Source organism: Macrobrachium rosenbergii, chromosome 41 (assembly GCF_040412425.1).
Source record: "Macrobrachium rosenbergii isolate ZJJX-2024 chromosome 41, ASM4041242v1, whole genome shotgun sequence".
Taxonomy (NCBI): Eukaryota; Metazoa; Arthropoda; class Malacostraca; order Decapoda; family Palaemonidae; genus Macrobrachium; species Macrobrachium rosenbergii.
Genome location: NC_089781.1, coordinates 37,242,877 through 37,480,347, shown reverse-complemented (window position 1 = coordinate 37,480,347; position 237,471 = coordinate 37,242,877). Strand labels below are relative to the sequence as shown.

The window sequence follows — 237,471 nt, the reverse complement described above, 5'->3', positions numbered from 1 at the left end:
AACTCCATCCCTCTAATGGAGCCAACACGCATGTGAACACTTGTGGGGCTGTGCCCAGACCAAAACACAGGGCCTTGAATCAGGAGATCTTGCCTTTGAAGACAAAATGTACAAATTTCCTCAACTGAGGATGGATCAGAACGTGGAAGTATGCATCTTGAATATCGATAGAAATCATCCAGTCTCCCTTCTGGGTGGTTGCTAGAACAGAACTAATTCTGGCCTCCAGCCCACCCCGCCTCCCCACCAGCTTTGGGAACAAGAAAAAAGCGATTGTAAAACCCCAGTGACTTGACTAACACTGATTCAATCGCCTCCTTGCGTAGCAAATGTTCGATCTCTCCTGTAAAACTCAGAATCTCTCTACGTGATGACAGTACACAGGGAAGGATGTCGGAAACACTGACAGGGGAGGAGTAACACAAGGTATGACATATGCCTCCCTGAGCACCTTCATCACCCAAAGTTCTGCTCCGAAGCTTTGCCAGACACTCCAAAAACTCTGAAGATGGCCTCCTACTGTACGTTGAGGGCTCAAACCATCAGTTGCGGTTGCTTTTACGATTCTTTCCCCTAAAGCGTGAGGCTGACTACCTTGAAGGTGCTAACTACACGAGGAAGAACTGGAAGATGACTTGGGTCGATATACAGTGTGAATTTTAGAAGCAGGACCAGGAACTGAAGCAAGCGCATGATGTTTGAAAGAGGCTTTATGAGACTGAGTTAATAATTCTCTACTTTCCTGATTTGAAACATCTTCAGCAATAGTTTTAAAAACATCGGGCTTAAGTAGACACTGATGAGGGGCATCAAAAATAGCTACTGATTGCTGAGCTGGAGTTATTTTATAAGGCAAAAATTAACACAATTTGTCTCATTTTTTAAAAATAGAATTACAGTAATACCTTGAACTTGCGCGATTCAAGTTGCACGAATTCACAGACACAAATTTTTCACTGGAACCTAACTAATGGTCATACACGAGTTTTTCACGGACACGCGAACATTTGTGAACACTGAGAAACCCACCAAAAGTGTTTAATTTTTTTTTGTAATTTATAAGTTTTCAAGCTTTTATGTGTAAATTCATTGAATATTATTAAAAGTAATAATTTCTCTCTCTCTCTCTCTTTCTCTCTCTTAGTGAAATGAATTTTTATGGTACATGTATACAGGTATGTTTATTTGTATGATAAATAAACTTTTTACCTAATAATAAGTACTAATTTTCAAATAACAAGATTAATAAAATTAAATAATAATAATAATAATAATAATAATAAAACTGTAATTACAAAATTTGTATTATTTTGAACAAACAAATTCTTCCCTCATCTTTTGTAAGAAGGAGGTGAAGGCAAAAGCTGTCAGACATGTCATTTAACATGACAAGAAGGGGAGTGTTGCTAATCAGTGGTCAAATTTTTCTTGTAATTCTGTGTGTGTGTGTGTATGTGTGTGTGTCTGTAATAATTCATAAAAAATTTCATGTGTATGTGTGTGAGTCTGTAATAATTCATAAAAAATTTCACTCTCTTAAGTAAGGACAACTGTTATCTCTCTCTCTCTCTCTCTCGTTGGAAGTTAGCCAACCTACGTATTACAGCACTGTTTCTCTGTATGTCTTTAACTGTACAGTAGATAATTTTGAATTGATCTAATTTTACCTGTACCGTTTACAAACTGTAAATGCGCCGTTCTAAAACATAGAGATATAGAGCATTTCAGAACAAAAAGAAAGTGAAAAAATGAAGTTTTTTAAAAACGAGGTTGAGAAGACTTCTAAAAATAGATCGGTGGAATGTGGGAGAGAGTCACACCATTTATTTTTTTTAAGGGTAATGTATCAAGCTAATTTTTAAATGAAAATACAGTAACTTTAATTTCATTTAATAGTTAAATACTGAATTTCCATCTTTTGATATCTAACGTAAGAATAACTTTCTCTCTCTCTCTCTCTCCCCGTAATAATTCATAAATAATATAACTTGATATTTCATGAAAGGACAATCTCTCTCTCTCTCTCTCTCGTGTTATTCTCTCAGTTTCCGTAATAATTGATAAATAATTTCACTCTCTTAAGTAAGGACAACCCTTATCTCTCTCTCTCTCTCTTTCGTTCATAGTTAGCGCTCACACATTTTTACAACTTATTAATTCTCTGTACGTCTTTACCTGTACAGTAGATAGTTTAAACTGATCTAATTTGACCTGTATCGTCTATGAAGTGTAAATGCTCTAGTGTTGCAAACATGTTCTAAAACATAGGGACATAACTAAGAGTTGTATTAGTCAAAATATAAAACACTGTTTGTTCATGAAAAAGCATTTCAGAACAAAGAGAAAGAGACCCCGAATACAGAAGTTGTTAAAAAGAGGTTGAAACGATTCTAAAAATAGATCGGTTGGAAGGGGAGAGAGAGAGAAATTCTCTTCCAAATCTCAGTTTTTATGTCAGCCATTTATTTCTCTTTTTTAAGGGTAATGTATTAAGCTAACTTTTAAATGAAATTACAGTAACTTTAATTTCATTTAAAAGTTTAGTGTTTAAACTTTAGATATAAGCATTTATTAGCATTTTTAAAGACCATGCCAAACTTACACGAAAATTCACCCTGCGTGAGGGGTTCTGGAACCTAACCTCGCATAAGTTCGGAGTATGACTGTAGTAAACATATGAGATAATTCTCCAGAAGCATCTGAAATGGCTCTATCAAGGCAAGGCAAATACTCCAGAGCTTCATCTAGCACCGTTTCTCCCTCGAGAGTAACTTGTTCTTCCGCTTGGCACAGTAAATGAGCAGTAGTACTAAACGCAAGTTCTGCAAAGGAAAGGGCTTCAATAGCTTCAAAAGCTGATTTTGAGAGCGCTTCCGCCTCACCAATAGTTCAAACCACTTGACCAGTTTCGAGAGTTTATGTTTCCTAGGGTCAAGCAATTTGAAATAACTAGCATCTTGAACAAGGGAAGGACAAAGATCTGGCATCACTCCTGTTTGGTAATAAGCAACTTTCCGAGGTTTCATGAAGGAGACTGAAGCCAATAAATTCTTACAACTTGTTTTGAGGGATAAAGCTCTCGATATCGCATCAAACTGTGCAAAAACAGAATCAGAAAATTTTAAATTCTTCTTTATTTGAACAGGAGCTGAGGTAGAAGTGAACACCGATCAACTGGATCAAGTTCTGTAAAAAGGTGAGGTTACAGCGAAGCAGCGTGATCCAACAGGTGCCTAAACACTGAACGAGAATCATCTAAATCAGGGTCAAAATCCACTAGGTCTAATGGAAGGACCAGGGTTACTGGAATCGTTAAATCCTCATGGGAAGAAGATGGTAACGTTACTGGAATCATTAGATCCTCGTGGGAAGAAGATGGTAACGTTACTGGAATCGTTAAATCCTCATGGGAAGAAGATGGTAACACATCTGGGACAAACAGTGATGACGTTACAGAATGCAGACAGGAAACAACAGGAGGTTGTGGGGGCAATAGCTGGGTGGGAGTCGGTTGGTTGTGGGAAGTAGACAGTTTTCACATGACATCACTGCGATGGACAATTCATATGCTAAGCACTTAACCCTTAAACGCCGAGCCTCTATTTACAAAAGTGTCTGCCGTATGCTGGCGGCATTCAGGAGTTAACGCCGAAGCGGAAAAAATTTTTTTTTTCAAAAATCACAGCACGCTTAGTTTTTAAGATTAAGAGTTCATTTTTGGCTCCTTTTTTTCTCATTGCCTGAAGTTTAGTATGCAACCATCAAAAATTAAAAAAATATCATTATCATATATAAATATTGGAATATATGACAGCACGAAAAAAAAATTTCATATATAATTGTATAAAAATCGCGCTGTTAGCAAAATGGTTAAAGCTAATGAGTTTTTTTTTTTTTGTTGTATTGTACACTAAATTGCAATGATTTTGGTATATAACAAATTGTAAAACGATCAAAGCAACACAGAGAAAATATTATCACAAAATGATGCATGAATTCATAACGTGTGGACGTAAAAAAGTTTTTAAAAAAATTCACCATAAATCGAAATATTGTGCTAGTGTCTTCCCGTTTGTTGCAAAATGAAGGTAATTGATTGAATATTACTAGACTGTAAGTGTTTTAGTTTACAATTGCAGTTTAATGGTTGAGTTAAATTTGACCGAAGGTCGAATTTTTTCTATTTATCGTGACTTATATGAAAATATTTCAAAACTGATAAAAGCTACAACCATGAGTTATTTTTTGTTGTATTCTACATGAAATTGCCCACATTTTCATGTATAACACTTTATGTAACGCCTAATAGAAAACGGTGCGAAAATTACGACAAGGTGACTAAAGAAATTCTGAGATTTTCAGCAGAGTTACTGTGCGTGGAGGTAAGGAAAAAGTTTTTTTTTAAAAATTCATTGTAAATCGAAATATTGTGCTAGAGACTTCCCGTTTGTTGCAAAATGAAGGTAAATGATTGGATGTTACTAGAATGTAAAAGTTTTTAGCTTACAATTGCATTTTTCGACCATTTCGGTCAAGTCAAAGTTGACTGTAGGTTTAAATTTTGGCACTTATCGTGATTTATATGAAAATATTCCAAAACTGATAAAAGCTACAACCATGAGTTATTTTTTGTTGTATTCTACATGAAATTGCACACATTTTCATATATAAAACTTTATGTAACGCCTAATAGAAAACTGTGCAAAAATTACGACAGTGACTAATGAATTTCTGAGATTGTAAGAGCCTGACGCCGTCTCTTCCAAACACGTGTGTTCGTGTGTTTGTCGTCCATTGGAGTGGCGAGACGTTTGGCGTCTTCACAAACAGAAACATACACACAGTTTGATACAGAAGATTCGTTGGAACATTATGAGTACATGATTAGAATGCTTGCATGGCAATGCAAGTAGTGGTGATTGTACATACATCAAGACAACAATGGTTAGGGAGAAACAGACGGAAATATTGTATGGTTGAAATCGCGTTCCTTTAGAGAAAGAAAACGAGATGCTCTTGTTGTCTTGTCCACTCCGATGGATGACGAACACACATGTTTGGAAGAGACGGCGTCAGGCTCTTACAAGATTTTCAGCAGAGTTAGCTCGGACATAAGGAAAAAGTTTTTTCAAAAATTCACCATAATTCGAAATATTGTGCTAGAGACTTCTCGTTTGTTGCAAAATGAAGGTAAATGATTGAATATTACTAGAATGTAAGAGGTTTAGCTTACAATTGCATTTTTCTACCATTTCGGTCGAGTCAAAGTTGACCGAAGGTTGAAATTTTGGCACTTATCGTGATTTATATGAAAATATGTCAAAATTGATAAAAGCTACAACCATGGGTTATTTTTTGTTGTATTCTACATGAAATTCCAAACGTTTTCATATATAAAACTTGTAACTGCTAATAGAAAACAGTGCAAAAATTATGACAAAGTGACTAAAGAATTTCTGAGATTTTCAGCAGAGTTAGCTGATGCTTTCTTTTGGGATAAGAAAGAAATTCGCGCATGCCCAGCTGGGTCACGCTTGTAAACAAAACAACAGTGTGATCCGTGAACTCCCAGCATCCCTCAAGGCGCCTGATTTAAAATTTTTCGCAAATGAGGCCTATACGTATTTTTCCGCGAATATTTAAAAAAACTTTTTGTAGTCGATGTATTTTACGTCCACTTGGCACCTGACAGACAATTTTTGTCGACGTAAAATACATCCAGTCAGTGTTTAAGGGTTAAACAGCAAATCCACAAGTGACACAAGTCTTGATCTGAGAGACAATCCAACGGAGGTAACAGCCGGATTCGTATGTAATGCTTAAGAAGTGGTAGAAGGAGAAGTGCTTCCGCCTCACCATTAGTTCAAACCACTTGACCAGTTTCGAGAGTTCTAGGTTTCCTAGGGTCATGCAATTTGAAATAACTAGCATCTTGAACAGGGGAAGGACAAAGATCTGGCAACACTCCTGTTTGGTAATAAGCAACTTTCCGAGGTTTCATGAAGGAGGAAACTGAAGCCAATAAATTCTCACAACTTGTTTTGAGGGATAAAGCTCTCAATATCGCATCAAACTGTACAAAAACAGAATCAGAAAATTTTAAATTCTTCTTTGCTTGAACAGGAGCTGAGGTAGAAGTGAACACCGATCAACTGGATCACCTTCTGTAAAAAGGTGAGGGTACAGTGAAGCAGTGTGATCCAACAGGCGCCTAAACACTGAAGGAGAATCATCTAAATCACGGTCAAAATCCACTAGGTCTAATGGGAAGAAGATGGTAACACATCTGGGACGAACAGCGATGACGTCACGGAATGCAGACAACAAACCACAGAAGGTTGGGGGGGGGGGAATAACTGGGTGGGAATTGGTTGGTTGTGAGAAGTTGAGGGTTTTCACATGATGTCAGTGCAATGGACAATTCATACGCTAAACACTTAAGCAGCAAATCCACAAGTGACACAAGTCTTGACTCTAGAGACAATCCAATGGGGATAACAGGCGGATTCGTATGTAATGCTTAAGAAGTGGTAGAAGGAGAAGTGCCGCTAATACAAACAGGAAAAGTGGACAAAAGGTGAGGAATACCTGTAGGAAGAGGCAGGGATTGAGTAGGGGAGGGGGGGGTCAATGTCGGAAACGGAAGCAATTAAAAATGGCACTGGGCAAGTAACCAGTTGGACAACGTACATATTGATGGGAAGTTCGGAAAATACCGGATTAACTGGAACATGTCTAACACTCCTACATTGTTAAACAGGCTCGCTTACATCACTTTCACTCCCGACCAAAGACGATAATGCATGAGTCGGTTGGAGTGAGCATTTAACTCTACCAAAGGCATCTTTCGGAGAACATTGCACTGTCGAGACAGCTGACGGTAGAGAGAGAGGTGGTGAAGGGCACAGACCCTTGTCCTGAGACACGCCTTGGTTCACTGTCAGAAGAGAAGACCAATTGATTAAGAGCAGGCTACAGGCAGACGAAGGTTTCATAACCTCTCTCATGGGGGAAACTGAAAATTGACGATCATCATGGAGGGAAACACGATCATTAGTAACCAAAAAAAATGTCTAACCGAAGATATCAGTAAACTAATATCCCTTAAACGCCTACTGGACGTATCATACGTCGACTAAAATTGTCTGTTGGGTGCCAAGCGGACGTACCGTACGTCGACTACAAAAAATTTCAACCTTCGGTCAACTTTGACTCGACCAAAATGGTCGAAAAACGCAGTTGTAAGCTAAAACTCTTACATTCTAGTAATATTCAATCATTTACCTTCATTTGGCAACAAATTGGAAGTCTCTAGCACAATATTTCGATTTATGGTGAATTTTTGAAAAAACTTTTCCTTACGTCCGCTGTAACTCTGCCGAAAATTTCAGAAATTCTTTAGTCATTTTGTTGTAATTTTTGCACTGTTTTATATTAGCCGTTACGTAAAGTTTTATATATGAAAATGTGCGCAATTTCATGTAAAATACAACAAAATACAACCCATGGTTGTAGCTTTTATCGGTTTGGAAATATTTTCATATAAATCTCGATAACTGCCAAAATTTCAACATTCGGTCAACTTTGACGCGAACGAAATGGTAAAAAAACGCAATTGTAAGATAAAACTCTTACATTCTAGTAATATTCAATCATTTACCTTCATTTTGCAACAAATTGGAAGTCTCTAGCACAATATTTCGATTTATGATGAATTTTTGAAAAAAACTTTTTCCTTACGTCCGCGCCAGAAATTCTTTCGTCACGTTGTCGTAATGTTTGCACCGTTTTATATTAGTCGTTACATAAAGATTTATATATGGAAATGTGCGCAATTTCAGAAAATAACTCATGGTTGTAGCTTTTATCAGTTTTGAAATATTTTCATATAAATCACGATAACTGCCAAAATTTCAACCTTCGGTCAACTTTAACTCGACCAAAATGGTAAAAAACGCAATTATAAGCTAAAACTCTTACATTCTAGTAATATTCAATCATGTACCTTCATTTTGCAACAAACGGGAAGTCTATAGCACAATATTTCGATTTATGGTGAATTTCTGAAGAAAACATTTTTTTACGTCCTCGCGTTACGAATTCATGCATCATATTGTGATAATATTTTCTCTGTGTTGCTTTGATTGTTTTACAATTTGTTATATACCAAAATCATCGCAATTTAGTGTACAATACAAAGAAACAAAAATATTCCGTTAGCTTTAACCGTTTTGCTCACAGCACGATTTGTATAAAATTATATATGAAAATTTTTTTTTGCGCTGTCATATATTTCAATATTTATATATGATAATGATATTTTTTTTCATTTCTGATGGTTGCATACTAAACTTCAGGCAATGACAAAAAAAGGAGCCAAAAATGAACTCTTAATCTTTAAAACTAAGCGTGCTGTAATTTTTTGAAAAAAACTTTTTTCAGCTTCAGCGTTAACTCCCGAACGCCGCCAGCATACGGGAGACGTTTTTGTAAATAGAGGCTCGGCGTTTAAGGGATATCTTCTTCCACTTTACGTTATCTTTTTTTTTCTGCACCAATTAGGGAACAAGAGAAGATGGAGTATTAATAGAGAAAGAGGAATCTGTCTTGTCAAGCAATGGAGGAGTGAAAGAAGGGCTACAGCGGTTAGAAGGAGTAGGCTTATGGCCGGCCCTAAGTTTTTAAGTCATCGGCCTCTCACATCTTCCGATATTTCACAAAACTATTAATTCTCTCAGCTGACAATTCTTTACATTCTCCACAATGAAAGGGAAAAATCACACTCCTTACCCCTACACGAAACACACATAGTGTGGCCATCACAGCTAACCAAATACATTCGGTTAGCACAAAAATCGTTCCTACATAGTTTAACGTTTCTATTGCAGCTAGCCATAGAGGACATACTTCAAAACGAAACCAATTACAATACTGTATAGGAGAAATGGAGCCAGTTCCAAAAAAAGCAGAAAAAAAAATACAGCCAAATTCCACTAAGTAAACAGAAGTGGCAAGAAGAAATCTGACGAGAACATAAATATTCTAAAGCCATCTGGTAGGAAAACAGGTGATTATAGACAGTCTAACCAGGTCAACCATGTTTATTTCGTTTTTTTAAAATGCCGATGCGAAGATATAAGCTAACTTTAACAGTAGGTAAGATTCATTCCAAATATTACATACTAAATAAAGAAGTTCTTCATTGGAGGGGTGGGTAGAGCTCTCGGCTACCACGCTGTTGGCCCAGCGTTCGACTCTCCGACCGCCAATGAAGAATTAGAGGAATTTATTTCTGGTGATGGAAATTCATTTCTCGTCATAATGTGGTCCGGATTCCACAATAAGCTGTAGGTCCCGTTGCTAGGTAACCAGTTGGTTCTTAGTCACGCAAAATAAATCTAATCCTTCAGGCCAGCCCTAGGAGAGCTGTTAATCAGCTCAGTGGTCTGGTTAAACTAAGGTATACTTAACTTTAACTAAATAAAGAAAATGGGAAATACAGAAAATGGGTATTCATCACAGACTGAGTTAAATTGGGAACTGGAAAAAAGTTGGAGTGTTTTAAGAGTATGAACAAATATTCTTGTGATTGTAAGAGAAGTACATGGTAGTTAATCACGAGAATACTAGGGACAATCAGGGAAGGGGGTAAAGGAACAGGTTCTTCTTCCTCATGTTCTTTGCAAAAATTCTTACTACCAGAATAGGTGCCCAGAGCTAAGTTTTAATGTAAACATCAACAAAAATTATGCACTACATATTAAAAACCAACTTACAAACAAATCAAGATATGAACGGCCATTCAGAACGTAGCTTGTTTGTAAGTAGGGCAGTGTGTACCTACTGGGCACATTTTCATTTTATTCAGCAATGTAAATTTATTTATTTTGGCTCTTGTCTAGACAGAAATAATCATATAAAACACGCTTTGTGCCTTTTCCAACAGTGCAATTACCTATGAATATGAAACAAAGTTATTCAGACACGGTAAAATTCCAATGGCTGTCAAACTTTACATTCAGAGGTGCTACAAATGACATGTACAAAATAAGTATGTAAGCATTACATGTGAATGAAATGAATCAAATCATAGCAGTTTGACCACCTTTTTTTTTGCATTTATTTGGAAAAACTTTAAGGCTCCCAAGGAAAGTGATGAATATAAAATCATGACTGCACAGAATCAGTGTCAATGTTCCCCTCCAATTTGATATCAAAGCTGACATGGCACTGACATACTTGATGATTATGCATGGGGTTAACACAAAAATGTCAATAACTATATAAATTTTACTTACCAATTTTAATATAAAATACTAGGAAAAAAAAAAGATGCCAAATTCCAATAATCACTGCATTCATTTCTATTCTTTTGTTATTCTAATATTACAATGACAGAAAGGGTCTCACAACCGACTGGCATGTACATTTCTAATCTTGGGTATTGTTTGAAAACACTAATAACTTGTAACTTTAGCAAATTTTGTAAATAAAAAATTACCACATGAAACCAAAAGCTATTACAATACACATTACACACTGTATCTTGTAAAATATCAGGATTTACCATACATTTCTGGATGACAATGAGCATATGTTAAGTATGACATTAGCTAGGAGTATAACAATTTTCAAATTGGTTATTTCTGTACATAAGGAGATTCATATAGCTTAAAAGTTTTGAGGTGGCAGCTTGCTCAGCAGTAGAAAAAAAGAGAAATGAATACTGCATAGGGATAGTATCTGGTTTCCCAGCCTCTCCTTCTTTTCAACTCCCCTCCAGTAGGTAATAATACTGTGACTTTGTTTCCTATGCCTCAGTTGGTTTTTCCCCCTGGACTATGGGAATCAAGTTTTAACATGAATCTTGCCTAACATTCATATAGCTGACTACCACACTGACAAGGACAGCGGGATAATGCAGCAGTTGGAAAAGGCTGCTAAACCCAACCCACAGAAAACATGATTTGTTTTACTAGTAAACCAACATATGACTCTTGCCTGATGTGGTTAATCCTGCTGGCAGTCTCTGCCTCGGTCAAGATTTGACATTCTTGTGCCAAAAATTGTCTTATAAAGTCTGGACAGACCAGATTAAACTAAAAATACCTACTGAATACCAGGTACGTTCCTACACACATGCACCTCCATAATGCCCATAAATCAATACCATGACTTTTTTAAAATGAAAGAGAAAACTATTTTCTCATTGCAGTTCAAGGCAGGTGGTGGCAGCAGCAACTAACGGGCTTACTGTATGACAACTTTATGAGTGATTACCAAGTCTTTTTAAATAGAGAGATGAAAGGAGGGAATTTCATCTCCATGTGCTGCATTGATATCTTCTCCTAATGACAAATTATTTATATAATCTGAGACATAGCCACAGCTCATGCTTCATGAGCCTTCACTTTGAGAATAGGTAGACAGGACTCAAGTAATCACTATGAGCTTGGCTAACTGAGGAATGTATTACAAGGGACATGGTGTATTTAGCATAGGTATATTCTGATTCCTAATATAGTGGAATAAATTATGAACATTTTCCCTTATATAAATCTTAAAGGATCTATCTGACATAAGAAAGTCTCTCTTCATTCCTCACAAACTAAGTCATATTCAGAGCAGTGGCAGAATGAGAGAAAATTATTTTCATGTTATTTTGCCCAGTTGTGTGGCAAATAAGGAATGAAGTATGGTAAAAAGGAAAGAACTGCATCTTCATTCAAAAAGCCATCTCTACTGCAAAAGCTTTGCAATTCACTAATTCCTTTTGCTGTGGCTAGTACTAAAAAAAAAAAAAAAGGACTGTAGACGATAAATCCTTTAAAAAGGCTTCTTCAAAGGGTTCCATTATTATTACTGATAAAACAGTTTTACCTGACACTGAGCTAATTATCAGCTCTAATCTAAAGGTTCCAAGGCTGGTCTCATCAAGGATCTTAGAACCATACCTAAATTTCATACCAACTTTTTAATAAGTGGATTAGGGTGCTCTATTTCAAATGATGTAAGGACTTCTTGAATGTCCTATCTTTATGGATATCAATGCTAAAAAAGACAAAGAACTGAGGATTTTAACATTTTCCTGCAATCTATGACAGCAACAAACTTTCTTAGCATTGCTAAAAAACCTGAAAAAATTTAATGAAACTGATTGGACATATGACTGACACCAATTTTAGTAACAGAAGATGAACCCCATTCATACGGAACAATCCCAGAAGGGGACACTGACTTGAAATTCAAGCTTCAAAGAATATGATGTTCTTTAGAAAGAAGTGACAGAAGGAAAAGGGAAATGCAGAAAGAAGTGATTGCTTATTAAAAAAGAAAAGATATATTAACAAATTAATAAATAAATGCATAAAAACATAAGTAAATTATTAAAATACAGTAGCCTTGTTGCGGGTTATCATTCAGTTGACTCTCTTTGGACTGAGAAGAGGTTTCCAAGACAGGCTTGAAAAACCTTCTAGCTCAAGAGGATATGGTCACGAGTTCAAGGTGGTTAGCTGAAGCACAAGCAAGTTTTGTGAAATCTTGACCTGAGGTTGCTTGAATGGATATGGCCTTGAGGATAGGATTTGTGGCTGAGCTTTTACCACAGACATAAGGTCCTGTAACTATTCTCCCTGTGGCCCCCATAGGGGTTTGAGGATCATTATCACATTCTTGGAGGTCTGGAATCTCTTTAAAGCTTGCCTCCAAAGACAGCAGGGATGAAAAGCCTATCTAGATTGGACCAGCTGGTCAGCATTCCATCCACTGCCCAAGTTTGAGTGTCTTGGCAGGGAGAGCAACAGACCAGCCATTTGTTCTGGCTTGTCACAAACATATTGATGTTTAGTATGCCCTACAGTTCCAACAGCTCCTGACATTGCTGTGGGTGTAGCAACCATTCTGTCAATAAGATCTGGTCCTTCATGCTCAATTTATTGAACAAAATGTTGTTCTTATCTGAAAGAAACTGTTATCAAAACTATGTTCTTGGACTCTGACCAATATCGAATTCCATGATCAGCAGGAACTTGGTCCTTCCCTGCTTCCTAAAATATGTCGGGGTCATTTCTATTTTTTCCTAGAGACTTAATTCTTCTGCTTGCAGAAACTCTTTAAACCATCCAAAAGTTCTAGTTTGATTACAAGGAGGCCTCTTACCTTATTTGACCCTAGAATGGCACCTCATCCTACTTCTGATGTGTCAAAGTTTGAAGATGGCTCTAGGCCCCTCACAATTTAGGAATTTCTGTCAGAAATAGTCTGCTCTTCCATCAACTCAGATTCTTTGATAACTGATAGGATTTGTACTAAGATCTCTCATATCACTCCTTCCAATGTAATAGATTTGGTCTCATCCTCAATTTGGAAAGGGGGATAAAATTCTCCACTGAGGGACACCTATTCTTGGCTGGCAAGGTCTCTGAGGAAAAAACTCTGAGAGTATCTTCATTCTCATACATGCTCTCACCTGGGCTAGAACTAGGATTAATTCTTAATACTGACTAATATTCCCAACTTCCTAGCAAGGTGGACTACCAAATCTTTGGCCCACAAGTAGTGGGTAAGTCTCAGGCAAGCCCTTTGAACAAATAATAGTTGAAGAAGTAACTGACATGGGAGGAGGAACATGTTGCTTGAATACAGGTCTGGTAGCTCGAGCAACAAGTTTTCTGCTCTCTTTCCTGTCTACACTGACAGTGGAAATGCGGCCCGACTTAGGGTTAAATATTCTGCAGTCCAGTGATCCAAAGATTGAAGAGGCCTTGACACCTTGGGGAATCTTATTCCAGAGGAAATACCAAACTAACGGCTTTAACATTTCTGCTAGTGCACCCTGAGATATGTCAGCAACAGACCACATCTCCAAAACCATAAGAAAGGTTTTGCAATGCTATTCCACATCCAAAATACAGCCATAAAGACCTACTTGATACTGCCCACTTGTTTCACAATGAATTTAGTAGGCAAACAAACTTGTTGTCCACCGAAAGAGAAGGATATGCAGCATTCCCATGTGGTATGAGCATGAAAAGGCTCTAGAGGAAGATGCCTTGGCCATAAGCATATCCTCAATTTTCTTAGGCCACTGTGTTTGTTAAGGCAGGTGGTAAATTTTTTCTTTAATATCAGCCCCACTTGCATGAGCACCATGTTTAGTACCATCCCCATTAGCATTATTGCTGCTACACAAACAAAGATGCTAAATATTTCAATAACAGTATATATTTGATAGATTTTAGTATGCTTTTCATATCACGCCTGTTAAAAGAAGCTTAGGGAAAAAAGTATTATAAGTAAATAAAATACCTACAGTTTAGGAATATCCTGTGTAGAGGCCACAAGGCCAGTAATAATACATGGTCTTAAATCCAGAGTATTAGGAGCACAGACAAAGTTATGGTGTAACTCCACACAACTGTCTATCAACGGATGACAGATTGAAAGAAAAACTGCTTTGGAATTGGGGTTAATTTGAGAAGGTTGCAGTTGCTGAGCAGCTGAAAATTTTCATCTTAATGTAATCTTTTTTTTTAAACAGCCAAGACAGACTATAGCCTACTATCATGTTGACCTTTCATAATATACTATTAACTTCTTGTTACAGCTACACACTTTCCCTTCATTCCCAAGCTCCTGAAAATCACTTTTTGGATGAACTTCCACTGGACATACTGATGCTCTCTTTCAAGGTTCTACTTGAAGGCCAGGCCACTTAAAAGGGCCACTTTTCTTTTATGATTTGCATTTTTCTTTGGTCTTAGAATGTTACAACAACACACACACAGACATGCCTATCATTTACATGAAAAATATGTATACATACACTCAAAAACATCACTTCTATGAAGTTAGGCTCCCCGAAATACAAATATAAACAAACAATAACATGAGTGTCATATAAAATAAGTAACAGAAAAAAATTGCTAGGCAACTGCTTGTGGTATGAAATGCTTCAAGACAAATGCTCAACACCTACAAAAGCCGCTTGTACAAAAGTAACAAAGAAATCAATAAAAATCAGAAAAAAACTGTCATTGCAAGCCATTGTATTCTGCCATTGTCATGAGTAGCCATGCAACATCTAAATATCTGAAGGTATTCATACAAGTGGGCATACAAACATGATACAATCACCCAAAATGCTACCTCCACAATACCATGGGGTAATTTTAGGTTTTGAATTTGAGACCTTATCTAAAATTATATGGTTCTAAGACCCACATGGTTTTGGTTAAGGTAGGCCAACCTCTGCAGTTAGAGATGAAGGTGACCAAGAGGGACATGGTAGTTGGCACATCTCTCCATTTGTTGGCATGACTTGCTTCCCTGGAACTGAATTAACACAGGGCGGCAGTCTAAAGGCCAGCCCACTCTCCCACAGCTATGGAACTCTAAACACTCTGAACAAAAGACAGAAATAACTGAATACTGTATTCTTATGCTTCCTGATTTGAACAGCAGAGGAGAAAGAAGGAAGAGTTTAATATAAGGTTTCATAACATTAATAGGTCAATCGACACATACAGGGTAGTGATCACAAAAAATGTGTCTGTCATACTTATTAAAAACAAATGGTTCCCACACTGATTATTCCCACAAATATCTAGCTTCAGGAATTTTTACTAAATGATGAGGATATCCTACCTAAAATAAACGACTGGGTATGCCAGTTTTCATTGTATAGTACAAAATTAATTCATAACACTCCCCAAAAGCCACAGTGCACTGCCAGTGATGTCACCTCTTCAGTGACAAACTGAAGCACAGGAAATGGAGGCACATTATCATTACCTAGCAAGGGGAGGGTGAACAAGAGACACTGACCATGTTTCTTTTTATTTTTCTCAACTCCCAGGCGAGCCAGTGGTTCAAAACTTATGGCTATATGAATGTTAGGTAAGATTCATAGAAGTAATGTTTTTTCACCACACGGTTCCTGTATGGGGATATCACTGAGTTGGTCTTGTGTGGAACACCTTAGATGGTAATGCATCCTCTTTGTAGCATTCCTTTTTAGTTCCAAGCTGCATTGGTTTCTCCCTTGCAATTTTCACCCTTACCTTTGGTTTTATCCCACCTAGTTGTCCAACTTCTTTAACTTAACCTACCTCCAAGTTTCACTAATTTCAAAATAAATCCTTTGGCTGATGCTAGGAGAGTCTAGAGATGTGATGCTGTGATCTTATTAAAAAATTACAATAACAGTAAAACTGATATTATTTGTCAGTGGACTGGTAATATGGGTGATTAACAAATGGAATACTCTAGGGTGATTACTAAAATGAATATTGTATTGCTCAAAATACAGTGCTTCCTTAAAGGACACTATTCTCCCATCTATATTCATGAAGAACATACCATGTGCTTTAGACCAGCGATATGAGAGTTAAGAATATCAACTCATTGTTCTGATGAGGATGATGATTGTTATTATCATTAATAATAATCAGAACTGGATCCGTTTACACAGCGTTTACGAACAACTATGACTCCACATTCACACTCTTGGAATAACTAGGCATCTACTTAGACAAACGACTCTTGATACACACTTGTCTGCATCTAGATTGACTGATCTAAACTGACACTTTATCTAGATACACACAAATGTGAAGCTGCTTGTATATGAATACACGAATTGTGAAGCTTATCTTTTTGCACAAGGAGAATACTGTACAAGTTATATGCAAATACTTTCCTAAAAAATGATTTAACTTGGACTATACTTATGTTTTTTTTTTACAAAACAAGGCAGTAGATTCAGCTAATGATTGCCATTTTAAGAGTACAGGCAAATTAGTCATAATAGGATGCAACTAAAGGTGCGTTTACACGATCGAACTATGTTCGACGGACAAAATCGTTACCATATCACAGGAGAAGCAGGATGACGTCATAAGCGGTGAAACGATGGAAGCGGATCTGGCAACAAGCAGTGGTACCAGATGAGGGTGTTTACCACCGTTTCGAATCTGCTCACAGGGCATAGACCGGCGGACAATGTTCGAAGGTGATGTCCGTTGGTAACTCAGGCATTTAATTCAGTGTGTGACGTTTCGATGCTGGGAACACGGACAGTGTCCGGTACACCACTTGGTGCTCGCTTCTGACGTCATCAGCGAGCCTTTTCGCTTTCCACTGCTAGTTGGTAACAATTATATCCGTCGAACATTGTTCGATCGTGTGAACGCACCTTAAGATAGAGTCCTAGCCTCAACCCAAACACAGTGTAAGTTCAGTGGGCAGTTAAGAATTAACGAATGACAAAAGAGAATCTAGGCCTAACTTCGATGTTTTCCTTCCTAATTTTGGGAAAATATTTAGAGCACTGCCCTACTACATCCACATTTTACGATTTTCAGCGACCAAGGCTAAGTTACACATACTTATACTTTCCCAGTCTGCAGTCACTCCCCAGTTTCTGCCAGGGACTTCAAACTCTAATATATTAAAGTGGGCATACACATAAAACTTTCAGATACTGAAAATTGAGATATTACTTGTATCTATGCACAAACATGTCGTACATGCCCTCAAGAAATTTCAGGCAATAATTCTTATATATAAAGAAGATATAGCGGTTTTTAAAGGGTGACGTTACCCTAACTGCATTGTCTGCTAATGCAGACGATGTAGGTTCATCTTGTGCATTGCTTTTGCATAGAGACACCAATTTTTTCATATTTTTTCCGATATATTTGTACGCCTGGCAGCAATGTATCATATCTGTAAGTCACACAGCAGCTCGGACAATGACTAATCATCTCAGTGTTCCTCGTGAAACAGAAGTGCCACGGTGTTTTTGTTTATGCTCTGTGTGGTTTTGTTTACCCCCAACGAGTTGTTTTGTGTTTTCTATTTCAAATATCGGGTTCTTGACTAACTTTCCACAATGCCCAAACAGAAAAGAAGTACCTTAGCTGCCAGAAGGAAAAATATGACATTGGCATCTTATTTTAGATGGGCAAATAAGCCTAAAGCAGTCAAGAGTGAGGACAGTCATGAGATGCATGGCGGCAATAGTGAAGTGATGTTGGTGCCGAGTGACCCAAATGTTAGTGATTTGTCATTACCAAGTGAACGAGAGCAAATAGGCCAAATGGAAGATATTGTTGAGGAATCTGTCTGTGAGGAAGTTACTGCATCATTATCATCATCATCAGTCAATAATGATAATAATAGGTGTAATGAAGGTATGGAAACAACAAGGCCTACTTTGAATGATGATTGCCGCCTTCCTCCTCCAGAAATTCGATCTCAGCTGATGTCAATAGATGAAGATGAGGAAAATCAGACAAAGGAATATGATGATATTCATTGCTTAAGTAATGAACAGCTAAAAGCAGTAACAAGTGTATTAAAATGTCCAAAGAGAAAATGTAAAAAAAATAGCATAGAAATAGTCACCAAGAAGGACAGATGGGATACTACCTTAGAAGTTGTGTGCAATTCGTGTAATAGTGTACTAAACCAAGCTCCACCAAAACTATATGGAGAAGGAAAAAAGCATCAGCAAATCACACAATAATTTGCAAAAAGTTTTTCTTTCATTGAACAATGGCATTGGTCGTGCAAGGCTAAGAAAAATGGGAGGTTTGATTGGTGGTGCTCCACTTAGTGCTGGATCATATAATAGATACAGCAAATATATATTCAAATGCAATAAAAAACATTTCATGAAAATGCAGGCTAAGCTCATAAGTTTGTATATGATTTTTATGTAAAGAAACTTGGAGCAGTGCCAGACGAAAATAATGTTATAAGCATTGATGTGTCTTTTGTTGGCACCTGGCTTACTCGTGAGCATAAGTCACATGTAGGGGTTGGTTTTGTTATCGAAGTATTTACAGGTACAGTAATAGATTTTGAAGTGATCAGTAACTATTGTAGAACATGCTCTGAGAATAAGGAAAAACCTCATAACTGTGGGAAAAATTTTGATGGTAAATCAGGAGCTATGGAAGCAGAGAATGTGGTCTCGATCAGAAAATCTTGGTTTCCGGTATGCAAAATTTGTAAGTGACGGAGTCTTGAGTGCTTATAAAGCTATAAATCAAATAAATAATGGAGAAGGCCCATATATAGATATTAAAGTAAGCAAACAAGAATGTATAAACCATGCGGAGAAGAGGATGGGTTATTGCTTGATGAAGCTAAATAAAGAGTTGATTGAGATAATGATGACTAAAACTGGAAAGCTTAGGAAAATAAGCTTGCTTTCTGGAAGAAATCTCCTAACACAAAAACTCATTGAATACATTCAAGGATGTTATGGAAGGGCCCTGAGAAGTCATACTAATACAAGTGTAGATATCATGAGGAAGGCAGTTTGGGCAACATATTTCCATATGACATCATCTGACAAACACCCAGGTGGTCATAAAATGTGTCCGAAAGGCACCGAGTCATGGTGTTTTTACAACAGGGCACAGGCTTTAGGTGAAGAACCACCTTCTCATGACACTAGAAAAAACACCCTAAGAAATATACCTAGAGAACTGATTGGCCACATACGTCAGGTATTCAAAGACATGAGTGATCCAGAACTTCTACAGATGCCTACCTGGATGGACACAAAATCCAAATGAGTCCATTCACAGTAGGCTATGGATGAAATGTCCTAAGGTAAAGTTTTTTGGCCTGAAAAGAGTCACATTTGCAGCCAAAGTGACAACACTAGAACATAATTTTGGTTATGAGAGAAGTAATCTTCTAACCTCTTTGTTTGGCACAAGCAGTGAAATTAGGAGATCACTAAAAAGTCTGGATAAAGAAAGAAGCAAGAATCAAAAACCAAAGAATAAGAAAAAAAGAAAAAGAAGAAAAAAGTGAAGATTACGAGGGAGGAGCTTTTTAGAATCCCCAAAAGCTAAACCAAGCGACAGTGAAGGAGGTGGTACCTCCTGACGCCCTCACCTTGAGTGATTAATACCCCTTAAGTGTTTTTGGCAAACTACTCAAACACATACTTATACTCTCCCAGTCTGCAGTCACTCCCCAGTTTCTGCCAGGGACTTCAAACTCTAATATGTTAAAGTGTAGTTAAGGTTAAGTGTTTTTGGCAAACTTTACTCAAACACATACTTATACTTTCCCAGTCTGCAGTCACTCCCCAGTTTCTGCAAGGGGCTTCAAACTCTAGTATATTGAGGTGTAGTTAAGGTTAGGTTAAGTGCTTTTGGCACTTTACTTAAACACTTAGTTATACTCTTCCAGTCTGCAGTCACTCCCCAGTTTCTGCCAGGGACTTCAAACTCTAATATATTAAAGTGTAGTTAAGGTTAGGTTTAAGTGTTTTTGGCAAACTTTACTCAAACACATACTTATACTCTCCCAGTCTGCAGTCACTCTCCAGTTTCTGCCAGGGACTTCAAATTCTAATATACTGAAGTGTAGTTAAGGCTAGGTTAAGTGTTTTTGGCAAACTTTACTCAAACAAATACTTATACTCCCCCCATCTGCAGTCACTCCCTAGTTTCTGCCAGGGACTTCAAACTCTAATATAATGAAGTGCAGTTAAGGTTACTTTAACTTTTTTGGCAGACTTTACTCAAACAAATACTTATACTCCTCCAGTCTGCAGTCACTCCTCAGTTTATGGCAGGGATTTAAAACTCTAATATACTGAGATGTAGTTAAGGTTAGATTAAATTTTTTTTGGCAAACTTTACTCCAACACACACTTATACTCTCCCCATCTGCAGTCCCTAGTTTCTGCCAGGGACTTAAACTCCAGTATATTGAAGTGTAGTTAAAGTTAAGTTTTTTGCCCAAAAAACTTAACCTAACCTTAACTACACTTCATCTTTAACAGTAGTGTACCTAGTAAATCTAGAGTAGCCTAGGCTATGCTATGAGGTTCCGGAGCATGCTCATGCATATATTTCTTTTTATGAACTGTACGTGTCTATGCAGTTTGAAATTCATAGCAGTAATCTTCCTTAACACATTAAATCTAGCAACCCAAATTGGATTTCTTCAAAACTCGACCACGTACACTTCAATTTCTAATTGAATCTCTACCTGTATATGGGAAAAGCCAGTAAAACCCAAGACTCAGTAAACAATAAAATGTTTGGTTACAGAACACAGTAATCCCATGATACTGTTTTTGATACCCTGTAACTTAAGTCTATTGTACCAAAATCAGTAAAATGTGGATGTTGAAGGGCAGTCCACAAAACAATTTTCCCAAATTAGGAAGGGAAACACCATAACTTAGGCCTAGCTTCTCTTTTATCATTTGTTAATTCTTAATTTCCTACTGAACTTCCACTGTCTTGGTTTAGGCTATGACTCCATTTTAGCTGCATAAGTTATGACTGACTTGCCTATTCACTTAACACGGCAATCATTAGCTGAGCCTAGTACCTAATTTTGTAAGAAAAGTATAAAATGTAAGTTAAAAGTTTTTTTTAGTAAATTGTTTGCTTATAACTTCAGTTCAATGTGCTATTTTTTTTTTTAATCTGTGAACTCCCTGAAATATAATAAACAACTTTTACTAGTCACATTTTTTTATTTCATGACTCTTACAGCCTAGAAGTTTGTACTTTTGAAAATAATTCTTGAAGGAAAGAGTAATACATCACTTCCAAAGCCCTATTTCAATCTGTGAAGACTAATGTTAATAGTTTGCATCTCACTTATCAGATTGCTAATGGATGCAAACTACTGTATAAATAACCTGGTTTTATCATTATCCATATTAAAATAGAAAAATTCTCATTTCAAAAATATTTAAGGTATAAATCTGATAACAGTTGAATTAGACTCCTGTGTTGATTTTGAATATAAGATTTTCATGAAAGACAGTTATTTTTAAAAGGTCTCATTTTCACATCCGGGCCTTATTACTTTTGTTTAATTTTTTTTATAAATGTGTCTTATTGAAACAATGGCACTGTACTTTGATATCCAATAGGCCTATATTGTATATTTTTTATGATATCTGAGCCTCCAACTGGGAAAGGAAGCCAGCAGAAAAAGGAAAATAAGTAAAGTATAAACTAGAAACTATAATACAAAGAAAAATCAGTTGGAAAACTAATCACTATACTTTAAACAATGAAATGAGATCTAAGTGAGATTCTTAAAAAAAAAAAAAAAAAAAAAAAAAAAAAAAAACACATTTATGCCTAGTTTGAAATTCTGTAATCCCAACAATTCAGCTAATAATTAGGAGGACCATACCATAACCTGGGCACAACTGGAAGTCAGGGCATGATGCCCTAGGTTAGGTTAGGTTAAGTTAAGGGAAGTTTAGGATAGGATATATTAAGTGTTTTTGGTAATTTTTTATACAAATACATACTTATACTGTACTCCCCTGACCTGCAGTCACTCCCAAGTTCCTGCATGTGACTTAAAACTTTTGATATATTTCTCAATAAGCAAGCACTTGAATGTATTTCTAAATGTAAACTGTACCTATCCATGCAATTTGAAATTCATAGCTGTAATCTTCCTTAACACATTAACTCCAGCAACCCACTCAGCATTTCATCAAAACTCAATCCCTTACACTTTCTTAGTTTTTCATTAAATCTTCATCCTTATATGGCAAATGCCATTGTAACCCAAGACTTACTAAACACATTAAAATGTTTTTGATTACAGAACTCTAGAAACCCATTACAGTATGATGTTTTTGGTATCCTTTAACTCAGCCTAAAGCAGTACTGCATAACAGTAAAATGTAGATGTTAAATTAGCAGTGCACAAAATAATTTATATTTTCAAAATTAGGAAGGCATACATCAAAGTTAGGCCCAGCTTCTCTTTTGTCATTTGTTAATTACTGAACTCCCACTATGTCAGGGCTTAGGTTAAGACTATTTTAGCCATATTTTATTCACTTAACATGGCAATCATTAGCCGAGCCAACTAACTAATTCTGCAATAATATTATTGGTCTAAGTTAGAATTTTGATTAGTTCATTGTCTGCATATAACTTCAGTTGCTGTATACACTCCTTGTGCTTAATATTTTTGAGTAGCAACCTTTACTAGCTGCATTTTTTATCTCTTGAATCTTACAACCTAAAAGTCTGAGCATTTTACATCTCATGAATCTTACAACCTAAAAGTCTGAACATAGTTGGATAACAATTCTCCAAGAAGAGTGTAATATATAACTTTCAAAGTCCCTTTTCAATCTGAGAAGACTCCAGCTAGTAATTTGCACCTCACATCACATTGCAAATGGATGCAAACTACTGTATATTTACCTGGCTTTGTCACTGTTAACATGAACATAGAAAACCTTTCCCCCTTTCAAAAACGTTTAATGTATAAATCTGATAACACAATGGAATTTTAGACTACCGTATTGATTTTGAATACAAGATTTTCATAAAAATTGTTCTTTATTCTGTAAGATTTAAAAGGTCTTATCAGCACTGGCACTGTACTATTATATCTGACTCGCCTATACAGCACTGTGTATTTTTTATAGAATCTGGAAGGGTAAAATGCTACAAGCCAAAGCCCCCCAACAGGGAAAGTAACCCAGCAGATAAAGGAAAATGAGATGTAATGAATATAATACGTAAGAATAAACTACATGACAAAGTAAGGGCAATATTAAAACCCAAATAAAAAAAACAAATACTGTAATCAATTAAATGAAACCCACATCAGCTTGCTTAAAAAAAAAAAAGATTGCAACAAGTTTGAAATTCTGTAGTTCCAACGATTCAGCTATTGTGTATAATTAGGAGGGCCATAGTTTGGTCATAACTGGAACAAAACTTATAGATAACTGTGTGGTACTGAATCTTATAGAAGAAAATACAGGGCTGTTGGAATTAACTAAATATCTACTATTCTACTTAATGGTGCAGAGTCTAGTCTGGGAAAATTTTAAAGGAGAAAAACAAAAACATTATAAAACATCCAAAATGACCTAATTAAACAACAGTGCCAAATAAAGTTAGGTCTGTGATAAGAAATGAGCTGATATACAGCTCAAGTTTCTGCCCAGTAACTTGAGATGCAAACGGGAGCGATATTTGGAAAATTGAAGAATAAAAGAATGAAAACATTTCCCTAGAATAGACATGTATCTTAAAAAAAACATTTTTTAAGCAACTGACAAGAGTTAAAGTACATTTTTCACAAAAATTAATTTCAGTCAAGAAAAACACAAATTCTAAATGAGCTTCAATTAGTAAAAGAAGCAATGTTAATAAAAAGATGTGAGGTGGGGGTAGATCCTGTTTTCTTGATCTCATGATAAGCATACTTTGAGTTTTGACTGATTTTAACTAAAACTCTGTTAAATGATTCAGCAGCATAGTTCTACACTCAAGAGATGGGTTTGGTACAGACAGATTAGCATCATCAGTGTAAGCAATGATCTTGCCTTCAATGCTAAACCTCATATTTTGCTTAAACAGCATAAATAACACTTGGCCAAAAGCATTACTATGAGGAACACCAATGATTACATTCAGGAATTTCAGTTAAATTTTCCAAATCTATAGTTTTTACTTAATAAAAGTCAAGCTAAAGCATTTTATGAAGTTCTCTATGTTATCGAGCTTAATGTATCTAACCGCACATTCGCTGCATCTAGATTCACACATTTCCCATTGTTTCAAAGGGCATTTAAGAGTAATAATAGTTACAGTGTGCTCAAACTTAAAACTTATAAGTAATATAAAAAATTAACCAATCTTTTTAAGATTTTAAATATATATTCACCTCGTTTAGCAAAGCTACCAGTCAAATACTCAGTCTTTTAACTTATTTTCAAAATGTTTTACACGGTTCTTGAATTTTTGAAAAATTTTCGTGAGATGGCCTGCCAAGTCCATGAAGAACATGGGATCTACAAGGGACTTTTTGGGCCAGTAATAATAAAACCTAATTTTTTTGTTTTTAGAGTACAGGTAGTGTTCGAGTTACAATAAGTCGTCTTACGATAATTCAAGTTTACGATAGGATTAGCAATTAATACCGATACGACAATATTTAGAAAATATTTAAAAATTTTGCACGGACGCAGGCAACAGTACAATCAGGCAGCAAGAGAGACAAACTTACAATAGATGAACTTCTTTTCCTCCATCTCTTTATTCCATCTTCTAGTTAAAAAAAGTAAGAGAATGATAATCTTCTAGTTAAAAAACTAAGAGAATGATAAAAGTATTGTTAGTAATTCTTGAGAAAATGCGTACAGCCATAAACAACCGAATGAGAAACTGTTGTTTTGCTAATAACCGAATCGGATAACAACTATTTTGCTTGTATTTCAACCATCATACGGTTAAACAATTACCATAGTTATGTTAAAAATGACGTTAAGTACAATAGGACTGATATATTTTTACATTATACCCTTATCCACTTTAGAGAAAATACAATAGGACTGATATATTTTTACATTATACCCTTATCCACTTTAGAGAAAAGATCGGCAAGGAAATATACTCTTACAGTATATTTAAGCTGCAAGTTGTAGCTAAAGCTAAGAAAACAATGTTGAAGCTGCTAATGACTATAAATTATCATGTATCGTCAACATGGATGAAACTTGACAGTAAATAATTATTTTAATCAAAACTACTGGGCATGAAAGAACACATATTACAGGCAGTCTCCGGTTAACAGCGGGCTAGGTTAATGGCGATCTGGTTTTACGGTGCCTGTCTAGTGACGAAAACTGGCAATTTTCTGCGCCGAAAATGACCGATTTCCACTTATCAGCGCCGATAGTTGGGTATTGGCACCAATACATACCTAACAGGTGTTGGTAACCAGAAATCGGCGCTTTTCGGTGCCGATAACCCCAAAATTCGCCGAAAAAGTGCGAAAATCACTGATTTCCGGTTAGCAGCGATTTTTGGTTATCATCACACCCTCAGAATACAACCCCGACGATAACTGAGGACTGCCTGTACTGCTGTTTTCACGCTGATAAAAGATAACTATGTAAGCTCGTAGTATGATGATGAATTTCATGCCGATAAATGATAAATATGTAAGCTCGTAGTATGATGGTGAAATCAAGAGAAAATAGTGAATGGGATCTTGATTTTTTTTTACACAAAACAAACACGCCCCCAAACGGCCAGCCGCCAACGTCATCTATTAACGAAAAAAATAACTAAATTAATTTCACAATGAGACATATTTAAGTTATATTTCGACTTAAAAACACTTCGTATAACAAAAAATATCCTTGTCCCATATAAAAAAGTATCTAGATATTCATTTACGCTAACTAGAAGCAAGAAAAGCACTCTGAACTGAGTTAAATGCGGTGAAATAAACACCACGAGATTGATTCCCAAACCAAAACATTTTATCGCTATGATCGCAATTTATAATGCAAAAGCCATAAGAAAATGTATACAATTGGATACAGTGTAGTAAAACATAAATTTTTAAAAGGTCCATGGAAAAGATGCACTTTCGTTATTTTGACGTTTGTATAATATGGTGTTAATGTGTGAAAATAGAGTACAGTATAACGTAGGCTAGACTACCATATATGATATACCAAAGTGTAGGCTAAGCCTTGTTTGTTATTCAATTTCTCTTTATACTGAATTATCATGTCTTGAACCTGCAGAATTAGCTGACACTAAAAATTACTACTGTATACCGTAAATGTATAGAATATACTGTGTAGTGTAAGCTAAGCTACCATGTATGTACAGATGGTACTGATTACCCTAGTGCAGGCTAGGCCATATTTAAGATATGATTTTTTCAACAAACGATGGGTTTTTCAGAACCTAACCCCATTGTAAGTAGGGCAATACCTGTAACATTAAAGTTATTTTATTATTCTGAAAGTATTTTACTACTTAAACATCCGAAGAAAGTTTAGTCAATACCACCCAGCTAATAAACTTGTGTTAAGCTTTTTAAAATTTCAAATTAATATTACTCATTGAAATTCACTTCAAACTTGCTTAACAGTCTCAAAAATCAATTGTTTACACCAGTCTACATCATGTAGGTGATTTTCAGCTAATCTGGTTGATTTTTAGTGAGAAATAATAATGTGTCAATCTAGATGCGTCTTCATTCTGATTACAATAATAATAATAATAATAATAATAATAATAATAATAATAATAATAATAATAATAATAATAATAATAATAATAAAATAATAATAATAATACAGTAGTGGTAATAATAATAATATAAGGTCTGAGTAAGTTTTACCTCTTCACAACTGGAATGTAAGGTCTGAATGGAGCTCTTGTAAAATTCATGCAGATGGCCTTATTTTCATGTAGTATTTTTAAATTCTTAAAACTTTTTGGATACCATAACAGATGGCAATCTGTGTACTCTTGTCCTTTATAACTGTGATTCTCTGAGACACTGGGTTAGGTGTAGATCTATCTCTTTATTTAAACTGGGACAGAATAAGGTGTTTGTTTGCAAGTAAAGATGCATCAAACCTCTACCTATTGCTATTAATTTAGACAGACATCTTGTCAAAAGATGGAGCTATAATTTTGATTATGAAAAATTTTCAAGTATATGATTGGCTTTCTTGAAATAATAAAAAAACCCACAAAAAATGTGTTTAGTTACATTTTCAAAATTCAGGAATTTGGTCATGTTGGGTGTTCAACAGAAAACAGGTTTTGCCACAGGAAAAACCTATTTTTGGTATCCTCTGTGAGTCCTCAAACCCACCCACTTTTCCCTGACAAAAAGCATGGGATTTGGGTGAATAATTATCCTGCATAGACCTGAAAGAGAGTTATGAGTAAATAGGTCTGGCACAGAGTGGGTGGTTGAAACAATAATAGCTGACGTGCAATGCACTGTTGCCAAATCAGCAGGTTAAGAATAGGAACTGAACCTAGGAAGTCACTGTAGACAAGAGAAATAGTCCTCTTGTCTTGAGTCCTATACTCTATCTGTGTCAATGTACACTAAACTGGCTGAGACCAACTAAAGAGAATTCTTTGAAATTGGTTGGTCTATCTTATGGAGCCTTCTAGGGACCATGAGAGTAACTCCTTTGAGGACGAACAGCGGCTACGCTATAAAAAAAATCAGTGAGTTAAACAAGTACGATCAATGTGTAATATAGCTATTAACCCTTAAACGCCGAGCCTCTATTTACAAAAGTGTCTGCTGTATGCCAGCAGGGTTTGGGAATTAGCGCTGAAGCGGAAAAATTTTTTTTTCAAAAAATCACAGCACACTTAGTTTTTAAGATTAAGAGTTCATTTTTGGCTCCTTTTTTTCTCATTGCCTGAAGTTTAGTATGCAACCATCAGAAATGAAAAAATATCATTATCATATATAAATATTGGAATATATGACACTGAAAAAATTTTTATATATAATTGTATACAAATCGCGCTGTGAGCAAATCGGTTACAGCTAATTAGTTATTTTTTTTGTTGTAATGTACATTAAATTGCGATGATTTTGGTATATAACAAATTGTAAAACGATCAAAGCAACACAGAAAATATTATCACAAAATGATGAATTTGTAACGTGCGGACATAAAAAATTTTTTCAAAAATTCACCATAAATTGAAATGTTGTGCTAGAGACTTCCCGTTTGTTGCAAAACGAAAGTAATTGATTGAGTATTACTACAGATGTTTTAGCTTACAATTGCAGTTTTCGACCATTTCGGTCGAGTTAAAAGTTGACCAAAGGTCGAATTTTTTCTATTTATCGTGATTTATATGAAAATATTTCAAAACTGATAAAAGCTACAAACATGAGTTATTTTTTGTTGTATTCTATATGAAATTGCACACATTTTCATGTATAACACTTTATGTAACACCTAATAGAAAACGGTGCGAAAATATGACAAGGTGACTAAAGAACTTCTAAGATTTTCAGCTGAGTTAGTGCTCGCAGAGGTAAGGAAAAAGTTTTTTTCAAAAATTCACCATAAATCGAAATATTGTGCTAGAGACTTCCCATTTGTTGCAAAATGAAGGTAAATGATTGAATGTTACTAGAATGTAAGAATTTTAGTTTACAATTGCATTTTTCGACCATTTCGGTCGAGTCAAAGTTGACCATGGGTTTAAATTTTGGCACTTATCTTGATTTATATGAAAATATTTCAAAACTGATAAAAGCTACAACCATGAGTTATTTTTTTTGTATTCTACATGAAATTACACACATTTTGATGTATAACACTTTATGTAACGCCTAATAGAAAATGGTGCGAAAATTACGACAAAGTGACTAAAGAAATTCTGAGATTTTCAGCAGAGTTACCGCGCAGAAGTAAGGAAAAAGTTTTTTTCAAAAATTCACAATAAATCGAAATATTGTGCTAGAGACTTCCAGTTTGTTGCAAAATGAAGGTAAATGATTGAATGTTACTAGAATGTAAGCGTTTTAGTTTACAATTGCATTTTTCGACCATTTCGGTCAAGTCAAATTTAACTGTAGGTTTAAATTTTGGCACTTATCGTGATTTATATGAAAATATTTCAAAACTGATAAAAGCTACAACCATGAGTTATTTTTTGTTGTATTCTACATGAATTTGCGCCCATTTTCATATATAAAACTTAATGTAACGGCTAATAGAAAACTGCAAAAATTACGACAGTGACTAAAGAATTTCTGAGATTGTAAGAGCCTGATGCCGTCTCTTCCAAACACGTGTGTGTTCGTGTGTTCGTCGTCCATTGGAGTGGCGAGACATTTGGCATCTTCACAAACAGAAACATACACACAGTTTGATACAGAAGATTCGTTGGAACATTATGAGTACATGATTAGAATGCTTGCATGGCAATGCAAGTAGTGGTGATTGTACATACATCAAGACAACAATGTTTAGGGAGAAACAGACGGAAATACTGAATGGTTGAAATTGCTTTCCTTTAGAGAAAGAAAACGAGATGCTCTTGTTGTCTTGTCCACTCCGATGGATGACGAACACACAAACACGTGTTTGGAAGAGACGGCGTCACGCTCTTACAAGATTTTCAGCAGAGTTAGCGCGGATGTAAGGAAAAAGTTTTTTTTCAAGAATCCACCATAAATCGAAATATTGTGCTAGAGACTTCTCATTTGTTGCAAAACGAAAGTAAATGATTGAATATTACTAGAATATAATAGTTTTACCTTACAATTGCATTTTTCTACCATTTCGGTCGAGTCAAATCAACCGAAGGTTGAAATTTCGGCACTTACCATGATTAATATGAAATTTCGGTCGAGTCAAAGTCAACCGAAGGTTGAAATTTCGGCACTTACCATGATTTATATGAAATATGTCAAAATTGATAAAAGCTGCAACCATGAGTTATTTTTTGTTGTATTCTACATGAAATTGCGCACATTTTCATATATAAAACTTTATGTAAAGGCTAATAGAAAATGGTGCAAAAATTGCGACAAAGTGACTAAAGAATTTCTGAGATTTTCAGCAGAGTTAGCTCATGCTTTCTTTTGGGATAAGAAAGAAATTCGCGCATGCGCAGCTGGATTTCGCTTGTAAACAAAACAACAGCGTGATCCATGAACTCCCAGCATCCCTCAAGGCGCGTGATTTAAAATTTTTCACAAACGAGGCCTATAAGTATTTTTCTGCGAATATTTAATACAAAGTTTTGTAGTCGACGTATTTTACGTCCACTTGGCACCCGACAGACAATTTTTGTTGACGTAAAATACGTCCAGTCGGCGTTTAAGGGTTAACTTAAATGTAAAAATCTCAGCATAGTAGTATAATCTTATCCATAAAACACTTATTTTGCTTTCTTTAATTATAAGGATAAAAATATGATACAGTAGTTTTAAATATCATAAACTTCACTGAAAACTCAAACTTAGGCATAGTTTTTCAGCACACTTTACCAAATGTAGTTTTGCTTTGATATTATTTCAAAACACCCCTTATAAACAATTTTTCATTTCAATAAATTTAACTAATGATATATAAAAAATAAAAATAAGCATGAAACTGCCTTATACAAAGCAGTAGTGACTTTGAACATAGCACAGTAAATGTATAAAGTAACCCAAGTTTAAGAATAAACTAAACTGCAGACTAAAAAGAAAGAAGGCAGTGCAGTACTTCTAAATTTAACAGGACAAAATGATCACTCAAGAAACGATAGGAAATAATTCAGTACTTAATACTGTACAGCAGTGGAAAATAAAAATTTTCTCTTCAAAAAAAAGTTATATATTAACCTTATCTAAGAGAAAACATACAACTTTAATGCTATTAACAATTTAGAGTGTTCAGTTTCTTGACCCCAGGTTACATTTTTAATACACGCTTTAAAAAAAGAACCAGACATCACAGACAAAGATTAAAATAACTTACAATTAAAATTGACAAGAGTGATCCTCCATTACTGTTGCAACCATTCTTGGTTAAAATCATGATCTCACCATAGGTGCACCATATCTGATTAGTTTCTTCTTAGTGAATGAAACAGCAAAGCAAAACGGACTGAAATAAGTACTTGTCAGAAGTCTTAATCAGAAATGCAACATGTGGGATGCTAGCATACCATAAACACCAATAATAATAATAGAGAAATGATATGATTTGATAAATTAGACACTAAATTGCTAAACTGATTGGATACATTAATGATGAATTGTGTTATTCAGCTTATATACAGAGAAAACATTTGGGGAAATTTTTACTTAATGCAAGACAATGTTTTACATTTAAACTATTTCAAAGATGATCAATAAAAAAGATATATTATTTATAAAGATCTTTATATACAATAGAGAGGACAAGGAAAATGTCATACTAATGGTTCTTCTAACCACCAACAATACAGACGTGGTATGTTGCTTGAATATAATTCTATCCTATAATTTGCTGACCTAATAGCAAACCATTCTACTTAGTCCAGCATTTAAAATCTATAGAATGAAAATTATATAAAAAATCAATAAATACTGAAAAAAAACATTACAAGTCACATCAGTATGAGTCATGACCTTATACTGTTTACAAACCACATAAAATCTCTACATTGTGAAAAACAACATAATAACTCCTTTAGCAAAGATATGGTGATAAAAAATCTGCAGTACTCACTCTCCATAAACAAAAATATTAACAACACTTGTGAAAATGATTCATTAATAATTAGAACCTGCAAAAGATTTGTGCAGTTAAATGCCTCACAAAGCTCCTTAACATTATATATTATACAGTAATGTATTATCACAAGCAAAATATAAAATACAACTCCAACTCCATTAACAAATTAAAAACCATTCTTCCTCTCACTTCAATCAATGATGAAAAATATTAAAACTTTGCATACGCCTTCACCACTTGGGGGTGATTTCTTTAAACTGCCACTTCTGGTAATTGTTGACTGGATCACATGGTAACAACGTCAACTGATTATTCTGAGGATGTAGGGCAGCACATTTTCCTATACGCTTGTGTAGCAAAACGTGATTTTGCTGAAAAACAAAGATGCAAATAAATATTCTTTTTAACTACAGTACAATAAGAAATTCATATTAAACCATACTTTGGCACTTCAGTCAGCTTCTGGGAAGAAACAAATGAATTTCATCTCATCCAATTACCCTTTGGGTAGCCACTGAGAGTTAATGTTAAGTCAGAAGTCAGGTTAAACTACAGGCAGTCCTCGCTTATCGGTGGCTTTGGTCAACGGTGTTCTGGTTTATGGCGCTTGGCTAATGACATCATTAACCAGATTTTCGGCGACAGTAAGTGATTTTCGGTGTCAGTACAGTGAGCACTTTATCGGCATCAGTAAGCAGTTTACTGGCGTCGATAAAAAGTTTATCGGCACTGATAAGTGGTTTATTGGCGCTTACGACATCATAAACGCCATTAATTACCTTAATTATTGACAATTTTTGGTTAGTGGCGCTCAGCCGGGAACGGAACCCCCACTGTTAACCAAGGACTGTCTGTGTATTAATAAAATAAAAAATACACAATTTAAAACTTTATTATGATTAAAGCACAATACTGATGTTTGTTAAGGACAATGAAAACAAATGACATCGCACTTACCTCATCATACTGCCAAGGCCCATCTACTGTCCCCAAACGGCAGAATATCAATTTAATCCCTAGACCATCTGCATCCACACAGCGTTCCCCAACTGCTAACTGACCTTCACTATTCAACCGTACTAACTGAAAATTGAAATAATTACATTACAATTAATAGTCATGATACTAATCCATCAACAGTGACCTATCACATACAGCAGTGACAACTAGAAATACTGTCCAGAAAATTAAGTGGCAAAAAATGTCAAGTATAAAATTATCAAAACATGATAAATCTCTCAAATTTATCTTTTTTTACCAAGTTCCTGCACTACCAATAAGCTCATTAACGAATAACTGCACTTTACCAATAAAAACCGTGTAAGACAGATAAATATGAGGTACTCTGTTAATTACTAGATGAACTTAAATACTACATTTGGAGAGGAAATGTCTACTAAAAGCACTATCTTGAAAATGTAAAAAAAAATTCTAAAATTATTCTGCTATATACACCTTGAGTGATTTTTAACTCATAATTATAAAAATATTTAGAAAAAGATAATCTCCTGATTGTCAAAAATAAAATGCTCAGTAAGACAGTACAATACTTTACTCATCATTATCATTATGCATCCAGGTCTGAAGGGCAGGCAATTAACAGAGAAGAGATGTTCCTATGATTCCAAGCATACAAAGATTCAGAAGTTGTTAGTATACTTAACTTTCACCCTCCCCCCAACAATATGATCAGCTGCTTTTGCTCTTGCATGGATTTACCTGTGCATCCCAGTACAGCACAAGATCTTTTTCACATGCTGATGTGAAAAAATCTGTCTTGTTTGGAGGCTTTGAGATAATTGGAAAAGGATAAACAGTGAACAGCCTTGTAGCCTATCAAGAAGAATAAAATACACAGAAATGTACAAGGTTGGTTTCATTTCTTATCCTTGGAATAAATTTTCATCTTTTATTAATAGCATTACAAACTTTCACCTATGAATGACTTGTAACTAGGGTCAGGCCTATCCAAGGGTACACACAAATCATCAAGATCAACTGTTATTTTAAACTTGACAATAACATCAACTGTTATTTTAAGCTTGACAATAACATCAACTGTTAATTTAAGCTTGACACTTATATTACATATGTGATCACTGATTCAAAATAAACCATGTTAAAAACAGCAGTTTGAGATCGCCTACGGAATACTTGTTTGAATACCTAGGGAAATACTGTGCACTTTATAACACTTCTTGATTAAATATGTTATTTTCATGATAAAACTAAGTTTCATATATACTTACCAAGTAATTAAATAGCTTTAGTTTCAACTTGTGCGGCAGTCTTATTTACAAAATCATGGTAGCACTTCCATAGTTTAGTGTTGGTGACAAACCCTGCCACTAATGGGAGTACTGAAAATGACTTAGCAGAAAACCTCATTCTGTTTGTGCCTTATTTCCATGAGAGGAAGAGGGGAGAGGAGGGCAGGCTCCGATTCTGTAATTACTCGGTAAGTATATATGAAACTTAATTTTACCATGAAAATAACATTTTCATATAAGTAACTTACCTAGTAATTACATAGCTGAACCCCACGTTGACACGAGGTGGGATATATGGACGTATTCTACTCCAAAATATTAAGAAATAGTAATGAATTTGAAATAGGAAAGTTTGATAGCATTGAAACAATGCTTGTCATTTCCTTACCTGGTAAGAGAGCTACTGCAGGTGAAAACTGCCTCTGGTTGGTGCTCATTTTAACCTGTAGTGGAGAGGCGGTTGAGCCGTGGGTTGCCTCCACTTAAGTGGGAGCTTTGCAACAGAGGATAGGCCTGATTGCTGGCAAAGCATACACAAGTTCCCTTGGCCTGGGAGCAGTACCAATATAAAATACCACCAGACAACGCTTCCACCTACACTGAAAACACCACAACCCATCCACTTAGACTACTAGGTACTCCAGGTGCACTGTATCCCCTGGCTCCAGAAAATTCGACACCTTACTTCAAGGTGAAGGGATAGTAGGAGAAAAAGAGATTCCTATGCTTCCTCCCCCAATACCATGCCAGCCACTGAAAATGGCCCCAAGTACTGCAATTTTCAAACACAGTTTCAACTTCTATCAAATAGTGAGATGCGAAGATTGGTTTGCGCTTCTAGTAGGTCGCCTGCAGAATGGAAGTGAGGGACATATGGGCCTGAAAGCTAATAAGGTAGAGACTGCCATGATGTTATGAGCTTTCACTTTAAAAGTAGGCAAAATGGCCTCCTGAATCTGAGAGTGCGCCTCAGAAATGAAATCTTTGACGAAGAAGGGCAATGCGTTCTTAGTCAGAGGGCATGATGTGTTCTTGACAGAGCACCAAAGGTTACTGGATGGTCCTCTGATCTTCTAGGTCCTGCTCAGGTAATAACATAAAGCCCTAGCACGAGAAAGAACTCTCTCTTCTTCTTTAGAGCCAAGGTATCTGTTAAGGTGGAGAAAGAACGGGGGGGGCCAGGGCTTGGAAGGGTCCTTGTTCTTGGCAAAAATCCAAGGGTAGAGTAGCAACCTGCATCTCCTTGTGAAAAAACCTACCCTTTATCGATGGCTTGGAACTTGCTAATATGTTAGCAGTAACCAAGGCCACGAGGAAGAGAGTCTTCCGCATAAGGTTTCTCAGAGAAGAGGAACTAAGGGGTTCAAAAGAGGGACCTGTCAGCCACTTCAGCACTACGCCCATTAAGGTCTGGGATTGACACAAAATTCAGGACCCGTGTTTAAACACTAAAGTAAACGCAGCTTGATACCCCTTAATGGTGGAGGGCGAGAGATTCCTAGATCTCCTCAGGTAAAGCAGGAAATCCGCAATTTGGATCACAGGCGTTTCATAAGAAGAGAAGTTGAGTCTGAGACACCAACTTCAGAAAATTGCGCCTTAGCCTGGAAGACGAGGCTAGGAAATCGATGCCTGCACTTTGCAATAGTCTCTAGAGCGCGTCTTCAAAACCTTTACGCTCTGACAAGCTTCTGGACAATCTGAAGCCTGTCAGGGCACGCGCAGACATCCCTTTGGTATCCCTCAAAGTGAGGTTGTCTGAGTAGACACAGTTTTTGGGGAAGGAGTCTCGAAAAGTCCACCCACAACCATAGCAGATCCTGGAAACACTCTTTCATGGGCCAGAACAGGGCTATGAGAGTCATCGTAACATTGCAATGAGCCTAAGACTTGTTCACCAATTCCTTGACCATGTTGAAGGGCGGAAAGGTGTAGAGGACCAAGTAGGACCAATCTAGCAGGCTGGCGTCTGTTGCCAATGCTAGAGGGTCCGGGGCCAGTGAACAAAAAAGACAAAGATGATGGTTCCTTGAGGTGGCAAACAGGTCCACTTGTCGGCCTGCCCCATAGTTTTGCAGATTCCGATCGACCAGGGGATCCAAGGTCCACATGGTGGGAAAGACCTGCTTTCGATGGCTCAGTTCATCTGCCAGAATATTTAGTTTGCCCTGAGTAAATTGAGTGACTAGACTTATTTGATTTTGATATGTCACACAGCAGAAGGTCTCTGGCTGTCTGACAGAGGGTAAATAAGTGAATGCTGACTCACTTCCATATGTACCTTAGGGCTGTGGTATTGTCTGAATGGACTACCACAGTCTTGTTGTGAACTAGGATTGAGAAGCACCGAAGCCCTGAGTGAATTGTTTTCAGCTCTCTGATGTTGATGTGAAAGTTCTGTTCTTCCAGCAACCACGTCCTGGAAACTTCCCAGTTCCCCGAGAGGACTCCTTAACTTAGAATCAAGGAGTCTGAATAGAGGCCTAGGTCTGGGGTCCGAGGATGAAGGGCTTCTTTCAGAAAATCTATGTTTGGTCTGACTTGAACTCTGGGTTTACGGGAAACGTGAAGGTGTCTGGCTGTGTTTCCCTGTCCCAGTTGGCCTTGAGGCTGAACTTGACGAACGTCTTGACAGACGACAGAATCCCCAGTAGGCTCATCCACTGATGGGCCGAGCAAGACAAAAGGGCTAGAAACTTGTGAACCGTCTGAAGGCAGCTGGTGATTTTCTTGGCAGACAGAAAATCCTGAAAAGTCTGAGAGTTGAGACTCATCCCCACATAGAGGAACTCTTGCGATAGGGCCAACTGGGACTTCTGAAGGTAGATGATAATTCCCAGTCCTGAGAGAGATGTTCAAGTCCTTCTTGCACTTTTCCCTTGAAGGGAATCGAAGATGCAAGTCATCCAGATATAGACTGATGTTTATGCCTATATAAGGAAGTCATTTGTTGGAGAAGCGAGGACTCAAGTGGACATTTGAGGTGCCATAGAGAGGCCAGAGCAAAGAGCCAAAAACTGGAATATTTTAGCTGGCGCTGGGCACTTGGGAGCTGGGCGGCGCCAGACGCTCGGGTGGTGCCGGCCGCTCCAAGAGGAGGCAGGCATTTAGACGCTGACACGAGGCACCTAAGAGAGTGTCCTGGAAGACAAACCTTACATACTTCCTCGAGTCCAGATGGATGGGGAAGTGGAAGCATGCATCCTGCATATCCAAGGTTATCATTCAATTGCCCTGGTGAATGGATGAAAGGACTGACTGGTTCGTCTCCATTTGACCTTCGTCTTCCTGACAAAGAGATTGAGGGTGCTTATGTTGAGGACTGGTCCCCAAACCCCAATGTTTTGGGGACCACAAACAGATGGAAGTAGAACCCTTCTGAGTTGATGTCTTTGAATTCTTTTATGGCTCTCTTTCGAAGGAGAGAGGAGACCTCCAAAAGGGCCAAATGTTTTTCTGAGCCTCTTGAGAAGGCGTCAAAACGATAGGATAATGGACTAAAGGAGGCTCTCCAAGAATGGAATGGAGTAGTCCTCCCTCAGAACTTTGACAATCTACTGTTCTGTCCCTTTGATACTCCACTTCTCCCAAAACCCAAGAAGGCTGGCTTCCACTTGTGCATGGAGGACTTCTTCCTCATTTCTGGGCAAGGAGTTGAGCTCCTCTTGATAGAACTGGCCAAGAAGTGGACACTGGAGTGAGTCCTAGACTGGACTTGGGCTTACTCCCACAAAAGGGATGTAGCTGGAGAGGAGGGACCATCTTAGGAACAAACGTGGACAAATCCTTGACCTTGAGGTGTTTGGAAGAATGTGCCACAAGTTGAATTCTATTGGAGGTCTGACTTCTGGGTCTGAGTGACTCCTCTAGTGGAAAGGGAGCACCAAAAATCTCTTTCTTCAAAACCCCCATACAGAAAAGAGCTACAAGTTCAAGAGAGCCATCCCTGATTGTCTTGACGGCATGAGAAAAGACTCCTAGCCAGTCTCAGGTGAAGTCCTCAACTAAAATCATTACCATCTTTAATCTTCCTGGCTAGCTCTCTCACCATCCAGTCCAAGAAACTGAAAGCTTCAAGCAACTCAAAGAGGCCAAAGCAAAGAGCCCAAAACTGGAAGATTTTTGCTGACGCTGGGCATTTGGGAGCTGGGCAGCACCAGACGCTCGGGTAGCACTGGCCGCTCCAAGAGGAGGCAGGTGTTTAGACGCCCACGCGGGGCACTTAAGAGAGTGTCCTGGAAGACAAACCTTACATACTTCCTCGAGTCCAGATGGATGGGGAAGTGGAAGCATACATCCTGCATATCCAAGGTTATCATCCAATCACCCTGGTGGATGGATGAAAGGACTGACTGGTTTGTCTCCATCTGACCTTCATCTTCCTGACGAAGAGATTGAGGGTGCTTATGTTGAGGACTGGTCTCCAAACCCCAATGTTTTGGGGACCACAAACAGACGGAAATAGAAACTTTCTGAGTTGATGTCTTCGACTTCTTTTATGGCTCTCTTTTGAAGGGGAGAGGAGACCTCCAAAAGGGCCAAATGTTTTTCTGAGCCTCTTGAGAAGGCATCAAAACGATAGGATAATGGACTTAAGGGGGCTTTCTAAAAATGGAATGGAGTAGTCCTCCCTCAGAACTTTGACAATCTACTGTTCTGTCCCTCTGATACTCCACTTCTCTTAAATCTCGAGAAGACTAGCTTCCACTTGTGCATGGAAGACTCCTTCCTTATTTCTGGGCAAGGAGTTGAGATCCTCTTGATAGAACTGGCCAAGAAGTGGAAACTGGAGCGAGTCCTAGACTGGACTTGGGCTTACTCCCACAAAAGGAATGTAGCCGGAGAGGAGGGACCATCTTAGGAATAAACATGGACGAATCCTCGGGGTGTTTGGAAGAATGCGCCACAAGTCGACTTCTACTGGAGGTCTGTCTTCTGGGTCTGAGTGACTCCTCTAGTGGAAAGGGAGCACCAAAAACCTCTTTCTTCAAAACCCCCATACAGAAAAGAGCTTCAAGTTCTAAGAGAGCCATCCCTGATGGTCTTGTCGGCATGAGAAAAGACTCCTAGCCAGTCTCAGGTGAAGTCTTCAACTAAAATCATTGCCATCTTTAATCTTCCTGGCTAGCACTCTCACCATCCAGTCCAAGAAACTCACAGCTTCCAGCAACTCAAAGAGGCCAAAGCAAGGAGCCCAAAACTGGAAGATTTTTGCTAGCGCTGGGCACTTGGGAGCTGGGCAGTACCGGACGCTCGGGTGGCACCGGTCGCTCCAAGAGGAGGCAGGTGTTTGGACACTGATGCGGGGCATCTGAGAGTGTCCTGGAAGATGAACCTTACACACTTCCTGGAGTCCAGATGGATGGGGAAGTGGAAGCATGCATCCTGCATATCCAAGGTTATCATCCAATCACCCTGTTGGATGGATGAAAGGACTGACTGGTTCATCTCCATCTGACCTTCATCTTCCTGACAAAGAGATTGAGGGTGCTTATGTTGAGGACTGGCCTCCAGACTTCGATGTTTTGGGGACCACAAACAGACAGAAGTAGAACCTTTCTGAGTTGATGTCTTTGATTTCTTTTATGACTCTCTTTTGAAGGGGAGAGGAGACCTCCAAAAGGGCCAAATGTTTTTCTGAGCCTCTTGAGAAGGTGCCAAAACAATAGGGTAATGGACTAAAGGGGGCTTTCTAAAAATGGAATGGAGTAGTCCCTCCCTCAGAACTTTGACAATCTACTGTTCAGTCCCTCTGATACTCCACTTCTCCCAAATCTTGAGCAGACTGGCTTCCACTTGAGCATGGAAGATTCCTTCCTCATTTATGGGCAAGGAGTTGAGCTCCTCTTGATAGAACTGGCCAAGAAGTGGATACTGGATAGAGTCCTAGACTGGACTTGGGCTTACTCCCACAAAAGGAATGTAGCCGGAGAGGAGGGACCACCTTAGGAACAAACGTGGACGAATCCTTGGGGTGTTTGGAGGAATGCGCCACAAGTCGACTTCTATTGGAGGTCTGTCTTCTGGGTCTGAGTGACTCCTCTAGTGGAAAGGGAGCACCAAAAATCTCTTTCTTCAAAACCCCCATACAGAAAAGAGCTACAAGTTCAAGAGAGCCATCCCTGATGGTCTTGTCTGTATGAGAAAAGACTCCTAGCCAGTCTCAGGTGAAGTCCTCAACTAAAATCATTGCCATCTTTAATCTTCCTGGCTAGCGCTCTCACCATCCAGTCCAAGAAACTGAAAGCTTCAAGCAACTCAAAGAGGCCAAAGCAAAGAGCCCAAAACTGGAAGATTTTTGCTGATGCTGGGCACTTGGGAGCTGGGCAGTACCGGACGTTTGGGTGGCACCGGTCGCTCCAAGAGGAGGGAGGCGTTTAGACACTGATGCGGGGCACCTGAGAGTGTCCTGGAAGACAAACCTTACATACTTCCCAGAGTCCAGATGGATGGGGAAGTGGAAGCATGCATCCTGCATATCCAAGGTTATCATCCAATCACCATGGTGGATGGATGAAAGGACTGACTGGTTCATCTCCATCTGACCTTCATCTTCCTGACAAAGAGATTGAGGGTGCTTATGTTGAGGACTGGTCTCCAAACCCCAATGTTTTGGGGACCACAAACAGATGGAAGTAGAACCTTTCTGAGTTGATGTCTTTGACTTCTTTTATGGCTCTCTTTTGAAGGGGAGAGGAGATCTCCAAAAGGGCCAAATGTTTTTCTGAGCCTCTTGAGAAGGCGCCAAAACAATAGGGTAATGGACTAAAGGGGGCTTTCTAAAAAATGGAATGGAGTAGTCTTCCCTCAGAACTTTGACAATCTACTATTCTGTCCCTCTGATACTCCACTTCTCCCAAATCTCGAGAAGACTGGCTTCCACTTGCGCATGGAAGACTCCTTCCTCATTTCTGGGCAAGGAGTTGAGCTCCTCTGATAGAACTGACTGAGAAGTGGACACTGGAACGAGTCCTAGACTGGACTTGGGCTTACTCCCACAAAAGGAATGTAGCCGGAGAGGAGGGACCATCTTAGGAACAAACGTGGATGAATCCTTGGGGCGTTTGGAAGAATGCACCACAAGTCGACTTCTATTGGACGTCCGGTTTCTGGGTCTGAGTGACTCCTCTAGTGGAAAGGGAGCACCAAAAATCTCTTTCTTCAAAACCCCCATACAGAAAAGAGCCACAAGTTCAAGAGAGCCATCCCTGATGGTTTTGTCTGTATGAGAAAAGACTCCTAGCCAGTCTCAGGTGAAGTCTCCAACTAACATCATTGCCATTTTTAATCTTCTTGGCTAGCACTCTCACCATCCAGTCCAAGAAACTGAATGCTTCAAGAACCTCAAAGAGGTCAAGTTCTGCTGACAAAAAACATAATTTTTGCCGAGACAAACGCAGAGCATCAGAAAGATGGAGGAAAGATGAAGGAAGCCTTACCTTTCTCCCTCTTAGCAGAAAGCCAACTTCACTCTCCTTGAGTGCCTTCCTAGAAGACGAGGGAAGCACCATTGTGGGGAGCCTAGGTCTGTCACCTGGATGGCTCCTCATCAGGAAGGTTGAGATAGGTGAGACTGGGGCTAGCTGGAGCCAAAAAAGGGTAAGAGAGCTCAACTGCCGCTTGGTGCTCCGAGCAGGAGATTGATACTGAAGAGCTGGCAAAGGGCACTTGAGCTAGCACCGGTAGCTCGGAAGTGGGCTCTGGACACTTAGCAAATGGCGCCGACCGCTTGGGCGCTGGGAAACCAGCGGTGGACACTCAGGAGCTGGTGTCGGGTGCTTGTGAGGAGATGGGCGCTTGAACAAAGACAACGGGCGCCTGAGAGGGATCGCTGGGCACCTAAGAGCCAAATACTGGCACCCAACAGAAGTACACTCAGGAGAGAAATGCTCCGGCTGTCCCATGTGCTGCAGGAAGGTTGAGGACTCCACCCAGCTCCTTAAACTGCTAACTGGGCAGCAGGGAAGAGCTGTCAGCATCGCCTGCTTACCTCTTCAATGGACGAGATGAATCTAGAAAGTGTTTGTGGTGCTTCCAAGTCCGGGCTGGAGTCTAAAGAGTCAGACGACAACTGGTGCACATCCAAGATGCCTTTCCAGCAGCTGTCTGTTGAAACCTGGATTATAAGTGCAACAGGTTTGACTTAGTGGGCAGCAACCTGTGGGCAAACCCCACCAGCCTCCCTTGGACTTCCAGCATGTCTTCTTTTGGGTTCAGGGGAGCAGGACAGAGACCTTCATCTAGGAGAACCAGTGGGATGAGAGGAAACCTCCTCCACTTGCATAACACTTTCTCCTGTCAAGATGCATTTCCAGTTGCTGTCTGCCGATACCCGGGAACGCACCACAGGTTCGACTGAGGGGGCAGCTACCCATGGGCAACCCCATCAGCCTCCATTGGACTTTCAGTAAGTCTTCTCCAATGTTTAGGAGAGTATGACAGTGACCTTGGTCTAGAAGAACTGAAGGGACGAGTAGCCACCTCCTCCACTTCACTGTATTCACTACAGGCAGTCCCCGGTTATCAGTGGGGGTTCCGTTCTGATGGTGTGATGATAACCGAAAATCGCCGATAACAAAAAATCAGCGACTTTCAGCACCGATAAACCCCAAACATTGCCGATTTTCGGTTATCAGTGCCTCAGTTAGGCATGTATCGGCGCCAATACCCAATTATTGGCAGTGATAAGCAGAAATTGGCGATTTTCGGCGCCGAAAATTGCCAATTTTTGTCGCTAGACAAGCCCCGTAAAACTGGATCGCCAATAACCAAGCCCGCTGATAACTGGGGACTGCCTGTACTAGGTTAAAATCCTGTTAAACCTACACTTGAGACTGGCAATGGCAAGGGTTGGAGGCAAGGAAGCCAGGCGCAAGAGTAGGTGAATTAAAAGTAGGAGGGCTAGCAGCAGGAGAAAAAGCAGGAAGAGGGGAAGAAGGAATAGCAAGTTTATCTTCTAACCGGAGCTTAGCTAAGAGAAGCACGTTTCTTGGTGCTAGAGGCAGCATTCTTCTTCCTATCACTAACTTCTTTAGGTGAGATTTAAGTACCTTCCACTTAAACTCACTTGGCGCCAGGCGCTTGAGAGCGGGCGTAAGGCACTCGGGAGCTGGCACCAGGCGCTCAGGCAATCATTACATTCAGCACTAGTTTCTCCTTACTACATAGTGCACCCAACTCTTTCTGCAAAATATATGTCTCCTACTACTACAAGGGTCATATGAAGATTTGATCAATCTGTTTTGCAACCTTCGCTACAGTAACAAAAACTAGATGAACTTGAATCAGACAGAATAACCACAAAAACTGGAAAACTGAACCGGAAAGCTATCAGAGCTTGAAGGCTACTAAAAATAAGTGATAATACTTCACTGAAATCCAGCCATACAACCAAAAATCAGTAAACAAAAGCTGTAGCAAACCCCCAATGTCACTCCAGAGCCGGCAGAAACAGAATGGGGTTTCTTGCTAAGTCATTTCCAGTACTCCCGTTAGTGGGCGGGGGTTGTCACCTACACTAAACTATTGAAGTGCTACTGCAATTTTTTAAATAAAGGCTGCCATGCGAGTTGAAACTATAGCTATGTAATTACTTGGTGTTTTTTATATGAAAAAATATGTTTATCTCAATATAGCTGCCTTTATGCATGCACATAGGGATGGTAGATAGGTGGCACAGGTTTGATAATTTTATAGGATATTTATTTCACTTTTATCTACAACTGGAAAGGCTGCTGAGGTCTTGTGGATACCTGGAAACATAAATGAAACCTTACTGTATTTGCTAGTTTTGCTTTTAAATCTGGGAAATTTCTGCTTAAATACATTGAACTATAGTTGTGACAGGAATTCTCATTGGGATGACAAAAGAGCAGCACCTCCCACAACTTCAGCTGAAGAGGTGAGGTGGCTAGGAGAGTTTTCATTTTATGTCACAAATTCCATCCATCCATCAAATGGTTAAAGCACATATAAGAAATTGAGTGATGACCACATACTCACTACCATTGTTGAAAAACGTAAGGGCAGTCCCTGGTTATCAGTGATCCGGTTTTTCGGCACTTGTCTAGCGACGAAACGCTGATATGCGCCAATTTCTGCTTATCGGAGCCGATAATCACATATTGGCGCAGATACACACCTAACAGAGGTGCCTATAACTGAAAATCAGCGATTTTCAGAGCTTATTGGCACCTATAAGAGCCGAAAATGTGATGATTTTCGCTTATCTTCATGCTGTCAGAAAGGAACCCCCACCAATAACAGGGGACTGCCTGTATTACAAATGGTCTGCAATGGGCATTATGATAAATGCAACATGTCAACTTTAAGGTAAGGGGGAAGGCTATCATCCACCCATTCCAACTGCTACTGCAGGATCTACCAAAAACATGTCTAGGCACTAGAGAATTTAGAAAAATTTCATGGGGGGAAACCAATTTGCATATATATATATATATATATATATATATATATATATATATATATATATATATATACATATATATATATATATATATATATATATATATATACAGTATATATACATATATATATATATATATATATATATATATATATATATATATATATATATATATATATATATGTATATGAAAATTGGTGGCCACCCCCCCCATGAACTTTTTCTGGATCCTCTAGTGCCTGGACATGTTTTTATATTTCTCATTTAGTTTTATTATTATCTAAACCTTCAATATTACTATTTTGTCATTATTTTTCATGGGAGGGGAGCACATGCCCAGGTGACCCCCCTGGATCCACTAGTATGCTAGGTCCTTGCGCATGACATCTCTAAACCACCAGGTGAAGCTTTACTGAGATTCATATTCCACTAACTGTTTCAACAAAAAACACGTAAGCACTCTTGAATCTCAATTACTCTGATATAAGTAAGAGTAAATTCCTCCCCAAGGGGTACAACATTAGTTCTCTTGATGGTTTCCTTTAGCGAGGAGCATTTTGAAATTTGCTGACTGGAAGCTGGAGCTCTAAGAGAGTGACAGAAATGTATTTTGACAAATTTTACATGAAAGTGATCATTAATGGTTCTAAACAGTTATGTGGGCCATTAGCGGATGCAGAAATATTTCATGGGGGGGCACCAATTTTCACATTAGACATACACACACACACACATATATATATATATATATATATATATATATATATATATATATATATATATATATATATATATATATATATATATATATATATATATATATATATATTATATTTTCCCAAGAATCCCAGCCACCAAATGCTTCATTTAAGGCTGGAAAATACAACAGTGCATTTTTGGCACTGCCTGACAAGGAAGGGCAAAAGGAATATAGGCCCCTCCCTTAATCCATTAATCACACTCCCTTAACTGCCTTTCAACTTTTTCTTCTTGAACATTTGACTGTGGGAGACTGCTTTCAGAATCCTAAGCCTGGCCAAGAGGCAGGAATAATGCTGGGGAGGCAGATTAAGAGAGGACAGCTGGCAAAAACACCTGGACTGAATCATAGATGACACCAACCCCAATCTGCCTGTGGATAACCGCCTGACCCCTGACTGAAGTCATATTAGGGTCTCACTGAAGGAACAAGCGAGAGAGACATTTCTGGATGTGAGCGAGGCACATCTCCCCTTCAACCCGCCTCCTTCGGAGGACCATACCCTACCACATGGTCCTATCTTGTAGGGACCTTTAGTCTTCTTACCAGTGAAGCCCTTAGCCCTTCCTCCGCTGCATTACCCTCACTGAAGCCACCTCTTCTACAAGGCAAAGTGATCTGTTGCAAAGGTCCTCCCAGTCAATCATATTGTTCCAATTCTCTTACTAAACTTCCTATTTCCATTTCTAAGTGCCAGTATTTCCATATCAATCTTCCCTTGTTAGGGCAGTGTTACTTAAATGCCCCTGTTTAAATAATTACAGTACATAAAATCATTTGTTCAAGGCTTCTTGGCACCCAGGTGCTCACCTTGCCCTATGTATATTTTACTGCGTCCTTACTGGCTTTTAATTCATAAATCTCTCTGTTTACAGAGGGTTTGTTAGCCGTGAAAATCTCACTTGACTGTGCCGTAAGTCAGCATCATCACACCAACGGATATACTTTCAAGTTTTCCCAATTACAATTAACCTCTCAGGCCTTCCATGCCTGATTAGTCCATTTCATCTTCTGATATTTCATTTCATGTAAATAAACGTACTTTTAAACTTACCCCAACATGTTTACTTACAAATACCTTGTGAGTAGAGCTCTCAGCTCAGATAAAGTCCCCCCCCCTCTTTTTCCTTGTTTTTTATGATTTCCTGAATCAACAGCGGTCAGATTTTATACAAAAATAGAGGTAAGTAACGAAATCTTTCATTTAGTCTATAACTTGCTCAAGCTAAGCATTTCCCCAGCTAAAATCGTAAAAATGGCGACCTCTCTGCCTTAGATCTCACAATCTGCATATTGCAGATTAAATCCTTGCCCCCTTGCAACTTGCCGTATCAGCGACTAGCGAAGCTAAGCTGGGTGTAAGGCAAGAAACGAACCTTCTTGCGTAAATTCTGCATGTGCACAGTCAAGGAGTTCCACACAGTGAGTATTTTATTTATGTTAGGATAGGAAGTGAAATTGTGACTGAAAATAGAAATAGGGAAAAGTTAGGCAAGTGCATGCAATCCACTCACCGAGAAGAGAGAGTTAGTACCCGTTACAAAAGCTCTGATAGCCCCTGCATGAGGGATTGCATGTTTTCACATAGGCAAGCTAGGGAATTACGAAGTGCTGGAAAAAAAAAAAATGGAAACAACGAGTGTATTTCCTCATGTTGTCCAGACAATTTGTCGTCTTGGAATAGCTAGGAACATGTTTTAGATCCCACGTGGGTCAATCAGCAAATTATTTCTGTATCGCTGGAATTCAAAGTTTAATCTCTCTCTCTCTCTCTCTCTCTCTCAGAGGTTAGGAATTTGTTATGCAAACTCATAATTCCTCATTGTAGAGTAAAATCTCAGAAAGCGTAACATTTGTTAGCTTCATATTTTATTTGTACACATTCCTCTGTACAGCACCGAACGTGATAAATTCTGTTTCATTTCAAAGTGTTTACATTCAATACTGGCAGTCCCTGGTTAACGGCAAGCTTGGTTAGCGCCGATCTGGTTTTATGGCGCTTGTCTAGTGACAAAAATTGGCATTTTTTTACGCCAAAAATCATCAATTTCTGCTTAACGGCGCCGATTATTGGGTATTGGTGCTGATACATACCTAACAGAGGCGCTGATAACTGAAAATCGGCGCTTTTCAGTGCTGATAAACCCCGAAAATTGCCAAAAAAGCACTGAAATTTCGCCGATTTTCTGTTAGCGGTGATTTTCGATTATCATCACATTCCTAGAACGGAACCCCGCCGATAACCAGGGACTGCCTGTAACTGCCCGCTATTTCATTCACAACTGTAAGGACCCTTTTTTTTCTCTTTGTTTATATGGTTATCTTTTGCTTTGCTTAAAGTTTGCTGTGACCACGTGGCCATGTCGTTTCCAAGGTAATTTTAGGTGAGCCTAAGAGAAACTTTATCTTTGGGTTCCTCTAAATAAACAATAATCTGCTTGTATAAAAGGGGTCAGTCTCAGGAAAATTCCCACGCTGGTCATTGCCCTTTGGCCCAGCGACCTTCAGCTGTCAGCTGCACAAACCCAAGTGGTTGATACCCTTTTCAGGACACGCGCGAGAAAAGGCAAATTTGTACGCACGTGACTTAGGCAAACAGCGCCCATGCATAATAGAATTAAGTTTTATGCTTATATTAGGATTGGAGGAAAAGGCTCTTATTAGGGCTGGCAAACTAGGCAAATTTATCAGTGTAACTTGCAAATAATATAATTTTAACTTATCCATCTCTTGATGATGAACTTACCAATTATATAAAAATAAATAGAAGTGTACCTCTAAAAACAGCTGGTTTCTAAACCATCAATTTGCATCAGTACGTAAACCTTATCCTCCCCTATTCAGCGCCAGTATCCCAGTGTCTCTCCACGATGCTCACTATGCTCACTGAGTTCCTGAACCTAACCCGTACTGGGACTCCCTAAAGGAAATTTTTTTTTATCATAAGAAAAACCAAATTCTCTGGAACAGGCAAATGCTCCCTGAACCAAGCCTTAAGATTCACATGATAGCCGGCCATGTCCGTGTGTGAATCCGAAACCAAGTCCTGCGAGACAACCAATCAAAAAACCGTTCCCTGTGAACAAATCATGTCCTATGAGGCGAACCAAAAAAAACTGCAACATTCACGCAATAACCGGCCGAGTCAAGTGTGTGAAATAGAATACAACTTGCATCTTTTGAGACATTAAAATTTGTTCATCAAGAACAAACTAAGTCTTATTAAGACATACTAAAATTCATTCATCAAGAACACACCAAGTCTTGTTCAGACATACTAAAATTCATTCATCAAGAACAAACTAAGTCTTATTCAGACATATTAAAATTTGTTCATCAAGAACAACTAAGTCTTATTCAGACAGTAAAATTCGTTTATCAAGAACAAACTAAATCTTATTCAGACATAATATTGAAATTTGTTCATCAAGAACAAACTAAGTCTTATTCAAACATTAAAATTCGTTCATCAAGAACACATTAAGTCTTATTAAGACATATTAAACCAGTGTATCACGAATAAACTTGGGTTTTTCAGACACCCTGAAATTGAGTCTTTTCAGACATATTGATTTTCTAAACGGTAACATCCATATAAGCGTTATCTCAAGATGTCTCCGACATCCAGAATCCAACAAAATGAGGACTTCAAGTTCTATATGTCACTGAGAGGGGTAGAAGTTCCCATTAGCTGCCGGTCAATTATAGTTTGCTGTTATTTAGCCCCTATTTAGTGCTTTTTTTTTATAATGAGCCACAATAAGCTATTGTAAAGTGAGAAAAGTCAAATAATCGCTCTGCATAAGGTGGAAACTGCAACTAAGGATATAGACGATGTTGTGGGCATTAGTGAGCGAACTGTGCAGCAGTGGGTAAAAAAGTTCAAAGATGGCGGTTCAGAGAAACTACCTACACATGCACTTCACACCTATCGTCGATCTAAGATAAGTCCAAGGACACAGAAACTCATAAAGAGAGAGGCTGAAAATAATCCCAGGATCACAGCCCGTATCCTCAAGGAAGAAAATCCTCATTTACTTGGGGAAGTGGGCGAAAGAACCATTCGTACCTGTGTTAGCAAGACTCTCGGATTTTGTGAACATGCTGCCAGGCGTTGCCCCTTACTGACCCTTAGACAAAGGAAGAATAGGGTCGCTTTTTGTAAGAGACAGATTGAGTGGGAGGAGGACAGATGGAAGAGTGTTTTGTGGACTGATGAAGCTACATTTAGTGTGACATGCAACAGGTGGGGAAAAGTTAGAGGAGGGATGGCAGTAACCCATATGACCCCAAATTTGTGGAGCACACTGTAAAACACCCCCAGTATTTGATGGTATGGGGATGTTTTTCATTCTATGGTATGGGAAAACTTATCATACTGCCTAAGAATCAATCAGTGAACAAGGAAAAGTATTTTGAACTCCTTGTTGATCATCTGGAAGAATGTTTTGAAGTCACCCAAAGTGACTTTTTACAACAAGACAGTGCCCCTCCCCATACTGCAAAATTAATCAAGGATTACCTGGATTTTTGTGGCATCAATTATTTTAAAGATTGGCCAGGTAATTCCTCAAACTTAAACCCCATAGAGAACATATGGGGGATCATGAAAGCCCAGTTACACAACCGCAGACGTGTCCTCCATCCCCAAGCTTGAGGTTGCACTATGGGATATCTGGGACAATCTTGTCCCAGAATTGCTAAAGAAAATTGCCCTTTCCATCCCACAGCATCTCAAGGCTGTCATAAAAGCCAAAGGAGGCTCAACAAAGTATTAGTTGGTGGTAAGTACAATGTCTGATAGGACAGCAATTTCCTGTCCTATCACGAAATACCGAATCCATTATTATTATCGTCAAGATTACAGGCAGTCCCCGATCATCCGCGGAGGTTCCTTTCTGACATTGTGATGATAACCGAAAATCGCCGATTTTTGGTTATCAGCACCTCTGTTAGGTATGTATTGGCACCAATACCCAATTATCTGTAAAACCGGATCGCCGATAACCGAGCCCGCCGATAACCGGGGACTGCCTGTATTATTATTATTATTACAGTAAACGCCCGGTATTCGCGGCCTCATGATTCACGGATTTCTCTGTGGAACATATATACATATTATTCACAGAAAATTCGCCCATTCGCGGTATTTTTTACAACGAAATATTCACTAATTACTGTATTTTCACATAATTTTCATGACTAAATGCACTTTTTGTGATAAAACTATTAACCCTTAAACGCCTACTGGACGTATCATACGTCGACTATAATTGTCTGTTGGGTGCCAAGTGGACGTACCGTACGTCGACTACAAAAAATTTCGACCTTCGGTCAACTTTAACTCGACCGAAATGGTAGAAAAACGCAATTGTAAGCTAAAACTCTTACATTCTAGTAAATATTCAATCATGTACCTTCATTTTGCAACAAATTGGAAGTCTCTAGCACAATATTTCAATTTATGGTGAATTTTTGAAAAAACTTTTTCTTACGCCACGCTGTGTAACTCAGCCGAAAATTTCAGAAATTCTTTCGTCACTTTGTCGTAATTTTTGCACTGTTCTATATTAGCCGTTACATAAAGTTTTATATATGAAAATGTGCGCAATTTCATGTACAATACAACAGAAAATAACTCATGGTTGTAGCTTTTATCAGTTTTAAAATATTTTCATATAAATCACGATAACTGCCAAAATTTCAACCTTCGGTCAACTTTGACTTGACTGAAATGGTAAAAAAAACGCAATTGTAAGCTAAAACTCTTACATTCTAGTAATATTCAATCATTTACCTTCATTTTGCAACAAATTGGAAGTCTCTAGCACAATATTTCGATTTATGGTGAATTAACCAAAGATCGGCGCCTCTGTTAGGTATGTACTGGCACCAATAACCGATTATCGGTGCTGATAAACAGAAATTGGTGCATATCAGCCCTAAATATCACTGATTTTCGTTGCTAGACAAGCGGCGTAAAACCGGATCGCCAATAGCCAAGCCCGCCGATAACTGAGGACTGCCTGTACTTGTCTTTGAATACCCACACGTAAAAAGCTTAAACAGATCCTACACAGGAGAAAGCTGTGAAGATTAGGGAAAAATACACTTCCAAAACTGGGCTGCATGTAATACGCAATTTCACCTCACCACACAATGGGTCTTTTGCAGTTGGGTAAGACTATGAAAAAAAAAAAAAAAATGCTTAGCCAACAAGGACCTGAGGGATCTTGAGTATAGGGACTAATGTACAGTACTGGAGCTAGCTGATCTTTTTTCTTCCACAATTAAATGAGATGTCAGCGATTTCATGTGATTTAGGACAGACTATTTCAAAGTACGTACGCGATTGTACCAAAAAAATCAATTTAATTTCTAAGAAATTACAAGTTCTGAAAACAACGGATACGGTCACAACACCTAGACATAAATTTGGGCAAATGTAGTTGCTGAAGGGTTTGCCTTAATTCACACAAGCCTATTTTTATGCAGAGTTGGGAAGCCTAGTTATGGTCCTACCAATTTCACAGACTTACAGTTCCAACAATGAACTGAAAATTTGACCAAGAAGGTAAAAACCTTTGCAAAATGCCCTACAGTGCATCAAATTCCTCATGAAAAGTTGCATTAAAGGCATAATTTTCAGTTGGATTAGAGCTGCCATTTCAGTCAAGAAAATGGTTGCATAAATAAATGTTTCTCAATTATATTTTTTATATACATTAAACCTATAAACCTGCACTGTGCACACAATTGAAATCTGGTTACTCACACACTATTTTTTAAATAAAAGATATTTACTTGAATGATGCGTATTACAGTATCTTTGAGAGAATAAAATATAGGATTTAGGCCAAAAGCCCAAGTGCTGGACCTATTGGGTCATTTGGCATTGAAATGGAGATTGACAGTAAAAAGGTGTAACAGGAGGAAAACCTCACAGTTGCACTATGAATCAATTGTTAGGAGAGGATGGAAAGTAGGATGGAAGAAAGAGAATAAGAACGGAGGTATAGTAAAAGGAATGTACGGTTGCAGCTAGGGTTAAAGGGACGCTGCAAAGAACCTTAAGTAATGCCTACATTGCACTACATGAGGAGCACTGACGGCACTAACCCCCTAATAGGGAACAATATCTTTGAGTATTTGAACTACTGAAAAACTGCTTAATCAAAATATAAGCAGCTGAAAATTCATTGCAATATAAGTGAAAAATAAATTTTAATCTAGTAAATGGATTTAAAGTTGCATTATATTCAAAATAAATATGCCATATAATTCCTGTAACGCAAATAAAAGCTGCAATATGAGAAAAAGCATCAATACATCAAACACAAATTCTACTTGTGCTAATAGGGAAATCCAGCAAAAAACAAGCTCAACACAGCACACACATTACTGAAAACAAGGCAAAGTCACAGGATATGGCAGAGTAATTAATATATTCTTCAAAGTGCACTTATTCTTATCAGATTATTATTTTTTCAGTTCAATCTCAAATAAAGGGATTTAATTTCAAAAAATTTTTGAAAGGCTGATGAGCCTCTCCTGCAGATTTTAACTTTGTCTACACACTGCTAAGAGCAAGAGCCAGTACCAGTGCACTGATGACTTGATCTAAAGCAATAAGTTCAACAATAATACTGATGGGGGTGGGAAGATTACAATTAGCTGACAAGTAATACCCAGATCATTCTTATACCAGGTACTGTTGGAGCTACAATATTTTCTTTTATAAGATACATGGGCACTGAAGCTTCACTCAGAACATACACTGAATATGTAAAATTCCATGTTTGATTAATATAATGGATGTACTGTCTAGGCTTTGACAGTTATTTCATGTATTTGCTGTGATAAGTATGCACTGGCTTTACTGTTTTTGGTGTTTTGGTTACTATATTTCATTCATTTCTTCATTACATGTCAATGTTGTAATAAATACTTTGTTTCTTCTTTTTCCATTTAATTCTGTTATTTTTTGAGCTCAGATCATGAAGCTTCACAATTATCTGAAAACTTTGGGTTTCAGAAAACATACAACCGCCTCTACATAAGTATTTCACTTGATACCTACTTCATTTTATAATCATTAGATCTCTCCAAATAAATACTGACAATGTAAGATTTCAGTATAATGCTCACCTCATTATAAAAATTGTCTATGAAAATCAATCAATGCACCCTGCACTTCACGCAAAAACACATTCTTCAGACCACATCTAAGGTTTGAGAATTAGTAATGTTTATCAAGTGTTGAAAAATATGTGAAGTGTGTATTTTGAGCTTTATTCACTGATGGTACTCTCTTGTGAACCCTTGGTTTGTCCAGACTCAAAATATTAAACTTCACATAAAAAATCTTGACGATCAGTAATCATTTTTAGTAATTAATCCAAAACTGTTATTCATTTTCAATGGAATGACAGGTGGCAACCCTGATAACTTACTGTGCTCAAGAACATTCAGTAATGTAGTTTCATTTCTTCTGCATTTATAGTGTTTATCCCTTGGCTTTTAATTATGGGTTTACACTTGGCTGGAGAAAGTAATTGATAAAATGCTTATAGGAATAAGCTGGTTTTAGAAACGGTAGGAGTTGTACGGATCAATATTTGTTAAGGCATACTGTGCAGCAGCCTATGGAATTCAAATATTCCCTTCTGATTTTTTGGTTATTTATGAGAAGGCATTTAACAGCATTCACACACAGCTGGCCAATAAGGAATATGAAAATGCTGCTTTAATTAGCAAAACCACAAGACTTACAAATCTTGTAAAACAGAATGCATCATATACCTACAGAGATGGGACTTGAGACAAGCGTAAGAAAAACAGAAGTGATGAGGACAGAGGATACGAAATACAATGAAAAGACCACTAGATGGAGAAAGGATGAATAACGTGGAATCTTCCAAACATTTTGGAATAATGATGTCCAGCAGAGGTCCCTTTAGTTGCTATTTAGTGAGAACAAAAAGAGGCAAGTGAAAATAATGGTCAGGTTGAATAAGATTTGGAAATCAAATACGACAAATTAATACATAGGTAAGACTACACGTCTTGTATGATCTGCATAATTTTATGAACAATGAAACTATATCTAAAATATTTTGTTTGAGAATAAAACGCTTAAGAATATTAGGAGTCACATGATAGGATAGAGTTAAAAATTATGTCATAAGGGATATTATTTAAGTTCCATATCGTGACAAGATAATGATGAATTGGGGAAGGAAATAGCTTGAACGTCCTTTGCCCCACCCAGATGACATGGTAAGTCAACTGGCCACCTGCAGGCTTCAGAAGAGCTGGAAAATCCAGCCCTACTTGGATAAGAACTATGAGAGGGGAGACCGGAGATGAGAGGAGTATTGTGGGAGATACAGCACAGGAAAGCAAGAATAGCAGAATTTCCCAGAAGCCCTTTGCGCTAGAAGGCATCACAGGTGATGATTTATATCTAGTAAACCAGTATGATAGGTTGTAACTGTCACAACATAAATGTCATTCAAATTCCTACTCAACACAGTCTTTAATGGCTCTGGGATGGACATAATTTTAATCAAATTCCTTCTTGATCACAATCTTCCTTTTCCTTCTGGATGTACAATGCTTTTATAGAATACTAATCTCCAATGACTTTATCAATTTCCAAAACACAGACTTCTAGTAGCTTATCGTTACAAAATGTAGCAATAATTTTGATTGCATTACATGGGGTAATTAAAGGGAGGACACCCTACAATTTTCTTGCAGAGGACAAACAGAATAGAAATTACTAAGGAAAAAGTATGAAAAGACAGAATACATATATTCAAAATAGCAAGGTGCCAAAGAAAGATGGAAAAGGTGTGAAAGGGGTAAAGTACATAAAAAAAATGAAAATGGAGAAATTGAAACTGAAGATAAAGGAATAATGAAGCAATGAAGGCAGTATTTAAAAAATCTAGGAGAGGAGAATGATTACAGCATGTTGAAGCAATACAGGGGTCAATGGAGACCATGTCATGAGAAATTAACCTTCTGAAATTTGCATGTAAGTGGCAGGGACCTGTACCCAAAACTAGTCTGTAGCAAATCACAAAATGACAATTCATGGGAATAAAATACTCTTCTTTCACTGTTTGCTGTGAATTTACTTTTAGTGGCATAATGCTGGTTATGACATCATTTTGAACCTGAATACTTACACTTTACTGTAGTATATTCAAAATGGAAAACAACAAAAATGAAGTGCTGAAGTTACATGAGAATTTTCTATGAATGGTGTCACCACATCTCAAGAGTTAAAAAGGGGCCTTGGGAAGATGAAAGTGTATAAGCTCCAGAACCATCAAGAAAAACAAAAAATTTGCTATAAATACCTAGAGAGCTGGCCTTTGACAAACTGACCACAGCAAACAAAAACTGGATAATGAAAAGGATAGGAACAGAGTATGACAAAATATGCAAATAATCAAAAGGAGAGTGAAAGTTCTTGCTTTTACAGCTGGGGGCACCACATAATTCAGTGATGGATGTGAACAGTCAAGAGGAAGGTCTTGTTAAGTGCTGTACTTATGATTTACTTGTCCTATATATACAAGAAGAGATTTTAAATTTCATTTTAATGAGTAAATTCTGGAGTCTTAATTATTTCTATGAGAATTTGGTTGATTTTTATTTAAATGTAGTTAATATGGCACTCTCTCTGAATTCAATGGTTTGAATTTGCCTTTCCTTTATTTATAATTCAAGATATTTTTTGTTTTGCAACCATCTACAAAACACAGATGACCTAAATAGGCTAATAATGTAAAGAACACTAAAAAGCTTTAGTAAGAGTTATAGGCAGGGGTTACATAAGCAGTAAAGCCCAATTTTCTAGCATCCTTTCATCTGAAAAACCTGTCAGTACGGTGTTTGGATCAAAAAGTTCCTTTCCAGATTAAAACTGCTAGTCTGGCATTTCAAAAATAGTTGAGCATGCTTCCATAGTTTGAGTTTTGCACTACCAAATGTCACCATGGGACCTCGATCATCTTCACTTTGCCAGCAAAAAGCATTAAATGATTATTGCAGACCATTCTCCTATATGAAACTCCTATGCTCAAAAATCAGAAACAATTCACACATTGCAAACAAACACATGTGAACCCCTTTGAAAATTATGCAAAAAGCTAGCTGTAGTGTGCAATCCTTTCATGATAAAATGAGCCTTTATAACTGCAGACAACATTTCTTTTTAAATTAATGCAAATCAGAACAATTTACAAAGTGTATGTGCATTTGTTTCTTGATCTTGTCTGAGAGTGCATTTAGTTAGTGATGATGTACCCACTGTTAACAACACTTGTTAAAATAAAACACACAACCTTTCATTCATTTGCTTCTAATACTAGCGATTCTGTGCATATTTAGTTTGTTAGTTAAGAAACAAACTATATTAGAAACGTACTACAACTATTCATTTTACAGAAATCTACGTATGGTGTGTGTGTTATGTACTTCTGCCTTTGTAACCAGTTATTAAATACAGTAATAAGATTTGTGCATGTAAAGAGGCGACAAAATTAACTCAGTTTTACCTCAAACTGAGAGAGAGAGAGAGAGAGAGAGAGAGAGAGAGTTTAGCAGTGGAATGTTACCGTTTCTACATTATCTTGATGTAAAGAGTTTTACCTCAAAGAGAGAGAGAGAGAGAGAGAGAGAGAGAGTTTAGCAGTGGAATGTTACCGTTTCTACATTATCTTGGCAGAAGTAGTATACAACGTTGTATTTATACATATTTTTTATTCAATTGTTGAGCTTACTGTGTTTTTATTATATATACGATTAATGCTTTCCTAGTCCTCTTATTACTTTATTAAACTAAATGCAACAATAAATAAGGGTGCAATTAAAACAAACTATTTATCACCCTTGTTGGGGAATGTGCATTTGTTTGTTAGTGCATTGTTTGTTTATGAATAGGTATACAGTGATCTAAGTTACATTAACACAAGAACACAGTGGTATCAAATTTACTTTGAGATTAGCCAACTGACTTTATAATGAAGTATCTGGAAACAGCTTCAACTAGCATGGAGACAATTTGTGTCAAAACAAATGTCCATTCCTGCATCTACTGACAAAGCCTAAAGTCACTGTTTCTCTCTCTACCTCTCTCATGATTTTTCATTACAAGTTCTGTTCAACAATGTGATAAAGTATAAGGAATGAAATAAGACGTGTTAAAAATGTATAACATCTTGATTTATGACTGTTTGCTTGTGTGTATTTGTTTGTACATGCAACAATGTGTGTCTTTGAGATAAGTTGTGGCTGAATACCTCATAAATGTCTTGAAAAAAAATTACTGCATTTAACGCCAATTACAGAATAAAGATGAAACCATTTCTATATTCAAGATAAAAAAAAATCAGAACTTATAAAAGGTTTCGCAAGTTACTGACTAGGAGTGCAATAATATTTGTCTATAAAATATTAAGTCCAGTTTAATGGGAAACAGTCATCTCACTTGGTTAAATTTGGCCAATCAAAATTGTTGTTTTGCACAATGTCTCTTCCGAAGACTTTAGCTTATAGTGAAACACTACTTCCTAGCTGCATTACTGCGTATGTAACATCTGAGAAATTAGTCCACTTGTCATTCAGCATCTGAGTATAGGTCTACAAGTTTGTTAGATGTTTTCTAATTAGATTTACGTGGCAAAAATATTCTGTTTTTTCTTTATGTCATTTCTTGTAAATACTGTATCACTGAATAATATCAAATGTTCTTTTCATCTCGAATTATTGTTACAGAAACTATTTTGTTATAAGTACAGTACATTTATATGAACCATAAGTTTGTGTTTCTACACTGCTCACTTGTTAAAGGTATGCTAATTATGCAATGCATGACTGCTTATCTGTCTGCAGATCTTTTCTGAGCTTGTAGAGCACACAAGTTATTGTACCTAATCTCTCATAAGAACATCTAAAAATTAAAATTTGTATAGTAACTAAGATGACAGAACAGGAACAAACTATAGTAAAAATGTAATACAGGTTACATTTATGAAATTTTTATGTAGACGCGCTTACATACACATGTTATTTGTAACGGTTTAGTTTAATAAAGTAATAAGATGATTAGAAAAGCATCAACCATTATATATATCATAAAAAAATATTAGACATAAGAACACAGTAAGTTCAACAATCGAATTAAAGTATGTATAAATACAACAAATACAACTATGCATATTTCGTCTGCCAAGGTAATGTTCCAAAGGTAGCATTCCACTGCTAAACACTTACTGCTCTCTCTCTCTCTCTGTCTCTCTCAAATTTTGAGGTAGAACCCAGTTAATTTTGTTACCTCTTTACATGCACATTTAAAATATTGTGCAGTGTAATCTATTTCACAATTAGCTCTCATTTTCACTTGAAACAACTTCTGAATCTGCAGTAACTAAGATGTTATGAGGGAAAAATGACATGCAGTTGGTCTGATATGCCATGACATACAGACGCAGGATTCCATATAGGCCTAAGCTAGGGTGACTGCCTTGCTAATAAGTACAAGACAAGTATTGTATATAGTAGTTTGTTTCATTTAATAATGGTAAAATTAAGAAATTTCTCCTAAGGTATAGTGATAGAAAGAAACAATGAGATAGGTACTCTGATGACAGATAGGCAATCATTTAGCCTACACTAGGTCATGGTAAGTAATTTTTCCTGATAAATTTTAAAATAAACTATTTTGCAAAAAATAATAATGATTAACTTAAATGTTATTCTGTGACTAAGAACAATAATATAGCTATAGTCCATGGTAAGCTAGGCTGATTACTGTTTTAACCAGAATTTTTAACCCTTAAACGCCGACTGGACGTATCATATGTCGACTAAAATTGTCTGTTGGGTGCCATGGACGTACCGTATGTCGACTACAAAACATTTCAACCTTCGGTCAACTTTGACTTGACCAAAATGGTCGAAAAACACAATTGTAAGCTAAAACTCTTACATTCTAGTAATATTCAATCATTTACCTTCATTTTGCAACAAATTGGAAGTCTCTAGCACAATATTTCGATTTATGGTGAATTTTTGAAAAAAATTTTTCCTTACATCCGTGCAGTAACTCTGCCAAAAATTTCAGAAATTCTTTCGTTATTTTGTCATAATTTTTGCACTGTTTTATATTAGCCGTTACATAAAGTTTTATATATGAAAATGTGTGCAATTTCATGTAAAATACAACAAAATACAACCCATGGTTGTAGATTTTATCAGTTTGGAAATATTTTCATATAAATCACGATAACTGCCAAAATTTCAACCTTCGGTCAACTTTGACTCGACTGAAATGGTAAAAAAACGCAACTGTAAGCTAAAACTCTTACATTCTAGTAATATTCAGTCATTTGCCTTCATTTTGCAACAAATTGGAAGTCTCTAGCACAATATTTCGATTTATGGCAAATTTTTGAAAAAAACTTTTTCCTTACGTCCGCGCCAGAAATTCTTTCGTCACGTTGTCGTAATGTTTGCACCGTTTTATATTAATTGTTACATAAAGTTTTATATATGGAAATGTGTGCAATTTCATGTAAAATACAACAGAAAATAACTCATGGTTGTAGCTTTTATCAGTTTGGAAATATTTTTATATAAATCACGATAACTGCCAAAATTTCAACCTTCGGTCAACTTTAACTCGACCGAAATGGTAAAAAAACGCAATTATAAGCTAAACCCCTAACATTCTAGTAATATTCAATCATGTACCTTCATTTTGCAACGAACTGGAAGTCTCTAGCACAATATTTCGATTTATGGTGAATTTCTGAAAAAAAAAAAAACTTTTTCCTTACGCTCGCGCTACGTAACTCGGCCGAACTTCTCGGAAATTCTTTCGTCACGTTGTCGTAATGTTTGCATCGTTTTACATTAGTCGTTACATAAACTTTTATATATGAAAATTTGTGCAATTTCATGTAGAATACAACAGAAAATAACTCATGGTTATAGCTTGTATCAGTTTTGAAATATTTCCACATAAATCACGATAACTGCCAAAAGTTCAACCTTCAGTCAACTTTAACTCGACCGACATGGTAAAAAAACGCAATTGTAAGCTAAAACTCTTACATTCTAGTAATATTCAATCATTTACCTTCATTTTGCAATAAATTGGAAGTCTCTAGCACAATATTTCAATTTATGGTGAATTTTTGAAAAAACATTTTCCTTATGTCTGCACGGTAACTTGGCCGAACATCTCAGAAATTCTTTCGTCACGTTGTCGTAATGTTTGTACTGTTTTATATTAGTCATTACATAAACTTTTATATATGAAAATGTGCGCAATATCATGTAGAATACAACAGAAAATAACTCATGGTTGTAGCTTTTATCAGTTTTGAAATATTTACATATAAATCACGATAAATAGAAAAAACTCTACCTTCGGTCAACTTTAACTCGACCGAAATGGTCGAAAACTGCAATTGTAAGCTAAAGCACTTTCAGTCTAGTAATATTCAATCAATTAGCTTCATTTTTCAACAAACGGGAAGTCTCTAGCACAATATTTGGATTTAAGGTGAATTTTTGAAAAAAAATTTTTTTACGTCCACGCGTTACGAATTCATGCATCATATTGTGATAATATTTTCTCTGTGTTGCTTTGATCGTTTTACAATTTGCTATATACCAAAATCATCACAATTTAGTCTACAATACAAAGAAAAACAAATAACCTGTTAGCTTTAACCGTTTTGCTCACAGTGCGATTTGTAAAAAATATATGAAAATTTTTTTTGCGCTGTCATATATTTCAATATTTATATATGATAATGATATTTTGTATCATTTCTGATGGTTGCATACTAAACTTCAGGCAATTACAAAAAAAGGAGCCAAAAATGAACTCTTAATCTTAAAAACTAAGCGTGCTGTGATTTTTTGAAAAAATTTTTTTTCGCTTCGGCGCTAACTCCCAAACGCCGCTGGCATACGGGAGACGTTTTTGTAAATAGAGGCTCGGCGTTAGAGGGTTAAGGGCCAGATTTTGGTCTGGCATTTTCTGCTAGCTCGCACCCAGTCAGCCCTGGTGATGGCGAACTATTGGTCTCTACTGTACATAGTAGTCAATTTCATCTTCAAAATATACACATCTATTATAAGTAGTAAAACCTTCAAAAATGTCACACACGCACACTCGTCTGCAGTTGTAAAAAATGCTAACAAAGATAATAAATTATAAATGCTTAAAACATATTGTAGTTATTAAGGGCATCATGCAAATGGCCATTTTATCATTTACTACCACAAAATGAACTATTTATAAAATTACAAAATAACATTTTCTGCTAACTCCTAAACATGCAAAAGGCACATCTCTTGTATACAAGGTTGGACATGTAAATGATACTAAAAACATTCATTATACACCTTAAATGCAATAATATCTTTATTTACTAACACATATACAACTTCATAAATTTACTGTAAAATGTAACAACTTTAGCGAGTTACAGTTTGCTATATAACTGCCCATCTAAGAACTCCTAGCCTCCCCCTATTATGAATGATGACTATTTTGCATAGTGATCTGGTTCTCATGGTTCTTGTACTTTATCTAGTGAAATATGATTTCAAAATCTTAATTCCACAAGGACTCAGAGGCATAAAAGTACTGGTGCTGTTCGAAGCTCTGCAACGAGGCCAAGGAGAGTGAGACCGTACAAAAAGAGACTGAATTGCTTGAAAAGGCCAAGGAAAGTGAGACCCTACAAAAAAAAGGCTGAATTGCCTGAAGTGTTACATTCAGTGAACTCATATGATGAGGTTCCCCACCTTCTAGGCATCACTGAGCCGAGTGTATGGTATATACACAAGAGAAAAATTAATCCATGAAGCCATGCAGCTGATATACCAGCAAGAGAAAAAACACTGCATCATGTGAAATCATTCTCTCCTTTGTGGAAACTGATATTTTTATGTGGGTATAGGTTTGCTATAAAATAGGCATCCCAAAAGAATTGAATATGTTTCAATAAAATTCTTTATACAAATCTGTAAGGCAAGAAGGAGGATATAGTTCTGAAGACTTGCGTGCCAGCAATGGCTGGTTTGATCATTTCAAGAGAATATTTGTACTGGAAAATGTGAAGGTTACAGGAAATGTAACTTTGCTGTCCAAGAGACACTAGAGTTTCTGCACACCATAAAAAGATGCATGGATGAAAATGAGATTAACTGGAACAGGTATTCACAGCTGAAGAAACTGCTGTAGTTTGGAAAAAATGCTACATGGGGCATTTATTAGTAAAGAGAGCCATGCACTTGGTTTTGAAGCAGAAAGTAATTAATGCTGCTGCTCTGAGTTAATACTATTGGATTTATGCTCAGAGCAACCAGATTTATAAAGCTGCAACTGTTTTTACTCATGTACCAAGTAACTTTTAAGAGAAAATTTACAGCTTAATTTTAGGGGTTGCAACATATCCCAAATACAGTAAAAAAAAAAAAGGCTAAGCCATTTCTCATCAAAACATCAGGATATGATTCACTCATCAAACTACTGATTAGTATTGGCTTTTAACTTGCAATACACTATGACAGACTATAATATAATACAGTATATCTACTAATATAATACAGTATATCTACACTAGATATTGCCGCTGGTTTGAATCTCTGACCGGCCAATGATGAATAAGAGGAATTTATTTCTGGTGATAGAAATTCATTTCTTGGTATAATTGGTTTGGACTCCACAATAAGTTGTAGGTCCCGTTGCTAGGTAACCAATTGGTTCTTAGCCACGTAAAATAAGTCTAATCCTTTTGGGCCAGCTCTAGGAGAGCTGTTAATCAGCTCAGTGATCTGGTTAAACTAAGATATACTTTTTTTTTACATTAGAAATTAAAGAAATAAAAAAGCTATCCTGAAAATATACAGTGAAAAATATGCATTTCATCACTGATACATGAACCACTTGCATTAATGAGAAGTTAGCTTACCAGTTAAAACTAGAAAACACCACTAACTAGTAAACGCTAAATGTACGTACTTATTTTTACCATAAATTTCTATTTGTATTTTTTCATTAAAATGTTTGAAAGACATCATGACAAAACAAAATAACCTTTCAAGGCATTTTTTGTTCTGTACAAAAAGCTATGCATATCCTAAATGGAGGTAAAAGGTGAGGGGGAGAGTAGTGCCGTCAATTGGCAAAAGAAGCAGATGACTGGAAATGGGGAAAACAAATATTCTCCCTGGTTGGTGTATGTTAATATACACTTGAAAACCAAAGAAGCAGATGACTGGAAATGGAGAAAACAAATATTCTTCCTAGTTGGTGTATGTTAATATACATTTGAAAACCAATAACAGAAAAAAAAAGAAAAATTAATGAGAAATGTTTGCATTTATGATCTGTTCCATGCTAAAACTAGTGAACACTACTAATTAATCAACATTTGAAAGAAGCAGTGTTTGATCACATATATTTGTAATGGATTCTGTAAGAAGTTTTGAATAAATTACGTATTGATTTTTGCAAACTCTTTTCATGTGTCTTGTTCTGTATAAATAGCTAATAGATTTTGTGCATGTTCTGGATGGGAGAACCAGCTAACAAAAGATAAATAATGACTAGAAATAAGAAATGCATAAGCTAAATCATACTCTGCCACAGAAAATTTTCAAATAAGTAACTTTTGATAGGTCTCAAGTTTGCTAAGTCTATTCTACAGCTAATGAAAGATAAATAATCATTGGAAATAAAAAATGCCATTCCCAAAATCATCTACTGATTGAGTTTTACCAACATCGTCATTACCATGTGTTGCCAAATGATAGCTGACAGCATCCTCATCACCATTAGTTGCTAAATGAAACACAATTTGGATACAATGTTTTTGTAAATTAACAACACTTGTTTAAAAAATGCAGCTTACCTTTATTTATAAATTTAGTAAATTTTCAATGAAGTGAGGGTGTGATTTTGCCATATAAATTCCAAAATGTTTTGGAGCCTGTGGATTATTTTTCTTCTGCTAGAGCTACAACCTACATCTTAAATTTAACGGTGTATACTGTGCTTAAGACATCCTTCTTTATTGTGTGAAGGATGAATAAAAATTTATTTTAGTTTTTCTTATGGAAGTCAACATTACGAATTAACAAATTTTTAACAATTTGACAACTGCAACGCAACTCTTCTGTAAATGTGAGATATTTATGGTAACTAACAGTGGCAAATGGTAATGAATTAGGCAAGCTGTCAGTTTGGTAAGCCTGAATTAATGTAAGTTTCTGCCGCAGTAGTAAAATTTGTTTGTGGAGTGCTGCCACAGACCCCACTTAGGGAGGGAGCTTCAGTTCCAAAATCTGAAAAAAACCTGAAAACCTAAACAGAGCTTGCTCCAAGGGTTTTGGATGAGGGACTGTGGCCCAGTATATGCCTAAGACCTCTATAACTCTATGCAGCAAAGATGTGGACACTGACACACACACACACAAAAAGGGATGGAGATTTTAAACAGGTTTAAATGTAGAATACTATGACTCATGACTCAGGTATGGAGGGGAACTGCACTGTGAATAAATAAGTTGCGGAGAGATATGGTGTAAAGAAGCTGGAAAATAGACAAAACCTCAAGGACTAACATGGTTTGGACATGTATGTGAAGGGGTGATGAACAGTTAGTCAGAAAAATATAGAGTATATGGAAGTATGAAATCAGGGAAAAAAGGAAACAGATGAAGCCCTAAACCTGATAGGAATTCAGGTAGAAAGTGCATAAGACAAAACATAGTGGAGGAGATTCATTTCATGTGTGAGCTGATGTAAAAAAAAAAAAGTTAATGATAATAATGGAATGAAGGTTACAGCTGCAGCTCAGCACATACAGTATTTGTTGATTAAGCAGTTTATATAATTGTAGACTATCCTTTCTATAATAAGGCTCCAAAAACAGATGAATTATTACAGTATAACACTATCACTGTACATGAAATTGTAAATTCTTCACCATGCCTTTTTGGAGCTATACGCTAATTCTCATACTGTCTTAAGCTTAAGGCTAGTCTTTAGATCTCCTAGAATTAGCAATTCCTGTCCCTTGATACTAGTCTCCTATTTTGGAAACCTTATGGAATGAGGGACAGGTGAGGTTGCAAATGTCAGTTATGGCAGCCAGTTTGTATGACTATGTTACTTCTCATTGCATTATTGCAATTATAAATTGGTTTAATGAAACAGTCACATTTCTACCTCCATATGGCTCACGTGTTGGTTTCATTACCCAATAACAGTGAGCTAAAATAACTGCCCCTAACTATCATCTTAATATTTCAGATGTAATCTATGATGAGAAATACTTCCAGATGAAATAACTTTTACCATGCTAGAGTGGCCTGATAATTGTGCCAAAATTTGATATGCTTCCAGGGATTTACTCTTTATCAAATCATCAAAATTTAAAAAACTACATTATTATGAAAATGTACATCAAATATTTACAGAAAATTTTTACACTATGTTAATGAGGATATAAAATATATAAAAATTTTTCACACTACTTGAAGCTAAAAACTTTAATTGAAAGATATAGATGTGATATAATACACTTACCTGATTATTACCAAACCCATGACAATGAGCTACCCCCATGAAACTAGGAGCTGCATGACCCATGGTATCAAGGCACTGTGAGGTAGCAGCATTTCGTAGCTGTGGAGTGTACAGAAAGACAGTGAACCAATCCTATGCTTCAATAACGCCAGTTTGTGCAAGAAACCATACCCCAAAAAATGTCAAGGTAAAATAGAGAGGATTGAGAATACACCAAGAACCACCCTTTCAATATGGAAACCATTTTCAAAGTACCAGAAATCAAAATCGCAATACACCATACAACTTACCAGCTGTGTCAATGTCTTAAGAAGTAAATATGGTGATAACCATAACCAACTATAATTATACTCCCCAGGCCAAACTGAAAAGAACTATGAAAATAATTACCTGCTTTACTAAATCAAGCTTACCAATGCTTCAAGTTGGTGCCTGAAATTTAACATTCTTACCTGACTAGTATCACCCCCAAGAATGTCACTTAAGCAAGGGTAAGTTTCCAAAAGGGCAGGAGCATCCCTGCCTGCTGTATCCCAACAGAAGTCACCGACAAAGCTGCGGAGCTACGGGTCAACATAAAGTCAATATGTCTTCAAGTCTGTCATCAGTCTAATCAGTTTTGAAGTGGAAGACTAACTTAAAATATAAATACACAATTACAAAAATTCTAAATCTAAAATACTGTCCTCATTTCAAAATTACAAAGTCCTAATTTTGCTTGAACATTGCACAGCCTGGAATGAAGCAGCATCAGTCAAGAATAGCCATCAACTGAAGTGTGAAGTATTGGGTCTTCTTATGTTACACTCAAACTATAAGGTTACCCAACCACTGATGTCACAATTGACAGTATCTGTTTTGAAGGGAGAAGCAGCTGCAAGTTTCAAACCAGTCATAGGTGCTTCAATAAAATTACACCCAGCACAATATGTTTCAATTCCGGAAACATGAAAATTATTATACAGTAGATTTATTTTTACAATTTAAAGCTATCTTACTTTTAAGACACTATTAATCTGGGAAGTAAGAATTCAGCTTGTACTGTAAATATGCTTGTCCATTTGGGATCAATAAAGTTTGAACTAAGAACAAGAACACTGACTTTAAAAATCTTCAAGAACCTCCAGGGTCTCTGGTACAGGTAGCTGGATGTTACTTGCCAAGGAAAAAAAAAAAAAAAAAAAAAAAAAGTTGTGGGAATAAATTTATATATTATATCAGTAAGGACACCAAGGTCATAGCCCGCGACAGCACTTTCCACAACTTTATTGGGATGCTTTGAATGATACTCACTCGTTATCAACCTACAAATTAAAATGATAACAGAATTCTTATAATAAAATTTACAATAATACAATAAACAGAATGACTATAAAAATGATAAAATATGTTTAAAAGATGGCTAATCAAAATAAAGCAAAATATAATTTTAAATCACTGGTTAAAATGGAAGGCGCAAAAGCACAAAAAATTCATTTTTCAACAAACACAACAGTAAAACACAGACTAAAAATACAAAAGTGAGGTTACAACCACATTTCTAGCCAAAGAAGCTTTCATCTTGAAGGGATACAGTAGTTCTAAAATATCGAGGTCTGCAGCAAACTGAGCAGTGATTAAAATGCAAAACCTTCAATATGTAAAGGGTGACCAGTCTCCTTGCTGTGTACTGTAAATGCACTGTAACTAGGTTTTGAAAGATAATTGTCTACACGAAAAGACTTACTGAGGTGTTCAAACCATCTCATCCAAACTGTTCTGGTAGTTTTTCCAACGTAAGTGGCATCACAACCACTACACTGTTATTTATAGATCAGATTGGACAGAAGGCTTGTTGGTAAAGGGCCTTTAATTTTAAAGAAATTACCTAATTTATTTTGTAAAGCTGAATATATTTTGATATCTAGCTAAGGGTAGCAATGGACAAAATAGAAATTATAGCTTTTTTAAATTGTACCTATGAGTTCCAGTAAAGGTTCAAGGTAAATAAATAAGAGTTTCTTTACATTAGCAGTAGTTTTGGTTTGTTTACCAATATATAGCATATGTACTCACATAATTCATGGGATACCCACTGTTTCTTAAAAGTGACCTTTGAAATTTCAATTCTTCATGAAAACCCCCCCAAAAAAACTAGAGCAAATTTTATATACTTTGGTTACTAATGTAATTATCAAATTAATCTTAAATCTCAAAGGTGTAGCTGACTGAAATTTGGGCATAACACTGTACATGTGAAAGTATGCTTTCTAAATACTGAAGTGTGAAATTTATTATTAGATTTTTTACCTGAATATCTGGAAAAGCAAGCATATGATTATCTTTTATTGCAGAAGTAAATTCTATATTAATATGCTTACTATTAATGTACTGTACTTCAAAAAATGAGGAATCTGATCACGACTATTAAAAATTAAAAAGTTTATCATTAACATACAGTATATGCTGGCGTATAAGGCGACTCGGCATATACGACGACCCCCCCTTTTTCATGTAAAAATGTAGATTTAGAGGTATGTTCGCTGTATAAGGTGACCCCCAATTTATTAAATTAAATACTGTAACAGCATTTAACTTAATACTGTACCAGATGCAAGTTAGCTGGTACACACATAAAATAATTATTGGGATTATATTGTACCAAACCTGTGTAAAATTAGTATCTTCAAGATTTTAAAATGTTTGGCAAAGCTTACCATTGCGAAAAAATACTTTTGTATTCTCTTAGGAAAAATATACAGTAAACATCACGTCAAATGCTCAACGCCTGTGACGCCACTATCGGCGGAGTAATACCCGCTGGAAGTAGATCCGCCTAGATGTATTCCTATAAAATTGGGAAGAACCCTGTTATTAAGGATAACTGGGAAACTATCGATATCACAAAACTCTTTAGCTTGATTATAAAATACTACCAGGGAAATATTGGCCTCAAGTAAACAACAAAGCTCAAGCCTCATAAGTCAAGTACGACTGGGAACTACGAATACTGCTATGTTTCATAAACAAGAAAGTTAGGATACCCTGATTTACCACTGTGGTAATTCCAAATTATCTGTCAGCGTTAAAAGGGCATTGTATAACAAGTACCAATAACAAAATTGTCTAATATTATTGCTTTATAATAATAATATTACTCTGGATAAAGCTAGTAATAAAGTGAGCTCACTCATCCCACTGTCTAAAATGGTACAGGTATTGCCTTATTTACAATGGGGTTAGGTTTCAAAAACCCATTGTTTGTGAAAAAATCGTATCTCGAATATAGCCTAGCCTACACTAGGGTAATCAGTACCATCTACACAAATATGGTAGCCTAGCCTACACTACACAGTATACATATACGGTATAGTAATTATTAATGTCAGCTAATTCTGCAGGTTCAATGCAGATTGACTTATGATAATTCAGTATAAAGAGAAATTGAATAACACTAAGAAGAGTTAGCCTAGCGTACAGTATGGTATATCGCATACATAAACAGTAGCCTAGCCTACAGTATACTCTATACATATACAGTATAGTAGTAATTATTAATATTAGCTAATTCTGCAGGTTCAATGCAGACTGACTTATAATAATTCAGTACAAAAAGAAATTGAATAACAAGAACATGAACCAGACTGTACTGTAAGGGGTACTCACCAAGATTTGGTCCATTGTCAGCATAGCCTATGTGAATGGTGTCATGCTGTTCATGGCTACGTAAACTAAAAATCGGAAGAGGAGGAGGATGACAACGCTGCAGGATCATCAACTCGCTCCTCTTCTGATAGTATTTCTTTTCTGTTATTCAGGTAATTCAAGAAAACAGTTGTTAAGAGATGTAAGGGATCGAGGCTCATATGTCAGGAAGGGGTGGGGGTGGGGATAGGGGCAGCGGAAGGAGATGCCACTGGAGTCGTTCTCTTAAAGAAGTATTCCATCGTCGGTTGCATAGTAGGTTTTTTTTTTGTTCTTCATAAATGACTCGGTAACATGCAACAGGGTCTTGATGTGCTCTCTCAACTTTAGCAAACCGTTCCATGTTCCCATCCATTTTACTTAAAAAGTTTCAGTCCATGTTAAAATGAGGCAAAAACCTCTGCCTGTGCTTTTGTCGTAAACTTTCACTCTGGCTCTTCTTCAATTTCTTCTTCCTCTTCTGCTCTTTTTCTCTCTTCTGCAAGTGCAATTAAATCTTCTGCCGTTAGCTCTACATCTTGCACATCTAAAAGTTCTTAGATATCTTCCTCATCAATTTCTAAATCTAAACTTCTCCCAAGTGTCAAGATCTTTTTATTAATTTCCACAACTTCTTCATCCTTATCGAAAACTTTAAATGAGTTCACATACACTTGTAGCAGATTTTTCCAAACCCCATTCATACATTCATTCTTTACCTCCTTCCATGCCTTTCCAATGTTCATAATGGAGTTCAGTACATTGAATTCCTTCCAGAAATTTCTGAGATCCTTCCCCTCATTATCCGTAGCCTGAACAGCCTGAGCAAATGTGTTCCAAAGATACAGGCAGTCCCTGGTTATCGGCAGGGGTTCTGTTCCGAGGTTATGATGATAACCGAAAATCGCTGCTAACCGAAAATCGGCAATTTCAGCGCTTTTTTTTGTGTTTGGCTTATCGGCACCAAAAAGCACAATTTTTGGTTATTCTCTGTTAGCTATGTATCAGCGCCTACCCAATTATCAGCAGGGTGGAAATTGGCAATTTTCGGCAGTGAAAATGACAGATTTTCGTCGCTAGACAAGCGCTGTAAAACTGGACCGCTGTTAAATTTTTAACTGGGGACTGCCTTGTTTTGAACGTAGCCATAGCAATGATCCACTATGAGAGAAGTTGTGTTTGGTGGCAGAAACACAACTTTTACATTTCGTTAAACAGTTCTGAGGGTTGCATTATCTAGAATCAGAATTTTTGAAGAGGATTTTGTTTTCCTACGATAATCTTTCACTTCTGGAATAAAGCAATGCACAGGAAGCGTATGCTTATCGATTCTCTTTAATGCCCTTGGATTGTCGGAGTGATAAATCATGAGTGGCCCAAGTTTATGCCCAATCAGAAGAGTCAGTCGATCTTTGTATGCCTTAAACCCAGGCATCGTTGTTGCTTCTTTATGGATGCAGGACCGTTGAGGCATACGCTTCCAATACAGTCCTGTTTCGTCGAAAATAAAGATTTACTCCAGCAAGTACTCTTCATCAATGACGATCTCATGTAAAGCATCCTTAAATTTAGCGGCTCCTTTGGCGTCAGCGCTTGCTGCTCCGCCGCTAATTCACACTATGAAAATTATGACAGTTTTTGAAACAATGAAACCATCCAGCACTTGGTACAAAACTTTTGTTGTGGTTATTATCATATTTTTTCTTTAGTTCATCGAAAAGCATGCAAGCCTTTGTTTGAATGGTTAAGAGGCTGAGTGGCATATGCTTCTGTATCTGGTCCTCCAGTAACTGCACCATTTCTTCCAAAGGCCCTATCCTCTTCTTTGATATAACTGTTGAATGAACTGAAGCAGAGGCCCTTATAGCATCCATTATCCGTTTCTCATCTTTCAGGATGGTGGATAACGTCGACTTGGATAGGTGCTCGTCACGTGTGATTACCATGACGGGCTTTCCAGTGGCACGCTGGTTGATAATTTTCATTTTCTGCTCCAGACTGATAGACTGCCTCTTCTTTTTTGCACTACCAGCAGGAGACACACTTGGGTGTTTGGCAGACATACCAATACAAATTTGAGTTTTAGAGTTTACTGTACTTACAAACGCACAAAAATTGTAAACGAACATTGACCTATTTTAACTTCTTTCACAGCACAAGCAAGTGAGGTCGGCTCATTGAATTAATGTACCTATTCCAGCATCTCAGACCTATGTATCGTACACCGTACGCTGTCTGATTGTATGCTGTTGCCTGTGCCAGTCGTGCATGCGAAATTTAAAAATATGTATTTTCAAAATATTGTCGTATTGATGTTAATTGTTAACCCCATCGTAAAAGCGAATTATTGTAAAATGAAATATTGTAACTCGAACACTACCTGTAATTACCTATGGTAATTACTGTAACTACAGTCGTTTTGTTTCCAGTATTGATAGCTGTGTTCCTAGTGATTCACTTGAATTACAGTTTTTACTGTTACTGCAGTTGTTTACAGTGTAGATAGTTGTGATGGTAGTTAACTACTGACACAACTATCAACACTTCTGGGGTTAGCCTATCATTAGAAATCTTGGCAGGATTTAAGGTTTGCTTTTTTTTATGCAATTTTGGAGGGCATATAAGACGACCTCAAGTACAGCAAAAGGTTAATTAAAATCTAAAGGACAATCGTGCAACCATTTTTTCTCCATAAAACACCCTAAAGCATTTGCCAAAATGGTCCTATAAACTGGATCCTATGCTTACACCATCAGTAACACTGTTTGGTAGCTAAGACTAATTACAGTGCAATTTGACAAACCGCAAGGAGACTAGTCACCCTTTACATATTGAAGATTTTTCTATTTTAACCACTGCTCAGTTTGCTGGAGACCTCGACATTTAAGAAGTACTGTATTCCTTAAAGATGAAAGCTTCTTTGGCTAGAAATGTGGCTGTAACCTCAGTTTTGTGTTTTTAGTCTGCATTTTACTGGTTTGTGGATTTTTTGTGCCTTTGTACCTTCCATTTTAATTCTAAGCAATTTAAAATCTGTATTTTGCTTTGTTTTATTTATTTTGATTAGCCATCTTTTAAATATATTTTGATCATTTTTATAGTCATTCTGTTTACTGTTTTATTATGAATTTGATTATAAGAAAATTGTAATGTTATTATCATTTTAATTTGTAAGTTGATAACAAGTGAGTGTTACTCAAAACAAGTCCTGATAAAGTTGTGAATAATGTTGTTCCTGGTTTTGGCCTTGGTGTCCTTACTGATAAGCAGATGGTGCTTCCCTGCTGTTGTATCCATTGCTGTGAATTTGTATGCTTGCATAAGCAAGATGGCTCTATGTCATCTGGGATCTAAATGGGTACAAAATACAATTAAATAAATGGTAGAGCTTTATGTGAGAAAATGCTGATGTTCCTATCTAGTTCTGTTTCTTCTTTATCTTAACTCTGTCAAACCAGACTGTAATAAGCATATAAGCAATCTGCTCGTATGCTTCAATGAGCAACAGGGTAATTGTGTGGTTTTAAGTTTACTGATTAGTGTTGAAATGAAAACTGTTTATATTTATGCAAATGCCAGCTTTTCCATGAGGTTTTTATTTCCTTAACCCTTTCCTGCCCAATTGACGTCATATTACGCAATAACCCCCTACCCCCCTTCTTGTCTGACTGACGTAATTGAACGTAAAATTTACCGACATTTTTCGTACGTGTGGTAGGGTAAATTTTTTTATTTTCGACAGTTGGTGGTTTCATAGGCTAAAGCATACCTTGGACCGTAACTCAGGCATCGATACGCCAGGCAAGCAGTGCCTATACTGCGCATGCGCATTCCCTGGCATAGTAAATTTCCCACAATGAAATCAGCTGATCCTACCCACGTTTCTCTCTCGTATCTTACATTTTTTTTATAAAATGTAGGATTACATTATTGGAAACACTCTGTTTGGTATCCTCTATTTTCTAAAAATTTTTTAGTTCTCTACTGCGCATGCGCCAAATCCATGGCGTAGTAAAATTCTCACAATGACATCAGCTGATCGCACTCCACGCAGGCCTGACAGGCCACACTTCTGTCAGAGACCATGCGCACGCAGGCTGGGTAAACACGTGTGGCTGTTTACATACAGCGACGTCAATCGAGAACAGTCTCCAACATGCTTTCGCAAAGTTTTTACGGTAAAACTAGCGGAAATTTGTTAGTGCATCACATAAGAGATGTCTGGATTTTAGGCAGGGCTCTGAATCTCATTTTTCATTATCATATATATCGATATTTAGAGAATTTTGTTGGCTTTCTCATAAAAATAATTCATTCACCCAACTGTTATAGCTTTTGAGCTACGAACGATAATGTTGACAACGGTAACATTTTTTTTTTGTTTCGAACAGCTTATAACGTCAAAATGAAACTGTTGCTGTTACCAAAGCCATTTTTCTTGACTCACTTTATTCCTCAACCTTTCCTCTACATTTTTGTATATTTACAAAGTAATTTCTATGAAAAAATCCGAGGTAGGGCTCTTCAAAAAAAATGTCTAGCGATAAATCTCACCTTATGCCTGGCAGCGCGCTCTGTTTCTTACCCACTTTTCTATCAATTTTCACCAACTGGACTTATTCGTTTTTCATTTTTTTTATATGTCGATATTTAGAGAATTTTCTTGGCTTTCTCATAAAAAATAATTCATTCGCCTAACTGTTATAGTTTTTGAGCTACGAACAATAATGTTGACAACGGTAACTTTTTTTTTCTTTTCGATCAATTTATAACGTCAAAATGAAACTGTTGCCGTTACCAAAGCCATTTTTCTTGACTTTCCTTTATTCTTCAACTTTTCCTCTACTTTTTCGTATATTTACAAAGTAATTTCTGTGAAAAATAACCGAGATAGGGCTCTCAAAAAAAAAAATTTTCTTGCGATAATTCTCACCATAGGCCGGGCAGAGCGCTCTGTTTCTCACCCTCTTTTCTATCAATTTTTTCACCAACTGGACTTATTCGTTTTCCATTTTTATATGTCAATATTTAGGAATTTTATTGGCTTTCTCATAAAAAATAATTCATTCGCCTAACTGTTATAGCTTTTGAGCTACTTAACGATAATGTTGACAACGGTAACATTTTTTTCGTTTCAATCAAATTATAACGTCAAAAAATGAAACTGTTGCCGTTACCAAAGCCATTTTTCTTGACTCTCACTTTATTCTACAACTTTTCCTCTACATTTTCGTATATTTACAAAGTAATTTCTATGAAAAATAACCGAGATAGGGCTCTTCAAAAAAAACTTTTTTCTAGCGATAATTCTCACCATAGGCCGGGCAAATCGCTCTGTTTCTTACCCTCTTTTCTATAAATTTTTTCACCAACTGAACTTATTCGTTTTTCATTGTTTTATATATCAATATTTAGAGAATTTTGTTGGCTTTCTCATAAAAAATAATCCATTCGCCAAACTGTTATAGCTTTTGAGCTACGAACGATAATGTTGACAACGGTAACATTTTTTTTCGTTTCAATCAATTTATAACGTCAAAATAAAACTGTTGCCGTTACCAAAGCCATTTTTCTTGACTCTCACTTTATTCTACAACTTTTCCTCTACATTTTCGTATATTTACAAAGTAATTTCTATGAAAAATAACCGAGATAGGGCTCTTCAAAAAAAACCTTTTTCTAGCGATAATTCTCACCATACGCCGGGCAAATCGCTTCTGTTTCTTACCCTCTTTTCTATAAATTTTTCACCAACTGGACTTATTTGTTTTTCATTGTTTTATATATCAATATTTAGAGAATTTTGTTGGCTTTCTCATAAAAATAATCCACTGCCTAACTGTTATAGCCTTGAGCTACGAACGATAATGTTGACAACGGTAACATTTTTTTCGTTTCAATCAATTTATAACGTCAAAATAAAACTGTTGCCTTTACCAAAACCATTTTTCTTGACTCTCACTTTATTCTACAACTTTTTCCTCTACATTTTCGTATATTTACAAAGTAATTTCTATGAAAAATAACCGAGATATGGCTCTTCAAAAAAACTTTTTCTAGCGATAATTCTCACCATACGCTGGGCAAATCGCTCTGTTTCTTACCCTCTTTTCTATAAATTTTTTCACCAACTGGACTTATTCGTTTTTCATTGTTTTATATATCAATATTTAGAGAATTTTGTTGGCTTTCTCAAAAAAATAATCCATTCGCCTAACTGTTATAGCCTTTGAGCTACGAACGATAATGTTGACAACGGTAACATTTTTTCGTTTCAATCAATTTATAACGTCAAAATGAAACTGTTGCCGTTACCAAAGCCATTTTTCTTGACTCTCACTTTATTCTAAAACTTTTCCTCTACATTTTCGTATATTTACAAAGTAATTTCTATGAAAAATAACCGAGATAGGGCTCTTCAAAAAAACTTTTTCTAGCGATAATTCTCACCATACGCCGGGCAAATCGCTCTGTTTCTTACCCTCTTTTCTATAAATTTTTTCACCAACTGACTTATTTGTTTTTCATTGTTTTATATATCAATATTTAGAGAATTTTGTTGGCTTTCTCATAAAAAATAATCCATTCGCCTAACTATTATAGCTTTTGAGCTACGAACGATAATGTTGACAACGGTAACATTTTTTTCGTTTCAATCAATTTATAACGTCAAAATGAAACTGTTGTCGTTACCAAAGCCATTTTTCTTGACTCTCACATTATTCTTCAACTTTTCCTCTACATTTTCGTATATTTACAAAGTAATTTCTATGAAAAATAACCGAGATAGGGCTCTTCAAAAAATCTTTTTTCTAGCGATAATTCTCACCATACGCCGGGCAGAGCGCTCTGTTTCTTCCCCTTTTTTCTATCAATTTTTTCACCAGCTGGACTTATTCGTTTTCCATTCTTTTATATGTCGATATTTAGAGAATTTTGTTGGCTTTCTCATAAAAAATAATTCATTCGCCTGACATTCATAGTTTTTGGGTTACGAACGAAAATATGAAAATAAATAAAGATTTTTTTTTTTTTTCGTGCAATAACTCACATTTTTTTGTATTTAGAGGGCTGGACTCTCATTCTGACTATTCCACCATAAAATATAAACATTTAGAAAAAAAGGACAGCAAAATGAACGTTGTTGGCATAAAATTTATATTTTTGCTGAATTTTCGAAATAATTATTTTTTCGCACTGTCGAGCGCTCCCAGACACATCGGGGCTCATGTGCCCTCAGTGATGTGATAACTATACAGATATGAAAGGGTTAAGAACTGAGTACTGAGCTTTCACAGAAGTTCTCTCATATACTGTAATCAAGATGTTTGGACTTCTCTGTCCCAGCTTCTTTCATGATTGGGATGGTGCTAGAATGTTAAAATGTTCCTAAGTGTAGGCATCACTCACTCCTATGGGTCTGCAACTGACTTATTAAGTCAAGGCATCACTCACTTGTATGGGTCTGTAACTGACAGTGAATGTCAAGTTTTGGAACGAAATCAAAGAAAATATGTTGGAATTGCTATTATTTTCAATTGCCTCAATTATAGAATTTTTAAAAGGCTATAATAAATAAAATCTAAATTATTATTTTTAGCCAAATCCTTTCGGCCAGCCCTGTGACGAAAGATAAATCAACTTAGTGGTCTGGTTGCACTAATAACAAGACACCTCCTTGGTATCTTAATACAGTACTATATTTAGAGACTACATTTGCTACTTGTTTGTTCCTAATATGCTAATAAAATTTTAATGTCACAAGCAACTTCATTCCAGTTAAAGTCTTGTGATGTAATGTCATAGGTACTTTAGTTTTGGGTGTTGGTGTCTCAGTGGTCAGTAACAACAGTGTTTCAGGTTCACACACAATTTGTATTTACTTGATGACTATTCTCAGCTAAAACTGCAAAAACTCCAGGTTTGTTAAAGTGCTTATTACTTTAGGTACCACTATTAATCCTTCATAAACAATAAAACAACTCAATATGAAAGGATTTTTTGCTCTTATATTCAACATCTTGTACATACAGTACAATAATCCTATCGTATACATTAGCAATTAGTTCCAAGCCCTTTCCAAAGGCACAAATACCACATAAACCCCAAACAATAGAGAAAAGAGTATATCTTTAGTAAAGATACCCATACTTGGTATTGTTTCTGTTTTCAATCGTAAACATTAAGACACACACAAAAATAATTAGCAAGACAAGAATCCAGTATACTGTACTGTATTACAGCTTTCTATAAGAAAAAAAGTGATGACTAACTCTCTCAGACTCACAAAAAGATATGTAGTGGTGCACATTAACCTTTTTTCTTGTTCTTGGGATGAAAATCCATGATTAAATTACAATGCCTATGCACGTGATGAAGTGAAGTGAATGATGTGGGTGTTGTGATGGACAACAATACATCAAAAGAAGCATCTACCTTGGGTGAGCTCGCAAAATCCAACTATGAACCAGATGCAGTAAGAGTTTCTTCCATGATGTCAGGAGGAAAACAACTAAATTGTTTTTAGAAGGCTCCCTTTTAAGAAACATTGTGATAGAAAGTTGTTTTTCTTTCTGAGTAATAAACAAGTGAAAAATGCGCCAAAGTTTCTTTGGTGCGATCGAGTTTTCTGTACATTGTATCATCAAGGCCACAGAAAATAGATCTTTCTTTCGATGGTCTCAGTATAATACTGTATGAGCCGAGGCCCGTGAAACTTTAACCTCGGCCTGGTAGTGGCTTACCCTATATCGTTGCCAGAAGCACGATTATGGCTAACTTTAACTTTAAATAAAATAAAAACTACGGAGGCTAGAAGACTGCAATTTGGTATTTTTGATGATTGGAGGGTGGTTCATCAACATAACAATTTGCAGCCCTAAGGCCTCAATAGTTTTTAAGATCTGAGGGCAGACAGAAAAAAGCACAGACAGAATAAAGTGCGGACGGACAGACAAAGCCAGCACAATAGTTTTCTTGTAGAGAAAACTAAAACCACTATAGAAGCTGCAAATATTTATCATCGTCATGAGTGATTTTTGTACAGTACTACATTCCATCCACAGATTGAAATTAAACTTTTTTACTCTAGATCTTGTGCAGAATAAAATAAGTTACTAAGTTTCTGTAATGTCCATATAGCTTTTGTTCATATTTGTTGTCTAATGATAATTTATCATTTGCTGAAACTCCTTCAACCCTCACTGAGTTTTCTTCCACTGTACTTCTTATCATCTTACTTTGGTTAAGAGCTGTCAACGTTTGGGTGCATGTGAGGGGAAAGGATGAATATATATTAAAGGCTTAAACTCACTACCTGGTCCTGAGTCTAGTTTTGGTAGAACTCGACACAGGTCAATGAGCACTAAGTTCTTGACAGCTTCACTTCTTGTGTTACTGTATAACAGCTTCAAATGTTTGATTATTAAAAAAAAAAAAAAAATGTGACACTGCTGTGTTCTCCTCTCCAGTTTTGCTTCAAAGACTTCTGCCTACATTATTTGGATTTTTAATAAATTCTTCCATTTCTTTACTATTTCAATAAAGCCTTCTACCTGACATCTCTTACGACCCAACAATTTTCATTTCTTTATCACTCCCATGGAAGAAACTGAGGTCATTCATGAACTCTGTCTATAAAAGCTTCCAATATGTACTGGCCATTTTTGTCTCAGCTCATCCAATAACTTTTATGCATTTTATTGCAATGGTGAATGACTTCCATCTTCATATTATTTCAAACTTGGGAAAAACAGCCTTGGCTCTTTGTAAATGGTCAAATACAGGGTGGGTGTATGAAGTCTTCACACACTGAATTATATCCTGGTCAAGAAACTTCAGCAATGAAGTTGTATTGGGATGTAAAAACAACCTGGACATTTTCATCTTGAAGTTCAAGTTTCAGGATGGCCATGTGCACAGTATGACTAATAGAGCTTTAAAATGGCAAACCTTTCTCCTTCATGTATTTCTAAATTTTAGAGAGCAATCAAATACAAAACCATTCACTGAAGAAACTGACAGTGACCCATGCCTCCCTATTGTGTTGCCCAAACTAGGGTCAAGGGCTCTTTCCACCTTGTTCTTGAAGGAGCAAGGGTTGGTAGCAGCACAAATGATGCCTAGCTTTCCCATATGAATCATGGCATTGTCATATAGTACCACTTTGAGTCTGTCCTTTCATGCCTTAACGCTTTGTGAGTGGGCATCGTCAAATGACGACTATTTATAGCTTTAGGGTAAATTCCGGGTATCATCCTCTGACAATCAACATTTTGCGCCATACAGTTTGAACAAATTTTGTGGGAAAAATTTTCAGATTACTTCCATGGGCAATAAATGAATCATGGCAAATCTTATGGCAACTATAATAGCTAATCAGTACAGGAGAGAAAGATCAGTTTGCCTTGAGATGTCGAAGGGGAATGTTGTCCACCATTCCCATCCAAGGATGTGTCGTAAACATTTTACAATAAATATACTTCGAGTTTCTTAGTGATTTTAGTTCTTATCTATTAAAATATTGTGTCAGTTGTAATTTTAATTTTACATAATGAAATAAACAAAAATTATTCGAAAACATTTATAACTTGGTAAAATCAGCATGTTTTTTAAGACTGACTTGGTAAAGAGGCCCCACACAGGGTTGGAAATATTTACTTTCAACTTCCTGTGGAAGGTAGAGAAATTTTTTCAGAATTTTTGTTTGGCACTTTTGTGGTTATGGTTGATTCTGCATCTTCCAATCCAACTCTCTCTCTGCAATTCAAGCTTGTTCCGCAGGTTTTCTTTTTCTTTAATCACCTTTTTTAAGTCTGCTCAGTATGTAGCAGGGGCCTCTTCATTTTTACATTTTTAGTCCATATATATTTTGAAGCCTATGGAGTCATCATTAGAGTGAATGGTTTGGCGTTATTTGTTCACGGAATTGAAGATGATAGTAAATTCTGGGTGTCTACTGATGCATTATATTGCTGCTTACAGGAGAACATATTCAGAGCTTTGTCTGTATCTTACTCAACCATAACTTTAACAGTTAAAGGAGAACGAACAAAGGCAGTAAAAATTTTATCTTCTCTTTTTGCTGTTCTCCTAACGGATGAGTTGTTCTTGTCTAGCCACTTCAAAAAGGTACCTTTTATTTACATAATGAATCATGACTTCCTTCTTTATATAAAACACAGTTCTCTTTATGTAAAGAAATACCATTTTTACAATATTTTTATACGAACACATTAATTACACATATAGTCAACTCAACTTGGCTATGATGCCATGCTATAACTACTGATTTTTCCAAGCTATCCTCTATCTGAAGAGAGATGGGAAAGATGAAGGCATTAGAAGTTATGACTGATGGGGTTGTGCAGAAACTTTTCATTGTAAAAAAAATAAGCTTCTCATTGCAAACCCATTAACCATAAACAGATTGAACCATATTTTAGGTGGGAGAATGACACAGGTGAGCTCACGATGAGGAAGATGTAACTGCAAGCAATCCAGTCCCAGAAAAATGGTTGTGGAGTTGACCAGATTTCTTGAATAATGGGAATTTCCATACGCAATGTATTGGCATTGGAAACTAAACTGAAAAAAGTTCACTCATGAAGCATAAAAGACAAAATGGAAGGTACTATAGGATACACAAGTCTCCAGTATCAGGTGACTTGAATCTCTCTCCATGTAATGCCCATGACCCACTGCAGTGATACCCAACGAGTATAAATCAAGGGTTCTAAGAGTGACGTACTGAAGGTAATACTTAGGAAAGGTGTTCTGCCAATGCTAAGTGCCTACTCTCAAAATGTCAGAGAGCTCCATTATTGTTATTATTATTACTGTATTATTATCATCATTAAAATAGTTTAACCAGACCACTGAGCTGATTAACGGCTCTCATAGGTCTGGCCCGAAGGTTTAAAATGAATACTATGCAAAAAGGCATAGGCTTTTACACTGGAACAAACATCTGTACACATTAAATACATTTACTCATATTTCCATCTGTACAATAAAAAAAAAACTAAGTAATGATAAGAATCAGAGTAAGTTATGATTTTTAAAGTTCGTTTTTTGTTTTTCATTAAATACCCTATGGGTTTTTGTATTTCCATACATTACTTTTTATATTTTATCAATTACTTTACAGCTCCTCATAAATATTAAAATTGGAACAATTGAAAATGATGAAGGTCGATAAAATTTCATCAACCGATATATTTCTGATACTTGATAACCGTTGTTGGTTATATTTTGGATACTGTACAGTACTCACATAACACGTTTAATTATTATCATCACTTTGCATTCTGAGCATTCAGGAGCAGAATTTTGTGGGCTGCTGTGTCAGAATTACTTACATATGTCTCTCTCTTTGGTATGACGAACTCCATTTTCCAAAACTATGTTTTATTTACTTCAGCTTATTATTTTCCGGTTCTTCATTCCATATATTTTCCCATTTACTGTATTTATAATACCCACTTTTGATAGTGTAGCTGCTGTTCGTCCTCAAAGGAGTTATGCTCTTATGGTTCCCCCAGGGCTCCATAGGACACACCAACCAATTACAAAGAATTCTCTTCTGGTTGGTCTTGGCCAGAATAGTGCTTGTTGGCACAGTGACAGAATATAAAGGACTCAAGACAGGAGGGATCTCATCTCCTGTCCTACAAGGATTACCTAGGCTCTGCGTCTCATTTGCACAGCTGTGACAACAGCATAAGTTGGTGCCATCTCCTTTACACTTCTGGTCTGCCCAAGAGTTCACTACTATAGTTCCCAGGATGTGGTCCGGAAATCGTGTTCAACTAAGCATTTTACAAGAGTCAAGCTATGTATTTAGTTTTAACACCCAGTGAAAAGTTTTAGTTAATTAAAATTTTATCAGGCAGGCATATCTGTTTAAACTGGGAGCCAGTAAGCCTCTTGCAAGGTGAGAAGTTAGGATATGGCTCTGACTTAGTAGATCGCTAGGCTACGCTGTAATTGCTATGATGTTTTTTCTTGTTTAACACATTGAAAATTAGCATTAAGGCAATATTAGATAATTTTGTTATTGAAACTTATACAATGCCCTTTTAACATTGACAGATAATTTGAGGTTACCAAAAGGGTAAATCAGGGTAGTTTAACTTCATGTTTAAGAATCATAGCTGTGACCGTAGTTCCCAATTGTGCTTGACTTACGAGCCTTTCTGTTTACTAAAGGGCAATATATTTCCTTTGTAGTATTTTATAATCAAACTAAATGGTCTTGTGACATTGACAGTTCCCCAGTTATCCGTAGTATTGGGGTTCTTTCCAATGTTCAAGGAATACATTAATGCAGATCTACTTCCTAAGGGTATTACTCGGCTGATAGTGACAAAAGTACTCTTTCATAATGGTGAGGTTTGCCAAACATTTCAAAATCTTGAAAATACTGATTTATATATTTTTGGTACAATAATTCCAATAATTATTGATTTTATTTATGTACCAACTAACACAGCCTATATACTACACAACCTTTACCTGGTGTTTTGGAATAGGCTGGGTAATCATAGGTTATGAAATGTGTAGAAATATACAGTATAGATATCCACTTACTTTTGTCTTAACTGAGTTGAGAAGCATTGCTGAGTAAATCCTATAAGGCAACATTATTGTAGTAATTGTAAATTAATATTTTAATACATTACTACTATTTTTTGGATATGACCCACTGATCATGTTTCCTTACATCATACAATGAACATGAACTAGTAGGCTATTTAGGCCTGGGTTAACTTGTAGTGTTTGTGGCCTGTACAGTGATCTAGGTAGCTCACACTAGGTAGTTTTTATTAAACACTTGTTCCTTTTATCACTACAAGGCTACTTATTATGCAGGACTTACACATTACCTGTGCCACAGCGAATTGCTAAATCTGCTTTTCGCCTGTGGAAATGGCTCATAGCTACCTGCCATGAGCCAGCCCCTGAAGGAATAAAGGAGAATTTGGTTGCTGGCTGGACACGTGTGAAATATGCCACATGATTTTGGCAGCAACCTTAAGTGATGATAGAGCTCCTTGTTAAGCCATATCTATTAGTTGTAGACTTCATAGGAGAATGGAAGAATGAGACTACTGTACATGTTCCAACAGATGCGGCAGTGTTTCCATCCATCTCCAAGCAGAATCCACATTTGGGCCAATACTCCAAAAGCAGTGGATTCTAGGAACTCCCGCTTCAAATACTCCAATGGAAACGAAGAGCGTCTCCTTGAGAAAGAGGTCACTGATGCCTGACATGAAGGGGATAGAGCCACTGAAAATTCCCTTCTGAATCCAGAAGGCTGTTCCCTAGATCTGAATCCAGAAGATCTAGGGAACAGCCTTCTGCTTTACATGGCAGAGATTTCTCAAATAAGAATCTTGCCTTTCCCATGCTGCAATCATATTTTGAGGAGACCCTGATAGGGTCCACCCAACCCAATCTGAAGTGTCTGTACCTTCTAGGGGGTAGTGATATATAGTGGACTTCCATACTGCCAGGCAGTGATGATACAACTGCCTTGGCTCAATCAGTTCATGCAGGCTTCCCTGATAGGAAAATCCTGCTTGCTCTTCTTTCTATACTGCCAGGCAGTGATGATACAACTGTCTTGGCTCATCAGTTCATGCAGGCTTCACTAATAGGGAACTCAGCTTGTTGTACTTCTATACTGCCAGGCAGTGGTTATACAACTGCCTTGGCTCATCAGTCCATGCAGGCTTCCCTAATGGGAAAATTCCGCTTGCTGTACTTTCAGAATTCTGGGAGGAAATCATGAACAGTATCAAGGATGAACCCAAGAGAGTGTAACTCCTCTGAGGACTCACTTGCTACTGAGCATCACCATAGAAATATTATCCATGATTCTCAAGAGGAATTCAGATGTACTGGATATGGAATTGGGTATAAGTAAAAACTTCTCATGCTTTAAACTAGAGGACTGAGAGACTGCACAGTCTGCCCAGGGAGAGATAGGATTCTCACCAAAAATCCTAGGTCATGGGAACAGTATAATAAAAACCTAAGCCCAAAAAGAAGTTCAGTCTGTTGTCTAGATCCCCTGTTGAAATCAGAATGAATAATAAAGAGACAGCTTGCTCACTCCCAGAGCTCTGACTGGTAACAACTAAGACCAGGTTGAACAATAAAACCTAAAATCAGAGAATTTGCCCAAGGACGATACTGATAACCTTGGCGAGATACCTGTGTGCATATTTTCACCAGAAGGAAAATACCTCTTAATGAAAGGAAAACTGATCGACGTTGAGCATATAGAATTTCGGGACAGAGTGGCCTTTCCCAATACTGAATGGTGCTTGGTCCCCTGTCAGTAGGAATTCAGAAACCGCTGAAGGAGACAGTTATCCTGCCTAACAATAGAGCAATGAAAGCCAAACAGAAGCAGCCATAATAATGAAAGCCATACAAGCAACTATTCTCCAGTTTAAAAGAAATTATAGTACAATATCAATTTTACAGAACCAATACCCTTTTGAAACAATCAATCAAGTGAAGACGGAATTTCAGAATTCTGTGATGACCGGGAAACAAGAGTTTATTGCAGAAATAAAGCCATTTTTCTCTGTCATCCCAGTATCTGATAGTGCTACTAAGGAATGAGCAACATTTTTCCTCCCTTATGAGGTGAAAATACTCCCATTGGACATGGCTACCCATCAATTGGGGACCCCTACGAGAAAAATCCCAGGACAACCATGGCTGAATTTTATGCTAGGCTCCACCTAATTAAAGAGCTTCCAGTGTCTTCCAGAACAATGTTTACTGCAGCAACCAAAACACTTAGGTGGACCCTATTGAGAGAACTCTACGAATTTCTGGAGTGTAGCATTATGGCTTGAAAGGAAGCATTGGTGGGCTCCAACATTTCACTCCCCAATGTAACCTCCCTACTGCTTCTTCCCCTATCTATTGGGAAGTTTTTGAAGTCTGTTGTCACACAACTCACTGAATGTGCCCGATAACAGAATTGCACAATATATACTTTTCTTGAAAAAGGGCAATCTGGGAAACAATATCCTTGAGAGTTTCCTATTCCTTAGCCTAAGAAAGCTTGGTGTGAATCAGAGCCATACGAGCCTACAGTAACTACTAAAGGACTCCTCTGACAACAGGAGGGGACAACAATAGCATCAGAATCCCTTTCAAAGCAAACAAGACACTCCTACCAGGGGAAAGAAAAATCAACTCCTAAACTCCATATTACAAGGAAGGGAAGAAGTGGAGCCCAACAGGACTTGCATGAATGGGGTGTCTTCTACAACATAACATGCAGTTTAAGTCCTCCTCTTGGGGGACGCAGTATAATTCACAATGGGCTGGGGGAGAGATGGTCTCACCCTTCCCCTCCTCTACAGTAGTTTTTCCCAAAAACCACACCTTTTGAAAGGGGACCATAGAGAAAGACGGCTTTATTTGCCACCACTCTTCAGCTTCCCCAAGAAGCATTCCTCTAAACGAAGGGTGATCCTTGACCCAGCAAATTTGAACAAATATATTGTTTGCATAAATTTATATATATATATATATATATATATATATATATATATATATATATATATATATATATATATATATATATATATATATATATATATATATATATATATATACTGTACCTATTTTATGGGAGCTCAGGAATAAAGGATTTTAACTGATGGCCTACCTAGATGATTGACTAATCTTGGGAGCCACCAGAGAAGAGTGCTGACAAAACCTGAAAGAGGCAGTTGATGGACTACAGTCAAAAGGTTTCTTAATAGGACCAAGTCCCACCTTACATTCCGCAGACTTTTTCTGAGGCTGGGACTTTGTTGGGCTACTCTTTGCAGCCAGCTGTCTCTTCCCAAGTACTCAACCCAGAATAAGGAAGGACTTAGTAGATTCCTTGCACGGCCCAGCTTTTCCAGAGGACAATTTGAACAAGTCTGGGCCTGTTTCAGTTTGGGTCCATGGTAGATCTAACCCTGTGATTGTGACTGTAGCATTATTAAGAGTCTGGCTCTCACATACCAGGAAAAGGCTTTGTGATTGTCTTCATCTGAGATTGGGAAGATACTCTGTCCATGGACCTGGAAGGGGTCTCTTGACAGCTTGGGGAGACCACTGGGAAGGATTGCCAATTAGAGGAAAGCTGGTCAACTGCTCAGAGGGAGTGTCAGACCAGCTCCCTGGGGCTGTTGGGTGTCTTTCCATCTCAGAAAATTGAAACCTCCAAGAGGGACTCAGCTCCTCTCAAGTCAGTAATTGCTAACATGTTTCCACAATCAGGAATGGACCAGTTTGCCACATGCGAGAACCATCAACTTCCAGTGTGTGTGTGACAAAACACTGTACTCACTACATTTGTTCATATGGGGAAATAAAAAGTGAAAACGCATATAAATGTGATGAATAGGAGAGGTAATATTTAATTCAACATAAAAAAAAAATAATCTTGTTCAAAAGATAGTTATGCGGTGTTCTTTGGCCCTAGCATTGTCAGAAATACCAATATCCTCTTGTACCAAGTGGAATGAATAACTCTGAAGGTGCTAAAACCAGGATGTAACTAACGACAGCACCAGCATTTACAGGTTATATAAGGTTATTCACAATATAACTAAAAACCATATGAATAATGTCTTCTCATACTGATTATATATATATATATATATATATATATATATATATATATATATATGTGTGTGTATGTGTGTGTATATGTGTATGTATGCATATACATACATACATACATGTGTTTATGTATTTATTCACCATTTAGTTTTGGCATGAACAGAAACTGCTGGAGAGTAAAATACTGTAGCTATAGTCAATTCCATTCCATTTGTGGACTCACCAACACAGGTTTTAGGTAGATGTGGCATACGCATAGCTATCTCGTGTTCGGCTACAATCAATGTTTCCGATATCTTAGGCTTCCTGTGATAAAGATGCAAACTACTTCTTCAGTAATATATCCGAATGCTTATATTTACAAAGAACCTTCACTTTCGATAATAAAACAATACAAGCACACGAAAGACGAGCTTGTATGATGTATCAAAGAGTCTACGCAGATCAAACAAATAAACGATGGTCTTTCAGTAACCCATTTGTCTCACTATTGGTAGCTAGAAAGACATCTGGCTGTGCGAGTGCGAGTAAAAGGTATTTTAATTATTTCTCCCATGCAAATTACCTGAGTAGAGGCAATATTCGAAATGGCATGGAATATTGTTGTCTATGAGGCATGAAGCAGTCTAGGGAAGGTAAAAGGAACAACTAATGCAACATTGGATGGAAGACGATGCATGACTGTAGTATTCCAGTTTTCTATTCAGAATACTTTGCATATTTACATAACTTTTTATTGGACTTACAAATCTTTATAACAGCCCAGTAACTGGACAATTTCAGTAGTGTTTGGCCAAGTAACTTATTGAGCAAAAGTTTGAAATCTTATTGAGGTCCCGTCACCATTTGTGTATTGATGACACACACACACACACACATATACAGTATATGACATAAAAGACTCTTAGATAGAATGAATAATAGTTACAATAAGAAATTTTTTTGACTAATTTGAAATGAAAATGTTCCTAAAAGAAGGACAATAAAATTAAATATCTGGTATAGGTCTATCGCTCGTTTGTCAATGCTCCAAGTTCTAGTGGTTAGCATATTTCAAGGTTATTTTTCCAGTTGGCTATCATAATAAAGTTATTCTTATGTTGAAGTAATGAAATCTACATGGAGCAAAGTTTGAATGATAACAAATTTTTTTTTTTATCTGAACAGTTTGTGGACATAGGTCTACCTGTAGCATGGGCTATACCAGGGAGAAATAAAAACAATTTTGATAGCTCCTTCCTTCATTTGCATTTGATACGAGTAGACTGATACAAACTGTCAAGCTCATCTTTCTTGTACTTGTAAGGGTATATTATTGATACAAATCAGCTTGTTTATAAAGTGTGAAGGTTCTTGTATATATAAACATTGAAATATTTCTAAAGAAATAGTCTGAGTTACACATGTGCAGTGTGACATCGTCACCCGTGGTTGGACTGATGATGAGCTGTGGCAGACGATAGCACATTCGTTTCCCAAGCATTTCCACTGTGATTGTTAGTGGAATGGAATATATAATTTAGGCCAAAGACCAAGCACTGTGACCAAAGAGGTCATTCAGTACTGAAAGGGAAATTGAGAGTAGAAAGGCTTGAAAGGCATAACAAGAGGAAAACCTCGAAATTGCACTATGATCGTTGGTGCCGAGTGAACCAGCGCCGTCAGTTTCAAAGAAGTTCATGCAGTATGACATTTGGGCAACTTTCAAAGTCATAATATTAACACTCGGTTACCACTCATGCTGTATCGATAGTGAATCTATGGTTTGCATCGTGGTATTTAAAAAATCTGAACACTTGCACCAGATAGGGTTAAGGTACATTTATAATTTATGGACAAATTAGTTTATTTTGCATATTATTTGAAACCAGTCCACCATTAGAAGTTACATGGAAATGTATACACTATTTCCATGTAATAAACATATTCACCATTTTGAAACCTATTAGGTCAAATATCCTCCCATTACAGAAACAGGCAAAAAACAAATAATCCTCAAATTAAAACAAACTATTGCACATGGAACACTAGTGGATTCAGGAAGATACTCTTAAATGAAAGCATGACCCATTAAACCATCTGAATTCCACGAGACTCTAAATTAACATTTGATAAAAAAATTATATACTAGATACAGAGGAACAGATTCACTTCACCACCATTTGTTTCAAGATAATGCCATGTGTAAAGCCAACTACTGCAAATGGTACTATTCAATACACACTACTATGGAAATGTATGACAATGAAACAACCCTACATGTATAAAAATGGGAGGAAAACAACTTACATAACAAAGAGCAGCTTATAAAACAAAAAGAAACTGATCATACATAAAATGAAGATAAACAAATTCAGGATTGCTTTGATAAATCTTTGAAGATTAAACAGGAATACTGTAGAAGGAACAAACATGAAAGGAAAACAAATATCTACAACATAATAAAGAACACATTTAAATTCCTAAAATATCTTTCTACTGGATGAGTACAAGACAAATTTGATAAACAATATCTAGCCTAATAAAAAACATTTTTCAAAACAAAACATTTTCATACAAACTCAATAAACACATATTGGCTTACTGTGAAATAGACAACATACTGCATCTTCTTGTACTAATCAAAATCAAGAAGTCATCACAGCATATGTTCAGACCTCCTATGAATGGCTAACAACTCCATTCTTTCAAGGGCATCTGATTTGAGGAAGAATGTTCGAAAAAAGGTATAAACTAAAAAATATGATTAATAGATTTGCAGTGATTAAAATAAACTCAATACATATATATCCGTATATATAATATATTGACTGGATCACAATGTAGGATGGTGTATAATGCCAAGCAAGCCAGAGGTGCCACCATAAGATGATGATAAGAGGAGAAGTCAATCCTCTCTAAAAGGAAAATGCCATTCTGGTAAAACCAACTTTGAAACCTCAATCACAGCAGCAGGGTTGGAAAAACAAACTCACCATCAACATGGGGTGCAAAAGTGGATATCCAAGAAAAGCCACATATAATGTACCCGGAACATGAGGGATGATAATCAAGAAGGTAACGCAGAGGAAGGAACAACATGATCCCCTCTGCCCTAGGCATAACATGATCAACTACAGCAATGAGCCTCAGTGAAAAAACAAAGTACCTAAGGGTGACATCCATTAATATTACTTTGTAAAAGTTTAATGGTGCCTCCATGTGCCGGCTCTTAAAATGGCAGCAAGTTCCAAGTCAAAGGAGGAGAGTGCAAGCACTCTATGCACCTTCACTAATTTTCAACCAAGACAGATCTCCTGGGGAAGTGTCAGCAAATGTTGAAGAGATAACCAGACAGAGCCAAAACGAAGTAATATTCTTTTGAGAAGTGAGACTTTTGGAGAAATAGAATTCCTGAAAACAGTAAAAATAAAAATTCACAGCCTGTACATATGTGCCTCCTAGCTACAATTGTTTTTTTCATTTTTAAATTATACTATAGCAATAGCGACAATACAACAGTAAACTAAAATTCTAAATTTCAATTTTTTCAGGGTAAGCAATGCTGGTTATGATACTCTAGTCAATGCTGGGTAGGTAGGTAGCATCAAGACTCCTCTTTTCTCAGCCTGATACTCAGATGCTAGTGTATACCCTCCTATATGTTGTGTTTTTACGTATGCATCCTGGCTATGTAAAACAACCATCTGTGTTTCCTAATGCTGGTAAGAGGAAGAAGGAAGCAATTACGCAATTACTTTTGAGGACAGACTTGAGATAATCAGCAAGCATGAAGACAGCACGGTTCATACATCAGTCACTGTCTATGGCATAGGAGCTCACACTTCCACAACTGATCATCTTAAAAGGCTAATTAATGGCGCACCAATGACCCTACTTATATGCACCATTCCTCATTTAATAAATATTTCAATATTACTGTTATGGAAATGTATAAATCAGCTATTTGTAGCAGTAGATTGTTTCCCTATTTTTTCTTATTTACACATACAGTTGACGACCGTCTATTCGCAGTTCCAGATTCGCGACTTCACCTATTCCTGGATTTCTATGTGAAACATATATATATACAGGCAGTCCCCAATTATCGGCGGGAGTTCCATTCCCGACAGCATGACGATAACCGAAAATCGGCGATAATAGCACCGATCCCTGGTTATCGGCGCTGATATCCGGGAATCGGAGCCGATAACCGAGGATCAGGCCGCTGATAAGTGTTATCAGTGCCGATAAGTGGGATCAGCGCCGATAACTGGAGATCGGTGTCGAAAATCTGGTTATTGTCGCCACTAGACAAGTGCCATAAAATCAGATCGCCAATAACCGAGGACTGCCTGCACATTATTCACGGAAAATTTGCCTATTCTTGGTATTTCCCATAGAGAAATATTCACAAATTACTGTATTTTCAATTATTTTTTGTGACTAAATGTACTTTTTGTGATAAAACTATTAAAATATTCAGGAATAAGCATTTTTTTATGGTTTTTTGGTGCTTTGAACTATCAAAATAAGCAGTTATAAGTATTTTAGAGGGGTTTTAAGCATTTGCGGATTTTAGCTATTTGCAGGGGGTAGTGGTACATATCACAATCCTTTATTTGAAACCCTCGGGGCAACCTGTATTTCAGTTTTTGGGTTTTTTGGGATTTCGGAACTGAAGGTTGCTCTTAAAAATTATATTTTTATAATAAAATTAAGTTTCATATATACTTACCAAGTAATTACTTAGCTAAGCTTTAACCCTGCACGGCAACCCTAAATTCAAAATATCGCATTAGCGTTTCCATTGCATAATGTTGGTGACAGGCCCTGCCCACTGCACGGGTGTACTTGGTAACGACAATAGCCAGCTGGCTAATTCTATTTTTGCTGATATGTCCATCAGAGGGGAGGTGGGAGGGCTCTGATTCTGTAATTACTTGTTAAGTATATATGAAACTTAATTTTATTATAAAAATATAATTTTCATATTAGTAACTTACATCTGAAAGGGGGTGGGATGAATGGACATGTTCTATTCAAAACATTAAGTGTGATCATGACTTCGAAAAAGAAATGGATTAACATTCCTCAAGAGATTAAAGAGATAAGCTCTCTCTCTCTCTCTCAGGAAAAATTAACATACAAATTTTTTTAAAGAGAAATGGATTAACATTCCTCAAGAGATTACAGAGATAAACTCTCTCTCTCCCTCTCTCTTGCCCTGCCAGCACAAGGCTGGCTGAATTTGTCGTAGTGGTAATTCTCTCTCTGATTTGGCTAGGAGGGTTAGAAGTATGTATGTATATATTTTTAAGGGTACTAATGTTCAAGATGACTTTGAAATGAAATTAATAATATAATTTCAAAGGTTAATACAGTAATAGGATAATAATTCAAGGTATATTTGCTGTAGGATGATACTTTAAGTAATAGGAAATTAAACAGATCAATTGGCCTTCTATTTTCACCTTAAATGTAGACATACCTCAGCCACCATATGTGAAAACCAATAGGCTAATTGTCTTCTCAATCTTCATTTCTGATGTAGGCTATATTTGGCAAGGCAAGTACATTAGGAACTTCACTAGATAATCATCTGTCCTTGTATTTGTCTTATATTTAGGATATAGTTTAGCTGGTATACTTGATCATTTAATCAACTAACTGCTTATATTTTTCTCCGATGTAAGCTATATTTAAGCACATGGGAACCCTAAAGGATAATCATCTTACCAATCTTCATTTCAGCAGTGGGCTATATTTTGCTCTGTAAACTAGGGGATCTAATATGCTAATAACTGTAAAACAAATGCAGAATCAAAATACCTGATAACCAAGTCCATAAAAGGCAAAGGAGAAACAGTGCAATAGGCAACAGTATTTTGTCCTGGGTAGATGCTTATGACTCAAATAAAGCAAAACACCTACTTCTGAAATGATTTGGGAATCAAAAACTAGTTAGCCTTTTGTGACTAAGAATAACAGAATGCACTAAAAACAACTAATATTAACACAGTGTTATACAATTCATCCAATGGACAAAATACTAGAAGCATTTTAAGACCACATCTAACAGCAAGAGATGCCATGGCTCTTTCCCCTTTAAGTTATCACAACTTACACTGGGGAATAATGACCAAAGGATTTGCACATCCTGACTAGCAAGTATAGAGTACTTCACTTCCCTTATCTACTTTGTTTTATCCAAAAAGAAAATGTAAAAATGAATTAAGAATAGCAGATTTCAGAATTTCACAGTTAATACCAATGCTTCTATGATATAATGATATAACACATCCAGAGAAGATGGGACTGTGACAACGCATGAATGGCTCCTTTCAGTTAAGAACACTAACCACAAAGAAAGACACTAAATGTCTTTTGCCTACTGATGGTTAAATTCTTGTTTAAACCTGCACCATTTTTGCATCATAAGAATTTGTACATTGTATGGACAGATAATTATTAAATAACTCTACCAATTTAAGTGAACTAATGCATCTCTTCTAGCATTTTCATTACAGGAAAGTAAACTGGTGTGCAATATATTCATTAGAAATAAAACTGAATGACATTTGCATTTTCATTATATTTTATCAAAACAAAATAAGAAAAAGCAAGACTGAAACTAACCTCTCCCCAATGAATATTAGGAGGAAGTTCTGGGTATTTCCTCAACATGTCATACGCAACATTTTCCATGAACCACTGAAAACTCTTACAATTCAACCTTTTCTTTAAAGCAAGTTGATCACTAATATCACCCATATCCAAAAACCTACGGATTAAGGAGAACCATCAAGTTAACATGTTGTATAATAAGATAAAGATAAAATGCATCAATTTTGGTAAACTTGTACAATAAACACACAGTCAAGATATCACAAAATAAATGAGAACATTTTCTGGCTAAAATTCTTATTTGGTATTCTGTCAATCTTTTCTTTTGGCAGTGCTCAGGACCATTATGCTTACTAAATACAAGAACACTACTTGGCTCAAATGTTTCAAGTAATTTATATTTTCCTAGGTATACAAAAAATAGCCTTTCATATATGGAGTATCCTTCTGTGCATGTTCTTGACCAGCCTTGTACTAACTAAACAAGGGTGGCACCCAGGAGGAGATGGAAGAGAGGGGATGCCCATTCTGATCAAGTCAACATTATCCATTGTTCTTCTGGAAATCATTTTGAATGAAAAAACTGAAGGGAAACTGACAAAGCAGGGTAGACAAGGTAATTCACCTTCAATATGTACAGATGCTTGCCTAGCTACCCAGCCAAGAAATATAAAAATGTTGATAGAGAAGGCAAACCCACAATGCTCAATGAGGGCCATTAATTATTATTATTATTATTATTAAAATAGTTTAACCAGACCACTTAGTTGACTATCAGCTCTCATAGGGCTGGCCCGAAGGATTAGGATGATTTAAATACCAGGTCTAGGCCATAGGCCTAAACTGAGACCGAATAGGTCATTTGTGTGATGATGAATAAATGAAAATTAAGTTGAAAAGAAAAAACTATATAATGAACATGCTTTTACACTGAAACACATGTATGATAAATACATTTGCTCATTTCCATACGTACAAAAATGAAGTTTTCATAATATAAAACTAATATTGTAATACTTATCTGAACACCTGAATTCACCCTTAATCCCACTAGCCTGAACAACTCTCAATTACCAATCCCACTAGTGGGAATTTTAACAGCCAGCATTACCAATGGTGCAGGTAAAATCTTGTCACTTGAGCTACCATAACAAACGGTTGGCAATGCTGACACAGGTGTGTTTGACACCCCACTTTCACAATTGCTTTATTCAAGGTCAAAACTAATGTGGGGAAAGGAGGGTGGGAATCATTCAGGTGTTCAGGTAAGTATTACAATATTAGTTTTATTATGAAAACTCCATATTGCAATACACTTGCTGAACACCTGAATTTGCCCGATTAACAACATTTAGAGGAGGAGGGATCAATTCTATTGCAAGCCTTTTGACAACCGCAGAGATGGTAGCTCACCAATCTGCTCTGCATAAATCATCCGTATTTAGTCATACACTCACCATTTCAATCAATGCTTTCAGTGAAGAGACATGTTGGAGAGTACTTTCATCGACAGTCAGGTCAGTACTCTTGGTTCGTTGAACTCCCATGTGGTTCTTCAGATCCTCTCATGTATGGAGGAGAATGAGGCATAGTGCAGAGCCGCTGTCCTTCCAGGAATACCATCTAAGTTTGTGGCACACCCCCTTTTTACAACCACAGAGATGGCAGCTCACCGATCTGCTCTGCATAGGATACCTATTTAGTTATACACTCACAGCATCAATCGATGCCTTTTGGTGACGAGACATGCTGGAGAGTACTTTGATCATCCGTCAGGTCTGTACTGTCTCGGTCTGTCGACCTCCCATGTGGTTCTTCAGAACCTCTCATACACGAAGGAGTACGATGAACCTCCCATGAGGCTATTCAGAGCCTCTCATGCATGGAGGGAAATGAAGCAGTGTGCTGAGCCACTGACTCTCCACCATCCAGGTTGTGAATAAGGCCTGACAACTGACAAGTGAAGAAGTATCTCAGCGCCGACGAAAGAGCCTAGCCTACTAGAGCGCCCCCTTGGACTCTCGTAGGGAAACTATCAAAGACTAAGATACTTAAAACGTACTACACTTAAGCTTATGTTATTATACTATCACTGTTGCCTAAGAATTCTAAAGACTAAAAGGAATTCCTCTATCTGGCTAACCTAAGAATCCCTCACTAAGTGAATACCACCTCAGCTAAATGAACGCACCCTACATAATAAGACTTCACCGCTACACGTGGACTAAGAGAGTAACCCTCCGAACCTTCGCACTAAGCGAATACAACCTCAGCTAAATGAATGCACCCTAGATAGTAGACTTCGCCGCTACACACAATGAGGCGAATTGAATGTCTCTTAAGTAAAGGAAGTAAACGCTGAGATGGACTTCCAAGTAGCTGCCTTCAGAATAGAAGGCACTGAATAACTCCTTAGAAAGGAAGACGAAGTGGACATACTTCAAGTACTGTGTGGACAGGGAAATACAGAGCTGAAGACGACGAAGAACAACCCTGAGAAGTCTGGGAAATCACCTCCCTCCGAAAGTAACTAATCGCATTCTATGACAGTGTACGGAAAGGATTCCGCGGAGAGACAAGAGTGTACATGGAAGCAGATGGAGTTTCTCAACCTTTGCTAAATAGAGTAGCCGAACCCACATTGCTAAACCCTGGGGGAGGATGTGCAAACGAAACCGCTTGCGGAGGGACGGAAGAAGATGAAGGAGTGAGAATGAAAGACATAGACGCTACCCTCAGAGTTATCGCCGCGGAAAATGCAGGCGATGAAAGCCACGGACAGCTCGAAGAAGGTACCGCAAGCCCTGCCAAAACCGCGGAGCACAAACCTGAACTGGAAGCGACAGGCAAACCCTGTGAAATACCTGATACTACCAGAACAGCCGCTTGAAGTGGAAGCAAGGTGTTGTGCATACCTGAAGGGATGGAACATGAAACGCCTGCGGCCAAATTCTGCCGAAACTGCGTTTTCACCTGTCCGGAAGCTCCTCCAACTGGAGAAGACTGTACTGAGGAAGGAAAGGCTGGGGACAGAGGAATAGCAGACATAAAAAAAAAAGTTGCCTGAGAAGAGGAGAGCCAAAAGTCGAAGGAGGGAAAACGGGAGATGCGGAAGCCACAGGAAAGACCTGAGCAGAAGAAGAGGAGGCTGAAGAGAGACTGAAAAAAAAAGGAGCAGCAGAGAATGTGGGAGCAGGAGATGAAGCGACAGATAATCCGACTGTACTGAGGAAGGAAAGGCAGAAGACAGAGGAATAGCAGACACATAAAAAAGGTTACCTGAGAAGAGGAAAAGCCAAGAGTTGAAGAAGGAGGGAAAACAGAAGATGCGGAAGTCGCTGAAGCGACAGATAACCCAGAAGAAACTTAGAATGAAAGGACAGAAGGTACGCCGAATTCGCCCCCCTCGATAATCCTGAAACATATCCGACATGAATTCTGGACACTACTGTGTCACATACTCTCTAATGTTAGAGAAACCATTCAAAAAATAACCTCTCACCATAGGTCTGTACCCATTTGAAAGACCCAGAAAATCCACCTTATATTCTGCCACAGCCAATTGCAGGTCCCCCAAACTACTTTTAGAATCCGAAAGGACACACCAGACTCTGCCTTGCTAGATGGAGGAGTAGAAAACACAGAGGAGGAAACTACAGTAGAAGATTCAGAAACAGTTGGAAGTGAGTTAGGAGCTAGAGCAGAAGGATTCTGCACCACTGGAACTGAAACACTGACTTGAGACTGAGCCAGAATGAAAAGAAGTGATGAAGGCGAAACTTTTGCCAGAGCACAAAAAACACTCGAACCCGAAACCGGAACCCGTCCAGGAGAATGACTCTGCACCCTTAATACCTTCTCCTCACTACCTAACCCAGACCTATCCTCCTTTATCATCTAGATCTTGATCCTGACTAACATTATCAACATTAAATTTATCAATACTACAAGGGGGTTGGGGGGTATCCTTCACTGCCTGCTCCACGCCAAGGGGGCTGGCAGACCCTACCCACTCAGAGACTTGTGGTTCTGCCATTACCCTCAGCACCCATTAGGGCTGGTTCTGGAACAGGCAGGGAAGCTGAAAAGGAAGAAGGATTAGACATCCTAACACTACTACAATCCCTATCTGAGAAATGTTGAAAAAGACTAGCTCTTAAATTTTCCATACTACTTGCAATCTTATCCTCTATCTGTTTGACTAACTCTGAACTCGCTAAATCCATCAACTGATCTGTAGCAAAAGCCTGAGATACTTGAGGCAACAAAGAATCTGACCGATGTTTGCCTACCTTACTAGCCAAAGACTTGCGATGATGAATGTAATCCTCCCTCTCTTGTGCCTTCTAATCCAAATATTCATCGCAATGAGTCTCCACATAACACTTAACTTTCCTACATACCTGACAGAATGTCTATCATGTCTCAAGGTACTCATCTGTCTCTGCAGGAAGAAGAAGCGATGAACGCCAGTCGAAGGGGCAGTCGAGGTCAACGTTGAAGCCGAAGGCGCGGTAGAAGGTGAGAGAGTCTATGATGACCAATCGAGACCGGGAACCAGTGAGTCCAAATCCAAAAGACGTTCCACTTCAAAGATATCCAGAACATCCAGGAGAAAAACCGTTAAATACAATCTAGGTCTTCACCAGAAGTCCAAAATACAAAGAGAAGTCAGGCAACAGGATTAAAACCTCGCACTGCAGAAGAAAACAACCTTCCAGCAGCGCGAACAAAAAGCAATTGAAGAAAGTGGGAGTGTCAGCGCACACCTGTGTCAGCATTACCAACCATTTGTTATGGTAGCTCAAGTGACAAGATTTTACCTGCAGCGTTGGTAACGCTGGCTGTTAAAATTCCCACTAGTGGGAATCAGTGTCGAAAATCCGGTTATCATCGCCGCTAGACAAGCACCGTAAAACCGGATCGCCGATAACCGGGGGACTGCCTGTATTGTAAATATAGAATGCACGTTTTAGATTGGGCATGATGTTCTAGGCCATAATTTATGCATTTTGGTTGGCCACAGTCCCAGCACGTTTTATGTGCTTGCGAACTGCAATAGGCACAGCTGGGAAAATTTCTGCATTTAATAGTAGTACAGTATGGCCATACTTGCAACAGTTCTTGCACTGCATGGGTTTGGGAACTTCAGGTATTAGTTCCCTGTTTAATCCCAGTATTTTAATTTTCAAGAGCAAGGTTTGGCCACTGAACTTTATTTTTCTATTTTGATAGATTTATTTTTGTCTTTCCTGCTTAGGACCTCATATAGTTCGCAGTCTTCAACATTGTTGTATCTTTTCTGTGATGAATCTAGAAACACTGATTTGTTTTGTGTTCCTTCTTCTAGATTTGGTAATATCACTGTGCCTTGTACACTGTTCATGGTATCATGCCTTGTAACACTTATTTTTATGTTCTCTATGTTTTCAATGTTTTGATAATTTTCTGACTGGCTTCTGGTTGTTATTTCAACATTCCATTGTTTTAATTTGTCTTATGCTCATATCTTGTGATGGGCATCGGTTCAACGAGTAATTTTCCAATTTTAATAAGGAATATAATTTAGTCAGCTTGTAAATTTAAATACCTTGACCAGTTTGATTCTCCAAAAAGGAAATCAAAGTGAACCAAGGTTGAATCAGGTCTATATATTCTTTTGTTTATTCTTTTAGGCTCCAAGGGCCCATAGTTAAAAAGTTTCAACTATTTTTTGTTCCTTTTTTTGATGGGAACGCAGGCACAGAAACATCTGGCTCAAAGGAGAATGGTTCCATTGTAACAATGCCAGGTCCTTTTTTTACAGGGATATCCTTTTTCTCACATGGGTCATCAACATTTGGAGAATTTTCAATCTCCAAGGTGGGTGCAGAGGTCGTCATCTGTGCCAAAACAGTATATACCATCAGAGGGCCCAGGGGTACTCGACTCTTTATTGTTACTATTCATAAAGATCGAACAGGAAAAAAAAATAACCTGAAAACTTTAAAAAGATATCATTACCCTTTCTTGGGGTTTATTCTTCCACAATACGATTGGCACAATACGATTAGAGTGGCCCAAGTGTACGACGAACCTGCTTGCTACGACTGAGAGTATTACAAGAATACAATCATCCCCACCCTAATCGTATTATGGGCAAACTGGAGAGAGTGCCGAGAGTCCTATCCTCAGAGCCAGTTCCCCCCCTGGAATCCATGGCCCAGCCCCGCAGAATAGTTCCGCCCGAGATATCAATCTGATATCTCTCGGGTCCGAAAATTATCAGGTAGGTAATGATCCTACCACGGTTCTCACTGTTTAGCTTCGGATATAAACCCAATCCCAGCTATGATACCTTTTCCTGTTTAACAGGCCCAGTAAATTTTAGCAAAAGTGGAAAATTCCACAAAATTAGGCCAAAGAAAAGTGTAATAATATATGAGACTCTTGGACTCAAACCTGGGAACAAATTCCTGGGGATCAAGAGCCCCCTCATCATGTCAAGGTGGTCCCACATTAAGGAGGAACAAGGGCCATACCTTTCACAGATGTTGTAGGGATTTTAGTTGCTTCACTTCCTCATCTGGTTGGTCTTTTCATGAGAACAGGATGTGCTGGGCAGGGGTGGAAAGGGAATGGTCACAGGGGTAGAATGTTCTGGAAGGACTCGGTTTGGGTCTCTGCTACATGAAATGTATTGCTCTTGTTTATAAGATGATGATTTTTAAAAATTTGTCCTACATAATCCTATGTAAAACCTGGACCTCTACTTTGACAACCCAATTGGGCTTCAGGACCATGATTTGAACGAACTTAAAATACACTACATAAAGATGCTTTATCGGATTTTTTAATTTCAGGCCCAGAAGCAATAAAAATTTTTTAATGATTCCACCCTAATTCCACTGATTCTCACCAATCACCAGCTGGAACAAGTCTGAATAAACTAGAATCCTCATTACCAAAGATGTTTTATGCCAAGTCTGGGTTAAATTGATCCTGTGGTTCTTGGAAAACTAAAAATTGTGAAAATTTCATGCCAGACTGACATAAGTACATAAAAACTCCAGAAAAACTTCCAATGAAACAGCTCTTATAAACTTCAGCTGAGTATGAGATACATATAGCAGAACAAAAACCCAAACCAGATGGTGTGTTTACAAATAAAGCAGATGGATTATAAACAATAATCATAAGCCTGTTTAACCAAATCATAGGGTTGGCCCAAAGTTAGAGATATTGACAGCCTGTAACAAACCTTCACTATGACCACAATTACAAGACACAGGAAACATCCAAGGATATACACTCCTACTGAGAGGAAATATGTGAGCAAAAATATCCTAACTGGGTTAATAAAAGGCACTGTAATATTACCACCTGTCCACCCTGCTATAAATGGGTACTACTTGCATCTGCTGAGAGACTGAAAGGTTGAACCATTCTGGTACCGCCTCCACCGAAGGGATATAAGGTATATTGTTAAAAAATATAAGTTAACCACACCACCAGGTAAGCTTTTACTCTACTGCCAGGTAAAAATTCACAACTGGATGGATAAACTGAATTACTATTATTATTATTATCAATTATTATTATTATTATTATTATTATTATTATTATTATTATTATTATTGTTGTTGTTGTTATTATTATTATTATTCAGACGATGAACCCTATTCATAAGGAACAAGCCCGCAGGGGCCAATGAATTGAAATTCAAGCTTCCAAAGAATATGGTGCTCATTACAAGGAAGTAACAGAAGGTAATGGGAAACAAAAAGAAGAGATCACTTATTAAAAAAAGAAAAAAGCAAAATAAAAAATTAATATATTAATGGATAAAATGGTATTTTCATGATAAAATTAAATTTCATATATATACTGCACTTACCAAGTAGTTACATAGCTATACTTTCCTACTCGCGCAGCAGCTAAAATTTGAATTTCATGGTAGCGATTCTATTGTTTTTGTGTAGTTGACTACCCCACCCACTATCAGGGAGCAATAGGAACAACCAAACAGAGGAGCTTACTTCTTTTATGCTTTATGTTCATGAGTGGGGAGGAGGGAGGGCTCTGATCTGTAATTCCTTGGTAAGTATATATCACAAAAATACCATTTTCATGTAAGTAACTTAGCAAGTAATTACATAGCTGAATCCCACACTGATAGGAGGACCCCAGCAATTGCAGATTTTTCTGTGGAATGCATTTTTCAATATACTGCAGAAAATTTGGTAATTTGCAGATTTTTTTGTTGAAAAATATTCACTGGTTACTGTATTTTAAAGGGGTTCCAATATATCACAGATTTTTGGTATTCGCGGGTGGCTGTGGTAGCTAACCCCCGCGAATATTGGGGGTCCAATGTATAGGGATATATTCTGCTCCAAAAACAGTTAGGTAAGAAGATGAATTTGAAACATAACTCTGTTAACATTGATAAAATGCTTGTTGTTTCCTTACCTGCTAGGAGAGCTGCTGCAGCTGATTACTGCCTCCGGTCGATGCTCTTCTTGACCCATAGTGACTTAGTGGAATTGCCACAAGTAGTAACCCCAGGCTCCCCAAAATGAACTCAACATCATAGAATTTTCGAAAAACGTTTCTATTTCCTTCAAATAATGGGTAGCAAAAATGGAGTTGCACTTCCAGTAAGTTGGCTGGAAGATAGCTGAATGTGACATACTGTGCCTGAAAACCTACAAAGTGTTGTGCCTGAAAGCCTACAAAGTGGAGACAGCCCTGATTTTGTGTGCTCTCACTTTAAAGGTAAGCAGGACATCCTTTTGTATTTGTGAGTGTGCCTCCGTAACAAGACTCCTGAGGAAAAAGGACAATGCATTTTTAGAGAGGTCGCGAAGGAATTCTTACGGAACACCAAAGATTATTGGCAGGGTCTTGGATCCTCTTGGCTCTGTCTAAGTAGTATCTAAGCACTCTAACCAGGCAAAGGACCCTTTCCTCCTCTTCAGGTCCAAGAATGTCCATCAGACTTTTAATCGAGAATGAGCGCAGCCAGGGGTCAGATGGTGTCTCATTCTTGGCCAGGAAACCAAGCGTAAAGGTACAAACTGCGTCTCCCTGAGCAAAACCAATACACTTGCTAATGGCCTGAAGTTAACTTACGGGTTTTTTTGGAATTCTCAAAAGACTTGACAAGGTCGCTAAAGTCTTGGTTAGAGGTCAAGTCTAGTCCCTTGTACTTTAAAACAGACCCCAACATTGCTGAACAGGCTTTGATGGCAGATGCAGTGGTTTTAGCAGGAGAAATGTTGCGGCTGCTACACCACCTAAGGAAGACAGCCCACTTTGACTGGTGGACTCGGCTGGAAGATTGATGTCTACATCCAGCAATAGCTTCCGCAGCTTTCCTTGAAAATCCTTTCACTCTGACATGTCTCCAGACAGTCTGCTAGGGCAGATAGTCCTTGATGGAATTTCCAAAGTTAGGGCTGTCTGGGTAAACATGGATCTTGTGGGAGCAGTCTGGGAAAATCCACAAGAAGTCTTAGAAGGCCCAGGAACCATTCCTTGAGTGGCCAAAATGGAGCTATCAGGGTCATTGTCACATCGCAATGGGATAGGAACTTGCTGAGTACCTCTCTCACCATGAGGGAAGGTGTAGAGGTCTAAGTTCGACCGGTTTATCACATGGCGTCTGTCGCCCAGCCTGAGGATCTGCAACCGGCAAACAGAAGAAAGGAAGATGATGGTTCTTCGATGTTGTGAACAGGTCCACCAATGGCTTGCCCCACAACTTCCATAGTCTGTTGCAAACCGCAGCGTTCCGAGTCCACTCTGTTGGAAGAACGTGTCCTTTCCGACTTAGTCTGTCTGCTAAGATGTTCATCGTCCCTTGGATGAACCTGGTGACAATCTTGACCCAATTCTGATCTGCAAAAATGAGCAGGTCCTTCGCTGCCTCTCAAAGGGAGGAGGAGTGAGTTCCTCCTTGTTTCTTTCTATATGATAGAGTCATGGTGTTGTCGGAGTGCACCACCACGGGTCTTGTCTATGACTGCTTTTACAAACTGCATCAGGCCCACATGAATGGCAGTCAGCTCTTTGAAGTTTATGTGCAGATTCTGTTGTTCTGGAGACCATGTGCCGGAAGCTTTAAGTTGTCCAGAAGGGCTCCCCAGCCTTGATCCAAGGCACCTGCATAGAAGAGGTTGAGGTTCACAAGGGGTTGAGACTTCCCTCTAAAAGTCTGCTTTCGGATGTCCACCACAGCAGGTCCGATTTGGTCTCCAAAGTTATGGGGAATGTCACCGAGTCTGGTTGCTTCCTCCTGTTCCAGTCTGCCCTCAGGAAGAACTGCAGAGGTCTCATGTGTAGTCTCCCTAATTTCTGCCAGATCAGCATTCCGGTGTGGACCTCATGAAGATTCCCAATAGACTCATCCACCGATTTCCTGAGTCTGAGTCATCAGTGATTTCTCTAAGTTCATCAATAATCCTAGTTCCTGTTCAAGTAAGAGGGTTGTCTGAAGATCCTTCATGCACTGTTCATGCGACAGTGAATGGAGAAGCCAATCGCCCAGGTAAAGGCATACATTGATACCTAGAAAATGTAGCCACTTCGCGAGGGGTGCAAGATCTCGTGTAAATACCTGAGGGGCCATGGAGAGACCGAAAAATAGTGCCTGAAATTGGAAGACACTGCCCTTGAAGACAAATCTTAGATATTTCCTGGACTCCGGATGAATTGGGATATGGAAATAAGCGTCCTGAAAATCCAGGGTCATCATCCAGTCACTTAGTTGAATGGATGATAGCACCGACTGATTTGTCTCCACTTTTGAACTTCGTCTCCTGTACAAAGAAGTTCAAAGCGCTGACATAAAGTATGGGTCTCCAACCACCCCCGATGGCTTAGGGACTACGAGCAGGTGATTGTAAAAGCCTTTGGTAGTGTGGTCTTCTACTACTTCTATGGCCCTTTTCATGAGAAGAGATGCCACTTCCTCCGCTAGAGCTGCACACCTGTTGGAGCCCTCTGAGTATGCCGTCAATGTGATTGGTGAAGACTTGCGAGGAGGGTATTCCTTGAATGGAATAGAGTAGCCCTCCTTGAGAACTTTGACTGCCCAAGGCTCTGCACCTCTGGTACTCCATTTTTCCCAGAAAAGGAGGAGTCTGGCTCCTACAGGTGCATGAAGGGTAGATGAGTCATTTCTTAGAAGAAGGTTTGGCTGTCTTCTTGACAGACCTAGTGGTGACTTGTACTCTGGAATGGGGTTTGGTGGAGAAACCCTGTCTGCCTCCACAAAAGGGCTGCTATTGCAGAGGAGAGACAGATTTCACAGCAAAAGCAGAAGACTCTTTAGGCACTTGGACGACTGGGCCAAAAGAGCCTGAGTCAATTTCTTCTGCATATCAGTGGCAATCTCCTTCACAGCCGATTACAGAAACAGGTAATGCTTGTCCAAGGGAGAAAATAACAATGCCAACTTCTGAACCAAAGTCACTCCCTTCCTGGTGAAGGAGGATCACAACTCCCTTTTCTTCAGGACTCCAAAGGAAAAGAGGGCTACAAGCTCTGAGGAGCCATCTCAAATGGCTTTACCAGCGCATGACAAAACAGTGAGCCAACCTGCTGACAGGTCTGTTGCCAACACATAGTAGTCCTCTATCTTCCAGGCAAGGGCCCTGATCGTCCAGTTGATGAAACTAAACACCCTGAGGACTTTGAACATGTGCTTGACTAGATGATCCAGCTCCGAGGAGTCAAAGAAAACCTTAGCTAATGAGAAGGCAGATCAACGAGCTGAGTCGATCAGTCCAGAGAAGTCACCTTGGGATGAGACAGCACCTCCCAAGGATGGAGTTTCTTCCGTAGCATATGACAAGTGTCTTCATGCAGTGAGTCTCGCTGGAGAAAAAGCAAAAGCTGCCTTCCCTTGCTCTCTCTTCATAGCGAGCCAATCCTCAACTTCCTTCAAGGCTTTCCTCACAAAGGAAGAAAGAACCATCTTGGGCAGAAGAGAGAGTCTACCTGATTCTTCATAAGGAAGGTAAAGGCAGGAGAAACTGGAGTGGATGGCTGGAAATGCAATGGAAAAGTTGCTAAGAAATACCTCAAAAGAGAAGCATATGCCGAGGAAGTTGGTTCTTGAACTACTTCCTCCTCTGCAGAAGAGACTGGAGACAAAGATACGTCTCGGGAAGGCTTCTGTACAGAAGGTGTCTTCTTCAGCAGGCCCAGAACATCTGCTAACTGTTGCTTTATATGGGCAAAAGACAGATCCCCTGTGATGGGTGCAGGTGAAGAAGACAGGCGCTTGGTTGGTGCTGGGTGCTTAACAGTTGGCGCCGAGCTGGCAGAGGCAGGTATTGGGCACTCGGGAGTCAGAGTCAGGCACTCAGTGACAGATAACACTGAGTGACGCTCAGGAGAATACACTGGGTGCTCGTATGGGCGCCTGGACGAAAATGAAGATCATTTCCTAGCAGAAGGGTGCTTGGGCGCCAAAAACTGGCATTCTGAATGGGCATGCTTGGGTGACGATTCTGGGCTGCGCCACTCACTGCAACCTGGCTGAGGGCTGAGCGATGGCTTTCTAGTAAGCTTCACGGGAATGGGAGAAGTGTGACTGGCGTGACATCTTTTGAGAGGACAGGATTTGTCCTTAAAGCACCAAGAACGCCTCTTGTTGGGGATGACAACTGATGAGCACTGAGAGAGACGCCTTTCCAATGGCTATCTGAAACACAAGCCACAGAATCAGACAGAAGGTGACTGTCTGTGGGCAAACCTCACCAACCTCCTTTGGACCTCCGGTATGTTTCCTCCCAGGTTCAGGGGAGTGTGACAGGACCTTCGTCTGGGAGAATCACCAGGATGAACAGCCACCTCCTCCACTTGCACTGGCTCTGCACAACACTATGCATTTGATCCATTAGGACCATAAGGGACTTGCCTAACTTTGACGCTGTATTGACCACAAGTTCCAATTTGTGGTCAAACTTAATCTTGAGGCTGGCAATGGCATCGAGTTCTTAAGCATGAGGGCTGGGTAAAGGAGTTGATGGCAAAATATTAGGAAGACTAAGGATGGAGGATAAGGCTAAACCTGGAGAAAAAGGAATGTTACTGCTGTTGGGGGTGGGATTATTAACAGAAAGAATAATAACAAGTTTAAAACTATGAGCCCTACTCTCGGCTCTAGAAGCCGCCTTCCTCTTCCTATCCCTGCCTAATTTCTCCAAATGAGATTTCAAAACCTTCCACAGTTGTTCATCCCATCCTTTACAATCCTAAGACGTAAGATCCTCTGAGCACTCTTGCTCTCTACACTTAGCACATATTTTATGACTATTGTACATAACCTCAGTCATGTGGGTCTTGTGACCCACCCTACAATATCTAATACTGGAGGAGCTTGAATCTGACATCATAGGTAACATAAGGGACTCATAAATTACCTAAGCTCAGCTGAAAAGCTACCAGAACAAAGAGTACATCACCAAATCCTGTGAAAAAAGCAATGAAAAACTCCAAACAAAGGTGCCAAAAACATTACATGTTATGTCTAAAGCTGGCAGAAAAGAAGTAAGCTCCTCTGTTTTGTTGTTCCTATTGTTCCCCGATAGTGGGCGGGGTAGTCATCTACACAAAACAATAGAATTGCTGCTGCGAACTTCAAATTTTAGCTGCTGCATTAGTGGGAAATATAGCTATGTAATTACTTGGTAAGTTACTTATATGAAAAACGTGAGTAATTTATTAAAATACAAGGAGCATTCCAAAGGTGTGAGGAATCAAGGACCTCTGGAACCGAAAAGTTTGACAGCAAGGCACATTTACTGCATATTGGTTTTTTTCAGCAAACCTGGTTGCTCTCGGCAGAAAAAGGGTTCAGGGATCACCTGTGATGTGAAAGATCTCTGTTAAAATACAACTTATGAAAAATTGACAAACAAGAGACCATCAATGCAAACAAGAGACCATCCATCGATGGTCCTAGTCATAACTACTAATATTGGGAAAAAGAAGCCTACCACCATGAACCACTATCTAACAGGGATAAATCTTTGGCAGAAGCAGACATCCACATCAGAGAACTGTATTCTAGTAAAGGAAGGACAAATGACCTAAAACAGATTGCACTGATTTTATCACTGTTATAAATATATGAGGCCTCACATTACAATACCTAACTTTTATGCAGCACTTGTTGACACTTATTAGATGTTTCTCAAAAGTAAGATGCTACTCAAAAGTTACACCATGAATAGTTCAGACTCAGACTCATTCAGCAGAGTCCCATCGACTTGGAGGGGAGGATGGGGTGGATATTCTGTACGACATCTGCTAATCAACAGCATTTTTGTTTTACTGGAGTTCAACCTCATACCCCACTGACTACAACACCACTAATTCACTCCATGTCACAACTGAAACTAAGGACAGCTCCATTTCTCCTAAGTGGAGACTTTACTACACCCATAGTACCGTAATGAACAATCTTGTTTTCCAGACCTACAACCACATCACCTGTATACACTCAAAATAACAGTGGACCAAGAACACTGTCCTGTGGAACTCAATAGGGTCTTGGTTCGCTAAAGATCCCATCAACAGCAACTCAAAGCTGCCTATCTGTAAAGATATCTTGAAGTAAACCTAAAACATATCCATCCACTCCAAGATTCTCATGTTTATAAATAAGTGCCTTTTGATATACTAAATTGAAAGCAGCACTATAATCTATTTGAATTACTCTACACTCAAAACCTTTTCTCAAAGTTCTCTTGCAAATGGCATGTTAAATTTACAATAGCATCACAGGTACCGAACTGCTTCCTACATGAATACTGTAAGCTAACAATCCTTTAGATTCCACATACAGTACTTATACAGTAGCTTAAAAATAAGTTTTTATGCAACTTTGGAGAGCACAGGGAGAACAGGAATTAGCCTGTAGTTACTGTAGTCTGCAGATATGCCATTCTTTAGAACAAGCACTGTATTACTAACCTTGTGCTCATCCTAAAAGACACTATGTTGACCTAAAAATCTATAGAATCTACTAATCTTGGGAGACAACACACTAGAAACCTTTTAAAAGCAAAGGGAAAAACCATCAGGATCTTCTTCCTATCACGATCATCAAGAATTTTCATAACACTCCTAGAGCAAAATGCAAATTTTGTAAGAACAGATTCAGGATGACAAGTATCAGGGAGAAGGACATCCTCAGCTGACTGCTTAGCTTCAAAAGCTCAAGGAAGCAGCTCAGCCTTTTCTTTAGGACCAGTAATCAATCTACCATTGTCTGTTAGTAGTGGTGGAATGGTAGATGGGCCTGACCCAAAGACAGATGATGTCAATTTAGTCCATCACAGATGAGGCTTAGTATTGACTTCATTTTTTCCTCTTTAAGGAATTATTGTAATCTCTCTCCGCTATATGGTAAATTCTAGGTGAGAACAGAGTAAATTAAACAAAGGGTAAGTAAAGGGCAGACAGGAATAGAGTAGGAGGAAAAATACCTTCAACAAAAGAGGAATAAAGTGAGGAAACAAAAAGCAAACCATAACAAAACTATGTCAAACTGAGATATGAATATTCATAATTATATTCATACTAATGGGCACTGATCAGAAAGTAACTTGCTATTCAGGACACATTCTGATCTGTAAAGACCACAAAAAAGACCAGCTGTAAAATTTAGTAATGGTTTGGGCTTTGTATGAACTTACAATACACAACTGTACAATTTTTAAACATGCCTCCTGCTATACATAAATCTCAATAAAAGCTTTGAAAAAAAAAAAAGTTTTAAACTTTTACCTTGCTAATGGTTCTCTTGTGTAAAAGTACTCTTTGTACTTATCATCAAACCAGGTTTCAATTACTCTTTTATAGTTGATGGTAATCAAAGGTCCCTTCTTCTTTTCTGCAAGCTTACCAAAATTATAAGGCATGAAGCCTCGATAAACATGACCTACACGAGAGCAAGGTACCCATTCTATACTGCCACCACACTGCCATATCTGTCAAAATAAAGAGGAAAAAATAATCAATGGAAATAAATATAATGAAAATATTATCATCACAGTCATCAATAACAATAATAATAACAATACTGTGTCCAGTCCTCAAGGCACTACAATCTTCTTAGCTTAGTCAACCAGGCTGTGAAGATTGTACACCTTCAGGAATGGATGCAACAGAATCAACAGGCAGCCAACCAACTAACAGAAGTAATTTATACTACTTCATGGAAGTGGAACACTTCCAAAAATAATAAACTGTCCAACTTTCAACTAACATGAACTGAGGCTCAAAAGTCTACTAAGAAATACTTCAATTCCTCCAAAATCAAACCTTATTAAAATCCTAATCAACTTGACATTATTACTTATTTCTACTAAACCACCAGTTCCTGCCTTAAAAACAAGACTGCAACTCCTGGATATTATCCTGAATACTATACCCTTCCTAACATTCTTGTTATATCAACCATGAGTTATTCTTCAAGCCCTAGACCTCAAATCTCATATCAAATGATATCAATCTACTTTCATTCATCTTCTCTACATGATCAATCTAACTAGGCATGTATAATAAAAAATTTTTTCATCTACAACACTAAACCACCCCCTAACAGTCTACCCCTTCAATGTTTAACTCCTCTGAAAACTAATCCTATTACAACATGCACAAGATATTAAACAACCAGGCCATAACACACACTTGTCCCATATATATACTTTTAAATAAGAGCCATCTTTAATTACATTTCTTATATTCTGATATCAGAGGGTATTATATTAGAAAAAATTCTTTGAATGGTTTATCAACAATTACATGACCCTATTTCAAGGCCTCATCAATCCCCAGGTCACTAGCAGGTATCAAAGTATGTGACAGGTCATAAAATCACTGTAGAAGGTAATCTCAGCAGAGAAAATAAAGGACACATGGAAGTATTCTTGTCCAGGTGCACTAAAACTTTACCTTAAGTATACAAACTAAAAGCAATCAATTCAGCTATGTTGCTTGATTTGTGAGCTTTTTTACTCCTGTGGTGCTTTTGGTCCAAATGATTTGTTCTATTTATTTCCTAATTAAAACCCTACTTTACATTTGTTCAAGTTCAGAGAAGACTACAAAAAAAAAAAAAAAACAATAAAATACTTCAATGTGTTATATTAATTACCAAAACAGTATATTGCAAATGAAACCTGGCTAAGATCTAACGCATTACGAGCATTCTATATTCATCAAATAAGTAATTTGAGATGATTGACACACACTCCAAAAGAAAGAATCCTGAAAATACCACTACAGGTAATGATAAAAGTGCCAGCTAAGAGGGACACAGAAATGAGCTGAATGAAACCTTTGCTAGAATTAAGCAGATCTGGTTATGGTGGTGAGCAACAGAACTAAAGTGAACTGTTCCTCCAAGACAAGAGATTAACCCTTAAACGCCTACTGGACGTATCATACGTCGACTAAAATTGTCTGTTGGGTGCCAAGTGGACGTACCGTACGTCGACTACAAAAAATTTCAACCTTCGGTCAACTTTGACTCAACCAAAATGGTAAAAAAATGTAATTGTGAGCTAAAACTCTTACATTCTAGTAATATTCAATCATGTACCTTCATTTTGCAACAAATTGGAAGTCTCTAGCACAATATTTCGATTTATGGTGAATTTTTGAGAAAAACTTTTTTCTTACGCCCGCGCGGTAACTCGGCCGAAAATTTCAGAAATTCTTTCGTTATTTTGTCGTAATTTTTGCACTGTTCTATATTAGCCGTTACATAAGGTTTTATATATGAAAAGTGCGCAATTTCATGTAAAATACAGCAAAATACAACCCATGGTTGTAGCTTTTATCAGTTTGGAAATATTTTCATATAAACCACGATAACTGCCAAAATTTCGACCTTCGGTCAAATTTGACTCGACCGAAATGGTCAAAAAACGCAATTGTAAGCTAAAACTCTTACATTCTAGTAATATTCAATCATTTACCTTCATTTTGCAACCAATTGGAAGTCTCTAGCACAATATTTCGATTTATGGTGAATATTTGAAAAAACTTTTTCCTTACGTCCGCGCCAGAAATTCTTTCGTCATGTTGTCGTAATGTTTCCACCGTTTTATATTAGTCGTTACATAAAGTTTTATATGTGGAAATGTGCGCAAGTTCATGTAGAATACAACAGAAAATAACTCATGGTTGTAGCTTTGATCAGTTTTGAAATATTTTCATATAAATCACGATAACTGCCAAAATTTCAACCTTTGGTCAACTTTAACTTGACCGAAATGGTAAAAAAACGCAATTATAAGCTAAAACTCTTACATTCTAGTAATATTCAATCAATTAGCTTCATTTTTCAACAAATGGGAAGTCTCTAGCACAATATTTTGATTTATGGTGAATTTCTGAAAAAAAAAAAAAAATTTTTTTCCTTACGTCTGCACGCGGTAACTCGGCCGAACATCTCAGAAATTCTTTCATCACATTTTCGTAATGTTTGCATCATTTTACATTAGTTGTTACATAAACTTTTATATATGAAAATGTGCGCAATTTCATGTAGAATACAATAGAAAATAGCTCATGGTTGTAGCTTTTATCAGTTTTGAAATATTTTCACATAAATCACGATAACTGCCAAAATTTCAACCTTCGGTCAACTTTAACTCGACCGAAACGGTAAAAAAACGCAATTGTAAGCTAAAACTCTTACATTCTAGTAATATTCAATCATTTACCTTCATTTTGCAACCAATTGGAAGTCTCTAGCACAATATTTCGATTTATAGTGAATTTTTGAAAAAAACATTTTCCTTACGTCTGCGCGGTAACTTGGCCGAACATCTCAGAAATTCTTTCATCACGTTGTCGTAATATTTGCACCGTTTTATATTAGTCGTTACATAAAGTTTTATATATGAAAATGTGCGCAATTTCGTGTACAATACCACAGAAAATAACTCATGGTTGTAGCTTTTATCAGTTTTGAAATATTTTCATATAAATAACGATAAATAGAAAAACTTCGACTTTCGGTCAACTTTAACTCGACTGAAATGGTCGAAAACTGCAATTGTAAGCTAAAACACTTACAGTCTAGTAATATTCAATCAATTAGCTTCATTTTTCAACAAACGGGAAGTGTCTAGCACAATATTTCGATTTATGGTGAACTTTTGAAAAAAACATTTTTTACGTCCGCTGCTACGTTTAATTCATGCATCATTTTGTGATAATATTTTCTCTGTGTTGCTTTGATCGTTTTACAATTTGTTATATACCAAAATCATCGCAATTTAGTGTACAATATAAAGAAAAACAAAATAACCAGTTAGCTTTAACCATTTTGCTCACAGCGCGATTTGTATAAAATTATATATGAAAAATTTTTTTTGCGCTGTCATATATTTCAATATTTATATATGATGATATTTTTTTTCATTTCTGATGGTTGCATACTAAACTTCAGGCAATGACAAAAAAAAGAGCCAAAAATGAACTCTTAATCTTAAAAACTAAGCGTGCTGTGATTTTTGAAAAAATTTTTTTCCGCTTTGGCGCTAACTCACCGAACGCCGGCATACGGGAGACGTTTTTGTAAATAGAGGCTCGGCGTTTAAGGGTTAACATTTTTACCTCTTGTATATCCTTGAAACAGGTTGTTTTGTTAACAGCTTGGTTTATCCTTCTAGGCTTACTTGAAGGCATTTGCCATGAAACACATTCTTCTTCACACAAAAAGCATACAACTTAGTCCTTCACAATGTATGAATAACACCACTCAAAAGGGTAATAACTTGTATCAATTGATCAACTACTATACTGTACTACCTTGAATGATAACTCAAAGTTCTCTCCTCCCCACACTAGAAGTCCAGGATCATAGGCACCAAGACTGAGAAAGTACTCTCTGTTTATTGCAAATAAACCTCCAGCATGAGTAGGCGCTCTGTGAAAAGAAATTACCATATGGTTAAAATATAAAAGTCTGCACTATACAATTCTGTTTGGAATGACAAAAAGCTACTGATTCAAAACGTCCAGAAAAAATGGTTACATACCGTTGTCAGATATAAAAAATCTTAATGCTATACAGCACAGGCAGTCCCCAGTTAACGGTGGGCTTGGTTAATGGCGATCCAGTTTTATGGCACTTGTCTAGTGATGAAAATCTTCAATTTTCAGCGGCGAAAATCGCCGATTTCTGCTTACTGGCGCCGATAATTGGGTACTGGCACCAATACATACCTAACAGAGGTGCCGATAACTGAAAATCGGCACTTTTCGGCGCCGATAAACCCAAAAATCGCCGAAAAGCACCGGAAATCACCAATTTTTGGTTAATGGCAATTTTCAGTTATCATCATGCCACCAGAACAAAACGCCCGCCGATAACCGAGGACTGCCTGTACAGTATTGCCGAAAATCTGAATCTAAAAGTTCAATAGCATATGAGTAACTTGCAATAAGCATTCATATTGAAGGAACACAAAAGAGAAAAGGAAACAGTGAGGATATAAGATGAAACATTTTTTGGTCAATGCATTACGTTAAATTTGTAAATAAAAACTAAAAAAATAAAAAATAAACACCAAAAAACTACTGATATACACAAAACCTCTCATTTATGCTTACTGAAAATTAAAATAATTTTGTTTACAAACCTAAGCACTATAATTCATTGTCACTGTTGCAGTTATCTATCGGAGGCAGAGAACTGGAAGGGAGTGGGAAAGGGAGGACACACACACACGCACAAAACAACCAAAAAGGAATTGCTATGCTGTAGTCATGACATCTTTCACAACCATTCAAAAGCGATAAACAGAGTGACATGTAATTATGTCATTACTTTTAAGCCAACAACAGTCATAAAAGCTTCTCAAGCAGATGAAGGCCCACCAAACCTTCCCCCCTCAGCTCTCCCTGTCCTCCCACCAAGTAAGTACTTACCATGGCCTATCACTCCCTACAATACTCATCCAATCAAAAGCGATAAACTAAATGATGATTAAGTGAGGTTGATGTTTTTACATCAGTAACAGTCGTCAAAGCTCCCATGCAGACAAGGGCCCTCACAACTCAGTTCTCCCACCCACCTTTCCCCAAATGCTTGGCCCAACCTACCACCCCCACAATACCCTTTTCATGTGACCCTTGGGGATCACTATCTAGGAATGACCCGAATAATATTCAAGCCTTATTATGATAATTAAAATTGCTTAATTTAACATTGTTTGGGAAAAATGATTATGACCTAATCTTAGCTACGTAATTACCTATTTATCATTAGATTACCTATTTCACTGCTCTTGCTATCACTACGCTGTATAAGGTATTTCATAATTCTACTATTACATAATGATACAAACTATTGTATATGATACTAATGTCATACAGGCAGTTCCCGGTTATTGGCGGGGGTTCCGTTCCCGGTGGCATGACGATAACCGAAAATCGGCGATAAAAGCGCCAATCCCCGGTTGTCGGTGTCACTGCTAAGTGGGGATCGGCACGTATCGGTGCCGAAAATCCAGTTAACGTCATTGCTGGACATGTGCCATAAAACAGGATCGCCAATAACCAAGGCTGCCGATATTCAAGGGCTGCCTGTATTTACCAGCAAGGCACTCGCCTTTTCTTAGAATGTACAGATCACTACATTTGCATATCATGGCGTACACAGACCAACTGCACATCAGGCATCATCATGATGTTTCCCTCGTAACATCTTAGTTACTGTGCACTCAATAGTGATTTCCAGAGATTGAGGGAGCTGTGAAACACCATGTTACACGATTTTTTTATAGCATTCATATATAGAGAGGCATCAACATCTGTTCTATCCCCAACTGAGAGAGAGAGAGAGAGCTGTTCTACCTCCAACAGAGAGAGAGAGAGAGAGAGAGAGAGAGAGAGAGAGAGAGAGAGAGAGAGAGAGAGAGAGAGAGAGAGAGAGAGAGAGAGAGAGAGTTGAACCATTCCAGATGCTACATCATCTCAGCAGACAAAGCTTATTCGTATTTTTGTTATTCTGTTGCTACACTTTTAAATTTAAGTGTTTTTACGTCTAACAAGTCTCAATTAGGATTATATATAATAACTGATGTTTTTTTAATTATCTTATTAGTATTACACTAAATCTTATTAGTACGAAACTAAATTGGTATTAAACTAAATCAATACCATCAACAAGCATACGCACACACATATACAAAGAGATTTCATAAATTTAGCATTCCCTGTAAAGTATTATATTTTTTCTACAGTTTGTTTCCGTCATAACATCATAGTTACCTTACAGAACTTTTTAAGATACTTTTATATTGATAGATATAGTATAGCAGGTACTGTACTTCATGTGCTCTATAAGCTCAGAAAAGATCTGGAGACATACACATAAGAAAACATGCGCTGTATAGCTTAGCCTACTCTTCCTATAACACACACAAGCAATATGGACACACAAACTTATGACTGGCCTAAATGAACTAGCAATCAAATATGAGATGAAAAGAAAACTTGGATACAATGATGCAATATTTTGGGTACATGAATCTCATTAGAAAACACAAAAGCAGACATAGACCTGGGCACAGACGTAATGCTGAGCGACACTTAGACCCGTTTCTCAGGTGTTGCCATGCACCAAGGAAGTCGTATTTCACTAGTAGCTATGATCCTCAGAAGATACACCGTGCAAAATGACAAATTTTTAATTAATTTGTATTTTTCATAGCTAACAAACCTGCAGTCTTAACATAAGGATAAATTCTTCTAGTGCCAGCCAGAATCCAGTAAAAATCATATAAAATTGTATAACAAGGAATTGGTAGCAATGGGGTTCAGCCAATGGGATGAGAGAAGAGGCATCAGCTGACTTTCTCTTATCCATGATGCAGTGATGCATTCAGTTTCCTACAGCCCAGGTTGTGCCATGGGGGAATTTCTCTCAGGACTGCTAACAGAAGGGTTAGCAGATCTTGGGACCACTCTGACTGGGCCCACATGGGAGCTACCAGGGTCATCCTGAGATTCTTGGAAATCATTACTCTGTTCAAGGGGGGAAAGGCGTAAACTTCCAGATTGTCCCAAGGATGTTGAAGGGTGTCCTCTGTCACAGTGAAGGAGTCTGGAACCACCAGACAATAGACCTCTAGCTTCCTGTTGAACCTTGTAGCAAACAGGTCTATCATGGACCTTCCCCAAACAGGCAGTCCTCATTTATCAGCAGCATCGGTTAATGGCATTTTGGTTTCACGATGCTTAGCTAACAACGTAGTTAACCAGATTTTCAGCGGCAGTAAGTGACTTTCGGCACCGGTAAGTGGTTTACTGGTGTCGGCAAGCAGTTTATCAGCATTGGTAGGCAGTTTATTGGCATCAGTAAGCAGTTTATTAGCGTTAGTGTGGTTTATCGGCACTTACAGTGTCATAAACATCATTTATTACCATAATTACTGTGATGATCCGGTTATCAACGATTTTTGGCTGTTGGGTCTTGGCCGGTAACGGAATCCCCGCCAATAACCGGAGATTACCTGCAGTTGGAAGAACCTGTCTGATATCTCTTAATGCAGAGACCACTCTTTCCCTAAGATCTGACCATGACGACTTAGCTTGTTGGTCACTACATTCCTCTTGCCTGGCATATACCTGGCTGAGAGGTCTACTGAGTGATCTATCGCCCCATGGTGCAAAAGCAGTGTCAGTGAGTGAAGTTGGCCTGACTCTAGCTCCCCGTTTGTTTACGTATGATACCACCGTAGCGTTGCCCAACATTTGGATTACTGAGTGCCCTGTCACCCTTTCTTGAAACTCTTGAAGTGCCAGGAAGGCTGCTTTCAACTTCAGAATGTTGAGATGCAGCTGCTTGTCCTGAAGATTCCACACTCCCAAAGTCAGAAGGTCTCCAAGTGTGTACTCCCGCTCTCGTACGAGGTGTCTGAGAACAGGAGAATCTCTGGAGGGGGAGAATGAAGAGGCATTCCTATAGCCAAGTTTCTGTCGTGCAGCCACCACAGTAGGTCCCTTCTCACTTCTGCTGACAGGGGGGACCTGCACCAGAGGAGAATCCCTTGAGGGGGACCCAAACTCTTTCAATCTCCATTGGAGAGACTGAAGATGAAGATGGTCATGGGGAACAAGTTTTTCCAGGGTGGTAAAGAATCCCAGAACCACTTGCCATTGCCGCGTTGCTTCTGTTTGGACAGAAAGGACAGGGCAACTTTCCTGAACTTCTCAATCCGCTGGTCCAATGGAAATACAGGCAGTCCCTGGTTATCGGTGATCTTGTTTTTTGGGGATTGTCTAGCAACGAAAATCAGCGATTTTTGGCGCCGATATGCACCAATTTCTGCTTATCGGCGCCAATACTTGGGTATTGGTGCTGATACATACCTAACAGCAGCCCCAATACCCGGTTATCGGCGCTGATAAGCACTGAAATTGCCAATATTTGGTTATCGGCGATTTTTGCTTATCGTCATGCCATCAGAACAGAACCCCCACCAATAACTGGGGACTGCCTGTACTCTCGATGATACAGTGTCTATGATCATGCCCCGGTAAAGAATCTTTTGACTAGGAAGTAAGTTTGACTTTTACAAATTTATCACAATGCCTAAGACATGACAAAATTGGAGAAAGATGAACCCTGTCTTGGATTAGCTTTTCCTGAGAACTTGCTAAGACCAACCAATCATCAAGGTATCTTGAGAGTCAAATTCCCCGAGAATGAGCCTAACGTTGATGCTACGGTGAACACTCATGAACACCTGAGGGGCTGTTGTAAGGCTGAAGCATAGGACCTTGAATTGGAACAACAGCTCCCCCAGACTGAAGCAAAGAAGCTTCTGGGAACAGCAATGGATTGGAATTTGGAAGTAAGCATCCTTCAGATCTATCGTGAACATAAAATCGTTGCTCCTGACAGCTGACAGGACTGTAAAAGGTGTCTCCATCTTGAATTGGGTCTTCCTGATGAACACAGGCAGGGTTGAGAGGTCTATTACTGGCCTCCCCCCAATTGCCCGTTGCCTTGAGAATCAGAAAAACCCGACTGTAAAGTCCTGGAGATGTATGCCTGACTACTTCCACTGCTCCTATTCCATCATTTTCTTCACTTCCTCTTGAGGAGCCAGATATTTTGGAAAGTCCTCGGGATGAGTCAAATGATGGAGAGGGAGATCGGAGAGAGGGGGAAGAAAATTGAAGAGTAGTAGATATCTCATCCGTAGAATATCTGCTATCCACTTCTGTCCCCAAACTCTGCCACATAGCCCAATGGCTAGCCAGGCACACCCGCCGCCCCTCAGGCAGCAGTGAGCGGGGAGTGGTGCCCACTCTATAGCCTACTTCCTCTACCCTACCTCTAGCTCCTCTCCCTGGTCTGGAAGCACAGGGCTGAAAAGGCCATTGCTGAGGGGATTTCTAAGATGACGGTGGAGCAGGCTGACTGGATCCGTTGGTAGAAGTCGTATTAGGGGTCTTCTTAAAAGAAGGTTGAGGTCTAGGTTTTGATGAGCTAGGGAGAGAAGGAACAACAGCTTTTGATACCACTTGGTGAACTAGCTAGTCATTATTGTCTGCCTGACGTCTATCTACAGCAATATCAAGTTGCTCCTTAGGAAAGAGAGACAGGGAACTCAGAATATCCCCGTTCCTCAAAGCCAATAAGGAATCAGTACATCAGTACTGATTCCTTGGGAGAGGGCTGTGTCTCTTCTTTTTAATAGGTTGACCCAAATGTTAGCATTTAAATGGGTCAGATAAGTGACTGCCTTACCTCCAGACTGTAACAGTCTGATATAAGGGTCACTCTCTTCTGTATCACCCATTGCAGTGGTAGAGATTTTGGCCATCACTATGGACCATAAATCCAATCAAGAGACAGTCTGGAAAGCAGAAGAGGTGCTCAACTCCAAGGGAGCAGCCTCCTGAGGAGTGAAGGAAGGGCCCTCTGCCCTAACCTGATCCAAAGACAACCCTGGACCTAAACAAACCAGATGTGGGTTCACTTGTTTAGATTGCAGAGCCATATTAGGGGTTGTATAAAACCTGTTTATGCAAAGGAAGTGGTGGGGGTAGAAGCTTGAATGACCTACTCAATCAAAGAGAATTATCAAGCCCAGAGATGAGAGAATTAACATGACTCAGAGCAGAATCAGCATGATTTGAGCATGGCAACTCCTATAGTCTTTGAATATTTCTCAGGTCCGAGCAAACCTCAAGGCCTGTAGGGAAATCCGAAGTTGTTGCAGCTTCCTCAGACAGATTGCTGTACTCATGAATGAGCTCAACAACCTCAGCATATGTAATAATAAACCCTGGTTTTCTAAATCTACCTCCTGACCACAGAAATCTCTTCACTTCTATCAGTTGGATCTGAAAAATGGGGAACACCCTTGTTTAAAACTGGGGTGTAGGACCTTTCAGGTCCTAACATCTTTTCGGGGGCTTCAATGCCTGCCGATGACGAAGGTAGGTTATTATGGAAATCATCCCGTTCACAGGAACGAGAGGTAGACCTCCGATTTTTATGTGAAAGACATGTATCATTACACGGTTGTGTAGGGCTAACAACATGTCTACGGCTGACCGAACTAGAACGATGATCACAGTCTCTCCTAGGAGATCGCAAATCAAAGAGACGTTGCGATGACGAAGGGCAAGGCTGCAGGCCTACCTACCTGGAGTAACTGCTCATACGTGCTTCCCTTCACAGACATGTCTTGAAACACGGCCGCGAGAACTGGAGCAACAATCACAAACCCTCCCACGAAAGCATGAGTGAGAATGATGGACAGACGAACGCCTATACGGACGCGAACCGACAGAACTTCTGGAACAACGAAGACTTTCAGCACGGATGTGTGAGATAGAACGAGACATGTCTCTCGAAGGCGAACATGACCGAGAAGACAACGGTCACCGTTGGGTGCACGTACGTGTACATATGGAATTTTCCATGTGCGAGGACCTGGGGAAGGAACTAATCTATTGTAGACTTCTCCACACAGGATTTCTTGACAGGAGCCTTATCGTCTTTCCTATGAACTTGAACAGGACAATCAGGGGGAGACAAAACCACTTATGTATTTCTCTTGAAGCAAATCTGTCTGGAAGGGCCTACCAAAGGCCAAGAGACAATTGGACATGATGCATCAACATCAGAAACAAGGCCTTGAACAGGAGAGCCATGTACGTGGTTGGAAGATGACGGAGAGGGTGAATCCGAGATGGTCCTACAATTCCTCTTGCAAGGAGTGGAGACAAAGTCCTTAGTCCTCCAACATCTGACAGGAGAGAGCCGGCCAGACAAAGAAGACAAAGATGAAGACGAAGGCAGAGTAGGAGGCCTGCGACGTTTCTCCTTCAGGACACATCCATAACTTTCTCGGAAAACAATATCAACTCCTGTCCACAACTGCTTGAAAGAGAGAGTCTCAAGACAGAGCAGGTGCAGCATTTGCCACAGCGGAAGCTGACCCAAAAAGTTGAGCAGTGTACACCACCGAAAACTGAGACGTCACAGGAACTGAAACTCTAGACATAGGTGAGGGGAGAGCCACAGATCTAGAAACTGTCATAACAGACAAGACTGGAACATGAGAAGACATCGCCACTGCCGATGTTGACCCAAACTCCTCAAACAGGTCCTTACAGAAGGGGTTAGAATGTAATAATGCAGTGACATTGGAGAGTGATTTGATGGAGCTCTCCAGTGCTTCCATTCGCAATTTTATGTGCCATTCTAGGAAGTCAAAGAGTGCTTTCCATCGGGTTCTCATATGACTTTTGGTCTCAATAGCAAAAATTATCCTGGGATGTCCTGGAAGCCTTTAGATGGCAACTTCAAGCAAGGTGGTAGAGGTTATAATGCTAAAGAGTCGGAGCTTAGCATAAAATTCTGACAAGGCTACTTGGTGAGCAACTTGGGTCTAATTCAAAAAGGAAGTAGAGATCCATTTATCACTGACTTGGTAAAGGGTGATTTCTTTAGTTTTTAATGCTATAGGCACAGGTAAGAAAACCATTTCTGTTAGTGGTTTCGCCAAGTCTGGTGAGGATGGTACCAGGTGCCATTCTGTATTAAGGAATGCTGCCGTTTGTAAATTCTACATTTACAACTTTGATCATAGTTTTTCTCTCATTAATTACCTACTTGCCATCGGGAGAGAAAATGCACATTGACGCGTCTTGCCAAGGATTATCAGTATCATCAGGGGTGGAGTGAGTATTGGAGCCCCTATTATGTTTTGATCTGAAGTTCTGTATTCTACTGACCCATTGTTGTTTCTATTCAGAATTATAAAATCAGACCTTGTTTGGGCGGCATTTGTATCTACACTCACTTTTCGGTTACAGGATGTAGTACTTTTGCACTTTGGTGTGTACATGGCTGACTGACTTTGCTCTTCAGAATCATGCTTCATGTCTCTTATATATTGCTGTTCTGTGGCAAGGGCATCTTTGATGGTACTCAATTTCCTTATGGAACTGATCAAATGGCGCAAACTGTGTATCCATTTCGGGGGAACTTACCGCAAACTGTGTATCCCTTTTGGGGGAGCTTGCTGCAAACTGTTTATCCCTTTTGGGGTACAGGTCAATAAAAATTCAATTTCCTTCCAGAATTGATCAAATGTCACAAACTGTGTATCCCTTTTGGGGGAGCTTGCCGCAAACTGTGTATCCCTTTTGGGGGTACAGGTCAATAAAAACTCAATTTCCTTACAGAACTGATCAAATGTAGCAAACTGTGTATCCCTTTTTGGGGGAGCTTGCCACAAACTGTGTATCCCTTTTTGGGGGAGTTTGCCGCAAACTGTCTATCCCTTTTGGGGGATCTTGCCATAAACTGTGTATCCCTTTTGGGGGAGCTTGCCATATACTGTGTATCCCTTTTGGGGGAGATTGTGCAATCTAACTGAGCTTCAGCAACTAAACTGTAACTGCCTGTTAATCAAGGGGCAGAAGTCCTGGGCAAGTTACTATACCCTTCCAAAAAAGTAGACATTTCAGACTGAGTTAGGTGGATCCCAGTATCATTTTGGGGGAAAGATCCTATTCAACAATGATAGCTGCATGGGGAATAGAATTCCTTCTGGGAGGTTTCTCCCATGACCAGCTTAAATGTATGTCCCTGAGCCTTCTGGGTTCAGCAGGGCCATTTCGATGGCAATGTCCACTTCATATTTTTTAATAAGAATGTGAACTCCATGTCAAGATTCCTCTACTTCCTCCATGGGGTTAACCTGGGAAGTATTGGCGACTGATGTTAATGGGTTTTGGCCCAAACTTTGATGTTGTTCAGAGGAAGGGTTAAGTATCTGCTGCCGGAGTTCTACCGGAAAGATATAATCTCCCCCTTCCTCACCCCTACTGAACCCTAGGCCCCATTGAGACAGCTTAAAAGGAGGTGTTTCATCCTTAAAACTTGCTGCCAAGAGCATACTACAGATCTCGCCCACATCTGGCGACCAAGCAAATTTTCCTTGTTTTTTACAAGGACTATGCTCATGGCAGGTGGTATGGGCCGTACCCACTGGCAAAAAGTGAACCGAATAATTTACTACGGAACACTTGAACTAAAGATCCTGCCTAATGGCGGCCCTGTAGTGATATAAAGCAAGTTGTTATTAGAAGCTAGTTAGTATTAATTGTTTTTAAGTGAGGGACACTTCTGTAGTCCCTCATATAGTTTCCATACTACCGGTTAACTTGATTACAATTGTGCAGTTTTTAATACATTTAATTAAATATCTAAGTTAAACCCTCTAAGGTTTAGGTTAGTTTTCATACCTGTACATGGCTGTATTACTTATACACTGTTAGTCCTTTTGCAATGGCCAAGTGAAATTTTTAATTCCAATTGTCATGCCATTCAGACTAACTGATATGAACTAATTTGTTTGACTAACCTAAACTGCTGTTTTATATAGCTTAGGGTAATGATTCTAGTATAATCTACGTTAAGCTAAGAATAAGAGGATTTCTTAGAAGGTTCTTGCTTAACATATTCAAGGCTTATTTACAACTTAAAAGATATAACTTTAGAGAAAATAATTCTCTTATAATCTGTTTTTCTGTTTTATGTGGCCGAGGCTACCCTTTCATCTGATATTCGGCCATCGCTGTTTTAGGCTAATAGTAGGATATTCCTTTATTATAAGGGGGTTCCTACTTAATATGGTTAGGCTACTGACTGTCTTAGGTTTATGTCACCTTTAAGGATATAGGCTACACAAGACCCTACTAGCATGTAACCTTACAGAAATGCTACCAAGTCATAAGAAACTAGGTTATTTTATTTAGGCTAGGATACTGTTTATGTATAATCCTAGGCCTATTAATTTTTTCTTAACCTAGTATAAGGTACTGCCTAATCCAGATTATTATAAAAACAGAAAACTTACTAATATGTAACCTTATAATTATTCAACTATTTGTCTAACCCAGTTTGTTGCTTATATCCAATCCTAGGCTATTTGGTTTACTATATAAAACAGTAATCACTAATGTGTAACCTTATAACCAGGTTATAACTTACTCTAATCTAGGCTACTGCCTAATCTGGATTATCTAATTCACACTTGAGTGTATGGGTTACATAAACAAAACACAATTAGCCTACATTAGTATGTAGCCCTAAGGCTAGGTTACCATCTCATCTAGCACAGATTACAATTTCATCTACTCCTAATTGCTATTTCATCTAGTCCTAGGTTACATGGTCTAGGCTAAAAATTTAGTCCAAAAATGGGATGTTTCATGAAAAGTTGTCACTTAACTTGATATAAGGTAATGCCTAGGATAGTCCTGGATTATTTAGCTCATGCTTAAGTGCACAGGTTTATAAAAGGGAAAAAATTTATACTAATATGTAGCCTCACTGTTAGGCTATCGATTTACCTTTGCCCAGATACTGTTATTATCTGATCCTAGTAGGGTCCTTGGTCTAAGCTAGGAAACTTAGGATATGTAATCCAAGGATTCACATAGGCTACAGACAACATCCACTATTTATCTAGTCTAAATTATTCTCACTTACTGCCTAGATTATTGTAGACATCGTATAATCTGAATGGATTTTCCATATTAATAATAATTTGTGGAACATTTCTTTTAGTTAAAACATTTAGTTAGAATTTAAAACAATTTTCGTTTTACGAAACTAGGTAGGCTACTGATCAACGAGCCGGGTTCCGGCTTTAACACACAAATTATATAAATTCCAGAAGTTTAAAACTAAAACTTTTAACTGTAAGTTAATATTGAGCACTTATCTTGCTATTTTTGATGTTTCCATAATCCTTGATACTAAAACGGAGAAAAAAGTAGAATTTTTTCAGAGCGCTGGTAACGATGTGAACCGTTCGCTTTAGACCAAACAGAGTAATGGCTCCTTGGTCTTTTAACGGACCAGTTGTAAACAAGAGGGCACATGTGCAATAGTCACTTCTCCTTCTTGCAGGTTCTTTTGACGTTGGAAAAACTGGGTTCAGCTTCACTGAAGATAAGGGAAAATGCCCCCTTATCCTAGAGTCCATTATATACTCCATCACGTGTTATTATGCTAATCATTACGACACAATACCTGGCCAGAAGACCAACTAGAAGAGAATTCTTTGATATTAGTTTGGTCACCATAGAGCTCTGGTAGACAATGGAAGGTAACTCCTTGAGGACAAAACAGTGACTACACTATAAAAAATAATGTAGTTTACTACTGTCTCAGATCATTACTCCTTTTATTACCATTGATTCTTATGTGGAAATTATGATCTATTTACGCATGGCATCAGGAACGTATCCCTCACATAAAAGTTGAGTTTACTGTCCTTTTTTTTTTTCTTTTAAACCTCAGTCATTCGAGTGAGTGGTCTCAAGTCGCACAGGTCGCAAGTTGGCAACTATTTGTACTGTCCTCATAAATTTATTGTCACCTCAGTTATATGTCATAGTAACCCACAGGAAGTAGAGATAGAGGGGAGTGACATAAAATGTTTCCTGCTGTATACTTAACCTTTTGTTTGCTCTTATAAATTAAAGTGTAATTATCATTAGAAAGATTTTCCTGCTTTCCTGGTTGCTTGCTTTGACCAAGTTTTTTCTGCAATACTGTAGCTATATATTCTGATATGCCATCAAACATGGTAACTCCAGTCCAAAGCTTTGTAAATTGTACTTTTTTTTAATATCAAATGCACCAAACCTAACAAAAATGCATTGCTACGATAGTTATGTCAAAATTTAACTAAAAAATCTGTCACTTTTCACATCAAGTGCATTTAAAACCTATCACCAGGATTTTATAAAAATCTTACTTGTATGGTTCACTTTTGTGCTGTCTCTGCCGTTCTATTTCTTGTGGTAATTCTGTTTCCTTGTACAGCATTCCCCATTCAAATATACCTCGAAAGTTGCTGCCGGCACCATACACGGGACGATATTCAAAAGTGTCATGATCAATACCATCAATTACAGGTACAGTCATAGTACTCCTAGTATAAAGAAGAGAGAATATGTATAAGCATCAATGAATATGCAGTTCAATACATTTATCAAATTACACAACTGCTCAAAAGCTTCCATTTACAGTACTATGAATTCCCCTACAGAGCAGGCAATAAGGGCCAGGATTTGGTAAGGCTGCTGTGCTACTCATAACATAAATTGGTAATAAAAGAACCAATATATTTAACTGTACTAAAAGAACCAATATATTTAACTAAAGGATTACTTTGATTCTCTCTATTTTCCTAATCAGTCCTTGGTCTGATGACCTGGCACTGGAATCCCCAGGTTATTCAGTACCATTAGTGATAAAAGCATCCAACACCAAGTCTTTTTATTCAGTAGCTTAACAAGAACAATAACATCACAGCAGTCACAGAATAAAAAGGGAATACAATACAGGCAGTTCCCGGTTATCGGCGGGGTTCCGTTTCTGAGGGTGTGATGATGACCGAAAATCGCCGCTAACTGAAAATCGGTGATTTTGGCGCTTTTTCAGTGATTTTCGGGGGTTATCAGCGCCGAAAAGCTCCGATTTTCGGTTATCCGTGCCTCTGTTACGTATGTATCGGCGCCAATACCCAATTATCGGTGCCGATAAGCGGAAATCGGCAATTTTCGGTGCCGAAAATTGCCGATTTTCGTCGCTAGACAAGCCCCATAAAACCGATTGCTGTTAACCGAGCACACCGTTAACCGGGGACTGCCTGTATTCTTACTAATGAAATGACTCTATGGCCATATTTGCCTTTGTTTTACTATTATTGATATAAAAAAGGCAAAAGGCATCTATAGCATTATAAAATCAGTATTAAAGAAAGGATGAGCAGTATTATAATGCATCCATATAAAAAAATTTTAATAAAAAATTTTAATTAATATTAATCCCCATTATAATTTTTCCAAATAATTGTCACTACTTTTTTATACTTGGCAAATACAAAGCTTTCAACATATTACATTAGAACTATAAAATCAACCAATTCAACCATAATATTAGTACAGTATAGGAATGTGTTGTAATACAGCAACTGCCTGTACAGGAATCTACAAACATATAAAGAGCATAAAAAAGTTGAAAATGTTAAAAACAAGAAAAACTCAGTGGAAAAATTAAAAGTTCATTGAACAAGAAGCACCATTTAAATTTAAAATAAGCTTATTAAGTGGGATAAAAATTGATTCTGCTATGCTTAGTCCATTGAGAAGCCATTAATTTGTCTTCTTAATTTGTTTAAAGGAAAAATAATTTATGTTCCACTATTACTCCTAGTAGATAACTAACTGCCCATAAAAATTCCAGCCTTTACTATACCGAGGATATGTGGGTGATACATGATACTTTTTAGAAAGAGCAAGTAAAAAATGATATTTTAATGATAAAATAAAGTTTGTTCATACTTACCTGGCAGATATATATATATAGCTGTAATCTCAGTCGGACAGAATTTCAAAATTGCGGCACACGCAGTGGCTGTTCAGGTGGTTAGTACACATTCCCGCCGCTGGAGGCTGGGTATCAGAACCATTCCCATTTTCTATTCAGATTTTCTAACGCCACTGTTCCTGAGGGGAGGAGGAGGGTAATATACATATATATCTGCTAGGTAAGTATGAACAAAACTTTATTTTATCATTAAAATATCATTTTGTTCATGACACTTTCTTACCTGCCAGATATATATATAGCTGAATACCACCTTTGAGGGGGTAGAGACACAAGAATTAGGGAAAAACAACTTATAGATAAAATTACTTTTGGTTCCTTACCTGATAGCATAGCTGACTGCGTGTTACTGTCACCCTAGTCTGTTTCTGCTTTACTAGAGACTCCCAGCGAGGTAGTGACCTATATAGTTATAGTGAACTTCTAGATGATCTGTCATGGGGCGTGACCAATGTGATCTAGACTGCTACACCATACAATGAGGACAAAAGAGCATTACCAACCACTCCAACCAACACCTAATATGTTGTTTGCAGCGATTAAAGACTGCCTCCATCAGTTTAATCAACAAATCATAAAACACAATTAAAAACCTTCCTAATCAAGATTAGCGACAGGATCAGAGCTACCCCCTGTCCCCAAGGTTGTTAGCAGCAATGTATGGTCCCAGCGGTGCTAATTTTCGTATGCCACTTTAACATCTCGCAAAATAGTGTGAGGTAAACACCGAATCGCTTCGCCAAAATGTGGCACTGAGAATGTCACTGAGTGCCATATTTTCTGGAATCCATGGAGGTAGCAACTGCCCTCACCGTGAGCGCAACTCAACAATCTCTGAAGTTGGAGTCGCCAACTAGAATGTGCCTCCTTAATGACGTTCAATGAAGAATGCCAGTGCATTCTTCTCGACATAGGTTTACTGGTTGCCTCACAGAACACCATAAATTATCCGGGAGGGACCACGAATGTCCTGAGTCCTTTACAGAACTTGAGAGCTCTAAACTGACATAGAACTCTCCTGAAACTTTGTCCACAGGTCCAAACCTTTAATTTCAAAGGGTTCAGGCCAAGGGTTAGAAGGTTTTCATTTCAGGGGCCAAGAACGTAGGGCTTAAAGAGCAGGACAGCATCGGCCCTGAAGCCCACATGACAGCTGATAGCCTGAACTTCGCCCACTCTCTTCGCCGTCGCCAGAGCCGTGAGGAATACCGTCTTTTGAGTAACATCCTTAAGAGATGCAGAGTGGAGAGGCTCAAAAGGACTAGACATCAAAAACTTGAGCACTACGTCCAAGCTCCAAGTAGGAGGAATTAGCTGAGGAACCTTAGACGTCTCAAAAGACCTCAAAAGATCATGGAGGTCCTTATTGTCAGACAAATCCAGTCCTCTGTGTCTGAAAACAGTAGAAAGCATGTCTGATAACCCTTACAGTAGGAACTGCTAACTTGAGTTTTCTTCTCAAAAAAGGAGAAATCAGCAATCAAATACAGTGGTCGAGGAAGAGGAAAACCCTTTTCTGCACCAAGCCCTGAAGGTTGCCCACTTCGCTTGATATACTTGATAGATGAAGATCTTCTGGCTCTACCACGTCTGCAATATTCTGAAGCAGAAAACTTCTCGCTTCCGACCAATTTCTCGATAGTCTGAATGCAGTCAGGTTCAGAGTGAGGTTTTGATGATATTCGCGGCGGCTATCTGAGCAGATTCTGCTCATAGGTAGGGTTCTCGGACGCCTACCAACCAAAAAGAATTCGAGAACCAGTGGTTCAAGCCCAAAACCGGGGGCGATGAGGGTCATCCTCGTCCCTTGAGAGGCCGCGAACTTGCGTATCACTTCTCCCAGAATTTTGAACGGGGAAAGGCATAACATCCATTCCGTCCAATCCCAGAGAAGAGCATCTATCGCAACTGCCCTCGGTCGAAAGGTTGTGAGCAGAGAAGGGAGCCTTCTCTGTTCTTGAGGTCGAAGAGATCCACAAGAGGACGACCCCAAAGTTTCCAGAGATCTTGGCAAACCTCCTGATGAAGGGTCAATTCCGTCGGCAGGAGTTGATGGCGCCGACTGAGCAGGTCTGCTCGAACATTTTCGACCCCTGCAACAAATCTTGTGAGAATCGAAATGTTGCAGCATGTTCAAAGAAGAATCTTCTTTGCAAGGCCGAACAGGAACGGTGAGGTGTTCCGCCTCTGTTTCTTGGAGGTAAGCCAACGTCAGAGTGTTGTCCGGAAATACTTGAACCACACGACTGCAAACTTGGACCTCAAGAATTGGAGCTAAAAAGATCGCCGCTAACTCTCTTTCGGATGTTGATGTGCCAGGACACCTGTTCCCCTCTCCAGGTTCCTGACACTCTCTCCCCCTAGTGTTGGCCCCCAACCTGTTGACGACGCGTCGGAAAACAACACTAGGTCGGGGTTCAGAAACTTGAGGGAGATCCCTCTTTCCAACTTCGCTGGATCGAGCCACCACTTCAGGCATTCTTTTACAGAAGGAAGAATTCTCAATTCCTCTTCCAAGCCTTCCTTGTTTTGCCAGTTCTCCAACAGAAAGAAATCCAAGAGGTCATGCCTCCCAGGGAAACAAACTTCCAGCGAGGAAATGGTCTCAGCAGACTCATCCATTCCCTCACCGAAAGCATGTTTTCCCCAAGGCGGCCGAGACTTTTCCGTAGCATAGAAGTTGCCGTTCTTGCGACGGAGACGCTAGAAAAGCCGCTGAATTCATCTGAATCCCCAGATACACAATGGACTGTGAGGGGATCAGCTGCGACTTTTCCACATTGACCAGAAGTCCCAGGGACTTCACGAGTTGCAGAGTCAACTGAAGGTCCTCCAGACACCTTTCGCTTCGACGACGCCGAATCAACCAGTCAGTCTGGGCATCCTGACGCCCGACAGGTGCAACCACACGCAACGCTCTTCATAAGAAGCGAAACACCCTCGGGCTGTGCTGAGTCCAAAGCAGAGAGCCCTGAACTGGTACGCTCTTGTCCCCAAGACAACCTTGAGATACTTCATCTAACCGGATGAATTGGGACGTGGAAATAAGCATCTTGGAGATCCAAAGATACCATCCAACTCTCGAACGTAAGGGGGCTCCTAGTATTGACTGAGAGGTTCTTATCTGAACTTTTCCACTCGACAAAGTTGTTCAGCCTGCTGATATCCAAGACGGTTCCAACCTCCTGAGTGTTTTGGGACTAGAAACAAATCTGCTGTAAAACCTGGACTGAGTGTCTAAGACCTGTTCCACTGCTCTCTTCTCGAGCATCTGTTCGAGCAGGTCGAACAGAATTTTCTGTTTGGCAGGATGGTAATTGGGAGACAGATCTCTTGGGGTTGAAGACAATGGAGGAGGAGACAGAAAAGGAATCAAGTAACCTCTCTCTACCACTTGGAGGGACCAAGCGTCCGCCCCTCTCTCTCTCCAGGTTTAAATGAAGAAGCCTGGTCTTATTGGTGTCTGGAGGTGAAAAGAGTCACTTGCTACCTCTCTTGGAAGTGACTTTGCCTTAGGGGAAACTCTCCTCTGTGGAGCGGTCTCTGTTAAAGCCCCATGGAAGCCCCTCCACTTGTAAAGGGCTGCTTCTTCTTAGCCGACTGAGGAAAAGAAGAGGACGATGATGGGGCCAAAGGATGTTCAGAAGACCTGGAAAGGAGGTCTTGGGTTGTCTTCTCTTGAAGGCTGGCAGCAATATCTTTAACCAAAGTCTGGGGGAAGAGATGGTGGCTTGAGAAAGGAGCGAACTGCAGCTCTCCCTGCTGCGCTGGTGAAACAGACTTCGCCGAGAAAGAACAAAACAATGCTCTCTTTTTCAAAAGAGCCGACGAAAACTGAGAAGCAAGTTCTTCTGAGCCATCTCTGACGGCCTTGTCCATGCACAGCAGTACGCTGGACAGCTCCCCCAGACTAATGGAACTCGGACTAGTAGCCTTCATGTGCAAAACTCCCAGACACCAGTCCAAGAAGTTAAAGACCTCAACAGTCCTGAAGAGTCCTTTAAGATGGTGGTCCATTTCAGACAGAGTCCAAGACACCTTAGAAGAGGACAAGTGGGATCTTCTAGAGGCGTCAACAAGACTCGCAAAGTCCCCTTGAGAAGTCGAGGGAACTGTTAAGCCAATATCCTCCCCCGTCTCATACCAAATGCCTGCTTTGCCGGACAAACGTGAAGGAGGCAAAGCGAAAGAAGTCTTTCCTTGATTTTTCCTGGCAGTCATCCAATCCTGGACTTCTTTGGAATGCCCTTTGGTAGATAAAGAGAAAGCCAGGAGTCCTCTTCTCGCTAGACCTAAGACAACTGCGAAGGTGGAGAGCGAGGAGCCGAAGGTTGAAAGGTCTCAGGAAACAGATCCTTAAGTAAATTAGCCAGAGTCTGATAATCAGAGGAAGAAGAAGACGAAGGATGTTTCTCTTCGTCCGAAGGCTGTGACGAAAGGGGATCTTCTTCCTCAGCTGGCGGGTCTTGAGTGTGTGGTGGAAGAAGTCCCGACTCGCCGATACGTAAGCGGGACCTCTCGCGATTTGAAGAAGTTGTGGCTGTATCATGAAGGACATCAGAAGTTGAAGTGGGAAGTTGAGCGTCATGATGCACTGCAGGAGCGGCGTCAACACAAGAAGACTTTGAAGCGATACGGCGAAGCGTGTGAGGAGCGTCATGGCTGGACGCGCGCGAAGCCCATGGCTGGATACTGAAGAGCTTCACGTGGCTGCCGCCATGGCTGGGAGCGCCGAGAGTCAAGGGGAGAGGCGCCGCGGCCGTGAGGCGCGAGGCCAAGAGCGAGACACACGCCTCCTGGCGCGGACCGCCAACCAACCTCTAAATCGGGAAGACGAGTAGGAGCCACTTTTTACACTCTCTAGGAGACAGACGAGAAGCCCCATGCCCTCTAGCAGGTGAGGAAGACAAAGCAGGAGACGAAGGTGAAGGTCTGGACTTCTTAACAGGTAGAGTCAAATCCTTGCGATGAGGCCTGTCATTTCTACGGTCTATGAGAGTATCCAGCTGTTGTTGCAAGCCCAACAAATTGGCGTATTGGAGAAGCAACTCTCTCGGGAGAAGGGCTGAAGCTGCAGAAGAGAGGAGAGGACGCCTTCTTCCTTCTCACAGGAGTAGCTCCAGCTTTTGCCTTAGCGACTGGGGCGTTTGAGCAGCATCAAATCCGTGAGAACACCGTAATTTCTTCTGGCGAGGAATATCCCCATACTTCTGGGGAAGAGCACAAACGCCTAGAGGAGAGGACGGAAAGCGCCCTTCCTCTCAAGCTTCTCTTGAGAGGGCGAGTCCAACCGAGCTCCAACCTCGACGCGGGGAGGACGTGTCGGAGGACGAGAAGCAACTTCTGATGCGTTCGCACGATCCCTGGCAGCCTGGGTGGTCATTAGACCCGCCAAGGGACGCCAGATCGTGGAAGTCCTCGTAACCTCATGCGCCGACATGCCCCCTCCTGAGTCCTGGGAGTTCGGCAGAGGTCCAGGCCTAGAGGCATTATAGGGTCGACCTGACGCCCCACAACACTAGGGGCACTAACACAAACAACACTTTGCGCTTGAATGGCATTCACTTTATTTTCAAGAGCGCGAATTGACTCTAACACGAGAGCCAAGGTATTACTTTCTGCAGCAACAACCTCAGGGCCCGAAGGCAACACTACAGGGTTAGAACTAATAACTACAGGGTTACTAGCAGGTGAAATCCTGACTGTCTGGTTCACAGAGATGCACTCCTGGAGGAAGACCTCAACTCTATCAATGCTCCAATTCCACGTGATATAGGATTCATATTTCTTCCACTCCCCTTCAGATAATGCCTCACATTCATTACAACTGATTATCCATAGAACATTCAACACCCTACATTTTATACATAAAGTGTGAGGATTCATCGTGGTTTCATAGTCTCTACCTTACATTCACTCGAGCTACAGACTCGAGTAGCTAGAGCAAAATCAAAAAAGCGTCCAGAAAAAGCGTGATGCCAAGTCACAGATTCAAGTCGAATACCAAACAACCAAAATACTTAAGCCGACAACAAATTTCGAAATCCAAATGGCGAGGGAACTGACAACAGGTGTTGACAGTCCGGCGACAGAGAAAATCTGAATAGAAAATGGGAATGGTTCCTGATACCCGCCTCCCAGCGGCGGGAATGTGTACTAACCACCTGACCGGCCACTGCGTGTGCCGCGAATTTTGAAATTCTGTCGGACTTCGGAGATTACAGCTATATATATATCTGGCAGGTAAGTCTCATGAACAAAATGTTATTTACACTAAAATTCTACATACTCCAAGATAAAATTCACTATGGAATAACAAAAAATTATAAATTTCCTTATCTTGATATCCAGCTACAAAAAAAACTTGATATATCCATCTATGATAGAGCAACATTTACAAGTTTGAGCACCAATAATTACAGAGCATTCTATACTAAGTACAAATGAATACCATCTAACGCTTTCAGCACAGAATCGTTTTTCTCTCACCAGATTTCATACTCTTTCATTAGGAAACTGATTTTTAAAAGTACTAGTTTTAAGCCAATGGTTTTTGCAATATTTTTTATAGTATCATAATAGATAAATTTACTTTTTCAATAAAAATCCAGTGTGTACAAAAAAACAGTGGACATGAAATTCCTACATATTGCAATTACATGCTTTGGATTTCTGGAGATTGTTAGTGTAGTGGGGAAGCATCAATAGATATAGGACTAATGAGGTGGTGATAATGATAATCTGGACTGCCACGCTAACAATCGTCTGGGCTAATGTAAAAAAGATGATGCCCTGCTCTGTGGTGGCGAAAATGATGTCTCAAGAAAAAGGTAAGACCTGCTGTTCTGCAGCATTCATTTTCTCAATCAACAATTTTACTGATATGACTCTGTCAATGTTGGGGAAGTTTTCATTGAAATATTGTTTCAGTAAATTGAAACTGATGAAATTCTCCTTCAACATGACTGCTAAGCTGGAGTACTACAGAACCTTTCAGAGGCTCCTCCACCATAAATTTCTTCCTCTACTTCATCAATGCTTACTGCACCATTCATCTACAATTTCCACATAAATACTTTACCATCTCAGGGGTAACTTTATCCAGTGCTTCCACAATTCTAATATTAATTCTCAAGGTTCAGGTTCTTCCAAAACTCCTTCAGTTTCTTGATACTTTGGTTCCTGCTACTTCTGGTATATCAACATCCATCCCCCATCAGTCTTTGCCAAAAAGTTGTTCATAGCTTTTTAATCCAGCATTTGTATTATGCTCATTGCATTAGAGCATAAGAAAAATGACAACAGCTAATGGATGATGGTCTCTTAACCCACGGGTTTAGGCTGTCCTGATATTAAAATGTTTTCTGAATATTTACTGTTTTCAGTGTGAGAAAATTATGCATATTCCATGGGAAAAAAGCAATAGTAGGGGACTGGAGTTTATGAAAAAAAATGCTGAGAGAAAAAGCTTTTATTTTTTGTCATAACCCTTTAAGATTTGAAGTGGGAGTGGTCTGTCCTAAAACTCCTCTAAAGCAAATCTAATTCTGACTGCACATAGGCATGAAAAGTATTTTCTTTTATTGTTTCCTGTACATTAATTTTTCATTGCTTGCTGTAAATTACTGTAATCTTTTTTATGGTACTGCATTCAGAAATATAAAACATGAACAATAATAATTCAAAAAGATAAAATGCAATGAGCTGAAATTTTTTTTACAGATGCTGTCATTTGCAACCATCAAATCTGAATACTTTAAAAACTCATCAATGGAAAGAGGAAGATATGCAAATGCACATGGTATAAAAAAAAAAAAAAAAACTCATCTAAAAATATTCTGTACCTTTGAGGAAGTTGAAAGTGAATATTTCCAACCCTGAACAGGGCCTCTTTCCCAAGCGACAGTTGTAAAATATACGCTAATTTTATCAAGTTATAAGTGTTTTTATAATATATTTTAAAATTTTGTTTTGTAAGTTATAATTACAGTTCACACAACATCGTAACAGATAAGAACTAAAATCTGTAACAAATACTTAGTATATTTATTGTAAAATATTTACGAGACGTCATTGGATGGGATTTTTGGACACCATTCCTCATCTCAAGGCAGAGTCTCTCCTGTACGATTAGAGTTGGGGTAAAAGTTGCCATGAGTCATTTATGGCCCATGGAAGTGATCTGAGCACTTTTCCTGCAAAATTCCTTCAAACTGTATGGCATGAACTCTTGAATATATATGTATGCTACCTGGAATCCATCCCAAAATAGAAGGGGGTCCACTGTAGATTGTAACTAGGAAACCTTAATGATACCCAATGCTTTGACACAAACTTAAGATTTCTGTACACTTAATCAGTACCTCACTGAAAATCAAGATTGATTCTTCTTTTAAACTAAGACCAACAATCACCTTTGAAATAAATAATCATCAATGGGAACAAAAAATCATACACTCATCACATAATACAAATAAATAATTTGTGTTTAAATGCACAATGATACTCACCTATCCCTATAAATAGGTGCTAAAAGTGGAGGAAGCCAATTCCTATTAACCTCACAGTGAGCGTCCAAAAACAGCACAACCTCTCCTCTAGCCTCTTCAGCTCCTGTTGTACGTGTACGAATAAGCCCTTGCCTCTCCTTATTTCTTATCAATCGTACTTTGCCATTCCATCGAGTTATGTAATCTTCTAACGGTTCCTTTAATGCAGCTGCCAGAGAGACAATATGCACATAATTTTGATTTTAGATCATTCACTTTTCTGGGGTAGGGGAAAGAAATTAGGTTCAATAGCCTATTTGAATGTTCACTCCAACTGATTGTGTCCTATATCTCACAATAAATTGTGGTAACTATAAGATACAGTTCTATGGCTGACCTCAGATAATCAGGCACTGTAAACTAAACCAATAAAAAATTTCATTGGCCGGCTTGTTACTGTCAGTCTTACCTATCGCACTACCTCCATGCCAATTACCTTCAACCACTGTCTATTTCAAGCTTTTGAAGTGAGAATTAATCAAAAAGCTTTGTTTAATGCAGACTTAGGCTGGTGTGACAAATTAACAAAAAAATTTTCTCAAAGCTGAAATTTTGCTTTGAGGGCATAGACTCAGTAACTTTACTAATTTCCACTCCAAACAAAAGCCAAAGATGTTTTTTTTACAAGTTGTATTGTTACTTTAATTACTTTTATTTCTGTTAACCTGATTTTCTTTTTAGGTCCTCTGTGTTGCATGATCTTGTCTATGGGCTGAGTTAACAACCTTTGCAATTCCTCTTTGTAGTTACTGCCTACACTTAAAGTCCTTTACATCTGCACTTTTTATTTAAGATGTTTTCACTTGAGCATTCTCTATCAAAACATGCATTTCACCTTTTCATTCCCTTTAAGTATTATCAAGTAGTTAGGCATCTGGTACCCTAAGATCAATGTAGCTGCCCATGAGAGATCACAAAATTCAGTCAGTCACTTTCCATACAGAACTTCCTTTTGATTATTACTTTAACCATCTGCCTCCTCTGGGGTCACTTTTTTCTTATTAGGAACTACTGCCATTCAAAGTTTCTTCATTCAAAACCCCTCAAAATGAAAGTAGACTTTTCTACATGGTAGGCTGAGCTGATCCTTCCACTAAAACTTGACTGATAGTGACTCCTATCTCTTCCCCAGTTGCTCTTAGGACACCAACAGTAGTAAGCAGATTTGTGCAATAACTAGTTCAACTCCACTGTTCGTAACGACTTAATTCATAGAGCACAGAATTATGTTTTTTCCTATTTAGTGTTTGGCAATTCTTAGTGGCAAAACAAATTGACTGTTATAAGTTGATAACTTTCAAAGATGATAAAAATACCTTTATCACTGTAGTCATCTACAAGAAGAACTTCTTTTAAAAATTGTGGGGGTGATCTGTCAACAACAGTATGAACAGTTCTCATCAAAGTTGAAAATCCTTCATTATGAAATACAATAACTACTGTTGTAGTAGGAAGATCTTCAGGATATTCCCAATGCTTGCACCTGAAAATGAATTGAGAGGAAAATTAATTGAGAGAAAGTAATAGGTTTACATGATATTTCAAAAGGCAAAATTTTCCTAATCCAACAACTATTTCAAAATGCATACTGTATTCTTAATGTGATAACTCCAAGGGTAGGCACTTACCTACAATTAGGGCACTAACACTAAAATTTGAAAATATAATGCACTGAGAATTGGCTAATAATTGGCTGTATTTTATCTTATAAACAAGATACAGTTACTTTGCTTCACTAGTCTCCAAAAAGTGGTGCTGGGGTGAGTGTTGTTAATGGGTATCACAGAAACTCTGACTGATGCTTCAGCCAGTACTTTGCTACCACCAGAGTTCATTTTCAGTGTGTAATTAAAGGTATTAAACATTATACATAAAAACAATTAAATATAAAATAAGCTTTGTTTTTTTACATATTTACCCAGCTGTAGGCTATGGTTAATAGTATGAGAACACTGAAGGTATTCATACCAAGGACAAATCTTGTTGACAGGCAGAATAGGTGTGCAATAAGATTTTCTAATGAAGTAATACTTTAAAAAAAAGTAACAGATTGAGATTTCAACATCTTCATGCTGACTATATCATTTTAATGTACATGACCTTAGGATGGAATAAGAACCCTGACCATGGGTTTGCACCTTAGGGGCAGTAAATGATGCAATATATAGTATTTGTACATCTCAAAAATTATAAGAATTACAATGATTAAACTAAAACTTGAAAGGAACCAAAACACAGTGAATTTAAATTAATCTTCTCACTTCATTATTCAATAATAACCCTGGCCCTGGGTATAGATTATGATAATATTACAAATACATTAAAGTAAAATTTAAAAAGGAACTAACAAAGAAATTAAAGTATCTTAATGCTGACTTTATCATTTCATTATGCTGATGCAGACAAGCAGTAGTAGGTGTACACTATGATAACATCGCCTTATTAACTATTATATAACCAGAAATGCATGTTAAAAATCACATTTTTATGATAAAATAAACTTTTATATATATACTTACCCAGTAATTAGTTAGCTAAGAGTTCCTACTCAAACCACAGCTTAAATTTTGAATTCTTTGGTAGCGATTCTTTTGTTTGTGTAGGTGACAAGACCCTGCCCAATTTCAGGGTAAGATAGAATGACATAGCCAATATAATACCCCAACACATGAAAAGTTAATGAACTTGGGGAAAAATATAGGCTAGCATTGAGACAATTCTTGTTTGTTTCCTCACCTGGTAAAAGAGCTGTTGAAGGTAAATCCTGCCTCTGGTTGGCGCTCATCTCAACCTGTAGTGACATGGCAGTATACCCAGGATCGCCTCTACCGAAGTGGGATACTCTGCAGCAAAGGAGTACTCTGAAAAGTTACTGAAGGCCAACAAAAAGCTCAGACATCTGCCCCCTGCCCAGGGCACAGTACAACTATAATAAAAAAAAAAACATGACCACTACCCAACACTAAAACTGGTGGGCTCCCCCAGTATCTTGTTCCCTCCAAGCTTCCCCAGGACTCCAACACCACGTTCAAGGTGAAGAGAAAGTAAGATAAGAAGGGATACTTCCTCCACTTCCTCACCAAACACTACGCCAGCTACAGACAGAGGTCCCAAGGTACTGCAGTTCTCGTATATAGTTTCAATGTCCCGCAGGTAATGCATCGCAAACACTGATTTGCTTCTCTAGTACACTGCCTGTAGAATGGACGAGAGGGAAAGGTTGTGCATGAAAGCTACTGATGTAGCGACTGCCTTTACATCGTGTGCCTTAACTTTCATGACCTTTTGTCATTCCCTGCTACCTGGGAGTGATTCCATAATGAAATCCCCTCAAGAAGACAGAAATGGCATTCTTCGACAAGGTCTAGAGGATTTTTAACTGAACACCAACAATTCGAAAACTGTCCTCTAATTTTCTCGGTTCGGTATAGGTAGTACCTGAGGGTTCTCACAGGGAACAGCACTCTTTCCTCCTCTTCCATCCCTAAAATATCAGATAAGCTTTTAATGGTGAAAGAACGAGGCCAAGGTTTTGAAGGGTTCTCATTCTGTGCTAAAAAAAACTTAAGGAGAGGAACAAACTGCTTCTTCCTGAGAAAAGCCAATCCTTTTGTCTTTGCAGTGGCCAAAGCCACAAGAAAAATAGTCTTCCTTGTCAAGTTCCTCAGAGTTCTGAATGCATGGGTTCAAGCTAGACTAGACAACCATTTAAGCGCTACGTCTAGATTCCACGAGAAGTTCTCCTCCTTTCTACATTTGGAGATACTGAACAACTTAATGAAGTCCAAAAGATCTTGATTAGAAGAAATGTCAGGGCCCCTGTGACAGAAAACAGAGCTGAGCATTGCTCTATAACCCTTTACAGTGGAGGAAGACAGACCCTTTGAAGATCTCAAATACAGAATGAAGTCCGCTAGTTGAGTGATAGATGTTTGAGAAGATGAAACATTGTTTCTTCTGCACCAACTTCTAAATACCATCCACTTTGCCTGGTAGAGTTTGTTGGAAGAGTCAAGTCTACACTTGGCAATGGCCTCCACTGCCGATCTTGAAAATCCTTTTGCTCAGATGAGCCTACTGACAGTCGAAAGCCTGTCAGGGCCAGAGTGGATAGATCTTAATAGAACTTCCTGCAGTGTGGTTGTCTGAGAAGACTTGGAGTAGCAGGGGGAAGCCTTGGAAAGTATATGAGGAGATCTAGAAGGTCCGGGAACCATTTCTTCTGTGGCCAAAAGGGGGGCCACAAGAGTCATCCTTACATTTCTGTGTGAACAGAACTTCTTGAGAACTTCCCTTATCCTGAATAGAGGGAAGGCGTAAAGGTCCAAACTGGACCAATCTTGGATCATCACATCCATTGCCCATGTGAGAGGGTCCGGAATAGAGGAGCAGAACAGAGGCAGACAGTGATTTTGGGATGAAACAAACAAGTCTAGGGTTGGTTGTCCCCACAGACTCCACAGGCTGCAGCAACTCCGATGGTCCAGCATCCATTCTGTCAGAAGGACCTGCTTCTGCCAGCTCAATCTGCCAGAACATTGCATTTGCCATGAATGAACCATGTGACCAACTGAGTCCAGTTCTGATCCACCCAACACAACATGTTTCTCGCTATCTCGCACAGAGAGAACGAGTGATTTCCCACTTGATGCTTTGTGTAGGTCAAAGCCGTGGTGTTATCTTCATGTAGCATAATCGTCTTGTTGCAGACTTCTGTTGCAGTGTCTTATTCCCAGGTAAATTGCTTTCAACTACCTTAAGTTGATGTGGAGCCCTTTCTCCTTTTGGGACCACCTTCCTGAGACTTCTTGGTCCCCGAGGAGAGCTCTCCAACCCAGATCCAAAAGAAGTCAGCCTTGAGAGATTTCCTCTTCAGACCTCCACCAAAGCAGATCCTCCTTTATCTCTGTTGTAATTGTAAAGAAGTGAAGGTCTTGATGCACTTTCCAATCCCAACAGGCTCTTACTTAAAACTGCAGCAGCCTCATATGCAGCCTCCCTAGCCTGACAAACTGCTCCAAGGAGGCCAGAGTGCCGAGGTGACTCATCCAATGAGTGGCTGAGCAAGAGCAAAGGGATAGGAACACGTTGACTTTCCCTAGACAGTCCTCTACTCTCTTGGGGACGGCGAAGCATGAAAATTCAATCTATCTGAATCCCGAAATAGAGAATTCTCTGAGTGGGAGTCAGTTGCGATTTCTGGTGGTTCAGCAATAATCCTAGTTCTTGAGTCATTAAAATCGTCTTCTGTGAGTCCTCCCCCTGTGACGAGGCGCCTGACATCAGGAGCCAGGGCCCTCTCACACTGCTCCTCCTGGAACGACACACACGGAGAAATAGAACGTGTAGCCCAGACCCTCATCGACAATGGACACCCAAACTGGAATATTGAAGAGTCTAGCAGACAACATTGATAGATGGTACCGTCAGAATCGCACCGATGCCCCTGAACGATAGAGCTCTCTTCTATAAAGGACAATTTCACCATAATATAAAGAAGATGGATGCAAGCCCTCAAAAACATCATCCATAAAATAATGTCAGCCCTGTTGACTCCAACAAGAACATACATCTGGTAATTTATTACAAGAGCAAAGAGACGAAGCAGCCTGGTTATGTAAAAACCCAGCCCCCAGCAGGACCCTTGAAGAAAAACCAACATGCTATACCGGTACTCATGCCCCGAGTCCGAGGATGCCTCAGTTCTTACATCGGGCCGACCACCATCTTTCTCCAAGAGGATTTCCTGCCGCCCAGAAAGAGGGGGCTAGTTTAATCATGCCAGGACCGTCCATAACCAAAGAATAGCAAGAAAAACATAATCCGAACATCAAATAATTGAACTACCGACCATCGCCGCCTGCACCTCTTGGAAGCATTGCATATTGGGAAGGAGAAACCAACCCTCAACATTACGCATGGAGGAAACCTTTCTCCTCCCACGGCAGCCAGGAGACATGCACCGAGCGATCCCCATAGCGTTAGGTTGTAAACCTAATTGGCATCTGGGGATCTGGAATTCTTCCATTCATCCCCAGCACTAAAACGCCTTGGCGCAGAAGAAAAACATCGACCTGGGAGAATAGGCTCCGCCGAGGGCACATGCCCTGGGCAGCTAATCATAATTCAGCACCGATCAAGACCCCATCAAGACCCCTAAATACCAACTAACACCTCGTTTCTTCAGACCTTCTGCAACCACGTGAGAGGATGACCAATGAGCTGGTCGAAACATGTCGATGGTACCTAAAACAGAACCTAAAACCCAGAGTAAGCGATTTCTGATTGGATATTTTAATAAAAGACTTCCCATATTCTGCACACTATCCTTTTCCACTGAAAAAGCTTTGTCATAAGGAAGATAGAAAAGACACTATATAAGATAAATTTGCATAATACATATCATCCTTTTAATAAGACCTGTTTAAAGAGGGTCTACTCCTTCAAATAAAATAATAAAATAATTCATAACTCTTAGAGAAACTGGTTTTCCTCCATTCAGGTCAGACCCGACCTCATACAACGAAGATAGATGCTCAGAATTGATACTATTGAAATATTAAAACTATATTAAAGTACTATTGAAATTATATTAAATGATATATAAGTGTTTCAGGATGATAGTATACATTTTTTGAGGGACATTTATGATAAATAATGATTTCCAGTATGTACTAATTTTCAAATATTAATATTAAGTTTAATAAGATTAACTAATAACATTAAAATGCCTCCACTTCACATAAAACTCTCTCTGAGGAAAAGATACCATTTGTGTGTGTGTGTGTGTGTGTGTTCATAGTTTTAAAAATGTGTAGGGAAGGTATGACATCTTTGAAACACAAAAACATACATATAAATTTTTTGTTCTCTCTTTTGCCTCAACCAGGGACACATTGTTGAATGTAAGTCGTGGTAACTCTCTTTCTCTCTGCTTTGGCTGGAAGGCTTAGAAGAAGGTGTATATATTTTTAAGGGTACTAGTGTTTAAGATGACTTGAAATTATGTTAATAAGATCATTTCAAAGGTTAATACAGAATAGGATAATAATTTAAGGTATGCTTGACGTGGGGATGATACTCTAAGTATCCATTTAGTATTTGAACTTTCAAGATAGGCAGTTATAAGCATTTTTAGAGGATAGATAGTATTTTGGTCCGGCATCCCCTAGAATATGGGGGTTGACTGTAGTCCTTCTTGTTTATTGACAACGGGACGCCACTTACTGTGGTATTGTCAGAGAGAGAGTAGAGAGAGTGCCCCATTACTCGAGAGAGAACTCCTGAAGAGCGAAAGACTCCTTGATGTTGATGTGCAGAGTTTGTCATTCTGATTCCACACACCTGAGTCTGTCTCCTCCTCAAGACGTCCGAAAACAGAAGCATCTCAGGAGGGGAGTGTGCAGCTGGACTCCTTTGACGAGGTTCATGTCATCTAGCTGCCAGGCTCATCCTGTCTTTTTTGTCGAGAGAGGGATGAGAAGAACATGTGGATCCCTTGCTTGAGACCAGAAGTCCTTCATTCTCCTTTGGAAGAAAGTGGGTTTGTGTGCCCATGAAGGACCAGTTACTCCACAGACAACAAGCCGATCAAGAACGACTTGCCTCATTCTAGTATCTGTGTTGTTCCTTGTTGGGACAGGAATAATTGTGCTGTCTCCTTGGATTGCTGATCTCGGGGAGTCTGAACGGAAAGACTCTCACTGCTGCCATATCTATCAGATTGCCAGGTAGTGATCCTCTGCTTGGGTATCAGGTCTGACTTTTCAAGATTTATTGCAATGTCTAGAGTTAGAATGAAAATTGAAACAAGAGTTTGAAGAGCTAGCCAATCATCGAGATATCTCAAAGACAAATCCCATGCGAATGGCCCAAGTCAGAACAAGGGGTGAACACTCTTGGAGAATACCTGGGAGGTGTTGAAATCTGAAGCAAAGTGCCTGTTCAAAACTGTTTTGGACCATCCTGTTGAGGATAAAGTGGAGGCTCTGAAAGGACTGATGGATGGGCAAGAGAAAATACGAATCCTGCAGATCCGTCGGACTCCCTGATGGCCGAAAGCAATGACCGAATAGCTCCCAGTTTGAATCGAGAGAATGAGAAGGGTAACCGGTTCAAAGGGGATAGGTCTAAACAGGGGAAGAAAAGGGAAGATGAAAGATGCTGTAAAAGCTGGTAAGATTGGGAAGTCACATCTCAGAAAGAAGGAATCAAGATTGCCTTCACTAGTTCTGTGGAGCGAGGTCCTTCAGCAAGCTGGGAAAAAGATGTCTGAAGAAGAGTTAGGTATACCTGAGTTTAACTGAGACCACTGAGCTGATTAACAGCTCTCCAAGAGGGTGGCCCGAAAACAGATTTATTTTATGTGGCTAAGAACCAACTGGAGACCTAGCAACGTGACCTACAGCTATATTGTGAATCCAACCACATTGTAATGAGAAAGGAATTTCTGAGTCACCAGAAATAAATGTATAATTTCTTTTAGGGATTGAAAGGTTGAGACTCAAACGCTGGGAGAGTAGCAGAGTGCTAGCCGAGAATTAGGAGAACCCATCCAGTGAGGAACTGCTTGATATGTAGACGGTTATAAGAATGATGGGAGATGACTGAGGGAAGTGAAAGCTAAAGGACAGTTGAGCAACCCAGGACTCTGAAAGCTCGCTGTTAAGTATAAGAGGAAGAATGATTTGATGACCCCAAGAAGTGGCAAGGGAGGGGAACATTGCCCCTAGCATCCTCCTCCCTCCTTCATTCCCCTACCTCTTTTGGGATGAAAGGGCTGCTGCTTTGCACCCTTCCTGATAGTAGAAGGTTAGAGACAGTTGCAAGGGGCCTTAGAGAATTTGTAACTTGAAGGAAGGAGAAGAAAAGATGGACGAGTGAAAGGTTGACTTGGGGGAGAAATGGCAATTGTAGAAGATTATGAGGTCTTGCCACTGCATAAAAGAGAGCAGAAGTTATTGTATCAGCCTTTCGGACAATGACCGAGGGTGCCAGAGTTTCTGTAAATGTGAGAAGTGGAACCCAATGAGAATGGTCCATTCTCTAGTGTTAAGACTAGATTTGGGACTCTCAAACTTCAGAACTCGACAGAGAGAATGGTGGGTTTGTAAGAATCAAGGTTGGACAGGTTAGGGGTAGTGGTGGGCTAAGGTAATGGCCTTACCTCAAACAGGAACAGTCTGATAAGGTTTTAGATTTCTCATTGGGAGTGATAAGAAAGAATAAGTGCTTGCAGCACTTGAGTGAGAGAAGATGTTTTCTGCACGAATTGCTCTAGCAACAGACATTGTGCAAGTCCGAGTGACCTCTGAGGGGTGTAAATGCATCTGGTGACGGGGATAGGTGGGGAAGCAGCTTAAACAAGCAGTTGAACGGGTGAGTTCTCCTGTCCAGACGATGTGGCAACTGAACCAAGACTGATTATGCAAGCTTCAGAACTGGTATCTCTATCGAGTGTTGAATTCTAATGGAAGGGTTCGGCCAAGGTATGAGATCCAAAGGAACCACTTCATCAGCAACCAAGTTCAGAACTGAGATTGAAGGGGGTTGAAATCAGTTCAACAATCTCAGATGCAAGGAAACATGCAGCTCAGGCTTATCCTGTCCTGGGAAGAGGAGGCTTTGGCCCTTCCAAGACATGGTCCTCCTGAGTTGTTCTGTAAGTGAGAAACCTCATCAGCACTGATTATGCCCTCTGATACCTAAGGTGTAGTATGAATCCCAGGAGGTTGAAGGAACAGGATAAAGAGGAAACTACTTTGTTGAAATTGAACTGGAGGGGAAGCCGGGAGGAAAGGAAGGCTGGCAGTGGTTGTCCACCCACAGTGAACGATTGAGAAAGGTCTGGGAGAACTCACAAGAAAGGTGAACTGGGGGTGATTGAGAGCACACACGATAAATCGAATTTATTGATGTCCTGAGAAAGTAGATGCAGTGCCCTAATGGGATGTACATGAGCAGAACTGAAAGGGGAGAACAGTCAGGATTTGTTAGAGTGAGAGCATGGTTGTCCCAAATGATGTGCAGGTAACTTTTTCTGTCAAGGATGCGAACCCTAATCTTGGTGAGAGAATGGGGTGTATAAAACCTTGAATCATCCAATGTGGCAGTTCATGAAGCCACGCCTGAGAGTACTCGGAGTGGAGCAGCATTTGTTTTGATTGCACATCCACAGTCTACCTGAAAGGAAGAACATGGGGACAGTGAATGGTCATTGTGCAATGCGGGTCCGTGGAAACCCAGGTAAGAACCTAAGGGCATGGGATGGAGACCTAGAACGGGATGGCTCAACCAGGGCATGGGCATGTGCCGTATACGATGTTGGAGAATGAGGGGAATGAGCCCAGGTCGGAATCTTGGAGCCTTATACATAAGAAGAGTAATATTACCAGGCATGAAAGATGAAATGAATCGCAGAATGCCCCAGGTGTCAACCGAGTCACGGCTGTTCCCAGTTGAAGAATTGTATGGTATTTGGGAACGAGTTAAGGACATCCAAGATGATTGTGCCCCGCCCTGAAATTGAGGGGAAAGGTGCAAGATGTGTGAATCTGTGTCCAGAGATACTGTGAGAAACAGATCCCCTGTCCTGGGAAGGGCAAGGCACATTCCAATGATCTCAGGTGTCCAGAGAGACCTGATGTGGGTCCCCGGTGCTTGGGACAGCAATTTGAATGGGTGTTGAATGCCCAAGGCCCCCTTGAATGTCCCTAGTGTGGGACGGGGGCTGGGAAACAAAGGTACAAAGGGTGAAGCCATTATCAGAGGCTGAATGGGCAGTTTTATTTATGTCACAGCTGCTTTGGGCAGAGAGAGAGAGAGAGAGATGTCCGAGAGAGAGAGAGAGAGAGAGAGAGAGATCCTGGAGAACAGGAAAAAGGCACATTCCACACCTTTGGTGCCCAGAGAGACCCCAGACACGAGTCCCATCCTGGTGCTGTCACCTTCTGTCTGTTGAGTGCCCAGTTGAGGTTCCTGAGACCATGAAAGTGGGACAGGGGAGAGTTATTCATCTGGAGTTTTTGGGACACCTAAGACACAGGTCCCCTGTCCTGGGACTGGAGAGACATTGAGAGATCTTCATGTGTCTTCTTCCTTTTCTGACACAATGAGAGTCTGCCAACCAGTGTTGTTTGTGTGGTTTTGTGTGCTGTTTATGACTTTGGACCCTTAATCCATCTAATGGGAACCTAAGAAGAAGGGGTTGTGTGTGTTCTATGTATCTGTGTTGTGTTGTTTTGTGGTTTTGATCCGCCAAACAGCATCCGCAGACCAAGGGTGGGAAATTCAGAGTTTGGAGAAGATGACTAACAGAAGGCAGGTGGGTCCTTCTCATGCCATCCTCTCACGCTTTGTATCCTGGGATTAACTCAGCCAGAAGATCCTCAAATCATTGGGACTCAGATGAGGAAACATCAATGTTAAGGATTTGCAGCAGGGATTTATAATCAAGAGAACGTTCCTGGGAAGAGGAAGTCTTCCCAGTCTTCCAAGACCAGGAGAAGAGGAAGTGCTCAGGCTGCCCCACTTGCCCAAGAAGAATGCCCTCCTGAGTGAAGGCTCCTTCAACCTTTGAGACAGGTCCCACTCCTCCAGGAGCCCCCCTGAAAGAAGAGTGTCTGTTCAGGAATAATGGCGTCATTTGATGAAGAAAGCAGAATGGAATCACAGGGGGAAGACTGGAGAATAATTTCTCTGAGGAAAGGTGAGAAGCATTGAATTCTCTTTCCAGCACCCTCATCCATTGCAACCTGGGACCAATTACAGATTGAGTAAATATCAGTCACTGAACATGGCAGACCCCATTTGGCAAACAGTATGCAGGTCCTGGTTTGAATGATTCGTGGCCTGCTTGCACGAGAATCAGAATGACAGCCAATATATCATAAATACCTCACTTTCAACAAAAGGAAGAAAACTTATCCAAATGAATTGCAGGTAGAAACAGCCAAAACATTTGGGCAGAGGAAGGCCCCAACTATGTTCAACCTCTGATCAAACTTATTTTCTATGCTGGCTATAAAGTTGGTTCAGAAGTTTGCAGGAAGCAGGAATAACAGGGTGGTCTAGAGAGTGAACTGATACAAGAGAGGCAGGAATAAAAGGAGAAAACAACAGAATGATCCTTGTTACTAGAAACAGCCAGTCAAACTAGCTTACTTTTCATAAGGCTTTAGCAAAGTAAGTGATACAGACCCCCTCCAATTTAGCTAAATGAGAATAAAAGGTCTTTCCACTTTTGTTCATCCCATATAAATTTGTCACATGTTAGATTAATTGAGAAATTAACAGCTCTGCAGGGCTGTAAAGGGTATGAGTCATAAGTCGTTTTGTCAGAACCAATTGATTGCAGCATTTGCTGCAGTACCAGTATCTAGAGGAGCTAGAGTTGGACATACCTAACTAGCTATCAGGTCAAAATCAGTATAATAGCACAAAAAACAGGAATTATTTCTAAACAGCAATGCTGACAGGCTACTTCACTGGATGGGAAGAAAACCAAAGTTCCAAAAACCAAGCTGCTTTATCAACACTGTGTGGACGTTACAAGCGGCAGAAACAAATTGAGCTATTGGCTATTTTGTTCCTCTATCTTACCCCGAAGTGGGCAGGGTCTTGTCACCTACACAAACAAAAGAACTGCTACTGCTGATTTCAAAATTCAAGCTGTTGTTCGAGTAGAAACTCTTAGCTAAGTAATTACTGGGTAAGTTACTTATATAAAAGTAAAATTTTAATGTCTTACTGACAACCTTATCATTTAGTCAGGACATGGACAGAAACAACCGACTGAAAGCAAACTAATCTTTAACATATTATAAGAGAGATTCTAAATGAAAACAACTTGCCGTTCCTGATGTGACTGCTCGCTCACCTCTGACAGTGGCCTTCTTATGAGGGTTCAATTTCATTCTGGCATCGTATCATCATACACAAAATTAATAAAACCATTATTATCTTACTGTAAGAAGTGCACTTACTCTGGATGCCTTGTGTCTGGTATAACACGATCCATAGGGATTTCATCTGAAACCACCATATTAATACCATATTCACTGACAGACTGGGAACCTTCATTCTGTTTATTTGGTGGTAAATGATATGCTTTGCCTCCTTCACCAGGGCCATTTCTTGCAGGAGGATTTGTTGGCTCAAAGTTGCCAGGCTTGTCAGGTAAAAATGCTACTTCCTGTTTGGATTTGCTCTGGAATAACAAATTTAGAAGTTTAAATTTAGACACAAAAAATTATAAAATATTTTCATAAGCACTAAGTATATAATGAGTACTGTATACCGTTGTAGGTAAGGGCCTAACCCGAAACTGTACTTAGCCCAAAATAAAGCAAAGATAATTGCCTTGTCTTTAGCAAGGCATATCTTATCTGACTAAGATTGTGGCTCTCTCACTCTTTAGCTATGTCTAAGGCTACTGTGAAGTTTCCATCAAAACTTCTTTACAAGGAGTGTGTTCTAAATGGTTCAAAGGTCAACAAAATAATGAACTGAAGAACTGCATACAGATTCCAAACTAAAGTATGTAGCAGAGACCTGGGAAACTCCACTTTAACAATTTGAAAAACATCTAGATGTCTTTGTCCTCAAACAAGTCTATAGCCAAAGCCAACATGGCCCTTTAGTCCTATAGGCTGCTACATGAGAAACAACAGAAACCTAACCTTGTTTATAGAGGTATTGGTGCTGGTCAAAAACCTTATTATCAATATTATTATTATTATTATTATTAGAGTATTTTAACCATACCACTAAGCTACTTTCAGCCCTCATAGGACTGGCATGATGGATTAGAATAAAATACCAGGTCTAGGTCTGAGGCCAACCACTGGGACCAAATACAGTAGGCCTTTCATTATGATGATAAATGAATGAAAATGAATTAAAAACTGCATGCTCTCATACTAGAACATACATATGCAATAAATACATTTACTTATGTCTCCATACATCCACACTAAAAAGGTATATTAAAATTCAGAATAAGTTAAGTGACATTTTAAAATTTTGTTGTTTTTTACAATTTAATACACGCTCTAAGGGTTTTCGTGCTTTTGTTATTTACTTATTTTTATATTTTATTAATCAAATCATAGTTCCTCTTGAACATTAAAACTGACAAGGCTGAAAATGCAAAAGATGTTGCTGCTGGTCAAATTTTGAGCACTCACACAACACATCTGACCATTATAGGTCCCGCAGCCCGGACCATTCAGATGTGAGCAGAGATACGACTGTAACCCCTATACGATGTTGGAGTAGACTTGTAGCGGTGAAACTGACCGTCTGCGAAAATATATGGGTGGCTTACTTAACAAGCACCACTAATTGCTTGTTAGATTTTAGATAGATCCAGTATGAGATACCAGATGAAACTAATATATAATATATCCTTGGACTCTCATGATTATAAAATGACCAGTGACAGACATTACTAGAGGGTGGGTTCCCCACAGCAGACAACACACTGAGAAGGGGGTTAATTGGATCTAGATCCAACTTAGGAGATACACAAGTAAAATTTACTACAATAGCACTGCACATCCTAGAGTACTATGGTGGTCATGACAGACATTTTAGTGGGTGGTTACCCCCTGACAGACACCCCACAATGAGTGGGGAGGGGGAGACAGGATCTACATCCAACATTGGAGATACCAAGTAAAATTTGCACTACAATAGCACTGCATATTCTAGAGTGCTGTGTTGGTAATGACAGACATTTTAGTGGGTGGTTACCCCCTGACAGACACACCCTAGCAGGGGAAAGGGCAAGCCCCTGATAATTACTATATAGACTACGTATAGTAGGCTTATATTCTCATTATACATTATCGTGATATATTGATAAATCTTTTTTCTCATTTCTATATACTTTGTATTTATTTTATACGAATATTATTTGTTTGTTTCATATAAATAACATTCATCTGTAGGCCTATAATAATTCGGTCATATTATTTTGTCAAGCAAGCAACTGACTTCAATTACATTTATATTATATTATCTTTGTTTACGAGATGAACGTTAATATTGACAGGATTTATTAAAGGTAAATTCTACAACAGATGTGTTCATATTCATTAAATCCTTGCCTGTGTCATGGAAAGATTATTGTTCCAGAGATTTCTGTGCACTCTTAGTGAAGAAGCGGGGACTGACATGTCATATGTTCTTCAGAAAGCGCCATTTGAGGCAAAACCAACTGAGAAGTATCTTGCAGTGAATGACAGTTTCCATGGCCATCTGAAATCCTACAACATTTTTTTAAAACAAGTTATGGAAGGGCAGCTAGGACCAACTGCGGCATACTGGAGTAATTATGTGTACAAGGTAAACAGAGTCTACAGACAACTACAACAAGCCATACACACAAATGATGTAGATCTCTGCGAATCAGTTTTACCAACTGTATTGGACATTTTCTTTGGGTTAAATCGACCCAATTATGCTCGCTGGGGATGTTTGTTTCTGCAGAAGCTTCAGTCCCCCCAACCTGAATGCCGTGAACTTCTTGATCTTGGTGCCTTCTCCATTCGTAGAACAACCAAAAACTATGCTAGGACTGCAGTCGACATGTGTCTGGAACAAACAGTGAACAAAAATGCAGCATCTCCACTGAAAGGTATTGTTGCCTTTAGGAACTCTGAAAGCACATTTCGCAGATGGAGCATTACAACGAGTCAGAGAGGATTGGCTGTTTCAGAATTAAGAACTATACTGGGCATAGAAGAAGTTGTGCAGCCATCTGTTCAGCTTCATCAGTGGCGAATCAAGAAAGATAATGAGAGTATAGGAGTCCTAAGTGCATTATTGAAGGAAACTTGCAATCCTTTTGGTGACCTTGCCTGTAGTTTACCTGACCTCCTGAATATTTCATCTGGAAAAGCTACTGATCAAGCAACAAAGCTTTATCTGCTTGGGTCACTTTCAGAAGGTCATGAATGCGATTGACATTCCATGGAAGTGCAGTGACAAGTCTAGATTTCTAAAGACCATGCCAAAGAATAAGCTAAAAACACGCCATGGAGAATAACAATAAAAATCGATGGTTGCTACTCTCAAGTCAGCTGCAGAAGGAGTAGAGAATGTATTTGCACGTCTGTGAGTATAATCCCAGGTTGCTTCTCATCAGAATGCCTAGCTTGGACCTGAGACACATTCATGCATTCCCAGTGACAGAAGTTTCCCGCCACTGGCGCCTGGCGATGGATCTCCATTAAAACCGAAAATTCAGCCCTACTAGGTTACTGGAAATGAATCTGGAGCAACGTCTCTTTATCAACTCTGGTAACCGTGAATGAGGCAGCAACCATTTTCGATGGAAACGATAATCACACAATCTTTCAGCAGACAAATGGATCTTATGGAGCAATAGCATTAAAGGAACTTTTGATAAAAATCTGCTCTTTCAGGAAGCCAAATTCATGTTCTCTTTTAAAAAGTATCAACCCTTCACTTAAAGATAATGAAGGAGATTAAGAATTGTGATAATAATAATAGATTCTGATCACAGGACCAGAACAAATTCCACGACAAAGAGGCTCCCAGTTATTGACAAATGGAAATTTCAAAGATGAACTAGCAAAATTCCTTCTCGTGGAATGGTGTAAGAATCAGTATGGTCCAATCACTGGAGGTAAGATTTTAGTAGTGTCACATGGTGGTTACTGCTTGAAGTATTCCTTTAACAGTGAACAAGAGTATATGATCACTGATCAACCAGAAAATCTCCAAGGTCATCATGAGAAGGCGAATGCTGGTTGCCTCTTCATGTATCAAAATGCATGGGAATATAATTGTTAGAGCTTCAGATACTGACATTGTAGTAATTCTGTAAGGTTTACTGGGAAAGATAGGTGAAAGAGAGCAAGGATAGCAGTATCATAATGAACTGTGGATATGAAACAATCGCAGATATCAACATCAATGAGCTGTTTCATGTTTTGGAATTAAAAGAGGCTGGTTGGAATATCGGCGCATTACCAGCATTCACGCCTTCACAGGCTCAGATGTCACAGCGGCATTTTACAGGAGGAGAAAAGAAAAATAAGACCATTTTAACATCATGGCAAGCGATGAAACAGGAGAGATTTGTAAAGTTTCCAGGACCTCCTCATCCCTCAGGATCAGACATAGAGTCTTTGTCTTCCTTTGTATGTGCTCTATATGGCCATCCACACCTTAGTGACCTTAATGAAGCCAGGTATGTCATGTTCAGTAAAATGACTGTATCTGTTAACACAAGAAATCCTCTAGCGAATGTGAAGCGCATCAACTATGCACTCTGCCACCTTGTACACTTAACTCTCAAAAGAAAGTTCAACGTGCTCAGTATCTTAGCATTCTTTGGCACTGAGCTGATAAGCAAAATCCCAGTGACGGATTAGACCCAACTCAGTTTGGCTGGAATAAAGATGATCAAGATTTTATTCCGGAATGGTTTGAGGGAAGCTCAGTGCCAATGGTCCTCATCCAGAACACTACTAATGTGGCAGAAACTGATACCTGCACTGATATTGATCATGATGAAAGTGATGACCAATGGATAGATGATGAAAGTACAAGTGATGAAGGCACATTAAATGCAGATATTTGTCAAGGCAGTGTATTTTTGCAGATTTTTATCATTATGATGCCATGATAATATAAGTATAAATATATCATGAACACTATAGGTTTTAATGCGTAATTTGTATTTATTTATTTTATTTTTACAAAGCAGTGGGCAGTAACAACTGGTAATGAAATTTGTTTGTGCTCGTTAATCTGAGTTAAATGTATATGACTATTTTTGTAGTAAATGTATATATATGGACATACGGTTATACCTTTAATGATATTGTGCACATATTTATTTTGTATTATACATTGTTTTACACTTTCTAAGGATCTTTATTAAATGTTCACATTATTTCTTATTTTCCCTAGATGCTAATCCGTAATATATTGGAAAGTACCATTAAGTTGGTATATACTGTTATGAACAAATACTGTTTATTATTCCCATTTCTATGTGGAAGTGAGACAAACAATCTTGAAATGCAGACATTTATTTGGTATATTTACTGTTATGAATAATGATATACTTTTTATTCTTCCTGTTTTATATTCAAGTGAGACAAACAAACTTGAAATGTAGACATTCAGTAAGGCATTTTGTTTTATAAAATTTTTACTATGGTTAAGATATGAGATTATACAATTACATGTAAATATGGACAGATTGTTTTCATGGTGATTTGTATTTATTTTCAAATAGAATTGGTCAGCAAGTGTTAAGAAATGTATTTATGCTATTAATTAAATCAGTGGGTAAGGCATAGAAACTACTTAATACCTTCATCTTGTATTAATCTGATAACGTGTATAGGAACACTTGTATCGAAATTATGCTCAAAGTTCATATGTTTAGTTTTCCTCTTTCTTTTCAAGAATATTTTCATTAAATATTGCGATGTATGATTCTTCCAAAGTCAAATCTCTGACAATACAACAGTACTTGGCAAGTGCATTACATATCATTACAAGTTTGTTTCCCTTTCTTTTTCAAGTAATTCCAATAAATATTCTGGATGCATGATTCTTCCAAGCAAACCTCTGACAATGCAGTGGAAGTGTACTTGTCTTATTATGTACATAACATACAAATAATTTTATTTTTGTTTTTGAGAATCAAATATAAGTGATTGTTGCAATGGGGCTATAGTTAGTACTTGGATGTAAGGCATATTTTGTTAATAATGATTATTTCTTGTGAGTTTTCTTGCCTGGTGGAGACATACATCCGAAATATGTTCGAAGTCACTGAACCTAGTATAGCCTATGTGAATAATAAACCATATGAAATATTTTTGCCTTTTAAATTTTATCTGGCTCACGAATTGCAGAAAATTACCATTTTCTTGTTGAATACTTTAAATATTAATATAAGCCTATGATACATATTGAATCATTTCAAGGTGTCCATCTCTCACCTCAATTGTTGGTTATGTCTGGTCAGGGGGTAACCACCCATTAAAATGTCTATCATTACCATCACAGCACTCTAGGATGTGCAGTGCTATTGTAATGCAAATTTTACTTGGTATCTCCAATGTTGGATGCAGATCCTGTCGTCCCCTTCCCACTTGTGGTGTGGTGTCTCAGGGGGTAACCACCTACTAAAATGTCTGTCATTACCAACACAGCACTCTAGAATATGCAGTGCTATTGTAGTGCAAATTTTACTTGGTATCTCCAATGTTGGATGTAGATCCTGTCTCCCCCTCCCCACTCATTGTGGGGTGTCTGTCAGGGGGTAACCACCCACTAAAATGTCTGTCATGACCACCATAGTACTCTAGGATGTGCAGTGCTATTGTAGTGTAAATTTTACTTGGTATCTCCTAAGTTGGATCTAGATCCAATTAACCCCCCCTTTTCAGTGTGTCTGTCAGGGGGAACCCACCCTCTAGTACGTCTGTCACTGGTCATTTTATAATCATGAGAGTCCAAGGATATATTATATATTAGTTTCATCTGGTATCTCATATACTGGATCTAGACCCAAAATCTAACAAGCAATTAGTGGTGCTTGTTAAGTAAGCCACCATATATTTACTAGAGCGAGCCGGTCCAGTTTCACCGTTTACACAAGTCTACTCTAAATATCGATAGGGGTTACCTGATGAGCCTTCTCGTTCGTTGCATCTGAATGGTCCGGGCTGCCGCTCTATTATTATCACCTTGCACTCTGAGCACTTGGGAGTAGGGCCATGTGGGCTGCTCATTAAGTAGCCCTTTGTTGGCCGAGTTGGTTGAGCTTCAGACCGTCATTCGATGGGCCGGAGTTTGATTCCCCGCCGGCTGATGAAGAGTTAGAGGAATTTATTTTCTGATGATAGAAATTCATTTCTCATACTATAATGTGGTTGATTCCACAATAAGCTGTAGGTCCCGTTGCTAAGTAACCAATTGGTTCTTAGCCACGTAAAATAAGTGTAATCCTTCGGGCCAGCCCTAGGAGAGCTGTTAATCAGCTCAGTGGTCTGGTAAAACTAAGCTATACTTATTTTTGCTCATTAGTGTCCATGTGTCAGATGAGTATGCCCTAAATGGAGACGTGTCAGAATTACTTGTGCATGTGTCTCTCTCTGATATGATGAACTCCACTTTCCAACAACAGGTTTTATTTGTTTTAATTTATTATTCTCACATTCTTCATTTCATACATATTGCCATTTACTTATAAATACCCACCTTTATGAGTGTTACGTACTCAATAACAGTGATATTTACACTTGATCTTGTCATATGGGTTGCTTCTTTGGCTGCTCTATCAGCCTCTTCTTTCCTCTGATCCCTACATAGGAAGGGATCCAACATATTTCTAAATTTTTCCCATTATTATATAATTTATGAAGTTATAAGTTAATTTGTTGCACAATATTATTTTTTGGTCTATAACTCTGAATGGCTTCGATGGCACTTCTGGAGTCGCTAAAAATTACAAAAGTGAGTGATTTTTTTAAAATATTTTTGTGGCTGAAGCAATTGCACACAGCTCTACTGTGAATACTGAAGCATTATTAGGTAGAGAGAACTGATAAGTTTTGTCTTGGGACACTGCAGCATATCCAACTCCGTGTGCTGATTTAGAGCCATATGTGTATACAGCTATTGCATAATATGGACCTTTTTGGCTTATATGCTCTATTGTATGTTGTCTATGGTGTTCTGGTGTATATGAGTAACCTTTTGATAAATATTTTAAGTGTGTACAAATTCTCATTTTATTCACTGTCCAAGGAGGAGGTAATTTTACTACTGAGGGTAATTGTATGTTTTTATTCAGCCACTCAAACAATCTCTAGCGCTAACTGGGAAAGGTGGTGGATGATTGTTTGTAAATACATCTCTAAATTCAAATAATTTTTTCGTTGGAGAATCATTTGTCTGAATTCTCAGTGCACTTGTCATTGTTCCTAGCTCTCTATGGAAAGAGAGAGGTAGTTCACCACATTCAACCTGTAAAGATGAGGTTGGTGATAATCTAAAGGCTCCTGAACATATTCTAGGGCCTTCACGCTGAGCCATATATTTCACTTCCGGAATCATTGATAGAGAGCACTTTTGCTTTACACAGTACAGTAAGGGTATGTTTATCAGCTCCCCAAGTGGTGTTCAATAGTTTTCTTATTAGATTTAATGCTCTTTTATATTTTGATTTCACACATGTTATGTGGGCTTTCCAGCTCAAGTAAGTATCAAATACTAATCCCAAAAATTTTGCTGTTTGGCTACTTGGTATACTATGGTTTCTGATTTTTGAATCTAGTTCTTCACTTTTTTTCCACTTTTTATTTTTATGAAGGAAGATTGCTTGAGTTTTATCTATGGAAAATTTAAAGCCTACAAATGAAGCCCATTCATCTATTTTTATTACGCTTTTATTAATGATTCGTTCTACATGTTTTATTTGAGATGCTGAATAATATATAGCAAAATCATCCATATACAGGTTACTTTTAATTCCAATCGGTAGATTACTATTGATATCATTTATTGTTAAAGTAAACAGTGTGCCAATAAGGACACTTCCATGTGGAACACCATTTTCAAGTGGAAATGCTCTGGACAGAACATTATCAATTCTCACCTGAAAACTGCAATTTGTCAAAAAGTTTTGGATAAACCTAGGTAAATGTCCACAGATGCTGTTTTTATATAAAGTTTTTAATATAGCATATCCTTGTGGTATCGTATGCTTTTCAAAGTAAAAAAAGACAGCTATACCGTAGTAATTTGTTTTTGTTCACATCCTCTACATAATGGTCTTCTAAGTTAGAGAGAGAATCTAATGCAGATTTTTTACATTGTAATCCGAACTGAGTGGGAGTCAAAATTTTATTTTCTCAAACATCCAATGTTAGTCATGCATTTACCATTTTCTCTAACAATTTGCATAACCCACTTGTTAAAGAAATTGGTCTGTAATTATTACATAACTAGGATCCTTTCCATGTTTGAGGACAGGAATAATTATAGCTTTACATCATTCATCAGGAAATAAATTTCGAAGCCATAAATGATTATAAAACTGTAATAAGTATGACTTTGCCAAGGGTACTAGGTGGTAGATCATCTCAAAACAAATATTGTCACCTCCAAGAGCAGATTTATTGCTGTTCAACAGAGCATATTCCAAATCTTCCACATTAATTTTCTATTATAATATATATCTTCTATTGTTTCAAAATTTATTGTTAATAATTCTATACTATTTTTCTTTGTGCAGAAGTGTTCATCTAAATTTTTATCATTACTTACATTTGCTATGTTTTCTCCTATGTCTAGGTGGTTGACGTGGGTACCATTTATTTTCCTGCATTTTACCCATATTTGCTATGTTTTCTCCCATGTCTAGGTGGTTGACGTGGGTACCATTTATTTTCCTGCATTTTACCCATATTTTTTATGGAGTATTATTAGAGAGATCTGATACATATTTTCTCCATGCAACCATTCTTCCTTGAATTACTTCCTTTTTAAATTTTGCAGATAATTTGTTGCTGAGCAGTTTTAATGTATCAATTTCTAGTAATAATTTAATTTTTTGTAACGTTCCTTCTTATATCGGTAATGTTTTATTCATTTTATTATTGAATCTTTTATTCAAATTATCTATCGTTTCCTTATTGAGTGTTTTATATTTATCAATTCTGTTAGCTTAACAGACCACCATGGAACTTTGTGTTTTGCTGGTTGGGGTTTTGATTTGGGTATTGCTTTATCAACAGCATTTTTTATAGTGTAGTCACTTGTTTTGTTCTCAAGGAGTTACCTTCCATGGTCTACCAAAGCTCCATGGTGACCAAAATAATATAAAAAAATTCTCTTCTAGTTGGTCTTTTTGGCCAGGTATTGTGTCGTAATGATTAACATTATAACAAGTGATGGGGTGTATAATGGACTCAAAGATATGAGGGCACTTTCCCTTATCTTCAACGAAGCTGAACCCAGTTTTTCTAACGTCAAAGAACCTGCAAGAAAGAGAAGTGACTATTGTGCATGCGCATCCACCCTCGTTTACAACTAGGCCATTAAAGACCAAGGAGCCATTTACTCTCTGTAGGTCTATAGCGAACGGTTTATGTCGTTACCAGCACTTCGAAAAACTAGACTTTTTTCTCCAATTTCATTATCGAGGGTTATGGAAACATCAAAAATAGCAAGATAAGTGCTTAATATTAAGTTCCAGTTCAAAAGTTTTAGTTTTAAACTTTTGGAATTGATAATTTGTGTGTGAAAGCCGGAACTCAGCTCGTTGAGTACTAGTTTCGTAAAGCAAAAATTGTTTTAAATTCTAACTAAATGTTTTAAATAAAAGAAATGTTCCACAACTTATTACTAATATGGAAAATCCTTTCAGAATATATGATGTCTACCTAGACAGTAAGTGAGAATAATTTAGACTAGATTAACAGTGGATTTTGTGTGCAGCCTATGACCTAGATTACATAACCTTAAGTGGCCTAGCTTAGACCAAGGACCCTAGAATCATATAATAACAATATCTGGGCAAAATAAATTGATAGCCTAACAATAAGGCTACATATTAGCATAGTTTTTTCCTTTTATATAAGCCTGTGCACTTAAGCATGATCTAAATAATCCAGGACTGGGCAGTACCTTAAGTTAGGTGATAACTTTTTATGAAACTCCCATTTTTGGACTAAATCGTTAGCCTAGACCATGTAACCTAAGACTACAGGAAATAGAAGTCTGTGCTGGATGAGATGGTAGCCTACCTTTAAGGTTACATATTAAGGCACAGTAATTGCATATTGTGTAACCCATACCTTCAAGTGTGAATTAAATAATCTGGATTATGCAGAAGTCTCCATTAGAGTAAGTGACAGCCTAGCTATAAAGTTACACATTAGTGTTACTGTTTTATATAGTAGACCACGTAGCCTAGAATTGGATATAAATAACAACCTGGGTTAAACAAAAAATAGTAGCCTAACTATAAGATTACATATTATTAAGTTTCTGTTTTTATATAGCCTATACATTTAAGCGTGACCTATAATAATCTGGATTAGGCAATACCCTGTACTAGGCTATGAAAGAACAAATAAGCCTAGGATTATATATAAAAAACAGTATCCTAGGCTCAATAAAATAACCTAGTTTTTTACGACTCTGTAACATATCTGTAAGGCTACATACTAGTAGGGTCTTACGTAGCCTATATCCTTAGAGGTGATATAAACCTAAAACAGTTAGTAGTCTAAGCAGATTAAGTAGGAATCTCTTTTTATGGAATATCCTACTATTACCCTAAAACAGTGATGGCTGAATATCAGATGAAAGGGTAGTCTTGGCTACATGAAACAGAAAACCAGATTATAAGAGGGTTATTTTCTGTATAGTTTATATCCTAAGTTTTAAATAAGCCTACAATAGGCAGTATCCTAGAATAGGTTAAGCAAGAACCGTCTGAGAAATCCTCTATTCTTAGCTTAACGTAGATTACATTAGAAGCGTTAACCTAAACCATATAAAACAGTAGCTTGGGTTAGTTTAATTAGTTCACAGCACTTAGTCTGAATGGTATGCCAGTTATAATTAAAAATTTTATTGCAAATGGACTAACAGTATATAAGTACTACAGCCATATACAGGTATGAAAACTAACCTAAACCTTAGAGGGTTTAATAACATAGACATTTAAATAAGTGTATTACAACTACAGGCAGTCCCCAGTTATCAGCAGGCTTGGTTATTGGTGATCCGGTTTTTCGACGCTTGTCTAGCTGTGAAAATCGGCAATTTTCGGCGCTGATATCTACCGATTTCCGCTTATTGGTGCCGATACATACCTAACTGAGGAGCAGATAACTGAAATTTGGTGATTTCCAATAAGTGCCAAAAATCGCCAAAAAAGCCCTGAAAATCACTGATTTTCGGTTATTGCCGATTTTTGCTTATCGTCACGCCATCAGAACAGAACCCCGCCAATAACCCGGGACTGCCTACACACTTGTAATCAAATTAACCTGAAATATGGAAACTATATGAGGAACTACAGAAGCGTCCCTCATTAAAAACAATTAATACTAACTAGCTTCTAAAACAACCTTGTTTTATATCACTACAGGGCCACCATTAGGCAGGACCTCAGCTCCAGTGTTCCGTAGAAAATTGCTCAGCTCACTTTTTGCCATAAGCATAGTCCTCTTAAAAAACAAGAAAAATTTGCTTGGTTGCCAGATATGTGAGATTTGTAGTATGCTCCTGGCAGGAAGTTTTAAGGATGAGACAGCGCTTTTCAAGCTGCCTCGATGGGTCCTAGGGTTCAGTAGGGGTGAAGAAGGGGTAGAATATATCTTTCTGGCTGAACCCTGGCAGCAGATATTTAACCTTGTCTCAGAACAAGATCTATGTTTGGCTCAAAACCTCAGTACCAGGTTAACCACACGGAGGAAGTAGAGGAATTTTACACGGGGTTGACATTCTTACTTAAGAATATTAAGCGGACATTGCCGCTGAAATGGACCTGCTGAACCTAGAAGGATCTGGGACACAAATTTTAGCTAGCCATGGGAGAAACCTTCCAGAAGGAATTCTATTCCCCATGCAGCTATCGATGCTGAGTAGGCTCTTTCCCCCAAAAGGTATAATAGGATCCACCCAACTCCGACTGAAATAACAACATTTTCAGAGGAGTATAATAACTTACCCAAGACTCCTGCCCCCTGATTAAGAGACAGATAAAGTTAAACTGTTGAAGCTCGGTTAGACTGTTCAAGCTCCCCCAAAAGGGATACACAGTTTGTGGAATTTGATCAATTCCATAAGGAAACTGAGTAACATCAAAGATGTCCTTGCCACAGAACAGCATTATATAAGGAGCACGAAGCATGATTCCAAAAAGGAAATTAACCCTCTTACACTTACGGGGGTTCCTTAGCGCTACCCGGTACGCGACTTATGCCGTGGAGGGAAAAGTGGGGCTCGCGCCGAGAAGTTTCTTTGTAAAAATCGATATGTCCAAACTATACCTGATATAGGCTTCTGGTTTGTTTTATGATGTTAGCAAATGATTAAATTTTTTCCTAAAGTAATCAGAAAATCTTTGCAAGGCTTAGAAATAATATAAAAGATGTGATGAACGTGAAATTTTTCAGGAAAATCGTAGATATTTTTTCGAAGTAATCATGAAAAATATAATAATTATGTTTGAGGAGCTTATTTTATACGTCAATTGAGTGGAAATGTTTGAACTTTCACGTGAAGCAATCATTTTGCTATAAATGTGTTTGCTAATTAGCTGTTACCGATTAAAAAATGCAAATTTTTTATGGAGTGCAACTACCAGAATTTCCAACCTACTTATGCTGACGTTTCGTATCGTACCCAAGTAAGAGATAAAGATAGAAAAAAAATAAAGGTGGCATTAGAAAGCTGAATAAATTTCCTATAAAATGCACAAAAGAAAGATACATGAATTGTTGGAATAAAACTGAGAAATTGTCGTTAGACTACGGACAATCTTTTTTCTTTTTCAGCATGATAAAGTACAAAGAATGCCTGTTCGAATGATATATAATACATGCACATTGAAGTTATTTACAGATGCACAAACAGTCATATAAAAAATTATCTATGCATGCATAAATTCCGGCTGAACTACGGCGTTCAACCCGTACATATATATGCTGACATTTTTCGTAATTACTTGTTAATAAATAATGCTAGAAAGAAGTTAAAACTGTGATGGAAAGCTGAATAAATTTCTTATATATATATGTTCCCAGTAAATAATTGAGCAACTGAAGCTCAAAGACGTAAGTTTTGTTTTTTCATGTAAAATCAATTGTTCGCTAATGATATTTTTTATAGAAACAATATTTTTACATTTTGCTGTTCAGCACGATAAAGTACAAGAAATGGCCATTCGAATGATATATAATACATGCACATTGAAGTTGTTTACAGATGCACAAACAGGCATACAAAAAATTATTCATGCACTTGTAAACCCTAGGACAAACTGCACGGCTCGACTGGGTTCTCGAGTGCTCATATTTACGCTTACATTTTTCGTAATTACTCGGTAATGAATAAGGCTAAGAAAAAAGTGAAAATTGCAATGGAAAGCTGAATAAATTTTCTATAAATAGCCCACATAATGGCAATAAGTGTTCCCAGAAAAAATTGAGCAATTGAAGTCGTTTACGCATCCTCCTTTCTGAGCCGAGACCTTCATGTATGGATTTTTTAAATATCTATCATGAAAATTACTCACCCAACATAGCTAGGTATCTAGTGCAAAAATTACAGACATCATCTATCCGGCAATACCAGTCCGTATGAAAGATATGGTTACATTATATCCGCTGAGAGCCCAGTTGAGACTTCTATAGGAACACTCTTTAATTTTCTTATGTACCTTTTTGAAGAAAAAGGCCTTGCAGTTACAACACCATGGTATACAAAGCAGCATTAATGGAACCCTTGCTTTATGGATTCGGGATTGACTCCAGTATAGAAGTTGTCACTTCCCTTCTGCAGTCTTTTGCTCTATAAAGGCCTGCTCCCGAAAGGCATCCAATTACTTGGTCCTTGAACAAGGTACTTAGACTTATATCAACCCCTCAATTCAATGGACCCAATACAACCACAACACACATGCTACAAAAGGCGATCTTCTTGATTTCATTAGCCTCAGGAGCTCGTGTTAGTGAACTGGGCTCTCTTAGATGGGGACTATACATCACGCAAGCAGCTGACTGTCAATTATTATTGTCCCCTGGCCTATCATTCCTGGCCAAGAATGAGGATCCTTTAAAAAGGAAATCTATTCTTATAAGAAAACTCAATTCAGCAGACATTATGCATGGTTCGAGCACTTAAGGTTTCCCTAGAAGTCATGGCAAACATCCCAGAAGGTGCTATTTTCTCACACCCTAGCACAAACTAACCACTCTCCCTACATGGGCTGAGAATGATTGTAGTGTCACTCATTAAAAAGGCAAATCCACATAGGCCACACGATATTAGGAAAGTAAGTATGTCGTTGGCCTTCTTCTGAAATGTCTCTTTAGAAGAAGTCTCTGAATGTACAGAGGAGCCATCAGAGAGATTAATGCCACACGCTCGAACAAATTCAACTAAACTGTGTATCAGTAGGTGGCATAGTTAGTCCTAACCCCTAGGTGCTACAGCAGAAAACCAGGGGTCTTACTGATGGTGAGTAAGCTAACTATCGCTGGGAGAGGGGTGACAGTAATGCAACCAAACCCAGCTTGCTCAGGTAAGCCACTACATCCTAAAAAATAAGTTCGTGAATAGTTTCTTGTTCATTGGTATCAAAACCTGAAGAGTATTTGGAATAAAGAATGGGACTTGAAATTTGTGGCTTGACCCCAACCCTGAAATGTTTTTTCCTTTGGGGTGTTGGGATTAAAAATTGAGAGCCCAAGCCTTTTTTGTCACCTGTCAATTTCTCTGTAAAGTTCCTTGAGGACGAAACAAGTGACTATGGGATTTGGGCAAGGGATCATCCTGCACTGACCAACAGGAAGTAATGGCTCCCTGGTCTTTATCAGCCCAGTTGTAAACAAGAGGGTGGACGCGCATGTGCAATCATCACTTCTCTTTCTTGCAGGTTCTTTGACGTTGGAAAAACTGGGTTCAGCTTCGCTCAAGATAAGGGAAAGTGCCCTCTTATCTTTGAGGCCATTATATACTCCATCACGTGTTATAATGTTAATCATTACGACACAACATCTGGGCAAAAAGACCAACTAGAAGAGAATTCTTTGATATTAGTTTGGTCACTATGGAGCTCTGGTAGACCATGGAAGGTTAACTCCTTGAGGACTAAACAGCGACTACCAAAAATAGGTTTTTCCTATGTCAAATTAATTAGTTTCATTATGGTCTTTTAAATTTTCAAATGGTGGGACATTCCTAGTGTGCAGTTCATATCACTCCCAATCTGCTTTATAAATGTTATAGTGATGTGGGAAATGATCACTGGTGTGCAAGTCATCGACTGTATTCTAATCTAATCTGTCTACTATACTGGAGGCACACAGAGTTAAGTTTACTGGGGAAAGTGTTCCATGTGTTTTTGAATAATATGTGCTGACTTATCATTTATACAGCAAATGTCATTTGAATCCATAAATTCTTCTACTTCTTGCTCTATTTGAGTTTGAACAATTATAGCCCCATATTGGGTTGTGAGCATTAAAATCACCTACCATTAACCCTTAAACGCCGAGCCTCTATTTACAAAAACGTCTCCCGTATGCCAGCGGCGTTCGGGAGTTAGCGCCGAAGCGGAAAAAAAGTTTTTTTCAAAAAATCACAGCATGCTTAGTTTTTAAGATTAAGAGTTCATTTTTGGCTCTTTTTTTTGTCATTGCCTGAAGTTTAGTATGCAACCATCAGAAATGAAAAAAATATCATTATCATATATAAATATTGAAATATATGACAGCGCAAAAAAATTTTCATATATAATTTTATACAAATCGCTGTGAGCAAAACGGTTAAAGCTAACGGATTATTTTTTTCTTTGTATTGTACACTAAATTGCGATGATTTTGGTATATAACAAATTGTAAAACGATCAAAGCAACACAGATAAAATATTATCACAATATGATGCATGAATTAAATACGCCGGGACGTAAAAAAATGTTTTTCAAAAATTCACCATAAATCGAAATATTGTGCTAAGGACTTCCTGTTTGTTGAAAAATTAAGCTAATTGATTGAATATTACTAGACTGTAAGTGTTTTAGCTTACAATTGCAGTTTTCGACCATTTCGGTCGAGTTACAGTTGACCGGTCGAATTTTTTTCTATTTAACGTAATTTATATGAAAATATTTCAAAACTGATAAAAGCTACAACCATGAGTTATTTTCTGTTGTATTCTACATGAAATTGCACACATTTTCATATATAAAACTTTATGTAACGACTAATATAAAACAGTGAAAACATTACGACAACGTGACGAAAGAATTTCTGAGATGTTCGGCCGAGTTACCGCGTGCAGACGTAAGGAAAATGTTTTTTTCAAAGATTCACCATAAATTGAAATATTGTGCTAGAGACTTCTAATTTATTGCAAAATAAAGGTAAATGATTGAATATTACTAGAATGTAAGAGTTTTAGCTTATAATTGCGTTTTCTTACCATTTTGGTCGAGTTAAAGTTGACCGAAGGTTGAAATTTTGGCAGTTATCGTGATTTATATGAAAATATTTCAAAACCGATAAAAGCTACAACCATGAGTTATTTTCTGTTGTATTCTACATGAAATTGCACACATTTCCATATATAAAACTTTATGTAACGACTAATATAAAATGGTGCAAACATTACGACAACGTGATGAAAGAATTTCTGGCGCGGACGTAAGGAAAAATTTTTCAAAAATTCATCATAAATCGAAATATTGTGCTAGAGACTTCCAATTTGTTGCAAAATGAAGGTAAATGATTGAATATTACTAGAATGTAAGAGTTTTAGCCTACAATTGCGTTTTTTTACCATTTCGGTCGAGTGAAAGTTGACCGAAGGTTGAAATTTTGGCAGTTATCGAGATTTATATGAAAATATTTCCAAACTGATAAAAGCTAAAACCATGGGTTGTATTTAGTTGTATTTTACATGAAATTGAGCACATTTTCATATATAAAACTTTATGTAACGGCTAATATAAAACAGTGCAAAAATTACGACACAATGATGAAAGAATTTCTGAAATTTTCGGCCGAGTTACCGCGCGGACGTAAGGAAAAAGTTTTTTCAAAAATTCACCATAAATCGAAATATTGTGCTAGAGACTTCCAATTTGTTGCAAAATGAAGGTAAATGATTGAATATTACTAGAATGTAAGAGTTTTAGCTTACAATTGCGTTTTTCGACCATTTCGGTCGAGTCAAAGTTGACCAAAGGTTGAAATTTTTTGTAGTCGACGTACGGTACGTCCACTTGGCACCCAACAGACAATTTTAGTCGATGTATGATACGTCCAGTAGGTGTTTAAGGGTTAATATAGGTTCTTTGGCACTGTTAAGTAATTCTATAAGTTCATCAATGTCATAATTTTCATTAGGTTGGTTGTATAAATCATAAATTACATAATTATCATTTTTTATTTGGATTTTAATACCTGATATTTGCAAGTCAGTAATGTTTACAGGTACTTTGTCATAAACTACTTTGTGATGTACATATATGGCTGTACCTAAATTTCCTTCTTCCTCTCATGATGTTGATGCTAAGGTGTATTTACCTACTGCTGACAATTTTGTTGACATGTTGTTGTATTATTGTTATTATTATTATTATTATTGAAAAAGTTTAACCAGACCACTGAGCTGACTCTCAGCTCTCACAGGGCTGGCCAAAAGGATTTGGATGAAATGACAGATCTACTCTAGAAGCCTAGAACTGGGACCAAATAGGTCATTTAATATGGTGATGAATGAATGAAAATGAAATTAAAAGTTGCACAAAGGCATACGCTCTCATACTGGTACACAATCATACAATAAATACATTTATACTCATGTTTCCATATATACTCAACTAAAAAGGTATATTAAAATTCAAAATAATTAAGCAAAATTTAAAAATTTAGTTAACTAAACAGGTATATTAAAATTCAAAATAATTAGGCAAAATTTTAAAATTTAGTTTTTTAAAATTCATTAGGTTTTTGTATTTTTATTATTTACTTTTTTATATTTTATCAATTAAATCACAGCTCCTCATGAACGGTAAAATGGGTATTACTGAGAATGTTGAAGATTCTGATAAAATTTCTTTTATTGTTTTATTTCCAAAATTTGATAATCGGTGCAAGTTATATTTTGGACATTCACATAATACATGTTTCACAGTTATCAACACTTTGCAATCTGGGCATTTGGGAGGAGGGACACATGGACTGTTCATTAAGTGTCCATGTGTCAAGCAAGTATGGCCTATTCGAAGACACGTCAGAATTACTTGTGTGTGTCTCTTCTCTCTGATATGACGAACTCCATTTTCCAACACTGGATTTTATCTGTTTTAATTTATTATTTTCAGGTTCTTCATTCCATATATTTTGCCATTTACTTAAAATGATTGTTTTTATATATCTTATAGAGTCACTAATAGGGATGTTCACATCTGCTCTTGTCATGTGGACTGATTCTTTAGCTGCTTTATCAGCCTCTTCAATTCCTTTAATGCCTACATGGGCAGGGATCCAGCATATTTCAATATTTTTTCCATTATTATACAATTTATGGAGTGAAAACTTAATTTGTTGTACAAAATTATTTTTGATTATAGCTTTGAATGGGTTCTACAGTGCTTCTGGAGTCGCTATATCATAAAATTATTACATGAGGTTTCTTTAATTATTTTTATGGCTGATGCTATTGCACATAACTCAGCTGTAAATACTGAGGCATAATTTGGTAAAGAGAACTGATACGCTTTGTCTTGGGATACTGCAGCATATCCCAATCTGTATTGTGACTTGGATCTGTTGGTGTATATTGCGCAAGGTGGACATTTTCAGATTATATGTTCTATACTGTATGTTGTCTATGGTGTTCTGGAGTATATGAATAACTTTTTGATAAATATTTTAAGTGTGTACAAATTCTCATTTTATTCATTGTCCAAGGAGGGGGTAATTTTAATATTAAAGGTATTTGTATACATTATTTATATTTAGCGACTCAAACAATCTTCTAGCTCTGATTGGGAAAGGAGGTGGATGATTTTTTATAAACACATCTCTTAATCCTGATCATTTTCTGGTTGGAGAATCATTTGTCTGAATTCTCATAGAACTCTTTATTGTTACTAGCTCTCTATGGAGACAGAGAGGTAGTTCACCACATTTTCACCACATTCAACTGTAAAGAAGATGTTGGTGATGATCGAAAAACTCTTGAACATATTCTAAGGCCTTCATTATGAACTGGTTCCAATGTTTTCAGAGTTGCGTCTGATGCCGAGCCATATATTTCACTTCCATAATCAATGATAGACAGTACTGTTGCTTTATACAGTACAGTAAGGGTATGTCTATCGGCTCCCCAAGTAGTGTTCGACAGTTTTTTAATTAGGTTTAATGCTCTTTTACATTTTGATTTCATGTATGTTATGTGGGCTTTCCAGTTCAATTGAGTATCGAATACTAATCCCAAAAATTTTGCTGTTTGGTATGGAATGATTTCTGATTTTTATATCTATTTGTTTACTTTTTTTTCACTTTTTGTTTTTATAAAACATTACTGCTTGAGTCTTTTGTATAGAAAATTTGAAGCCTACAGATGAGGCCCATTCATCTATCTTTATTATAGTTTGATTGATTTGTTCTGCATGTTTTATGCAAGATGCTGAATAATATATGGCAAAATCATCCATATACAAGTTACTTTTAATTCCAATAGGTAGATTATTACTGATATCATTTATTGCTAAAGTAAACAGTGTGCCACTATGGACGCTTCCTTGTGGAACACCATTTTCAAGTGGGAATGTGCTTGACAATACATCGTCAATCCTCACTTGAAAAGTGCTATTTGTCTAAAAGTTTTGGATAAAACTAGGTAAATGTCCACGGATGCTGTTTTTATGTAACACTTTTAGTATTGCATATCTCCGTGTAGCATCATATGCCTTTCGGATGTCAAAAAAGATGGCTATAGTAATTTGTTTTCGTTCAAATCCTCTTCGTGTGTGGTCTTGTTTTTGTTCAAATCCTCTTCACATGTGGTCTTCTAAGTTAGACAGAGAATCTGTTCCATTGTGACCCGAACTGAGTGGGAGTCAAAATTTTATTTTCTTGAATGTGCCATGTTAGTCGAGCATTTACCATTTACTCTAGTAATTTGCATAAACAACTCGTTAAAGAAATTGTTCTGTAATTGTTTACATTACTGGGATCCTTTCCAGGTTTGGGGATAAGAATAATTATAGCTTTACGACACTCATCAGGAAATAAATTTCGAAGCCATAAGTGGTTATTAAACTCTAATAAGTAAGTCTTTGCCAAAGGTTCTAAACGGCAGCTCATTTCAAAACAAGTACTGTCACCTCCAGGGGCAGTTTTACTGCTGTTCAATAGAGCAAATTTCAGCTCTTCCATATTAAATGTTCTATTATAATATATATCTTCTATTGCTTCAAAATTTATTGTTATTAATTCTATATTATTTTTCCTTGTGTGGAAATGCTCATCTAAATTTTTGTCGCTACTTACTTTTGCTAAATTTTCACCTATTATATTACTTATATTTCTTTAGGATCAAGTATTCTTTTCCCATCTTTTATTATGGCACGTCTAGGTGGTTTAACATGGGTACCATTTATTTTACTGAATTTTTCCCATATTTTTTGTAAGGGAGTATTATGAGAGGGATCTGATACATATTTTCTCCATGAAATGATTTATCCTTGAATTACTTCTCTTTTAAATTTTGCAGATACTTTGTTATACAGAGGTTTTAATGTATCAATTTCTAATAATAATATAGTCAGCTTTTATAAAGTTCCTTCTAATATCGGTAATGTTTTGTTTATTTTACTGAATTTTCTATTCAAATTATCTAATCGTCTTCCAATTTGGTGTTTTATTTTTATCAATTCTTTTAGTTTTTCAGACCACCATGGGACTTTGTGTTTTGTTGGATGAGATCTGGATTTTGGTATTGCTTTATCAGCAGCATCTGCAATGAAATCAACAGGAAATTTATTAGTTTCATTATGGTCTTTTAAATATTCAAATGGCAGGATATTCCTAGTGTTGAATTCGTATTGCTCCCAATCTGCTTTACAAATGTTATATTGAGGGACATGCTTGGTGGGATTATTTTGTAATAATGAAATTAATAATTGGGAAATGATCACTCGTGTGCAAGTCGTCAATTGTATTCCAATACAATCTGTCTACGTTTGTTGTACATAGTGTTAAGTCAATTGCTGAAAATGTTCCGTGTGTTTTAGAAATATATGTGCTGATTTCATTATCATTTATACAGCACATGTCATATGAATCTAAGAATTCTTCTATTTTAATTCCTGCTCTATTTGAGTCTGTACAATTACAGTCCCACATTGGGTTGTGGGCATTAAAATCACCTACTATTAATGTAGGTTCCTTGGCATTATTAAGTACTTCTTTAAGTTTGTCTGCTGTAAAACAATATTTTCTTCATGAGATTTATTTGACTGCAGTTTGTTACTTCTATCTGTATGTATTTTTGATTCATTATTAGTTCTTGTTGTCAAGGCATATGTAAGTTTCTTAGCAGGATCTTGAATTCCTCTCACTTTCAATTCTAATTTAGCCTCTCTAATAGACATTCCTGTTCTTTCTTGTAGCATTTTCATTTCTGTGTTGTACATGTAATAGATGCATTCTTTGGATCTTGCATGATGATTCTGCCCACAGTTTATACATTTTGGTTCACTGCAATTCCATTGTGTGGCATGTTCTTCAGATCCCCAATATGCACATACAGGTTCGTTTTGACAACATTTTTTTGCATGCCCATATTTACTACAGTTTTGACACTGTAGTGGGTTTGGGACATAGGGCCTTATTTCTCTGTTTTGACCTAAAGCTTTTATTTTTGGGGGGAGATCTTGACCCTCAAATTTTATTTTCATGATTTTTAACATTTTATTATTTATTTTGTTTACTCTGTATATTATACACCTCACAACTTTGGACTCTGGGATATCTTTTTTTAAGAGAGTCCAAGAGAATATTCTTTACGATTGGTTCGTCACTGTTCTCAGGGAACACAATGGTACCCTGAATGCTGTTCATAGTGTCATATTTTTTAATTTTTACTTTTATATTATCTACTGTTGTTATAGACATATAGTCCTCAGACTGACTCTTTGTTGTGTCTTCTATAAGTCACGTATTTTCTCTTATTTGTCTAAACGACATTTTAGTCATTGAATGTCTGTTTAATAGGTAGTTTTCTAACTTTAGGGCCAAAATTTTCCATTCCGTTTCCAAAGTTAGAAACCTTGACCAACTTCCACTCCCAAAGAGGGAGTCGAAGTGAGTCAAGGTTGGGTCAAGACGATATTTACTTCTTTTGGGTTTGTTTTGTACTGGAGTATAAGGTTCCAGTGTAATTACATTAAGTGTTTTTTCTGGTTTTTTCAGGGAGAGGTTAACAGAAGAGGTTCCAGCATTTGTCAACTGTGCCGAGTCGCTACCATCAAAGGGACCAGGGGTACTTAAATCTTTACCACTACTTAGTATAAGGATCAAGGTAGAGTATATAAAAAAAATAAAATAAATAAACCTGAAAACCTTAAAAAGATATCATCAGCCTTTCATGGAGTTTATTCTTCCGCCAATGGCACAAGTGAGAACTGACTCTCAAATGTCCGCCCCCTACCCTACCCAACAGGGGATGGCACAACATGATTAGGGTAGCCCAAGTGTAAGCCAAACCCACTTGCTAGGACTGAGAGTACTTCAAGGATAAAATCGTCCCCATCCTAATCATATCACGGGCAAACTGGATAGAATGCAGAGTCCTATCCCTAGAGCCAGACACCCCTGGAATCCGTGGTCCAGCCCTAACGAATACTTCCGCCTCTGAGCTATCAATCTGGTAACTCTTAGGTCTGAACATTATCGGGCAGTTGATGGTCCTACCACAGTCTCACTATTTAGCTTCGGATATAAACCCATTCCCTGCTATGACGTCTTTTCCTATTTATCAGGTCCAATAAATTTCAGTGAAAGTGGAAAATTCCACAAAAATTAATCCAGTAATAATGGCATATGGGACTCTTGGACTCAAACCTGGGAACAGGTTCCTGGGGTTCAAGAGCCCCCTCACCACATCAAGGTGGTCCCATATCGAGGGGGTTACATGTAAACATAATATCATTGGCTCATATTCTTTCAACAACTGTTGTATTTCTCCTAGGTGTAATCTGGTCTGTAGGCCATTTACGTTCCATTGTATAATATTGCTATTGAAAGTATTATATCAGTCAAGTTTTGCTTTTATTTTGTATTATCAACTTGGATTTTTTCTAATAATTTACTCACACATTTACTTGTTTTTCTTTATAATATATCAACTGCTCAATGCACGTACAACCTTTGTCATGGGTGCTCAAATCAGTGGTTTCCCTTTTCTATGTTTCATAAAAATTCTTATAATGTTTGTTAAACCATCTTTTGTTATGTTTTTGTTATAACTGCATTAAATCCACATTTGTTATGTATATTTCTTATTTCATTTGTTCTTGTACCAATTATTGGAGACTGTGTAATCTCCTCTCCCTTGACCTCTTCTACTGTTTTGATGTTTTGCATATATGCTTCCATAGGTTTTACTATTATTTTAGGAGACAAAGGTATAATCTTAGCTTATTTTTGTTTTTGTTCTTTCTTCCTATCCTTTGTCTTTGGTTTATCCAATGTTTCTCTAATAACAATTGGTTTCTTCGTTTTGGGTGGTGTTCTCTCCAAAGGTCTTTTTTAATCTTTAATTTCCAGTCCATCATGACTTTCCTCTGTTACTACTGTACCAGCATCCTCCTGCATTCCTATTTGCATTAATATTTCAAATGAACTGGATATAATATTATCCATCTCATTTGCACCCGTTTCTTTATTCTTTACCATTTTAGTTTTCATTTCTAAAGCTTTAATTTCTTCTTGAGATTTACTCTTCTGTGCTCTTTTACTTCTACTGCATTTGCATTTTTGTTTCATTATTTGCTCTCGTTATTGAAGAATATGTATGTTTCTTAGACGGATCTTGAATTCCTCTCACTTTGAATTCCAACTTAGCCTCTTTTATACACATCCCTGTTCTTTCATCCCAGCCCGAGAAGAACCCTAAAAGAGTTCAGAGGTCTGGTTAAACAAATCATTTATAACTAACTAACTAACCTGTTCTTTCAATTCTGTATTGTATATATAGTATGTACATTCTTTGGACCTCGAGTGATGATCTTGCCCACAGTTTACACACTTTGACTCACTACACTTCCACTGAGTCGTATGTTTATCAGAACTACAATAAGCACACATAGATTCATTTTGACAGTTGTTCTTCGTGTGCCTGCCCATACTTACCACAATTTTGACATTGCAGTGGTTTTGGAACGTAAGGTCTCAGTTCCCTATTTTGGCCCAAAATTTTTATTTTTTGAGGTAGATGTTGACCTTCAAATTTTATTTTTGCAATTCTTAATACTTTATTATTCTGTTTACTTGGTATAATATATACCTCACAATCTTGGACTTGGGATATCTCATTTCAACAACATATTCTTATCGACTGGTTGGTCATTATTTTCAGGAAGTACAATGGCACCATGAATGCTGTTCATAGTGTCATGCTTCTTTACTTTTACATTCACATCATCAATAATTTTCATGAATAAATAGTCTTCAGATTGAATTCTTGTTATAGTTTCTATGAGCCACATCTTTATGTTTATTTGTCTGAATGGCATTTCTGTCGTTGGATGTCTTTTAAATAAGTTTTCCAACTTTAGGGCAGAAATTTGTTGTTCTGTTTCCATGGTTAGAAACCTTGACCAACTTCCACTCCCAAAGAGAGTCGAAGTGAGTCAGGGTTGGGACAAGATGACATTTACTTCTTTTGGATCTGTTTTGTACTGGAGCATATGGTTCCAGTGTAATTACAATACAGTTTTTTTAAATTCTTCTAAAGAAAGGTTGTCAGAGGACGTTCCAGCGGTTGTCAACTGCGCTGAGTCGGTACCATCAAAGTACCCAGAGGTACTCAAACCTTTAAAGCAATTATTCACAAAGATTAAAGTCAATAAAAAAAATAAACCTGAAAACCTTAAAAAGATATCATTGGCCATTCATGGAGTTTATTCTTCCACCAATGACACACGTGAGAACTGACTCCCAAATGTCTGCATCCCTACCATACCCACAAGGGATGGCACAACATGATTAGAGTGGCCCAAGTGTAAGCCAAACCCACTTGCTAGGACTGAGAGTATTACAAGGATAAAATCATCCCCGCCCTAATCATGTTATGGGCAAACTGGATAGAATGCCAAGTCCTATCCCCAGAACCAGACCCCCCTGGAACCCGTGGTCTAGCCCTAAAGAATAATTCTGCCTTTGAGCTATCAATCTGATAGCTCTCAGGTCCAAAGATTATCGGGCAGTTGATAGTCCTACCACAATTTAGCTACGGATATAAACCCAATCCCAACTATGATATCTTTTCCTATTTAACAGGTCCAATAAATTTTAGCAAAAGTGGAAAATTCCACAAAAATGAATCCAGACAAATATATACTTTAATGATATATGGGACTCTTTGACTCAAACCCAGGAACAAATTCCTGGGGTTCAAGAGCCCCCTCACCACGTCAAGGTGGTCCCACGTCGAGGGGGTTAAAAACCCTAATGTGGGACTTTGACTTACACCCTGACCCCTGGTGTTGGCAGAATTGATTAGCAGATTCTCTCCCAGCACTGATAATAGCATTACTGTGAGATCCCATCTTGAGCTCACCTGAACCATGGACCACACCAGGCAGCCATCTGTAGCTTGTGGGACTGCGATGAAACCTTTCATCTCTTGGTTGCTTGAGTCCACCAATGAAAGACACTGGAAACCCTGCCTTCGCTGGTCACCTGGGGTAATCAACGCCAAGAGACAATTTACAAAGTTGCCTAATACGCTGATGATTTCCTGAAACCTAGCAAGAGTAGGAAAGGCATTACCATCTAAAGTTTTAAGTATATCTTAGTTTAACCAGACCACTGAGCTGATTAAAAGCTCTCTTAGGGCTGGCCTGAAGGATTAGATTTATTTTACGTGGCTAGGAACCAATTGGTTACCTAGCAACGGGACCCACAGCTTATTGTGGAATCCGAACCACATTATGACGAGAAATGAATTTCTATCACCAGAAATAAATTCCTCTAATTCTTCATTGGCCAGTCGGAGAGTCGCACGCTGGGCCAACAGCATGCTAGCCAAGGGCTCTACCCACCCCTCCAGTGAAGACACCATCTAGACCTACCCAAGGAACAGCATGGTGTCCCTGCCCAAGCATGAGGACCTTGCAATGGTGGACAAAAAACTGGCAAAAGGAAGTCTCCCCTTAGTCTCAAACAAGTCCATAATAGGGGATACCCACAGCCCTCTGTCTACAGCCAACTTATTGTTGAGCCACTTCCATTATACTTATCTCAGTGACAGTTCATCCACTAAAATTTTCATAATGAATGATTACCTCCAACAAAGGTAATAACTCAGGATGAGTTTGTGTGTTAATTTGACCAACTAACAGAAAAGGGGGCAGTGTGTTAATCTGACCAACTAACATAAAAGGGGGGGTAAAGCATTTAGGCATGGCAGCGTTCACTCCTCCTTAAACATAAAATGATTAATATTGTCTCTGAGAAGCTTACTCTATTTGAGTACACTCTAATTACCCTATACGGTAAATGCCCCGTATTCGCGGGGGATGAGTTCCAGAGCCCCCCTTGAACAGTTAAAATCTGCAAATACTTGCTACCCCACCCTCTAAAAAGGCCTATCTTGAAATTTCAAATACCAAATATATACTTTAAGTAACATCCTACGTCAATTATACCTTAAATTATTATCCTATTACTGTATTAATCTTTGAAACTATATTATTAAAACAGGCAGTCCCCAGTTAACGGCGGGCTCGGTTAACAGCGATCCGGTTTTATGGGGCTTGTCTAGCAACGAAAATCAGCAATTTTCGGCACTGAAAATCGCCGATTTCTGCTTATCGGCGCCGATAATTGGGTACTGGCACTGATACATACCTAACAGAGGCGCTGATAACCCCCAAAAATCGCGAAATTGCCGATTTTCGGTTATCATCACACCCTCAGAAACGGAACCCTGCCGATAACCGGGGACTGCCTGTATATAATTTCAAAGTCATCTTAAACATTAGTACCCTTAAAAATATATACATACGTACTTCTAAGCCTTCCAGCCAAAACAGAGAGAGAGTTACTACTTCGACTTATATTCAACAAGACTGGCTGAGAGAGAGAGAGAGAGAGAGAGAGAGAGAGAGAGAGAGAGAGAGAGAGAGAGAGAGAGAGAGAGAGAGAGAGAGAGAGAGAGAGAGAGAGAGCTCTTTAATCTCTCTGACAACAAAAAAATTTTTATGTTTTTTGTCTTCCAAAGATGTAATACCTTTATGACATATTTTTAAAACACTATGAAACATACACACACAAGCAGTATCTTTTCCTAAGAGAGAGAGAGAGAGAGAGAGAGAGAGAGAGAGAGAGAGAGAGATAATGCCTTACAATATCAAAAGAGTGAAATCTTGAAGCTTCTGAGGGCAAAACTCCTTCCCCTCCAACCAATATGTCAAACTGTCAAGTAAATTGACATTTACCCTCCTCCCCTCCTTTTTCAAGGTGAGGATAAAAAGACTGGGAATCACTATTTGTTTGTTTAAAATGTTAAAAATTTACTACACAAATGCATGGAAAATATTACATTATATATTATTATTATTATTTAACCTTATTATTAATCTTAATATTTGAAAATTAGTACTTACCAGGTAAATCATTTATTTATTATACAAAAGAAACATACAGTACGTACATATTACATGTCGGAAAAATTCTCTCATCTAATGAGAGAGAGAGAGAGAGAGAGAGAGAGAGAGAGAGAGAGAGAGAGAGAGAGAGAGAGAGTTATTATTTTTACTTAATGTTATTATGTATTTAATCTTATTAAACTTAATACTGTATTAATATTTGAAAATTAGTACATACCGTAAATCGTTATTTTATCATAAAATGTACCCTATAAAAGTAGTTATGCTATCATCCTGAAACACTTACAGTACATATCATTTTAATATAATTTCAATAGTACTTCAATATAATTTCAATATTTCAATAGTATTAATTCGGAGCATCTACCTTCGCTTCAATGAGGTCAGGATCCATCCTGAATGGAGGGGAGAAAACCAGTTTCTCCCTCTCCTTGAGTTACGTATTATTTAATCTTATAGTATTATCATTATAATTATAATTATTATTATTTGAAAATTAATAAATCATTTTTTTTTATCATAAAAAAATGTATTTAGTCATGAAAATAACATAAAAATACACTAATTAGTGAATCTTAGTTTTATTCTTCATTTTAACGTGCTTTTTTTCCCCATTTTTATATGGGGTAAGCACGATGCCTTCTTTCGAAGGACTTTGATTTGGCGGTGGGGTAGGCCGTAGCCTCGATCGGCTGCCCTGCCTGACATCGCTTAGACCCCGGTAACGAATTGTACATGTATTGTACCAAATACCCAGCTCCCTTTCTCCCAGCAGCGAGGAGAACTGGGCGGTTAGGTCAACAGTTCAAGACGTGTGAGGTGTCTGTTAAGTTTTTTTTTTTTTTAGAAGATGTTGGAGTGGCTTTGTTTATGTGTGTATTAGTCTGTAACACCCATTTGCTTTCAGCAAACCTATCCGTTGATTACACACGTAATCCCGGGGTGTCTACACGGATAGCAAAGTGTCCGCCTTCTCTGAAGTGAATATTTCCTGACAAAAAAGTATGCAAATTCCCAAATTTTCGGCGAATAATTTATAGATATGTTCCACAGAAAATCCAGTGAATCGGTGAGTCCAAGAAACATGAGAATGCGAATATGGAGGGTTTACTATGGCATAAAAATGACAAAATTTTATTTAATTTATTTTTCCTAACATAAAAACCTGAGGTCTTTACACAAGGATAAGTTTCGGCAAAGCTGGAAAGTCCGGCCATTAAACTTTTTCCAGGTGGTTATGGTAACAGTTACCGAAGGTAGGGGTGGGAGTACTGCCCACCCAACCAGTATGCATTCAATCTCTTCAGTTTACATTTTGGCCCAGAGAAAAGAATGAGGCGTGGTAAGAGGCGGGCCTTTTATTTAAAGACCTCTGGTTTGTATGTTAGGAGAAATACAAATTGATTGAAAATTTGTCATTTGTTCCTACATGAATAAAACCCCTCGGTCTTCACATATGGAGACTTACTATTGGAGGGAGGATTCCATGTAATTCTCTAAATTGACTGGTTGTTCGGCTCCCCTGGTATTCTCTTCCTGGTCAAGAAAGAGCAAAGGAAGGATACCATACCTCTGATCTGTTAAACATGTGTGATGTTCAACTGCCAGACTTCTGGGCACTTCGAATAAAAGGAAAGGATGAAAACGAAAACCTCTGATTCGAAAGGTACAGACAAACCCACAATGATGAAGACTATGTAGCTAAAAACAAACAACTGGCTTGCCCATAGTCAGTCCTTCTCTCTCCTTGCTATTAATCCAAACAAAACTGGACTATAGACAGGAAACTCATTCATGCAGATCACCTGCATGCATGCCAGTCCAGCTTGTGACAGATTGTTCACTCTTCCTATGTCCACTGGAAGAGGACGGAATACAGAAGGAAGGTAGGAAGCCAGTCCTGCCCACACTTTCCCCCTGTAGCAGCACACCTTTGGCGAGATGAAACCTGTCCTTAAGAGCTGGGTAAACTACATGACTTACTGAGCATCCAACAAGGATCCAAGGAAAAGGAGTCCAAGGACCAATGAGCAATAATCCAAGGTAAAATGATAAGGATGTAAACTGCACAATTACATTCTATCAAGTACCAGATCAACAGGTTCTTCCTGAATGCCATAGGTCGATGGATGACTGTGGGCCCTAGAGATGTTGCCTCAAACGTACTGATGACCACCAGGAAATTGCAGGGTACATTCGTAAGGTCATTCCCCTAGGCAGAGAAATGATCCCTTTGCCTATGGTCAACACTCCAAGGTAAGAAGATATGGATGTGAATTCCATAAATACATTCTATCCTAGTACTCGAACTACATGTCCTTTCTGAATGTGACAGACATATGGATGACTTTGCCTTCTAGAGATCCTACCCAAAATATACTGATGTCCAGTAGGGAGTTTCACTGTATGTTCGGTTGATCGGTTCCCTAGCTAGAGAAAGGATCCCCCTTGCCATCGTTTCTCGGGCAGCTCGAAGCTAACAAACTAGTTGTTAGCTTTGGGTAGAATGACTAGATTATGGGGGTAACACAGAAGTCACACCTTCGAATGTGTAGACTAAGCTGATCAGAACAGAGCCAACAACAGGAAATTGCGAGAAGAAAGAGGTAATCAATCTTTTTTTGAGGTTGAGCAAGAACCGGAAGCCGAGATATCCCATGATTTCATCGAAAAAGTGCTGACATTTCATCCTTCTCGCTTTTGATTCCTTGTTGGTCATCATACTGAAAGTACTTGTCTGTCTGAGTACTACTACTGTATTGGACCTGACATGGAAGGACATAAGGACCTTTGGGGACCATGTTCATATTGTTATTATACTGAGGATTGTAAGCAGCAATTACTGCCTACATTACCCACTCCTCACAGGAGTAATGTAACAGCACGAGGACCAAGGAAAGGGGCTCCAGACACCATTCCTTGAGTGAAAATATGTTTTAGAACTTAGTCTCCAGATTAGTTGATAGATATAACTGTTCAGACAAGAAACTAAGGTATCATGTATTCTATAGGTCCAACATCTGATAGGTCTTATCTTCTCACCTATCTCAGTAAAGAAGAAAGCAACTAGAAAAGAAACAGATCAGTATCTCCATCAATTCCACCGTCCTTATCAGTAAGATCTCATCAAAACTGGAAGCTTTAGCTAAGAACCATCGTTCAAAATTCCATGAACATAAAAGTTCTTCTTGAATATTAAGGAGGAGATCAGTCCACTAAAGACGAGTGCTCTTGTATACCGTTATTGGTATTAAAACCAAACTGGCAGTAGAAACTGATAAGTTAAAGTAGGCATGGTCAATCACTTCAAGTTGCCAAAGAAGTCGAACTCCTGTACCCGTACATGGACATAGACTCCAGTGAGGAACTTGTCTGGCATACATCCCTCATCCAGGAATGTGTCTGATTGACATCTGTGTTGAGCATGCTACTGCAACCCCATTCATCAGCACTGTATACAGAGAAGATGATAAGATAACCCTAGTGGATGTCCTATGATAAGATGATCTATGCAGATACGTGCTAAGACTCTAATGTCAATTTGTGCACTGTCAGCGGACTCACACTGTCGAAACAGATGTCCCAGTACTGTCTATGGAATGTGCATCGTCAACAGAGGAGACTTCCTATGAGGAAATCCCCTATGGTGACATAAGGTTCAGTTTGCTACTTAAAAGAGAAGTTGTCCTATGGTGATAGGGCATGCACCCCTCGTTTTCTTGACTACAGAACCACCATCGTGTCATTCCTAAGCAACGTTATGTAAAACTTAAAGACTAAATTTAACGTTTGAAGGCACGTGAAGAACTAGGATATTGAGATGCAAAACAGTAAGGTTAGGCTAGGAAAGATAAGGGTAGGCTAAGATAGGAATTGTACCCAACCTAACCTAACCCCATCCCAAACTCTTGAAGAACAGGAAAATCATCTTTTTTAAGAAGTCACAGTCCTGAAGAACAGGCTCCAGGATATTGAAGAGCTGGTTTGATAAAGCCAGGTTTGAACTAGGTAGGCTAGGCTAAGAACTCAACTACTTAGGCTACACTAAGTAAGCCAGCCAACCTAATCCCAACAAGTTCTTGAGGAACACGAGATATTTCTTCATCTGTCCTTAGCCAAGAATACCCAGGCTAAGAACTCAACTACTTAGGCTAGGCTAAGTAACCTACCAAACCTAATCCCTTAAATAAGGTCCAGACTGCATTTAAGAACTGTCAGAAGGGAAAAGCCTCAATATCGATATTTTGTTCTGAACCTAAGTCAGGCCCAAAAGACTAGTATCTTCAATGCAAAAGTCAGCATTCTGCAACACTTTTAATTCTCTTACCATATCACAGGTCTTAGGGCTACCAAGAGAGGGTTTAATTGCTTCAAAAGGCTTTTACTAAAGACTCAAACAGCTTTGGAGACAAAAACTAAATCCATCAAGGTTCCCAAAATAAGTTATGGTGTACCAGGCACATTAATTACACTCGATCTAAAGACCTCCTGTGGTTCAGGTTGTATGCAATGTCTAGTATAGGATTACCTACAACATAGTAAGGCAAAGACCTAAAAACTCTAATAGCTGGAGCTGATAGCATTTAGAGTAACTAGGAAACTCAGAACTTAATGAAGTTGCCTATAGAGGTGCATGCTCAGGAAATACCTCTAGGCCTTACTCCAACAGAGAGAAACTAACCACTGCCTCTGGAAACATAAGTAGTTAAACCTCTTGCCAACTTGAGGATACATCCTCAGTCCACACCAGACAAACCTCACTCTAGCACAAGATGGTTATGGTGTCAATATGAACATCTGAATCATGTGGAAACTTGGAAAACTTTAGCAAGTGGAAATTTTAGAACTTTCTTAAGAATGTGTTCTAAGGATATATATATATATATATATATATACTAAAGAGGCAACAGAACCCAAAATCATTCCTCCTAAAACACCAAGGTATTACTAGGAACATCCTATATTCCTTGGATCCTCTAATAAGAATCTCTCCTCAAATCATAATATGAGAGATGTAAGGTTTCATAACCAACTTAATATCGCTGAAAATGCCCGCCAAATCAGTCAGAAGGCCTGTAAGTGGAAGTTAAATATTGGTAACTGGTAACTTTTTGTTCACAGTGACAAATATGCATACATTCAGATTTATTAGTTCTTAAAGAAACTGACAGTTAAAAACTCAGAGCCATTCTGTAGGCAGAATACTATGCCTCATATTTAGTTGGTCCCTTAGCACTCTGTTTCTATCCAGAACCACCCAAGGAAATGCCACAATCTTCCCTGCATCTGTCAAAAGAAGGGTCTTTCCTATTCTGAGTAAAAGGAGTAAACAATAATGACATAAACATCTAGTTGGATAAAAAATATCTAATGATGTCATAAGTAAATATCAGATTCGATGTTGGTTTAAGCTCTCATGGGAAGAAGGATCCAGTCCTTAGATTCCTCAGTGTAGGTCTGGGGTGTGATCATGGGAGATCTCGAATTTCGGGAGTTTTACTGGTTTTGGTGGAGGTCAGTTACACCTATAATCCTGAATTTTTAGCAATCAGAGGAACTTCAGGTGGTGTGGATGTTGAGTAGAGCAAAACCAGTAAAACTCCCAAAATTCGAGATCTCCCATGATCACACTCCAGACCTACACTGAGGAATCTAAGGACTGGATCCTTCTTCCCATGAGAGCTTAAACCAACATCGAATCTGATAATAGACCACTGATGACCCATGTTCAGGTAACAGGAAAGAACCCAAGCTTGATTCTTGCCAGGTCAAAAAACTTCCCCAAAATCATATGACCTTGATGAGATGACCTCTGCTTTGCTAAAAAAAAACTCCTATAAGGACTGACAACCTTTTAGAAGTGATCAACAGTGATAAATGCAGCAAATAAAAGCGAAACTTCTCTGCAAGTAAACCCTGAACAGTGAGAATATCTTTTAACTTCAAATTCCAAAACCTGCACAGGGACAAGTCCTTCCCTACTGCTACCCCCATATTTGGAAAGAGACCCTTAGATTATGAAGTAGTTCTCTTTCTCCAATATATGGCAGCAAGAAGAAATATCTTGAGAAGCTCCCTTTACATAAACCGCATACACAAGCCACAGCTCAAAAGAAAGTTCTATTTCCAAAAAAATTATACGATGACCTCTCCTTACAGAAAGCAATTAACCTCTTCAAAAAAGAAATTGCAACCACTTACATACTGGTTGTATATCAGACACCTAATTCACTAATCAACAGAAGCACAATCAATTATCCTCCTACCACAAAAAGGCAGGATGAGTCTTAGCTACCGAACATACGCCAAAGGCAAAGACTACCATGCTCGATAGCGGAACAGTAACAGTTGATTGCACTGAACTAACTCCTAATAAGATTCCACCGAGGTTTAAAAACTCCTCTTTAATCACCGCCAACAAAACCACTTGCTCTGGCTTAAAAGGAAGAATGATTTGGTTGGAAACCTGTTGGCTCAACCAAATGTTCTACATTCTGATCAGGAAAATCTTACAATAATGAGAACGTTCTTAAACCACAAGGGAATCGAAAAAATGAAACAGTAACCGTTTACTGACTGAATCTCCCACAAGTGGAAAAAGAGTTAATATCTCCGAAACAAAATGTTGAGACTACTAACAGCTACCATCTGCTTACTTAAATGAAGCCGAAATGATAGCGGAGGGGACACATGCACAGGCAACAGGAACACACATGATAAGTGCTCAGTTGGCATAAGCACAAGCAAAAAGCACACAAGTGATAGGTGTACAGGCAATAAGCACACAGTCGTTTGAGCGCAAACTAAAGGCACTCAGGCGAAACGAGTGCAAGTCATAAATGCACAAGCCATATGCATACAAGCCACAGGCGCGCAAGTGATAGGTGCACAAGCCATAGGTGTGCACGCGATAGGAGCACAAGTCATAGGTGTGCACATGTGAGGCATACAAGCCACAGAAGCCCACACACTAGGAGCACAAGCCATAGGAGTGCATGTGATAGGCATGCATGCAAGAGGCATACAAGCCACAGATGCACACGTGATAGGCGCACAAGCCATGGGCATGCACGTGATAGGCACACATGCGATAGGCGTACAAGTCATAAGAGTGCAAGCAATAGGCATACAGGTAAGCGATAAATTTACACAAGACGCATTTTACTGGTGTAACAAAACTGCAAGGTGCATTATCACTCTAACTGAAAAATCCACAATACAACCTCTACACAGGAAAGCCAAAGACAGTCTAAGCTTCTCACTAAAACGTAATTGATATTTATACTAGTCTTAAAACACGAACGATCCTACACCATTAATGCTGGACTTGGTGCCTTACCAGACCAAACAGAGGAATGAGACAATGGACACAGATCCCAACTGCTTTCTAACATGTCCTGGTTCCATCACTCCATGCCACAAGGGAGTAACACAGGACATGCCGAGGACAAGACAAGAAAAAGTGGGGGCATTGACCCTTCCTCCACCGCGGGAAACAATCCGAACTTCCCGAAACCCCCAGGAGGGTAGCGCAGAAAATAAAACACTAATATTGATAACAATAAAAAATGCCCTAAATTGATGGGAAGCTCAATTGGAGTAACAGATTGAAGAGAAGCAGCTGAGGACCTAACCAGTTACTAAATGGGGAAGAAAAGACATGTAAGCCTTCAACTTACTAGTATAATCCTCTACAGTATAGTTGTTTCTACAACCTAACAAGCTCTTTCCATTTGCAATCAATTACCGCATTTCATTCAACTACGATTATAACCTTTCCCTCAGCAAAACATCATGAGGGTCAATAAAACTGGAATAATGCCTATTACAGCAACTCTTCCTTTACAGGATCTTACCGAAGGAATACTAAAAAACTAAAAGAACAAACCAACTGAAAACCCGAACCCGAGTGTATCTGCTGAACTCCTACCGAAACCAGCGACAGAAGTAGACTGACCAGCTACGAGTGCTTGTACCTATTGGTCCCCTTGTGGGGGGTGGGGGAAGTAGATGGATAGAAAACAGATATTCATAGAAGACCAGAGTGCTGTGGGTTTTTTTTTTTTTTTCAATTTGTAGAATTAACGCTGGTGCAGAAGTAAAAACTATATAATAAGAGAGGTACGGTTCATTTAAAAAAAAATATGTATAAGGGGTATTTTGATTTTTTAATCAACACTTCAACACTATGACAGCTTTTATTAGAAAGTAAAAGCAATAAATATAGAAAAGTAAATAGGGCTTGTAATTATTGAATGCATTGCATTGAAAATGAGTTACAGTCTTTACAGAAGATGTGGTTTCAAGCCAGTGCACTGTGAGTTTCCCTGGCCTATATAAAGAGTTGGGAAGTAATACTGTTAGCTGTAAGATATTGATATTTCAGAACTTAACAGATAAAACAAGAATCATTACCAAACTAGGAAAGTGATAACCAAACTTCTTTAAAAGTCAGTCTCACAAGTTCTTGGGATTTCCTTTCCTATAAAATAGTTATTTCACATCATATCAATAACTCCTTTGCCACAGACAAAAGATAGTCTTAACGAGGATCATGAGAGTATGCAAGCTTTGGTAAACTAAAAACCAGACATCATTAACTATACTCTAAGATTACTCACCATAAAAGCACCAGCTGATCTGAGAGATGATGGAGCATTAGGAGAGTTTGATGCCAAGAAGAATAAAACTACTAATACTCCAACTATTCCTAATGTCACCTTCAGAAGGCGAACGCGACGAAATTGCATAATACGCATCCTGACAGCATTCAGAAACTTTATGTTACTCTGCCCCTGAAAAAGATATTACACTGAATTATTAAGTAAAGTAGTAATTTTTGATCTGTACATTACTGTTGATCAATTCAACCTAATCAAAACAATAAAATTTTGATATTATAGATTACATATAAATTGCCAGATTTCTGAAGGCTTACTTGAAGGGTGCTGGCCCAGAGTCAGAGAAGAAAGGCACTGGAGAGCAGATGGATACTAAGGAAGAGGTCCACTGAGACTGACAAAAATATTCACCCACAATTAACATTAATATGTGGAAACAACTCTGCAAATACTTTATACATGTCTACTGATACTCAAGTGGGTGTCAGGTCCTATATGAGATTAAGTTTAGTACTTTTTGTGCTAGGCATCAGTACTTTTAGTGCTAGGTGTCAGTCCTTCTAGTTCTAGGTATCAATTCCTTTTCCAATGATCTTGAGAAGCTGCAGCTCATGGTTCTGTTGGCAAGAGCATTATGTACTTCATTTGCCATGATACAGACACTGTTGTAAATCAAAGGTGCTTACTGAGCTGTTATTGACAGAGACTCTGCACTCCAAGCAGCCACTGCTTCAAAGATGAGAGGCAATACAAAAAAGCCATCAATGCTTCAATCCTTCCTGAAAAGACTTCTTGTCCTTAACCTCTGAAGGGAGAAAGACTGGTGCTCCTTCAGCAGATGAAAAACCACCCAGAAGGACCACCCTCAAGAATCCCCCAAGAGGAGACCCCCCTTCCCTCTCTGTCTTAGCGACACACAGGTCAGGGAAAACACAGAGGATGGAAAGGTTAGGGGAAAGGAATTCCGTACTCCAACAATGAAGGTCTGGAAGGCAACAACCTAAGTAACTGAGGATTTGAGTTAAAGCCAGGAACCCAAGAGAGAAGAATTCCCAATCTGCCCTAAAACCAGCTTGACAAATGCCAATAACAATCCAGAAACTGCAAGACAAAAGCATCAGCTGGTGCAGAGGTCCTTAAACCAAAGAGGAAGAGATGTGTACATGTGCGACAATCACCACCGGAGCACTTTTAAAACGAGTGCAAAGGCTGCCCTACTTTCAAAACACCTCCCAAAAACCAGTCAGAACCAGGCAGAGTTAGGAAAGAGTCCTTTGGGAAAACAAGAAGACAGCTGGGGACAAGCTCGTCCCTGGAGAAGGATGCCAGCACATTATAATCATTGCAACACTTCCATCTCTCCACCAGCATCCTCTGTCAATGTCTCATCATATCACGGGGCAAAGAGGGAACAAACATCAGCCTATGTTGGATATTCCTGGAAGATTCCAGTGAACTCAAGAAGAGAACCAAATTGAACCTCCCAAAAGTCTTGTCGAAGGTTAGTCATGAATTCTTGCCATTAAACTATAAAGCTTCTCTTAAGAGTTTTGACCCAAAGAATGCGCCAAAGACCATCATCTCTTCTACAGAAGAAAAGTACAGTCAAAGTAAATTTTGCAGGATAAATTCAAAGAAAAGATTCCAGACATCCTCCCATTTCTTTAGCAGTCTGAAAACCAAAAACAAAGGGAGTAGAATGACAGAACAGACAACAAGTGATCCTCTGGAAAGTACCGGACTCTCCATAACCAAAGCAAAAATCAGAAAATTCATGACTGAAGATGTTTCATTAATAAGCAAATCCAAGTCTTGCTGTAAAGACGAACTAGCATTCTCCATGAATCAGGACATAATGGTTGTACAAACCTTAACACAAAAATAATAAAACATGTAAATAATCATTGTTTAAGTATCCAACACATACTGAACAATCATCATGCGTTTAAGTATCCAAGACAGGCTATTATTATTATTATTATTATTATTATCATAATAGTTTAACCAGACCACTGATTTGACTAACAGCTCTCATAGGGCTGGCCCAAAGGAATTGCAAGAAATACCAGGTCTAAGCCAGAGACCATGCACTGGGACCAAATAGGCCATTCAGTATGGTGACGAATGAATGAAAATGAAATTAAAAACTGCACATGCTCTCAGACTGGAACACACTCACACAATAAATACATTTGCTCATGTTTCCATATATACACAATAAAAAGGTGTACTGTATTAAAACTCAGAATAAGTTACGCAACATTTTAAAATTTTGTTTTAAAATTCTTTAAATGCCCTAAGGGTTTTTGTATTTTTATTACCTGTATCTAATTATTTTTATATTTTATTAATCAAATCACAGTTCCTCATGAACATTAAAATAACATTTTTATAATAAAATAAAGTTTTATATATACAGTACTTACCAAGTAATTACATAGCTATAGTTCCTAACTAGTGCGGCAGCTTAAACTCAAAATTCACGGTAACACTTTGATTGTTTAGTGTAGGTGACCAGTCCCGCCCACTAACAGGAATACTAGGAATGACAGCAGACAAACTCATTCTGTTTGTGCCTTATGTTCATCAGAGGGGAGGAGGTTGGGTCTGATTTTGTAATTACTTGGTAAGTATATATAAAACTTTAATTTATTATAAAAATGTCATTTTTATATAAGTACATACCAAATAATTAGCATAGCTGATTCCACATTGAAAAGTGGGATACATGCATATTCTACTCCAAAACATTAAGTCATGTAATGAATTTGAAATAGAAAAGTTGCTGGCATTGAAAACAATGCCTGTCATTTCCTTATCAGGTAAGAGAGCTATTGCAGGTTAATACTGCCTCTGGTTGGTGCTCATCTTAACCTGTAGTGGCGTGGCGGTATAGCCGTGGAGTGCCTCTACTTAAGTGGGAGCTTTGCAGCGGAGTATTCCGATGGCTAGCAAAGCATCAATAGGTGCCTTGCCCCGGGTGCAGTACCAATAAAAAAAAAACAACCAGACAATACTGTCACCTACACTGAAATAAAACCACAACCCATCCACTGAGAGTGGTGGGTGCTCCAGGTGCATTGTACCCCACCCCCTGGCTCCCCAAAACCTGACACCTTACTAAGGTGAAGGGATGGTAAGAGAAAATCCTATGCCTCCTCCCGCGATACCATGCCAGTTACTAATAATGGTCCCAAGGTATTGCAAAATTTTAACATTTTTTAACTTTCATTGAAAATGGTGAGAAGCGAAGTTCGATTACACTTCAAGTAGGTTGACTGCAGAATGGAAGTAAGGGGCATATTGTGCCTGCAAGCTAATGAGATAGAAGCTGCTCTGACATCCTTAGCTTCCACTTAAAGTAGGAGAGATGCTCTCCTGAATTTGAGAGGTGTCTCAGAAATAACATCCATTTAGGATGAAGGACAATGCATTCTTAATCAGAGGTCTAAATGGGTCCTTCCCAGAGCACTATAGGTTATGGATGGCCCTCCGCTCTTCCGGTCCTGCTCAGGTAATACCTGAAAACTCCAACTCGACAGAGGGCTCTCTATTCTTCCTCAGAACCAAGGTTGACCGTTATGCTCCTAAGGGAGAAAGAACGGATCCAGGTCTTGGACAGGTCCTTGTTCTAGGCTAAAATCCAAGGGTAAACGAGCAAACCATGTCTCCTTGTGAAAAAGACTTGCTCTAGAACAATGGCTTGGATCTCACTGAAACGTTTTAGCAGAAGCCAAGGTCACCAAGAAGATAGCCTTCCGGGTAAGGTCCTTTCTAATACTACGTCCAGGTTCCATGAGACTGGATTTCCTTCCTTGCTTGGACAAGTCAAAGGATTTAATGAAGTTTCTTAAAAAATGAGTTAAATGTAGCCTGACCCCTTAATGGAGGAATAAGAGATATTCTAGATCTCAGATACAAGAGGCAATCTGTAATTCAGGTCACATATGTCTCACAAGGAGGAACGTAGAGTAGAGACACCAGCTATGGAAAATCGCTCACTTGTTCTGGTAGACGAAGCTAGAAGATTGACGTCTAAAAGAAAGTATACCTTAGTTTTACCAGACCACTGAGCTGATTGACGTCTGCATTGCAATAGTCCCTACAGTACGTCTAAGAAAAAAAAAACCCTTCGTTCTGACAAGCTACTGGACAGTCTGAGGCCTGTCCGGACAAGAGCAAGCCACCCTTGGTGGTATCTCTTGAAGTGAGGTCGTCTGAGTAGACACAGATTGGGGAAGGAGTCATGGAGAGTCCACCAACAACCGTGGCAGGTTCGGAAATCATTATTTCATAGATCAGAATGGGGCTGTGAGGGTCATCATAACGTTGCGATGAGCCTGAAACTTGTTCAGCACTTCCTTGACTATGATGAAGGGCGGAAAAGACTTAGGGGTCCAAAGGCGGACTGAACTTGCAGCATGAAGTCTGCCGCCCTGCTAGTCGGCCTGCCCCAAAGATTCCAGATCCAGACAGACCAGGGGATTCAAGGTCCACTTGGTAGTAAGAACAAGCTTCTGATGGTTCAGTTCGTCCGCCAGAACTTATTAGTTGGCCTGAATAAATTGAGAGACTAGAAAACTCAATTTTGATTGTCCACAGTAGAAGTTCTCTAGCTGTCTGCCGGGGAGAAAATGAAAGAGAGACTTCTTGTTAATGTAAAAAACGATAGGACTGTGGTCATCTACATGGATTACCACAGTCTAGGAGTGAACTAGGGTTGAGAAGCACTGACGCCCTAAGTGAATCGCTTTTAACTCTCTGGCATAAATGTGATGGCTCCTTTCTTCCATGGACACGCCCTGAAACTTCCCGGTTCCTAAACGGCTCCCCAACCTAGCTCAAGGCACTGAGAAGAAGTCTAACACTAGTCTCAGAGGATGAAGGAACTTCCTACGACAGTTAGTTTGGACAGCCACTACTGCAGGTCCAACTTAAACCGGGCCTTTTGGAAAAAGATGACGGTGTCCGCCGCGCTTCCTCGCCCCAGTTGACTTGTGCTCAAAACCTCTGGAGCATTTTTCCCCTTCGAATGATTATATCTATTGAAACTGGCGTCGCAACATCTAGGTTACTGACACTGTAATAAATTTAAATATAAAACTAAAATAAATAAGTTTAAAAAAATAAATATAACATAAAAAATATGTACATAATCTTATTATCAATGCTTACATATACTTTATATGTATAATTTAAATTTTGTTGAGGAGGCCCACCTCCCACATAAAGCTATACCGTATAACTGCCCTATATTACAATCCTTGGAGAGGATTGTAGCCAGAATAAAATTACCTTCTCTGTCACAGCCCCAGGACAGGAACCTACATCTCAAATTCCCAAGGCTGGGACACTCGACCAACAAATGTCTTACAGTCACAGGGACAAATACAGACATTGCAAAATTAAAGATTTTCACTGGATATCAAGAATCCACAGCAGTCCTTTGTACGCCCCATCCTCAATCTGCATAACATCAGTTTCTTTGTCTCCTTGGCATGTACAGATATGACCAAGGAAACACTGTAGTATTTGCTGATTTGTTGCAATATTTTCCCCATTGGGTTTGTCAATTTTTAATTTTCTTGACCTACTGAGGATATAAACCCGATACTGCACTAGGCATCTTCTGGGTTCTTGGGAGCTGACTGCTGATTTTGCGAAGTTAGTCAGCTTTAGTTCCCAACCACCCCAACATGGGAAGGCACCCAACAAAAATTTACTTCTTACTCCTCTTCTTTCACAAAAGCAGCCATTCCAATATACAGTACAGTATCTAAAAATGATATTCTAATGATAAAATAAAGTTTGTTCATACTTACCTGGCAGATATATATATAGCTGTAACTCCGGTCCACAGAATTTCAAAAATTCAAGTGGCACACGCAGTGGCCGATTAGGTGGTTAGTACACATCTCCTACGCTGCGCAGGCGTGGGCATCAGAACCATTCATTTTCTATTCAGATTTTCTAACGCCTACTGTCTCCTGAGGGGAGGAGGGAGGGCACAAGAATATATATATCTGTTTAGGTAAGTATGAACAAACTTATTTTATCATTAAATATCATTTTGTTCAAGAGACTTACTGTCAGATATATATATAGCTGAATACTCACCTTGGAGGGGTAGAGACAGCCAAGAATTAGGGAAACAATCAAAGGTAAAATTATTTTGGTTCTTTACCTGATAGCATAGCTGGGATCGCGTGGTTACTGCCACCCTCTAGTCTGCTTCTGCTTTAGAGACCCCAGCAGGTAGTGACCTATAAAGCTGGCTTTACTGCTAGATGATCTGTCAACGGGGCGTGACCACAATGTGACTAGATCATAGACCATACAACAAGGACAAAAGAGCATACCACCACCTAACCAACACTAAGACATTAGCTGTCTGCAATGGATTGGGAAGACTGACTCCTTCAATCGAACCAACAACCATAAAAACACAATTAAAAATCCCTTCCTAAGCAGGATTAAAGGATAGGAGCAGAGCTACACCCTGACCCCAAGGTTGTTGAAGCAGCAATGTATGGTCCCAGCGAAAAGCAATTTTCGTATGCTACCTTAACATCTCTCAAGTAGTGTGAGGCAAACACCGAATCGCTTCGCCAAAATGTGGCACTGAGAATGTCACTGAGTGCCATATTTTTCTGGAACGCCATGGAGGTAGCGACCGCCCTCACCTCGTGGGCATTGACTCTCAACAACTTGAAGTTGGAGTCGTCACAACAAGAATGTGCCTCCTTGATGACATTCCTAATGAAGAATGCCAGTGCATTCTTCGACATGGGATTAACTGGCTGTCTCACAGAACACCATAAGTTATCCGAGGGACCACGAATGTCCTGAGTTCTTTTAAGGTAATACTTGAGAGCTCTAACAGGACATAGAACTCTCTCAGGTTCCTGTCCACAAGGTCCGGCCAAACCTTTAATTTCAAAAAATCTAGGCCATGATTGAAGGCTTTTCGCTCTAGCCAAGAACGAGGGTTAAAGAGCAGACGGCATTGTGTCCCTTTGAAGCCCACATGACGGCGGGATAGCTTGAACTCGCCACTCTTCGCCGCCAGAGCAGGAGGAAGACCGGGCTTTCCTAGTAACATCCCTAAAAGATGCAGATTGAGAGGCTCAAAAGGACTGGACATTAAAATCTCTGAGCACAACGCCCAAATTTACAGGAGGAATTGGGCCGAGAACCTAGGATTACCCAAAGACCTCAAGAGGTCGTGGGAGGTCCTTATTGTCAGACAAATCCAGACCTCTGTGTCTGAAAAACAGAAGAAAGCATGCTCCGATAACCTTTGATTGTCGGAATCATAACTTGAGTTTTTCAAATAAAGGAGGAAATCAGCGATCTGGCTCACAGTGGTCGAGGAAGAGGAAAATCCCTTCTTTCTGCACCAACCCCTGAAGGTTGCCCACTTCGCTTGATAAACTCTGATAGAGGAAGCTCTTCTGGCTCTAGCGATGGCCCGTGCCACTCGGCCAGAAAACCCCCTCGCTCTGACCAATTTTTCGATAGTCTGAATGCAGTCAGGTTCAGAGCGGGGAGGTTTTGATGATATCTCATGAGGCAGTTGTCTGAGCAGATTCGTTTTGATAGGTAGGGTCCTCGGAACGCCTAATAACCAGACGAGAATTCCAGAACCAGTGGTTCAAGGCAAACGGGGCGATGAGAGTCATCCCACCCTTTGTGAGGCCGAGAACTTGCGAATCACTTCTCCCAGAATCTTGAACGGGGGAAAGGCATATACGTCCATCCCCGTCCAATCCCAGAGAAGAGCGTCTATCGCCACTGCCCCCGGGTCGAGTACAGGGGAGCAGTAGAGGGGGAGCTCACGTTTCCTGAGGTTGCGTAAGAGATCTCACGAGAGGGCGACCCAAAGTTTCCAGAGATCTTGGCAAACCTCCTGATGAGTCCATTCCGCCGCAGAAGTTGATGGCGCGATTGAGCAGGCCTGCTCGAACATTCGAATTCCCTGCAACAAATCTTGTGAGGATTGAAATACATAGCATGAGCTCAAAGGAGAATCTCTCTTGCAAGGCCAACAGGAACCAGAGTGTGTTCCATTTTGAGCTTGAGGTAAGCTTAACGCCAGAGTGTTGTCCGGAGTTCACTTGAACAACACGACTGAAATCTGGACCTCAAGAATTGGAGAGCTAAGAAGACGCGCCAACTCTTTGATGTTGATGTGCCAGGACACCTGTTCCCCTTTCCAGGTTCCTGACACTTTTTCCCCCAGTGTTGTCCCCCCAACCCGCTAAGATGATGCGTCGGAAAACACTAGGTCGGGGCTCAGAAGCTTGAGGGAGATCCTTCCCAACTCGCAGGATCGACTCCACCACTTCACAGGCACTTCTGATGGAAGGAAGATTCTCAATTCCTCTTCCAGTCTTCCTTTGTTTCGCCAGTTCTCCAATAGAAAGAACTGAAGAGGCTCAAGATGCAGTCTTCCCAGAGAAACAAACTTCTCCAGCGAGAAAATGGTCCCTGCAGACTCATCCATTCCTTACTGAGCATGTTTCCTCTCCAAGAAGACCAAGACTTTTTCTCGTGAACATTGAAAACCGCCGTTTGTGACGGAGACGCTAGAAAGCCGTGAGAATTCATCTGAATCCCAGATAAACAATGGACTGTGAGGATCAGCTGCGACTTTTTCTCCGCTAAGATGGACTAGAAGTCCCAGGACTTCACGCAGTTCCAGAGTTACCTGGAAGGTCCTCCAGACACCTTGTTTTGACGCACACACCTAATCAACCAGTCGCCCAGGCAAAGAGATCCTGACGAGAGGCAATCACATCGCTACGCTCTTCATAAGAAACGAAACACCGGGCTGTGCTGAGTCCAAAGCAGAGAGCTCTGAACTGTTAAGTCCTAGCCCTGCAAGACAAAACCGAGATACTTCATCTAACGCGATGAATAGGGAACGTGGAAGTTGGGGCATCTGAGATCCAACGATACCATCCAATCCTCGAACGGCGGCTCTAATATTGACTGGAGACATCTCCATCTTGAACTTGTCCTTCAGGACAAAGTCGTTCAGCCTGCTGACGTCCAAGACGGGCCTCCAGCCTCCTGAATGTTTTGGGACTAGAAACAGTCTGTTGTAAAATCCCGGGGATTTTGTGTCTAAGACCTGCTCCACTGCTTTCTCGATCATCTGTTCGAAGTTTGAACAGAATTTTCTGCTTGCGGATGGTAATGTGGAGACAGATCTCTGGTGAGATTAAAGGAGGAAGAGTCAGAAAAGGAATTAGGTAGCCTCTCTACTACTTGAAGGGACTTCAAGCTGCCTGCCCCTCTCTCCAGGCTTGGGCAAATGAAGAAGCCTGGCTCCTACTGGTGTCTGGAGGTGAAGGAGTCACTTGCCACCTCTCTTGGAGGCGACTTTACCTCTAAGGAAACCTCTCTCCTCGAGGCGCCGGTTTCCCGGAAGCCCCCATGGAAGCTCCTCCACGAAGGGCTGCTTCTTCTTAGCCTGTTGTGAAAAGAAGAAGACGCAGATGGAGCTGGGAAGGGCGCCTTAGAAGACCTGGAAAGAAGGTCTTGAGTCGCTTTCTCTTGAAGGCTGGCAGCACATTCAACCAAGGTCTGGGAAAGAGATGGCTTGAGTAAAGGAGCGAACTGTAGTTTCTTCTGAGTAGGGGAAACCGACTTCACGAGAAAGAGCAAAACAATGCCCTCTTCTTTAAAAGGGCCGACGAAAACTGCGAAGCAAGTTCTTCAGAGCCATCCCTGACGGCCCTGTCCATGCACCGCAGTACACTGGACAGCTCCCCCAGACTAATGGAACTCGGGCTAGTAGCCTTGGTGTGTAAAACTCCCAGACACCAGTCCAAGAAGTTAAAAGATCTCCACAGTCCTGAAGAGTCCTTTAAGATGGTGGTCTATTCGTGAAGAGTCCAAGAAGAAACCTTAGAGGAGGACAAATGAGACTCTTCTGAGCGCCAACAGACTCGCAGTTCTCGAGTAGTCGAGGAACTGCTGCCAATATCTTCACCTGTCTCATACAACACATGCCTGCTTTGTCGGACAAACGAAGGGAGGCAAAGGAAGAAGACTTTCCTTGGTTTTTTCCGCGAGTCATCCAGTCCTGAACCTTCTTGAATGCCCTCTTGAGAAGGACTTCTTCATCTTAAGAAAACCAGGAGTTCTTCTCGCTTGAGACGAAGCCAACTGTGAAGGGGGAGAGCGAGGAGCTGAAGCTTGAAAAGTATCAGGAAAAAGATCCTTAAACAAAACAGTCAGAGTTTGATAATCAGTAGAAGAAGAAGCTTGTTTCTCTTCGTCCGAAGGCTCTGACGGAAGGGGTTCTTCTTCTCCGCTGGAGTGGTCAAGAGAGCTGAGGAGGAAGGAGACCCACTACGATACTAGAAGCGGACCCGTCGTATTTAGAAGAAGTCGTACTAACTTCGAAGAACGGCTGGTAGTCTGGGCAGTTGAGCATCAAGAAGCACTCGCAGGCGTGGAGTCAACGAAAGAAGGGCGTGAAGATAACGCGAGGCGCAGCGAGGAGCGCCCTGGCGGGAGCGCAGCTTCAAGGCTGAATATCGAAAGAGCTTCACGTTGTATGCCGCGGCCGCCCTGGCTGGGAGCACGAGACCTGCCATGCAGGCGCACGGCAGAAGCGTGAGAAGCGTGAGGAGCGCGTGAAGCGCGAGACACGCGCTCTTGGCGCGTATCGAGAGAAACGTCCAACTCTTCAAAACGGGGAAGACGAGAAGGAAGCTTCTTTATACCTTCTTTAGGTGAAAGACGAGAAGCTTCATGCGATCTAGCAGACGAAGATGACGAAGCAGGAGACGAAGGTGCAGATCCTTACGACGAGGCCTGTCCTTTCTACGGTCCATGAGAGTATCCAGCTGCTGTTGCAAGCCCAACAAAATCTGACGTGCTGGAGAAACAGCTCTCTCGGGAGAAGGGCTGAACCTGCGAGAAGGAGAGGAGAAGGGACGTCGTCTTCTTTCTCTCACCGTGAATAAGCAACAGCCTTGCCTTAGCGACTGGGGGTCGAGCAGCACTTCATCATCCGCTGCACAAACTAAAACTTCTTCCGATGAGGAACATCCTCAAAACTTCAGGAAGAGCACAAAACATCTAGAGGAAGAGGATGAAGGCCCCTTCCTCTCAAGCTCTTAAGAGGGCAAGAGTCCAACCGAGCCCAACCCTTACTTGGGGAGGACATGTCGGAGGACGAGAAGCAATCTCATGGATATACAGTGCACGATCCAGCAGCCTGGGTAGGGTCATCAGGACCCGGCCGAAGGACGCCAGATCGGTAGAAGTCTCAACCTTCTATGTGGCTTTGATGCACTTGGAGTAACCACTGGAGCACCTACTGCCGATGTTGGACAGGTGGAGAGCATACCAACTGGTCCAGTACCCAAAGGTTTCTCAGGACAAGCTACAAGCTGCGGAACCAATGGGGACCGAAGAAGGAAAATTATCAGCTTCTCTAGTGAAAAGGAGAAGCTGAGGACACCATCGGTACTGATACACCCAACAATGACGCAGACAAAATGCCAAATGCCGTAGCATCCGCAAGAACCGCGGTGGACACATTACGTTTTAAACCCAGTAAAAGGTGAAAATACGGAGTTGCAGAAAACTTGGCAACCGCCTGTGAAGCATCTAGACCAGAAGCCTGAGAAAACTACAGGTGCTAAAGAAGACAGCCTCGCCAAAGAGAGAGAGGGAGCTGCTGAAACTCCAACAATACAGGATTGAACCAATGAAAATTCTTTGCTCTGCTGAGTTAACGGCAAAGAAAACAGGATGAGCGAGAGGAGACTCCGAAGAGCCCTCTGAAGAGTGACCCGATAAAGAAGATTGTATAAAGACATTGAAAGAAGACTTAGAGGAAATTGGGGAAAAAGGAAAACTCAGAAGCAGCAGAAGAGACCATAGTTTTTAGAGAAAGAAACTAGACCATCTCTATTCCCCCGTGATAATCTTGACAGACATCATTAGGAAACTGAGGGAAATTCTTCAACACGTGATCATGAATATTGGAAAAGCCAATATTGAAACACTGCCTAACTAGTAATCTATAACCCTGTGACAAACTCAATGATTCTGCATTATACTGAGCCAAATTGAAAACCTGATCACCAGAACTACTACCACTGCAAGACGAACCAAACTCATCCACCGAAGGAAAAAGAACCTTCAAAGACAAAGGAGCATTCTCCAACGCTTCAGAACCTGACATATGCGAAACCACATCCGAACGACGAACCACGGACTTAGAAACCTTCTGTTGTAAAGAACTCTAAGCAGGAAATAAAACAGAAGATGGTCCCAAAGACGAAGTCGTCACACTAGAAACCCCAACCAAACCCGAGCCCGAAGAAGACTGCGCCTTCCACTTCTCTTCCCAACCACTTCCTAACCTATTTTCCCTACTCGTCTGTGTCTTACCTAACTATACATCAACCTCAGAACTTACACCTTGAGTGGGAAGGGGAAATCTGCTGCCAACACTGCCTGCTCCGCGCCAGGAGGGGATGGCAGAACCTACCTTCGAGGCTTGCGGTTCTCCATGACCCCCGCCACCCATTAGGCTGGTTCTGAAACAGGCAGGGGGTTGAAAAAGAACAATTAAGATCAACTAGGTTACTACTACCACTATCTCTATTCTCAGTTAACTTGCTCATCAGGCTAGAAAATAGGCTAGACATACTGGATGATAACCTACCCTCTAACTTTTTTAATATCTCTGAATCTAACGCTTCCTTACCTACTGATTGTAACCCGACGGTTGGTCGTGATCTGCGCTTATTCTTTGAGGCTAAGGATTCTCTGTGTTTCATATAATCCTTCATTTGACCTACTGACCAGGACCTACACTCTTCACATCTCTGACTGATACTACACTGAACCTTCCTACATAAAATACAAACAGAATGTCGATCATTTTTGAGGGTACTCATCCTACGCTTGCAGGACCGATGAGCGGCAGCATCTCCAGCAGTAGAAGGCTCGGTCGTCGAAGCTGTAGACGAGGTAGAAGCAGCGGCGCTAGCAGATGGTGACATCTTGCCTGACTTATCCATAACGAGTCCAAAGTACCAATCCAAAGTCAAAACCGGGAAAGAAGTTCCAAATCCACTCAAAAAGCGTAAACCCAGAAGAAAAGGCATCGAAAACAGTCCAAAGTCGTGATCTGACATCCAAATTCCTTAAATGGGGGTCGGGCTAAATGACCAAAAGTTTGCCTGATGCCGGACACATCCACACAGCACAGCAAATTCGTAACAATTGGGGATGCTGGCCTCTGTCGGCTGCTATTTGCAGCAGCATTGTCAATGGTACCTCAGGTAACCCATTTGACAAGATTTTTCCTGTAGCGCTGGTAATGCTGACAGTTAATTAAAAATTATGGGGATATAGTTTGGGCTGGTCAGTGACCAGGGCTAATTCAGGTGTTCAGGAAGTGTATTGCAATATACAATGTATGAGACAAAAACATATGTACAGAACATCTGATGACATGTAAAGTAGTCTGACAATTATAATGCTAAACACTACAGTACTGTATATGTAAGTGATGAACGCTTGGTCAGCATTTGATATAAAGGAAAGACACAATCCTTACTGCATAGCCTATTAGTAAAGAAATTTGAGAAGTACAGTAAAACTATCTCTTCATGATAAAATAATATATCCCATAGACCTACATAATTATGCTATTAAAGCATCTCGAAGAATATGACACTAAATGATTACCACCGTGATGAAGTTCAACAGTCTACAATTACTAATAGGCATCCATTTACCTTTTATCAAGAAAATTAGTAATATACCTGAGTTAGTTTTAAAATACTTACAGTAGAGAAGTAAAAATCTAATGCACATACTGTACCACTCAAAGTAATGTACATTAATACGATACAGCAAAATCTACCAATTAAGATTAGAACATAAACTTGAAACAATATGCAAGTCACCTAATATCTTACATTTTTGTATACTACAGTAAAAGACAGGAGAGAGCAACAGGATGAATCAATCGTTTCAGTTACAAAAAAAAGCTGTCAATTAAGCATTTATCATTTCTATGCATAACAGTTCACCTCTACAGCAATGAAAACAAAATACTACATATTTTCACTGGGTTTCATCAGTTTTTTGTTTCATATTATTTAGAGACACTAGGCTTCAGATTTTCTTGGTGAAAGTAAGAGCAGTGAACTTTGTCATGAATTTTTTTTATCAAAGCCATCTTTTATTCCACCTTTTGAGTTTGATATAAGTACAGTACTGTCCAAAGTGTAAAGTGCAGATGAAATGGATAAAGCATATGATGATCCATCATAGCGTAGTACTGGACATGACTTGTTGCATTCAGCTGTCAACTTTATTTTGAATTCATCTACATTAAAAAAAAAAATGCATTTTCATAACAATAATGTAATTTTGTACATGTAGTCTCAAAACCACACCTGAAGTCTTCATAAAGAATAATCAACCTGAACTCAATTCAGCATCACAGTTATCTCCTTACAATTTATTATTATGCAACCAAATAGTCAATGTGAGATCCTTAATATGCTTGTGCCGTAATGTCATTATCAACTACAATAGCCAGCACCTGGGTCATCTAAAAATTAAAATAGTACAGCCTACACTTTAATAGCATTCAAGATATCCAGTATATAACTGAATTTCTACATAATCTACATCCTAAGCTTAGCTGAAACTTACATTTACATTCAACTTGAGACTTTTATGCAAAACCTATCATAATAAAAAGATCCTAGCAAAATACCAACAGCATAATGTAGCTGATCAAGTGAGGAGCAAAACCTATCAGCTGATCCAGTGAAGAGCAAAACCTATCATAATAAAAAGATCCAGACAAAATGCCGACAGCATAATGTAGCTGATCAAGTGAAGTAGCTTGATGAGTTAGGGGCCACTGTAGTAAACACAATACAAGGGTATTAACTATAAACATAGCTTCATACTCTACAAGAACTTGGATGGAATGAACATTATGGTATGACTCTTTGCACATTCATAAAACTAAATGTGAAGGAAGAAAAAAGGTTCCCAACTCAAGAATGAGAAAAAGTACACTTTCTATTACACAGCTACAAATTATTTTTAAAGTCAAGCCTCTTACCTCTACAATAAACATGGTGCATGAACTGGGAACAGTACTACTGTAGTATCACTTAAAAGATAAATACCACAAAAAATTCACTTCCATGAGGGACAAATTTGATTGGTTTAAAAATTGTTTTCCCTCCTTTGAGTTGGTAATGAATGTTCCAACATATGTGACTTGCAAGAAGTTGTAACACTTGTGAGCAGAGAACCACTAGCCAGTGAGGCTTCCAGCAGGTCACTGGCCACTGAGCGGGTCTCTTGGGAGGATGATCTTCCCACATGACAAGGAGGGAGGGAGGAAGGGGAGTGACTAGTCTTGCCTAAAGATCTTGGCTGGAGGTGGGCTGTCAGGTGGAAACTTTCACCAGTATGGGGGTTACTGTGGGGACTGGGGAAGGGGGGAAGCAGAGGCTGGTGGAGTCACACACAAAGGTGAGCTCCAGCTGCTGCTTCCCATTTTCTATTGTCTCAGAGGAAACTACAGTAAAAATACAAGTTCTACATACTCTGCTTCTCTTGAAACAATTCATCTCACTTTTTCTTTACCAATACCAATAGTTTCATCATATCACATATTTTTATGTGATATGATGTGATATCATATTGCATAAAAATATATTCCAGTTCTTATTAATACTCTTTAACAACATGCATATTTGGCATCTTACTAATTCAACTAGGCAAATGATCTCAAACTATGTAAAAATTCTAAAAATCAATAACATCTGTATATTGCACTATGTGCTGTAATGAAAACCCCAACAAAATAATGAAATATACTTACTAAGTACTGTAGTAGCTTCTAAAAACATGGCATTTGACATACCTTTTGGTGAAAAAAAAAAAAAAAGTTTCTGTTATTCTAGTTGGCACATTTACGCAAAATCTGATTCTAACTGTTGATGAATATGGTTAAGGTTCTACAAAAATGGTACTATAAGAAAATTTTGATTATATGTTCAAGCAGAATTAGAGCTTGAGGAAGTAACACTGAAGCAATAAGTATGAAGAATTTAAATGACCCTCTACATTAAAAATAAAATCAGTCTGATGTACATGAATTCCACTGAACTATAACTAACTGATTAAAGCATTGACATTTCATTTGAAAGAACTATGGGAACACCAACTGTGTGAGGTCACTATAACTTTTGTGTTTTATAAAATTACCATAATGTTAATTTCTTAAGAATCACTATATTGTCTTTTTTCTGTTTTTTTAACACTACCATTTTATATTAATAAAATTTTCATTTTAATCAGTAAGTGGTTCTACCTAATATATTTCATTGTAATATATTCAGTACTATGACATGATAATTATTTTCAATATTTAATCCAGAAATCCTTGTTTCCACCAGAATGTAAGTAAAAATTTTAAGCAATGTACAGTACTGTACTTGTTGCCATTAAAAAACAGACTCTTTCTTTGAATATACAGTAACTAGTTTCTGGTACACTACAGAGTCAGGTAAGAAAAGGTTATCTAGGAAGAGTTGAATCTTCCTTGTAGATGAGTACTGATCCCTCATACCAGGTGGTGCCCATTTACATGAAAAGCCTCATCTCAGCAACTACAGAATATAGGCTACCTACCAAAACACATCAATAGGGGAAGGGGCAAGATAATTTTCATTAAATAGAATTATCAGATTCATTATCACAATCTTTGTCAAGTTTTCCTTTACAAGATTAAACATTTGACAAGTTTTCTCAATTCTCTTTTATCCTAGGTATTTTCTACTGGTATTACCATCTTCATGACCTGTGCCTTCGAATTTGTTAGAATACAGCCACAACTCTGCCTTTATCATCACATTCCCAAACCATCTCAATCAATTTTCAGGGACTCGAGAAACATCAGCATCATCCTTGTGGTTCCATGTCCTAACCAGGAGCGATTTTAAGACCTGCTAGCTCTGGTTCCAGACTTGTCAAGGTCGCTCCCCACATGGAAGTTAATGAAACAGCCCAACCTGCACAAGGTTACATGCAAAGCTGGACATTCTCCAGCTTGATGCATAGAAGCTATCAAGCATTCTTTCAGAGAGAGGTTTTCCAGAAGCAGCAGCTACTACTGTCTCTGTTCCTTACAGATAATTGTTAACAAACCTTTGCTGGGGGAAATGGACAAGGTACACTCCTTGGTGTGTTAACCTGAATGCTTCTGCATTTGAAGCCTCTGCTCCCTTAATAGTTGACTTTTCACTGTTCTCAGATCCAAGTATTCCCAAATTGAGAAGCAGATGAGGATTCTAACAGGAACTAATAGGTTTTTTAAATACTATCACCCATACAGAGAACTGGTCCTTCACAAGCCTTTCTTTCGTTCACAACTTTGTGACAAAGATCGGAGAGGCAGGTCCAAGGGATATCATGAATCTCCTTTCAACTATTTTGCCTACTCCCAGCATTGGAAAGCAACTCCTTACTATGCTCCAAAAGCTGTGAACTGTTCACATCCCACCTTCTTCAGGCTATTTCCACGGTAAAAGCCTCAGTCTCAAAGGAACCTTGGGTCCTCCTTGCTCAAGAAAGCCATGTCAAGGGCATATTCAAGAGTATTGGAAGAGGATGTACCATTAATAAAAATGACATTTTTATGATAAAATAAAGTTTTATATATACTTAAGTACAGTAATTACATAGCTGTTGGTTCCCAACCACAGCAGCCTAAAAATCAAAATTTGTGCCGCGGCACTTCTACTGTTTGTGTGTAGGTGACAAGGTCCCGCCCACTATCTGGGACTGAGAGGAACAACTTTGTAGAGAGCTCAATTTGTTTCCTGCCATCTTCCGATCACAACCCAAACCATTAAAAAGAACTGGTGGGTACTCTAGGTACAATGTACCCCTAGGCTTCCCATAGACTCAAAACCTTCAGTCAAGGCGAAGGGATACCACAGGAACAGAGAGTTCCCTATGCTTCCTCTCCCAACAACTTGCCAGCCACGGATAAAGGTCCTAAATTGTTACAGTTTTCATGAGCCTTAACCTAACTAAAGAAAAAGCATCCTCTTGGATCTGAGTGTGAGCTTCAGATATCAACTCTCAGAAAAAAAGGCATTTTTTGAAAGAGGACGAACATGGCTTCTTACAGAGCACCAGAGGTTGCTCAATGGTCCTCTAATCTTCTCCATCCTGTGCAGGTAGTACCCAAAGCCCTCACTAGACAAAGCAGCCTCTCTTCTTTCTCTGGTCCTAAGACATCCATAAGGCTCTTGATGATGAAAGAATGAGGCCAGGGCCTGGACAGGTCCTCATTTTTAGCAAGGAATCCAAGAGACAAAAGAGCAGACTGCGGCCCCTTGCGCAGAGCCTACTCTCTTGTCCACTGCCTGCAGCTCACTAATACGTTTGGCAGTAGCCAGTGTCACTGAAAAGTGTTTTCTTGGTGAGATTCCTGAGTGAAGCAGATTGGAGTGGTTCAAAGGGAGGACCTGAGAGCCATTTCAGTACAATGTCCAAATTCCAAGAGACGCAGGAAGCACTCTCTTGTTTAGTTGTCTCAAAAGACTTGACTGGGTTGCCGATGTCCTGGTTAGACGACAGATCCATTCCTTGTTTAAAAATTGAACTGAGCATTTGATAGTAGAGGTCAATAATTTCTTGGCTATTTGACTTGAAGTCGTCTCAGAAGATGAGATATTACAGCAGCTGCACCATCTTCTGAAGACTGCCCATTTGGACTAGCAGAGCTTTGTAGAAGACATCTGCCTCCACCTCACAACTGCTTCTGCAGCCTGTCATGAAAAACCTTTTGCTTTGACGAGGCGCCTGACAGTCTGAGACCTGTCAAGCCAAGAGCGGACAACCCTTGGTGGAACCTGAGGAACTGAGGTTGTCTGAGCAGTGACCATTTTTGTGAAAGGAGTTTTGGGAAATCCACCAACACCCGAATCAGATTTAGAAACCATTCCTTGTTTGACCAAAGGGTGCAACTAGGGTCATGGAAGTGTTCTAATGTGTCAAAAATTTGTTGATTACCTCCCTGATCATCCCAAAGGGAAGGAAGGTGTAAACATCCCGTCCAGTCCAAGAGCATGGCTTGCCCATGCCTGAGGGTCCGGGACTGGAGAGCAGAAGAGGGGAAGCCAGTGATTTCTTGAAGTTGCGAACAGATCTACGGTCGGCCTGCCCCATAACCTCCACAGATCATTGATGACTAATGGGTCTAGAGTCCACTCTGTCAGTAGGACCTGTTTGAGGCGACTTAGCTCGTCTGCAATTACGTTCATTCTCCCTTGAATGAACCGGGTGGTAAGAGTTACTTGATTCTCTTCCGCCCACAAAAGGAGATCTCTCGCTGTCTCGTAGAGAGAGGAGTGGGTGGTCCCCTGTTTGCAAATGTATGACAGCGCAGTTGTGCTGTCTGCGTACACTACTACCTTCTTGCCGCCGACTAGGTTCGAGAAGGCCTGAAGGCCCAAGTGAACAACCTTCAGTTCTTTGACATGTACGTGGGACCTCCATTGCACTGCTGTCCATGTTCAGGAGACTTCCGGTCGTCCATAAGAGCACCCCAGCCTATGTCTGAGGCATCTGAATAAAACTGAAGGGTGGGATTCACTGGAAGAAGAGATTTCCCCTCCCGAAGTCTTTCTTCACAGGACCACCACTGAAGATCCACTTTGATCTCCAATGTTATAGGGAATATGAAAGAGTCTGGTTGTGTCTTTCTGGACCAGTTTGTTTTTAGGAAGAACTGCAGGGGTCTCATATGCAGCCGAGAGGGCGTCTTCCTGTCTAATTTATCCATTCCACGTCCAAAATCCAAGCCAAAGTCTAGACGGGAGAGAAGATCCAAAACCAGGCGAAATAGTACAATCCAGGATAAAAGGGCGAAAAATACGGTCCAAGTCATTATCCAGAATCCAAGATATTTACATATCGGGGTCAGGCTGAGAACCAAAAGTTCGCCTGATGCAGGAAACGTCCAAGCAGCATGGCGAACAAAAAGCAATTGGGGATCTCCGCCTCACTCAGCCGGGACTTGCAGCAGCGTTGCCAACGGTACTTCAGGTAACTCAATTGACAAGATTTTCCTGTAAGCGTTAGTAACACTGACAGTTAATTACCCACCTAGAGGGTAAAAAGCTATGGAGATGTAGTTCGGGCTGGTAGGTGACCAGGGATAATTCAGGTATTCAAGGAGTGTATTACAATATCATGATTACTTGTTCGCCAACGAACACAATGTTTACATTCACCAGTAAAGGCGATACCATCGGTTAAACTACGCTACCAGAAGTTAAGCAATTGATTACGAATTTGCTACTGTTGTGAAATATGACAACTTAAACAAAACAATCAAAAACTGTCCTGAATGCTGTAAGCTTGAAGGCTACCTGAAATCGGCGATAAAACATCACCAAAATCAAGTCTCTGACTGGCAAATTTAAGAACAAAGCTGACAAAGACCCATGTTAACTCGAGCATCGGCAGAATCGTAATGACGAGTATTTGCCAAGTAGTTCCTGATACTCTCATTAGTGGGCGAGACCAGTCACCTGCACTAAACTGAAGCGTTAACCTGCGACTTTTTGAATTTGAGCTGCCGAGGCAAGAGAAACTCTTAGCTAAGTAAAAAGTAAGTATACCTTAGTTTTACCAGACCACTGAGCTGATTAACAGCTAAGTAATTACTGGGTAAGTTACATATATAAAAATTCTCTTCCAACTCTATTTTTATGTCAATAATTTATTTCTTTTTTAAAGATAATGTATTAAGCTAACTTTTAAATGAAATTACAGTAACTTTAGTAATATTTAAAAGTTAGCTTAATAATTTGGGATCATGATTAGGGTCATATTTTTGTGTTTAAACTTTAGAAATAAGCATTTATTAGCATTTTTAGAGATCGTGCCAAACTTACACAAAAATTCACCTTGCGCTAGGGGTTCTGGAACCTAACCTCGATTAAGTTCAGGGTATGACTGTACTTCGCCGATGGATCCTATTCAGTGCTGTTTGGACGAAATTATGAACCTCTTGTAGAAAAATCAAGCTGTAACACAGGATCCTCCTTACTTGGCGCCTTCACCAATTTCTTCAGAGGAAGAGGCATTAGACCAGCCACCTCCTTCCATGCCCTTCTCCAGCCTCTCAGGTAGTTTTTGGTCATCTTTCCGTCCTTCTTCACACCTGCCTCCTCCTTCTATACGAGGAACCAGTCTGTTGACAACTCCAGGCTTCCCAAGATGGTCTTGTCTTCCTCATCCAGGAAAGCCTTGAGGGAAATGGACGTCTGGCTCTCAGGCAAGAGAGAACAGGGCAAAGCGGCCTTCTGCATTCCACCCGCCTGTCTCACTTCTAAGAGATAACAAGCATACACCACAGGAGAAGCTCCCTCCTAAGGAGTCGCTGCCTCCTCCCACGGGGACTTCTCCAGTCTGACTGACTCTAATAGGTCAGCCTTTGCTTCGGCTAAGGTTATGTTTTCAGCAACTGAGCTTGACCACATCATCAGGAATATGTTTAAGGTTTTTGAGGTCCTAAGCTTTTTGGACTGGACCGTAGGAGCACTGGCAAAGAAAATCGAAGACTGTGAGGATATGTCTGAGGAATTGTCTGCAGACTGGCTAGAGGTTTTATCCTGCGCAGATAAAGCTATCAGGGACGGCACTTCCCTTTTCTCCTTTGGACAGCATGCACCTCTTCCCTCAAGCCATGGTCCAAGGAATAGCATCGGAGCTACGGAAAGTTGAAGCAGGATTTGTTAGCCCAGTCAGCCAAACTCTCCAAGGACTGTCCCTCTTTCACTACGAAGTCGACCCCTCCTTTGCAGCAGCAGCCCTGTCTGGGCAGCAAGACAAGATTCCAGGCTAGACCGCACTCCAATCCGAGTGCAGCACATTCAGCCATAAAGGCTTCCATCAAAGCCTTCCTCTCGTAAATGAGAACCCAGTCCTCTGTGTGCCAGTAGGAGCAATACCCTTGCACTTTTGGGAGAAATGGGAAGCCAGAGGAGTTGACTAGTGGGTCTCAGTAACACTCAAAGAGGGGTACTCTATCCCATTCAGGGAGAACCCTCCCTAGTGTCAATGCCCATCACACTGGCAGCCTACTTGGTAGGCTCCAAGAGGTTTTCGGCACTTGCGGCAGAGATGTCGGTTCTTCTTGTGAAAAGAGCTGTACAGCTAGTCGAAGATGTCAACAATCCAGGGTTCTACAACCGTCTTTTTATGGTCCACAGGCCATCTAGGGGATAGAGACCTGCCCTGGATGACAGCACCCTGAATGTCTTTGTTCAGAAGGCAAAATTCAAGATGGAAACAAATCAGTCAGTTCTCTCGTCCATCTACCAGGGGGATTGGATAGTGACCATTGATATGGAGGATGCCTACTTCCATATTCCAGTACACCAAGACAGCAGGAAGTACCTCAGATTTGTGTTCCAGAACAGAGTCTTCCAATTTCAAGGTCTGTGTTTCGGCCTCTCTACAGCTCCCCAAGTATTCAATCATGTTATCGCCCTTCTTGCGAAGTGGCTTCACCTCTTGGGGATTACATCCCTCTATCTAGACAACTGGCTCCTATGTTCTCCATCAAAGAAACAGTGCATGGAGGACCTTCAGAAGACCCTTCTTCTGGCCCTAGATCTGGGCTTACTCATCAACGAGAAGAAATCGTAATTGTGTCTGTCTCAAGTGATTCTTTATTTGGGGATGACGAGAGACTGAATTTTCAGGTTTTTCCGTCCCCCAAAAGAGTACAATCGTGTCTTCAAACAGTCCACGACTTCCCTGCTCTCAAGTCTTGCTTGGCCAACAGTTGGATGAGTCTTTTGGGAACCCTCACATCCACTGAGAAGTTTGTAAGCCTGAGGAGGCTTCATATGAGGGTACTGCAGTTCTTCCTGAAGGCCAACTGGAACAGGAAGACCCACCCAGATTTGTTCATCTTTCTGATCACACTGGAAATTGTAGACTTGAGATGGTGCCGTGCTGAAGAACATCTCTTGGAAGGGAAGTCTCTCCGTCCACAGAGCCCCAACCTTTCATTGTACTCAGATGCTTCAGATCTGGGTTGGGAAGCTCTTCTGGGAGACAAGGAAGTCTCAGGAGTCTGGTCTCCAGAGGAGAAGCTCCTACATAACGTGGGAGAATTGAAGGCAGTACACCTGGCTCTTCAATCATTTACAGAAGTGACCTCCAGCAACACAGTATCAGTGATGTTGGACAACACCGCAGCCTTGGCCTACATAAAGAACCAAGGAGGCACCCACTCATTCTCCCTCTATGAGGCCACCAAAGACCTCCTTTTGTAGGTGAAAAAGAACCGCACCGTTCTGGTGACAAGATTCATTAATAGAAAGCTAAACGTAATAACGGACGGACTGAGTAGGCGTAGACAGGTCCTTCCCACGGAATGGGCACTAAAACCACAGGTGTGCACCAAACTGTGGAGGTTGTGGGGACAGCTGTTGATAGACCTGTTCGTGACGTCAAAGAACCATCGCCTCCCACTGTTCTGCTCTCCAGCCCCAGACCCTCTGGCATCGACGGGAGATGCCATGCTCCACAATTGGTCCTTCCTAGACCTGTACGCCTCCCCACCATTCAACATTGTGAGGGAAGTGATCAACAAGTTCATATACCATCAGGACATGAAGATAACTTTGGTAGCTCCCTTTTGGCCACGAAGAGAATGGTTCCCGGATCTCCTCAAGCTGTCAGTCGACTCACCCAGGGCTCCTTCCACAAAAGTCAAAGCTTCTCAAACAACCGCACTTCCACTGGTTTCATCGCAACCTATCCGCTCTTGCCTTGACAGAGTTCACACTGTCAAGAGACTCGTCAGAGCAAAGGGGTTTTCAAAACCATCTGTGGAAGCAACTGCTAAGTGCAGACAGCAGTCTTCTCCCGGAGTCTACCAAGCAAAGTGGGCAGAATTCTGCAGTTGATGCAGAAGAAATAAAGTCTCTTCTGAAACCTCTGTAACGGACATCGCGGACTTCCTTCTTTTCTTGAGGACTAACAGAGGTTTGTCTTCCTCGACGATAAAGAGGTTCCAAGCATGTCAGGCTCTGTGCTTCGGCACAGGGGCCGCAATCAGTCTTGAAAGTTAAAACCCATGAGATTAGAGCCATCACCACCTCGTTGGTTTTCAAACATACCATGTCTTTGTCGCCAATTCTCCAATCAACCTTCTGGAAATGCAAATCTGTGTTTGCAATGCACTACTTGCATGAAACAGAGACTACAGTATTTTTGAAAACTGCAGTACAGGCAGTCCCCGGTTATCGGAGATCCGGTTTTACCGGGCTTGTCTAGCGATGAAAATCGGCCATTTTCGGTGCCGAAAATCACCGATTTCCACTTATTGGCGCTGATAATTGGGTACTGGCACCGATACATACCTAACAGAGGTGCCAATAACTGAAAAGTGGCAATTTTCAGCGCTTTTTGGTGCTGAAAAGCCCCGAAAATTGCCGATTTTCGATTATCATCACACTGTCAGAACAGAACCCTGCCGATAACCGGGGACTGCCTGTACCCTGGGTCCGTTGTCTGTGGCTGGCATGGTGTTAGGGGAGAAAGCATAGGAGTCCGCTCCTATCATACCTCTTTTTGCCTTGGTTAGGCTGTTGAGTTCTTTGGGAGCCTGGGGGTACTATGTACCTGGAGTGCCCACCAGTCCTTTTTTACAGTTGGGTAATGGTTAATGAAAATAGTGTGTAGGTGACAGAGTTTTCTGATTGTATGTCTTTATGGTACTGCACCCAGGGCAAGGGCACGCTTGTATGGTTATGTTAGCCATCGGACTACTCCATGGGCTCCATAACCTCCACCGATGCTTTGTGGCATTCGGAATACTTCTTTGATGCAATGCTTACCACTAATATGGGGACGCTCCACAGCTTCACTGCTGCGCCACTATAGTTAAGATGAGTGCCAACTAGAGGCAGTATCAGTCTGCAGCAGCTCTCTTAACAGGTAAGGGTACAACAACTTTTTTAACCAATGCTAAATCACAATTTTTGAAAGTAAATTGTATTTTTCCTAACTATACAAACCTGAGGTCCTTTGAATTACTTTCAGCATAGGCTGGAAACAGCCGTTAAACTCTTGAGCAAGGTGGTTAGGCAGTAACTACCGCCAGGTAGGCGGGGAATACCCGCCTGCCCGGATGTAAACATTCAAGTTTGCCTTTTGGTTCAAGTTCAGATTGAGGGGTAGCATGAGGTAGGCATCATATGTAATGTAAAGGACCTCAGGTTTGTATAGTTAGGAAAAATACAATTTACTTTGAAAAACTATGCTTTGTTCCAACACGATATACAAACCATCGGTCCTTTACATTAGGAAGACTCACTGCTTGGAGGGAGGAATCTGAGTGAGTCTCCTGAACTGACTGGAGTTCTGCACAGCTGGGCTACTCCTCCTGGTCGAAAGAGCGAGGAGGAGTACCTGAGCCTCTGACATATTGATCGGAGTGTAGGAACTGCAAGATTAAACGTCAGATACTGGACCTTTTCGCATGAGTGAGGAAACGTGACTCATACAATACAGGCTGGAAGAATCTTAGAGTCGGAGGCAGTAAGGAAAAGCTGAGATAGGGTTTCCCCTATTGCCAGACTCTCCTTCCTCCCCTTGCTAGAGGAAGGAGTGGAATTGCTTCTATGATTCTAGGAGAAAAATAGAACGGGTGCTCGATGTGTAGTCTCACCACATCAGCGCCAGGTCCAGCACGTGTTGGTTCGAGTCCTATTCTCATCCTGAAGGACGAGAAGCAGAAGGATGGGGAAGGAGGAGGAAGAGAGGCCAGTCATTCTCGGTATCCTTCTCACTTCCAGAACCAACACCTTAGGCGAGATGCTACTCATCCTTTTGAAGGAGCCAGGTAAGAAAACACAACTTAATGAGCAGCCACAACAGGGCCGAGGAAAAAAGGTTCCAAGGGCCTGTGGGCAAGACCATAGGAAGACAAGAGTGTGGTATATGAGACAACGTCTTGCTTCCAGCCTGACAGAAACTTCCGGAATGCGAGAGATGGACCAAGCCATCGGCTTCATGAGCTCTCGGGTGGAAGGTAACAGTATAGTCGTCATCAGCTGCCGAGTACCTCCTTCGATTGCTTCATGGAGCCAGGAGAAAGATGTGTCCCTAGACACTTCTTCCTTGGGAGAGAGAGTACTAGTGAAAATGTCGATGACATCCAGGTTAGGAGTGCTGAGCCTTTTCGGAAAGTACCACAGCTCTCTAAAGGACAAAGTAACGAATGATCTGGATCATTGATACAAAGTCCAAGGAGGAGGGGAACAAGGACGACTCGAACCCAACAATGGATGCCGAAGGATTTGGAGTCCACCTACGACATCCGAGAAGGAGTCAAGATATTGATCCCCTTCACCTGTCCTTCCATCTTCTACGCCAAGGCCGGAGCAAGATGAGAGATGGTCCTACGAGGGCACATCTCTATCAGACGACTCTCGTAAGGGCGCGTGCAGCATGGGACTGGAACCCTAAATGAGTCACATGCCACCCAGGAAATGACGGCTATGCAAGGTTATCACAAATTGTGGGGTTGTGTCAATAAATATCAAATACATGTAATATACTGTATACACAAAAATACAGAAAGATCCCACCGGGAAATAAAGAGCTTGACGACAGTCAGGCGGAGAGATCCGAAACCACGTCTGCAACACATGACAGCTGAAAGCAAACTGGAATGTTTACGTCCGGGCAGGCGGGTATTCCCGCCTACCTAGTGGTAGTTAATGTCTAACCACCTTGCTCAAGAGTTTAATGGCCATTTCCAGCCTACGCTGAAAGTAAATCCTAATGTAAAGGACCGACGGTTTGTATATCATGTCGGAAACAACTAGAATTTTTGTCTCATATTCATTCTTCTACTGAAAGTCAATATGGCTTCAACTTTGTAATTCCTTGGTAAGTTACAGATATAAAAATGACATTTTTATGATAAAATAAAGTTTTATATATACTTACCAAGTAACTACTGAATCAGAGCCCTCCCTCCTCCCCTTTCACGGACACTGAGACCACAAACAGACTGGCGCTATTCAGCGGTGTTGTACCTTTTTTCCTCTGATAGTGGGAGGGACCTAGCCCCTACAGTGCACTAAAATAATCGAATGCTACTGCAAATTTCAAACTTTTAGCTGCTGCATGAGTTAGAAACACAGGCTATATAATTACTGTACTTGGTAAGTATATATAAAACTTTATTTTATTATAAAAATGTCATTTTCCAAAGTAACAGTCCGTGCAGAACTGTTGTATAGTTTTACCAAAATAAAACCAGATGTACTTTGTCAGGTGCATGGATATCTGACGATGTAAAGGGAGTGTCAAAGAAATGTTTTCAGTCCCACTAATACCCTATCCCCTTCACCCACCCTGACAAGCCCCCCTGCACCAATGTGAAATCATACAGGGTAGAACGGAATGTGTAACTGTTATTCAGGGTAATTCTAAGGAAGAGCTCCCCATGGGGACAATGCTTATTAATGAAATTTTTTTACTGAACAATAGAAAAGGGTGTATATAAAGCAGTACAGGTGAGATATGCAGTATTGTACAGGTGAGGTAACTTAATACATTTACTGAAATAGCCTACACTGCATCATATAGTCTACACCCTTTCTATATTCTGTAAAAAAAATTTTATTGATAAACAATATATATTGCCATGCAGAGCTCTTCCTTACAATTACCCATTCTGCAGTATTACTATTTTTGTTTTCCCACTCCAAGAACTAAGCTTCCCACTGTTGTTCCCCATAACAGTTTGATGTACAGCTAGGCCTATAGAAAACAAAAATTAGGCTGCGATGACAGTTAAAAATACTACGTTAAACATACAGATAAAACTTTACAATAGTTGCGTGGCCTGATTCCCGCCAGTCGTCGACTGGGACAGGTTTCTCATACATAATCAGGTATTATTTTATTTCTCATACATAAATAGGTATTTTATAAGTTGCCAATACACGAGACGCAATTGTAACCTACACTTTTGAAAAGAGCTCTTCGTCAAATTACGACTTATAAAGTAAGACAATACCAGGCCCCCTCCCCCTCCATAACTAACGTAACCAGTAAACTCCCCTAGGTTATGCGGTATTATTTTATACTGGCAACTTGTAAAATTTTACCCACAAATAGACCTAACCTTTCCTATAATGCCAGGTCCTGACCTAACCGGATCTTACCTACCTAACCTAACTTTGGGTGACCTGCCCTGACCTGGCCAGGGGGGGTTTGCCCTCCACACCCAACCGGTCGGCGACTGGCGGGAACCAAGCCATGCAATTATTGTAAAGTTTTATCAATATACGAGGTCAGAACACAATGCCAATGTAAGATATTCGATGAGAAATGTATTTGCTACGTGCATCAACTCGTTTCATTTCATGACTGGGCCTCATGCTGCTTTATTCAAATTTAGGATTTCACTTAAGGTGACAGAAGCTACCGGTAGACATTAAGCATTACCGAGACGAGACTTAGGCTACCAATACGTGACAAGACAAAAAACTACTCGGGCTAAAGCAGAGGGTAAAGCAACATGCACTCAGGGGCTACGATCGGACTGACCAACCTGTGGTAGCCACTAGCCAGCCTACCTGACAGCCTAAAGGGTTATCGGTTGTGTCGATTTATAAACTCTGCCGAACCCCCGGTTAAAAGGCTCCGATACACAGTAACTTTGGCTTCATTCTGATTACACCTCAACACTAGACTACTTTTAACGAAAATTTCGGAAATTTAACGGGATATTCTGCACCTTACCCTTTACTGGGTTCAACGTTTGACGTGTAAGCTCCGTGTGCCTCCCAAACACCGCATCTCGGCCCCTGACGTCACTAACCCTGTAAACAAACCCACTTTGACACTGACACATGCAAGAGTCTCCGACGAACACCAACTGTCCAGTTGCATATTCTGTCCTAAACTCGTTTGATCGTGGCTAACTAATGAAACTTTTATCATTCATGGCAAATATCCAGTGTGTATGCAATCAATCACCAGCACTTGACTTCTCGTGTAGCATTTGGGCTCATTACACTGCAATGAAATAACGAATACCTAATATTTTATTAGAAATATAGCGCAAGTACCACATATAACATTTCTGGTTATGAATTTTGATGGCTAGGATCATAGTAGGTTAACATATTGTAATAAAATCTCGTCTCTGTGTTTTGCAAAGGAATAACAAAACCCGATTGTATAGACAAGCCAAAAGAAAAAGAAATTAAATAAATAAATAAATAAACAAATAAATAAATAAATAAACAAATAAATAAATAAATAAATAAATAAATATAAATAAAATAAAAAGAGAGAAAAGGATGGGAATTTTAATCATCTGTTTGCCGATAGGACAAAAAGTGAAGTGACAAGATGAAACGTCTTTTGCTAAAATTTAATAAGCCCTAGAACGGCAACAGTTGTATTACCAAAACTGTCCACTTCGTTGAACCAAAATTTATGTGTGCATCGATAAAGACTGACAGTAACATGTACTTAGTCAACTAGATTTAATTCTTTTTACTTTTACACGTATCAAAACACATCTCGGCATGACAGTATATACTACTATACTACTGCAATTTTTCTTTTCAGATATAGTAAATATGATATTAGATTGTCTGTATTCCATTTCAAAGTATTTTAAACGTATATAGTTATAGTGTATGATCATATGATGCTTACACAAACATAAATTTAAAGGCGAGATTATTAATGCTCATATGTTGATATCTTGTAAGTAGACCCCAGTATCTTGAGCTTTAAAGTTGGAGGCGGGATATACCCTGGTGAGGTATGGTAGGACTTTAAACTGTCTTCAGAGAATTCTGTTGAGAAAAATTGTGTAAGTGTGATTTATCCGGTGAGGTGTGAATGTTTACCTAGCTCCTCCAGTCAACACTGGGCGTGTTGTCTTCTCAGGCTTCAAAGTTGGTGGGTAGCACTGTACAGCTGTGAGACGTTACACAGGTGTTCACCATTAATTAAACTGATTCATTCAAGAGATTTGTTAAGCAAAGTATTGCTACTTTTTACCTATCATACTTTTATATTAATTGTTTTTACGTTACGTTAACATACTTTTCACATCGGAGTGTCATGTACTTATCCATTTATAGCAACGTGTTCCACTTATTTCTAAATGTTTATATCGTAAGACATATAACATATAATTATCTATCTATCCTATTGTAAAATCATAGTCCTATATATATATATATATATATATATATATATATATATATATATATATATATATATATATATATATAGAACCCACTGGTCACTTTTTACCAGATACATATGTAATTTTAATAGCCACAATGCCCTCGTTCTGATTAGCGGATCCGGATTCGTTTCTCGCTACCGCGCATCAGAATGTCTTCATATTTCTTGCACTTGAATCTTAAAGCTTTGTAGTGACAAGCGTATCCAAAAAAGCGCGAAGAATGGAGAAAGTTAAGAGGGCACTGTGTCTATTACAATTACACACACACACACACACACACACACACACACACACACACACACACACACACATATATATATATATATATATATATATATATATATATATATATATATATATATAAGCGAATCCACAGGAAAAAGACAGGCAGAAGTTCAGCAGTACCAAGCGCTTTCACGTTTATTGACGCATCGTCGGGGCACAAATGAGACACAAATATGAAGAAGGTTACAAAGTAAACAAATAGAACAAGAAATACCAGATGGTCAATCGTCAAAGGGTAATAAACAGACAGTTAATCCAGGATAATCCGGGATCGAGCTGTCACAAACTGAACCTAAGACCAAACAAAATGACATACTAAAGTTTAGGCTTACAAAATCCAAAGACATGTATAACCTTGAATACCAGATGGTTAAAAAGAAAAGGTTAATCCACGGCAAATCCGGGATCACGCGGTCACAAACTAATCCAAATATATACTTAACCATAAGGAAAACGGAATATTACCCATTCAAATTGCAGTAACGTATAAAAATTAATATCAATTTTGCTTATATTTATCAACAATTTTTTTAATTATTAAAGAATCAAGTTTAAATAAACCAAGACTTAAGTTTAGAACACGTTCATTATTTGACTTAATAAAACAAGATTCGATGATATTCCTTTTAACTGTGTCATTGCACGGGACTAAAGGTCTTGCTTTACTCCAGTTAATAGGATGATCTAAATCTCTCATATGTACGAATAGTGCATTCGATATTTGGCCAGTTCTCACAGAATATTGGTGTTGTTTGATTCTTTGTGAAAGTGGTTTTCCAGTTTGTCACATTTTTTACAAGGAATTTCATAGATGCAGCCAGAAACATCTCTAGGAGAATTTTTTATCACTAAACTCTTAACATTAAAATTACTGAAAACAACATTTATGTTGAAAAGCTTTAAAATTCTAGGAATTTGTAAAAACCTTTCATCATACGGTAATTTGAGAATATTATGCTTACTGAATTCAAGTTTGTTATTAGTTAAATAAAATGTTTTCCTGGCTCTTTTCCATGCTACGTCTACAAAGGTCCTTAGGTATTTAAGTTTCAAAGCAATATCATAAATAGTTTTGATCTCAGCATCGATGAACTGCGGGCTACAAACACGTAAAGCCCTTAAGAACATTCCAGAAAAAACAGAGAATTTAACATTCTGATGGTGATTGGAATAATAATGAACAAAAGAGGCAATGTTAGTTGATTTTCGAAAGACTGAAAAGGTGAAATTTCTATCATGTCTATGGACAGTTACATCAAGAAAATTAAAACTACAATTTCTTTCTTCCTCTACAGTAAATTTTATAGAAGGGACTAAATTATTTAGCTTAACGAGAAATTCCTGGAGATTTTCGTGAACTGGCCAGATACAAAAAATGTCATTTTTTTGTATATGGCCAGTTCAGTAAGCATAATATTCTCAAATTACCGTGTGACGAAAGGTTTTTACAAATTCCTAGAATTTTAAAGCTTTTCAACATAAATGTTGTTTTCAGTAATTTTAATGTTAAGAGTTTAGTGATAAAAAATTCTCCTAGAGATGTTTCTGGCTGCATCTATGAAATTCCTTGTAAAAAAATGTGATAAAATATATTATGGACAAACTGGAAAACCACTTTCACAAAAAATCAAACAACACCAATATTCTGTGAGAACTGGCCAAATATCGAATGCATTATTCGTACATATGAGAGATTTAGATCATCCTATTAACTGGAGTAAAGCAAGACCTTTAGTCCCGTGCAATGACACAGTTAAAAGGAATATCATCGAATCTTGTTTTATTATTAAGTCAAATAATGAATGTGTTCCAAATTTAAGTCTTGGTTTATTTAAACTTGATGCTTTAATAATTAAAAAAGTTGTTGATAAATATAAGCAAAATTGATATTAATTCTTATACGTTACTGCAATTTGAATGGGTAATATTCCGTTTTCCTTATGGTTAAGCATATATTTGGATTAGTTTGTGACCGCGTGATCCCGGATTTGCCGTGGATTAACCTTTTCTTTTTAACCCCTGGCAATTAACCATCTGGTATTCAAGGTTATACATGTTTTTGGATTTTGTAAACCTAAACTTTAGTATGTCATTTTGTTTGGTCTTAGGTTCAGTTTGTGACAGCTCGATCCCGGATTAACTGTCTGTTTATTACCCTTTGACGATTGACCATCTGGTATTTCTTGTTCTATTTGTTTACTTTGTAACCTTCTTCATATTTGTGTCTCATTTGTGCCCCGACGATGCGTCAATAAACGTGAAAGCGCTTGGTACTGCTGAACTTCTGCCTGTCTTTTTCCTGTGGGATTCGCTTATACACTGAAGTCACGTGCATCTACTGTGATTTTTAAGCATATATATATATATATATATATATATATATATATATATATATATATATATATATATATATATATATATATATGCGTGTGTGTGTGTGCAAGTATGTTTATATATTAATTAATGACTTTATGTATTCATCTAAGAAAGTGTGAGTGAATTCTACATAGTTGACATATCAGGTCTTTGCAAAACTGTAAATTGAACGTTATGCTTTGTATACGTATATGCAATGTTGATAACCAATCAAGAGCTGTGAGCTAAATTGGTAGGCTGAGAGCGATGCCGCCAAGGTAAGGGTGGGTCCGTTATAGTTGAGCTGCTTTGTAAAGAATGAGGCTGTTATGGATAGAATGGAATATAAAATTTAGGCCAAAGGCCAACCGCTGGGACCTATAAGGTCATTTGGCGCTGAGAGGAGGAATTGTGAGTAAACAAAAACGGGTTTAAATGTGTAACAGGAGGAAAACCTCCCGGTTACACAGTGAAACAATTTTTAGGAAAGGGTGAAAAGTAAGATGGAAGAAAGAGACGATTAATGGAGGAACAATAAAAGAAAGAAAGGGCTTCCAGCTAGGGGACGAAGGACGCCGCAAAGAACCTTAAGTGAAGTGCATAACGTACTTGTAATTTGTACATTATGATAGGGTTATTTCAGTAAGAGTGGGGCTAACATGATGGGACCCTGGGTGGGGGAAGGTCTGTTATACCGGGTATATTTTAGTAAAAGTGGGGCTATTATGGTGAGAATGTTTTGGTAAGAATATATCTATTATGGCATCATCTTGGATTTATTTTTAGTTCCTTCTTTTTAGTTATATGATGCACTCTATCAAGCGAGCTTTGTAAATCTTGCGGCGTTTTACTGACTAAAACAGCTTCACCTACCGTACACATCTTAAGCCTGTCCAAGTTTCCATCGTTGCACTAATTTAAGCCCGCTCTTCTATTTCCGAATACCCTTTTTCGTTATAAAATCCGTATGAGAGGCATCAGTAAAGCTAAAGCAAACATTCCACTATTTAAAGCAAAATTAACTTTTACAAACCCTATCTCTGGTTCTACTTCGTTCGTGGATAATTTCAATTAGCTTTACATATTTCACGTGAATGGAATAGGGATGGCATGCCATTCCTAACTAGAATTTTTTAATTTGTTTCTCAGTCACCCAATGTGTTGGAGACAATTGTGAAGGTGGAATTATACAGAATATGGTATGTGGTGGTTGGGGTGTCTTACTCATTGTTACACTTTTATAGGCTAACACAATATCTGATATATACAATAGCAGACCCTGATTAATGATTTTCAATTGCTGATAAAACACATTAAACTGTACTCTTACTAAGTAGCTACATAATAACTTGCAACATTAAATTCAAACATTTCTTGCACACCTACCTTTATATATTAGGGAGGAGATGTTTCAAAATACGGCAATGAGAAGTCCTTCCCCTTAAAGAATAACACTAAAAAGCTTGCATCATAGGAACATAAAATTGGCCAGTTCATTTCTGCAAATTTAATTATCGCAGCTCAATATTTGCTCCTCGTCTATACCTTAAATTGACAGCAGACCCGTATACTCCACTGTTATTAAAGTATATGATTGTATTAGTTCTAATTAGTACATAACCATTGCAATAAAAGGGTTGTTGAATGATCTCGCAGAATAGATGGGCGAGAGTCATAGTTGTTTGCAGTGTGAGGTTCAAGAAATGTCAGAAGTGAAAGACTGATCCTTTATTATTCTCGACAGGTGTTCATAATGCGGAAAGAGGACGGAAAGGTAGCGGGCGACCTGATGCCCCCTGCCGCGTCCATACAGAGGTTGTATTTGTTAACAAGCACAAAAAGACATATATAACGCGTTACAGAAGATGTAAAAGGCAGATATATATATATCGGTGGACAGGCCGTACAATGATGCATACAATGAGATACATAAAGAATCTGAAATAATAACAAGTAACATATATGACGTGATTAATGTACGTATAAAAAGCAAAACACAAGAATGGAGAGGCGATTTGATGCCCTGGCAAATACTTCCCCAATAAAGAGGAGCAATTATTGGATGAAACAACATTAATCACGCAAACGCTTAGGCAGTTGGGGTGGGCCCCTACTACTGGAGAACTGTGGGTGTGGGGTGGAAGCGACATCTGGGGTTGGCTCGATGTGTCCCCCGGGCCGCCTTGGACCCAGCTTTGGTGGGGGAGTGGGTGTGTCTGTGGGGAGGTAGTGAGGGGGAACTCTGGGGCGCCTGCCTGCTTCCTCATGTACTATCCAACAGGAATGCTGGCTTCAACCTATCTTCCCACCTGTGGATGTCAAGGAGGTATGCCTTGGCGGCCCACCTGATGACTCGGTGGGGCCCCCTGTAGGGTCTGGTTAAGGGTGGCCGACGGGCTTCCACCCTGATGAAGACGTAGGCACAGGAGTCTAAGGCGGGTGGGCTGTAGGTGGTGGTTCTGTTGGTGAAGGTCTTATGGCAAGGCGCGAACTTCTGTGTGAGTTCCCTCAACCTTGGGAGGGGGTTGTCGGCGCTGTCAGCTGACGGTGGGAAGAATTCTCTGGGAATGGCCAGTGTCTCCCCACAGACTTTCTCAGCAGGGGAGGCATTGCCATTTGCCTTCGGTGAGGTGCGGAGACCCAGCAGGACCCAAGGTAGCTGTTCCTTCCAACTCTCATCGGTGCAACGTGCCATGAGAGCTGCCTTAAGAGAGTGGTGCGCCCTCTCGACCATGCTGTCTGGCACTCCGAACGGCTGATACAACTGGAGAGGAGGGCCCCTGTGCATGATGCTGTTGATGCCTCCTCCATGGGGGTTGCCTTGGGTCAGCGGGTGGAGTGGTCTATGATCGTCAGGAGGTATCTGGCTCCTCTGAACTGTGGAAGAGGCCTGACGACGTCGATGTGGATGTGCCTGAAACGCCGATGAGGCTGGGGGGAAGTCGCCGACCCTGGACTCTGTGTGCCGGGGTGTTTTGCCCGCCTGGCACGGGATGCAGCTCCTTGCCCACTGCAAGACATCCTTGTTGATGCCATGCCAGATGAACTTGTCAGTCATGAGGTGCGCCGTTGTGTGCCCTGATGGATGGGAGAGACTGTGGACTATGTCGAACACCTGCTTCCTCCTCGAGGCAGGTACTAGGGGGCGGGGGCGGCCTGTGCTGGTGTCGCAGAGGAGAGTTGTGTTCGAGTTTGCTAAGGGCACGTCTTTCCACTTAAGAGCCATCACTACCGTCCTGTAGCCTGCCGTCTCTGGGTCTGCTGCTTGTTCTTTTGCCAGGCCTTCATAGTCGATGCCGAGGTGAAGGGAATTGATTTCTACTCTTGACAGGGCGTTGGCTACTGGGTTCTTCCTGCCAGGGACGCAGTTGATGGTGCACCCGAATTCGGAGATGGCGGTCAGGTGTCGCTGTTGCTTGGCAGACCACGTGTCTCCTGGCTTTGCAAATGCATGTACCAAGGGTTTGTGATCTGTTAGGATTGTGAAATCGGTCCCCTCCAGCAGGTACTTGAAGTGTCTCATGGCCTGGTAGATAGCCAGCAGCTTCTTGTTGAAGGTGCTGTAGCAGGTCTCTGCTGGCAAAAACTTGTGGGTGAAGAAGGCCAAGGGTTGGGGGGTTGCCGTTCACTAGTTGCTTGAGTACTGCGCTGCAGGCGATGTTGCTGGCATCTGTTGTCAGTCTGAGGGCAGCTGAGGGATTGTGGTGAGTCAAGGTAGTGGCACTGGAGAGACTCCAGCCTACCGCACCGCCATCACGTTGCTCAAGTGGAAGGACGTGCCCCTCGCCCTGGGGGGGCCAACACTGCTGAGCGACGTAAGCACCAGCCAACCCTGCCCCCTGGTACCAGCCTCCCGCCGCCGTCTGGTGTTCAATGTCATCCAAGGGCTGTCCCACCCCTCTGGCAGGACGATGGCCAAGCTGTTGGCAGAGAAGTTCGTCTGGCACAGTATGTGGAAGGCTGCGACGGCCTGGGCGAGACAGTGCATCTGGTGCCAGACCAGCAAGGTAGGGCGGCACACCGAGATGTGGGTGGGTGTGCCGTGTAAAGGTCACATTGGTGGCACTCAGTATCCTTAGGTACTGGTGTAGCTTAGGTACAAAAGGACTTTTCTTCTGTGTTCCTTTTGTCTGGTTTTGTTTTTTCTAGTTTGTTTGCTGGCACTTTGATGCCAGTGCATTCCTAGGAACCCTTTACTTGAGTCCACTAGTTTGTAATTATGGAAATTGTACTCTACCCCAGCAGAATGTAACAAATCAGGGAGAGAGAAAGAGAGAGAGAGAGAGAGAGAGAGAGAGAGAGATGTAAACCATTCGGTTGATGACAGTGCTTCAGATTAGTGGCACTGTGGAAGGAAAATTGAATTGTGGTTGCTTTTGAGCCCTCGTGAGTGTCTGACCCCAGTATACCTGCTGTGCTACTACCCTTTCTCATGCAGAGGAGAAAGGCTACCTTCTGCTTAAGTCTGGGTAAAAGACCTCACTCATGACCGACAGTTTCTAACTGTAATTACTCTTAACTTGTCCTCATCTATTTGTGGGACAGAGGTGTTTCTGGTTATTTGGTTTGGTTGAATTAATTATCCCGGTGTCGGCCCGGACTTTCTATGAAGAGGGACACGTGCACTTGGTTGGGTTAGGTTGAATGCTTACTTGAAACTAGAGAGAGAGAGAGAGAGAGAGAGAGAGAGAGAGAGAGAGAGAGAGAGAGAGAGAGAGAGAGATATTCAGCCAGCAAATTTGTGCTGCCTGAGGAAATTTAAGCAAAATATTTATAACTGCACACTGACAGGGTTCTTATTTGAAGATACGTCTTCTTGGGCTCTCTTAGGGGATTGGTTTAGCAATCGTAGCTTTCCCTGTAGCCCGAGTCGGACGTCTTACTTTGAGGAGTTATGATTAAAATTATAAGTTCTTTTCCTTTATATGATTTCTTACACCAGTGGATTTGTATAGGAACTTGTTATATATTTCCTAACTAAGACCTATCATTCCCTGACTAAATTATGTCTTGTTTTTATCTATTGTATGGAACCCTATCCTATTTTCTATCTATCAAAGTCTATGTCTGGCTAAGATTTTGTGAGGTTGGGGCTACTCCCCACAACGAAGTAGTCCCGAAGTGGCAATGAGGCAGAGCCTAAAGGTGACTGTGGCACTACAAACCAATCACACAACCAATAACAACAAAGGCTTTAAGATGGTGGACATGGGGAGCGGCCAACCAGGGCTCCAAAATGTCGGACGAATCCCGTTAGCACACAGCAAATTCAAAACAAATGCTGCTGAGAGGCAGTCCCGGCGGATGAATACACGACGTCTTGAGGCGCGTTTGTTTACAATTGAATCACACAAAGCACTCGAATTCCTCTCACAAAACGAACGAAGCAAATGCAGGAATACAGATTTACTCTAAATACACCAACAATGCAAAGGATTTTATGTTATGGAGATGGAAAACGAAATTACTATGAGCTACGTCTACTTATGGAGTGGCAGCTAGCAAGCCAAGGAAATGGATTCGTGATGTCCTGACGGGACTGAATTTACTTTATTTAAAATGCAAATTATTATGAAATTAACTGTTGCCATTCACTTGCTATATTAATAATGACTCAGGATTTTGATATGCTTCCCGCTATATGAACACTGATTAACTCCGTCATGCTTGATTGGACCTCTTTGTAGTGGTGAACGCGGTTACTGCTTTTGAAATTCAATGAACTTCGCAAATTTTGCCTTCCCTACCTACGAGAGACAAGATTAGGCACATTTTATCGGTTCTTCGTCATGCACTAGTTAATTTGTTCAGAGTCAATATCATGCATTAATGCTTGGCCGGGGAAAATAGCAAAATATTAACAATGGCTCCATAACTCGGCCCACGACCTTGCTGGAATGTGTAACGCACGGTATCTGAATGCGGCAAAAGTGTTTCTTTTGCAATTTTGTAAATTGTTAATTATAAATGCTCTCAATGCACACTTTCCTACCTATGCTAATTTCTTAATTATAAACTGGTATTCTTATTATTCTTATGCCTTGTCCTGTCTCTTTGTTTGGAAGAATAGCATGAAATTAAATATCTGACTTTTCTCTTTGGAATTAATGTGTAATTAATTTGATTCCAGATTCTTTTATCTCTAAATTAATTAGCGATCCTGGCAAGGTCACCAATGTTACGTGTGGGGCTTGGATGATGAGTTTATTAATTAATTAATGCAATTTATGGGGCCCTGTATCGCCAATGGCACACATAACCTGTCAATTAAAGCTAAAGTTAACCTCAAAGACAGACAATTACTTAACTGAATAAGGTCGCCAGTCGGGGAAACAATGTATGGGGTAACAGATTACTTTGCAACAAATTGATTACATCAAACCCCTTTACTTCCCAATTAGTCCTGACAAAGAAAGAATGTGCGGTGATAGTGAGGAAATTACATGAACAATTGGTCAGCGTCTGACACAGTCAATTTTTCCTGCTGCCGTAAGAAAATATAACACAACGGATGTCTATATTGGTAGATATAGCACGCAGTTTCGTACTGGTAAAGGCTATTTCTCTTCCGAACAATGGGATAGAGACAAAGGCTGCCTGAAATTTACTTACTTAACTTTCCCTAATTCCTACTTACTGCATGGGAATAGCTATGCACCTTCATTAGGCAATATTAATTATTCATACACTAGACTTCATAAGAAATTTGATTATACCAGGTTCTCGTAGATGGTGGCGAAGAGGAAACAAAAGAAAGGTTGAAATACAATGGAAGAAATATTAGCAAACAGCAGATACTCGTCAATTTCTGTCTTACCGTTACGTGGTTTGCTTGCGCACTGCAACTGACGATATGGATTCTTGAAAACACACAGTAATGTTGTTCAGTAATGAAAAGGGGGTGGGGTTGGGAACAAAGGACACAGTTTTGCCTGAGCATGACGTGTGCTCTGGGTCCGGACGTTAAACTCTCTCCGTTGGGTGGTTTGTTGTGTCAGTACGCCTATATGTCTCCGGCAGTCTGAAAATTTGACAAAACATCACCGACTGCATAGGAGAGAGGAAAAGGAAACTTAAGGCCACCTTTACTGGAGGTTACCTAGTGAAACCCTCCCTATGGGTTAGGCCCCTAATGCTACATTATCAGCTACTAAAGACGTTACTTTTTTGAAAACACACAGCCTCCCTCTGCCCGCTGAGCTTCCCTTAGCGTAGCCAGAGACGCCTTCCTATCTTTGTTAGAGTGATATTTTTACTAAATAATGCAGGAGGGCAAACAGCAGAATATTTATAAAAATATATAAATACACACACACACACACACATATATACATATATATATATATATATATATATATATATATATATATATATATATATATATATATATATATATATATATATATATATAAACACACACACACACACACACACACACACACACACACATATATATATATATATATATATATATATATATATATATATATATATATATATATATATATATATATATATATATATATATATATATATATATATATCAATAAGTAGAGGACACACACAGATGTACAAACTTTCTTTATTCCAACGTTTCGTGATTATCCATTTGATTACATCATCAGGGCTGTTAAAATGAAACATAGAATTCCTTGTAAAATTATAAAAACTGTAAAAACTAAAAGTTAAGAATTTAAAAATCAAGAATTTAAAAAGGTAAAAATTATTCTCACCAAATTTAAGAAGTATATACTATATTAAAATTAAGGGAATGAACACAGTTTAGAAAATATTTACATTAGAATAAACTGTAATAGAAATTCAGTAAACTAAAAATGAACATAGCAGCGAACAGAGTAATAGAACAAAAGGTTAAACGACCGACCTAGAGGAGTGACAGCTACAAACTAAACGTGAACATAAATGGAAACAACACAAGTCAAGACAAATACAGAGGTGGAGGAGGAAGTATGAGTGTTTAAGGACAGAACAAGTTGTTTAATCAAAAGTGATTCTAAAATAACAAGAGCTTGGGGGTTGGCGGTATGGCCCAAAATAGAAAAGTCCCTATTATCGATATACGTTTTACAAATTTTGGAGTGTTTTCTGATATTGGAATGTTCTGGGTTTGAAATTCTGCTGCCCGTACGTATATCGATAATTGGGACTTTTCCATTTTGGGCCATACCGCCAACCCCCAAGATCTTGTTATTTTAGAATCACTTTTGATTAAACAACTTGTTCTGTCCTTAAACACTCATACTTCCTCCTCCCCTCTGTATTTGTCTTGACTTGTGTTGTTTCCATTTATGTTTACGTTTAGTTTGAAGCTGTCACTCCTCTAGGTCGGTCGTTTAACCTTTTGTTCTATTACTCTGTTCGCTGCTATGTTCATTTTTAGTTTACTGAATTTCTATTACTGTTTAGTCTAATGTAAAGATTTTCTAAATTGTGTTCATTCCCTTAATTTTAATGTTGTATATACTTCTTAAATTTGGTGAGAATAATTTTTACCTTTTTAAATTCTTGATTTTTAAATTCTTAATTTTTAGTTTTTACAGTTTTTATAATTTTACAAGGAATTTTATGTTTCATTTTAACAGCCCTGATGATGTAATTAAATGGATAATTATGAAACGTTGGAATAAAGACAGTTTGTACATCTGTGTGTGTCCTCTACCCCTTATTGATGGTTATTAATATGGATTGACTCCTGACTCCTTACAATAAGCTATATATACACACACACACATATATACACACACACACACACACATATATGTATATATATATATATATATATATATATATATATATATATATATATATATATATATATATATATATATATATATATATATATATATATATATATATATAGGCAGTCCTCGGTTATGGTGGGGTTCTGTTGTGAGGGTATGGTGATAACCGAAAATCGCTGCTAACCGGAAATCGACGATCTTTGTGCTTTTTCGGCGAATTTCAGGGCTTATCGGTGGCCAAAAAGCGCCGATTTTCGGTTACCGACGGCTCTCTTGGGTATTTATTGGCACCAATACCCAATTATCGGCGCCAATAAGCGGAAATCGGTGATTTTCGGCGCCGAAAATTGCCGATTTTCGTCGCTAGAAAGGCGCCATAAAAACCAGATCTCAGTTAATCGAGCCCGCTGTTAACCGGGACTGCCTGTATATATATATATATATATATATATATATATATATATATATATATATATATATATATATATATATATATATATATATATATATATATATATATATGGTGTAGGAAAAATTAAATAGGAAAGCATAAATATATATGAGACAGAGAGAGAGAGAAACAGAGAGAGAAAGAATACAGAGAGAGAATGGAGAGAGAGAGAACAACAATTAGGCCTTGGTTGTTATGCATCGAGAGACTAGAAGTGCTGAATACGTAAACCGCCTTGCACAACCTCAAAACAATGAGCGAGTATATTGCTCCCAGGGCCATAAAACCGATTGTAAAATCTGGAAACTGTGGCCTCGTGATTTAGCTGACTCAGGATCACTCAGCACCTCGTCAGAAGCTAACATTCCAGCCATATCTATAACCCCGCCTTCAATAGGAGGCGTTTCATGGAAATTCCATGGAATTGGGGCTGGACAAAGTGATGTAATTCAACATCTCTCCAATCAAACATTCTAGGGAGGAGTCTTTTACACCTCCTCCTAAGATCATTTCCAATCAAATCCTCTAAGGAGAGATTTTAACAACACCCACCACCGTCCTTCCCAATCAACTATTTGAGGGGAGGCCTTACAGATAAAATCTTCCAATGGGGCACTGAGAAGGAGGAGTTGGAAGATAACAAAAAACCCAGGGGTTCCAGAGAAGCCAGAAGCCAGAAGAAGAGCATTCAAGTCCTAATCCACCATCCAGGGAAGACATAACTTTCCCTTGCTTTCGTACTCCCAAACAGACTTAATTGAACTGTCTAGCAAGAGTGATTTCAAGATAGTAACTGTAACCGTAAATTGTACTTAAGTTTGTAGTTAACTTTCATCATTAAAGTAAAGAAAACTACTGTTTTGTCTCCATTATGCCTTTCTGAGAGATATCATTACCTTAATATAATTATCTTCGAAATAACAGACTCGTAAGCGGCCGACTATTGGAAAAACGCTGTGGACGACTATTTCGGCAACTTAGAAAGAAATATGCAGGTAAGAAGGGAAATTAATATGTTGGGCACGACATAATTTGGTGGCAGCTAAATTGGATCCAGAAGGCGAGATGAAACAAACAGACATTAACAAGAATATCAGTGCAATTACTTAAGTTACAGTGAAACGAAAATCTACAAAACGAACTTAGATTTTACGACAGCAGGCAAAACTTATATGAAGAAATAAAACCCTGCAATAGAGCGTCAAACAAAAGTGAACATAAACAGTATTGGTGCGTGATGAAAAAGCAAAACACATAGAACAATTAATGACAACAAAGCGAGCCAAAACATCGACAGCAATGACAAGCAGCGAGTGTGTTTAATAAACTATCGCTACGAGTGTAACAGAAACAATGCAGAGTGTGTTTCAACAAAGCTCTGAAGGCGGCGACAACAGAAAAACAACCTGGTGACTTTACAATAACAACAACATGTAAGTTATTGAGAAAATGAAATTTACTGTTCTCTCTCTTTAAATGTGTGAAGAAGTGAAGATTATTTAACATCTCTTTATCAAATTGAAAATTAAGGAAACTCTCTAGTGAATTAATTTTTTTTTGCATAATTACCATTATTACTCTCTCTATGATAATTATTTGTTTAGTAAATAATTTAGATAGGGAAATAGTTATTTTTTTTTCACTCGGTTGGTGATAAATATTTGAGTAATTATATGCAATTTTGTGTACTCATTGTGATGAATTTTTTTGATGATATGATGCCCAGTTTCACATAAGATTTTTTTTTATATGTAATTGAATGATTACTTTTGAAAGATTTATTTTACTTGTGCACTTGAACTCAGTTTAAGAATTTGATTTTTTTTTACTGTTATATTTTGATAGTTTCTTTTATTTTATGGTACTGTGTGCATAGTGAAAATTTTTTATATAGATACAAATGAGATACTCAATTTGAATAACTTTTTTTTACAATGCAAAGAGTTTTTGACGAATTACTGAACACAGTTAGCCATTCACCATACAATTTAAGACTGTCGACACTCAGACGTAGCCGAATTCCAAGACTAATTTCCCACTCAACTTTAGTGCAAGGAAATACTAACAATAATAACACAATTAACCAGAACCAAAATAGTGTTAATAATTCTAATAATACTAACAGTAATAATAATAGTAACAATACTAATAATACTCGCACCTTCCAATATCGCAATATGAATCAAGCAGCTGTAATAACAACAGCCACACGCTTCTGTGGGCAGGTGGATGATTCAAATCCTGACAAAAGTCGACTCAAATCTTATACAGTAAATCATTGGCTCACAGATGCAGATAGTCGCATAACTTCAGGGGGAATAACAGATGAAAGAGCTAAAATAAATGAAGCCTTGCTTCTCGTAAGCTCAGAACATGGTGACACTCATAAAACTCTGAATTCCACAAGTTTTAGCAAACTTAATAACTATGCAGAATTCAAAGAAATTTGTTTATCACTCTGGGAACCAGTAAATAAGACTGACAGTTTATATAACATAACTAGATTCCTTAACCCACAATATAAAACAATTGCTAATTTGTACGCAAGTGTGGAGAATGCAATAGATAAAATAACAGAAGACTTAAAGAAAACAGGCATTACCATAGGAGATAAGACACAGTTTGGTGATAATGTCAATAATTTAGTTGATCTAAGACATGTTTTGAATTACTTGTCATTTGGAACAATATATAATGCCCTTGGAGAAGAGGAAAAGAAGGCTTTCAGAAAAATAAAAATTGATCCAAAGAAAGACAGCCTTCAAACATTGAAAACGATGAGAGAAGAAATACAAAAGAAAGAGATAAATCTCTCCAAGGAATTTGTAGGAACAACAGAAGCACAAAATGAAAGGAAAGGCAGAAATAATAATCCTACTTTTAAAATGAATAATAAGTTCTATGATAATTCCAGACAAGTAGGGAATAGACCAACTACCTTTCAAGGAAAATATGCCCAAAATACTAAAAGAAAATGGAATCCAAACCAAAAAGGAAGACATAATCAAACAAAGAGTGGTCCTCCCAAACCTTATAAATATGGTCAACACTCAAACACAAATAATTCAACCCAAGTGAACTATTCCGCTCAAGGAGCGAGACCAAAGACAGCCTGTGAAAACTGCGGGTATACAAATCATTCTACAAACGAGTGCAGAAGGCCTAGAATCTGCACGATTTGCAAGAAAGTAGGACATTTAACCAAGAATTGCTGGTTTGGAAACACAAGAAGGAAATAAAGAAATAGTTGAATTAAGCAGCAATCGCTCAACATCAAATAAGTCTTCAAGTCAATGACAAATTATCCCTACACATAAGACAGCAAGAAAGTCCCTTCAAGAAGATAATCTAAAAACAGAAGAATTAGCAAAAAAGGGGAGTGAAGGTTCATCCGCATTTTCCTATTTGCAGAGTAAAGAAGTAGTATTTTCCATGGACGAAGAAGAAATAACCAGAAAGGATTTACCTATCATTAAAGTTCCCATAAATAATAAGATATGTACTGTGCTTATGGATTCAGGTAGTACTGTAAGCATAATTGATAAACACACATTAACCAAATACTTAGGCGTTAAAGAAACGCTAATTCAGGGTCAAAGCAGAATAATAAAAGGAGTAGCGGGTAAACAGATTAAAAGTTTAGGAAATGTGAACTTAGAAATAGACATTTCGTCACATAAATCTGTTGAAAGTTTTATAGTTCTAGAAGACAGATTTTTTCCCCGCACAAGTATTGTTCTTATTTAATCTAATGAAGAGATGTGGAATCATCCTGGACTGCAGAGAAGGAAGAATTAACCTGAAACAGGATAATCAAAGGAGCGTATGCTTTACGCTTGAAGAAGAAAAGTTTCACCCAAATCTGATCAATTTGTCTGAGACGGCTTCGACAAGCGAGAAAGACATACATAAAATAAATTACCATCAAGAGAACAATCAAGATAAAATGGAAAAGAATAGAAAAGAGGAATTCCCACAATTACAGAATAGAAAACAAGAAGATGTGCACATCAAGAAATTATATACTCCAAAGAAAGAAATGACCCAGATATAAATAATGGTGATCACCGAGATTCTGAATATAACGAAAAACAAGGCGCCTATACTGATAAATATACAGAGATAAATACCGATAGCTATAGCAATGTAGTAATAAGTTGTGATAATGAAGGGAAATTACTAAATGAAGTATTGTTATTAAACAAAATAAATAAAGTAGATATAAATAATGTAATAGCAGTAACTGAAGAAACTAGTGAATATGCAGAACATTGTTACTTTGCAGATATAGAAGATGAAGAAATATGTTGCGTAAGCACTGCTGATGATAATAAAGTACAGTTCATACTTAATAGACAAGTAATTTTGCATCCAAAGTGTTTAACAAAAATACATTTAAGGGGAAAAGAAGAAATAGAAGTTAAAGACGTTCTGTTATTAAATGAAGAATTGCCAGAATTTGTCAGAATGGATAATTCCTTAGTCCACATGAAGGGTAATACTTGTGAAGTTTATGTCCAAAACTACTCAGATAACAAACTAACACTATATGCAGGCATTGTCTTTTGCAAAGGAATACCTATTAACAATCCTTTACTAACACTGGAAGAAAAAGCATTTTTCTCTGTAACTGGTCAAAGGTCTGAATTAAACAAAGAGATGAATAAAACAGATTTCCCAGAAAACAAGAATAAATTAATTCAGGTATTAGAAAAATACAGAGATGTAATAGCTATAGAAGGAGATAAATTAGGCAGAACAAATGTCCTACAACATAGAATTTTGTTAGATGATGGAACAAAACCATTCTTTATTCCTAATTACAGATTACCAATAAGCCAAAGACCCATAGTTGATAATTTGATAGAAGAAATGAAGAAAGATGGGGTAGTCATTCCTTCTAAATCTCCATATAATTCTCCATTACTACTTGTTCCAAAGAAAGATGGAAATTGGAGACTTGTGATAGATTATAGAAAGTTAAATTCCAACACCATCCCAGATAGAATGCCAATGCCAGTAATTCAAGATATGTTAGCTCAATTAGGAGGTGCAAAAATATTTTCATCCTTAGATTTGCTGAGTGGATATTGGCAAGTACCTTTAGACGAAGAGTCGAAACCATACACAGCCTTCAGCACACATAAAGAACACTTACAATTTGAAGTCATGCCATTTGGACTCACTTCGGCTCCTTTAACTTTTATTAGATTAATGTTACAAATTCTAGGAAATATAGAAAATGTTGCAGTTTACCTAAATGACGTTATCATTTTTAGTAAAGATTTAGAAAGTTGTACCTGGGGTATGAGCGACATACTGGCTGGGTGTTAACAGGTTTATTGGTAGTTCCTTAAGATAAATGTACATGTTGTAGATTTGTTTTAATTAATGTTGCAGAACAGAAAACATAATGTTTGTTTTAAAGATTTAGATGAGTCAGATAAATTTAAACAAGATTTTGGTTTAGAAATGTTATTTAACAGGTGTTGAAAGAAATAGTCCTAGAAAGATTAAAACAGAAGTTTGTCGGCAGACAAACAGATGGCGATATCAAGAAATGATTAAATTAAAGAAATGTCAATCAGTGGAAAGAAATTCTACATATGGCCAATTTCAAGACAGATTAATGGATAGGTCATAGCATAATAAATGTGAAATGGAGAGACATTTGGCGTCTTCATCAAACAGAAAGACATGTAAGTTTGATACAGAAGATTTTGGAACATTATGAATACATGATTAGAATGCTTGCATGGCAATGCAAGTAGTGAAGATTAAGACAACAATGCTAAGGAGAAACAGACGGAAATATTGTTGAAATAGCCAAGCCATTAAAAATTAAACAAAACACACACACGAAGAGAGCGTGATTAACCTAGAAATGGAAAGATAAAATTAACTAAAGAAATGCTTTACATGTAATTAGTGAAGTTGCGCATGCAAGCAGGCAAGATAAAGGCAATAGTTGAATATCCAGCTCCTACAAATTTGAAAGTATTGAGACGATTTCTAGGAATGGTAGGTTACTATAGACCTTTCATTAAGGGTTTTGCTACAATAGCCAAACCATTAACAGAATTAACAAAGAAGGATGTCAAATATGAATGGAATAAAGAGCAAGAGACAGCCTTCCAAACGCTAAAGAGTAAAATGACAAGGAATCCTGTATTAGTCTACCCAGATTTCTCCAAAGACTTCTATTTAGCCTGTGACGCCTCAAGTACAGGGCTAGGAGCTGTATTACTACAAAAGGACAAAACTAGAATGAGGGCAGTATATTATGCCAGTAGAGTCTTAAATGCAACAGAGAGAAATTATAGCACAATAGAAAGGGAATGTTTAGCATTATACTGGGGATTAAAGAAATTTAGACACATAATCCTAGGACATAAAGTCAATGTACTTACTGATCACAAACCCATTTGTGATTTGTTTAAGAAGAGAACTTTTACAAATAACATGAAGTTCAATAGATGGTTCATTAGTGTGTTAGAATTTGCTCCAGAATTCAGATATATCCCAGGGAAATTTAATACACTAGCAGATGCATTATCCAGATCCCAAGAAGAAACAGAGAAATGCATTACCACTAATACTTTTGTTTTAGCTGTCAAGTAGTAGACTTAGACTTAGAAAGAGTACAAATACAACAAGGAAAAGATATAGAAAATCAGACAGATAATAGGACAGTTAATGACAGATGAATCTTTAAAACCTGATTTTGTTTAATCAATGGGTTATTGTATAAAAGACCAACAGAGAAGAATGGTTATTCTCGTCTATACATCCCAAAAAACACTAATCAGAGAAGTTTTAGAACTAACCCACTCATATAAGTTAGCAGGACATCCAGGAATTAAAAAGACAAGTAGAATCATAACCAGAAATTATTTTTGGCCACATTGTAGTGAAGATGCCAAGAACTTTGTACAAAATTGTGTAGTTTGTAATAGAAATAAAGGTAACGTAAATCCAAAGGCTCCACTTGAAAAATATCCATCGGAACTTAACCCATTCCAGTGCGTGTCAATGGACTTTTAGGTCCATTTCCTACCACTGTTAGAGGAATAAAAACAAATACTAGTCTTTCTAGACTATCTAACAAGATATGTAGAGATTGTACCAGTAAGAAATAGAGATGCAATTACAGTAGCAGAAGCTCTTAAATCTAGAATTATCACGAGACATTCATGTCCACAAGTTCTTCTTTCTGATAACGCAGCTGAATTTACTAGTGAACTTTTAAGAAAATTATGTGAATTTTATGAGATAAATAAATGTCAAATAACAGCATATAAACCAAGTTCAAATGGAGCAGTAGAAAGAACAAATCGTAAAATAAAGGATATCCTGAAAACTTTAGTTAAACCTAATACAGAAGACTGGGATTTAGCTTTGGAAGACGTACAGTTTACTATAAACAATACTGTAAATGAGACAATAGGAGAATCACCACACTACTTATTATATGGGTATCAAAAGAGACTACCTAATACCTTACTAGATGATGCAACACCACCCCGACATACTTATAATTATGATGACTATATTGCATGGAAAACTAGACGTACTTATGAAACGATCAAACAAACGAGGACTAGACTTAATGAATACCATCAAATTCACGCAAGGTACTATGACAAAAATACGACTAAACCAGACATTATAGTAGGTGCTCAGGTATATGTTCAGAATCATATTCCAGAAGGTCCTAATGTAAAGGTTTCTCCTAAATTTCATGGTCCTTATAGAGTATTAGAAGTGTTAAAATTAAATAAGCTTAGAATTATTAATGAGAATGATCTAAAAGAAAAGATAGTTCATTAGAATCATGTGAAGGTAATAAAAGCAGACGCTTGGTCCACTAAAAAGTTAGAAGAAGTATTGAAGGAAAATAAGGAAGAACAAATAAACAAAAGATATGAGTTAAGAAAAAGATAAATTTATGTAAAGTGTTGAACTGAAATATCATATGTAAAATGTATTTGTAGAAATTAAAATACCTCATGTACATAGAATATCTGATAAGGCTTATTCTTACAGATACAAACATGCGGCTCATCTTAATAATCATAATACTTCAATGCGTGTCATCCGAAGTTGTCATCCGAAAGGGTGCACTACTAGAGAAAAAGGGATCTGTGAAATTAATAAAGGATTTAGGAATTGTAAGTATTGACATATCCTCAGTGCTTATCAATGAAATGACTTTGAAAGATGTTCAAAAAGAACTCAAATCCATAATACAGAAGAGTGATAATAACAGTGCCTTACCATTGTTGAAAAGATTAGATAATGACATAGGAAATATATTAAATACAAGATCCAAAAGATCCCTCTTACCTTTTATAGGAACAGCACTAAATCAACTATTTGGAGTCGCAACTAAATCTAATGTAGAAAAAGAAAAGTCCCGGAT

At 38.7% G+C, this 237,471-nt stretch overlaps 2 protein-coding genes across 7 annotated transcripts; both read right to left on the bottom strand.

The window, feature by feature from the left end:
• Positions 1–31,145: 31,145 nt before the first annotated feature.
• Pgant7 (N-acetylgalactosaminyltransferase 7) lies at positions 31,146–215,909 on the bottom strand. 6 transcript variants are annotated; one of them, XM_067084256.1, is made up of 12 exons: positions 215,726–215,909; positions 186,848–187,021; positions 149,559–149,782; positions 137,892–138,058; positions 136,537–136,744; positions 126,390–126,566; positions 113,890–114,007; positions 109,849–110,051; positions 94,075–94,219; positions 66,142–66,240; positions 33,011–33,136; positions 31,146–32,424 (listed from the first exon to the last, which is right to left on the bottom strand). In XM_067084256.1, the coding sequence occupies exons 2-12, from the start codon at positions 186,983–186,985 to the stop codon at positions 32,284–32,286; spliced, it is 1,746 nt and encodes a 581-aa protein (XP_066940357.1). In that variant the 5' UTR covers positions 186,986–187,021; positions 215,726–215,909; the 3' UTR covers positions 31,146–32,283. The 6 variants fall into 6 exon arrangements, with proteins under 6 accessions (XP_066940357.1, XP_066940355.1, XP_066940358.1 ...); XM_067084254.1 differs by lacking the exon at positions 66,142–66,240 and adding an exon at positions 66,594–66,704 and having other exon boundaries at positions 215,726–215,864; XM_067084257.1 differs by having other exon boundaries at positions 215,560–215,791.
• A 6,190-nt stretch (positions 215,910–222,099) lies between these two features.
• On the bottom strand, positions 222,100–223,359 carry LOC136827093 (uncharacterized). The gene has a single exon (XM_067084849.1). It carries the CDS (start codon positions 223,357–223,359, stop codon positions 222,100–222,102), a length of 1,260 nt encoding a protein of 419 aa, XP_066940950.1.
• Positions 223,360–237,471: the final 14,112 nt, after the last annotated feature.

Excerpts from the sequence above, each read along its gene's own strand:
- LOC136827093 (XM_067084849.1), bottom strand. The coding sequence starts at position 223,359 with ATGAGACACTTCAAGTACCTGCTGGAGGGGACCGATTTCACAATCCTA.
- Pgant7 (XM_067084252.1), bottom strand. Across the intron at positions 126,567-136,536 it reads GCACCTATTTATAGGGATAG|GAGTACTATGACTGTACCTG; the intron begins GTGAGTATCATT and ends TCTTTATACTAG. Across the intron at positions 33,137-66,593 it reads TTGGGGGTGATACTAGTCAG|TTAGTACGGTTGAATAGTGA; the intron begins GTAAGAATGTTA and ends TTCAATTTTCAG.